Consider the following 288,358-nt stretch of genomic DNA (forward strand, 5'->3'; position numbering starts at 1 on the left):
GACCAACTCCTGCCTCAATGCTGTATGGAAACACATGTCTTTAGATTAATAAATGCAGACAAAGGATTCCATAAAACTGGCAATCCTGAAAATGTTATTAAATGTTAAATGTTATAAATGTTATTTATCAGATAAATGAATAAACTTAAAATGGCACATACCTCCACAAATCCATGTACATAAACTGCACTTTTTTTTTTTTTTATGTGAACTGCACTTTGCAAGAATAGTCTGTCAACTTATTTTGCAGTACCCTATCGGGGCAAGATTTGGCTCCAGGGGCCACAATTTGAGTGTCACTGCTCTAACCCCCAACTATTACCATAGCAACGGCAAAACCTCTGCCAATTCAGTACCACTGGACAGAGCGTGCACTGGGCCTTCAGAGAAATGGGACTTTTTTTGGGGGGATAATGGATTGTTGGACAAATAATTTTTTGGTTCAGTGGGACATTTTTTAGACTACTAGGGGAATCAGTATCAGGTCCCTGTGTGCCCACATGACTTTCTTTTTTAGTATGAGATTGCTCCATTGCTCCAACTGCCCATTGCTCCAAAAACACACGCTCTACCTTAACCCAATAGGGCAAAACCTTGCAAATTCAGCACCATGGACAGGGCCAGTATTCACTGAACCAGCAACTGCAGGTAGAATGTGTAGTTTTGGAGCAATGGGCCTTCAGAGCAATGGATATTTTTAGGGTCATGGGTTGTCGGACAAATGACCTTTAGGGCCAGTGGGGCATTTTTCAGACTATTAGGGTAGTGGAATAATATGCTGTCAGAACAATGGGCAGTATACGTGTGCACATGTGTTTTAATTGTTGGTTCATTACTATGAGAGACTCCTTTCACATTGTCAGATTGTTTTCACATTGTAATTAGACATATTATTTGAAAAATTACAGATTACAGCTGCTTTAAGTCAGGTGCTTTACATTCCTGTTCACCACCCCAACCACAAACTTCATCATAAACACACACTTTGTACAGAAATTACAGACACTCCAACTTTCCACCTATCACACGATTTCCTGCATTAGCGCCAAATGTTGAAATTGACTCTTTGCTAAGCCCCTCCCTCCTTAGTTACTGTTGCTAAGTCTGCCAAACTTTCCATTCTTGCACTGCATTTATTCAGTTTATGGTGATAACGGTGGTAGATTTAAGGTCAGAATTGGGAATAAACTCTAGGTCTGTGATTCCTTAGAGATGCAAACAAAAGCAGATTCTCATTTCTAGCTGACGATGATGGATTTTGTTGGCTAAAATAGTGACTCACAAAGCAGATTTCATAAGTGAAAAACCCTGTGAAAGTGTAAATGTAAAGTTAGCTAACAACTGCGTATATGATGTAATGTTAATGCTAACAGACTGTGGCTAAAGCTAGTTTACATCTCAGCAAACTTTGGTCGGATGGTGAAATACAGCAGGTATATCTACATTATAGATGACAGAAATACACTCAATAATGTAAGAAAAGGAAGCGCAAGGACTCAATTAGTGCATCCGACCTTGAGACGGGTCACCCAGCCGGACCACGATCGCCACAGGAACAGAGCTGGGATAAGAGCTAAGCTAACCCAGCTTAGTGAGATAAGATGAGTGAGATACATCGTCGTCGACCCACTTTGATTCTGCATGAGCTCACATCGTCCTCCTCAAACCCCCACAGAACAAATCCAGATGCAGTGGTATCTAACAAGTTTGGCTGGAGGTAAAGTTACTGCAACTAGTAAGCTTAAGTTTAATCCATTCACCACACGTGTGCTCTTGTGTTTAATGTTTTTGAGAGATGTGGAGTATCGCTCTCCTCAGAGCCTCCTGCACGCCACTTCAACATGTAGAGAAATAGAAAACGTGACAACACTAGTTACGGTTGCTAACCTATGATTGGACAGGTACTGTTTGGGGCAGGGTTTTGCAAAGGGTCGATTGGATATGTGTTAGCTGCTGCAGAAATCAACAAAATAAACATTCTACTGGGCTTTTAATACTCTCAGATCAAATTCCTGGTATTACTCTGTAACTTATAGGTGTATTGTATATTTAGAATTGACTTTCTGGATCATGTTTCCTCTTCTGCAGTGCTGTTCCTTTTCTTCAATGCAGTGTTTTCTGAAGATACTGTCATTTTCTTACTGTGCCATTTCTTTCTTTCGCATCCACTTGTGTTTTCACTTCCTCTCTATTTCTCCTCAGTACAATTCCATTATACTCATCACCTCTCCTCTCTTCACCTCATCACCCTTCCTGCCCTCTCATCTCTTCTCCTGCTCCAACCTCCTCCTCCTCCCTCACCCTCCTCTCCTCCCTGCCTTCCTTTATCTCCCCTCCTCTTGCTGCCTGATCCTTTGCAGCATTATGCTACATAAAACATTAATGCTGTATCTTTATGTGACAGAAACCTGGTTCATTCTGCTGATGGATGGTTCTATATGGAGCAGCAAACCAACAGGCAAAAAAATGGTGAGAATTTTTCACTTCTGGCTCATTAACTGCAGACAGTTGGCAAAAGGTTAGTTGCAGTTTTTTCTGATGAATCCTTGCAACTCAGCATTTCTGAGCTGGAAAATACTGTTGTTGCAAAAATGAAGGCTGCAATTAAAACACCATTTATTTAGTTGTTATAAGTCAGAGTTTAGAGTGATTGTTCAGTCAGTTGAGATGTTGCCATTACTTTTGATTGTTTGAAAGTTGTTGCCTGGTCCAGATGTTTGAATCTGGCCACTCCACATTGGGTTGGGTTGTTGTGTAAAACATAAATAATAACAGAATGCAATGATTTGCAAATACAAAGACAGCATATGTAATGTTCAAACCTATTAACTTTATTGTTTTTTGCAAGTATACACTCATTATGAATTTCATACCTGCAACATGTTCTAAAAAAGTTGGGATAGGGACATGTTTATCACTGTGTTACATAACCTCAGGACACTAACTGTTGAAGTTTTGAAAGTGAAATTCTTTCTCATTCTTGCTCGATATATGACTTCAGCTGCTCAACAGTCCGGGGTCTCTGTTGTCGTGTTCTGTGCTTCATAATGCACCACACATTTTCAATGGGAGACAGGTCTGGACTGCAGGCAGGTCAGTCTAGTACCTGAACTCTTGTACAACTCTTGTTGGAATGCCTGCAGAGGGTGTCTTGCTGAAATAAGCTGGGACGTCTCTGAAAAAGACGTCGTCTGGATAGCAGCATATGTCGCTCCAAAACCTGTATATACCTTCCAACATTAATGGGGCCTTCACAGATGTGACGGTTACCCATGATGCCATGGGCACGAACACACACCCACACCATCACAGATGCTGGCTTTTGAAGTTAGCGCTGGTAACAATCTGGATGGTCCTTTTCCTCTTTAGCCCCTCTGTTGCTCGACCCAACTTGTTTGAAGTATGTTGCAATTCAGAATGAATGTCGCCAAAAAATGCTAGTTTGAACACTAAATATTGTCTTTGTACTGTATTCAATTAAGGTATGGGTTGAAATAATTGCATTCTGTTTTACTGCCGTTTTAAACAATGTCCCAGTGTTTTTGGACTTGAGATTGTATAGAAATTGACTGCTATCTTCAAATGACCTGGACAATAACAGGTAGAGTAACTGAAGGGCAACAGAAACATGAATATTTACCTTCACTGTGATGATTAATGATGTTACAACTTATAGTTTCCAACCTCACTTTCTGAAGTCCCCACCCTTTTGAAGAGACAGAATCTGAAATGGGATGCAGCATCTGGCTGTCCTTGGGACAAATGACCCAGACGCTCGTGTGGTGCGACGGCTAAATGCTTCCCCTTAATATAAAGTGACCGTGACATTGGACCGGCACGGCTATAACATGCGTCCTCCATGGACCCAAGGACATGAGACTGTCAGCTGTGTGTGGGTGTGCGACAGCATGCCTGTATCTGTTTGTTAGTCTAATTTGTAGCCTATGTTAGAAAAGATAAGTCATTACCTTTTGAGCCTGTGTGTGTGTGTGTGTCTTTGTGCGTGTGTGTGTGTGATTGAGGGCGAGCCGACAGATGTGACTGAGAGGAATACTAAACAGGGCGCCACACAGCACCGTGAATGACAGAAGAAGATAAGGGCAAAGACACATACATGGAAAGACAGACAGAGGGACAGACAGAGAGACAGTGGAGGGATGAACAGGACAAAGAGAGACATGACAAGAGAGCAAATGAGACGGTAGAGAGGGGTAAGGAATGTCAGTCTGTCAGCTTGTAAACATAAAGTCAGAACATAAAGTTGTTGGTTTTTGTACATCATTTTGTTTGCATTGTTTATTATGTTGTTATATTGTGCATACAGACAGACAGCAGAGTGAACCGGAACAGAAAAGGTGAAATTATCCCAAACTGAACAGAACAGATCCAGACCTGGTCAGACAGAACAGAGTAGATGTTCACTGGAGCCAAAATTTATCAGCCTTTGGTTTATTTTTTCGACTGACCCGCCTGCACCTGTGAAACAAGCAAATAGTTTTTATTCACAGATTCAATGCATGCTATATGCTTTGCTTTATTTAGGATGTGCATTTACAATATTACACCAAAACAGCGTATGAGCTTGTTGTCATGAATGTTGCACTAAACCAGTGGTTCCTAAACTGGGGGGGTGTAGAGATCCTGCAGTGAGGGCGTGAATGACCAGGGGAGAAACACAGTGTCACAATTCAAGAATTTGGACCCAAATGCAGACACTGGAGACAGACGGGACAAAAACGAAACACACAAAAAACAAACGCAACCAAAAAATCCAACTGATGAGACAAAAATCAAAGCACAGGAAAATCCAAATCCAGAGACCATGCAAGGGAAAAACACACAGAGCAACAGGTCTACAAGAAAACAAGAGCAAACTGGCAACAAAGAAGGGAAAGACACTGGATTGAATACACTTGGAAGGAGCAGAAAAACAAGACACGGGTGAGGGCAATCAGGTGAAAATCATCAGCGATCAAAACGAACGGGAAAACTGACAAAGACAGGAAGACTAAAGCTACAGAGTCGTCTGTGTTGCGGTGTGTCAACCCAATCAATAAACAAACAATATTTAATGCAGTAATGTAGGGAGAAAATGGTCTGAGGGACAAAAGTGTAAAACTGTAGGTGTCTGAACAACAGGCTTACTGCAGAAACAGGACATGTAGAGGCAGTAGTTTTGTTTCTACAAGCAGTCTCTGTTATAATTTTTTTGTCGAAGCCAAACAGCAGGTGCACCAGGAGAGGGAGGCTGGAAGACGGGCCACCCGCCGCATGGCAACTGGCGCGCCAGCGCCAGAAAGCAGAGGCGCAGTTTCCCACGCCACGGGAGGAGGGGGAGATGTACAGCCGTGGCTTTATCTCTCGACAAAGGGAAGCAGCTTTATGCAGAGCTCAAAGCAGAGCAGCATCACCCGGGACCTGTTGTAAGGAGATGAGCCCAACAACGATTACACAGTGACAAAGCAACACACAGCCACGCCAAAGGGGGAAAACCTGCCACACTACCATACTGACCTTTATTTTACTAATATTCTACTTGTCAGTTGCTTCCCTAACTATTGTTAAAGATTCATAATGATTGCGTGGAGGAGCATGAACGTTTTGCGGCTTCTGAAGAGGGGGGATGCCAGGAAAAGTTGGACAAACACTGTATAACACATCCTCACACCTAAACGAAAGAATAGGATGATCGCCAGTTACTCCCAAAATGACGAGCGGAAAGTACTAGTAGTAACAGGCTTACCAAATCTTAACTAGTTGGTTTTGGCACAAAACGACTTGGTCACGTTTAGACAGTAGAACTACTTGATTAGGTTAAGGTCGTAAAGTAAAGTAAAGTCCTGAAAAGTCCTGAAAGTCCCATGCTCGTTTCTACCAGAGAGAAAGTAGTACCTACATGAAACTGCTCACAACAAGATGTGTGGATCATCTTGAATAATCAGGCCATTAAAAAAATGACACTGGTTTTGAATTATTCAGATGTGTTTTTGCAATTTTTGTCTCCCAGTATTTGACTTGAGATGAAACAGTATTTGACTTGTGGTTTTGGGTTTATACATTTAAAAACATTTAAATTTCCCCACAAAAAGTACATTTTAAGTAACAAGGTGTTTTTTTTTTATGGCACTGGGTATTTCACATGTAATGCTATTTTACTTTTCGTCTTAAATTTTATTTTCTGTTATGTTATTGTCTCAGAGTTTGTGTTGTCAGATTTCTTTCACACTTACTGAAGTACTTCTTGCTCACTTTTGCCTTTCACCATAAGAAATTATAGTATAAAAGATCACGAGAATTTGCACTAATTGACGTACCTTAACTTCATTATAACAAATGTTAGTTTAGCAGTTTAGCTCCCTCTGCCAGTTGCAGGTTTAATTGTAGATTCTCAGTGAACTGCAGCAACATTAATTTTACTGGGGTCTAGAAGGTGAACAATCCATGGAAGACTGGTGACTGATCAGCTGACATCCTTAAGTTAATGACAGACAAAAAGCATGGCCTTATTTATGTGTGAGGATAATTGGCTTGGGGAATGAAGGGTGTGTGTGTGTGTGTGTGTGTGTGTGTGTGTGTGTGTTTGGGGGGGGGTTCCACAATGTTTTACAATCTTTGGCTTAATTTCTCAAATCAATACACAGTTAAATTGGCTCATTTACTTCCCACCATTGAATAGAAAGAGACATTTAAAGTCACACGTGCACGTCTCATTGCCTGGACTAGTAAGTATCAATTATGCATGTTGCTGAGTGCGCTATCCACGATTATTACACCTCCACCTACACAAACAGGAAATTAACAAATAGTAAGTCTGAAAACATCCAGAAAGACAAACAATCTAAATCAGTCCAGCGTGGCTGTCCTCTAAGCCTGTTTAATAATTCCATCAAATAACAGGAGCATAATCAATGACTGCCTTGTGTTGTATTACTCATCAGGATGTTTAATTTAGATGCAAATTGTCAGGAAGGAGAGGGAAATAAATGCCGGAGGGATCACTTAAATATGATGAGACCCACAGGTGACTGGGACAGCAATAAAAAACACTGAAAAGAGATGGAGGGCCAAAGAGGAGAGACGTGTTTGATGGATCGTTTTTCATAAACTGGACCTCAATTCGCGTGAGAAGAATGAATCAGCGGCGTGTTTGCAGGCAGATAGAGAGAAAAAAGAAGACGAGGAGTACGGACAAGGAGATGGTAAGAAATGGAGAGGGCTGAGACAACTGATGGACAGAGACAGACAGAGATGGAAATAAAGTGACACGACAAAGGAATGAAAGAAAAAAATTGATTAAAAAAAAGTTTGAATATGATGTAGAGAGAAATACAGTGACCAAAAAAAAAGAAAATGTGATATTGTTTGCTAGCTCGCTAAATGTAAAACAAAGAAGTTATATTGTCTTTTGTGAACTTGATAAAAAGTTTACAAAACTTTTCACTGATTATTTTGCCATTTTAAAAGTTAAACCTCCTCAAGTGGAAGTTTAAAGTGAATACTGGGTTACAGTTTAAATTGGAGTTTGAAGTTTTAGTGTAACAGTATAACAATTAATTTTGGCTCAGAGTAAAAGGTAAAATTAGAGGTTTGAATCTGTCTTAATTTTAAACTGCTGTAGTTTAAAAGTTGAATTAGGTTTAAAACTTAATTATTGTTGGTGCAACCCGGTCCAAATGAAGCAAGAGAAAAATGATATGAGAGGGACATAATGGAGAGCAAAAAGCATGAAACTATGTCTTATTTTTAATTTGACTAAGCCAAATATAACAAGTGTAACCAAGGGAAAGGAGACAAAGCACTTTCTCGCTCCAGTCATTTATCTCTTTTACATACTGCTGCTCAGCTGTGCTTCACTTCTGTTTTTATTGTCTGTCTTCAGAGCTGCGGCACAGCAGTGTTCAGCAGGAAGAGAACTGCCTGAGACGAGACAGCAAATTACAGAGAATAGTATGCAAATAGAATGAATCATGGAAAAGTGCGACAGACTCCCTGTCAACCTTAAATTAATCATCTCGCTTTGGAAAAAGAACAAGAGAGAAACCCGCCCACATTAGTAAGTCCACAGCAATAATTGATTCTACAGAAAAGTTTGAGTGTATTCATCTTCATTTTGCAGAATACTATAATTTCATTCAGGAAAATGATATAAAACCTCTTTTTTTTATCTTACGTTGGTAAAAACACTTAATCGCTGAGCTGCCTGTGCAGTAAATTGATCTCCCACCTGAGTCTTCCCATACTAACCAGAATTTTCAGGACTAATCAGGTGATTCTTCAGCATCACAATCAATGCACAGTAATGTGACAGCTTACTGATTTATGTAGATGTTTGTGCTTTGTCGATATTATTCCCTGGTAAACATATAGGCTCCTTAACGTTACTTTAGGCCCTGGGGCTGCGGATGTTTCAGTTCTGAAGTGGAACAAAAAATCAGGTCAAATAAAATAAAAAAATAAAATAAAAACATCAACTGGATAATTAACAAGATGCATGAGAGTTTAGAAAATTATGTTCCGACTCTGTCAGACCCAGGTGCACCTTCTATTTTGATTCATGTGTGTAATGTGAAAAGGGCTGGGTGACGGTTTCTGTAGATCCGCAGGCGTGGTGATTATTAAAGTTCGACTCCACCTCTGTTCTTTTCTGGGTTTTTCAAATGGAAACTTCCACTCAGCTGGTACAAAAAGCAGTGATGTAGGTTACAGCGCTGATGCCCTCCCTCCCCTCCACTGTTTCTGCACTCATTGTTCTTTTTTTTTATTTTAAATTGTTGATGTGAGCAACTTAAGAACTCTTGTGCCATTCATCAGCACAAAATACATAAGAAAATGTTATACATGTATTTTTTCTTTTTTTGTTTGTTTGCAGTACTGTTCTGGAGCCTCAGTTTAGACAAAAACAATTGAATCCACCTCATCTGGAGGTACTCACAGCTATCATTTTCCTGGCCTTCCAGAGAGAGTTTGGTGATCAGTCGGACATATCCCAGTCCACTGTTTATCCACTGTTCAGGCTGGATTATGCACAGACAGATCTGTGGACACCATGGACACATTGTGCGCTCCCTGAACTCCTCCAGTTAACACCACAGTTCATTCAGTTTACAAACCTTTATCTGGCTGCAGCTTTAATTGCTCTTATTTCCATCGTTGACTCATTACAGAAAAGATTACTAATGGATTTCATCCAAATTGATTGGCAGACCACCTCGCTGACTCAACTCCATGTTTCTTTTCTGTGAAATAAACACAGATTTTCGAGAACGTCAATCTGTCTCATGAACTGAATTAAATACTATTAAATATCAGATTCGGACAAATATCTCCTGGGAAGTGCAGAGGAAAGTATTGAAAGTTAAGCGTGGATCAGAAGGGGGTTGAAAAGTAAAACAAAAGATCAATTTGGATCAAATGAAAGCGAATGAATCCCAAAAGAGCAGAGAGCGATCATTCACAACCTTCCTTTACTTTCTCTCTTTCTTTCGACTCCCACTAATCAGCTGATTGTGGGTGTTCACTTTCCTCTTTACTATCCAATCAGATTTTGCCATGGTCTCGTTAGCCGGTCAATTTGCTGCTGCAAAACTTTAAATCGGCTCTGTCTTTGCTCCATCAGTTGTGATGCAGACAATCGCGCGACCCCCCTCCAGTCTTTGGACCCTGGCAAGCCAGAAGACAGCCACCTCAGTCCTCCCCCACGCCTCTCTCCTTCAGTTCATCAGGTCCAGGCAGCCAGGAGTTCTGAGCCACTTCACCTCACCCGGCCTCTGCATCGTCACTTCATCACCACGACCTCCAGTTTCTAGACCCCGGGGGGTTTCCTCTTCACCACAGCTTCATCACCCTCTATTTATATATTGTGCATATTGTATTCACCACGACTTTTCATGCTTCATTATCTCAGGCATGCATCAATAAACTATTTCCCTTTATTCTCCTGATTTAAATGGGTGTAGATGCAGAGGTGTGGACAGAAGACGGAGAACAAACAGAGGGGAAAAGGGAGGCTGCAGCAGGGGTGAAAGATAAAAGCAGAGAAGAGATGCAAATAAACTAAATGAAAAATGACTTGGATTGCAGGGAGAGAAAATACTGGCAAGATGACGGTACTATAAACTAAAGAAAGGGAGAGAGGAAATGCAAATAATAAAGTGAAAGGGTTAAACGAGAGGAGAAAGAGTGAATGACAGACAGGAAATTAAAGGTGTTGACAGCCATATTAGAATTAATGAAACAGGAAGGGTGAAGCCTCCGGTGAGGTTTTTTTTTTTTTTTTTTTTTTTTTTTTTAATGAAAAGCTCCTTCAGATGAGCCTGGAGGTCAATTAATGATGGAGGATTCATTCTTATTCTAGTGAGATCACACAGTCCAAGACCTTCAGCGTCTCTGCACAGGTTTTATCAGCCGCTGGCTGGGTGGCAAACTCAGACGGCCAAATGTATTTATTTAGCTCAGTATTACATGCACGGGCACCAGCTTGCGTTAAACATTGGGAGGGTAAATGTATGTAATGTTGGGTGATGTCATGTGGTGAGAGTCTGTGCTCCGCCTGAGTTTGGGCTGTTTTGGGCAGTTATTTGTCCTGAAGGCAGAGGGAAGGGTTTCAGCACTTCTGTGCCTGTGAAACCCGAATCAATGATTAACATGATTGCATGTTACTTTTCCAGCTCCATGGCTCCGAACAGTTGTTGAGCGCCTCTGGTTTTAGGCTATTTTAATTGACCTTAGCCTGGCTTGTAGTTGTTAACTGGCTAGTCAGAACCAAAACTCTCTCAACACAGTCATTCAGTTATTATTGTGCTGCAACCTCAGCTGATCTAAACACTCTAATCTAGACCCCTAATAACATAAAGCACTTTTCTGTGGCTGTGTGTTGGTATTTCTCTCACTGACACTTTCCACAACAAACCTGCTGTAGCATTACACGCACAGATTACCCAGACCTTCCTCAAAATTGTACCTAAGAGCAAAACACACAATACCACATCACATAAATTAAAAATTAAAGGAGAAATCTGTAATACATTTACTGTAATAAATCACATGTTCAACTTGCTTCTTTGATAACGGTGGTACAGCCCTGGTGTTATGACCTGACAAGCCAGATGATTTGTTCTGTCTGTCACGTCTAACATGGGCTAACTTCAGCCACTTAATTAACTCTCCGAGCCAAAGGCAGCAGGAAGAAGAGCGAAAACATCTTTTCCATCAGTAAAAGACTTCAATGATGTCCTTTGCTCTTATTTTAATGAAAAAATACTCTTGAATTCTGGTAACTGACACTATCAACAGTATGTATGCTAACTTCTTTCAAGAGCTGCCAATTTTTGTTCGAGACAAGTCGTTTCCATGGACACTTTTCATCGTTGGCACACCTAAAACCCACACCTGTAGCTGCCAGTAGAGGCAAAATTCCTCTCCTTTCGGTGTGCCTCATGGGACGAATAGTACAAATGAAAGTCAACATTTAAAGACAATTTTACAAGACAAGACAGTTGCAGTTTGTGGCAGGTTTGTCATAGCTGTTATGATATTATTTGAGAAGAAGTCTAATGTTTCCAGCATTGAAGAGAACTTCAAGATGTCTTGAAACTCCAGTGGGTGGATTGAATTTTCTGCAAAAACCAACTCAGTTTTAAAAACCGTAAATCTGAACTGCCCTGGGAACACCGAGTCATTAAACCTCTCCAACCCCAACCCAAGCGATCATTTAATACGCTGTGCAGTAAAATGCTTCTTATTACCAACATGTATTGTTTTTCTATTCCAGGGCATTAATGATAATGTGCTCCATCTTGAGGTGTAACTAATATCCAAATCGTTACGAAGATCTCAGATCCGCAGCTCTGGGTATGAAGTCAGGCAGGGATCCAATTACCCGTCTGGGCTTCGAGGCTTCACCCCCCCCCACCTCCCGCTCCTCTCTGTTGCCGCAAACAAATGTGTCATTTTCTCAGCAGAAATTGATTATTGTGTTTCACGGCAGCGAATGGCTATCAGGGAAGTATGATGGTGCCAATTAAATCTGCTCCTCTGTCTCTTGAGTTATCAGACATGATCAGTCTCTGTGATGGCCAAAACAAACAAAAACAATAACTTGACCGTCTCATGGGAGCACCGGTGAAGGCATAATATCTCAATGTATCTGCCGTGTGACACCAGCCATGTTTAATTAATGATTATTTTCCACAAAACTGATCAGCCATATTATTTGGGGATATGTTGTGAAGGCTGTAGGTCTTATTGACTGAATATTGTTTCTCTGTGGTAAAGCAACATCATGTAAGATCTGGTATTTTTTCTGATTTGCTGTCCATTTCAGAATGCTACTCACCTTTAAACCGCCAGTCCAACTAGTCCAACAACAAGAAGGCCAGCTAGGCTAGTAGTGGACTTGGTCATGTTGTCTCAGACACTGGGACACTTCAGAGAGCACTTTATCTTGTTTTGTCCACTGGAAGGTTACTCTAAAAGGAACTTCAGGGTTTTTCTACTGCACACGCACCCTAGAGGGCACACTATCATGTTTTCTTGGACATTTGGCTACGCCAGAGTGCAATTTATCTCATTCTGTCTACTGGGAGGACACTCTAGAGGGGACTTTATCACATTTAGCCTCATGGAAGGACACCCTAGAGGACATTTTATCATGTTTTTTTCCACTGGAAGGGCACTCTAGAGGGAACTTTGTCACATTACCACTCCAGAAGGCACTGTATGTAGTTTTTTTGACTGGAAGGGCACTCTGGAGGGCACTTTATCATGTCTCTCCACTGGAAGGACACTTCCAGCTCTTCGTCAAGTTTTCCCTACTGGAAGGGCACCCCAGAGGACGCTGTATCACATTGTCTTGGACTCTCTGTCAGTCCAGAGGACACTCTCAGGTTTTGTGAAGTTTTTTTCATATAGGAAAGCATCGAGGGTGGGGGCGGGTGGGATTCGGTCAGCTTGGCGCCGGTCCTGCAGCCTTTTTTTTTTTTTTTTTCACAAATGCCAGTATGAGTATTTACTCTTGTCCGGCGGCCTCTTGCTCAGTCACTCTCTTTTTGTCTGTCAGTGTCCTCTTCGGTCTCTTTGCCTCAGTCATGATGTCCGAGGCTGAGCCCGGTTACGTTGCCCACTCGCTTGGCTCCAGTTCTGGCATGACACGACATTCCCCCCAGCTCTGAGCTTGAAAAATGAGCTGTAAAAATGTTTTGATGTTGTTATTTTAAGGTAGAATAATTAGATAATGTTGCTTTGAGGCTTGGTCAGGAGCAGTAAAAGAGAGCGACAATAAAACAAAGGAAAAAACAACACAAGCATCACAACTGTACTGCAATACATTCCATTGCGTTTAATATTATTTAAGCTACTGGAATCACACACACACACACACACACACACACACACACACACACACACACACACTCACCAAAAAGAGTCATGCAGCATTTACTGTCATGTAAAGCATCAGTAAATCACTGCATTGCATGTGATCTACAGCGTGTGTGTGTGTGTTGTCTGAATGTTCATGTAGGTGTCTGACTCTACATCACTTCCTTGTCACCTCAGGAACAAACATCTAGGGCGTTGATCTACACCGGTCTGTCAGGAGCCAACAAGCTAAACAAGGTCTGTGCTGCACACACACACACACCCACACACACACACACACACACACGATTGGTTTGTATATGTTCTCCTGTTACCCTGGTAAAGGTACACACAGCCGAACAGACTGTACAATATTTTTCCCGGCTGTCTTGACAGCTAAAAGAAATTAAACCTGACCATGAAATGATGGACCAGTGAAGCTGCAGCTTAATTGAAGCTTAATAATACCATGTGCGAACATTTTCTAGTTTGTACAGACAGAAATTTACTGTAAATTACGAAAAAAAGATGGAACTTTAATCATCACCGCCTCTAGAACCTGCTATTTATTTTACTAAACAGCTACAAGGACATGTGCTTTCATAATCAGAATCATCGAGTCCAACGCAGGCACAAAACAACCTTTTTCATCCAACTGGCCACCACAGCTAAATCAAACCTCAAATCAATATCTCTTTTAGCAGCTTACTACCAAATTAATTAAACGGATCAGACCTCCAGATGATGACTGTTTGGTTGCCAGTGCTTCAAAACCAAAAAATGGAACTAACTGCGCATCTACTGGTGACTAATTGACCACTGCTGTTTGGTACGCGAGTCACGGTGGCAGCCAATTAAATTGGCTGGTCTTTGTTAAACTGCTGTTTTTTTACACTTTTAATTTGGAATTACTATGGTGACACTGCAGGTGATGTAGAAGCTCATTTTAACCCTTTTTAAGGGTGTTTGAGTCCAGTGGGATTTTGAATATCCAGACAAACCATCCAAGTTTATGTTGTTCTGTCTAATTTAAATGGGAGACCTATAAAACTTTGAAGTAACACAACAGGCAAATTGGTACTGGTATCATGGTTCTTTTTTTTTTCCACAATATTCAGCTCAGATATTATCTGACAGAGCAAAGGCCACAGACATCTGGACCTAGAGTCCTGCACTGAGTCAGATAACCATACAGATCCTCTAGAGAAATCACCACAGCAGAATATTATCTCGCCATAAATTCAGCAAGGCCAACATGACCGAACATCTGAGTTTCAAGTATGCAAGGCAGACAGTTCTCTATTGTTTTTCCCACACTGCAGCATACAAATTGCCAATTACATGCATACTGCTGTGTGTATGTATAGCTGCATCTCTTTAAGACTGGAAGAACACACTGCAGATTTTCACAACATATAATTTATATAATATATGAGCTTGTAACAGGTCAGCCAGCAAGTACAATAATTATGGTGTTGCTGTGTTCTCCCGAGAAAAACTAGAGGCAGATGATCAATATGGAGTCGGAGAGCTGTGGTCACATACATATAAATTACATACAGAGCAGATTATGGACGATCATCACAAATGAGCTGTGGAACATATATTTTCTCACTCTCTGTGCTCTGTGGGATTTCTTTCCCCTTCCACTCTGTACTTACAAAGCTTACAAAGAGAACTTATGTACTATATGTCATGTTTTTAAATGTCCAACACCACAAGTGCCGACGTTACCTGCAACTGGAGGCAAGATCATCCAAATGTGAGAGTTTAAGCATCTGCCTTCGCCTGATATCAAACTGAATCGCCAACTTGTTACACTCCGTTTCCACTGAATGAGCAGTGCCCTCAGGTGAGGAGGGCTCACAAAGATAATGAATAGCCAAGGATGTGGGAAAGGGCCTGTAAGGAATGCCTGTGTACAGGGTCCAGCGTTTGTGCTACGCCTCTGCACGAATATACATTGATATGATTGATTTACAATGTAAAAACACCCACAAGGTTGCTCTGCTGTGTTGCGTTGTGTAATGAAGTAGGCTATTTGTTTTAATCAGTGTTTACCTGTTGATGGGCCACGTAGATGAGTGACGAGGGAGGGGGAAAAAAAAAGACCTAGATCATAAGTTCAGTGCCTGTGCAGGTGAGTGTGGATACCGTGGTCAGTGTAGCAGCCTCAGCTGATTGCAATGCTGCCAGCAGCAGACATGTCGCATGCATTTGGGTGCATGAATTGAGGGGAGTATTGAGGTTGTGATCTGAACTGTCTAGACAAGTGAGCCATCATAAAAAGGTGAGGTCGATAAAAAGTCAGAGGATCACCAGAATCTTTTTCAGCCTATCCCAAATATGTCATTTGAGTCTTAACCAAACCGCCACTGACAGCCCTGAGACCAAATGACTAAAAATGTGATTTAAAAACAGCAGAGTGTGGCAGATATTCTGGATGTTGCATATTAATGTTCACTGTCAGTGGTTTTTAATTGGAACTACTTTACAGAAGAAATACAGTCGTCCCCATGGAAATTGTTAATAGAGTGGTCCATGGATTATCTGGAAAGACACATTGCTGCTGAACTTTTTTTAATGCTGCCAGCACCACACACTAAATTACATTCACCATGGAGTGGAGGCAGAAAAGACGCCGGTATCGTAAAAGCTCAAATAAAACCAAAAATATCTTTAATGGGTAGGCACCACTTGGGGTAAGAGAGAAAATACTGTATATTTTGTCAAATGTATGATCACCTAAAGTCCTCAAAGAATTGCTGTCAGCATTTGTAAGACGTGCATGTATCTCACGCTTCATCTGTAATACTATGGTAAAAGAAAAAATATAACGTATAAAAATATATAAATATAAATAACAGTTTAATCTGTGAATAGCACCATGAAAAACCAACAAACACTGCTCACCTCAGACTTTAGGGAGGAAAAGTTGTCCAACTGGGATAGTCGAAACTCTTGCAGCTCAGTTTAAAGTACCAGCTATAAAAATTACTTATCCCTCTCCCTCCTACACTGAATGTCTCTCTATTTACTGAAACCTGGTCTTTCTACTTTCCATTTAAATGCAAAAGCTGTAAATACTGTCAGCCTTCTATTAAAACAACAACAGCTTTGGATAAATGTGATAAAACAGAGAATGCTTCTACAGTAATTGAGCAGCTCATCCAACCTCCTTCAGAAGTTAATGGATAAAAACAGAACATCCTCATATGTCGATGCATCTGAATAAAAATGAGAATTGCGTCCTCTCCCATCTTAAAGTCTGATCATCACTATATTGAACAGGTTCTTTTTGCCTGCATACTAAAGATGGAACCAAAACAAAGTCTAGGCCTTATTAATCAAGTGGGAACTGGAAACGGGGACCTATTCTTGAATAGTTGTGTAGATGTGTAAAAAAACTGGCACTATTCATACATCAGCTGACTAATTTGCCTAATCTCTGCAGGTCTTCAGATGACGTTGGAAAACACAAACCTCAGCAGGCTGAAGGAACATATCAGCTAACTGAAAAGTAGTTCCTCAGACAAATAGTTCCAGGTATTAGGGGTAGAAACGTGGTTTTAGTTGCATGAAGTTAACCAAACCTTTTCCATAGTGAAGGTAGGTAGACTCAATTCAGTCAGCATCATGGGAACAACCCCTGAGCTGCAACCTACTGGCTAAAAGTGACAAATTAGCCCCTGTTTTGCTAAGGGTATGAACATAAACAAGCTAGCAGCTGTTACATTTTCTTTTGCTGAGGTTTAGCCATTTTAATGCCAGGATTTACCTCCTACTAGAAGTGTTGGAACAAAAGAAGTTCCCCTCTGACACTATTTGGCTGCATCCTGAGCTTAGTTCCATCCAAGGTGATTGTGATTGAATTAGAGAAATACAAACAAGCCAGAACATTTTTCCCCCATAGCTAAATGACTGTGTTTGGAGCCAGATGTTTCTCATTCTCTATAGCGGTGGCAGATGAGACAATACTCGTATAAATTTGTTTTTGTCTGGGTGATATTGGTCGTTCTGGAAGAAGCTAACAAACAACTTAATCCTGCAGCAGCATTGGATCATATCTCAGCTTGATATGAGGACATGCTACTAAATTCCACCTGGCAGAAGGTGGGTATAAATGTTGCAGGAGATCAATAAATTATATATACAGCTTCCTCAATTTCACCCAAACTCTCCACACGTAGAGCTCTGTAATTGTTTCCTGTGGCCAAATTGGAAGCGCTCCCTGCTAAATAAGAGGTACAAAGTGCCTCAATAAGCGTGTTCATATTTTTGCCAATCACGTCAGTCAACAAGATGGCAGCAAATGAGAAATAACTGGAATTATACCTCATTGATCTTGTGGATCAGCGCAGCAGCGGGCAGGTATCGGTGGAGCAGAAAGGTTTAAATATTTTGTCTTTATTCTCGAGGCAAAACAAGGTTAAGAAACTAGTCTCTGTTCATTCATCTTACAGCAGACAGACGGCATGCTACATTGCTGGCCTGGATGCACTAACAAGTTGATTAATGGCTGTGGTGTGTGGTCCAAATTTCTCTCGCTCACCCTCTCCATCTGCCAGCTACGATCGGCTCTCTATGAGGGAAAGTTATCTAATGGGGAAAATAAAGTGTGGTGCTGCAGAGGGAGAGGATGGTGTCTCATTCACCTCCAATACAAATGAGCAGTAATATTTCTTTGCACAGGGTCAGATGGAGAATGGTCGCTATGTACTGTTTGCTCAAGGACATGTGGCAAGAACAGACACATTATGTGCTACATTATGAGCAGTCAGCCTTCTGGTTATATTCAGTGTAACAGCGTATCAACACACAAACAATATGACCTCTTTTCACAGGGTTGCGGAAAAGTCCAGGGTCAACTCATGTCTATGTTACGTGTAGACAACAAACGAACTGTCTTAAAATGACCTTCTCCAGGAACAAAGTTAACACTGGCTGTGGTTTATGTCACTTTGTGTGTGATGGCTCAGGTTAAATAGTGGCAATTTAAGTCTTTGGTGACTTATGCAGAGGTGCGAGGTACCCGTTTGCTGTTGAAAGAGGGAGGGTAGAGTGTATGGATGACTTGTGTAATTTTTGTTACCTGCATCATGTCACGAATTGCAGTTGTTGTAAACCTAAACACCCTTATCCTAAACCTAACCAAATAATTTTGTTGCCTAAACTCACCCAAACGGCACCTGTTTCACAGCAGAAACATGTGGAAAAGGCAGCGTCGGATACAGCTGCTAAAGGGGCAGTGACACAATGTCAGTGTGTGACAAACAATAGAAGTGTTTCATTGCCATAGTTCTGCACAGAAGGTGAGTTCCTCATTTTTAATCCTGCCTACAAAGTCTTAATTTGGCTCAGTCATTTTTCAATTGTGGAAAAAAAAACTATCAACGAGTACAACACCAGACCTATAATTAAAGGCTCTATATACAAGTAGGGCTTTTGCTCTTTTTCATTAAAAAATCAAACTGTTTAATTGATTATCAAAATAGTTGGTGATCAATATAATAATCAATTCATAATCCATTAATTGTTGCAGCTCTATGTACAATATTTACTGCCGCTGGATGTGGCACGAGAACACCAGCATCTCAGACAAACGGGCGTGTCAACCCACCAGACTCCATTTATTTTAACATGCAGATCATTGTAAAACAAAAACAAAACTCGACAAAAACAAAATAAAACTACTACTACTTTGATCAACCACTGGTTTGATCCAAACAGACACTTGTTTCTGGTTTTGTTTAACCAGAAACAGCTGATTTATTGCTCTCGCCAAAGCCACCAGACTCCATTTTCAGAAGCAGTACCTTTATCTTCATAAAACACACCTCATTCAAATGCAGCAGAACTAAAATAAAAGTGACACTGTCTCTGTTAGTCTTTCCACTGTTCCAACAATCACCAACTTTGGTTTGGTTAAAATAAATCCTCAACTTAAAGTGTTTGATGTGGAAAACCAACAGGACGTGAAATGCGAGCATGAATAAAAATGCACCTGCAGCCAGAGCAGCTACCAAAATAAAGAACAGAGACACCTCTACTTTTGCACCAAATTTCAAAAGAAATAATTTATATATATTTATAATATATATATATATATATATATATATTAAGATTAGTAATAAAACATTTGTAAGAATACCTCATAGTGTGGATTTTTGTTAACAAGATAAAAAAGATATTTGGTATTTTACAAATCAGGGGCCATGGTTACTGAAGAAAGCATCAAAATTATCCTCCGGCATTAGTATTTCATTTTAAGCCCATGCCATGACTTAAATTAAATCATGTGAAAACTTTATGCTTTCTGGCAGGGGGTTTCTTCAAACCAAGGCTCAGCAAATGATAATAAAAGTAGGGTGGTTACTGGTGGTAGGAGGTTACTTCATGAATTAAATTAATTTCCTTCTCATGGATTTCAAGCAAGCGGCTCACGAGTCACATCCGCACATCACCTGATAAATGCCAGTCACGCTTGCTGGAAACTCTAACTCTCCAAAGTGTGACTGGACAAAAAGTGCTGTAAATAGCTGCTACTGCATCTTTACACCACCAGCTCCATAAAAATGAGAAAATATCCCGGGGCAAGGTAGCAGTGCATATGAAATAGTTCTGCAGAGTGAGCTGCCTAACAGACAGGAAAGTACAGCGAGTGAGGAGAGGCTGCAATACAGCAGGATGGTTGTACTTCAAAATAAGAGTGGAGACGAAGGTCATGAAGTATGTGAACTGAAACCTTCTTCCCAGTGTGCACAGGCAGTGATGAGGAGCTTATAAATGTCTGCCTGGTACTTGAACTGGAATGGTTCAAAATTTATTAGATATTAAAGTTTCAAGGAGAGCTTGAACATGATTTTCTACTTTTCTTATATAAAAAGTTGCCAGGTAAAACCGAAGACACAAATAAAGCCACAAAATAAAGACTAATAAAGATTTTTTTTTTGATACAACCAACCAACATTCAAGTGCTTGTAAAAAAAAGAATGACTGAAGCTAGAACAAAACTGTTTTTTGTTCTGAAAGAAGAAGATCTGTTCTTTCTTTTGATATGTAATTATGTCAACATGTTCCCAGAGCTGAATATTCTGTGGGTGGTGAAAAATCTGTGAATTTCGTCAAAAATGCTGGTGCTGGCTGGCAACTTAAAAAAAAAAAAAAAAAAAAAAACGTTGGTGAGGCAAGAGTTATTAATGTTGCTATTCTGTTCTTGTTTTTTCTTCCCCTGCATTTGAACACCTCTAGAAGACAATCCTTCAAATGTGATGGACATTTAAGAAAAAGCAGGCAGTAGGTCAATAATAGGGTTGTGTCACGTGTGCCATGCTTTGTCATGAGCACGTTGAAGAAAAGGTTCTCACGGGTCCATTATGGAAATGTTCTCTACAGTCATAAACCTTTTTGTTAATTTTGTAGGTCCAAATATTGTGGCTAGGTCAGTTGAACTTTATTCACTGCACAGTGGAGACAGCTAACAACAACGCAGCACGAATCTGTCTGGCTAGAGCTGGTTTCTGGTCAGGTTTATGTACAGATTTACAGGAAATATTCACAAAATGTGTGGGTGGTGCTAATTCTCAGGAGGGCAGGAAAATAGAGGGAAATAGAACCAAAGATGTGTAATCTGGGCCAAACCAGAAGGAGGGCGTCTGAGAAACCCAATTTACAAATCTGCTGGGGTACTTTTTTGGGTGCTTTGCTCCCTTTGAGGTAAGAAGGAAACTAACGGAGCCTGGGAAGTTCAGTATGTCCAGTCTTAACAGGAAGAAGGACTATGAGCTTAAGGCTTACTTATGCTTAATGTTAGATATACATCTGCGTTCACTTTCATTCCATTTGTATTTCTAACATGATCTGAAACCTTATTGATTCACAAATGGAGCAGTACCATCAGTAGCAGTAAAGCCAGTAGTTCAAACGAGACATTCACACAGCTGTCACAATGGTATTTTTCTTTTTCACCAAAAGGTACATCATTATAGCCTCCTCCAGCATTGCCATGTTTGTTGTCAGAATGCCCTGGGTAACTTTTGAATGTGAGTGGCGTCCTCTAGTGATAATGCCAATGCCAATTTAATAGGATGCATGGAAGTAAGTAGGCAGTGATGGTTATATCATTTAAATTAATATATTTAATCTATTTTCATATGTAAAGCAGGAATGAATGAGCATTTATAACGCCAAATTATGACCAACTTAGTTTGACCAGGTGTAAGCTTATGTTCATGCAACCGGCCGCTCCAGCTGATAAACTCAGGTGCAGAAACTGCTCCGCCCATCTCTTGCACAAGCTGGCCATGTGAGCCAAGGAGTTTTCAGATGGCAACCAACACTCACAGCAAGATATCTCAACATCGGCATGCTAGATTGACATGAAATTTGGTATGGGTGTTCATCATTCCCAGAGGCTAATACCTCATAGTTTTGGTGAACCTTTGACCATTTTTGTTGCTCCACGTTTTTTTTTTTTTTTTTTTACATAGAATCTAAGCATATTCATAAACCCTTTTGATTTTGGTGACCTTTCCTTTAACTGCAAATTTCCCAACCTGTGTACTTTGTGATACCATCTCCACACCTTGGGTGGAAGAGTTGTCAGACCTGCTCCCCGAGGCCCTGAGTCTGGCTGCCTCTCTCTCCTCACAGCCTGTTATCTATATGTTCCCCTTTCATCCCAGTTGTAAATCAGTCCCTGATTGATTATAGGGCTACAGTGAATCCTAGCAGGGCTCATAGTCCCAAGGAAGAGAGGTGAGGAGGATTAATGGGCAGAGGGAAGGAGAAGCAGGGACAGAATCAAAGGTGAAAAAAGAGCAAGACAGCAATTTAATTAAGTTAGTTTCTGACGTGCATTACTATCATCTCACAAAATTATCAATCCAGTTTCTGTAGGCATGTTCACATTCAGAAGAAGATAAAAATCAAGTCAAATTAGATCTTTGACTAAATTCAGTGTCTGGGTTCCCAGTGCTCACAAGGGAAAACAGTTGTATTGAGCTGGATCTCTCAAAGTAATTTCATTAAATGTATTAATTTTAAATCTTCACGATCACTGTAGTGTCACTGTCAGTTTAATAGCATCGGCATCAATGTATGCCGCAGTTTGGGTGACGGATCAATTACTAATTAATTACAAAATTAATAAGATCTGTGCCCAGTTGACTGCAAATTTATTGTTTTCCCAAGTTAATCATTTGCAGTTGAACACTCCACATAAATCAAATAAGTGAACCCTAAACTGACGAATGATTCAAGAGGTTTTATTTGTCACATATACATATGTGGAGTAAAATGGCACTGTGTCAAATTATTTATGTAAAGTTAAGAAAGCAAAGATGCAAATGCATGACACAGACACAGAGAAGATGGAGGTTTAAAAGGTTTATTGCTGTCACTGGTGACGATGGCGGAGGAGTGAGGGTGGGTGGCATGGGAAGGCCGGAGCTGTGTGAGGTAGCAGGCAGACAGATGAGGAACTCAAGGGAAAGGCGGTTTGCAAAAGGCTAAAAATCAACATGAGAACCAAATCACAAACATGATCTCCATTTTGTGCAACAGGGGAATGGCGAGAAAGCTTTTCAATGATTGACCTGATCAAACTCATCAAATGGCTGCGGTCGTATGTGGAGGGAGCAACAACAAAGAAAAGAAAAAGAATCTCTCTGGAAAACCGGTAATGCATTTCGATTACAGTATACCAGCAAGTTGTTTCATTCCTCATCCACCAAGTCTGTAAGGCCATCATCATCTCCCTGGGTCCAGACTGCATCAAAATACAGTATAGAGACCGAAGTGGAGGATCTTGTTGTCAACTTCTACCAAACACCACATGCTACAATGCCTTGGATCAGCTGACTGCTCATCCAAATAAAACAACCCCGGTGTCTGGAGAGGTGATGTGCAATAACAGGTGAGCTAACCTAATTTTTACTGCTCTTTCCACATCACTTTATAATGTGAAAAGTTGCACATATTAAATACTTTATAAATGAGGAATAAATGCATTAAAGCTGAGTTAAGTGGTCGTCTCTTTGTTTTTTTTCCTCTCATCAGGAAAACAATACAGAACGTTGTAGCCAACTTCATAAATTAGACAAAAAAAAGTGCTTTTAGGCGAAATTAACAGGCTCTCATTTTTTCATAAAAGGTGTACTGCAGATATAAATCTTTAATTTGCAGAATTTCATCCATTCTGACACTTGGGCCAAGTTTGAAGACATTCTCTCAAGGAATTTAGATATTGCGTTAACAAGAATGGGATGGACAGACAGACAACCCGAAAATACAATACCTCCGTCCACGGCAGTCTTCAGCGCAGAGGCATAAAAACAGGCAACACAGGGAAAAATAAGAAGAATATCTATAACAGATACATTGGTGAATGTACTCTGGAATTTTGCGCAGAAAGGAATGAGGGGAAGAAATGGACAAATTTAACAGATTTGATAAGTTGACAGTGTGAAGGAATGAATGCAGTTTCAGTAGGCACCCTGATACAAACCACAAGAGCGAGCCTGTCACAAACACTCAGAATCAAATATATGGTGCTGGCCACATTTACATAGTTTGGCTCCGAGCTTGATTTGCTGAGGTCGAAAATGGAGTCAATTCAGAGCTGCTAAGGCGGAAAGATGGAGAGGGGAAGGTAGGAAGAAAAAAAAAAAAAGGGATGAAGGGGACTGAAGAGGAGGCCGCAGCTGCGGAGGAACAAGTGTCTCTGTGTTGTTCGTCCTTATGGCTCTCAGTGTGGAGAGACGTCTTAATGAGGACTCATCTGACGTCCCCTCTGCCTAACAGCGGGAAACCAGATCTCTCTCCTCTGATTCTGTTCATCTCTCCACTGCTCCTCATCACAGCGCCACGGTTTTCAAGAGACACTTGGGCACCTGCGGGTGCTGCAAGTCCAGGTGTGACGAGTCACTGCAGCTCAACAAAAAGTTCACATTTTTCAATTTCTTTTTTTCCCCTTAGACATCAGTCTATAAAATGTCATATTAAATAGTATCTGATGTATAATGCAGTTAGTATCTTAAAAAAATAAGTTAATGAAACTTTCTCAATAGTTTCTCACTATTTGGAGATAAGTCATTATTTTAAGATTATGAATAATTATATTGAGAAAGTTTCTCATAATGACTTTACGCTTGATGGAGCCTAATCTAATCTCAGCAGAAGACACTGGTGTCTAAAAGTTGTATTGACAGGGAGGAGATGGAGGAGAAAATGGCAAAAGAGAAAAAACAGACCACCTCCACCACTGGTCCTTCACTGGTACACTGAGTGAATCTCTGCAGGTTAGAGTGTTCTGTCTCAGACAGCGGCTCTCTTCATGAAGTAAAGGTTTGTGCATTTTGTATTCTGTTTTTCTCCAAAGTTGAAGTCTGACTCGACTGTTGGAGCAGCCGAGCTGCACAGGTTCTTCCTGACTTCCTAGACATTGCTGTCAAAAGTAACGCTGCATAAAAAGAAAATGTAAAAATAGAAAATTCTACTTATTATGATGGCTCATATTCATTCACGCTCACTCCAGGGAAATGCCACTGCGGCAAGGGCAGCTTGTTAACATCTGGTACTTTGTCAGATTTGTCTATAGCTTGCTCTATTTGTGTTTTATTTTTATTTTAAAGTTATTTAAAATTACTATAAATACTAGCAAAAATGTACTGTTTTAATGACCTGGTATCATTTTTGTAAAATATCCCACCTTTTAATATCACACATCTTTGTCACAAGTCCCTTTTGAGGGATTACTACAAAAAACGTGTGTTTATGTAAATATATTCTCTACCTGTATCTACATATTCTCTGTTCTGTATAAAGAATATCAGCCAGTATATGAATACAGGATTGTTTTTACCTGATATCTGTATATTTTATAAAATTAGTCAGGCCCTGATACTTACATACATACAAAGTAAAATATGTCAGATAAAGAAGTCGACACATAACAAAATGTAGAAATAATAAACAAAACAAAACTTTGAATCAAACATTTTTCAGAGGGTAAATAGATTTCTGTACAAATTTAAACACTGTTATAAAAAAATAACTGGATATAAATGCTCATCCGTCTTTTCTCCTCTTTTCATCAGCTCAGCCATCTCATTTATTTTTTATCAACTACTCAAGCTTGACTTTCTTTCTGTTTGTCTTCTCCCACTGTTTTCCTTTTATCTTGTGTCATTATCCGTCTCTGCTCTCACTCGGTGGGGTTTTCTTTGTTTCTTTGTGCGCCTCTCGCTCTCGCGGCTCTTATCGGGAGTAGCTGCACACCTGAGAGCACTTCACACTGCGGTGTAGAGGACGCATCAGGTGGGACTACTCGGGTGTTTCCTCGCACACAAAGACGATGGGGACAAAAACATCATCAGTGTGCTCGCAAACGTCCCGCGGAAAAAAAAGAACACATTCAAAACACAGCAGGAAGCCCATTAAACACAGATACTAATGTGCTTTCACACTCTGAAATAAACGATTTTCACACACTAATTTACACCCCGACGCTAATTTACTCTAGATATAAGTCATGGAGGAAGTCTACAGCCATGCCAATTGGCCCAGGGAGGTTGCACTGCATAGAAATTAAAATAAAATCACTATGTGGATGAAAAATCTTACCACTAGAGGAGTAAAAGCTAATGTTTGATAAATTTTATTAAAAGAGTTTAATCCATGTGTGTTTCTCTGGTGTCACTGAGGTGTCTGACCGCAGCCCTGCCGAACACCAGAAGACAAAAGAATGCTGTCATCACAGCGTATGACGTTAATACGGTCCTGACAGCTGCTGGGAAGTCAGGATGTGATGTCACAGACTGTCCCCACCCCAAATGGGCGTAGACCAGGAGACGTATCTCTGCGGCCTGGTGACCCTGCAGCCAGCAGTAGTACACACCTGATTAACAGAAAGAGAATTTTAATCAAATTAAGAGAACCACAAAAACAAATGGAAAATCCAACATTAATATGAACTGAAACTTTTAGACATTTTCACGTGCTTTTCCTGGCTCACAGACGCAGGTGTGGTTTCATGACAGTGAACAGTGGCTGGTACCTGAGTCCTGAGTTTTCGCAGGTTTAAACACCAGGTGGTGTCCGCTGTCTATCAGCAGCCTCGGGGGTGCTGTGCTGAGGTTGCCGCCTGCTGAGTGTTCAGATCGGTAGATGGGCTCGGATCCTCGGTCCCAGGCCACAGCCATGTTAGGTCGTGCCCCGGGACAGCCCAGGGTCAGGACACGGTCTGCAGGGTGGTTCAGGTAGAACACTGGTACCTCCAAAGGCAGGGAGGCAGAACTGCAGCACGGAAACAGAGATTCATTGTATTAGAAATGTTTTACATGAATATTATATAGCAGGTTTTGGGTGGTAGATTGAGTATTCCTTGTAGAATTTTTTTCAGGGAAAAACTGTCCTTGAATTGCATTTTGCATGTACTAGCAGTAATCAACATTGACATTCCTGGCAGGTGTTTGCTGTAGGTATTTGTGCTCCTCTGAGGATGAATCCTAATGGTTTTGGCGACACTGTGATGCTTTACTTTGTGGCTTAAATGTGGAAATATGTGAATCCAATGTTCTGCATTTCAGAAACTCTGGTCAAACCTCAGGTCAAAATCTAATGTCCTAAATAGTGGCACGATACAGTCTATAAACTCCACCACAATCTGCCCAAGTTTTACATGTTGCATTAAAATCTGCCTAAATTGTAAATGGCTGAATTTATTACACAGCTTTGTTGAACACTCCCCTCTATGATCTGTTCCTTTGCTAGGCATGCAGTTCTTATCATTGATTGTGGATGACTTAGCAAAAGCTATAAAAATCCTTTTTAAATCAATATTTTGTATCAAATTATTGAGTTTTTTAGGAAGCAGCCTTGTTATTGGGAACATGTATAGTGAGTGGGGTGAAATAGGGTGAAATTCAACACTTCATCATACCTCAACAACAATAAAGGTCGATTACCAGTGATTCCCAAAGTGACTGTTGGAGAGTACTGGCAGCAACAGCCAGCATAAGTGCCTTACATTAAGTCATGTGACATTAAATGTGTGGTTAATGTTGTCAAGTGGTCACTGTTCGGTTTGGTTTAAGCATCAAAACTACTTGGTTAGGTTTAGGAAAGTATCATGATTTGGGTTAAAAGAAATATGTTATATTATGCAAGTCAAATGCATAATAGAACTTAAGGAGCTTAATTAAGCCAACTTATTTTAAGTTTAACAATGGACAGAAAACCCATTCTCCTTAGTGAAAGTCTTGTGTTTGATCCGTCCGTCTGACCACCAAGCCCACCTCCTCTACCCTACACCTCACAATAAACCTAAATATCATAATAAACTGTGACCTATACAGCTGTCTTTCTGGTGAGAACTAGCTGCCCAAAAACACTTTACAGTGAACAGCAGTGAACTACCAGCAGGTGTTGGTCTCTTTATACTTATCTGAGTACTTACTTGTACCCAAGAAATTTCATCAGAGCAAGGATTTTGGAAGACGGAGGAACTCGAGTTGGACAAGTCACTCGACAGCTCCTGACCTCCAGCTCGGCTCCAGCTCTGTTTCGCATCAGTTGTCCAAAAGCCCTGGGCACCGCCCCCGAGCCGCATGAAGCGACTGTCTGGTTGGCCCGTCTGTAGCGGACATGCAGGAGGTGGGAGTGGACGTAGCAGAGTCCGACACGGACCTGCTCTCCTGGTACTCCACAGCGATCGCAGACCGACCAGGGCCGGAAGCTGGTGAAGACCTGGTACAGCGGCCGAGAAGAGCCGAATCCTTTTCTTTCTTTCCTTTCATTGCTCATAGTTTCTGTAGTGAGCCTAGGAGCATCAAATCAGAGTATGAGTCACTTAAATCAGTGATTCATCGTTCACATTACATTGAGCAGATCAACAAAGGACTTTGATTGTTTCGATTGACTGATTTGCTTTTTTGTCACTGTTCTACTTTTTCTTCTCTTCAGTAGTAGGATGTTTTATATAAAAGAATTTGTCATTTTCCAAAATAAAAATAGGACGTGCATTGTTAATTTTATGATCATCCGTTCAGAATCTTTTAAAATGTATGACATGTTCATCATAAAGTTGATAAGCCTCTTATCTTTGGCTTTCACCCTCCAACATGAACACGTGGGAAGTAAGATGTGAACCATTTAACAGTGAACCAAATCAACTATTTGACATGACGTGATGTCTCTGTAATATTTGCTGAAACATGCTAAGGATGTCCTGACAGAATTGACTTTGGTTGCCAATACATGTTCACTTGACAGGAGTGAGTCAATTGTAATTAGTGACATAATACATTCATCATCATCACTGTCAAAAAACATTTCAAAGGATTATGTTAACGCTCCACGGCTGGGCACCAACAAGAATTAAACTATAGTTTAACTTTAATTTAATTATGTTGCACCAAACTTTTAAATTAACTCAAAATGAAGTAATATTAAATTTAAATCTCTCTTAAAACCTCAGTTTAGTTTTTACTCTTAACCTATTAAATGTATTTCTGTTCCACCAAAACTCTAAACTCAAGTCTAAACTATGATGAAGTATTAACTTTAAATGTGCTCTTACGGAGGCTAAAAAATGGCTGCCATTTTAAGACAGATTGAGCAAAAATAAATTCAACACAGAGCCATCCTGAGTAGGCTAACTAGGCTTTAGCTAGCTAACAAACAATGCAATGTTTTATTAACTTTTTTAGCTTAATAGCAAACAATGGGCTATAACTATTAGCTAACAATGCACTGTTTCGTTAACTTTTTAACTGGCTAGCAATCAATGCAATCTTTAGTTAAGGAATAGGCTACAGAGCACATGAAAGTTCATGCTGCTCATACTTTGGGTCAGTAGGCATCTTAATATTTATTTAAGTCTATTTAATTTTGATTTTTACTCATTTACTCATTTTGAACCTAGTTTTGCTACATTAATCTTTGTTGTTGCAACCCAGTCTCTGCCTACCAGAGATAAAAGGGTATATTGATTGAGAATTGATCACACTGAATGGCTAGACGTGAAATACTGATATTTACAACTATTTGATCTAATCACCAGGTGAGGTCATCATATAAAGTCTCAATTTTTCAGTTCCACAACTTCTAAAAAATTAGATCTGGGATCAGTTGTACAACCCACCACACAGCAGCTTTTAGCCATTTTTCTTTTGTTCGCTAACAAACAGAACGTGACAACAAGCATGATACAAAGTCAGTGGGGAGCAATGGAATGGTTTCTCTGTCTCTGTAGGCAGAACTTAATTGCTCTATGTCTCTGCTGACTAGTCAATTTTCTTTGTCACCTCGGGGTGAAGGTGAGCGTACACGCCTCCTGGATGTCCAGGTCGTAACCATAGAAGAAGTCTTCGCGGGCAGAGCCGCAGATATAAATGCCGGAGTCATCGGAAGCTGCCCTGAAGATCAGCAGGCTGAAGAGACGGATGGAGAATCGACTCTGCAGGGAGCCACTGTGAGGGACATGACTGGGGTCCAGCAGCTTGTTGCCATGGTGATCAGTCAGGGCTCTGGTGTCCTTGGAGCCGCCCAGATGTTTTCGAAAGAACCACACAACTGATTGGACCTGAAAAACACAGGGAACTTAATGACGGTCGATAATGTTGTTCAGTTGATAAATGCCACACACTCAAATTACTTTAGCAGATGCTGAGATTTAAGTCCCTCATTCTACTTCTGAAGCAAAATTGCCAAGAGATTCTCTCTTTTCACCTCCGCTTTAAACAACTCCATTTAACTCGGTTTGATTTCTTCCTCTACAAATTCCTTCCGTCTCCTACAATTCCTGCTTTTCTACAAAGCTGACCAGAGGCTGTGCACTGCAGCAGCAGAGCAGCTTGATAAAGACTCCAGCCATTTACACAGTTGGTACTGTACAAAGAAAAGGGGAAAGGAAATGCTTTTTCTTTTGCACTGTCATTATTTACAGCACAGAAATACTTGTTTCTGATGGGTGTAAGTAACTCAGTCATGTAGGTCACATCCTTTCTTTGTGTGTTTTGGTTAAAGGCCATGATATTGTAGTATTATGTCAAGAAAAAAAATGACTGAATTTATCCAAAAAGATTTAGAGTGGGTTGCACCAACAAAGATAAATTTAACTGAAGATTGGTTCTCAGAGTTAAGCAAAACTAGATTTAAAATGAGTAAATGCAGATTTAAATTAAGCAAAGCATGTTGCACGATTAAAAACTAATTTCAGATTAGTAAATACTGGTTTGTTGTTTTCTAGCAAGCTAGCTGTCGTTAAATGTTTGCTAGCTAGCTACTCATGATGGCTCAGCAGAGAATAAGCTCAAATTTCTCCAGAAGATCATCAGCCCAGCGCAGCGGGGACTTGCATCTGGGCTCCTCGCTTGAAGGTCTTGATACGGGTTTGTCTTGAGTTGAGTGGCTGTAAAACGCCAGTTAACCACGTGCCATTACCTATAAATTCTTTATGGTGAAGGTAATCTGATATTTTGTTATCTAAAAGCTTTTATCATGAAGCAGAAAAACATCGACACAACTCCCATCAGCTGAAAGTGGCCAAAACAATAGAGAGAAACAGACAAGATGCGACAAAAGTCCTGTGAGCTTAGCACACAGCTCTTCAGCCAGAGAGAAAGATGTTTTGTGTCTGATTCTTGGCTCACATCAGGAAAAAAAGGAAAAGACTCAGTTTTCTACCAGGTTGACAAGTCTCCATCGAGTAGATGATTGGTCGCCTGAAAAAAAGGGACACTGAAGACACCAGCACAGAGCTTTTAACTCAAAATGCTCTGACCGGCTGCACAAAAATGGCGGACCACTCCGAGAAAAGACGGCGGATGCAGCACCTTTTCTCTATTCACCTGTGTGCATCTGCAGATGCTCTCTCCCCATTGGGAAGTCTTGAAAAAATGATGCCAGTGTTCAGAAGAAACACTATATGAACAATAAGGGGTCTAAGGTTGTTTCAACCAATTGAAAAACTTAAGGTATATATCAGACTTCTTTCTCAGTCTGATAGCTGCAGGTGATGTCATTAGATTGATTATGGTGCCAAAAAACAAAATTTCAGTTCTCACTCTATGCTCGGTATGGTTACCTGTTGTGGTTTGCAATGGCAGGGCAGCTCCAAAGTGACTCCTGCCAGATAGGCAGCGTTGGTGAAGGTCAGGAAGGCAGGACAGGCTCTTCTAGCAAACACATCCTGCTTATCCTCCGGAGCCTCGTAGCTCCACACCTCAGGACACAGGAGGAGAAAGAAGACGAAGAGGAGGAGGAGGAGGAGGGGAGAGGAGAGTGGAGGAGGCATCGGGCTTCTGAGGACAAAGAAGATTTGACAAAACCTGAAAAAGTGCCAACTTCAATAAAATGTTTGCTCTCTTATTTCACATCATCAGAATGAAACTAGAAAAAGTTTACTTTCAAAACACAACAGGTTTGATGGAATCTGATCACCAAGGTCCTCTGTTGTCAGCGCAAGATTCTTGAAGTCCAACACCAGTCTCATTACATTTTGACACCAATGTTATTCAGTATTTTTATTATTTCAGAAATTCTCAAGGATTTCTGTCGTCCTGTTTTGGCTGCATCAAAAACAATAACACCTGGTGTCTCATTTGTTCCGAGGACTTGATTTTCTTTTCCTTTCTTCCTCTCAATAAAGTCAAACACCCCTCTTATTTCCTCAGAAATGCCAAGCACTTAATCATGTGCAAAACTCACCCATCGCTATGGCAACAACACGCACCTTTGCTGAAGTACAAACACAGACATTGCATTATAACAGTTCTGTTGGCCGTAACAAATTCCTTTCATAATTATGAAATAAAGTTTAACCTTCACAGTCATAAATAGTCACGATTAGTCTCTGTTACATAATGCTAGCTATCACAACCCTGAACCAACCTTTGAGTCATTAGAAAAGGTGCCATTTTTTCAGAACTGTGGGACATGGTCTAAATACGCAGGACGTGGGACAAAAATGCTGTGCAGTACTACATAAAGTAGGAAATCTGGTCACCCTTGACTCTTGTCTTGTTTCTGGATAACAGAACCTGACCAATGTATCAGCTGATCAGTACTATCAGCCTGATATTGACCTGTCACAGCTATATCGGTCTGCATCAGTATCAGCTTGTAACCTTATTTTTATCACTTAAGTTGCTGTGTTAATTTTGTGTTTCTTATTAAGCAGTACAGTGTAGTGGGTACATGTTACAGAGGAGGGGGTCTTGTGCAAACAGGTGGGGGGTGTCATGGTGTTGGATATTTCCTGTTTTATTTTGGTAGTTTCTGTTCCTCCCTCATGTGTTTTGGTTTTACTTCCTGTCTTTGTCCGTTTTCCCACCATTTGTGATCAGTAATTATTTTCACCTGTCTTTGACTGCCCTCACCTGTGTCTTGTTTTCCTCCCCCTCCCCAGTGTGTTTAATCCTGTGTCTTGTACTCCTTAGTTTGTTGGTTCATACTCGTCTTTACTCGTCTCTTGTCAGTGTTTCTTCGTGGCATTCTGTACGTGTACATGCAGCTGCACAAGTAGGAGGAGTCCCCCAGGTCTTAAAACACCTGTGATTGGTTTAAGTCTACCGTCACGGGGCAGATTCTCTAAATGCTGAAAACAGAGAGGAGGAACCATAGAGGAGAAGCAGAAGTCTAGTTCTCTTTCAGATTTACAATATGCTGAAAGGTTATGTTTGTTACGTTAGGTTATGTTAGTTTTATGAAATTATTCCTCTATTATACCAAAACAGTGTTGCCTGTTGGAGCTGTTGTACAATAACTCTTCTTGTGATATTCCTAGCCTCTTCAGTGAATCTTTCTCATCCCTGTCTGAACTGTGCTTCAGTAGGAATTGTTTTTTGCAATTAGACACGTCCCACGCTGTTGTCTGTGTGGGCGCAGCTACACCTACGAGCCTTCAAAATATCACAGAACACGGCACAGCCCCGTGCTGGGCGCTGCTGACCTGCTCCAAGCAAGCGGGCGGCGCAAAGTGTGTGAAATCGCGACACCAAACTGACCAGTGACACTCATACTGCACCTCCCTTTACTGAAACACTAAACACCACGCCGCTTCATCGCTATGAACAAAACTCCGCCTCAGGAGAAAGACAGTGCACCAATGTGGAGCTACACACAGCTCATAATCCACAGAGTTTGTTGGTGTAAGGTGAGCAATGCTCCATACACTTAATTCATCCTGCACTCCTTCACTATGCTGCTGCAGGCGGTTGCTGCTGTAATGTTATAAAGTAGAAATAAATGAGTGCAATGATGCGGCTCCCTGCTGAGCTCCAGGTCTGTGTCATCAGGCCTCCAGCACCATGACTGGACACAACACGCCGCCGACCATCTTCACTGCCTGGAGACACAAACACAGATTCAGATGATGTAAGCTGGCAGCCTTGGCTGAAGGCACGCACTGAGAGATGATCTCACTGTGTGTGTGTGTGTGTGTGTGTGTGTGTGTGTGTGTGGGCGAGTGCGTGATAACATCGGGTACAGTAGTTTCAGGGCTGAATTTTCAGAACAATACAGACGGTGTCAGGGCAGCAGGATGACTAACTGCTTGTTCAGAGGGGTGAACACTTCAGATGACACCTCCCTGTTTTCCATTAACAAAAGGGAATTTAGCTCATTTGCAAAACACCACATATTTCATTTTCAAAAACAAAAATCAGATGGCCGGGGGCATTATTAAAATTGTGTTATTTGTATCCATTTTTGACAAGCAAATGCTTCATTTAGTTATCATCATCATCATCATCATCATCATCATCATCATCATCATCATCATCATCAGTTTCATTTTTAAGTAACTGTCTCTTTTCTTTTAGTCACAGCAACAAAGCAATAGTCCATAAATAAGACTTGGGGCCATTTCACACCTGAAAGTTTGAACTAAGGTTCATGTTTTTGTGTCACTACATACATCTGATCAACTTCTGGTTTCACATTGCAACTATAAAAGAACACCTGGCAGACCGCAGTTCTCCACAAGACAACAGACGGTGAAGCACCTACTGCAATGTCACCACAACTGCCAGATGCAAGCAACGGATATTTGGAAAGTTCTGCTAACATTAACATGACACCCACATGTTGTCTTTAGATGAAACATTATTTCAAACTGAAGCAGTTGTTGAACAGTGTCAGCCCCTAGTGGACAGTTGAGAAGAGTGAGAAGTCGGCTGTCAATGGTCATATAAAACAAAACAGTCAAAAAATAAAATTACTGCATCGCAGTTTAATGTGTCCACCAACCAGTCAAGCTGTCCAGACTCATAATGTATGTAGTGAAGACTTTAAAGGACTTTAATATGGAACTTACCACTATAGTGGCCTGTACTTTTAAGAAAGAATGAAGGCCTGGCTGTCTTAGACTTGCCTTATAATGATCTGCTACTCCCACTAGTTTCTAGTGCCATAAAATGGCACACATGTAGCTAATGTTAACTGACAGTCTATTAGCAGGCAGGGTAGGGTCTATAAAAGATTCAGATTTACCTCCAAGGACGTGTTAAGATGTCATACCTAGCTAGTTACGTGATTCCCTGGAGTGGCATCTAAGTCATCACCGCTCTCACCTGATACCCTCTCAGGTTCAAGTCCTGGGTTTCCTGACATTTCAGTTCCTTTATGATGAACAAAGTCAGACTCACATGAAGAGGGGGTTCATTGGAATGGCTGGGATGCCAAACACTATTGAACCGCTAGACTGTATCAAAGCTCTATCTACTGACTCTATCCAATTTAAGAACTGGAAAAATTACCGTTCCATCAATGCAAAGGTAATCTGTGATGCTGAATGCCACATACCCAACGTTTAGGCCCGTAGTGACAGGATGCACCCATGACTCATTGATATTACACAACAGCACAGTGGGAATGCGTTTGGAGGCAGGAGCTGTGAGAAGGGGATGGTTTGTTGTTGAGCATCTTTTCTGTGGCTATTAAATCTAAACACTGTATTCCATTCATGCTCATTGTTTAGGTGACCGGGGATAAACTGAAAACGTGGCTGATGACCCCCTTTGCCAATCCCATAACCACAAAAGAGGTGCACTACAACCATCCATGCGCACTCACACACTGTAATAGAGCCCAACTTTGGGCTGCCAAAGGTCCGTTGTATGTGTTTGGACACAGCTGGCAAATTGAATAATACTGCTAGAAAATGATTGCCTCTTCCATGTTGGACCCTTAAAATGTTCATAAATTTAAGACACCAGTGCAATGGCATTATTTGCATGTTGTGAAGCGAATGAATCATACAACATTTCAGAAACTACATATTTATTTTCCTCCAGAAGAGCCAGCTGATTCTGCACAGCCTCGTTGGTCAGGACATGGGCATGTTGACATGATTCCTGGGGCGTGTTGGAAGGGGGCCGTGTGGCTGGACACATGAGGGGGCGATGGTTCATCATCCACCATTCAAGCATCTGGACCTTTAATTTCAGTTTGAAATTTTGTTTGCTTTGCTGATTTCATTTGAATAAAGTGTTTGTTCTGACTGCATTGTGTTAGTTCATGACAAATATCATCTTACATCCTTGTCCTCCTCCTTTTTCTTTTGATCTGTAATTCTTGTTTTCTTGTATCAACTTTTAGATCGTTTTCTTTACTTGAGCCACAGTCCGTGTTTTGGCAGACAACATTTACTGCATCTGTCACGGCTGACTCGTTACGCCGCTGTAAAGAACAAATTTGTATTTCCAAAGACAACCCAGCAAGGCCACTTGAATGTTAACATGCCATTTTTTGGGCATTCGCTGAAAAGACGGCTGCCTTTGCTCTTGTTTGGGAGGACATTCTTCCCTCAACAACTCAAGAACGGCCTTCCGTAATGTTAAGATAAACCTAATGTCCTTAAACCAAGTCTTAACCCCTAAACAGTTCTTTGAAGAAATGAGGACGGGACAAAATTTCCAGAAATGCTCCTCTTCAAACTTCTTAAAGTAAAAATCTGCTTTACAAAAATAAGTGCAATGCACATATATTTAAACCGCTGCATTTTCATGACTTATAGTGGGGAAAAAAGGAGCTAAAGAAGATGTATTACAGTTGATCTTTGTCCTCCAAAGATCATCTTTTTCACTCTCCTTCCTCTTTCCCTCTGTCTCTTGTGTCACTTTTTTTTTATTGTTTATGTGCATTAGCTGTGGCCTTCATGTAAACATCATTTAGCATACACTCTGAGACACCATATACGACAACCTCTGTGTCTCATCAGCTCCATCTCATCCTTTTATTCCTCTTGTCCACTGCATCTCAGTAGTTTCACCCTAATCCCTCACCCCAGCCCTCCTGCCTTTTGTCCCAAACATCCATTAATTCAATCCTCTGGTCTATCTAAACAGCACATCCAGGCCCCCAGGCATTTTTCAAAACAACCTTTTCTTCATCATTTTCATCATTTGTCCCTGCCTCCTCCTCCTCCTCTACTTATCGACTCCATTTAATAGCATCCTTTCTGAAGCTGGATGTTGAATACCACACCGTTTATCCCCTGTTATTATCACCCCTCCTCCTCACAAAAACGCCCAATAAAAGCTCAGCATCACCCAAACATCTCATTCAGCCCACTCACTCCTCCTCCTGTACACAGGGAGTTCTTTTTTACTGTTGTAATTTAACATGTATAATTCTTGTAATCAAGCATGGTCTCCCCATGTATCTGTCTAATACTTTTGTCCAGATTGAGACATCTGAACAATCAGTGGTGGCATTTACATGAAATCTGGTAGTTTTTGGTGATCTCCTTTCATCTACCACCAACATCAGTGGTGGTAGATGAAAGCGGCAGCTCACTGCGGAGCTGATGTGGCAGCTCACCGAGGAGTGGCAGCTCACTGCGGAGCTGATGTGGCAGCTCACTGCGGAGCTGATGGGTAGAGCTTGGCCTAGTCCAGTTCACCCCCAAAACAGACAGAGACCAGTCTGATGATAAGGAAGACAGTACTGACTTATGTCTTTGGTGCTGTTCATTCGGGTTGGCGTTAACGGCAAACTTGAACTTTTGGTGTGAACCAAACAATTGGTTCTCTCTGGTCCACCACCTGGACAGTGGTCTCAGACTGCTGTCAAGTGAACGTACCACTGTGTCATTTCGTTGGTTAAAAAAATGTTCTTTCTTCTGTTGGGGGACTAGTGGAATAGAAATGAAGGTGCTAATTAGAACCATAAAGGGTTCTTCAGCTTGTCCCCATAGGAGTACCCTTTTTGGTTTCTGGTAGGACCTTTCATAGAAGTTCAGTGGTTGCATCAGCACAGTAGGATATCTAACATTCTCCGTGGGAGGATGAAGGCTGGGAACAAGAAAAGCCTGCTGACCTGAGACAGCGCAGACAGTCCAGCGTAGAACAGAGTAGGAAAAACGCAGTTCATGCACTGACAGACAGGAAGGAGAGTGCAGACTGAATCAAAGAAATAAGAGATACCCCAAAGATAAAAACTATTCCAAGAGCAGGAGAAGTCCAAGAAGCTGAAGCTGAAGTGTGCCAAACAAACTGACTCATCTTTGCAAAATATTTAGCGAACACCATTCTAATCAAGCAAGCAAGCATCAAATAGCTGATCATGCTAGCCGTCCTCAGGCGCCAACATTAACTTTAACATTGTCCATTAAATGACTCGCCATACTTTATGTTTGGGCCTTGTGTGAAGTTATTATAGCCAAAGGTTGTGACAAATGGCACAGCGGCTACAGGTGTGCTCGCCACAGTGCTGTTACAGCTTACAGACATCTGTGGCCATGTGCACCAGAGCTGTGATCCGTGAGTCCTGAATCTCAAGTCCAAGTCAAGTCTGAAGTCTTGTGAGGACGAGTCAAAGTCAATTCTCATGTCTCTGTGTTGTGCAGCTCAAGTGTGACTCGAGTTAGAGTTAGTTTGCATACGAGACTGTCAAACGTGTTTTTAAGTAACAAAATGGCTCACTCTCAAAACTACCAATCTGGCAGTACACACTCTAAAAGCTGTATTATTTGATGTTTTTGGCCACTTCTGAACAAGCTGAACAAGCTGAGCTTAAAAATTCTGACATAAACAATTGTCTATTTACACATCAAGTGGACACACAACTACAAGCTACATTATCATCCCATTGAAGTGGTGGTTGTGTTTACCTGATGAATAAGTCCAATATTCGCTCTTCTTTCAGCTCTGTTTGATGCACACTGTTCACCAGCATGCTGCTAACTTTGTGTGTCTGTTGTTTGGCGCTGGGCAGGTATTACAGTGGGTTTATCAGAGCTTATCTGCAGAAAACAGCTGCCTGCTGCTGCTGGCAGCGAAGAGAGCAGTGACTGAGACCGAACCATTCAGTAAATCTGCTGTGAAGCCAAAACAATACGCTAAGAGGCAAAGGGGCCACTTGATTCATTACATATGAAATAATTAATTATTACGTCACATTCAAAATTAAGTCTTTTGGCTGACATAAAGTAGCATAAAGCACACTCACAGCCTGTTCAATAACAAACCTTGCACACCCACACAGTATGTAGCACCAATTATAATTCCTCTCACACACACACACACACACACACACACACATTGGAGATCTCCCTTGAGTTTGGATGTGACCATTAGTCATAAATGTCTCTCATGCATCTGTTTCTATGAAGGAAAGAATTTCCATCGTAACGTCTTGACCTTTGACCTTCACAGGGGGGTCGTGAACTCCAAAATGACTGTCTTTGCAAAACTGTGACTGATGTGTGTGAAGGAACGTTGCTATATTGATCTGTGGTGATTTGTATTCCAGCTGTATGAGTCACGGCTACAGTGACCTTTAACCCATCGGGTTGCAAATGAAGTGACACAGGAAAAAAATCGTTTAGAGTGTTGTCAATGGTACACACTGACACAAATGTAACTATGCACAGGCCCTGAAAGATTGAAACGTCATCTTCTGTATGTCGTGGACAAGCATGATGTCATTGTTGTCCAGGGTGCCGGAAGCAGAGGCACAAAGGAATGTCGAGGGGAAACTTGTTTTGGTCAAACATTTGCACATCTGGAGGTGAGCTTTAGCATTAAAATAACTACATCACTGCAATGGAAAAGATAACAGCTGTTAGCACCTGGGAGGCTAATGGTATGAACGAGCTAATTTGCCAATTTTAGCAGCCTGGAGGTTGTTCTGGTTTCCTGGGGACTTTGAAAAAATAGATGACTGTCATGAGCCATTTGGTAAATCATTGTCTTGCAGAAGCCAGTCCAAGAGCCAAAACATGTCTTCCATTGATAAAAACCTTCAGTGGACTGTTGCATGAATTGCATTCGAGGTTATAAGTTATAAGTACAATGACAAAACATCATGTAGCTTTGATTGACAGATATGATCAGCACAAAGTCAAACATCACTATGTCAGTAACTGTTGGCTAGTTAGCTCAGTTAGCCACGCAGCTAGCCGAGTCAGCCAGGACTGGGAGCTCAGAGCACTGGGGGAGTGATGGTTTACACCGCTAGCACAGGAGCTCTGGACCACCAGGAGGGGGAGGTTTTCAAACCCCTGGCAATGGGGACTGAGCACGAAATGCAGGAGCAGTGCCAGGGCGGGCACCAGAGCCAGGGGAGTGGGAAACAGGCTTGGGACATTGGTGGAGGACGCAAAGGCAAGAAAGAGAGAGTGTCATAGTAAGAGACAAAGGTTAATCTCAGATAATGTGATAAAATATCTGAAGGACAACAGGACACAGGGTTCAAGGAGTTTGTTAATGTTTACCCTCTTGTCAGTATCGGTGAGAGACTCGCTGTCCTCAACATCGTCCACTAAAGACACAGCGACATGGTGTAAAGTTCTGTCCAACTTAAACTGCAGGTGAAAAAAGCTCCGGCCTGCGTCTCTCTTTGGCAGCTGTCTGTAAAATTATTTAACAGTCCATGATAAACTACAGTAAACTCAGCGTGCATCTGTAGACCGCAGCCGCTGCCCAACTAAGCACCACCCAACATAAACTAGTTCAGTGCCTCAGCTAATTAATCTGAAGACAAAGAGAAAAAAAAACTGCAGCCACAACTCTGTAATGATGTTTTCTTGGTCGAGAGCATTTTCCATTCCTTCTGGCTGAGGCTAATAAACGGGCTTCAACAAATCTTTGTATAATGAGATAACTACCACATGTAATTTGTAACAGTAAACCTAATTTACACACAAGATTTACACAGTAACTTAATACAAATAACCCAAAAATGTATGTGTACTCAGTATCCAGTGTAAGTACTTGTACTCGGTCTGTGATATTTCACCCATCTATGAAATGACTGAGGCATTTTTATTAACAGACAGTGAGCAGAGCTGTTCACAGGCAGCAGCAACTCTTTGTTCTTCATTTGATTTATTACATCAGAGTCCTCCTCATGATACTCTCATTCTATCACTCCAGCAGGAAGCTGACTCTGTGGGCAGGAGGTCTTTTCACAGCCGCAGTGTGACAGCACCATATAACACTGAGGAAAAGTTTGCCTGCTGTGTCTTTATGACAGGACAATGATAAACCGTTCTCACCTGAAGATTGTTCGCATTACAGTAACCATTGTTTTGCCTCGGCAGGGGAGGTTATTACATTAGTATTCACGTTTGTCTTACGTGTTAGCTTCCACAGAGCAAACACGCAAAAGTTGTACCTCCAATTCTGTCTGCAAACGTCACACAAACTCTGTTCTGTTTGAGAACGATAATGGGGAAGCCAAGTTGACGCCATGAGGTAATTACAGCAATACAATTACTGTGAAATTATTTCCAGTCAGCGGAGGAGGAGGGGTCACTCCTTCATCCAAACCTACACACACACACACACACACACACACACACACACACAGAAATAATCCTCACTATCTTCATCACACAGACAGACTTTCATGTTTAAAGACAAATCATAACAGATATTTGCATAGATGTAACTGGTGCAGACCCACCTGTGTGTCCACGCAAACACTTAATTTGATTGCCATGCAGTCACACACGTAACTGCGTACCCATATGTATTAGTATCTAATTAGTGACCATGCAATTAGCGGGTCTAGAAATAGAAGCATCTATGACTAATTAACAATAATTAGTGGCAGAGGGGAGGAGAGATGATTAATGATGAAAGACAAAGTGGAAGGAGGCAGACAGATGGAGAAGAAGACTGACAGTTTGACAGAACTCCTCAGTTAATGGTTTGCTTGCTTCACCACAACCAGCACCATTAGTTTCAGTGTTATTGTAACATAACTGTTCTTTTATTAAACTTTATTTGTCCAGGGAAATGTCTGACCATATTAACATACTACCCTGGAGCCGAGTAATTAGCAACAAACCAATGCTGCAAAAAAAATCGTACAGGGATTTAGTGGAATTACTTAATCTTTTCTCAATAAATAATTTATTTCTTTATATTCAAGTTAATTAAACTTAAAGTTTCTAGTATGCATTTTCAGAACACTTGAATGTATGTGCTGTAAGGAGTTCAATCATTTAATAAATAGAAGTTTCAAAAGAAACATGCATGCATTGTTTGAGAGATAAGTAAGTGATAATGTACAGTGAGCAGGTCATTATTGATGATTTGCGTCAGGGTCCTGCATCACCCTGTCGGAGTTTATTTTGCAATAATGACCTGATCATTGTACATTATCCTGCTTGTTACTCAAAACATTATGTGGTACAAAATCTTAATTTAAAAATGATTTTATTGATTTATAAATGAATTTATTGCTTCTCCAGAGTCTATGATCAGAACTGTGTCCATTGCAATGATCTGGTCTTCATAACAACAGTCTGAACAGAAAACTTTATTTGTTTTAAATAATTACAAAATGACCACAACTCATCTTCTTAAATTCAGTCAACTTAAAAAAAATAAGGCAGTCCAGACACTAACTGTTTTAAATTAAGACAATACTTTATTTTCATAACAAATGTGTTGCATCCAGCAATTTTTGTAACTTTTCAAAACTGACAGTCAGACAAGTGTGCCTGATCCATTGAGTGATTGGCCAGCTGTGTGGAGGTGAGAAAGTTTTCAGAATTTTATTTTCATATATTTGACAGTAACAGTTCACAGCTCCTTAGCTGTACTAGAGGTAGCCAGTTAGAGTTTTTTTTTTTTTTTTTAGCAGAGAGGTTTTTCTCTGTTATATAAAAACATGATTATAAGACAGAACATATTCATTATGCAAAAGCTTCAGCAATAACAATATTACCCAAGATTAAGACACCACAACAATAAAACCACAACATTGAGACTCAATAACATTTTCATTTTTTTCAGTCTCCTTCTGTCTACTTCTGTTGTTGTTTGCTTTGTTGTTTCTCAGTCTTTGTTTTATTGGACCATCACAGGAGCCTACAAATCTTATTGCAAAGCTCCTCTTGGTACTTCTGACCATAACTCAGAGCATCATGATGTGGTCCCAGGGCTCTATTCAGTAACTAAATGACTGTTTTGAATGAGCACGAGGACATTTTAAAGAATCCTATCCAGATTTGGATGAACTTAGTAACACAGTATTGTGTTACATTTCTTTCTGTGATAATATCCCTGTCAAAAGGTGTGAAATCTTTTCCAGTAATAAGCCTTGGGTTAGTAAATCCCTTGAACATCTACTGAAGCAGAAGAAGCTATCTTCTATCAGGACAATTGCACTAGAAATGAGGTTCAGAAGTGTGTTCAGAGGGAGATAAAACTGAAGCTGAACTCAGCTGTAAAGATAACATGGAGGGTGAGCTGAGAAATGGGGTGGAACACAGTTTAAAAAGAGAATGGAGTCTTTTGATATGTCCGGCACCGTTTAAAGCTTGTGTAAAGGAAATTCACTGTTTTTTTCTTTATAATTGTAGAAAATGTGAAAGGACCAGGGAGGACTATATGATATATACTAAATCGTGGAATTATACAGTTAAATTGTTGTTTATGATTTCTGTGACCTTTTTTAGGGTGACCTGCAATACAACTTGATGACACAATGGAGTCATAGTCCCTTAACACTGTATAACCCCCTGTCTAGACTGCAAATGTCACATCAGCGTCATGCTCGTGTGACGACAGCATTCATGCCACACTGAAGCGTCTGTTTGCTGTGGTGGCGGCAATCAGAGCAGAGGGATTAAAGTTTAGCTGTGAAGTTGTTTAGTGGCAGTAAATGTACAGTTTGCACACTAAAACACTGCAGAAAAAGTCCAAGAAGTTGCTGTATCTTCCTTACTAGCTGCTGGGTGAAGTGAAAGTCTGTGGGATTAAACCAGAGAACACTCTGCTCTGCCTAGGCTACAAAATGCAGATAAAATGTGTTTTCAGTGTGTTTTTATGGGGCACAAGCCTTGCATTTTCACACTTATTGTTGAAAAAATAGACTTGTCTGAACAAATGATTCAGCTTGTGTTTATGTTCATTCACAAACGAGTAGATAGGTCTCTGTCCTCTGGCTCAGTCATGTCTGTACAAGTCCAACAAAGCTGCTAGTGTCCATCTTTCAGCTTGTAGTGACATTTGACAGAGAGAGCAGATACACCCCTAGAATTTCAGAGAAGAGAAAACGGCTAATTTTTTAATGATTTTTGAGGCTTAATTTTATATATTCAGCGATTTTTTTTTATCTTTCTGATTTTGGTGGATGGTTAATGACTAATGTTTGTGGTGTGACAAACTAAGAACACACATTTATTATTGCTTTACACGTAAGTTTTATTTAAGGTTTGATGCACACAAATCAAACATCTTCAACCCCTATTTGACTGATAAGTAAACAAGGGGGTCCAGTCTATCCTGCTGAAATCTTGTTTTTACCAATTTGTTTGAAGTTTTCATCACAAGGGAGGAAAGACTCACAGGACCACAATCATTTATTGACCTTGGTGATGTAACTTTATCCACTGGACCTGATTTTTGTTCCAGAGTGTGGGTAACTTCAGCCTTGCCAAAGAAGACTGAAAGATATATGTATGTGAAAAGACACTTAGTTGTCTGGCTGAAAGATTTGCATGTCTTTCCATCACTCTCAAGAGACTTCATGATTAAAGCTTTGCTTGAAACCATTCATCTATAAGGTAGAGACTCTTTGAAAGTGTGCACCCTTATCTCAATTTGTGCAATTTTCATGTTGTGTAACTCTTGATGATGACAGGCTTTTTGCCATACCTTTGAGTGTGGTCATTTGGAAATACTCTTACTTTCAGACAGATGGAAGATGTACAGACATACACCTACTTTAAAAGGTGCTCTTTGGAGTTTTCCTGCAAATAAAGCTAAGTTTGCATTCAGTGTCACTCACAAAAAATGCATCATTTATATCTTAAAGGTCCAACAAATTTGAGAATGTTGTGTGTTTCTTTCCTCATGAAACATGACTAAAGGTATTATTTTCTTTTGTTTGAAATTTGTATTTGTTTGCCACCATGTTTAGGCCCATGATGCAGGAATGCCTTTGTTCTTCCTGGGAAGAGCTTAAAGATAGGGAGAGAGATGTGTGGGCTACCTTTCTTATGGTGTGTTCAGATAAAAAGCAAAGCAAATTCTTCATGTGAGTTTATTACATAGTTAAGACAAAGATGAGATGACACAATTTGCATCACTTCAGTGTTTGCAGAAATTAAAGCTCTTCAACTTAAGGCCTCTTTATGTACAAAAATATGTACCAGTTTCAAACAATGTAACCATCACTGCCCACATGCTTCCATGTGTCTTTTCCATTGGATGTTAAGTAGTACATCCGCCAGGGGGCTCCACTCTGAGTCAATTTACCTCAAGGTAGGAGAGTCAAAGGTTTCTGTCAACAACAAACATGGCCTCTAAAACAAAACTGAACCTCATCTTCCCAACATTGTCTCCTGAATGTGATAAATGCCATTCTGCAGAAAGATCACTTGCACATCTTTTCTGGTTTTGCATTATATAACTTTTGGACGGCAATTTTCAAGAGGCTCTCAAAAGCCTTTTACAGAGACATTCAGCCCAACCATGACCTTGCTATCTTTGGATACTCTTTAGAGACTTCAGGACAGTCCCACGATATGTGGATTGCTGTACACTTTGGACTGGTGGTTGTTAAAAACTCATTCTCCTGAACTGGAAGTTGACCACTCCACCCTGCTTTTCGCACTGGTTTAGAGATGTTATAAATAAGTAAAGTTGTAATAAAGTGTCTCTTGAGAAAGCAACAAATGTTGAGACATTTAATACCACTTCTTCATGTCCTGTGGTTGTGTTTTGCTTGCACTATTGGCTACACTGCTGCATCTGTAAGCTTTCAGAAAATGTGCAGAAATACGGAGGGAATGCATGCAGAGGGGAGGACTGGGCAGAGGGGAGCGACGGAGCCTACAGACAGCTGTCGAGAGCCAGAGAGTTTTGGAGGAGAGAGCCAGGACGGACTGTAGCTTCTGGAAGAATAAACAGCAGATTCACACCAGATCCTGCTCTGATACGGGTTCATTCACCAATGGGAAAGAGAGTTCAGAGTTTGTTTTTTAAACTTCTGAGATTAAAAAGTGTATCTGTATCTTCACTCTCGCTCCTCAACCCATCTGCAGCAGCGACCCACAGAGAAGCAAACCTCACTCGACTGTTTACTGTAAGCTAATTAGTCTCTCTGTCAGTGTTGACAGCTGACTGGAGGAAAAACATACAGAGAGGAGGTGGGTAAACAAAGAGAGGCTGGAGGGATGTAACAGAAAGAACCAGAGTCTCTGGTGAGTGTTGAGTTCAGACAGAGGCAGACACACACACACACACACACACACACACAGCCGGTGCCTGTTGGCTAGTTGTTCATTAGCTTACAGCTGGCTGTTTGGGGTAAATAAACACAGCGGAGCAGTGTTACATGAACAACCACAGATGTTCCCTAAATGATCCCGTCAAACTTGAACAAATTCGCTTTGCTTTCTGTGTGAACACACCTCTATACTTCTACCACCAGATGTAGTTAAGCTGTAGAAAATGGATGGAAGGACTTTTTCCTCTACAACAATTTTCATCCACACTCTGCACTTCTTCAGTCCATTCGGAGCATTTTGCCCATGTGAACTATTTTGTATTGTCCCCCCTTTGACAAACCACAGAGACAGCCCTTGAGAAAACACCTGAGCCCTCCTTAGCTACATTTCCAGACTTCTCACGGCCTTTTCATTTGGCCAGTTTGCTCACTGACCTTTGTCGCAGTCTTATTTTGTGAATGCTTATTTTGGTTTGAGCAGCATCCACTCAGACAAGTGCACACGGGTTTGCCTCAAGTGAGATACAGGTTGAATTTTGCAACATCTTCTGTTTCACTGTTAAGATTAAATAAAATAAATGGCTCTGCCACAAAAGTCAGTACATTCTAGATATTATCGTTTTTCTCAATTGCTAGATGCTTTTAATGAATCTGGGATCCACTTGATCTTCAACATCATCATTTCAACACAGCAGAAATCTTCTGTTGCAAATGTGTTAACACTTTTTTTCTGAGTGAGAAATTCTTTACTGGTTATCATGGGAATAAAGGATGCAGAGCAAAAGCTGAGGGTTTCTCTTCTGCAGTATTTCAACAGGGCATCTCAAAAGGTGGAAACAGAAATGCAGGTGTTGCAGGGTTTGTTTCAGTGCCTCTAGTAAAATCATCTTTGGAGAAAGGAGTACAGTTCATGCCGTTTGCTTGCCTCTTTTGGCACATACTATAATATAATACTATAATCTTGTAAAGTATCAACAAACGCCACCAATCACAGTTGAAACTGGTCATATCGACAGCCGTATTCTATATTTTGTTTTCCATGCTGAAATGATTGATTGGAAGAGTATTTTAATTTGAGCAGAAATTGTGTTGTTTGCTGGAAGTATTTGCTTTTGTTGCACATCATTAATGTCTCATTTTCAAAGCATTTTGCAAACAAAATGAGTCATTCTGGCCAGCGACTTTCAGTTTAAGCCTTGTGCGTGGACCGTTTTAAAAATGTTCTTCTGAATGGAGAAGTGTGTTCAAGCAAATGAGAAAAACTGCAAACTTTATCATTTAATTTGACCCTGATAAGTTCTGTTATATAATAACTTAACTTTGGTTGAAAGCCATACATAATTTAAAAAACAAAACAAAACAAAACTACTTAACCCTTGTGTGGTGTTCAGGTCTGTGAGACCAGTTTTGATGTGATCAGTTATTTTTTCAAACCTGAGACTCATCGGCCTTGGCTCATTCTCTGTGAACAACAAGATAAACATGTTTTTTCCACCCACATCTTGCTTATATATTAATTATTAATTATTTTATCAGAAAAAAACATATAGCACTTTTATTGAGAAGTGTGATCTAACAGAAGCAAATGGCAAATATTAACTATATCTGCTGTCTATATTGCTTGTAACTGAGATAAAGTAAACATCTGATAAGTATTTTTATGCAAGTTATTATGGTTGTACAGATTTAAAAACCAAATAATTCTGTGAATGTTCAGACCCACAAACATTGGCTGAGTAACAAAAACACGAACACTACACTAGGATTAAAAACAGATTTTGTCCCTTTTGAAAAAACACTGTCAGTGCACACAGCCGTACCAGCTCCAGCAGCGTCGGTTTGCAAACACAAAAACATTCATGCCAGCTTGGTCTTTTCAGGGAATTTACAAGCATTTGGCTTTTAGAAGCACTTCATTAACCACAACTACTAACAATAAATCAGTGTCTCTCTTCCATTAAAATTTATTTCGTTTAAGTATTATCTATTTGTTGTTGTATTTTCAAGATTGGGTGGTGGGTGAACCAGCAAAAGATGCTCCTTTTTATCTTACTGTGCAAAATACAAAAGGCCATGATCACTTTTGATAGATTATCAGGTTTGTGAAAGTGATTCAGTCAGGAACACTCTTGTCATAAGTTTAACCGTTTACTGCAACAAATGGAAATGCAGTTATGAAGACGATGAGCCAGTTTACCCAGTGAGCGGTGGAGTGGTTTATCTGCCTGGTCCAAGGTACTCTTATAGAGGGAGGAAAAAACACCAAGTCGTTTCAGCTCAGAGGCCTTTGCCAGGGCGTGTGTACAGTAGGATCGTGCTATAGTAAAGCAGGTGCTTCCAGATGTTCCATCATGTGACCACACATGTCACATGACGCACGACTGAAAGATTTGTTTAAGAAAAGAAAAAAGGTTAAAAGAAAAAGAACTGCAGCGGCGAAAAGAATTTTTTTACAAAAGTGGTTTAAAATTGATTTCTTCATTGAGGACCAGGAAAGTCAAATTTGAAAAATCCAGTTTCTTAAAACGACCCCCTCCTTCTTGTGGTGATTTTGACATGTTCAGTTCCCTCTGCTCTTAGGAGGGTTTCATTGCCGGAGTGACGTTTGTTGAAATCCATATTATCACTTGTAGTTTCTAGTTTGGGTCAAATTCCTAAAAAACTGTTCATATACAATTCACTTGCTACAATCCAATACGATTCTCCCTTTGTGCTAAATGGCCACTATAATTGAAATCCAAACCTCCTGAGTCAATATAACAAATAATCCTGATTTCATCGAGGCTTTCTGAGACTTTGAAACACTCAGTGTCTTCTGTGGTTTCACTACGACTGTATTATTTGGCCTACAGCTTTGGTCCAAAGCGATTTACTGCTCATGTAGTATCCACCTTGACAACTAAAGTAAACTTCATATGTAAAAAAAAGCAGATTGCCCCATGAATACACATTGATTAATTAAAATATGCAACACATAAATAATAAATCTGCCTTTTCATTTTCTTTTACCTTCAGTATTTGTTGCAGTAAGCAGTTTTTGCACCCAGCTCTGATGTCCTTGTTTCATTTAATCAATATCTAATCAGTATCGTATCAGGTTGAGTCAGGTGTGGTGGGATTCAACAAATACATATGATGATCTTTTTCTCACGCTGTGTGTGAGCCGGAACTTCATGTAACGTTACTATAAATCCAAAGTTAATGAAAGCTTTGCTGTGTATTGAATGAAAACACAAAGATGTATCTGTATTCCCTCCACCGACACAATACTGTTTGCTATTAAGTCGTACCATTCAGGACTCCATCAAATCTAATGGCCGCAGAGTCTTGTAATGACCTCATATCGAGGCCTCATCCTCTGCGAAGCTACACACCCAACAGATGATGTTTCCCAAAATGTATCCGTCCTCCATTAACAGTGCAGCATCCGCGGTGGAAATGAGCAGGACTTTTATGATTAAACCATAAAGCTCTGTCTGGTTTTGCAGCGAGAATACAAATAAACAGAGAGCTCCTGTCTTTATTTGTCCAGGAAAGACTTGTTGAGGACTGTTTTGGCCCCCTGCTGCTCACTCAGCCAGGAGCGTCCCTGCATAACCAAAATGTTCCACTGTTGGTCACCGGTGCACGTGTCCATTAGTGCTCCTGCAGAATGATCTGAGGCATGCTTTTTTTTTTGTCATGACAGTGCAAGGGAATAAGTTCAAAAGTAAAATATTCTTTGTGTGGTTCACAGTATGAGAGTAGAAGAGCGCACTCTTTATGGTGCAGCTCTCTGCCAGGCAACAGCGAGCGCCTACTGCTATGCCACCACAACCGCCAGGTGCTACCAGTGGAGATTTGCAAATCTTTTTGTATATAATAGTGTAAGCTTTCTTATCTAGATGTATGCAAAGTTCTCTTTTTTTTAAAGTGGCATAGAATAGTGTGTTGGTATTATAACTGAGCGTCCTGGGTTCACTTGACCCTCTAAACTTAATAAGGAAACGATAAATGGGACGATAAGTCGAAACTTCTCAATTTAAACATTCATTTGACACATTTTGTTATTTATTTAGAACAGTGTTTCCCAATCCTGGTCCTCAGGGCCCACTGTCCTGCATGTTTTAGATGTTTCTCTGCTCCAACACACCTGATTCACATGATTAGCTCGTCATCAAACCTCTGCAGAAGCCTGATAACAACCTGATCATTTGAATCAGGTGTGTCGGAGCAGAGAAACATCTAAAACAGGCATGTCCAAACTGTTCCATAAAGGGCCGAGTGGCTGCAGGTTTTCATTCCTACCAAGCCGGAGCACACCAGGCTCGACTCATTTAATCACCTGATTTCAGTCTTCAAACAGCTGATTAGTCGAATCAGGTGTGCTGTAGACTGGTTGGATCAAAAACCTGCAGCCACTCGGCCCTTTATGGAACAGTTTGGACATGCCTGATCTAAAACATGCAGGACAGTGGGCCCTGAGGACCAGGATTGGGAAACACTGATTTAGAACATTACTAGCATGTGGAAAATCAAAAATGATGAGACCAGAAACAGAGTAAAATTACTTCGAGAATTAATGTTGCTTTAAATGCACTCAGAATGAAAACCCACTAACTTGGAGTTTTTTTTTCTTCTTCATAGCGATAACACAACAAAAATAATTTTCCCTTTCCTATTCTTTCCCTGCACTTTTCATCATGTAACATCAGAGTATAACAACATGGTTAAACAGTGGTGTCACTAGTAACACAATATGGGAACATTTTGCAGTAGACAGACTTTAGCTCAATCCCAATCCTCCTGTTCACAACTCTAATGAATGTCAGTTTTACAGATTATACTAGACTTGACAAGATTCTAGTACCATCTAGTGTTGCCTAGTTGTCTAGTAAACAGTAGTAGCTTTTCCTAAATAAAGAAAACACACAAAAAACACATTTGTTAAGCCACAGAACAGCAAAGTGCATTTCCTCATTGGAAATCTTACAGTGCATTCATGAACAAAATATGATCATATTTTTTTATTAACAGTTTTTGCATGAACTGCAAAATGAATTTACTTGTAAAATAATGAATTCACTCTTGCTCCGGGGTGCAGCCTGCATGCAAAGACGCACACACCTGAATCTCAGTACGGCTTTATATCTCCCCAGAGTGAGGCAAAAGCATAGAGAGTACCCAGAGACAGATATGATTCTGGTCATAAGTGTACTTTATCACCACTTAGGCCAAACCTGCTGCTCAGTCTTTCCCTCAGCGTTTTGGAGATGACACACAGCCAAAACAAATCTACTGCAATCAACAAGAATACAAATTCATCACTCATGCTTCGCCTGACCACTTCATTATTCTCATCTACTGGCTCTGGTAAGCATTTCCATTATTATCAGAGTTTATGTTCAGGAAAACGGCTCATAAAGGAAAATACACACCTCAGCGATTACTCTTTTTTTTTTTTTTTACCCCGGTACAGCTGCTTCAGTGTCTCTAGTGTCTTCAGTAAGAGGAATGTGCTGCTGTTAACGTGACAATGTTATTTCACAGAAACACCTTTTACTGTAATAATAAATTAAAACAGTTTAGAAACACTCTACCCGTTGTACACCTGGCTAGACAAATAACTAGGCGGCTTGGCAACAATATAAAATATACAAAAGTTTTTGGAGAGACTCACGAAAGCAGAAATTAGGCATAATTTACATGCAGTGTTGCCCATTCGTAAGCTGAAGTCTGCATGTGCCAGTGTCCAATTTTTCACCACTTTGTACATTACTCCCCAAAATTAAGTTGAGCATATCAGCACACACTGGGGCGTTTTGCAGCCAGATGTCAAGTGGTCCCCGTCCTCCATAGCGTGGCTCGGCTCAGCCTTAGAGATAGGATGAGGAGCTCGGACATCTGGGGCCAGACAAGATAGGTAACCAATCCAGCAAGGTCAGGTCTACCCTGGGGTCTCCTCCAAGTTGTACATGCCCGGAAAGCCTCTAAACTAAGGCACCCAGGAGGCAATAATATGCCTGAATCACCTCAGCTGTCTCCTTTAGACGTGAAGGAGCTCTGCTCCAACCTCTCAGGATCCACCTGGGGGAACAAGAAAACATTGGTAGATGTTGGGAGAAGGACATCTTGAATACCCAACCCTAGATAAGTAGAGGAGGATGGATGGGTATCAAAACTTTCTTATAGTGTCATTGGGTCATTAAAATCAATTCAGTTCATCATCTGTAATGTATGGATGTAGTCAAATCAAGGAAATTTCCTGGCAATCAAAAATGGAGATGGCTCATAAAGTTCTCAATTTTATGGCAGTTCAGCTCATTTGATTCTGGTGTGTCTGTGTATAAAAGGACAAACAGTGTTATAGTGTCACTAACAAAATGCTCCAGGGGACTAACACGTTAGGACACTTTATTGGGTACCATAAATATCCACATTTCACGGCAGTCCTTCCAAAAGAGTGACGATCAGGCTCAGGTTTGTAGTTCAGTTCATGTGTCTGGGTGCAGATTTGACTCACTGTCCTCAGGCTGGGCTAGCGGTAGAAAATAAAATCCCCCCCGAGGGAACGGGCTTCAGAGGACCAGCTGGGAAATGTTGAGCGTGGAGAATGAATGTGTAACACCACCTCCTCCTCCAACAGCCCTTCTTCACTGGCCTTTGATCGAAGCTGAGTTCAACTGCCAACCGCTCGAGTGGAGCGGCTCACTGGCCAACAGTGGAGGGCTGTGTTTGGACTTGGGCACAGTGCATGAAGTCTGACAAGTGTGAATGTGAAGGAGGATGTCATTGAAAGGAGTGTGTGTCCTCAGTGGACATTCTGTTGACTGAGGGAGGTTTACAAAAACTAAAAAAAAAAAAAAAAAAAAAAACTAGGTTAACATGATGGCAACAGATTGGTTCGGTTCAGCACAGCAGGAAGCTCCTGCGTTTAAATTTGCTGCCGTTCCCCTCCTGTGTGGGTTAGGTGTGGGCTCAGGTGAACTGGAAAGTCTGACAGAGACCTATCCAGTTTGAACAGACATGTGAAAATAATCTCAGGGCTGTCTTTTTTTTTTTTTTTTTTTTTTTTTTAAATGGAAGCCAAATTGAAAAGTATTGTCTGCTTTAATGCAGTTTTCAGGAAGAGGTGCAAAGATAAAGCATCATGCATCACCTAAGGCTGAGCTGACTGACGGACAGTTGGCCTGGTTTAGTTTGAAATCAGAATGCAAGTGTTTTCAGTTTCTTCCTATGATATTTTTGAGGAAATGTAATTGCCTTCCTTATTATTTGTAGTGGCTTGTCAATCAAGGAAGTGACCATGGTGGTCAGGGTGGATTGTGCAAAGTGAGTCCTGTGTTTGGTTTGGCTTCAACTGAAATGATGAATTATGGGTCCTCTGCAGCAGCCGTGAGTTTGATTCCAGCCTGTGGCCCTGTGCTGCATGTCATCCCACTCTCTCCCTGCTCCATGTCCTATCAAATACAGGCATAAAAGGTTTGTTTCGACTCGGAACAATGTATGTGGGCATCATGTTGATGCTGGAACTTTATTATTATCATCATCTTATAGACCACTTTGTGTGTTTCGACATCTTGCGGCGATGCCATGGCTGCAGTGGCACGTCATGTCCGTCCCTATTGGTGTCTGCTGGTTGGGTCTAGAAGGGGACCACAAATTTGCAAGACTCTTGCAAGATTTTTATGGTTTGGGTCAACATGTTGATTCTCGCAAGATCTTGCAGATCAGTGGTTCCCTTCTAGACACCGTGTCTGCTACTACTTGCTAATAGTGACAACATGGATAATTGGATTGACAGCAAGTAAATATAAAAGTAGAAAATGTAAACTTCTTGGGACGGCTTACATTAATTCGCGCTCATATGGTAGAGGGATGCCACTGCAGTAATGGCAGCTTGTTAACTTCCAGTACTTTGCCAGATTCGTCTATGGAACTATTTCACTTTTTTTTTTTATTCCATTTCATGGCCTTGTAGTTGAGAACTGCAGGTCTAAGGTGTCTTGTGAGAGTTCAGCTCTGAAGGGAATACTGTTGCAAATCATTGATCAGTCCAGATTTCTCTGAACAGAAGACAGTTGATCTTTAAAATTCAAGTCATCCGTTTTTGCATGCAGATCAGATCCAAACTCGGCAGTCAGTGCACCATCAGTGAGGCCTTGAGTAAGCACAGCTTTAAAGTTAATGTAGCATTGTCTACCTGATTGCATCTAATGCTTACTGTTTGAGCACTCCGAGTTTGTCTCCGGGGCTCCGTTCATTGAATCTTAAAGAACAGCTAGAGGTAATAAATAAAAGACAGAGGGAAGACCGATCAATACATGAAGTCTGGTGGTCGAATTCAAAATGTTATCAAGTGTACACAGGCAGGCATGTGAGTGCAGGGAGTGTCTGAGCAAACACTCTCGTGAAGAAAATATGCAGACAGACACGAGAGAAGGAAACGTTAAATAGTAAAATGATCATTCTTTGCGTACACTCGGGAGAGCTTTGACAATTTTAATGGACAGGAACAGAAAATGACAGCTGGTTAGTTTTATGGTTTTTAGAAAGACGTTTCCTTTTCCTCCCTAGATAACACTGAAAGAACTGTGCCAGACCTATGTTATATTCTCAGATTGATTTTCTACATCCAGGTCCAGCTTACATGTTCTTGTTGCTTTCCTCAACAAATGGTCGATGGAGATTTTTGGTCATCATATAACCCAGGAGACTGCCCTCCATGAAAAGTTACAGCAGCACTTGTTCCAGCAAATTCCCTCAAATTATATAAATTTAGGTTCAAGAGACACTGCTGTTTATTTAGGACATTTTGATGCAACACGCCGCACAAAATAAAACCTCACCTGACCTCCCTCTCCCCTCCCAAGCAAAGAGGTCTCACTCAGGCGTCCCCCTCAGCTCCCTAACAGTCAATATGGCAGTGAAGATAAGAAGAACAGGGATTTATTCATCTTGTATCATGCTGTACTTTAGTGGATCATAACATATGAGGTATGGAATTGCACTGAATAAAAAAACTGTTGGACCAACTTTCAAAAATTACTTCAGTAGGCAACATACAAATAAGTTTTTGCAAATCATGTTAACTTCATTAAGTGCGTCTGCTTCAAATCACATGTACTTAATCTGATTGCTTCAAAACAACAGTTTGCATTAATGCAACTTACATTTAAGGCAGGTTGAAAAAAATCTTTTCAACTCAGTTATTTGCTTTACCCAAAAGTAAAATACCATTTTTTAATGACCTAATAGCAAGAAAACTAGTTTTTTTTTTTTTTTTTTTTAATAGTAACCTTACTATGTTAAGGCATTAACATAATTGCTAATGTTAGCATTACTTAAGGATAGCCTCTCAAAAACTTAATATAATTTGACCAAGTCAGGTGGACCATTTTATATTTAATGTAATCCATTAGTTAATGGCAAAATATAATTTAGTCTTGCACCAGACTTTATCTTCTTTCCAAGACACTAAGAGAAAATAGCGGCTCAGCTACAGGAGGAAAATCTGGAAAGTCTGATGCAGATGTCATGACATCAGACATACAATACAAAGAGAATCCTAACTGATGCAATTTTGCAGAAATAAGAATATCAGATTAAAGGGTACGGCATGTAATTTTGAGTTGCTATAATCCACATGCTTTGGATTTGGTAGATGCGATCTACCAAAGCATCTACTGACTGGGGCTCATTCAAAATGTTTAGTTACTTCAACTGGAACATCTGTAGATTACGCTGTAAAAAACTGCATTTCAGTAGTAGTTGAAGAGGACACCAAACTTTTCTATGGATGTCAGTTTTTGAGGCACAACAAAGACCCAAATGCAACAGACTATAAGCCTTGTTTTCAGCCTAGCAGTTGTCGATGACTCGCAGCCCCTACAGGCCAGATAAGAAGCCAGGAATCAGAAGTTAGTATAAAACAGAAGTCAATAAAAGAGGTTTTTCAAACCTTTTGACTCACACTCACTGTGCACAAAAGATATTAGGCTGGTAAATCCAGTAGTATGCAAGATTAGCTGCAGACAAATTCTCACACACTCACTTTTATAATCCCCTCAGATCTTACACCTGGCAGAGATAATTCCAGAGAGAGTACAAGACACTGAAGTATTTTTTTTATAAACTTTCTTTTAAAGCTGAAATGACATTAAGCTTAATTTTGAGCTCCAACAGAGAGCAGGAGGAGAAGTTTGCATATTAGATGCGATTAGATTAAACTTTAACAGTGGAGTAAATGTCAGCACCATACATGTGTCTGTAGGAGGCCTAATGAATTGGCAATTAGACTGTGCTTGTACTGTATGTTTAGTCTGATGGAGGAAGGCTGTACAGCGTTTGCACAGGATGGTGCAGACAATGAAGTTTAGAGGAAGATAAATATAGGAAGGGGTAGAGGAAATGGAGGAGTGAAGGAGAGAAATGCATTTGATGCTTCAATGAATGCTGTGATTTCATGGATGAGAGGAGAAAGTTTGGCTGAAGAGGAGAAGTAGGAGGGAGGGAGAAAACGGAGGAACAGTTTGTTGTTTCAGACAGCCAAAATGTTTTGTACCTGAGCACTGGTTCTTTTTATTCCAAATCGATGCACCGTGCATTTCTTTATTTTGAAAGAACACTGTTCCTTACATTTGTCTGGGGATAAATTTAGAGAACTCATCATCACTCGTTATTGTCATTTTATGATGATGTGCGTGTCCTGCACATCCTGCAGAGCTCCTGCAGCCTGCAGGGGGGGGGGGGGAAATAACTCCCCTTAACCATAGATTATATTAAGTAGGTTGAAATCCTATTAAAAATACGAAGTCGACGGCTCCAACTCGCCATTTGGACTCCTGTACTCATTTTTGCGCACACAGTTACTACACATTACTATTACTATTAGTATATGTGCCTGTTTTGGGTTTATGTTTTGGGCTCCAACTCTATGAAGTTTCTGTCAGGCTTCCTGCCAGCTCAATCTGCTCTGTGCAGCTTGATGTGACACCCGTCAAAAATAGACAAGCATTGTGTGGAATGGTCGCAATCAGCCCCGACGGATGTGGTGCAGCAACCGAGCCATGCCTGGTGGAACGGAGCCATACAGCATTACACACTTGTCACGACTCGAAACTTACATAGGGGGAGAACCAGTGTACAGTGTACTGACCGAAGTCAGTGTAGCATCAAAATGATTCTGAAGCTGCTTTAAGATGTTTCAGCCTGCTGCAGCCTCCTCTGCAGGCCACTTTGCAACCTGCCTCCAGCCCAGCTCCTCATTTTCATGCTGTGTCTGACTTAATCAATGTAATTTCTGTATGCACAGAGGGCACAGAACAGAACTATACTGCCAAAAGTAACAATGCTGTTTTTTTTGTTGCGTAAAACCTTAGAAGGCTGTGAAAAAAAAAAAAAATAAAACTGTTGCAAAGGCTCCCATTATTAACATCTGGAGTATTAAACAGTGACAACTGTATCGAGAAATATGTGCTGGACATGAGCGAGCAGTTTGATGTTTGGGTTTAAAGCTGCCAACAAACGGCAAGATGAAATAGTATATACACTCTATTTTCAGAGGAGTTACAATATTAATAAAGTAGAATCTAAAAAGCAGGCACTTTGGATAAAAGCGTCTGCTAAATGGACAGGTGCAGGTGAATGAAAAGGAGAGTGGGAGGTAAAAGAGACCCACTGAGAGTACAGAGAGGGTTTGTTAAATGGAAGAGGAGACACGGGCTCTTACAGGGTGAAGAAGAAGCAGGTAGAAACTATCAACAAGAAGGCTGAAGAGGGGAGTAGACAGGATAAGTTGTGAGAGCTGTGTATGTAGATTTGGGAGTCGGGGCAGAGAGAAAAAGTTTGAGCAAAAGTTGAAAGAAATTCAAGGACAGACCTGAGCTGTTATGCAACAAGCGGGGAGGAGAGGAGACAGAATAAGAGACAGATGGGTGTGGGTGATAAAGGAGGGAGGCTGATACATAGGTACAAGGAACTTTGCCTTGTAAAGTGAGGACAAGAAGAAGCCCTTGTCCTCGCTTGGTGTTTCTATTATTTGTCGCCTAAGTTCACTGAAATAAACACAACCAAGAAGAGATGAGGGACGGATCAGGAGGTAAAAAAGAAGTTAAAAATAGCTGCTCTAAATACTTTTAAAGACATTGTAACCCCCAGAATGACATGTTTTAAAAACTGAAACTGTCTTTTTCTTGGGAGGACAGACGCTTGTAAGAGCAGAGGAAATTAGGAATAAAGGCCTCTCTCTCAGTCGGCTAAAAATAAAGGCTGGATATTCTCTGCAGTTAAGGGAAATTAAAGGAATTTAAACGACGGGTCGGGTGATATTTTTCAATAAATCCCACTAAAAGTCATGAGAAAACTATCAAATGACAAAACAGATTTCAAAAGTCATACTCAATGAAGACATGAAGCAAAGTAAAAATGTCAGAAGCCAAAATCGGTTGTACAAATGGTTAAAGAAAGGGATAACATTTTGAATGCAATAAAAAAGTCAATCTATCACATTATTTTGCTGTTGTTAAGGTTATGTTGTTCAAACCATCCTCACACTGAGCAAGCACATTAATTTAAATTCATTTATTCATTATCATTAGCTTGCAACACAGGGAGTGACATAATGAGTTTACTCTACACCTTGATGAAAATGGAACAGAACAACAAGGAAAAGGCTGCTGAAAAACATTTGAACTAAATGACATTTAATTTACAAAACCATTAAAAAATAAACCCACCGAAAGTAAAGGAACATAAAATAAAAGAACATAAAGGTGTCTCAGAAGTCAAACCAATAAAAAGAAGACAATTAGGCTCGATTAGTCTCAGAACTCCTAAAAGGCGTCCTTAAAATTTATCAGACTAGTTGAAAAATAGACCGCCACACACCAGGCATATCCAGATTGTATCCAGGTAGCGTGGACAACAGCGAAACGCCACATGAAATGTGATTTTTTGCCAATCAAATCCAAGGCACATTTGGGAGCGGCTGGAAATGAGGATGTGTCTCAGTCTGGACACTCAAATCAGATTTTAAAGTGTCTTTTGTGGCACTTGCAACATGACACAACAGAAACATCAAATCCAGAGTGACATCAGAGCGCCTGAGTATTAAAGATTCCTCTGTTGCTGAGTTTGTTTGCTATTACAAAGGAATTATGCACTGAAACTTGACAGCGTTGTTTGGAGGACGAGATGATGGACGTCTCATTGATTTCTCTTGCTTCTGTGTGGGAAAGTAATGTCACCTGCGTGCACCTCTCTCGTTACTACAGCAACCTATGCAGATCTGGTTTAATCTGGTTTGCTTCTCAAATCAGATCTTTAAGACAATCAGCAACCAGTCAGGAGAGTCACAAGAGCTGGATCAGGGTACTTTGGAAAACAGACTTTCAACAACGGCAGCACCGGCCCAACGAACGGCTCTGTGATCAAATGTCGAAGACCAATGACTCTGGGGGCTGATGTTCAGCTCCACTGAAGTTTAGGTGTAGATGAGCCAGGCACTCAGACAGGGGTGTAGCAGACCTGAAACACTTGAAGTCAAGAAAGACAAAAGTAGAAAGTCCTGCACACAGGCGGACTAAAACGATGCATGACCAAATATAGGCATTTCTGCCCAGCGACAATCCCCAAAACCCCCTTACTTGTCCTACACAACTTTGTAATAAATCATGTCTCCACTTGCCAGGAGCATTTTATTTATGTTGTTTAGAGTTCATAGAGAGTTCTTCCAATCTGTGTTCCAGTGCGTGGTGAACACTTCTGTTCTGGTAGCCAGAGAGTCAGCCTGTCCTCTGTCCCCTCCTAAACACACCAGGATCACTCTCTTTTTTTTTTTGGGGGGGGGGGGGGGGGTGAGGGGGGTGAGGGAGCTATTATTAACCCAACCTCCCTTTCACCCAGAACACACCAGATTTGAGCCCGACATATTGGGCTCAAATCAGGCCACAGCATTTTGTCTGTGTATCCAAAGTTAAATATGGCTAATTCTTTCTGCCTTAGAGGTCCATTGTTGTCCAAAACTATTAACTATTATCATTTCACTGGGGGAAAAATGTTTTTGTTACCTTGAACATGACCACTGTGGTTTATTTTGAGTCAATCCCAATTATACGGCCCAGCATCAAATCCACTGCTGCAAACAGTAATAAAACCACTACTGGCAGAGTAACATTTGCTAAGAGACGTTGATATATAGCTCTAGATATGCAGTTGGGGTTAAAACTGTTTTGGTTATGTTTTAAATTAGGTAAATCCAACGTGAGCATAATTAGTGGGTTTGGTGCAGAATAACGGAACACAGATGCAATAATTTAATATTAACATAATAAGTCCCTTGTTTGCCTTTGTCTAATGGAGCTTTTTCCACAGCAGCCATATGAAATAGGTTAAACGCAGCTTTTTAACCAAGGATACTAAATAAGGTTCCATTCCATTCAGGTCAAACAGAGTTAGGATGCTGCTATTGTGCATTTTGGCTAACTGGAAAAGCACTGCTACACTAAATGGAACCAGACCTTAATTAGTATCATTGGTCATGATCATATCTGGGAAATGAGGTGCTTGCACAGAGCCCAAAGGTTACTAAAAGACAGTATCCACCCCACTCACAGCATGTCCGCCCTCCTGCCGTACCACAAGACTACAAAGGAGCTTCTGCCCACAGGCTGCGAGACCGCAGAATCCCTCATCAGCAGGAGAAACACTTTATTTTCATGACCTTTTATTTAGTCATCCATTTGCGGTACATCACTTTTTCTTGTGAGTTGCATAAAACGACTACAACTACCACAATATCCTGTGTCGAACAGCGATCAATAACTGAACCTTGCAGTTGAAGTATCTTGCTCTGGACTAAGATGTTTCATGAATCAACAAAGAGACTGATCAACAAGGTCATTTTTACACCGCCACTCTTAATTCAGAAACAGTCCACAGGAGACACTCGTCACACAGGATGCAGCCGTCTTCAGTAGCCGCTGTTCAACAAATACAGGACAGAACTGGAATCAGGTGACCTTCAGCGCTGAAAGGGTAACATTGGGAAATTGTTTTAACCTTTTTCCTCTCACAATTACTTCAAAACCCATTACCAGGAACGCTGGGAGTTTTTCATAAACAACAATTTGACCTTTTCCAATATTTTTTTTCTCAGTTGATTATTTTTCCACAGAGTTTACAGCCGTGGTACAGTGGTGTCTTGGTGGGTCTCGACACACACACACACCCTCTACTGGTTCTGATGCTGACGTACATTGTTAAGACTAGGTCTGTTTTATCTCACGCAGAGTTTTTCTGGTTGTTAACACAATGGGCCTCATGCGAGAACATTTTCGTATTCTTGTCTTAAGTTTATTATTTTTTTCTTACGCATGGCTCGTACGAACACACCATGTCAGAGTCAAATGCTCGCAACCTCAGAAAACCCTGTAAATTATCTACCTGTGTGTATTTGAGTGCATGTGCATGAGACTTGTAAATTAGCATAATTAACACCCTGATAATACCATATACAGCTTCACTTCCTGCTCGTTATGTCAGGAGGTGTTCGTTCATAAAAATCGCATCAAAAAGAGAAAAAAAGAAGAACTTAGAGTTTTAAAAGAATCGTCAGTGGAATTAAAACAGCTGCTGAACCAAAGGAACAAGAAAAGCGAGTGGTGTTAATGCCGTGTTACCTGAGGGTCGGACTGTCACTGAAGTAAAGAAGAAATGTCTCGATGTGAAACTGACTTCAGGGAGGAAAAAAGAGAAAAAAAAAAAAAGACAAGTGGTCAGAGCCACAGTAGAGGGATAACAGCAGACTGACTGCACGACAGGTCTGGACCATTCGTAAATTGTGTTTGTATCTGTAAGAAAATTCAAAATACGAGAAAATTGGTGAATGCCACAAGTTCTATAATAATGCTTCAGTTTGAACATTAAATCTTGCCTTCTGACTGTATTCACTTGAATATACTGTAGGCCAAAAGGGATTTGCAAATAATGGCATTGTGTTTTTATTCACGTCTTACACTGCATCCCAGCTTTTTGGAATCATGCTTGTATATTCATTCATCTACTCACTGCAACGGAACAACAATCTGCTCCCAAAGTTTGTCTGTTAATCAACACTTCTCTCCAGGCTCAGTGCCATTTAGAGGGGGTGCTTATGTTGCAATACCTTAAGATTAAAGTCAGGGATCAAAAGTCTCTTGTGCACTGTTAATGCCAAAGATACCATCAAAGACTGTAACATGATTGCCTGCGGTATTGCTCTGCAAGATGTGCACTAATACGCATCTGTGGCTATATTTAGGTAGGTATGCAGTAAATCCCTCAGCCCAGAGTTAGGTACAGGCCATACAAGCACCATTACACCTCTGATTTACAGCAACTTTTTCACACCATCAGCAAGTTTTCACTGTGGAAAGATGAGTCTTTAAATGTGTTGGAATGAAAATCATTGTAATGAGATCTCTTTCTCTAAATGTGTGTGTAGTTTTTTGAACTTCAGCTGTGGCAAACAAGAACAAAAAGTGTAGGCTCAATAAAATGTCTTTGTTGTAGAGTCCTTTCAGTGGTAGGTTTGGTGCTGATGTTATCAAGGACTTTTCAAGAAGATAAATCTTCAAACTGTACAGGTGTAGGCAGCCTTATAATACAAAATGTGGATGATTCACAAGGCCACATGCACACTGAAACACTGCTGCACTTTTATTCCTTTATGTTTTACACAAAGCTCTTAACAGACACATTAAATAATGTTTTGTCAATTTGTAATGTTGGAGCAACATTTTTAAAGTAAAAAGCAATTGTTAAAACAATGTTGCCATGGTTCTGTATGTGAAAGAGTGTGCAAGCTGCAAATTATTGCCATTAAATCAAAACATACTGATCATAAAAAAGGCATATACATGCTACTCTGCTTCTTGTGATTAAGACTGATGTCTGATGTGTTGCTGTGATGCAGGAGTTCGTAGGAGTTTGATTGATTTGAATCCTCCTCCAGTTTGCTGTTCATCTTTTGCAGTCCACTTTGACACGTGTCTGAAATCTTACTGGCTTAACAATAAAGAAAACTGTTCTTCAAGGTACATTCAGACTGCAAATTCATGCACTATTCTCAGTGAAATAACTAAATATCTATTGTAAAATGTTTGTTATGGTTTGTTGACTTTAATTTAGTTAAAATGGATATATCTGCAGGACTATAGACATTTTTCACATACGACATTTTGACATGTCCCAGTAGGAAAAGCACAGGTGGTTGAATTCTACAGCCGCTTCAGTACAGGCCTCCGGTATCGTGCAAGCTGGTTCACTGTCACATCTTACTGGGACACTTGAAATGGAACACTTACTAACATCTGTACTTTGCCTACAGTGTCAGAAAAGAACATTTATCAAGCAGACTGAGACCAAGTAGGGAGTTCGGAGACTTTGTCCAGTCAAGCTTCTCAGACATTACTGCCCCTGTTGCATAAATCACCTTAAGTTTCAAACTTTAGTTTGTCTCTTATGCATAACATTTGCATAAGTGTTGCATAAATACTCCTAGGCTTTCTCCTTGCCTAAGTGTTTAGACTAAAGCTTTCACAGCAGTTTGTCATAATATAGCACATGTGCACTTCAGTTACCATGGTTATCCTTCACCCACATCACTCTTTAAAGTTACTAGACATCATTATTTTCAGTTAAATTCAATCAAGCCGTAACAAATATGCACAAGCAGAAGACTGCAAGATGTCAAATCTGTGTTGTCTAAAAAGTTGTGCAGTAAGTTTTTCTCTTCTGAAAAATGCATCTTGGTATCTTGTCTCACAAACTAAACCAACAAGAGCAGGTCTGACCAAGACATGAATAGATTTAAGGTAGAGTCATGTTAAGACTCTGAACCAGAAAGGTGGAGGCGAAGCTTTGCTGGCAGCAGCGTGTGAGGCAGCATTTGTGTAGCAGGGAGGTGTATTTAAATGGACCGCATTGTTGCGAGAACTGGCTGTGACTGATCAGCAGTGGTTCAATCACAGGGCTGACTGCTGATCTCAGCTGGTGGCGGATGACTTCTGTGTCCTGCATGAACTAACACGGTGCAACATTATTTCTTACGGTTTTTCACAGTTGCTAATACGCTAAACCCCATTCTCTGAGCCAAACGCTCAGTGCCCTAAACCCACTTACCGAATCATTTACTCTTTTGGCAAAACTCCAAACACAATCTCGCTCTCAAGGAACACATTTTGCACTCTGATGGAGTTGTGTTGCAAGATGGTAAACGGATGGCAGAAGCTGAACACAACAGTCATCATTTACACTCAAAATTGTTCGCACTTGTCCCAAATTATGGAAATTACAGTCTTCAACAAATATTTACACACTATACTTGGAACTTCAAATGCAATCTGCCGCACGCTCAGTTTTCAATTTTAAATCAAGCTTTTTGCAAAACAGTACACATAGTTATCTGCAGAGGAACATTTAAAATGACAGTTAAATCTCTTCGCCTCTGGCCTGATCCAGCGCAAAGACGTAGGCAGAATGACTCTGTTGTCTGTATAACTTTATGAACAGTATACAATATTTCCCTTACAAAGCTGCGGATATGCAGTTTTTTTTAAAAGTCTTTCCACAGTTGCTAAAACCCTAAACCTCATTCTCTGAACCAAATGCTCAGTGCCCTAAACACATTTATCAAATCATTCACTCTTGCCAAAACTTTAAACACACTGTGATGCACTTGTGTTGCAAGATGATGAACGCATGCAACAGAAACTGAACACAACTGTCATTTACACGCTGCAGCTCAAGTGTTCAGTTGTTTCTAATGACTTGAATGACAGTTTTTCACAATTGTTTTCATAGTTGAGTTAAATGTTCAAGCTCGAGTTCAAAACTTAAAATGCAGTCAATTCTGAACCATCTGTACCGAATCCCTAAAGCAAGCATGCAGCCTTGCAGCACAAATTTCTGCCATCCGCTCAGTTTGCAGTTCTTACTGAATAACGCGTTTTGCAAAACACTGTATACAGTTCTACACATAGGCACGGCATTCAACTTTATAGTAAAACCTGTGCAGTGCCAAGCTTTATTTATTTCCTCCACTCCTCACAGAGGTATTGGAGCTTACAATAATCAACTGAATAGAGTAGAATCCACATACGTGAGTGGTTCGACATCAGTGAGCGATTCAGAGTAAATGGCTGCACAGTGTAAGGCCAAAACCCATAATATTCTATTTTCCCACTTTGTCAAGGGAGAATGTTGCTTGTGATGGACAAACTCTTCTGGCCTGACCCAGAACAAAGACGTGATGCTGAGGCAGAATGAAGCTGTCGTCTGTATTACATGAAGTACATACAGTATACGATATTTTCTGTATTAAGCTGCAAATATACATTTTAAAATTCAAAACACATTCAAAAATTTAACATGCTTTCCTGGACAATGTCTACTCAATGACAGGCTGTGTGTAGGAACTGAAAGCATGGTTTAATTTTGACAGAAGAATCAGAGGTTTTGTGAATGTAGTTTGGTTTTTGTGCTTAAGAAAATGGCTGAAGGTTTCAGCAGCTCTTAACAATTGTGAAAAACTGTATTATCAGCTTGTAAAAACAAATGTTTTATGTATTCGAGTGCATTTTTTCAAGTGAAATCTATGAGGAAAAAGTCCACCGTTTTTGCACAATTCACAGCAAAGGAAGAATATTGTTTGCGTGGATCCAAGTGCAGACACAACAAGGAGGTAGAGATATGATAGAAAAGGAAGAAAGGGAACGCAGGCCTGGGAGATGGAAACTGGGGCCGTGGTTGGAAGCTGGAGGGAGTTGGTGGTCCAAGGCAGGGAAGCAGGGCTGATGAGACAAGAGCATGGGGCTGGGAAGAGAGACCACAGACAGAGCTTCAGGGACAAAACAATGATCTGGAGACAGAGACCGGAGCCAGCACAGACTGGATGACATGGGGACTACAATCTGGCTGGGTGGTGGAGCAGCAGAGCTGGTATTTGTAGAGGTTTGATAACAGTGATGAGGTGCAGCTGGTGTGGCTCTGCTTTGACTCCACACCTGACTCCACTCACACAATCACACACAGGGAGAGACACACAATCATGGTCACAGTTGGTCACACTTTTTAAACTTTTTTATTGTTGTTTAAAAGTGTTTTCCTGCAATTAAGTGACTTTTTCTAAACTTCAAATAGTTCATTTCCTGCTCAAAACTCCTATTTTGTTCATTAAATACCAACTTTATATTTTAAAATACTACTCAAAACATGGCAAACCCAACTTAGTATCAAGTCATTCTTTCAAAACACAAGTGCATTTTCTATCAGAGGAAGATATTGTCAGTCATAACACAATGACTCGAATAATACAGTTGATGATGTTACAAAAACTGCATTCCTTTTATTTTCCAGTTTTGCAATATACAAATTTCTGTTTCCCTCCACAATAAACCATTCTATATATGTGGTTGAGTGCAGAATGTGTGCATTTTCAGTATATCTAGAAGTGAATGATTCATCTTTTCTTACTGTAGAAGAATGGAGAGTAAAGCCCGGGAACCAGACAAATCTGCCGAGCTCATGTTTTCATTCGATTTGTCAGGACATTACTCTGGCAATGAAAGACTACAAAAAACAAATGACAGAATTACTGCGGTAAAAGCTTTACCAGAGCACTGTGATCCAACATTGATCACCGATAATCCAACAGACATGGCCTTGGCCAACAACAGTTGGTCCAACTACTCCTCTGTCTTGTCTAAACATTTTTTTTCCTCTCTACTCTGTGTTGTTCTTTATCCACACTGACCAAAATCAATCTAAAAAGTTCCTGTTTTACCGAGCAGTAATTGACAGAACTTCAACACCTGGCTACGTCTCTCAGTGAGATTGGACTCGGCTGTGGTGTGGCCTGTTTTCCACAACTTACATCAATCAGCTATTCTCACTTTTTCCAATTACGTATTTATTTGAAAATTCTTATCAGTTGTTTCATTATAGGTTTTGAGCTGCTGTTAATACTATATTTAAAGTTTTGAACATTAGGTTTTCATTTCTGACATTTGCAAACAAGAGAGATCCTTAATTACGATACCAGCTAAGCTTGAATGCAAAGAACATTTTTAGCTGCAGTAGGCAGAAAGCCTAAACAAAAAACTGATTGTTGAGTCTCATCTCCAGGACGTGAGATACCAGTGTTTCTCTCCATCAGCCTCTCCTGTCAGATGTAAATGCACACAGTTTGCAGAGGCAATCGCAGCAAGGGAGCACCGGCCAGAACCACCGGTTGTCCCTCTTCTTCTCGCCTCCCTCCTCTTTTAACACTCTAAGTTTAAAATACGTTTCTCCTCCGTTCAGCAGTCGACATGGACAAAGAGACTAATCAGCGCACATTAAACATTCGAGTGGGGTCGGCTCCTCCGCAGGTCACTGCTGCAGACAGGTTGAGAAGCGAGAGTGAAGACAAATACGCTTTTTAATCCCAAAGGCTTGAAATATAAACTCTGAGCTCCCCTCATGCCAGTAAAGGAGTTGGAATCAGAGCAAAATCAGTGTGACCCTGGTGTGTCTTTAGCCAGAAGCTCCGGTCTGCCCCGCCTTTCTCCACTAAACCTTCCCGGCTCTCAGCAGCTGTCTGTTGGCTCTGCAACTGAGTGCAACTTGAGGGTAACGTCAAAAAGTAACCAGGTGAACTGACGTTCGTTGGGTCTGAGCGTGTAGCTCATTAGCCAGATTCTCTTTCAGACTGTCCTGCTGATAATTCTGTCTTCCTTCTTTGAGCTGTTTTTGTTGTTTAGTCAGTAGTTACCAATGCTGGAATAATGACTTTTCCTGCAGGAGTGTCCACAATTGATTCAAGCTTTCTACCAAAGGGACATATATGCACAGCTGCACTAGTAGAACAGCCAATAGAACGCCCTGCGATGACCTGCGATTGGTCAAAGTCTCTCGTCACGGGCCAGATTTCCTAAAGCCTCAAAACAGAGCTAAGAGGTGGTGCAGAAGTCTCAAACCACTCGATTTACAATATGCTGAAAGGCTATTCTAGATTATTGTTTGATGATGCCAAAAATATGTTGCCTACCACAGCTTTAATTGTCTGCATACTCTGAAAATGCAACAACAGATTGGACGAAAGGATGTTGTTGTTGTTGTGTATTGATTGTGAATCGTCCATTTGGATGTATACCACATAAGTTGACAGATCCCATTAGAATCCACCCGATTAAAAGCCCAGACAATAAATCAACGAGTCATACATGGCCATCATGTATTTATTTGTTTCATATGCAGAGAAAAATATACAATTTAAAATTCAAGCTTCAGCAAAAAGTCTCTATGCATTGACAACAAGCCAGCTAGCATGGTAGTTCAGTCTGCCATCTGCAGAACAGGAACAAGTAAGTTTATGTAGCTACAGCCGGAGTCATGTGATGCAAAACAGCTCTGAGACAACCAATCATGACAAGAGTCAAATAAATTCAATAGCATCAGCTAAACAGATATAATTACATGACATTTTAGCCTTAGGTGATGCTCTGACTTAGCCCCGACTCCTAAAATGAGATAAAAAGCTTAGAAACCACTTCAGGTTTTATTGTGTGGGTGGATTTGTGGCTAATAAAAGGTGATACGAGCTTTGACAGCAACAGCTCTCTTGAAGAAAATTTGTCTTTAATTTTTGAGCCCTAAGAACTGTTTCATTTCATGACTCAGGCAGTGAGCAAAATGCAGTCCACAAGTAATACATAGATACATACCAGACAGTCTCCCGCACAGCAAAAAAACACTAATGCGACACTGTTTTTCTCTTTTGATAGCAATAATAGTAATAACAACAACATCAACATTGTATGTTTTTTTTTTCTTCCTAGATTTGGATTTTCAACAGGTTTTTCGTTTGACATTCATGTGGTCTGTAAAATGTAAACGAATGAAAGGAATCTCCCTGCGATCAGATGCACGGAGGTAACAATACGTACCGTTAACAGTTGGCGAGAAGTAGTTTTTATTTATACACCAAGAATAACAAGAGAAAGAGGTCAGACGTTAAATGATGATCAGAATCATGTTTTATACTTTTACATAAGTGTAATATTCAAACAGAATGTTTATACAGAGCTAACAGACAGTATAATGCTCACTCTGCATTGTTAATCAGAAGGATTTCACCCTCTTGGAGTCCTCTTTATGTAGTTTTGTGCTACAAAAAAACACCAAACAGTAATACAAAATATCGTTGCGTCTTCAATTTAACAGTGACAGTTAAGCACAAAGAGCCTCACAGCTGCGCTATAGCACATCTTCATAAAGGTGAATCATGTCGAAGCCAGTGTCCTTGATGCTCCGGCCATTTTTCCTACACAAAGTCTGCTAGGTTGTACGAAAGACGATCCGTATTCATAAAACTATCTGAGAACAGAACAGACAGGCTTGATCATCAAGGATGCCAGAGTTATGGCAGCTTCAATTGACTGCATAGACGGCATTACACCTGGTGAGGACAGCCTTACAAAGCCAGACTGCTTATTCAAAAATGACGTCTCATTAAAGAATTTAGTTTCGTTCTGTGATTCTTCATACCCATTAGCCCTCCACATCCTACTGCTGATGGATTGCAACTAAATTCACTTCACATTTGAGTTGCAAAAGGTCATCAGTGAAAATTTGGGAGTTTTCAGGCACTATTGGACACTTTGTAAATGATAATGTGTGGCGCATCGATGTAGACAAATAATGCATAATTTGGAGGCAATGCAGAGTCCATTATTTTGTATAACAGAACAGATGGAGTGTATTATTGCACTTATAAAGAAAAAAAGGAGCTGTGTTTAAGTCATCAATTTATTAAGCTTTCTTTGGTACAGTTACGCCCATGGTTTGATTATTTTCATCAGATCTAATTAATTAGTAATATAGCTCGAAGAGTTTTTTGTGGTCATAATAAAAAACATTTTCAGTTTATTATAACATAGGTGTCATGGGAGGATTTTTTTTCTATTGCCTCTTAGCAAAAACTGAATTAGATATTTAGATTAAGTTTGACAAGTGAGTGGTGTGTTGATGCAATCAGGTGTGCAAATCTACTGAACAGGAATACTGTCCATCATCTAGTGTGCAGCCTACCTAATGTCACAACTGAGTTTAGCTAATTGCAGAGGCCTTCTTGTGGAGGCTCCAAACAGTTTCAGGGGAGGCTCAGTGAAAAAACATTACATTACATTAAAGGAGATCACATAGAATAGTCTAAATGTGTGTAATTTGGTTAAGATAATTCAGCCAAACAATTTTGGGGATTTTTTTATTTTTCCCAGAGTCAGGAACTAATAAATGCATCTTAAATGTATTTGGAGTTGTTTGAAATGATGCAAAATGGCAAATTTAGCTGTATCTGTTGTTGAGTGTCTGTGAGATCAAATTACATAATCATCATCCCATAGACATACAAGAATTGAAGAAAACTAAGCAGATTAAGCCGACAGCCTCTTTGAAAACCCCTAATCTATCGTGACTTTAAGGACTGTGAAAAGTCAATACTTGGGTGGTTTTGTGAAATTACTAAAAAAAAAGGGCAACAACCGACAAAGATTCTTCTTCTGTGACCTACATGATGAACTTAGATCAATACTATGAGATCCAGTAGCAAGTAATTAATGGTAGAATACAATATCTGTGGTATCTGTGACATTCAGAGCTGGAGCTCGTGTGTCCCCAGACACCTGAACTATGTTTGTTTACTGTTGTTCTCGGTGCAGAGTGGTGTAAAGATACAGCTGAAATCCCCATCTATAAGAGGTAATCACATCATAGTCTTCTACAGAAGTGAAGGGCTCTCGCATATCCAACATAAAGTGATGCACCGAGGACACTGCAGAGTGTGTTACTGGGTTTATATAAAGGCCTGTTATCACAGAGAAGCTCTGAATCACCATCCCATTTTCCAAGCATCTGTGTAGTCAGTTTAACCCAATATAATGTATATTTCACCAATGATAGTTGGCTGCTTTTAAGTGACAGTGTCGCAAGAGCTGTCGCCATGGATACATGCAGTTTAATATATGCGGTGTGCTGATTTAGAGTTGACCCGTCCTAACTTTCTCCCTCTTGTTTCTGTATGTAGATATGTTCAGTGGCAAAGTCATGACCCTCCCGGTGGACCACCACGGGACCTGACTTCAATTTTAAAACATAATTTTACACGTCAACAAAGTCACCATTTGTCATAAAACTGTTCAAGTGCCAGACTGTAAAGATATGGAATTAGAAAGACTACAATCCCGGAAGTTGTGTGAGTGACATCAGGATTTTCTCCCTCCAAAAGCTAACGTTAGCTGTTGACGCGACGATGCCTGTGTGTTTTCGTACCAGGATGTAGTCACACACAAGCAATGGGTCTTGCTCATTCTTTGTCTTCATGGCTGATAAAAGAATGGGAAACATTGGATAAAACACTTAAGGTAAGATATTGTCACACGGCGCAGTGACATCTGTGTTGATGACGTATATTGTGTCTTTTAAAATGATCTTTTAACTTGACAAACATAAGTGTAAATAGCAAATTGCAAATATTAAGTTAGCTAATGTTAGCAAAACACTAGCTAACTAGTTAGCCAAATTAACCAATTGTTTTCTAGCTAGTTAGCTGGTGTGTTGCTAACTTTAGCTAACTTAAGATGTGACTAAATGTCACTTTTCCAGGTGCCCCAGCAACATCTTTTTACCTTTTTCAAAATTTGATTTTTAGACAATTTCAGGTTTGTTCAACTGTTATTGGAGCACAGAGCAAAAAGGGGCGGGACTTAGGGTCAATTGTTGTTAAAGTGTTAACCAGAACTCTGTTTGATGTGTCCACATGTAGGCCTGTAGTTTTAGCTTTTAGAAACCATATTAGCCCGCGCTACACATTTTTGACTTTTCGTGCCCATCAACAAGGCAGTTAATGTTCACATTGTATAAAGTTGAAGGGGGAGAATTGAAGAAACACAAAAATACCACACTGGATTTAGTGCTGGCCATTAATAAAGTAGTTAAACCCTTCATTTAAGCCAAACTCAAATTTGAATTGTTCCCTGGTTTGCCGATGACCGCTGTCCTCAGAGGCTTTATGAATACAGATCTGGACTAGTATAAACTAACAGCGAAGCACCAGTAAAACTAGAACACATTTTATCCAGCCAGAGAGCGAGCTTCAGTAACAGACTTCACTTGATATTTAAGGCAATGTAAGTTCATAAAATTGTTCCTCTCAAACAAAAGAAGACTAAATTAAGAAAATGAACACATATATAGATATGTGCTGCAAAGAACACCTGCAGCAAACAAAATGATTTGTACAGACATACAAAATCACACAACTGACAGCAAACCATCACCCTTCATGACAGGAAATGCTGTCAACTCACTATCCTGAATATCATCCTGTTAATTAAAAAAAACTGAAAAAGAAAAAAAAAAGGTTTGAATTCAAAAGAAAGACATCTTAACCAATCAAATGTCTATGAAGAGACACAAATAGAAAAAAATAAAGAAGACACCAACCCTAAAACAGAATCCACATGTTAATTCCTCAAGCCTCTGCAGTTTAATCGTTAACCGCCTCATTGAACCTGCAGCCAAGTGCTGAAAACTATCAGCACAGAGGGAATAGATAAACTGTGGAAGTGTGTAATGTGTGTAATGTGAAATGAAATTGGCTTTTTGTTTAATTCCTCGCAGCAAACACAAACAGGGACTTAAAAATATTCCTGAATTGTTAAAGTTTTACCCAGAAACTGAGAAAAAAAGTCTCATCGTTCATGAGAAGCTGATTTTATTTCACTACTGATGACAAATATGGATATATAATTAATATATTAAGCTGTGAATAAGAAAACGCACCAAATTTCTTCAGAAATGACTGACTGCTTCAAGAGTTTTATTATAAATAAATAAAAATTCTACTTTCTCATGTGCCTGTATAATTAACTGTCTTTCAATATTATTTAGAAGTAAAAAAGTGAGATTTTTTTCCCCATTTTTAATGGGCAGTGCCTGAAAAAAGTCAGTAAATAGCTTTCAGAAAATAATTTGTCTATTGTTCATTCTAAAATATGCATTTTTATCATTTTTGGTTAATATTTCCTGTATAAAACCTACTGGAACTGCAACTGGAACTACCAAAAAACTTTAAATTGCCGCTCCCATACTTGTTACGTAAGTCAAATATACAGTTCAAAACAAAAGTAAATCATGTATTTTGTATGAAATGTTTATATTTCATTTTTTAAATATTTAATTATTATTTGTGTTTGTCTATTTTTGTCAGTTTAAGTGTCAACTAAGTGTCCAGAAGATGTCCAAAGTTTGAAATCCTCTATCTTGTCTAATGCTGTCGGTATAATTTCCCCAAACCGTGCAGGAAAGTGAGAATACTTGATGTGGTTTCTGTTTCAGGGTTGATTTCCACTTTAAGACACTACGAAGAGAGAGAGCCCCTTTGTCCCTTGGAGTGGGGTCAGAACACTGTGACCCCGTCCTCCTGCTTTGCCACTGTGGTGCTGTTGAGTCCAAATGACTCACTGATAACAAACCTACCCGACCCCGCCCGGTGTAAATGTCCCCATCTCAAAAGATCTCAAACCCACCGCAGTTCACCGCCAACGCCCCCGAACCCCAACCTCCATCCCAAACCTGATCAGTTTAACTTCTGATTCTCCAAACCTGACGGCAGCTACAGACCTGGGAGAAACGGTTCATCCAGATGTGCCATTTTCAAAACATCTGTGATTATATTGCCTCTGGCACGGTCATTTGGTTTTTGTCCAAAATGCCTTCTTACCATGGCAGGTATTACAGGATACTGAACTCACTCCTAATTTTTTTTTCAGACATGTCTGATATTCTCATTATTATAATATTCTTATTGTTTTTACAACTTCATTTACCACAGTTCATCAAAATGAGTCGACTGAGTGACTTTCCTTTTAACCTGCAACTCCTTACCTGTAATTAGACCACACGTTCCTTAAAAATGAGCTCCACAGTTCCACTTTTTTGAGATCAAACTTCTTTATGCTGTAAAACTTCATGCTCGTGTAGAGTCTTTGCAGTATAGTGTGCAAGAAGTAGTACTAAAAAGTTTTGTAAAAGACAGCAGTGATACAGGAGAATTTAATCACTGCAGGGAATTAATTTCCCATAAGGAGGAGGGTTGTATTTTTCTGCAGCAAGAATGCAGGGTTTTTGATGACCCCATTCATAGTCATAATGCCCCAGAATCTGCTGACCTAACAGTAGGAAGTTCCAACATTGAACTGCTACATGGAGAGAAAGAGGATTTTTGGTTATTTGACCATTTAAAAACAAAATAAAATCACAAAATGCCTACTGCCCTACTCACCATCATGGCTGGCAGTTTTTTTTTTTTACCTTTTTAAACAACTGTTGGCACAGACTGGCTGCTGTCCTGTTTGGGGTAATGAATATTTCATTATATTAATTTTTAAAAATGTAAAAGTTGAAGACATCTGGTTCAATGTTATAATCACAGATGTTTTTTAGATACCATCTGGATGACATGAGGATTATTTTTTAATCTTTATTCCAATTAAAAATTACAAATTAAAACTAATCACTTAATCGTTATAAGACAGATTTTTTTTTTGTTTTATTTCTTGTAAGGCATCATATGTTTCCTAAGTGCTTGAAACCAATACCTGAAATGTCTTTTCTGAATGCATTATTTTTTCCCAGGTCAGTTTAAAAGATTGTATTAATGACAAACTTTAGAAGTCCGAGCTGCAAATTTGATACGGGTGCATCTACCGCTAATAATGAGGCTAATTTGCGGACCCACCACAGACAGGCACTGTCATTCATTTTGTGTCCTAAAACATGGCAAGAAGAAGAAAAGGAATGAAGGTTCCTGATTTTCTTGCTGAGTTTTTGCTGTTTTTTTTTTTTTCAGGTTACAATCTCACCAAACCTCACCCCCCCCAGCCCGCCCGCTCGCCCGCCCACCCACTCGCCCTACCCAAACTCTAAAGGCCCAAATGCACTGAAAGTCATGACGCTTCTTTTGATGCTCAAAAAACTACAGAACCAGCAGTTGTTTTTTAGGAAATGGTTGTAATTCATATGTATCTTATTGTCTGTTTTGTATTATTATTATAAAAGTCATTTTTTTTCAGGTCAGTTTGTGTAATGACATACTAAATGGTGTATTTTAGTCATGTTTTTTTTATATTCATTTGAGTGGCGAGGATTTAGAATTAAAGGCTCATTTGTTCTCCTTTTACTTATGAAGATAGACATACATTTTAAATTACAACCACCCACATACTTCCATGCGTCCTTTACTTTAGCATGGATGTTAAGCAATACATCCACTAGAGGGTGCAGCTCAGCTTCAACCCCGAAGTAGAGTGAAAAGTTGTGCCAAACGGGAAGAAGAGTCAGAAGTTTCTGACAACAGCAAACATGGTGATGCTGGAGGCTGTAATAATGTACCTTTTGGATGGACTTGTGGATGGAAGATTTTTTCACTGCCTTTTTGACAATGAACGTCATTTCCAATACTGTTGAATTTCTAAAACATATCCTTTGTGTCCTGTGGTCATGTCTCACTTGAACTGCTGGCTACATTGATATGCTGCCCCCAAAACTACTGAAGGTATTGCACTCTTTGGTCCATGTCCATAAACTTTCAGAAAATGTGCAGAAGCACGGACGAAATGAACGTAGGCTCTGTCCGTGTCTGTATGCATATCTAACATAGAGCATAAATGAGCCTTTATACCACAGGAGACAGCAAGTTGAACATCATTATACACAGTGAAGATGAAGAGCGAGAGACAGCGCTTGGACAGTTAATCATAGTTTATAATAATGCAGCACAGTGACAGACGTCTCATAGAGGAGAAGAACTGTGTGTCACTGTTACCAGAAACTCCAGTCTGCAGTGTGGTTCCCACTTAAATCACACAGTAACATTACCATTCCTGACCAAAAAGTTTTTAAATCACGTCAACACTTCTGTCCATATTAACACATTCCCCCTCTCTCCCTTCTTCTTTTGACCTGGTTTTAGGTCAGCTCCCACTTCTCTCATCCATGCCTTTTTTAGCCCTCTCCAAACAGGTACTATGGCTGCAGAAAAAAATGCTTTGGTCCTAATTTGACGCTACAAAATCAAAACGAGGTCACAGTAGGAGCATCAAGGCAGTTCGATGCACCTTGAAACGCTTTTAGTGTGTGTTCGGCCATTTAAAAAAATAGGTTTACTTCGAAATGTGTGTCAGATGCTTTCAGTGCATTTGGGCCTTAAATTTCCGACACCCCACGGCTGATCATAGAAAGTTTTCAAAAATCACAGAAACGCCTATTTTGTTTCAGGACACATTGAGAAATGTTGCTCCTATGAGAAATAACATTCATGTGACCCATTCTGGGTCCATAGACACAGTTTAAGAAAAATTGTTCGAGAGTAGCTTGTTGCACGTTGTTCTTTTCCTTATGCCAGCTATCGTTTGTAGATATTACATCCAACTTCCTGTCTACGGTCTCAAACATCACATTGAACTTTGTGTGCCCATTTAAGTCCCGATAAGGGCTCAGCAGCATATTATCATTATGTAGAGCCATTTTCAGAGAAACCATCTCAATGAAGAGTCCATACTGAAATCAGTGTGTGACTCAGGGCATTTTGTCCATCACTTTCCACTCAAGACATAAAGTTCCTTCGTCTGATAAAAGATACAATAACCTGCACTGAAAGTGTTAATTCTGCATTTCACACTTCCGGAAAGCTTTACTCTTCCTTGGCAAGTCTTCAGTCTATGGTGCTTACCACAAGAAAGCCACAATCTGTGCTTCCAAGGTTCTTGATATTCTTTCTGCAAGCACCAAAGTAATGCATGGTGGTTTCAGGGGTTTTGGTATCTGCAGGTCCTTCTATTAATCCCGTGCTCTTTATATGTTCTCTACAAATGTCTAACCCCAAACTTTGCTGTGTCATACCCTAAGTGCTAGCCTCAGCTGACAGATCCAGTTTGTCTTTGTAAGGCTGTTGTTTTTGGAGCTGCAATGAATGTCAATAATGCTGTCAACTTTTCCACGTATGCGTCCCCCTCAAGATAGTTAGATTCTTGAGTAAGTCTTACATCTTTAGCTCAGCAGAATACCTTACCGCCTCAGTGGTGTTAGGGCCGTAATTATTCCAAGAACGAGGATCCACAATGGTTTTAATGTCTCCCATATCTGTCCCACCTACATGTCCACCACCGTTCCCACATAAGCTGTCAATGTATCCCACTTTTCCTCCATCCATATAAGCAACCTACAGGTCGTGTGTTCGCATACCCATCCTTATTCCTAAATTCTTTTCCTTTCAACCCCATCCTCCTCTTCTCCCTCCCCCCCACCCCAGGCGAGTCTTCTAGTTGGGGGGCGGGGGGGCTCGTGCCGCTAGAGAGCGGTAATCTGAGTCAATTCTGTGTTGGAGTTCCCTGTCCCCTGAGTCTCTCTCCTTTGCTGGGGGTCTACCCCCACCAAGGGGAGCTCCACGCCTAGTCATGCTGGATTAGGCGTCCCTCCCCCAGGCCCACCGCCATCTCCGGCCTTGCAGCTGTAGGCTGCCGCCACCTCCCTGGCAATGCTCCTCATCCTGCCGGACTGCTGTGTGTCAAGGCGGAATGGCGACGGGTGGCAGAACTCGCGGAAACAGCGCTTGAAGTTCTCATCCAGGAAGGCGTAGAGGACAGGATTCAAGCTGCTGTTGACGTAGCCCAGCGCAATGCAGAAATGCATCAGCACCAGTGTGAACAGGCTGGTCAGGTTGAAGCCCAGCGACTGAGCCAGGACCATGATCTGGATAGGGGTCCAGCATATGACAAATGCTGCCACCACCACCAGGACCATCCTGGTGATGCGCCGAAGGTTGCGGTCCTTTTCCTTGGAGCCCGACAGGATGCGAACGCTGCGTAGACGCTTGACCATCAAGCTGTAGCAGATGCTGATGATAGCCACAGGGATGAGGAAGGAGAAGAGGAAGACACAAGTGCCAAAGACAGGATCCCAATGACTTCTTGGTTCAGGTAAAACCACAATGCACTCAACGCCTAAAGAAGAAGAATAAAGAAGGGAGATAAAAGAAAAAAGTTACATATGTGCTGAGAAAAAGCTTAACAGCAGACTGGTGGTAGATACAGGTTGCATTTTAGCCTGGGATGGAATAAAGACTGTAGGCAGGGAAAAACAGCTAATCTTGCCATCTTAGAGGTGACATGATGGATGGACAGAGAGGGATAGATATCAGTTCTAAATGTGACTTAAGAGTATTTTTAAAAGAAACCTTGTACACATATTGGGCAATTAAACCAGGATATATACTTCAAATAATACAGAGAACAATGTGGGTGACATCTGTATGTCAATTCTTTATTAAAAAAATGAATTAATTACTCAAGTGGATTAGACAGCGATGCTAAAAATAGAAGATGGGCACATAGAGGAAAGGAAGAAAAAAGATCCGCATTCATAGTAGAACATGATAGAGGTACGGCAAGACAGTGTGAATGGATAAATGAACAATGAGAAGTCAGTTTTCACAGGTAGACTGCTTTAATCATTTTAATCATAATACAGTCTGCAGGTAGGGGAAGATGAGGACAGGGTGGGGGGGGGGGCGACAAGAAGACAAATGTGTCTGGACCTATAGAGAGATAAGAGGAGGCAGGTGAAGTCAAAGAAAGAAAGAATGATGACTGGAGAGTTAGAAGAAGTGGGTAGGCTGGTCAAAGTTTGTATTTAAAAGGTAAAAGAAAATGTACCAGTAACGGCAAAAGTCTTAAAATGAAGAGAAAAACTAAAATGTGTCTGCAGCTACAGGGTGTTACACTGAGTAACAGACAGGAGGAAGATTTGTAACGAACAGGAGAATAAATTTCAACAATATTTATGCAAAAACACATCCGCGGTTTCAGCTGAAATCACAACAGAGAACAGCACCCCAGCTCTCCTGATAAGACTGAATAAATTCATCTTGTTTGTCCAAATGAAAGTCAGGCGTTCGGTTTGGACACCGGAGGAAAATCCTCTTAACATCCAGGAAGCAATGAATCACAAATTGAAGAGAATATACAAAACTGACACCTGAACAGAAGTGAGTGACCACTGAAAAACACCAGACCTCTTCACCAGCATATGAGAAGAGATTTGCTGCAGATCCAAGGGGTGTAGCACTTAATCATTAGCTCCATTAGCTCCTTTATTCTGTTACGTAACGTGATGTAACATAATGAAATGGATTTATTTTAACCCAGGCCATGATATTTTCCAAAACCTAACCAAGTAGTTTTGGTGCCACAGTGTAATGTTTCACAACATTAACCACACGATAAAAAGGTTTTCTGGCGTCGTCTCATATGATAAAGGGGATCTGTATGAGACGGCGAGGCGTGTGACGAACAAGTTGATGATCCTGCTGTAAGGGCTGAGAAAGTTTTGGAAAACTTTTGGAAAAACACCAAATTAAACCCACAGCTGTTTTCTGCACTTCCTCAAAAAAAACACTGACATTTTGAACTTAAGAGGTATAAAGTATTGAACTGCCTACAGCAGCAGTTTAATACTTTCTTGCTTAGTCAGCCCGGTGCAACGACAGCACGCTCTGAGCCTGACGGAGCACAAAGAGGGATGAGAAGAAAGAAAAATCTCTTGTGCATACTTATTTTTTGACAATCCATTTTTTTTTCAGAGGCACAACAAATGGCCCAAACAACAAGTGATTACATTTTAGAGGTGATTTGCTTCTGGGAATTCGGCTATTAGATGAGTTTCATGTTTTAATCATAACTCTGAAATAAGCAGAGAAGCAAAGATTTGATTTTTTTTCTAATCCTGAGGCTGTTTGCAAGGCCAACAACAACAAAAAAATCAATCTGGCTTAAAATGTAAATTATGTCAATGAGGCTCTAAAGTGTGGCAGGATTTTGTAGAACAGAGGTTTGCACTATGTGTGCCTTCTAGATTCTCTGATTATAATAATTATCTTACAGAAGTGGTTTTAATGAATTTGTGAAATTTTAATCCCTTTAGAGCACCACTTAAAATTAATTATTGCCCGTTTATTGCACTTAGCATAAAAGCTTTATAAATTATGTTTTCTACTTTAAACCTTAATCTTCTACAATGTATAGCTTCATTTAGCGATACCTTTGTCTTACTTTCCCTCCACCAAAGTCACAAGTAACTTTCCACACTTATGATGGAGTGGTTCTCCCTATAAAAGAAACATAAATGCAGTGTTTTTGTTTTGAGTTAAAGCCTTAAACTGTGTTTGCACCAGGGAGATAAAGCAGAGCGCACCTACACACACACACACACACACTGCAGAGTAGACTGCATAAATAGTCGAGATAAAGCCAGATCAAACAAATAGGAATGGAAACTGTTGAAAGAAAAAGTTGATCTATTATTCCATTTGGTGGATGCTTTTATCCGGCGCATCTCGCGGGGCCATGAGCGCACACAATTTATAGTGTGTGGGCGTCCCCAGTAAAAATGGAAGCCGTAGCCCCGGCTCCATTACTGCCACGCTCCAGCCATTGATCAAAAACACAGTAAAAGTCTGTGTGAAAGGACAAGAATAGTAATAACCTGCTTGATAGGGCTGTGAAGTTTATGTGTTTTATAAAAATTGCTGTAAATGGCTCTCCGTCCCTGGAGGGAGAAAACAGTAGAACTAAAGCACCGGGCACCTAAAGGAAAACAACAAATATTCATCCCTGTAGGGAAATAATCCTCCTCATGGAGGGTCAGAGGGTAATTGGACCTGCAACTATAGTTGCAATGTCCCAATTCAGAGGCTGCATCCTTTGAGGTCTGTGTACATCTATGTTCTCTGCTTTGTAATGGACATTACAGCCTTATGGGACGGCTGATGTTACTGTCGACCTTCTCATTTCTGCATTTCATCCTCGCCTTCTCACCTGTCTTCGTCTTGAGGAAACTGCTTCCTCTCCGTCTCTTTCCCTCTCTTTCTCAGACGGTGCTGACATTTCTGACAGCAGACCTCGTGGACGCTTTGATTTATTATCCAGAATTTCGTTTCATTCTGCGCACAGACGGGCTGACAGCTTGTCAGTGCGCTGATACACAGCACAACATTAAAACCTAAATAAGTTCAGCTTCTGAGCAGCTACACACTGCGTCCATGACTCCAAACGCACACAAACATTCCTTGTGAGTTTTATTCAGCCAGGAAATAAAATAATGCAACACTAGATCCAATTCTCTGGAAAGATGCTTTTCTATAGTTTACCCACATCGCCCACTGCATTAATGCACACACACTCTCACTAAAACACACGCAAACATGTGCATCCATGAAACTTCTTCCTTGTGTGTACACTGGATGCCGGCACTTTTCATTATTTGAAAAAGGGCATTAAATACCTCAGCTCTCGTCTCTCTGAGGAGCTGATGTCTGATAGGTGGAAATCTCAGAGACGGGATTTATTGCTGCTCCATTAAAGCTTCTCTGCAGCACCGGACGCTGCACGCAAAAAGGTCAAGCCGCCATCACGCTATAGCTGTTAGCAGCAATCACTCAATGGCTCTTTCGAAATATCTCACCTTTTAAAATGTCAATGGATGACTTTTACTTTCCTCTGTTTCTGTACAAACCGGCATTGTCATATTTTTTTAAGCCATGCATTGACATAGTGTTCGTAATTAGCCCGGAATAACCTTTGTTAATTCGAGGCCTAATGTCAAACAAGTTCAAGTCACCGTGTTGGAAGAAATACATTGTGTTTTGTTGCAATGGCAAATAATTTTAACTCACTGTTCCTCTTAGATAAGATGCTGTTCACCAGGTTCTTCATTATTGCTTCTTTTTTTAAAAAATTACATCAGTTTCTCCATTTTTTCCCAAATTAGAAAGTCCAAATCCCTCTGTGTAGGGCTACAGACAAGTTCTACCTCTGTGACTCATGATATACAGTTGCCTCTTTTGATCTGAGTACCAGCCAACCAGTAGAAGTCACTGGTGCGGCAAACAAAAAGGACATGATCCCTCACTAGCTTCCCACTGAGAAGCACAGCAGTGTCACTCAAGCACTTTGAATTGTACTATATAAATAAATTTGCCAGAGCAACAAGAGCTGTTTTTTGGCCAAAAGCAAACAAAGAAAAAAGCTGGACTAAACTGTTAAATTCTCTGTTTTCCTCATAGACTTTCATGTTTTTGGATTTGGCATGGATAGCCTGGGGAGACTCAAGACTAGCCACTGGCAAAATTTTAGAATTTAATAAATTAACAATTGGAAAAAGTAAGAATCAATGAGTGGATATTAATCTATTAAAAAGAACATGATTTATTTCAATTTAATCTTTTGTGAAAACCACAGGGAGCCACTAGAGAGGACCAAAAGAGCTGCCTGTGGCTCTGGGTCTGGATAATTACACGACTTTAGCAGCATCCTACCATATTTTCTCATCATCGTTTCTGAAAATTTCTTTCCTGGTGGGGGACTGAGGCATTTAATCCCTAAAAACTTCTGGTGGTAAAATATCAAATGTGGCATCAGGATATTGGGACTCAGCAGCTACTGAGGCAGCTGTTCAGCCGAGGTAACAAGCTTTCACGTGTTCAGGTGCAAGGGCAGCAGGATCCAATCACCGCAAGACCACAGCTATTGTCCTCAGATAGGAAAAGGAAGATATAGGGGGAGGGGAGGAAAGAAAAGGAGGAAACGGGAAGGTGAGAGGGAAAAAGGAGGAGAAAGGTGTTTTTCTCTGATTGAAAATGAAAGAGGATAAGGGCAGAGGAGATTAGCACTAAGAGAAAGATGAAAACAAGACATAAAAAACCCAGAGAGCAGAGACAGGCCAACTGGAGAAAGTTATAAAAAAAAAGGAAAGAGAAAATCCTAAAGAGGAGGAGTGGCCAAGAGAGTAGAGAGAGCAAGAACAGAGGAGTCCAAAAGGGTCTAAAGGAAGAAGATATAAATAGGTGGATAAATGACGAGACAAAAATCAGATGAACAGAGGGGTTAAAGCAAAATGAACAAAAAAGAGAAAATGATAGGTCTGAACCAGAGGTGAGGAGAATAATACAGAGCAAAATCAAGGAACTGAAAAGATATAGATAAGGGGAGCAGCGAGAGTGTGAGAAAATTACAGATGACGCAAGCTGGAGAAAAAAAAAAAGAAAAAAAAAAAATAAGGGGTAGGCAAAAAGCAGCAGAGGGGAAAGAAGTGATAAATGAGAGGAACAAAAGCAGAGGTGGAGAATCGTCAACTGTGAAATGGAAACCAGGATGGGACACAGATTCCTGTTATATAAGAAAGAAAGAAAGAAAGAAAGAAAGAAAGAAAGAAAGGAGAAAAACAAGGATCAAAGAAAAAAATTGGATATGGATGTGAAAAGAAGGTAAATTAAGTGTTCCTCAGGGGACTACTTCCTGTATCATAGTATTGGGTTTTACGGTTTTTCATGATCATTAGTTTCTGGAAATGAAATAGGCTTAAAGTTTATTTTTCAAGTCATGCAGGTGGTCACTTAGATATTAGATCACTGAAAAGTAATTTCAAATAAGTTTTGGCTTCAATGTCGGCCTGCTACGTGGTCACGATCATGCACGTAGCGCATGCGTATGTTGCTCATGATTACCGGTAGTTACAAGTTTAAACTGCGATGGCAAACACACCTATTACAAAGAAAAATGCAGATAAGGAGGAGAATATTTCAAGCAGGTACATAGAAAATGACGTGGATAACAGTGAAACAAGCATGAAACATGCTAGTGGCTACTTAAGAAGCTCCAACAAAGTATCCACAGCACCTGCTAGCCCTAAAAAGTGGTGGTAGAGGTAAACATTTTCTGGTGGTGGCACACAGAGTAGAAAGTTTGAGAAACTTTGGTCTAGTCTGATACAAAGTTCAGCTTGTTATGTCATGCAAGACACCACAGGTTTTTGGTTTGGGACCCCAGTATCCTGGGTGACCTATAGATCCATCCCAGCTCCTCCAGACACAACTTTCTCAGTCTTTATCCTCCATCGAAAACAGCTCAGGATAAGCAGGTGCTTCTCAGTAGAAACACCTTCATCTATTCCACCACTCAACTGCCTTTCCGCAGTATGTTTCAGACAATTTAACACCATAGCTCTTTTCTCAGAGAGAATTTTAACCTGTCTGTTCTCCCATTCTCTATTTTCATTTTCTTGTCTTATTTCTCCCATCTTTCCTGCTTTTAAGAGAGGAGGACACATTATAGTGTCATTATAGCGTCAGAGACGTGGAGGCTGAAGTTGTTAGACGGGAGACACAATGAAGATTTTCAGCGGAAACTAAAAGAAAAAAAAAGACGAGAGAGAGCATTTGTATTAGTTTTGTTCATGGACGTTGGACGGCATGTTCCCAAAAAGCCTGAAGCCGGTTGTTTATATGTGAATTTATCCACATCCGCTTCTTTAGCTGGTGGCTGATGAATGGCTCTGACAGCAGCTGAGCTGGGCTCACATATGAGCTGCATTTGTCTTTGTTTACCTGCTCTTGCATAAAAACCTTGTAGCACTAGATGGATCATCACAGACACTTGCCCTGCATATTGTCCCAACTACTACAGCTTCTTTATACTCAACTGAAGAGGTTTCATAGAGACACATTTGAGACATTTTCATGTCACCATGTCTACAGTGTGTTACTGAAAATCTTCAGTGCATTCTGGGAAAATATTACTCAGTATCTCAATACAGTTATACTGACTGACCTTAGAATGAACTGAGTGCAATATTTTATTTTATTGTAAGTTTTAACATCATGGCTCAGGAATTTTCCTTCAGACTCAAGGAGGTTTAAATGTCTTTTGTGTTGCGTCTCCATGTCTAGTTTCTAATATTTTTGTGCACAGAGAGAACCTGCCTATGGCTGCCTGTGACTTTGATGGTCTCTAACATTAGCCTACTGATAAATAAGCCACAATTCAGTCAGTAAGTTACGAGTTAAATTTAAAGCTTAAACAAAAATATATGTTTTGAAAACATTCAATTCCTGTTTTTAAAATGACAAATGTAGATGATTGAGCCACTCTGCTAGGAATTTATGTTATTATGTTTGACAGCTCAGCGACGAATCAGATCAACATTTCTTACAGCAGAGGCCGGGGGTGACTCCAATCATGACAAATTTCACAATAAAAGCTGATGTGATGTGATCTGGCCTTTTCAACCCTTTGAGAGTTGAGATCATTTTGCGCAGGTCGCAGGGTCGTAATGATTTTAGTCTTCGTGGCTGATGCCTGTCTCCTGTGGATGTAGAAATATGTTCTGCCTCAGGGCCACTCTCCACTAATTGAGTCACAGTTCATCCGTCTGTGTGTTCATCTGCCTGTGAGAGAGGTTGTGGGCGGGAACTGTGCGGTTCTGGAGGGTTCAAAAGGGTAAAAGTCACCAGTTTAGGCTTTAAGATTTCAGACTCATACATTAAAAGGTCATGTAAGTCTACAGTATCCAAACTGCATCATGTAAATGTGTGTGTGAGTGAAATCACAGTGTGTGTGTAAGTTCACAGGTCATTTCACTTTGGAGTGTCCTGACTCTCAACAGGGTTGTGTGTGTTTGCAAGTTCAATCCCAGACATTTCCACAAGTTGACATGTGTGCGCAGGTTTCCTCCATGTGTGGTCTCTACACATGTGTGTGTCCAGGGGCATGTCTGCCTCGTCTTTCTGTGTCTTCTGAGTGTGTGTGTGTGTGTGTGTGTGTGTGTGTGTGTGTGTGTGTGTGTGTGTGTGTCTATCCTTAGGCGATACAGCACTTGTCATAAAAGTTTTATCTGGCTGTGTCAGGAGGGAAGGGGGCACAAAACTCACACACACACACACACACACACACACACACACACACACAGTATAAACGGTATTTGTCAGTGTGAATGGCTTTTTTGTTAGTTTTCTTTTCATTGCACTTCATCAGTTATCAAAATAGGAGGAAAATATAGAATCAGGAGTGATTTATCACATAGTATAGGTAGAAGTACAGTATGTGCTCTGTTGAGACCATACACAGTGAGCCAGTGCTGAAAAGGGCTTTTTGAAACCTACATACTCTGACAGCTAAGAGTCCAGCAGTAGAAACTGTTGGTATGATGATGAAATATGAAATCACAGTGTCTTGGCATAATCCCTCTATGAAATTAAAGGTTAAAGCTCAAACTAATACACCAACAATCACATTAAAAACTTCATTATAAAACCGAAGTAATGAAATGTGACACATTACCTCATTATACTGTATGTGTCACTGCTTTTACAACAACTTGCCCATAAAAGATATACCACCACCGGCGTCATAGACGATGAGGCATGGCTGCACTAATTATGCATTGTTACTATAATGGAAGTACATTAGCATATCTATTTGCTTTTCTAATTACTCCTTCATTAAAGTTTACACACTGCAGCTATGAGGATGTAGAAATGACAGTGAAGATATTACACAAGGGAATGAACTCTGACATGTAATCTCGAGTCGAGTTATTCCACTTCATCACTGAAAGAGCAAATTTCCATCATTATCCATGACTTTGCATGAATAAATAAAAGACCGGACAGAGATCCTCTGTCCTATTTGCTTGAGATTTTTCATCATGATGCATCTTATTTGTTTTATATCATTATGCTCCTCCAATAACTCTTGGCTCAGTCTCGTTCCAGCCTCTACACCTTTATTCATACATTTGCAAAACAGATGGCTGTTCCAAATCCATCCAACAGCACGTCTGCACAGGTGATGACTTATGAAACTTAGCAAACTTACCCGAGTCCAGACCTTCGAATCCGCCCACTCCACCGAGTGGACTGATTCTCTGGTCTGGAATCATTTTTCCACTGTGCATTCAACTATCATTTTACTTTGAGGTCTGTTTTTATGTGACTAGAAAGAGCGGCCAGCAGAGCCAACCTACTGACGTCTCAGTTACGTTGTTTTGGCCAACAGAGGGGGCTGCTCACTACAGCAGCTTCATATCACTCTTCTTCTACTACTGACTGTTTGCTCAATCTAGTTTAAGAGAAAACTGGTGTGGAAAACTCAGCCAGAAGCTGGCATCATCAAGTGAATCCGCAGCATCACCACAAATGTCACATGCCAGGTACAGCGGAGACCAAAGAGATGATGAGTGCATATTATAGCTTCAAAAATATAATTTTACATGTCAAAATAGTCGCAGTTTGATGTAAAACTGTTGAAGTATCAGGCTGTGAAGATACATGATAAGAAAGACTAAACACCCAACACTCACATCACTGACGACATGACTTTTTCCCTCCAAAAGCTAACGTTAGCCGCTGAAGCTATGACACCTGTGTTGTTTTGGTACCACGATGTAGTTACACAACCAGCCTGTCTTGTTCGCTCTTTCTCTTCTCGGCTGGGAGTCACTGAATAAGCCTACCACAGACTAGAGCTTTCTTGACTTGAAATTAAATTGACAAAAAATCAAATGCGCAATCCATGACATAATTCATTCACTGCAGTTGTCCTACCACAATAAGGACAAAAAAAGGACAAAAGGTTTTGTTGAAGACAAAATTTACAGCAAATTCAGCAGTGAGTCATAGGAGTTTAGTTGCACAGCTGAGAACAGGAATCCTTCCTCTAAACCTTGAAGTAGTGGGATTTAAAAACACCCAGGAGGACAACAGGTTGTATGAATTATGCAGATTGCGAGAAGGTGGAAGTTTCCAAAGCTTGGAGAAAACGTCTGGATGGTTCTTTGCTTGGTACTTGTAATTTATCTTGCTACTCTGGTTTCTGGTCTGTTTTTTCTAAATAATCGTGTATTCATCTTTGGGCTGGGCACATTACTTGTATTTAACATAATGAAAATCCTGCGACAAGTTCATGGGTTTTCCTGAGTGGCCCTCAATCATAGACTGTCTCCTTAAATTAGCACTCAGTCATGAAAACTTTGAGAACCCCTGATCCAGCCTGAAAACTGCCACACTGACAGACATCTCTGCAGCAGCACAGAATTACAGCCAGAAAACACACTGACATATTTCCTACAAGTCTTTTAGATGGATTAGTCAGCACATCTATTAGTGACAGCAGGGTGGCTGCTGATTATAGCCTCCTTCCTGCCACCGTGTCCTTGGGCAAGGCTTTTGACCCCAATTACTGAGAGCGGTGTGCCGTGACTTTCCCGGCAGCTGCGGGGTTATGAAGCCGCTCAGTCCCTTCTCTGTTTGTTTGGCGCAGACAGGAAGAGGAGAGGAGAGGAATACAAGTAGAGTGAACCTTTTTATCCCTGAATGTCAATTTGTTGCACAGCTCACAGTCACGTAAGAACACAGATAATAAACGGCTGCAGGATGGGGCCAACAAATTAAGTATACATATGATTAAAGAAGACAGGAGATGATGGCGGAGTAAGACATGGATGGAGAGGAAAAGTTTGAGGAAGAGTGACAGGTGAAAATATTAGAATAAAGGAGAGAATATGAGTGGATGCAATTAAGACATACGAGAGAAAAAGAGTGAGAGAGAAGGAACAAAAAAGAGGAGAGACAGGTTACAGGAAGGAGGAAGAGACACAGGTGGACAATGTGGGGAATGAGAATGAAATGTAGACGGAATAATAAACGAAATTGTACATGAAATGAGAGTGAAATGCAGAGGATGAGAGTGAAGTGAGGATGTGAATAAAATGATAATTAGAGAGGATGAGACAAGTATCACCTGTGATGGAAATACACTCGAAGGCATTGGAAAAGGAAGCGTGGGGTTTGGATTAAAGAGCAGCAGACTCTGAGATGGTCAGCACCGTCCATGACATCGTTCAACCACTCAGCCAGATCAGCTGGATGCACGGACACAGACCACCCCAGGAAGAGAAGAGGAGAGCAGGGATAAGACCCACACTGGACTGTCAGGCTGCCTTTGGCTAATGTCCAGTCAGGAAAAAGAAACAGGAGAAACTATACTGTTGTGGTCACATCCTTCAGAGACCTGCTCTACAACATCATCATCATCGTATTCTGAGCTGACAGGATGCAACACGCAAGACTCTGGCAGGACGTGGGGAGGAGGACTCTGTGTTCCTACACTGATGATGCTTGGTGTTGAGACGGTCAACAGACGGTCCACACCAGAAAAACGTGCATGGTGAACGTTCAAGTTCAAGTACCATATTCCTACTTAAATGTCCACTTATTCTCAGGTGGTGCCCTCCAGTGCATGTAGTCTGACAGGAGAAGTATAAGGAGTGAGAAAGTTCGCAAACCAACACACCCAAGAGACCAGGATTCGAGTCCTGTGTGAAACGAAAAGTAAATGTAAAGTTTTTAGTAACTTTGTTGTAACTTCCTTGTTTTATTCATTAAACTAGGATGTTATGTTGTTTTTATAGCCAGGCACCTTTTTAGACAGCCCAGATGTGCTGTAGGGTCCTCATGTTGTTTTTCCTGTTAATGAGCAGATGCTGCACCTCTTCCACAGAGAATGCGTTCGTGGAGAAATTAAGTTACTGACGTTGTCAAATAAATGTTGTATGAAGCCTGTTCCTGTTCTCTTAAGTTGCTGTGACTGATGTGGATTTTCTGAGCTGTTTCCTGAGCTACTACTGTGTGTTAATTTGACTCACTCACCAATTGAATTAATGCTAGTCAGATAGCTGTTACATTGTGTGTATATGTGTAATGCTAACTAAGCTATTCTGTTAGCTACTTCTAATTACATAGCACTTCTGTTCTACTGCCAGAGTAGTAAAGTCCAGTGCATTCAATATTTAAATATGGTTATTTGTATATTTTATTCTGTCTTACAGAAACCAATATACATTCTACATTCTTCATTCTAAAGTCAGTTCATTATGCTGAAGATTCATCTGTAATGCTGCCAATTATTCAACTTTATTTAAAGAACCTGAACTGTACTCTGTGTCTGCGTCTTCTCTCTGACCAGAGTTGCCATTTTGAGTAAAGTGGTCCAAACAATACGAGTCACTTTACGTTGCGTGAGTGACGTCGCCTTGGTCACATAACATATGTAAAGTTTGTGAATGTAATAAAATAAAATGAAGGGGATGAGAATGAAATGATGCAGACTAGACTGAACTGAAGAGAATAAAATGAGAAAAAATGAAATTAATGAGTTTCCAATGAAGTGTAAATTAAATTAAGGAGAAGGGAATGGAGTCAAAAGAGAGAATGAGAGATCAGTCAAGGAAAATTAATTGAGTCAAAAACACAAAAAAGACACAAATAATAGAAAAGTTCAGATGCGCAAACAGGAGATAAATAGAGAAAGCAGCCGAGCAGAGAGAACTCAGATGTACTCCGATGTGCAGATGTAGCTCAGCTGCAGAGTAGACTAATAAAAATGATTATAGGATTAGGCCGTAGCTACAGGCTGAGACTGGATCAATATCTTACCACTAGACCTACCATTCCCCCGCTAGCTACAACATATTACTCGATTTAACTGCAAAATAGTGTGGTATGTGTGGGCATCTGGAAAATCACTGACTGTTTCAGTTTGCTTCTGTTCAACATCAGCATAAATATGAAAAGAATAATTGTTGTTTTCCCTCCTTGTGTCCGACCAGTTCTTCAGTGCTGACTCATTTCTGTGCAGTAATTCTCAAAACAACATTACGAATTGAATAATTTACATAGACCAAGATTGCTCTGCAATGGCAGAGTGTAAATAGGAATCGAAGGGAAATAAAGACGGTTTTATGGCTGGATTTAAAAGAGTCTGTCACTGACAGATTTGGGACGAGCAGGAAGAGCCCCCAGAGGTTCTCAGGCCTCGATCACACCCAGAAGGGAAAATCAATTGACAGATGAGCAAGAACCTGACCACGCAATCCTTTAAAAAAACGGTAACTAAATCAATTCTGGAATTGACAGGCAGCAGCGAAGGGCAGGAAGGATTGGAATAACAAGATGTCCTCTCTTGGAGCCGGTTGGCAGTCTGGCAGCGGCGTTCTGCACTAGTTGCATTAAGGAGGTATTTTGCTTGCTGGAAGAATAGGAAAGCCAGAGGCAGTAATAAAGCCTGAGGGAAATACAAAGCGCTGATGACCTTCACCAGGTCTGTGCATCATTGATCTTTGATGAACTGAGTGAAAATTGTGCAAGAAATATGGGTCTCTCACTTTACGTCAGTCTTTGTGCAACACATGCCACATCTAAGTAGTTGTAGTAGTTTATACTGGTGCATCTTCATCTTTCATATCCATCTCTTTGTTTATCCAAATTGAAAGTTAAAGGACCCAAGACACGGCCCTACGGGACCCTGAGAAAGTTGAGCAGTAGATGATGAGTATTATACTGTACTGCAACAAACAGATGTGAGCTGTGAAATTCTTCCAGATTTCCCAGATAGTCTATTAAGATTTTGTGGTCCAATCAGAGAATTCAGTGAGAAATATTACTCAATGTACAAACGGATGATCAACTGTCAGCAAAAGGCAGCAAGCAACCACAGCCAACCAATTCACTAGTCAGAGTACAGTGCAAGCGCAGACCATCATTCTGCTGAAATGAAGCCTGAAGTAAGATATCAAACTGAAAGAAACCATAAAATAATTCTTAGCAAGCTAGCTAACATTGTTAACTACTCACTCATTTCAGAGAACAGTGGCAGTGACCTGGACGTGACGCAGAAAAACACAATCCCTGTCTTCCCCTAGGAGAAAGATATAGACAGATATATTACCATGGCAGCTGGCTATTTTGCTAACTTACGCCCACTAACAATTAATGATAGTGTTGCAGGTTATCTTAAATATTTATTTGAGTGTTTTCTTATGTTTGTCAATATTACATTTGGGGCAATTCCTCCTAGATCAGCAATTACATGCAACTTTTTCCTTTTTTTTTTTAACAATCATGGCTAGAAAATGTTAATTTTGAATGTTATTTATCAGGGCTATGCCTTGCTATCATCTTTGCAACCCAGTTTTGTCCTGTTTTTTTCTGCTTTTGCTTGTAATGTCATCAAGTCATCAACTAATAAGCATGATGTAGGACCCCAGACCCCTATGATTTTTCTGCCAATGTCACTATGAGCGCAGTGATAGTAACATTGCCACAAGTCATGTTCATAACATGTCATAACATAACATTTAGAATCAAAGTGAACTAAAACATCCCCGTAAAATGTGATTACATCTGTCCTGTTCCCTCTAAATCTAACCTAATCCATTTTAGAGTGTTCAGTTTTGTGATAAATATAAAAGAACGCGGTGAAATGACAGACAACAGAGTGCAGTCGGGAGGAGGGCAGCGAGTGTGGCTGCAGGCTGACAGGGGACCTGATGTCACCTCAGTACGCCAGCTGGCACACCTGGTCCGGTGCAGGTGAAGTGATTCGTGGCAGCTTAACACAGGTCTGCGTGCTGACACACAGTGGAGAGAGCAGGAGAGGCCAGAGCTGCATCTGAAAACGATGACACGTTCACGGTTTACAGCTTTAGCAATGCTTTTTGGTTTGTTGATTTTTTTACAGTGAGACCATGCCTGATATTCACACTAAAGGGCCATTTTTGCCACTGCATTATTCAGTCTGAAATGGCGTTTTTGTTGGCCTTTGGGGACGGAGGATCTGAACAATGCCCTCAACAGTCACAAGTCACTGAATTTTCCTGCTACTCTGATTTAAAATTTACCAAGAATGTCTAGCAACAATAAACATGCAAAGACATTTTGAAATATTCCCCTAGCTGAATTTTGAAATCTACATTTTTTTGAAACATTTATATTAGCATTAGCGGTAACGGTCTTGTTCTTCCCTGCCTTTTTGCTGCATGGCTGTGTTGCTCCACCAACTGTCAAGCAGTGGAAAAGCTGGAAATCATTCACAAGGATGTATTTTACATCACCTGCATGCATATGTGTGTACACGTGTTCGTGTGTGTGCAAGTATGCAGTGTTGTGCATGCAGTAATACATTACTTTTAGCAATAACAAAGCAACATGTCCTGTTAATAACAGGATTCCTGTATTTTTATTACACTTACTATGTCAAGTAACATGTTACCAAGCGTCCTGGATACATTTCGGAATGGGGGCTGACAAAAAGTCTGTGAAACTGTAATAAAATACAAATGTCAAGTCCCAACATGAACCACCATGTTCTGAACAGACTCCCAACAAACTCAAAGTAACAGCGAACTTACCAAAGTATCCAGTCCAGCACATGGCAGGATGGGAAATGTGGGACATCTACAATGTTTTTTACCTACATTACAAACCAGAGCAGAAAGTAAGGAAATGGCACATCTGCTCCACTTGCAAAATTTATATATACACTGAGCTTGCAGTTACACATGCGCTCTTTACATGAATCAGTGCTTCAGGTTGCGATTATGCCTGTGGGACACAGCTGCATGAAGTCAGCGCAAACATGGGGTGAATGGGAATGACCGTTATGTCTTTTTACCAAAGTATTACAACAGGGGCATTTGCAGGAGCGTTAAGACTGTTCTGCCTTGTCCTGCCCTACTGTGCTGTGACTGGCTGCAATTACTCTACTCTGATTGGCTGTGAGCATGAGTGCTGATGTTGGCAGTTGGGATAAATTTAGTCGGGAGTCAGGACTCTCACCCAGAAGACTGGGCTTTGAGTCCCATGTAAAGCTCAGTGTCCCTGGTAATTTTTTTTAGACTTTGTTGACTATTATTTTAATTAAAAAAAAGTTTTCAGTCAGTAGGTTTAGGCACAAAACCGACTTGGGTAGGTTTAGGAGCAATGCTACGTGAGTGGGTTTAGGAAAAGATCATGGTTTATGGTTACATAAAAGAGCCTTTCACGATGTTAAAAAAGACTTTATGACAATCACCACACAGTAGTGGTAGTTCACCACAGCACAGTAGGGCAGGACTAGGTGTAACAGTCTTGGAATTGCTTTGCTTGCAGGGGGTACCTATATTCATCATGACACTTTTCTGCGGTTATTTGGTAGCATAAAAACAAAAGTAGGGAACAGCATTACTGTACACAGACTACTGTAAAATAGCTTCTTACTTTAATATGAAAGTAACTAGTAAATTGTAATAAATTACATTTTGAAACCAGCACTGCAAGTACAACAAGAAATGCAAACACAAGCAACGACCGGTTCATTAAAACACTCCTCCACAGCACCACCAGTGGTCAAAAATGTGACTGGGTAACTTTAAATAAGCAGTAATGCACAGAAGGGAAAAGCTGCAAAGTCAGTTAAGGTCAACAGTTTCCTGCCCAGATACATAATCTATATGATATACAGAGGAAGAGAGACTGAGAAAGTGTTAAGGGAAAATAAGGGAGAGAGCAAACAAAGAGGTAAACAAATACTGAGGGAAAGTGAAGACTAGAAAGAAGAGCAGAGAGACAAACAGAGAAGGATTTCCAAGGTGAGTTTTGGTATTCGTGATAAAATGAATCTCCTGCTTCAATATTTGGTGAAGGATGTTCTAACGTGTACTCTGAGTAAAACAGCTTGTTCTCCCAAGGAAAAGATTTGTTCAGTAAAGTTCTGGTTAATTTCCGTCAATACAAAAGCCCTGCATTTGAGATCAAAGTACACTTTTATATGTCTAGTTCAGATTTCTCGTGTGTGATTTCTATTATCAGGAAGCTGTGCAGATTTACGCTCCTCTTTTCAGCACACATCTGCAGCCTGAAAGCTCAGTATTCATATTCAACTCCACCTCATGTACACAGACATTTTCAATCATTTATGGTTTTAATTAGTTTAATACATTTTACTGCAGATCGTTTATTATATTAAAGGGATATTCAATCATTATCTACTCATGCTGATTGAATGTCTGGTTTATTTTGTTAGTCTGCAAAACCCTGCTGGATTTTCACAGGAAAACAGCACTGCAGAATCTCCAAAACAATGTAAATAAATGGTGACCAATTTTCACATGAACACGACTCCAAACTATGGAATTACAGTGAAGAGTCAGGCTAAAAATATGGTGTAAATATTTCTTTTTCATCAACTTGGCATTCTGGGGTTTTAGGAGACTTGGATTACACCAGGCAAGCAGTATGAAGATATTTTATCTTTTTATTATGTTGTTTTTTTACATTTGAAAACTGGTCACCATTCGCTTCCATTGTTTGGGAGATTCTGCAAGACTGATTTCCTGTTAGACTCCAGCTGTGTTTTGTGGACTAAAAAACTAAGGCTGACTTTCAGCTGGCATGAGGGTGAGTGGATAATGACTGAAATTTAATTTTTAGGCGAGCTAACCGCACATTAACATGAATCCAAGACGTCAGACCAAAGATTCGAGACGAGACAAAATCGTTTTAACCTTTCAAGAGAAAAGTTGCAGCGATGTAAACTGTCCCGTCTCAGGTTGACTCAAGCCGGCCGATGGCATTGGCTGCAACTCAGCTCACCAAGTCACCAGTCACTGGTTTTGTAACATAAGACATCTAGTGTTTCAAGAACCAATCAATCCATGGTGAAATCAGCTTTCAAGTCAGTTACACACAGTCAGCTGGTTGAAAATATAGTATTTATAGTATACAGATGGAAGAAAGTGACAAAATAGGGGACATCTCCTGTCCTGTCTGTTCTGTTGAAGCATCCATGGATTCTCTCTTTAAAAATTAAAAATGTTTTAACTGTTTCATCAACACTAGAAATGAAACTATAGCAAGTATCTCACTATCACTACCCCTCATTTCTACCTGTGGTGCACTGTGGCACAGGCTGGGATCAGAAAGAATGCATTACTATAAATTGTAGATGGGCGCGTTAGACGTTGTGACACATATTGCAAATCACATGTACAACTTTCAGCCTCTGCAAACACAGCACTCCATCATGATGCACTGACAGCTTGGGAATCCTGTAAAGTTAAAAAACAGGCAAGTTTCAGAGTTTCTCCTCATGAATCTTTGGTCTGAAAGGGGTTTAAGACACCTTCCAGAGTAGGAAATAATTTGGATACACAAAAACTTTCCTTAACTTTTTCCCAAATTAAATTCTGAAGATTTATTTCTGATGGGATCTAACAATAATTGAAATAAACAGTCTGAAAAGGAGTAATAACTCTTTTTGAATGGCTCACAATAACTGAATGTTAACTACATGAAAAGGTTCATTTTTGTGGTATCACAAATGAAAAAGCATGACAACCACTGGCTTAACCACAGCTGACAGTTCAGCCTGATTTTGGCACAAGAGAAAACGTCGAGGGATGACCAAAACTATATTGAGTAAAACTCTTGGGACACATGGAATGAATAAACTTCTAATACTGTTATAATAATCAACATCACTGTAATTTTTCTCAGAGAAGACAGACTGGTCTTTCTTTCTGTTTGGCTCCTACGACAAGAAACGGCTCAACAACCTTGTATTTGGTCGTCTGTTTGACTTTCACATGCTCGATATGATTGAGCTTGGAATCGAGAAGAACGTCTCTCTGAGTGATATTAAGATGGGTAAATATCCTGAGGGGACCAAACCAACGCTGGTGTTTGCAGTAGAGGCTTTTGATACGGACGGTAAACACAAACGTCTGAAGAGTCTGTTCAAAGACATCTTCAGAGGTCCCACTGTGCCTGCGGTGCGTCTGGCAGGTCTGGAACATGTTCTGCAAAATTATTAGAAGATTATTCATACCAACTTCAATTTAGTAAGGACTGATTTAGTGACATAAATGATTATATTTTGATATGTCATTCGGGCCTGCTATATAAAACATTAATTTCAACATGTTTGAAAAATATTTATATGTAGCCTAATTTAGACAGCTAAAAAAAACTTTAATTTATCCAACTTCAAATGATTAAAGACCATCCTTATTGTGATCTTGCTCTGGGTGGATGCATATTGCCATCTTATAATATAAATCACAATATTAAGTCCTCTCCTTCCTAACTTTTACTAAATCTGTCATAAACAATAAAGTCACTGTCAGAACGCAAATGAGTAAAGTAGCTAACCAGGCACCAGAAATGTTATTTTATAGACCAGAAACCTCAGCAGCTGCAGAAGGAATGTCGAGCCGCTGGTGTGAATTAACAACCCTGTTTACCTACTGATGACATGTCGTGTTCATTTTCTGTGCCGGGTTTGTATAAACTTCGTGTACTGCCCCTTTAAGGTCAAATGACAGTCTTTGAGCACTTGTATAAACTGAGCAGAATTTATTTTTAGGAGAAGTGCTGCCATCTGTGAGCTCTGAACTCCAAACAGCAAGTTGTCATGTCATGTCCAATTCACCACACACACACACACACACACACACACACACACACGCACAAATGGTCATCATCACGCTCACGTGACCCTATATGGCAAATGCACTGCTCTGAAACAGACACACACAGAATGTGTCGGGTAAAGTCTGTCCACGGTATGACTTTTCCATTAATGTTAGTCTATGAATATGTGTGTGTGTCCTATACTAAAATATATGAATGCTTGAGAGAGATGATCTATGGCAACACACACACTCACACACACACACACACACACACACACACACACACACACACACACAGCGAATAAAGGACCCAGCTGGATGCACTCAGCAGAGACTGATAAGCCGCTATAAGAGAAGAAATGAAACAAGTCTATTTCAAACTGAGAATGAAGCTGTCGTTATCCATCAGGTGTTATCGGGTATCAAAGAGACTGACATGATCCGAGGCAGTCAAACTTTCCAACAGTTATGTACTTTTACAAACTTTAGCATTTTGTAAGAATCCAGCAGTTAATCTCAGCTTCACTACCTCCTTATGCATGATGATGTAACGATGGGACTTTCCACATTTCTCATCCTGATTGTGCACATGTCAATTAAATAATATTTTGTACACTCAGAACGAAGCCTCTCCCGATTGAACTAAAACTTTTGCATCCTTTTCAGCTAAAATTTCACTTGTACTGCAATGACAAACCTCATTCATCCCATCACACAAAACGGTCATATCTGCTCCTCTTTTCTGTGTAAGGCACTTTATTTTTATTATAAATTTGAAAATGGTCTGAGCGCCACCCAACAGCCGATCAGGGGCCCAAATTTGTCCCACACAAGCCATGAGTTGAGTCTTACTGCCACAGACCTATGAAATATGCATCACTGCTAGCTTAATCTCTCTATTAAAGTAATGGCTCGGTGTCATTCAGACATAGGTGTCCATTACACAAACCATTCATTTTCCTTTTATTCAGACATGACAGGACATTAACAGAAAGAGCCACAGTGCTTACATTATATTTGACATTAGAGGCAACAGTGACTTGAATGATATCATAGACGAGGAGTGTTTTCTGAAAGATGATCAGGGTTCTCTTACAGGCTAAAACATGTTTTTTCATTGAAGCCTTAATTAATAACAATCATATCTGCAAAGGACTGTTGGCCTCTCCTCTCACCGTGAACACTAATATGTCTTCTCATTGATTTTATCATTTATTAAACAGACTTCAGCTGCCTGTTTTCTACACACAGCACGTACATCACATGGCTCAGCTCTACTTTTATGATTTTTTTCTCTCTCTAGGTGCAGGTAAGCATCCCTCCAACAGGTAAAAACCACATATTTCTCTGCAAAAAGGAGAAAAATGCCTAAAATGATTAAAATAAACACCTCATTGTACCAGAGAAAATTCAGCGTGGCAGAGCATCCTTGTGGGTGTTTCTACCTTGTAAATCCAAACCCTGCATAACAAACTTCTTGGCAAAACTCAAATCTATTCTACTTTAAATCTCCTCTGGCTGACATGCAACCACACACTATAAAGATAGAGTGGTGTGTGTAGCAGGTGAAACCCTCCACTCTGCTCCAGGTGGTGAGTTTGTGTTTTGGCAAACAGGATTTGCATGCTATGCATGTTTTACCTTCTGCTGCTGCAGTTGTTAATCTGATGGCCTTCAATTCTGTGTTCTAATGTTTGAAAGGGCTTTAGTTTGCATGCAGTGTTGCAGCTGGGCAATAAACAGAAAATACAGTAACAGTTATCTCATTTGTGTTTGAGTCTCCCTTAAACTGGAGGCAGTGTTCTTCAACAATCTGCAGCTCTCCTCAACCAACAAAGACCAAGAGAAAGACTCAGAGAAATCTGAGTAGGCAGGTATTCTGTGCAGACTTCCTATACTATATGAAAAGACAGAGTCCTGTCATTATCAAATACAACCAGGAATGATGATAACTGAAGTACGCTTCAAGATTAAAATGATCACTTTGGTCAATACATCATCATACATGATAAACTGTCACAAAATAAAATAGTCAAATGAACCATGGAGATTAAATGACCCTTATTTCAACCGGATCATTCATGTTGTAGCAGAGCAGCACAGAAAAGGTTAACCTGTGCGGAGAAGGTGAGCGCCTGAGAGATTGACATTTCATTAAAGGAAATGGAGCTCAGCTGTGCATCCTGGATAAGACGGCTGAAGCCAGACTGGATTTAATTAATGAAATTCAGGTGATGATCTGTTAAATACAACCTGGAAATGAGTCATTTTGTTAGTATGGTTGTATGGTCGGAGTTCTTTTTGCACCAGCTCCTTCTGGAGGAGACGCTAATGAAACAGATAAATGAACAGAGTAGATATACTGTATTTGTTGAGCATGGAAAATCAGAACCTCAAATGTCATAAATATGCACAGAAGGCATTTTGATAACTTCATCTGTAGAGCCTATTTTAGTATTTTTTCTTAAAATCATTCACATCCCTTAATCAGTAATCTGGAACTTTTACTTTCAAGGACTATTTTGTGTGAAAAAAGAAACTATTAAACAACTTTTAAAATCTCTTTTTTTCCTCAGAGACATTGATGTCCATAGTTAGCCTGAGGAGACTCAGGACTAGCCACCAGCAAAATTTAGAGTAAAAGGTACAAGTAGGATATGACACACAAAACACTTTTATGTTTGGTGTATAAGCGTAGACATTATAGACATTTTTTACAGTTGAAGAATGTAAGAATCACTTTAGGTCTTCCACAACGATAAATGGAAATTAAAAAGTTAAATTCAAAACATTATTCATTTACTTTTCCTTTCTGCTCGTCTGCAGGAACCACTTCACAGCGCCACCTTGTGTTGTCACCAAGCATAACAACAATCTCGCCCGCAGCCATTTTGGGGCAGAGTTTGGCACCACTACATCACAGCACATTCATAACTGATGTTATGACATCATCATACATCATATAAGCGTACAATGCAATGATGTGAAAAACAGAAGCCTTAGTTTTCTGTTGCAAAAAAACATTTGAATGCTTTGGCTTTTGGGGGTTTGTGTTTTAGATCTGGATCATGGCCAGTAGGGGTCACCAGCTGGAGGTCAATAAGGCCGCAAAAAAGTGGAAAAGGCAGATTAGTAAACTGATTTAAACTTAAACTGAGGATTTAGACCCAAGCAGCAACATGCAAACTATCAGAATTGAATTTTCCATGTAGTCTGGGGAAGCTGCAGCTCCACAAAGTTATTAATATACTCGTCTCATACTTCCTTCTATTCACAAAGGGTGGAAACAAAGACACGCATAATAGTCATTTTTTCATGGCAGACACACTGATATGAAATATCAGGGTTACCAATGACACCAATTAAGGTCCTGGTCCAATTAGTATAGCAGAGCCTTTCCAGTGAGCCAGCATGTACAAGAGCAGCTCCCTGACTCTGTCTGACCTGAATGGAATGGAGCCTTAATTAGTCTCATTAGTGACACCTTTGTTTTCCCAACTATTCCATATCAAAACAGCTGCTGTGCAAAAGGTCTGTTCAAACGTGAAAACCTGGGAGTTTAAAACAAACTATTTATAGGAGAATTAAGTACTGATATCATGGTATTACCAGCTTTTTATATATTTTTTACAAGATCCTGTGCTCTCAGATTATGCAAAATATATACATATATATACATATATATATTTTTGCACTTTTTCCCCAGAGATCTGTGTGCAAACAGTGCTGTTTTTCTGATAGCTGCTGCATCTTAAGTCTAATTTGTCATTAACCAAAGTTTCTTTTAGTTTTTTGATGATGATTTATGGCTCAGAAAAATAAATTTGGAACCATATTATTAATTTCTCCTGCAGCTTGGGCTCAAAGTGACTCAAATTTGAACTTTTGTGGGTTACATCGGTGCAGGACAGTCAGATGAGTAAATGACACACCACATGCAGAATATTGGAAGCGGCACATGTAAAAATGGTCTGATTGCCACTCGAGGCTGGGCTCTATGTGGGCTTGAAAGTGGATTAGTCTGAGATTGATGGCACCTGATGGAAAAATTCAACCATGTTTCTGGACATATGAAGAGGAATGGAAGGAAAAAAAATGCTACAGGACATGAGCAGGAATGATGCAGGACTGTTTGACAAATGAGCAGTGGACTGCAATGAATCTGTGAATAAAGAAGAAGCTGGACATCCTTTTTGAACAACAGCAGCACAATCATGTTGTGTTTGGTGAGTTTGATGCGTGCACAGAAATGTCAGTTTCTTTGTTTCTTACCTTTTAAAGGCTCATAGTGAATTTCTGTTTTGTAAAGTCTTGTTTAATGGATTATGGTTCTGCTTTATTTGTACGACAATTCCTCTGGAACAGAATAATTCTGCCTTTTCTGCTGACTGAATCCAATTCAGTTGTATTCTTCTCATTCACTTAATCCCAGTCATACAATGATGGCGTTTTTCTAGTTATTTCATTTGAAAACATTCTTAACTGTCATTAAGCAATAAAGCTACTTGGACTTTTTGTAGCAGGTTGTTTTAAATTTATCTCACTCAACGTCATTTAATAATCAAAATATAATAGCTAATGACACACGTCAGTATCTCATCGGCGTGTCGACATAACCGCTGCTGATTGGTTTGCATCAAGATGTAAGAGATCATGAGCTGAAAAATGTTTCTATTTTGGTAGAAATCTGCACCTGCTGTGAGAATGTTCATAACATTGAGCATCATGTGGCGTAAGCAGGCAGAAATCTCATTTGATCATTGATCGGAAATGAAGAGGAAAAGGGACATTGCACAACAACATACACTGAGCCTATTAGTCAGCTATAAAAACTGACTACAACAGCAGTCATAAATGGGTTCATTCACATCACACCCCCGTAAGCAATCGCTTGAAATACACTTTGGAGCTATTTTTTCCACACCCACCTTTTTTAGCAGTTATACAATTATCTATTATGCTGCATTTAATTCGAACATAAAAGCTCACACAATCTCTGTCACAAGTAAAATGCATGTGAAGATACAGTAAGGTGATGTACTCGATGCCATGAGGCCGTTTGTTTCTAATGCACACATGAGGTGAAGGTGCATGTGAATGGACGGGTCAGCACATACGTAACAGCAGTCTGTGTGCATGTACATCTGAGAGCACTATATGTGTCTGTGTGAATGGCTTACTGTTATGCTCTTGTTCCTCCTCTACATTTCCCAAGACCATGGCCGGGACACCAAAGGCTGAGGCCAGCACCCACACACAGATATTCACCACCTGAGGACACAATAACATGATGAGTAGCTGGACAGATGCACAGAGTGGTCACATAGTAAGATGCATCATTTAATAAACACAAATATAAAATGAATATTGAAATGACAGTTGTGAGAAGAACACATCCTTTTGTGTCTTTATAATGGCAGGACAGCTGTAGAGAAGCCAGGGAACGGGGCAGAGAGAGTGTCGAATCAACCTGCAGCAAAGGTCCGCGGGTTGGAATTAAATTTATAGCTGCTGCAGAGGACTGACAGCCTCAGTACATGGATGCACGCTCTACCAACTGAGCTGCACAGGTCCCTCAACACTGACTGTTTTTTTTTTTTAAAGTTCCCATGAAATGGCAAGCGATGTGCTTTTGCATACATGTTTCCTGTAAAACAGGGAGCTAGGGAGAGACCTCTCACAGACGCTGAATAGCGATGTGCATTACGTCTCTCCTGCCAAGCCGCTAAGGCAGTTCACGGACGTAACACGAGTAGCGGTCCTATCAGCTGACTCTCCCCAGACTGAGAGCTCCCAGTCAAAATCACAAGAAAAGGACCAAAACAGTCTTAGAGACCAAGGGAGGCAGGAAATAGGCTACAGTACCAAGGACAGTACAGGTTAATTCTGGGGTGCTGACAGCCAAACCCAGTAAGAAGACTGCCTTGGTACTGTATTCCAGACAGCTGTGTTTGTCCTGGTGACCGGTCATTTCCACTGGGAGGCAGCTGAGCCCAGTTCTGTTGATGGCAGCTAACAGTTACAGATAAAACTACTGTTGTCTGTCCAGCAGGAGACTCTAATTAAATAACCAAGAGTTGAAGCTAAGCAGCCATAAAGTATGATCCAGTTTCACCTAAATCAGTGAATAAAGTTATGAAATTGTGCATTTCTACAGTGAAGCTTCCCAATTCCCAAAAACAGTCCATTCCACTCTGGAGAATAAATTTATTTATCTCCCATTCAGTCCTTTCTGAACGAAGTTGTGGAGAGTAAGAAAAAACATTAATGCCTGGCACTGCCAAGAATGAAAGAGATGCAAAGGCAATCCAAATACAGTGTAACACTGAAGAGCCAGTACTGTCTGAAAATTATGTTAGATGTTTGCATACTTATTAGATGTCAACACTAGGTGCCAAGAAAGACGACAGAGAGAGAAGAACTCTTGGGTGATCAGAAGCATGAATCAGGGGCAGTCTACCCTTTTATTCTTAACAGGGAAGGTCTGGACATTGTTACATCGAGTCATTGCTTATTACTAGTTCAATATTCAACATTTTAAATGACTGTTTGTTTTAAGGCAATGAATTACAGAAAGTGTTAGACTGTGATTGGACTGTAAGCGCTAAGTGAGAAATGTCATTGTCAGGCTGATCCAATCAGAGGCAGAGCAGGGCGGGCTCATGCATTTACCATAACTGGAGTCATGAATTTGTATTAGTAAGCCATGACAGCCTGGTAAAGCCTAAATAAAATACAGCTGTTATTGATGTCAGTTGCATCTGAGCTTGATGTGTCAAACTGGCTGCCAGGAGTGAGGTTCATTCATTCACTGCAGGTCAGAACTTAGTTTTACCCAAAATGCACCCTGATTGCTGATAGCTCTATCTCAGATTTGGGTGTGTTATGCTGGTAGCAGCTTATGTAGCCTCAAGCAGAGATGAGGAGCTACAGACGTCTGGTAAGTTCACTTGTTCCAAACTCTGCACCATCAGATTTTTCAAACTTTTCAAACAGCTTTCTTTGAGGCCACAACAGGTTATATAACTATGACTTTTTACATGTTATTGGTTGTACTCGACGAGACCTGTAAGGAGACTTTCATGTGTAAAATCGATGAAGCTCCCCTTTGAAGTGAAATTTCTTTCTATTTTTACACAACGGCAACCTGAAAGAATAACTGTGATAAGGAGGACGAGGCAGGAAAAACTGTCAATACCCTGAAAATCATCTGCTCTTTTGTTTTAGCGTTTCTTCATTTTGTCATATTCTCATCAGCGCCTGAAAAGGCATATTTCTGAAGATGACATCACATGACAGAATGTTTACTCGTTGTCTGGCTGAAGATATTGCACATTATTGCACAGTTGTTTGACTGTCTGGTGTAATTACTGCACAGCTTGATCTGTCAGAGTTATGTGGTTATGTAAACCATGATTTAATTACTGACTTAATGTAAAGGCTGGAAAAATACATTAAATAGATGGGAAATATAGAACATAAAAAACAAATAGGCAGGTTGTTCCAAATGTCATTACTTAGCCTTATTTTTTTCAAAGCTGACTTCTGCATCCATGTCCACCTGTCTAAAGCTGAGATAAAATTAGAATTAAAATTTTTAACCGTTACAGATCACATCCCATGTTATTTTGTGCACCTATTTGATAATATCTGCAAAAAAAAAATATTGTCTTTGTTTTTACACTTCACACTGAGTTCTGTTATTCCATCTCTGTTGTATCAGTTTATTTTTATGTATTACATTATGTTTCCCAGCTTGACAACAGCCCACACCAAGTCAGTTTAAAGCATTCATGACCTGACAACAGTGTCTGTAGTGAGCTCAAGAGACTGTTGACATCTGATCTGATGTCAGCGGTCATTTCATGGAGAATAAAGGAGGTGTGAAGTTTCTAAAAAAGTGAATATCTCACATTGAAATGGAACACATTTTACCTTGGCCTTGTGAGGAGTCCTCATGTCCAGTGCTTTTACAGGGTGGCAGACGGCCACATACCTGTCCATACTCATCACTGTCAAGGTGAAGGTGCTGGTGAACATGTTGTAGTAGTCGATAGACACCACCGCCTTGCACAGAGCGTTCCCGAAAGGCCAGAAGCCCAGGAACACGTCTGTGCCCTGGAGACACCCAGAAATCAAAGAATGAATATCAAAACACAGCAGGAAGCAGAAGAGAGAACTCCATCTCCAAGCAGAAGAGAGAACTCCATTTCCAACAACTAGTACATGTGAACTGTACCTGAAATATGACTTTGGACAGTTTATTATTCAATGAGGTGGAAACAAATCAGTGCAGCGAAGCACGAAACCCTAACACCTGACAACCAACCAGTGACTGATGGAAGTCCTTTTAACATCCAGATGCTGGCAAGAGAGCAAAAATGTGAATCACACAATCAGTTTTTCAGGGAATATTACCAAATGGTGTGCAGGGAATTAATCATTTTAAAACAGTTTGTAGCAGCACATTTTAAAGCAATGCATGCTCAACAGAGAAATTTTAAAAGTATAACCAACGTTCCAGCCACAATAAATCTGTGAAGATTTGAAAACAGTTGTGAAAAGGAGGATCTTATTTGGTTTTGATCACAACAGTAGGGGCAAGAAGTTGTTGCCTAGGATGTGAACGTGCACAGATTTTGCCCATCGCTTGCAGTTCACTAGCCAATCAAATATAAGAGTGTGGGTACAATCAGAAGAAAAATTCAGCTTGGGACAACATTTCCAACAACTAGTACATGTGAACTGTACCAATGCTATGACTTTCACTGTAGTGAAACAAACACTGAACTGAGTGCTCACGGTGGATGTGACATATATTTAAAAAAAATCTGCCTCTTTGGACGGTTATGGCTATTGATAATTGTCAATAAAAGATTTATTTGAAAGCTCTGAGGCAGGTAAAAGTTTGTTTATGAGCAAAAAGGAGACACCAGCACAGAGGACGTGGACAGGATAGTTTGTCCATTTTGCAGAGAGAATTGGAAATAAGCTAGCCATGTTTTGCCGGTCATATTTTCTAGTCTTATTGTGTTGCCATGGCAATTTCAGATGCTCCATTTGCCACTTTGTGCAGGTGCAGAGATCTCGGGGAATCTACCTGTCGGAAATTCATCTGAATGTCCAACAACTGTTGATTGGCCCTTGAAATTCAAATTGACATTAATAACATATGTATATTAGATGAATGAGATGTATATACATTGCAATAACATCATGAAAAAGAGGAAACATTTAATATGCTGCTGCCGTTAAAGCGTTCATAAATGCACAAGGATTATCTACCCAGAACTTACTGCACAAACTTTGAAAAATGTAAAAATTATGCTTGTGCAAATTTTAATAACTTACATTAATCTGCATGCATTTAATTTTTTTCTTTTTTAAAGAGTGACAGCCTCAGTGGGTTAAAAAAAAAGAAGCTGTTAGACCAAATTGCAAAAAGGTCACACAAATTTGAAATATTTCTCTTTGACGCAAACAAAATAAGAGCCTGCTTGTTTATTCATGTAATGATGCGACTTGACTCATCAAAATTCTGTGACGCAAGTAAACTTTAATGGAAATTTTTGTTTTACTTGAATGTAATCTCAGTAGAAAACTAGCCTGGAACAGTGCAGAAAGGTCAAAAGAGATACTTTTAAATACCTGGAATGGTAAAGTAGCCAGGAACAAAGAGTCAGCCAGAGCCAGGTTGAAGATGTAGATGTTAGTGGCAGTTTTCATCTTAGTGTACCTGAGGAGAGACAAGGCACAGGAAACACCAAAGTTCAGTCAAATGACAAAACCTGCTCACGTTCCTGTGGCTCGCACACACACCTTTAACACCTTTAATCGAGTGTCTGCAGCCAATACAGTCTGCAGTCTGCTTGACATACACGCCGTGTTGCTTCGGGTGCATCGTGTCATTAGAGTGCAGCGAGTGCGAGGTGCCGCTGCTAAAATTGCCGGTTAGAATGAGACTTGGTGGACACTTTTATCCAAAGCACCTTGCAGCAGCAGGAGTGAGGCCTTTGTTAACATCACAACAGTTGGAATCAAACCCTTAAAACTGGCAGTTTAATGCCTTGTTTTCACCCAAAAGGAACTTTTGAAGTTTACCGTTTTATTTTTCTGCAGGTATGGAGTTGAACTGCAAGATGACCAGTGGTTTCTTTGTCTGAAGGGGTGTGCATAAAACACTAATGACGAATGAGCTTAACTTAGAGCATCACCAGTGGTAGAGCAGGAATGTGTTATGGAGTGATTTTTGACACTACAGGAAAGGTCAGGGATGTTATCTGCCCCTTCCACTGTGCCTTTGTGCCTTTTCTCTTGATCTGTCCTGTCCCCTGAGGTGAAGTGGTCCTGGTCTCAGCAGCAACCTGATTTGACTGTGGTTTTCTTGTTGCTGCTTTGTTTGGTTGCCCTGCTTTCTGTGGTTTTGTTCCTTTTAGGTTTAGTTCTCTGTTATCTGCTGGTAGACTGGAGGGAGTACGCAGTTATCTGATGGTCTGCCCTGAGGGTTTCCTCTATTTTTATTTTATTTTGCTGGTCTGTCTTTTTTTCTTTGTTTGATATTTTACTCTTAGAAGTTTTGGGGAAAGTATTTACTTTCTGTCTTCAGACTCTGCTTGTCATATGAAGTGTTCATTTAAATGCCAGTCTTAAAGGGACAGCTCAGATATTTTGAAGTGGAGTATGAGGTACTTATTTATAGTAAGTGAATTAGATGCTGGTCAGCACGCTCCCAGTTTGGAGAAGTTTTGCAGCAGGAGCTCTCCACTCCGCTTCAAATACGTGCCGAGTCTATTTTTGACGGATGCCGCATTGATTAGTACAGAGCAGATTGAACAGGCAGAAAGTTGGACACAGAAAAGGCAGGGAGAATCAGATTAATTTTCAAAATAAAAGACCTCTGCAGATTCACGATCATAAAGACAGACAGAGAAGAAACTATTTAACCATGTAACCTGAGCAAGAGATTTTAATATTTAATATTTTAAATCGCTATATGTTGCTGTCAGACAGCTTTCTATACAGGCAGCGGGAGACAAATATCTCGCTCTACAAACCTGCCAAATTCCATAGGCAAAATCAGTCATTTTACCTTGCAGACCACAGGAGTTGCTGGAATACAGCCGCCTCGCCTCGCCTTGCCTATAGAGTCTGGTGGCTTTGGAGACAGCAATGTTTGGCCACTTTCCCAACAGAAAAAAAAAGTCTGACGGCAAAATAAGACAGTGAAAATGCTCAAAATTTAGCATACATTCGAGTAGCTAAAACACATTTTGTGGCTGACCCTGTCCACAGCAGTACACTGACCCTCTCTGCTTTCCCAACCTGGGGGTCTGCTGACCTGCATCTACTTTACACTAACACAACCCCACGTCAAATCCAAACTGTCCCATTAAAACCAACAAACCCACATCAGTTAGATTGATATTCCCTTCGGTGCACATTGAGAAACATAACTGATGAAAATTTTATATTTTTAGATATCTTTTCAAGACAACTTAAAACCAGCTTGATTGCTATTTCCTTGAGTTCACAAAAATAGACATTTAGGAATATGAATAAAAATAGAAATATTATTGACTTCTTGGTAAAAAATAAAATGGTCTGAGGTTATGTCAGTGAAAAATATGATGATTCAACCTTTTTGCTGCCAGTGAATAACTTTATAACATTTGCTGTGAATGTTAAAAGTAGTGATAAAAGTCATAAATTAGTCACTAATTTATTGAGTGTTGGGTGTGTCTGTTGCAGATTTTTGCCTGTTTGACTTGAAAACACACTGAAAGCTTCTCAGCCTGAGCTGCCCTAGATAAAACTTTACAAAAACGCATTGCAGTCAAATATTTCCGCCCCCCCCCCCCCCCTCCTTCTCTCCTCCCTCCCCTTCATTCAGTTTGGCCTCGGGCTCTTTTGCACTCTCCTTCTTTTTCCTCAATACATCCCCTTCTTTCCTTCTTCCTTTCTCTCCGTCTCCTCCTCTTTTTCCTTTTTCCTTCTCATGTCCCCTTTTTTTTTGCTCCATCTCCAGTTTTAAAAAACGTTCACCAACACACCCCCCCCCTCTTTTTGAGGTCTCTCACTCATCTATTCCCTTGCATCTCAACATCTGTGTCTTTCACTCTTTCATCCCTCTCATTACCTTCCTCTGACTTTTACTTCTTTGTATCCTTCCTCCTCTTCACTTGTTATCTGTCTGCACGCCCTCAGCTCTTTCTGATTTCTCTCATCCGTCTGCATCAAGTCTCAGGAAACAGAACTGAAGATGTTTTCAACACTTTCATAATACTTTATGCCTAAATTTAAAGACTCATCAGCTGCAAATTCTACACAATGAATAAATGTTCTGACACAGGCAGCATCAGCAAAAGGACAAAAATAGGACATTCACATCTGATTTTAGTAGTCATTCACAACTCCAAAAAAGAGTCGATGACTTGAACAATTGTGGGAGATGTATCACATTTTTTCACCCAATAACAATCATCAATTCCTGTCAGAAAGGTCTCATATACAACCAGTGAAGGGTTAACTAATGTAAGCAGGACCAACCTGGCGTATGTCCTTAATTGGCTCTTTTTGCAAAAAGCTTGTCTGAGGCTGGAGATTCTGTTTGACTGGCATAACAGTGTGACAGCTTTCTTGCAGGAAAATACCTTAAATTCTATTTATTTAACAAGATTTTACAAATTTCTATTCCAGACTGGAATAACTGTCTTGTGTGTCCGTTTCACAATAATCCAAGTTCAAATTAATGCCGAATTTTTGCCAATGGAGAAAGTGCCTATTTATGAGTCCTGAAAAAATCCTTATCAATCTCATGGAAGGTGCAGATGTTTACAGCTGTTAAACTGAGCAAAATGTTAATGGAGTTTGGCAGGCAGTGAGACAGGCGCCCACTTAACTCATCGTCCAGAGTTTATTTCAGAGTGGGTGCTTTTGTTTTCATGAATAATGGGCTTAACTTTACATTGACAGATAATTGACAGTTATGAACAGCTGATCAACTTACAGTGGAGGACTCATCGCTTGTTACTGTCAGTTTATGAGGTTGCACACATCCTGCAAGTTCAACAGGATAAGGATCTATTTAATATGGTTTCAAGTGCTGTAATCATCTTTGCACACACAATGGCTTCATAATGCTCCTTTAAAATCACACATGACAACTATAACTTGTCAATAACAACTACCCACAGCGTCCACAGCAGCATATCTGCTGTAGATACATTGCCGCTGCTTTGTGAGGCTACTGCAATCATGGTTCACGTCTGCAGGATCCGTCATTTCCATGCTTCCCATTCATTGCCTGAGCAGCCGTGCGATGCATTCTGGCAGTGCCGCGGTGTATTTCTAGAGACCGTGCATTGTGTTGGCCATTCCTAATTTGCATAAAGTTGAAGTCTAGGCTACTTTATGCAAATCAGTGGTGTTGAGAACAACTTGCCACCACCAACAGCTGCTGATCTAAAATCAAAACAGATTCATCAACTGTGTGGCTTATTTCTCACCTGATATGTATTCAGAAACTATTTTCATAACATAGGAGAGTTAAAGAGCCACAGTGTTGGTCAAGCTTGAAATCCTGAAGCAGACACCCCACAGATGAGCGTCTGTCCAATCAGGTGCAGCCAGAGGTGATCGCTGGTTGCTGGTCAGGCATCCAAACCTGGGAAGCGCTGTGACCCCTTGCCTCCAAAAATGGACCAATAGATATGCACCATTAGTCTGCAATAATGCACAGTGTTGGTAGTCAGGTATTCTTTGAAAGCACATTCTTCCTTCTCTCCTCTTTTTCCATCTGCACCCTTATTTCCCTCCCTCCCTCCATCTCATTCTACTGCTCTGTCTGGTGTATATCTTGCTTCATCTTCTCTAATCCTTCCTCACTCTCTGCCTTCTTGTCCTCCTCCTGCTCCACCTCTTTCTCCCTCTCTCTCTCTCTCTCTCTCTCTCTCTTACATTCCTCCCCTCCTTCTCTCATGCATACTGAGGACTTGTAGGCAGGAGAGTCTTCAGAGAGAATATTTTATAGCTGTTCAGCTTTCCTCTCCTCTTTACATCAGGGACCGATTCTACCCAGCGAAACCCTCAGCTCCATCGCTGTCTTTTTTTTTTCTCTTTCTCTCTCTCCTCCAGAACATCTTGTCTTCTCTCTCCACGAGTTTCTTTAGGTCTCTTTTGTCTTTGGGCTCTCTGTCTCTCCGGCTCAAAAACCATCTCTCTGTTGCTCTCTATCTCTATTGAAACAGTCTCCTGATATTCAGCCGTTCTCTACACCACCTCGTTTCTCTTTCTCCCTTCCTTTCTTTCTCCCTCTCTGTCATTCATCGAAGCAGTAATTGCATTATAATTATGACTCCAAGGCTCCTGGCAGTGGTGGCTGCAGCAGAGAAGCGAAAAAGAAAAATAGGAAGGGCAAAGGAACAAAGGACAGAGAGGCGAGCCTGGAGCACAGAGAAGCGACAGCCAGTAACATACAGTGTGAAGATTAATTCACAGAGTGATATTCTCTTGCAGAGACATATAGAAAGCGCGTTCTGTGGGACTATTTGTCTTTTTAATTTAGTTTCAAAGATTTTCAGGCAGCTCTACAGTCGGAACACCATGTGAGGAGTTGTGTCGCCGCTGTTTCTTTGAAGATATAGGGACATCTTGTTCACATGCCCCGCAAAAACCCCAGACAGAATGACAAAGATGTCCTCAGATATAAAGGAAGACAAATGACTCATTGTTGCACAAGATAATTAAGGTGTTTCATAAGACAAGTCACTTTCCAAAGAAGAAAAGTACAGCAGTGAAAAGAAGAAAAAAAACAAATCAAAAGAATGTGTCAATATTTTTGTGTCAGGAAACAGAAGAGGACATTTTTGATGTTGTGGCTCAGTTAGTTATGTATGTACAGGAAGTGTTTAATAAAACCAAAAATGGTCTCATGCAGTAGCAAGCAGCAGAAGGCAAACAAACAAACAAACAAACAAAAACAGATGGAGGTAATTACTGACTCTGCCAACCAGTTAGGTGGCATTTTACATCCATGTCTGCCCAGAATCATGTGACACATGTAGTGAAGACTTAAAAGTCTAGTTTTTGGCTAAATGGAAGTTATCACTACAATGACACATATTATTCCAGTGAATACTTTCTGGTGAGAAACATACCGTCTTCACTTCAGCTGTTAACACATACGAAGTCTGAACATCCTGAGAATCAAGTCGGGACACTGTCCAAAATTTGACAACATATGAAGCACTCAACAGGAGACTGTCCTCATCAGACGTCTTCTCACATGTTGTCAGTTGTCTGATTTTATCAGCTGAACCATATTATCATCCTGATAATGCATATCACTTTTATTCGTTAGGCAGCATTTTATGCATATTTGATCTTTTTCTTAATTCAGGTTTAATAAATACATATATTTTGCTGTATGTGTTTTTTTATTTATAGTTATTTCTAATTGTGCCCTGAAAACATTTTAGAAAGTTAAGTTTGTTGTTAATTTGTACAATATTCTGCCTCTATTACACATCTTTGTGTTAACCACTCTTGAGTGATCATTGCAAAAAAAATATATATTTATATTTTGTGCACTAATCTGTATTAAGGATATTGCTCGATGTGTCCATATCTGAACTTTTTAACTCCCTAATATTGGTACTGGCATTGGGCCCTAATGGAAATATGGTTTAGGTGAGGGGTGGTGCCTGCAGAGCGTGCAGCAGGAGGACGTATCTGTAATGATGACTGTTTTTGCATTTATATTGATACAAACCGAGTCTAAAAAGTGAGACTATGACTGAAGTGGAGAATGGTGATAGACACGTAGATCAGCTGATTGCAGTTTGCCTGCCTGGCAGGAGAGACACTTCATGGTTGTGCTGGGATTTTGTAACTCAACTATAAGTGAGATGTACACTGACTATACGAAAAATGATGAGAAAAGGCATCAAAATGTAAAAAAAAAACAAAAAAAAAAAAAACAAGACACTTGTACAGGCTAATATTCATTGGCAGTCTGTATGAAAACAAAACGATCAACAGGAGCACAAAGCAACATACAAGCAGCTACACACCAAGCAATGTCATCAACACGCCCCCTCGCTTTGGACTAGGGAGCTGGCAGCGTTAAGTCCAGGGCAACTAATGCCAACATTTGTGTTCACACATACAGCTCCAGATACTCCTCACTATTAGATAGTAAGTGCAGCGATGCAGCTCGGGTTCGAAAAGGGGCTTTAGAAGCAATTTTTCCGTAGATAGAGAGCTTCATCACGTGGTGCAACAACAATCACCAGAAGCTCAGTATCGGCAAAACCAACGAGCTGGTGGCGGACTAATGTGCTTCAAAGGTGGACATCGAATTTACAAATTCTAAAATGTTGGTGCTTCACACACAAAGATCTATACACCACAGTTTTTATGTAGGCGTCCCACCCGAATTTAGTGCCATCAATTCAGTATCCACCAAATGTTAGATATGATCACAATCTCCTCTTATGTTCCTGAGTTGAAATCACATGATCAGACAAACAAACTAAATGATTGAATCAGCGGTAGTCCTGCAACTCCAGTGTTCTATGAAGTAAAATGACTGTAAGTAAAGCAGTGAAAATACTCTAAATATAGCATACGCTTAAAATGAGTGTTTCTGTGGATCCTGTCTGCAGCAGTACATTGCTTAGCTTCTGTACTCCACTTCAACAAATACAACTATCTAAATTACTAAATAATAGGTCATCATGTCACATTTAATAGAGAAAGTGGATGCATACTGTAATATTTTCTCTTGTATACTGCGATCCCTTCTTAAGGCCAGTACAGTGTCATTGCATGGGGTCCAAAGCCAACGTCTCCACTGAATAAAATGACTTCTACATTTCAGCTAAAGCTAATACGACACTATTTCTGCAGCTCCACACAGCAATGCTAAGAGGGGCGCTAAAATAGCAAGTAGCTAGTTTTTACAAAACTGTAAATACTTGTGTTGGTCAACTAAGCAATGATTTAACACTATCCAATTCATCCACAATAGGGATTGAACAGCTTTTGTCTGGGCTGAGACAGCTCTCAGTCTGAGCTGAGAGCTGAGCAGTCAGTCGTAACGTTTCCTCCCCCTCAGTGGTGTATTACTTACATTCCTGAAATGCAGCTGAAACACACCGATCTACTCAGTTAGCATTCATTGTCCGTCTGTGATTAAGGAATTCCACCATTTCCGAAATAAGCATGAAATATTTAGCCGTCCATTAAAGAGGCTTTACCGCTTTATGCTTCTTTCACTCTGTTTTCTCCCTGCTGCCAGCTAATTCCTCAGCTCTCTCTCTGATTCTCCTTTGAGTACATTTGTCTTCTCCTACGTCCTCATATTAACACCAAGTCAGGTATTGTCCTCTGAGCTAAATCCAATCTACAAGTTAATACCAGCAGCTCCCAAACCTATTGACAGACACAAAGTTCATCTTGAAAGATTCTCTGAAACAAATAAAACCAGGGCTCAACTCTGTGCACTGCATGTCAAGTTTAACTTAGAAACCAGCTTATTTTCAGTCTGCGTACGAAAGCCATACATCCTGTGAATGCACCACGTTTCTAGTTTGTAGTTGTGAAGTTTCATGCAGCTGTGAATATCCAAGAGGTCACAATATCTCATTTTATACAGTGCAGTCAAGTTTCAAAAGCAGTTTCAATTCCAATTCTATTTAGGGGCCAAGGTGCGTGTGAATATTCAATTAAATAGAGGAAAAAATTGCATTATTTGCGCTAAATGGGATTAAATGGGCATCACTGTTCCGTGACCCACTCAGCAGACAAACACACTTCTAATGCTGTGAATTAAGAATTTCTTTTGACCAAACCAAAGTTGGTGATTGGTGGAACAGCGAAAAGATTGACCAAGATGGTTTTGGCAAGTTTTATTTTTTGCTTTACGGTGTTAACAAGGCAATAACAGCTCCTGAATTTGAATTCAGAAGGTCATCGTTTTTTTTTTTTTTTTTTATTTAATAAGGAAAACAGTCGTGAGAATATTTCTTTTCATGACGTGAATTCACTTTGTTTACTTTGTTGCAGCTTGCACACATCTCACAGCTTTCGTCTTATTGTGTTTAACTATTTGACCTGTAAATTTTGGACCATTATAATTTGTCAGTGAGATAATATTTTCGCTTGGTTATGTGGCCCACTGCTCCGAGGTGATGACATTGGCACTGAAAGGGTTTACGTATATGGCAAAGGAAATTAATATAGGATTTTTTGATGTCCAAAGAAAATAACTGAAGGTGATTGAGTTCACTTCTGTCCACAGTGTGTTCAAACCTGTAATCGGTCTTCTTTTGTCCAGGTGGTTTAGGTAAATACTGGTCCATTTAATGAAAGAAAGTTGATGCAATTCCAGCTGAACATTAATTATTTTTTTTCTCTTTGCCATAATTTCCCCTTTCGTATTTTGATCCCTGCCAAGAACACAAAAAAACTTTCAAAGCAAAAGTTGCTGCATATGAAAAGAAAAGACTGCAGCAGACTGATTTATTTGCAGCCTTTAATTGTGCAAATGGAGAAGCTGCAAATCAACCCGTGCGCTCCAACCCCCTTAGAAGTTTGCTGCCCTCGTACCGAGGAGCTGCATATTCCTAGAAAACACGCGACCGGCCCTTTTTTTCAGCTGCTGCATGTCACTCCTCACGCTCATATCCATATTGTTTGGGCTCATTTCCTGTACTTTTATGAAATTTCATTGTTTAGCCTCTAACAAAGGAGACCAGGAATCTCATTTTCAGGCAAATTGTGTTCGTCTCTGGTGCCACCTGAGACAGATAACATCACTCAGCCAAACACACTGAAAGAAGGAAACACTCAGTCACTAATTCTGTTTCCAGCATGACTCATGTGAATCTTATTATTCTGCAGCTCTCATGTACAGTAAAATCACTTCTGTCTACTAACAAAAGCAACAAAGATATGAATTTAAAAAAGCCGAAAATTTCATTATTTCCTCTGTATCTGTCCTATAGTCTGTCGTTCTTTCTTTCTTTCTTTCTTTCTTTCTTTCTTTCTTTCTTTCTTTCTTTCTTTCTTTCTTTCCAAACAATTGCACAGAGCAGCTGGCTCAGATCGCTGTTTTAATATTTAATATCATGTTAAATGAGTTATACCAAATAATTAAATTCCTTCTGTCTGTCTTTTTCGCCTCACAGTCTCAGTTCTTTGTTTATTTTCTCTCTTCTGCCCCTTTGATTGGATCTTTCTCGCTCAACGTAAATCATTATTTTTTCCTCTTAACCTTTAGCTTATATTTGCATGAGACTTTGATCTTGTAATTAATAAATGCAATTAATGGATTACCCCCGTGAACCTTTCGGGAAACACATTTGTAGCAGAATTCACTGGTGCATGCTGAGTAATTGAGGGGTATGAGGTTAAGGTTTTGCAATTCATAGCGGTGATTCCGTTTTTTATCAAGGGGGGAGATTAAAACTCAAGGGAGATCAAACCCTGACTTGAATTCTGGATCAGTCAGGGACTTCTGAACGTCTGTAAAGAAACAGCATCACTGCATTTAAAGGAGCTCTGTTGAGTTTTCTTGCAAACAGACATTGTTTACATTCAGTGTTACTCACAAAAATTAAGAAGCAATATACAGCAATTGTGTGTGCAAAAATTTGTCCAAACAGTTAGAGCTATAGACTATATATTGAACAGGTTGAAATGTTATTTAATATACCATCTCTATGCCATCAGAGTCAGGGAAAGCTCTGCAGGAGGTCTGCAAGAGCTTAGGACACATGCATGATCATAACTTGACAATAACAAGTAGCAACAAGTAATCCACTATAAGTTGATCAGCTGTTTAAAAGCATCAGTTGCCTGCCGATGTAAAGTTAAGGCTATTATCCTGAAAACAAAAGCACATTACTCTGAAAACACTGGACTTCGACTTAAATGGCTGCCTGTCTCACTTCCAGCCAAACTCCATTCACATATTGCTCAATTTAAGCATTACCAGCATCTATAAGTTCTACTAAATTATTAATGATTTTTTAAGACTCATGAACTAACAAGGCAGACACTAACTCATTCAGCAAATATTCTGCATCAATTTTAATTCTGATTGACGTGAAATGAGCAAACAAAAAAGTGAGCATTTCAGCTTATATGTTTCTTTGATCTCTGATGACATATCACAGCCATTTTATGATTTATTACAGTAAAAATATTGCAGATTTCTCCTTTAAAAGTCTAACAATAGTGTCTAGTGCATTTCCTTCCTCTTGAAACAACTGGTTAGATGAAAAGAAGTACAAACTGTGACACAACAATGTCATGTAAGTCATGTAACATCATGTCTTTGCAGATGATGTTGTCCTTTTGACAGGTACCAGCACTATCAGAGGCTCATTTTCTGTCCTCACTTTCAACAACCCGCCTTTCTTTGGGTCTCTTTTCATCTATATCTTTGACGGGCTTTTCTTTCCTTCCATTTCTCACCCTGCCTCTTCTCTCCATTAAGGGCGGAGGGAGGAGGAAGGAGGATGAAAGGAGTCTATCTGATTACTCTTTCATCCGCCGTGCTGTTCGGTCTCAAATATTAATAATCACTTTGAATTATTCACAAACTGCCGGTCTGCACTGTGTCGGCCTGAATGAGCTGTCACACGCTGGCACAAACGTGTGGTGTGCGCGCACGCTTATTCTTGACTTTGGGAGCTCATGCTGTGGACCAGGCGCCTGTGTGTGTTTGTGTAGGGATCATTTGATAGGACAGAGCACCTGGGTGGCAGGGTAAAACCATTACAAAGTACAAAATTAGACTAATTATTCATGCTGTTTGGATGAAAATAAAAATGTGTTCTGAATTTTTTTTTCAGAATAGCCAAAATCCAGTTTATAAAATATTCTCTTTTTGCTCTTCTGAACATCTGTGGTCCAGCTGTTCCCACAGATCCATTTTTACATTTTCTGTTTGACTCAAAGAACTTAAGCTGATATTTCTACCTGGTTTATATACAGACGGCAGCACTGCTCCTTCCTCATTTAGGATTCACTCAGGGTTTGAATAGTGAGCTTTGCTTATGATTGCCGCTTCACGGATGGAGTGACTGCTTAATAACAAAGGAAAAATAGAAAGACACCTGGCAGTCATTGTATTCCAATAACAGGCCAATATTATAGTACATATTTCAGATATTCTTGAAATTAATTATATGAACTTTTGCACATTCCCTTGGTAATATTTTTGGACAAAACCCTACAGCTCCTACATTTAAATAACTCGTTTTTATATTTTCATTGTTATGTAATTCCTCTCATACCATGTTTATTGTTGTATACCAATATTCCAAGGCAAAAGTGACAACCTACTTAGCAATCTAATTCTGATATATTAATATTCTGATAAGAAGCTAATCTATTTCACATTTTCTGACATCCTTACTTTCATTGTGTGTGTTTCAAGTATGGGATTTGAGTGAGCTGGTGATTAGCTTAGCTTGGTATAAATGGAAAAAACAAGCTTGCCTTTCTCCAAAGTTAAAAAAAAAAAGTCTTCCAACACCCTCTGATGCTCACTAATTCACGTAGTTAATCTCAGTTGGTCAATCTGTACACAAACAGAAATGTAAAAACATGGTTTCATGCTTTCTGTGGGATATTTTTATGCCACCAATGGTTACTGACTGTGACTTCAGTTGCTATGTTGCCTGACAAGACCTGTCATATCTGTTCATGTATGAATTTAACAAACACGATAAAGAGGTTAATCAGTGAAGTTTGCTGGATGGCTTAGTTTTGGACTTTGAGGAGAAGTTAGCTGACTTTATGCTAAGCTAAGCTAACTGTTTTCAGCTTCTTACTTAACACAAAAAACGTGAGAGTGAAAATGAAACCATGACATACTGACAAAAGGAAGAATACTATATACTTCTGGTTAGGTATTTTTTAACACCAGTACTTTTACTTGTATTGATTACTTGTAATATTTCACTAATGTAATGTAATGTAAGTACTTGCACTTGTCTAAATTTTGAGGACTCTTTCCACCACATGAGTTAAATAAACTTAACTAACACTCAACATTTTTAAGTTTTTAGAACTTCTAAACATATTTTAAGTTCTCATAACTCATTATAATGAAATAATTTGAACATTTGGTTTTACAGTGCATTTAGTCCCATTATATTCAAGAGAAGGCAGAAGGCCTCCAAATCACACGCTTTTTGCCAATTGGTATGGACAGTTGATAGGCAGTCTGTTGGCTCATGACCAACCTTTCCACAAACATCCAAGTCTGTGAATCCATTTAGAAGTTATGCATCTTTTTGCGATAGGCCACTCCCATTACCACGCCCCTTTGTAGTCAACTAGCATGAAAACAAACACACACAAACTTCATGACAAATTTCAGCCTCCGAGGGAAACTGTAGCTGCCAAAAGGTGAGGAATTTTTTTCTGTAGTGTCTGACGGAGCGACCGACAGAGCAACGTATAAAAGCTCCTGGTCACAGCTAAAAAGACAAAACAGACAAAAATCTGAACAAACATATGTCTACAAAATTTCAAGATGAAGAAAAGAAAAAAAAAAACTTTTGGAGACGTCACATCATTTAGCAAATGCAGCAGACAGCAGCAATGTGAAAAGATAAAGCAGACACACCCTGAACAAAAGCAAAATTCAAGAGACTGAGCTCACGCAAACAGTAAACATCTTCAATCTCAAAGCCTCCCAGGCACAACCAGCTGAATTTAAGATTAAGTCTGCAATTTGAAATTTCTTTATAATGGAGGTGGGCAATGGCCAGCCCTCTTATTTCCATCAAGGCTCATCAGCGCACAAAAACCCACTGCTTATCGCCAACAGCCACCTTGAAAAATGTTCTTTAACCTCGCAGGAACAAGAATATTGTTTCATCCATCGGGCTGTGTGTCTTTGACTCAGACAAAATCTGTCCTCGGGTTTCTCTTTCTTCCATCACTGTACAAATTTTTTCCAGGGTCAAACAAATGCTGCATGGTGTCTGCTCCCAGAGCGCTGCCGGTCCGTGACCCCCTGCTGCTGGTAAGCTTGTTGATTTTAAAACAAAAGTTCACAATATGAGTCACATTGAAAAGTCACATAAGGAGAAACGCAGAAAAAAAATAGAGCATGACCTCTAGAGCTTCATTCAGTGACTGAGAGGTTATTTGATGAATGCTTCTTCTCAGATGAATAATACCACTACATCTGCTGTGAAGTTATATAAACCTCTTAATACAGCTGGAGCGCAGCAATATGAAATCAGACCATGTGAAGTAGACCTGACTCTACGCACAGAACAACACAAAGATGAGTTAAATGTCATCAGAGTGAAAGGAGAGTTTGCCCACACTCCTCTTTCATCTTCAGAGTTGGAGAGGCTTTTGGTATGATATGTGGAGCTGAATAGAACAAGAAAGAAAGAAAAAAAGAAAGACAGAAGATTTGATTTGTCAGCTGCTGTTTCCAAGATCAAGAGTAAACTACCAGCATTTATACCAACATGAACAAGTCTCTAAGTAAGGGATAATGTAGAGCGAGTGGGTCATTATAGAGAAAACTCTGACTGAAGGGGTTTATTTCTCTATAGTGACCCGCTTGTTCTACATTATCCTGTTTATTACAGGGCTACTTACTAAGGAAATCAAAAGTCTGACATAAAATGTTGATTTAGATATGATTTTATTGATTTAGAAAAGATTCCATTGCTTCCGCTTGAAAAAATGGTCCTTTTGTTTCTACGGTAGGAACTGCGTCCATAGCAACGGTAACTCCGTCGCAAAGATGAGCCACTGAACTTTATAATTCACATTAAACTCAACATTTTACAGTCATCGCCCAGACTGTGTTCTGCTAAGTATTTACTTCACGTCTGTCTTCTTTGTCAATTTCCTTGTCGTCCAGCTCCTTGTGTCTTTTCACCTCTCTTTCTTTCTCTGCGCTGTTTTCCTCTTCTCTCTTCTCTCTTTTTTTTTTTTTTAACTGGGTACTGGTCAGCCGTTAACGATGAATCCAAAGTTTCGTTTTCTTCAAATATATAGTAAAATAGATACTGGAAAAATATTCAATTTTTTTGCTCAGAGAAAAGTACTCTGAGTGTTTTTTCTTTTTTTAATTATGAGAAGTGGGCCCTATTCAAAAAATACCGAAATGTTTGCTGAAGCATTTGAATAAACAGCTTTTGTTTTTCTAGTGGCTACAGTCTATTTTCTAATTGAAAGCCAACAAGAGGTTAATTAAAGACTAACTAGCTTTTGAAACTTGTGAAATAAACTGACAAATTATTGGGGGTTTTTTTGCATTGAAATAAACTGTTGAACTACATATCACGACATTGGTTGAATTATGTTCTCATACTTCAAAACTGACATATTTAAAGGACCAGTGTGTAGGATTCAGTGGCATCTCGCGGTGAGCTCGCGAATTGCAAACACTTCTGTCACATTCTTTCTTTTCAAGCATGTGAGAAAACCTTCGGTGGCCGCAAAACTTGTGCAAAACTCTAGAGCCAGTGTTTGATTTGTCTGTTCTGGGCTACTGCAAAAACACGGCAGTGGAGCACGGCAGCCTCCCTGGACGAGGACCAGTGCCCTCTGTGGGTATAAATGGCTCATTCTGAGGTGAATATGAATATAATTTGCTGTATTCTGCCAACAAACCCCCATAGATTTTACAAAAGTGAAGTTTAAGGACAGTTTAAGAAGCATCAGGTAACACTGTTTCTCAGAGCATCATTACAGGGCAGAACCCTTCAATTCCACCAAATCTGCAGGATAAACATCACTTTTAAAATAAATCCCTCTCTTTCCCCTGTGTCTCTTTGTGTCTCGTCCACTCCCTCCCTCCGTGCTTTAATGACACAGTCTCATAAAGACCTATTTATCCGTAGGCTGCTACAGTATAAGCCCTTTCATATCCCTGTGTGTCTTCAGAGGAACCGTGCTCTTGAAGGAAAAGCTTTCTCGATGACAGTCACACAATCCAATTCACGGCCACCAGCTGCTGAGGACGGACCAGCACCGTGTCATTATCACAGCTCTCCTCTGGTGACATCATCAGCCCCATTCTTCAAGGTCTGTAAGCATCTCTGAAAGCAGTCCAACGGATGTATTATTTCTGTCTTAGCCAAGATGGGATTCAAGTGTGCTGCAAGAGAGATTATAGAAACATGTATGCTGATGTCAGACAGTAGCCGGAGACCTGGTTAGTCCTCCCTACTGACTTTTGTTTTTTAAAAATTAAGCTGTAAGCCAGCAATCATGAGGACCAAACAGAAGATTAGAAGACAGAAGACAGAAGACAGAAGACAGTGTTTTGTCTTCATGTCCCTTCATATCAGAATCACAATTGTAAAGAGAGTGACAAACTATAAAACTCTTTAGATAAAGGCCAAAAAATGTCCTTGTGACTGTGCAGTTTTCTGACAGAGAAGTGTCAGAAGCAGCGACAATAAAATAAGAGCTGATCCAAAAGGCAAAGAAAGACCTGTGAAAAATGCTTCTTTTCATCTTGAGACAAGAGCACAAGAGAGCGAGTGGAGGAGCTTGATATTGAACAGGAGGATGTCAGAGAGATGAGGCCTCAGGCTTTCCAAGCTGTTCGCTCCTCACATAACACTTACAAGTGTCGCTCCAGGTGGGTCATGGAGTGCCTAAAAAGCACTTTGGAAATCCAAACAAGGACTCAGAAGACCTGACGTGTCAAAAGAGCTTGAAAACACATTATAAAACATTAATCCTCAGCATTTGTGATGGCTCTGCATGTTGTGACACAGTGTGGGTCCTTTCATATCTGAAGTCTGATGCTACATCACAGAAAGCAAAGGCCTTTGGCTTCATGTGATTTATCTCTTCTTTTAATTTTTTTTCCACTGTTGATCAGACAAAATAAGCATTTACTTTTTTCACATCAAATAAATTGTCTTTTTGACTTTTTATACAATAAATGAATGGATAAAAGGACTCAAAATAAACTTTCTTGCATCATTACATAGGAGGCACCAAATAATATAATAAAAGCACCTGAAAGCACAGATCTCAGCCCTTTGTAAAAGAAAAAAACAAAATGCAAGACAGTACTGACATATACAATTCCTCAAAAGATGGGCATGCCCTTAATTAGGTACAAACTGAATTATATAAAAATTTAACCCCTGCACAGTTGTTGAATGGGGAAATTAGCTATAGAAAACAAAACTTATTTAGTACAAGGCTGTCAACATGTTTATTTCTGCTGTTAAAGGGACAGTTCACCCAAAAATGAAAATTCAGTCATTATAGGCTAACCTTCATTCCGATCGAGGGTTTATTTTGTTAGTCCGCAAAACACTGCTGGAGTTTCACAGGAAAACAGTGTTGCAGAATCACCTAAACAATGGTAGTGAATGGTGACCAGTTTTTAAACATAAAAAAACAACAGAAAAAACAAACAAACAAATAAATAAATAAATAAAATGCCTCCATACTGCTTGTCTGGCATAATCCAAGTCTCCTAAAGGGCTTTAGGAGTCTTAGATTACACCAGACGAAGAGTACGGGGCATTTTATGTTTTCATTCTGTTGTTTTTTTATGTTTGAAAACTGGTCACCATTCACTTCCATTGTTTGGGAGATTCTGCAACACTGTTTTCCTGTGAAACTCCAGCCGTGTTTTGTGGAGTGAAAAACTAAACCTGACCTTCAATCAGTACGAGGGGGAGTAGATAACGACTGAATTTTCATTGCTGGATAAACTGTCCCTTTAAGATGGTCTATGGGGACTGGTTTTTGGTGCCAGCCTCAAGTGGCCATTTGAGGAACTGTGCTGGCTTCACTTCCAGCACTGCTGGTTAAAGCTTGCGTCGGACTATACCGATCCTCAAACTCAAACAACGCTTTGTTTCAACCTCAACTACAAAAAAGAAAAAAAAAAAAAGTTTTAATCTCACCTCCACACCTGTGAATGCTATCGCATGTGATGCTATCACGGTGACAAAACCTGTTCACAGGCATAAACACATACCACACCATGATGACACACAAACACACACAAATATAATACACTAAAAATGATACCAGCCCCACTGTCGTGGATGGTAATTACAGTCTGGGCCGATGCTCTAATTGTATTTTCTTAATTTTGTATATCCATTATACTTTGCTAAATATTCAGCAACAACAATCAGGATAAGATTTAATCAAATCCCCTGGCAATGCTTCATTTTCCCAATCACTCTTGAAATGCAGACATCCATTTAACTTCCATTTTTAATCCCAGTGAGCCTCATTTCTAAATGGTCTAACTGGCCATAAACCACTGAGATGTCCTGCTAATTGCTAATAACGTGAAGTTGTTCAGTGAGTGCAGAGCTCCCTCAGTTCTCTCTCATTCATCCCACTCACTGCAGTCCCACAGGTCACACCGATAATGGAGAGTTACACCGGTGCACATACACACACGCACGCATGCACACACACACATACACACTTCAAACACGTGCTTTTTATTGAGGCACAGAATGAAAGGGCCACTTTATTAAGCCGATCAGAATTCAATCCGGAGGAAAAAAAAAAGTGACTGGAGCAGCACTGATGAGCACATGAGTGGACACTACAAACAGACAAGCTTCAGAGAGAGTGCAAATAAGTTAACTCTGACACAACCCATCTAATACACATACACACAAATACTACCCAACCCATCTGATACACACACACACACACACTAACTTAAACATCAAACACCATGAATGAATGACACCATGATTCAACTCCTTATCAATGATTTAACTCATTATTTCAACATTGATTCATCTTTGATTGTTACAGGATTTTTTTTAGTTTGTTATTATAGTAACAGTAACTGACAGTTCCTGAAATACTGCAGGCGATACAGAGGGATGCAAAGACTCATCGGAAATTTTGCCTTAATCTTATTTGTCTGTACATTTATGTAATATTTTGAATTATTTAAAGCAAACTGACAGCCAAACCCCTCGACATGAGATAATCTTATCTTGGTTTTTAATTTTAAACCTGCGTCCAAATCCCAATTCATACATGAGAACATATCCACTGACCAGGTTTCCATCCAAAAAAAATGTTGTCAGATTGTTTGCATTTCCATCGAGAGGCTGATCACAACAGTAGATCGAAAAAGAATGAAATCGTTATTGTCACTCCAAATGATGTGAATTTTGCAGGACTCTGTTCCAAACAAAGATGTTTTCTTGAATTTAAATTAAATGATATTTTGACACACATTTTACCTTTAACAAATAGACCATTTGCACCATTGGTGATTCTGATAACATTTAAATGAATTGTTCAGCCCTAGTCCAACCTTGACAGGAGAGAGTCAGGCTTCCAGTTTGATTGGCTCACCTGGATATGCGCTCGAGAAATGTGACTGGGGAGAGTTAGAGTAAAACCTATATACCTCCTAAATCACATTTCTCAGGTGGAGCCTCACGAGGTCCAGAGAGGTGAAGCTGGTGAAGGTAAATGTAGCTCTGCAGCAAGTGCTACTTGTTTCCATCTACTACTTACGTGGATATTAGGAGTTGAGTGCAACATACACAGCTAGTGTAGATTCTCTTGTCATTTAACCATTGCAGAGAAAGAGGGAGCAACAATTTCATAATTTAAAAAAAATGCCAGTCAAATATCAAACAGTGGAAAACAAAGCAGAAAACATGCAAAACATTAGCTGCCAATTAGGGATGTCCCTAACAACTTATTTCCCTGTGTATTAAAGACAAATTTAAATTTAAAGTAGTTGACTATCCTGAAAGTAAAAAGACTACAAATTACTGCATTTGAGAGCCATTCTTCAATAACCAAATCATATTAAATGTTGCTGGAATGTGTGGCACCGACTATTATTTCTGGTGCGAACTAGCAAGGAAGGCAATGTTTAATTGACTAGTCGACTAATGGTGCACATCACTAAATTCGGGGCAGCATAACAAAATCATAACCATGTATCTTTATGCAACACAATTCTAATCCTTAATTGTAAAGGCAAGACATAAACTGGGGCTGTATCATAATTACGCTCTAAAGCTTCTGCAATTCTAATGATTATCTTAACTGGACTTAATTATTTGCACTTACAAGGTCGATAAGCCAAAAAAAAAAAAAAAATAGTGCTTCATTAAAATTATGGAATGAATTTTATGTTTTTTGACACAAAAGCTGGGTGTCATGCTGTTGTTAAAAGCGGAGCCTGCCTTGCTCTCTTCTCAAAAATCACGATTTTGTTTTCTGTGTGATGGCACCACGTAGAGGAACAATCAAAGACCACATGACACAGGTGACATATTTTCCAAAAGCCCTGCCATTTCTAAAAATGTCACTTTAGATCACGACCAGTGAACACGGAGCGATCAAACAACAAGGTCTGGAATACCACAGGAGTGGGCTTTTGATAATGAACACTCCAGCATCTGAAAGCACCGCCGTGCCTTATTTTCTCTATTTTTTTCCACCATGTGAACATAAAACGAAATAAATCACACACACCGTTCTAGCCACCTCTCATCTCTCTGCGGTGTTCCTCCCTTGTGTTCTCCTGCTTTATGTAAAATGACTGCTGCAGCTGTAATAAGAGTGTTCCTTTAAAGGAAGCTCCAGTCATTTGTCCACTGGGGACGTCTCTTCACATCACTGTTGTGTTTGTCTCCTTGTTTTGAACAGAGAGGACAAGCTGTCACTGTCATTGCCTTGAAAAAGGAAACAATATGTGAAAAATACAGAGCCGTGGCACTCTGGAATCAGCTACATAACAAATATCTCTGAAGACATTTTTATGAAGCACAAAAGATGTCTGGTGTGTTGCTTATTTGCCTCTTCCTCAGTCACAGGTTTGTTTTCGATGTCACAGTCATGCATGTCTCATCCTGAAACATAATCAACTGGGCTGCGGTCTTTTTATTCCACGCAAAGTAAATGGGGTTAATTTTCTTCAGTCACAAATATGCAGCTCCAGTCTCTCAGAAAAACATTCTGACTTCCACATCACTGAAATTAGTCACTCAGATTCTCTTTGTGACTTCACACAGAAACACCTGCATCTAAAAAAAAGATCTGAGAAATGCAAAGGTTTCTGTAGGTTTTCTTTAACATAGCTGTTACTTATGAGATGCATGGAAAATAGTATTATATCAACCTTAACTGTTGTGCACCTGAAGTCTTACTTAAGGTTTTAGGAGGGATTTGAACCAGAACTGCTCTGCATCACCGTGAGCTGCTCTTTTCCTCTGAAGGGAGGAATGATGTTGAACCTGTTTGCTGTTCTGCTTTTATCAGTACAAAAACCTTCAACACCCACTGCTGTGCTTGAAGTTAAGATTATTTTAACTTTAAATCAGATTACAGCTCAACAAGGGCTGAAATGTCAAAGCAATGTAAGTTTCCAGATACGACATTAGACTGAGTTAAAGCCACTATACTGTGACAGTGTTTATTATCCTGGGGGATCATGCAATTGCTTTGTGTGTGTGTGTGTGTGTGTGTGTGTGTGTGTGTGTGTGTGTGTGTGTGTGTGTGTGTGTGTGTATGTGTGTGTGTGTGTGTGATCAAAGGACCTTGTCTGCAGCTAATCTCAAATTCTACTGGATCAATGAGCCATTTTTGTGCACATTCATGACTGTATGCTGAAGGACCTCTGGGATTCAGATGTTTTGAAAAACCTTTTTCGTGGCTCCACACTGGCGACAGATGTGTCCACAAGCATTACACTGTCAGGTCATCCAGTTCATGTGAATTTCTTCAAATTTGGGACAAATGACCACTTTGACTCAAGGATGAACTGACTGCAGTTTGGTCTACAAAGTTTCAAGGTCACAACCATAGCGACTTCACAAAACATACAAAATTCAGTTTGAAATTGTTTTTAAAAGGGGTCATATTAATGTCACCAGAACGTTGCAAATCTCTGCTGTTTGCGGTGGCATTGCAGTAGGTGCTTCACCATCCGTTGCCTGGCGGGGATCTATACTCTGCTAAATGCACTCTTCTAGTTGGCTACTGAACTTGACCTCCAAACTGTCTTGGACTTTATTGTGATGTCCCTGATTAATCTCATATACGCTGATATTGCTTTTGTGCTTGTATTTGATCCTTGTGTAATATATATAATATTATATAAATACAGCATTTTGCTTTTAAAAGTGACCCATGAGAGATTTTTTCATCCGATGCCCCTCTCAGCAGAACAACACAGTTTATCATTGCCTCCCAAAACTACAACAAATTACTGTTACCCAAAAATATTCATATTCTGTCTAAATTGTTAAGGTTTGTCAGATACTGGCACGAAAAATAACTTTGTTAGGTTTTAGTTGAGATTGTGTTTTTATTGTTTGTTGTTTTGGGTGGTACAACAACTCCATTTTTGCTTCACAGTCACGTCACATCTCTGGTGAGGACAGTCTTGATATTTCTATGAAACATAACAGCATTGAGCTAAACCCTCAGTCCTACTGACAGAGCTTCAACTTCAGAGGAAGGCCGCTGAGGCCTCGTCTTGTTGCTCGGCCTCATGACACTTTTTCTGCAGTTCACTGACAGAATGGTGAATTGACTGACTGACTGAGTGGCTCCTCGCACATGGGTTTACTGGCTATTTTAGTGTCTTTTCTGCCTGACAAAAGTAGCCCATATATTTGCAAGGATTAAAAAAAAGCCTTTTATATACAAGGAAATCCAAAATCAATCTTCTGGTAATTGTCCATGGTGCAATTTCAGGCTGCACATCCGCCTCTTAGGTACTTATTTTCTCAGAATTTCTCTCTTTAACACACGTACATCAAGTCTCAACATCCCGACTGGTAAAGATAATAAATTGTCAGCGGGAGAGATGGTTTCTTTGAAGACATTCTTGAAAAACAGCGCCTGAAAGTAATTTCCCCTGATGCTGTTAGCTAACGCTGTGAAGGAAAATGGGAGAAGAGGGAGAAAAGAGACTCATTGTGTCTCTTAAGTTGTCCTTTCTACTCCAGCAAAATAACCCAGGCTTTTTTACAAAGACTGGAAAGTATACACTTCCTTTTCATTCCTAACAACTGTTACAATCTCGATTATTGATTGAAAACTTACAGAAGCATCAGTAAGAATCACTGCATATTGAATATTCACTATATGCACATGCACTTTCACAGATAGCACTCTAGATAGACTAAAATATAACAAAGAAGAAATGAATATGCAAACCATTATATAAGGTGCTTTTTATAAAATCCACCATAAGATGACAAAACGATGCTTCCACTGATGTAATGTCTATCTAAACTATGTCAGTGGTTAGGCTATGTGTTGAAGTTTGAGTTTACGGTTGTGCATTTTGAGAAGATGAAGAGAAGAAATCAAAAATGTATTCAGTAAGTAATAAGTGTGATCTGGACTCTGCCCACCATGCACCCGACACCATTTGGACATCTATTTCTGGGCTAAATCTGAACAGCCCGTCTGAAAATAGACGTTGAAACTTGGGCCATATTTAGTCTCTCAGATTTGGTCCAAATTTAGCAGAATTTTAGACGTCTGTTTCAGACCAAATTTAGCTCTAATACAGTCATGGAAATGAGATCCAAAGCTGCGTCATACTTGTGAACTATACTGTATTTTTCAAGAGCAAAGCAGCTTCGTGGCAGGTGCAGACCGGTTCAGGTCAACACTGACAGCTTATGACATGATAAATGATGTCTTGACAAGGGATGTGTGCAATCAGTCACCCAAGTGTTGGCTAACTGGCACCAGAAATATTAATCTGTTAATCTCATTATTAATATTTTATTAATGTTATGTCACCTGGCACTAAAGTGGACTGCAGCACCAGGAAGTAGGCTGTGCTGGAACAAACTAGCATATAACCACTGGACCAGAGCAGGCTGCTGGTGCTAGTGATGCTACCATTAGCCACAGTGTTAGCACATTTAGTGCGTTGTTGTCATGTACTGGTGGATCATTTGCAATGTTCATAATGTATACGGAAAAGTACCCCACATTTCAGCTTTCAGCTTCATATTTGGTTTCTGAAGAATGTCATTAATTGCTTCAAATGACTCTTACTAAACAATATTTTATTGACAATGTTTAAAATTATCAATTGATATATCACACTCATCTGAGCGTTTAGTCTTATGTTTAGACTAGTCAGCTAGTTTAGGTTGTAATTTCAGTTTAATCAACAGGGAAATTAGCCAGAAACATCCATAGTTTTGACCGGCAGGCAAGTAGGAAAGTGGGCATGGTACATAAAATTTTCACATACAATTTTAGAATATATTCTGTAATAATTTACATAATGATATTCTTTTTTTTTTTTGTATTTTGCTGAGACCCCCACTTTGAAAATCACTGAGCTAAAGGAGCATCTGTGTAGCCAAGGAATGAGCTTGTATTCCTTCTGAAAATATTAAATATTTTTGACAGGGTCAAACTCTCCTATATTTAAGGCTTAATATCTTTCCTTGGGAAAAGTTTCTGCAAATACACGGCACAAACCATTTTCTTGATGAGAGTCAGATTTTTGATGCACTTTCGGGTCTGCAAGCTAAATATAAAGCTATCTTCAGCAGTAGCCTAACTAAACTTAGCACAGAGACTTGAAACAGCCTGACGCTGCTCAAAGGTAACAGAACTTGTGTACCCGCACCTCTAATGCTCACTAATTAACTTGCATCTCATTTGTTTGGTCTGGAATTACTGCTAATCTTCCTTAGTTTCAGCCTTTGAAAAACAACATAAACTGCTTCTCTTTGGTGAAATTCTCAAATGGATCCATTCGGCTGCTGCTCCGCAGAGGCTCTGAGTTCAGCAGGCAGTCATAAGAAGCAGTTTACACTCAGACACTGTTATCGTCTCTTAAAATCCTCGGTGGCTGAGCTTCTGTAATTCCTTTCCATCAACGTTCGGAGTCCTTAAACGACTTTCAGAGTACAAACTCCAGCTGCTTTAAACCATGATTATGTGTATAATCAAAGTGGTTCACCATGCCTTTAATTTCGAGATGATCGCTTTTAGCCTTGTGTTTAGAAATGAACATTGCTCGAGAGGGAGCAGCAGCTGCACAAAGCAAGGTTTTATGATCTTATCATTTTAATTCACCAAGGATGGCTGTGAAGACAGGAGCTCGCTCTCATCCACGCTGACTGAGATGTCGATTGGTCCTGCTGGCTACACTGAAATTTTGATGTAGGGTAAAGACGCAGATGGGACATTTTCCCTCCAAGCAGGAGGCAAGAAATCAAAAGATAACAGGACTGGACTCGCCAGTGTGAGATCTTTTTCCTCTCTTGTCTCACTTGTGTAAAGCATCTCAGACTGGCCCGGCTTGACAAGACTGACATTACTTTATAGTTGGCCTAGATTTTGAAGACCTTTCATGAAGTTTCCCTCGCTAACATTTGGCATCATCACAATGCCTTTGTTTGGTTTTAAAGGACCAGTGAGCTTTCAGATAGAAAGTCTCCTGTTCTTCTCTCAAGCATGTAGGACAACCTATAGTGGCAGTTAAAGTCCTGAAAAATGTGAAAGGCTCTACAGACAGTGTTTAGTTTGTCCTGTCTGGGTTACTGTAGAAACATGGTCATGCAACATGGCAGCCTTACTGGAAGAAGACGCATGCCCTCTGTAGATATAACCATCTCATTCTAAGGTAACAAAAACACCAAATTCTGCCAATAAATTGACCTAAATATTACACACTAGACATTGAAGCTATAGGGCTCTACCTTCACCCTGATGTAAAACGGGGCACAGTGCAGCTTTTATAGCTATTTTCTGACTGATGCAGTTGTCATTTTCTCACCCAGTGCCAACATTGTGTAGTCAGCAAATGTTCAAGCGCCCATCTTTGCGTCCATGGGTGTGTTGGTCTTAAAATGAGGTGTGGTCAGGCGCATTGTTGGCTTCTTGAGGCGGCAGAAAGTGAATGCACCACTGACCGACAAAAACATGGTCTAAAGTTAATGGCGGGGAATTTTCCTGCTGTTGTAAACAGTAAGATGAGCCTACGTAGGCAGGTTCACAGCATGCATATACTTCTAGGGCACTATAGTCAATCCACTGGTCATAAAAATTACCATTCTGATTAACAGTGGATTGTGGGCAAATTAGGTGAAGCTATGTGTGCATAAGAGAGTGACACTGTGCCGTTTACGCATTGAAGCCGTAACTTCCTTGACTGTTCAAATCTGACAGGATTGTCAGATATTTTCAGGTGATTATGTTGTATTGATTCATGCTTAACCTAAATGATCAGAGAGGCTATTTTTAGTAACTAACCTCAAAAAGGTTTTATATTTAGCGCATTTCATATACGCCAATACCAAAAGATCTGTGATAGACAAATATCAGCCAGTAAAGTTCACTGACCAATATATCATTCGGACTTTGTGTCCACAGCATAACATGAGACGATAGGTCACAAGTAGACATTTCTTTTATTTAAAGGGTCACAAGCCAAAAAGGTTGTGGAAAATTGAAATTGCACTCTTAAAAATAGCAACTTCATAAGAACGATTGGTCATCCAGGCCAGAGGGATATATTTTCACTAGTATAAAACCAACTGACCATCTGTAAACTGCCTACACTGCAAACAAGAAGGTGACAATGAAATTCAGTCTCACAATTGTTAACCATCAAAATGATCAGCTGTGACTTTGCCACTGTTTTTGTCTTCCTCCATCAAACCAAGTCACGTTTTGTTTTGAGGCATTTGTCTCTTTTGCCTCACCCTTTCTTTGTCTGTCCTCTTTTCTGTCACCAAACAATTACACAAACTCTCTGTCCTGTCTACTCTTGTTATCTTTGTTTGCCAGTGAATCATCTTCTATGTGGTAATACTGTAGGACAAGAGGACACAGAGGTATTGAGGAAACTGTGAAAGACAGAAAAAAGTAGAGTATCTCGCTTTCAGCAGATTTGATCAAAGTGTTTTTCAGTACTTTCAGATGTAAAAAAATGGCTTCAAGAGACATAAAAATGCAATCAATACAGACAGTTTCTCTTCAAAGCAGCAACATGGATCCATTACTCCTTTCTTGTTTACTACACCTACTACAGAGCAACAATGGACTGCAAGTAAACTAAAATTCAGTGAATGTACTGGAGGCAACAAATGTGCAGAGACTGCTTTCAGATGACTGATGCACAACAAAAGCCTCCACTGTCAAAATATCTTCATTGTTTGTCCTTTAAACTGAACTTTTACAAAGACCCAAATGATTTCAAGATAGAATTTTTTGCAAACAATGAGCAGGTTATCTCATAAAATATCAACCAATCAAACCTTATTTATATAACACAAGTTATACATAATAGAAATACAAAATATATTCACATAATACATACAAAATAGAGCTTTGTAGAGGCAGAATGTGAGCACAATAGCCAGCTGTGGAACAGGCCATGGATTAGAACACACCATCAGTGGTTTAATAATCCATCTAGAGGGGTACACTGATCACAACATAAATCAAACCTGCCACTTCTATTCCCCGGTCTCCACACTTTGTGAAAAAAACACCTTTTTCAAGTGCAAAAGAACAAACCACCCTGGGGAATTGGAAAACATCATTTAAAACTTAATTTATCGCGATGATATCAGCATTACACCAGCGGCCTTGATTTATTCCAAGCACAGGCCATGTCTCACTATTTTGTAATGAGGCCTGCTGCTAATTTATAACTATGCTTAATGACCGTGTTTTGATTAAGGATGCATTTAGATGCTCACAATATAAAGGAGGAAAAACGCAATCAATAAAAGTGTCGTCTATGGGCTCACTGGATTTTGCCACTTCTAAATGTGAGTGACTTCTTTCAAAGTCCTCTTGAGAGTAAAACAACCTTCATCTGGACCATCAGCATCAGCTGCATAATTTGCACATACTATGGAACTGAGTACAATCAAGCTTCTATTCATGTTGATCTTGGTATTAGCTACAGAGCCAGGATAAATTTTCTACTTGTGTACTTTTGTACTTGACTATAACTATGTATTTTTATGGCTGGAAAAAGACAATATTCCTGCTAAGGTGTTTACATGGCTAATGTAATATACTGATCCGATTTACACGCAACTATGCATATTATGATTAATGTAATGACATAAGACCTATGCCTTATGTATCATATCCAAAACATATCAAAGCATATCCAAAAAGCTGTTGACATACAAGTCTTTCACAATGTTTAAAAGTTGGTGTCCCACCCATTTTTGATTTGTGCTCCAATAACAGTTGAGCAAGCCTGGTCAACTTTCTACTTATATGCTGTTGGAAAGAAAGTTGGAAAGAAAACCAAACTCTGAAGATTGTGGTGATGAACCTGTGAAAGTGACATTTAGTCACATCTATAGTTAGCAAACTGCTAGCTAACTAAGTAGCTAATGATTAATGTAGATTAGCTAGCTAGTTAACATTAACATTGCTATGCTAACATTATGTATGTAACTAGCAAGATAACGATTCCATTAGATTAGCTGGCTAGTTAGAGTTCGGAACAGAGCAAAAGACTGGTTAACCAGCCAGCTCAAGATTGATGTGGATTGCATCAATGTAAAGTGAGTAAGAAATAAAGTTTAAAAAAGTTCAGCTCACTGGTTAGATGTATTTGTTCACAGGTCAGTCTTTCCCTGTCTCATATGGCGGTGCACAGCAGAAAGCCAAATCATTCAACATGTCTACACATACAGTATATGTCTATGGGTCCAATGGAATAGGAAGGTTTGACCAGCTGCTGGTTGCCATTTTGCAAGACAGCCATCATGGCCACCAGGGTGTGAGTTTGTGATGGCCCAATGTCAAGTTTTGTTCCTAAATACATCTGCCTGGTTGCTTTCATCACAACATGAATAAATGTAAAGATATGTTGACCTGTGCTGCCCCACAATAAATAAATGCATGCACGGTAGACGTGATGAACCCGCTTTTGAAAAGGTTGTTTTGTCTGCAATCAGCAGAGTCATTCAGCAGTAAATTAGCTGAAGAGGTTTTTAATCATTTACTAAAGGGACTCCGGCGTCTGTGAATCTTTACAGTCATTCCTGGCTCAGATAAACAAGTTCCTGTAAACTGTGGCATAACATGACATTTCATCGCTGATTTTCTCCAAAGTGCACGCAGAGTTAATGGAGTTAATGCGGGTCCCCACCGAGCTAAACAGTAACTGAAACTCAAAACCTCGGCGATTAATTTTATTAAATTAATTTTCAAGCAGGTCAGGGAACAGATATGCTTTGCATTCACTCTCCACTACCGGCCTGTTGAATGTTTTCTTTCACCTCTTTCTTTTGCTACCCTCTATATCATTTCTTCCTTTTCATTCGCTCTGATATGGACTCAGTGGAATTCATCACCTTGAGCTCTGTGACTCCTCCAGCTACTCTCACCATTGACTATTCATCTGAGTAACCTGACAATTCAACAGTACTATCGAAAGAGTGGGTGTTCATTTTTAAAATCAGCAAATGCATGCATTAGACACATGAAAAATATATCGGAACCCAGAACTTTCTTGGCTGTCAATGTAACTCAAAAAGACAAAATTCATGGGGAGTATCTGATCCAGTGGAAATAATTCACAAACAAATAACTGGGACATTGTTTCTTGAAAGGCAAATTGAATTTTTCAGTTGTATTTAACCTGTTCATTGAGAACTACTGGACGGTGACAGATCTCAATACCAACCCAAAACGTCATCTGCAAGGCTAGAAACCTATGTGGCAAGTTGGAAAACATGTGAGGACAGTTTACATGCAAACCAAACCCATACCCCTGTACCTGATCCCAAATGCATCATAATCCCTATGCCTAACTCAAACCCTTAATTCCCATCCCCTGGAACCAGTGGCTCACAAACAATGAAACAAGACCGGAGTGTAGACCACATGGAAAACACACAGACATAGATAAATTTTTACTTTTAATCAGCCCCAAAGTCTAGTGTACATTTTTTTGATATTTTGTACCCAAACCTGAATGCTATTATGAAGGGTTTACTATGGAGACCGGACCTCAAATGTTAAGAGGATCCCCATAATGTGAGTATGTTTACAGGTGTGTCACCACAAAATGATTAATACAATTAACACACACACACAATGTAATAATTGATATGCATTCAGGCTCAATTTTACATATTTTGCTCACTAAGGCTGCGCACGATGCATCAAGTGATAAACTTAACTACTAGTAGGGTTGAAGAATATGACAGTATATAACCTGCTACAGCTGAATCTAGATATACATAGCATAGATATGAATATATAGCATGGATAAAAGCTTGAATCTATGCTGTATATTCAGGAGGAGCTACATAGCAAATCAGTGTTGGATTGTCTTGAAGTCAGCTGCCTTGCAAGGTGAGCTGATTTGGGCAGCAGGACCGACCTTTCTCATCCCGACTCATCACACACCAATGATACCCCACCTCCTCTCTGCATCTCATACTGAAGCACAAGGTACCTTTTAGCAGCTGTATCAGACATGGGCAAAAAATCGCCTTAACACCTGCCTAATTCTGTGAAATTGTTGCAGTTTAGTTAAGTTTAGGACAAGGCCATGTTTGGAGTTACAATAACTACGCTGTGTGCTTAGTGTGGCACAACTGAAGTGACTTGCAAGACATATGGGACATTAACCTGTGTTTCTTTGAGCCATCCGTCCACCCCACCTCCTCCATGTGCTGAGTTTCTCCCTCTTAATACTGTGCTGGCAGCCCTGTGCCTCTCATACTGCCACAAAAGGGTTTACATCGAAGTCAGCTGAAAGCCCTGTGCATTGCTTTCAACCGTGAATGGGTGCCGTGCACCTTGAGTCGCTAAGGGACGGTGACAAATTCTTGGTACGTGGCAAATTGGGAATGAGACCGAGCGCATGAAGTCAGAGCAACAGTTGGTGGCAGCAATGCACCTCTTAGCTCATCTGCCAACCACGACAGAGGAGGAGAGTGACAAGAAAACATGGAGGAGGAGAACGAAATAGTGTGAAGCATCCATACTAACCCAATATGAGGAAGAAGAATTTGTAAGGAGTGCAACTGTCATAATTTACAGAAAAAACTACTGAATCTTGTTATATATCATTGCTGTGCAAAAATATAACATACACCATCACAGAAGATTTTGGCCGTATTGCCCACTCTAAAACTATTAGACTCACTGACACACAGAGACCCAAAGGGTTTGAAATGATTATACTTTGGACCCTCAGTTACTAGAAACTGAGAGGGTCTGTGAAGACCTTTGCGCAGATGCATGAAGACCCTCCCTCCCTCGGGTTAACACACACACACATGCACACCCCCCGTCATGCATACAGAAGGAGCAACGCTGGCCTCATTATCTTGAAAAGGGAGTCACGAACTGAGATCTGAGAGAGACTTTACCCCGGGATGAGACGTTCATTAGAGCCTCACCTGCCATTCTGTCACAGTTTCTGCCACTATCAGCAGCTGTATGTGCGTGAATGTGCACACACAGACACACACATATGCTCACTTGGAGTCATGCAACACCTCCCTCCTACACAGCGGTGCGGTCTGTGCACAGCGGCGGCCCTCGGCAGCCTGTAAATAATGAACGATTTTTCTATAAATCCGGGCGCAGGGTGTGGACATCTCCTCGTTTGACAGCCTTTTCGTTGCTGCTGCTGCTGCTGCTGCTGCTCGCCGGCCAGCCTCGCTCAAAGCTCTGCCAAAAGCATTACAGCGCCAGCCTTGTGATTGCTGACTGCTGTCTCCTGGCAAATACTGCGCATTATCGCGAAACCTTTCAACTCCTGTGGACATTACAAGCGAGGCTTTTGTCAGCCACGAGCGGGCAAAGTGCAGAGTGTTCTCATTGAGGTTGTTGATGAAGACCTGCCGGCTGCTGGGGAACAAACCTGTAACCTTTGTATTACAGGATAGTATCTGTAGCCATTAAGGCACCCTCTCACCTCTCCTCTCCTCTTTCAACCACACTCATTTTTCTCTCCACCTCCCTCCCTCTCACCACCTCTGTTCTCTCAGCTCTAGCTGTTGAGCTGAGCAAGCTTGCTCATTTCCTTTCTGCTATTAAATGTGTTTTTTTTAAAGCAAAGTCAAAAATAGTTACGTTAAAAATCTGTCTTGGCAATTTAGTGAGTTAATTCATTTCTGAGCGCTTAAGGCTCATTTTCTAAGCTTGTTTTCTTTCTATGCCAGTGGATGAGAGGTAATTGCCTTAACTATCTGTTTTGTTTTGCTTTATTCATCATTCATCTTGGAAGATACACTCATCTAAAAACTCTAAAAACAAGTAAACTGGGAGTAAACTAGACCCATCCTCTCAATGTCAAATAAATAGTAACTTCAGTGCAGCACATGCTTTACCCTACAAGGCAGCTGGATTTGCAAGATCACGCAAGAATCAGGATTCATGTTATCCATTTGTGTCCACACTAAAAGTACAGGTTGTAGCTGGTTAGCTTGCTAAGCTAATCACCAATACATCCTATAATTGTCTGGTTTTGTTCAATAACTGTAGCCAGAGTTTAATTTCACAATAAAGACTGCTGATCTCGGGTGTTGCACAGAAATCTTCTCCTCACCCCTTTGCACCCTCACAGACTTTATGTTGATCGGCTTTTGCTCTCACGATTCTTTTGCTTATATTTTCTGATGATTCACGACTGTGACCTTTGCCACCTCTTGCTCTCTGGCTCTTTCTGTTCCTTATAATTAATCACTAAGGCTTCAACTAATTCTCTCACCTTTTCTTACTTAACGGTAAGAAAAGTGTGGTCTTTTTCACAACACAATTTGTCATCACATTTATTGTAAAGGACCTTATGTAAGTATCTGTTCAGCAAATCTGTCCTTCATATATAACTTTGAAATAACACCCACGCTTTCAGTTTTGTCCATTGTCATTCAGACACGCTCGTGATTGGCTGCTTCCCCTGTTGGAATAACTTTCAGAGCAGAACTTTTGTGGGCAGGCCAAAGTATCTCCATCTGTTCCTATGTTATGATATAACCGATGAAAAAAGTCAGTTATCTAGCATTAGCACAGACACGATTGTCTATACTGGCTAATATTTCCTTTCTAATTATATTAACATCTAACATCTTAGTTGCGAACCACTAAGATATTAACAGGGGAGAGAAGAACAGCAGCTGAGTGAGCTATAGCTTGCTAGATTGCAGTCGTTAGCAAACCACTGGCTAATAATTCAAACATAATATAATAGCTCAATCGATCAAGTAAAGTGTTTGATATCTTATCTCATACCCTTTGAGGTGAGCAGTATTTTTATCTCTGCCAGCTGCAGAGTCACATTTTTATCTGTGTTACATTGACATCAGGACCGCGTCAGCTTCTAATGGACCAAAGTCACATTTGTATATGTTTACACGCTGTTTAATGTGCTGCAGCTGAGCGGCTAATTAGCCATCTAACCTACAGACTGACATTAGCAGTGCACTTTTCCCTCAAATGGTGTTTGGGTGCTTGTTCAACAAGCTCAAATGCAGGACAAGATGTGTGTTCATGTTTGTGAGGCATCTTTAGCATGAGCTAATGTGTGTTGTGCAGCAGACTGCTATCTTATTTGTTTGCTTTTGCATGAAGATTTCATGGGTTGTACAATAAGGTTTCCTTCTATTATGTCAAATTATTGCAAAACTAGGGGGCGCCACCAATGAACCAGAAAACTACAAAACAAAATTCTCCCTTTCTGATTATTATTTTTTTCTTAAAGGGACAGTTCACTTACCTCTAGTGTTATTTATCGATCTCAGAGACATCAGCCTTAGAGATGTCTGCCTTCTCTCCAATGTGGAGCTAAATGGCACTCCGCCTGTACAGCACCAAAAAATGCATTTGAACAGATGTAGATTCTGCTGTGTGTGTGTGTGTGTGTGTGTGTGTGTAGGAAGGTGACACAAGGTTGTTGCAGCTTTTTCGGAAAGTGTCTCTTCAGTGATATAAAACTCTGGAAAAAAGCCAGGAAAGGTTTTTAAGTTTTCTCCTAAAACTTTCACTGGAGTTTGATGGTAGCCATTTTATTTATTTATACATTCATTCATCATAGCAGCAGGTGAGGTTGAGAGCATTTGGTTTGATAACTGTCATGCTTGGATTGATGCTACTAATTTGATTCTGCGTGGGCTGATTTACCAAGTCAGATGAGTCGAACCAGTGAGATAGCATTTGCAATAATTTACTATGGAACTCAGTGACATGTGGGGTTAATGTGTTGCCTGTGTCGTTATGTAAGACAACCAAATATGGAAGAAGGGGGTAGATATTTAAACTTCGTCATCGCTGACTGAGAACTGCAGCAGGAGGTGAGTGAGGACGTGAGATGCAGCGCTGACAGCGTGGCAGCTGATTTCAATTGCAGAAGAGAACATCAGTGTGATAACTTCTAAATATTAAAATTTAAATTCAGTCACTGATGTTTTTGTAGAGCTAACAGCATTAATTAACCCCCTCCTCTTCCCATTTATACTTCCAGAAACTTGCAGGAAGAGCTTGTGATTTCAAATCTGAAATTTTTGTTTTTGCTCATATTTTCATGAGCTGAAGTAGATAATCTTCTATGCAAACAAAGATCTGTATATCTCTAAAATTTGTTAAAATCCCTCTAAAATTCCTCTTTGCTAAGATAATTTATCCACCTGACATGAGGTATATAGAGAAGCTGATTAAACTGCAGGATTATTGCACAGGTGTGTTTTCACAATAAAAGGCCACTGTAAAATAGGTGCTTTTATCTTGAAAAAAGACATTTATTAGGCATTGAAATATGGATATTTCACATAAGGCAGATACATATACCATTTTTTTGCAGGAGGGCAAATTCTTGACCCTCCCTACTCTGCCTCTAATTGGCTAATCGATATTCTCACCCTAAACCTAAAAATAAACCTAACCAACCCAACCAACAAGAATTTGCTCATCATACCCCTTATATTTCTTAACCTGCGGGAAGTTGGAAGTCAGAACCTAGAAGTCAAACTCAAATTATGTTCTGCTGCTGAATAAAACATGACTGACTGAAATACAGATTATCTTGGCGAATGAGAGCTCAAAAACATGGCTTTGAACAAATTTTAGAGAAATACATATATTTGTTTGTATGGAGGAAGTCTCAGATCTCCTACTTCAGCTTCTGACAAAATGAGCAGAATTTCAGACTTGAAATCACAAGCTCTTCCCGGAAGAAATGGCATGAAGAGGCAATTAGCAATGCTGTTAGCGCTACAAAAACTTCAGTGACTGAATTTAAATTTTGATAACCTAATATTGATAACTTAATTTCTCTCTCTCACTGACAGTCTCTCCTAAGATTGAAATCAGCTGCCGTGCTGTCAGTGATGCTTCTCTTTACATGAAACCTTCTGCTGCGGTTCTCAGTCGGCGATGACCTCAGTTTCCACTTCCTTCTTCCATATTTTGCAGTCTTATATAACAACACAGTTGAATACGTTAACCTCACTCACGTCACTGGGTCTCGTAGTAAATGATCACGAGGCCCGTCTCACTTGTTTGAGTCATCTGACTTGGTAAATCAAACCCAACAGTGGCAAATTAGAAGCATCAATCCAAGCATGGCAGTTATCAGACCAAATCCACTCAAACTCACCGGGTTCCATCACGAATAAATGTATAAATAAATAAAATGGCCACCGTCAAAGCCTAGTGAAAGTTTCAGGAGAAAACTTTAAAACCTTTGCTGGATTTTTTCCAGACTTTTACATCACTGAAGAGACGCTTTCCAAAAAGCTGCAAAGACCTTGTTACACATTCACAAAAATAAAAGCTGTTGTCTTTTAAGTTGTGATGATGCATCAACTGTTCTTTTTCATTTTGTATTTCCAGATGGAGGATAATAATCGAGGCAGTTGAAGAGAAAGTCAAGTGCTCACTAATGTATGTTTTAACAAATTTGTGAGCAGAATTTCAGAGAAATAAACCTTTTTGTGTGCACAGAAGAAGTCAAATGTTTTGACATGAATTCTTCAACTTAAATTTCAAGATGAGCGGCGTACAACTTTGACTTCTCTGTCTCTTTTAGGTCTTTCCAAGCACTAAAAAGGTGCGTCTTTAGCCCAGCATGAGGTCGTAATTAGTGGCAGTGCATTCGGTTTAACTCAGCTGCAGCTGTTCCCATTTACATCAAAGGTTTTGGTAAATACTCGATTTAAAAGACGCCGTGATGCGAAAAATCTCAGTCAGATGTTATTTGAAGTAATAAATCTGCCCCTTAGTGAGCTTTAGCATGTGCAGTGTCTTCTTTCTTTGTCTTATTTTACTTGGACCCTGAACTCTGTGTTACACACAAATGTCTGTGTTTTAAAAATGCATGCGGCGCCTCATTTGTTGTATTTGTGCTTCGGCTGAACATGGACAGAAGGCTGCACAATGCACAAAAGACACCAAACAAACAACTGGGATCTTTTTTGTTTGTCTTTTTTTTTTCTACGATAAACTGACCCTCTGCCTTGAGCAAATATTTCATTTCATTCTTGCATTCAGTCCAAACGGTGCCATCCCAGACTAACCCCTGTCCAAGTCCACACTCCCTGTAAGTTGCCATCATACCTATCATCACACTATTGTTCTGAGGGCACGGGTGTAATCATGTGTGAAATTAGTTTGGATAGGGTTTGATGGTGCTCCATGTCTCACTGGATAAATTCAAAGCCCATCTAATTACATACTGGAGCGGTGGAAGGAGAGACCAATGACCTGTGGCCCGTTTATCTGCTGATAATCAGGATCATCTCAGAGGAGAAAATTGTCAGAACTGCCTAGCGTTTGTCCCAAGTCATTTTTGCGGTAAATTATGTAACAACTGAGGCTTGAAAAAGGTGCTGCATGTGCTCTTTCAAACATTAACACAACATGATTGTCATTTTAACATGTAATAGGCTACAGAAAGCAGGAGCGCCCCCATCATGTATGAAGCTAAACATCTTTTATGCTTGTTAAGTGTATTTCACCTCTAGAAGGGATTAATATTTTGCCAAAAAAACAGATATTTCATATCCCGGGAAAAGAAGCACATTATCCCTGGAAATCACAGGAAATTCAGGGTATAATTTCATCGATCAACAAAACATATTGGTCATATTTAGGAAAACACTTTATGTAACAAATATCCATGAATACATTTTTAATTGGTTAAATTCTTCATGGGAATCATCCTTCCAAGTGTGTGCTGCCGCACCATTTTGTTTTTCATCCACATGTCCTGGTTTTCATTGGCCTGTTTGTGATCGGATCACCTGATTGATCAGATCAATACTAATTCAAATTGTACTCAGTACTCAATTTTAAAATTAACTAATGAGATTACATCTTGTTATGCATATTTAAGTACTGGTAAAAGTACAGACTTGAAAATTTACTCACAAAAGTACAAATCCCCCCAAAAAAACTACTTAATTACAGTAATTTGAGTGTTTGTAATTAGTTGCTTCCACCCCTGAAAACAAGGCATTTGGTGTTAATATATGTCAATATTAAGACAGATCCAGTATTCATTTGTGTTCAGAGGCTGCTGTGCACTGCCAGGTGTAGTCAGCTTAATAAAGCCGGTGATCACTGAAAGTTAAAAAAGCAAAGCTAGAAAAAGCGTTCACTCAGTTCGTGTGCGATTTCTGATGAATTCTTCAGAAGATTATTTCTTCAGTGATGGGCGCATTTCACCACTGTCTACTGTTGAAATTAATCTATGATATGCTGTCATCTCTGCCAGTATTTCACCCAGAAACATGTTGCTTTCAGTATGAATCCAGTGTTCTTGAAACGTTTGCATTTAATTCGGTGTAATGCCTCAGACGTTAAATGATGCAGCTAATCAGTTTTGGCATGTTTGATCCATCGTCCAGAGCCACAAGTAACTCAATTAATTAACAAGCCCCATGATTTCAAACAATTCTGTCCAATAAAGGAGTTAATAAAGTAAAGCACACAGTGTGCTCCACCAGCACACACACACACACACACACACACACACACACACACACACACACACACACACACACACACACAGCTATTGAATATGTTTAAGGAAACTAAGCCTACATATTTTCTAAAAACATTTCCATATGTTCTGAGTATTTTAAAAATGTTTTTTTCCTGGGAAATCACTTGGAGGGGAACTCCCATGACATCCTGGACTATGCGCTAAAAACATGTACCGACCAGCTAACAAAGTTCAACAAATTGAAACTCTTGTCACACTGCGTATTGTGACAGTCGCTGTTATTCAATAATGTTAACACTGTTTGAGACTTTCTATGAAGGTACGCCTTTGCTAAGCTGCTTTTAAGAAAAAATAGTATTCCATTTAAGGGTTTAGAAAAATGTCCACACCGTTGACAGTCTCAGTCTGGCCTCTGTGTCAGTCCTAAATATATCTGCCTGATGCCCAACTTCTCAGCCACCTCATCTTTCATCCCCTTCTGCAAAATCCTGTTGCAGAGTTTCCCTGTAAGGCTGTGAATCATCCCTTTACCCTCCTGAGGGGATCCGTACAGGTTGAGAAGCTCCCGCTCTACTCCTTTTATCACCTCTCCGTCCTCTCACATCTTTATCTACCTTGTTTGGTCCTCCCCTCCCCCCCTTCTTTCCCTCGAATGTTTTCCCCTCCTCTGCCTCCTGTCTCCTCAAATTTAATCTCTATCCCTCTCCACTCCAAGCTCTTGCTTCATTTCTCTCCTCTTCCTCAACCTTTTCCTCACATAGTATTGTTTGTTTTTCTTCCTCCGTTTATTCACAAACTGCAGAATTGGAAAACATCAAATTAACCTTTAATGCTTTGTTTTCCCCTCTGGTCTTGTCTTTTTTCTTCTTCAGATGCTCTCGCCTTCACTCATCATTTGTCTTTTCTCCCAACAAGCCCATCACTCATTTCACCGTCATATCTTCATTTTTCCTTCTTTCTCTTTCTGCCATTTTTTCACCTCTCGGTTTTTCTGTTCACCATTTTTACATTAACGGACAGGCCTCTGATTCTCTCCTTTGCCTTTGTTCAGAGTCATTGCATCACTATAGATCATTCTGTGGTCCAGACTTCACTGCCGTTTCTGTTGAGGCTCATGGGAGATGTAGTGTCAATCATGATAATCAGAGTAGCAAATAAACGTATGTGCACATTTGTAAAAAAAAAAAAAAATCAGTCCGTACACTATTAGAAATAGGGGTTCCTCAAGGGTTCTTCCTCAAGGCTTGACATTCTACTGAGAACTATTTGCTTCTGAAGCATGAATTTTTTGAAGAGAGGGTTTGTCAAGGGTTCTTTGGATAACAAGTGTTCTTAATTAAAACGTTACTCTTACAAAGAACCCTTTTTAGAAGAAGAAAAGTTCTTGAAGCACGTTTTCATCTAGGGTTCGTCCAGGGTTTATTGTACCATAATAAAATCTCGATTAGGTAGGTTCTAGATAAAACCCTTGTTATATAAAAAGGTTCTCGACATAAAACGGTGAGCATGTAAAAAGGTTGTTTGGAGAAACTCCTCAATGGGATCTACATAAAACCCTTGGACTATGAAAAGGTTTTCAGTAGAACCTCCTGAGCATGTTCTAGATAAAACCCTTAGAATAAGAAAAAGGCGTCTCTGCAGCAACCAGAGAAACTACCTTACTACTACTTTAGATTGTCAGGATGGGTTCTCACTATGCTCATGTATCTGTATCGAACTCATTCCACTTTGAGAGTTTGAGTTTGCGAAAACTCACAGCTTCTTTTTATCATATTTTGAGTCATGCAAACCAACGCAGGCAGATAATGTACTTATTCCATTTAATTCAAGGTAAAGTTATAGTCTGCTTTCACATTGTAAATGGTGTTGCAAAAGGTCTTCTTCTGCTGTCCTTCCCCCTCCACTCCTCCCCTTTTCTCTCTCTGCTCACCACCACTCTACACCAACAAGTACCCAATTAAAGGGCTCGATCTTTCACTCATTAGCCCACTCATGCTCTCGCTCCATCTCATCTTTTCGCTCGCTCCCTCCCTGGTTACTCCATCCCTGCCTCTTTCCTCTTCAGTTCTCCTTACGCCAGCTCTTTCTCCCACTTGTCTCCTCCCACCCTCCTCCTCCAGCTTTCCTACATCAACAACTAAATTATCCATTTTTCTTGCTCTTTCTTCTTCCTGTCAATGATATATTCTTCTGATCTCATTTAATGTCATTTACATATGAACAGGCATTTGTTTTGCTACTCTCTGCTGTTGTTCATGTTCACAGAGGTAATGCAACTGCAATTTGCTTTTCTAAACATTAGCGGCCAGATTTTTTTTTTATTGCTATAGCAGCTTGTGATACAATCAGCACCATGAACTTGCAGATACACAAGATGGGAGAGAAAAAGCTCACCATGTTCAGAAAAGATATTATATAGTGCAGAAAAGCTGCCTGTTGCTCATGAAATAATAATATAGCCTGATCTGTGCACAGCTTTTTATTGTTGTTTAAATAAGAGTGGTACAAGTACAAGTACTGTTACATTACTAAAATATTACTCAACTATAAGTAAAAGTACTGGTTTTAGAAAAATACCTATGAAAAAGTACAAAGTACTCATGTCAAAAACACTCAGAGGATTTAGTTAGTTTTGGTCCCATAATTTCATCATAAATACGTGGTTAATACCAAGTAATATACCTGAAATTTCTCAGAAATTGCCCTCAGATTACTCCCAAATTACCCCCAAATTGCATGGTTAATTATGTGATGATTAACCAAGAAAGCAATTAATGTTGAGCACTGAAATACATGCAAACCAGCACTCATTTTAGAATAGAAACGGGCGCTAATGGTCCTTCGAATATGAATTAATTGCTGCTGTGCACCACTTTTATTGGTCACTGTCAGTCATGTTCAACAACAACATTAGAGCAACATTATGCAAAAATGAGTGGGGTTGTTTTTTTGCGATTTGTCTTCCCTCCAGTTTCTTGGTGGAATTCAGGCCATAGAGCCACTGCAGGTGGGACGTGAATGACCGGGGAGAAAATATGGAGGTAAATTACGTTGAATGAATATGATTTATGTCGGGAGAATATCTAAAAACAAGAGTTTGCAGATGCTAAACTTTTAAACTTTTTCCTTTCTTCTTAACTTTATAATAGTTGCTTTCAAATTGTTTAACAAAAAAATGCTTCTGAAGTGGAAATAGTTTGAGAACCACTGTCGCTGCTGAGCCAAGTCAGTTGCTGACTCACCCAGCTCTGATGCCGCTACCCACTAACATTCAACCCCCCCACCACCCTGGGCCAGAAAACCTCCTGTTTCTGACGGTCCACAGCGGTGTAGACTCCAACACTCCCCTGTTGCTCTGAGCTCTGGCAGAGTCAGCTAGCAGGATGGCTATCTGAGTTAACTAGCTAATGGTAGCTACAGTTAGCAGCATTTATATTATATATTTATGTCTTAATAAAGTCCTGTTTTATTTAAGTAATTTACTTTTAGGGGCTATAAAAGCAGGTGTTTCTTCTGTTTATCCACAGTTTACTGAAGACAGTAAGGATAAAATGAATCCTGCTATTATAATGTTCCTGAGCTGTAACCACTATTTCTTCAAGGTATAGGTATTCAATGTATGATCAACATGTTTCTTCATGTTGTAATTGAGCGATTATGTCCCCGTGTAGGTTTTTTATTGGTAGTGGCAGGGTCCGCCATTCACTGGAGTGATTACCTGCCCACGCTCAAGGGATTCACAAGAAAATGATGTATTCATGTAATCTGGCACAATTTTGCCTAATTGATGACTCTTTTTACACAGTTTTTCTAAGCAGCACTATTTACAGTCTGAACGCAGCTTAACACGGACAAGTCCAGGCACAGAATACAAAAGTGAAGCATAAAAGGCTACTTGAATTCAGCCACGGGTGTCTAGTAGAAAAATATTTTACAGTAGAAAGATATTTATTTATAATGAAGCTTGCAGGTCACTATTTTTCCTTCCCCACTATCTATTCATTTAAGTTGTGTGTATCTTTCTCAATTCTTCTCCCCTCTCTCATCAGATCTTTTTTTTCTACTCATCTCATGTCTCATTAACCTCCTTGTTACATATACATTCACACCCGTCTCCTTTTAATTATCTTCTCTCTACTTCTGTCTCTTAATTCTGTCTCTAATAGAAACCCCTTTCTGTATCTTTATATTTTGTTCTGTCTCTTTATATCTTTATATTTTTTCTTCTCATTGTCAACAGCAGAGGACATGCGGTTTCATGTCAGTCCACTGTGAAGACTCTTCTCCCTCCTCAGCTCACCTCCTTACACCAACAAGTGCCTAATTAAGCCGGCGGCCACAAATCCACTCATCCGTCTCTTTCTCCTCCCTCCTCTCAGTTCAGCTCTTGGCTCCGTTTCTTCGAGACATTTTTCTCTTATTAATTTTGTTGTCTTTCTGTTCCTCTCTTGCTTTCATTTCGTTTCTCATTTCTGTCCTCTCTTCGTGTCCTCCAGGATGAAACTGCAGGCGGACTGCAGTTTGATCTATTTGTTTGTTTGTTTGTCCGCCTGTTAATGACATGCAGCCTCACAAACACCACTGATGGGATTTTAATGAATTCCAATATTTTTAAAATTAGACGCGCTGAGGGTGTTTGGCTACGTCACTGAGAAATTTAACGTCACATAGCAACATCCTCTTTGTACACTGCAAGTGAGTACGATATTTCCAAAAGGCAGAATGATAACCGACATATTGAGACATATTCATGTTCTTTTTCTGAAGAATTTATTTGTCAGGAGGAGCATTTTCTTATTGGCAGACACTGTCCTCTAAAGGTGCTTGTTTTGCCTTTGACAGGCTCAGATTATTAACATAAGTTTCTGACAAGATTTTTAAAAAACGTTTTTTTAAAAAATCAGAAACAGCTGTTTTATCGCTCTCGCCACAGCCACCAAAACTCCATTTATAAAAACAGGAATTTTATCATCGTACAACCCACTTCAAACCTGACAAAACCAAAAGAAAAGTCACCACAATCATCTTGCTTCATCTTCCCACTGTTGCAACAATGACCAACTCTGATTCGATCAAAATGAACCCTTAACAGCGTTAAGCGTCAGATGTTAAAATATTGGGAGAGGAGCGAGAGCAAGGATGGATATCAGGGAAGCAGCAGGGAGACATCAGTGTGTAGGTGATATATCAAATGTTAGATTAATTCTAATTCTTGTATTTTGCCAAATTCTATAAAATGTCTATATCATGAAAATCAAGCTGTTACAAAAAGTTTACTTTCGGTCAAAAGCTTGAATGACGACATTCCTGTAAACTTTCATGGGAATGTGGCTTTAACTGTCACATCTGAGAGAGGGATTGGCGTGGTGTCAGCAGTGATGCAGGCGATGTACTGGCACTTTGTGGAGAAGAGGGAGCTGATCCAGAAGGCAGAGTTTTTAATCTACATGCCAACCCTCAGCTGTGGTCGTGATCTTTAGGTAGTGACCAAAAGAGTTAAATCCCAGATACAATGGACCTCATACATGAATCATTTGTACGTACAGTATTGATCTTAAAATTGTGCATGTGAAGAACTTTCATTAATTCTTTTGTACTTCCTGTTAGTTCTTGGGTAAGATCAAAATTTAAGAGTGCCCTCAACCACACGTAAGCCAAATGAAATTATTATAATGACAAATAAAAATACATTAACTTAATGCAAACACAGAAGAAAAATGTTAGACAACAATTTATTCATTTAATAAAAGACCTGCTTCAAGTGCTGTACCACTGACAGAGAAGTTTTTAGTGATGCTCCAATGCGCTCATCCATGTCAGCTTTTCAGTTTCTGTTTTTACTGAGTGTTTCCTGTCAAATGTCAGCGGCTTGTTGCTTTGTGGTTTGCACACAGCGCTTAACTCTGCTGCACATATACGGATTTATAGGGGTGTTTCTATATACTAATTGCAAACTCCCTGGCGAGCGCATCAAACATCATTCATCAACATATTCAAGTGGGTAGGTGGGTAGCAGTATTGTCCCCACAGCCCTGAAGCAGCTTGTCACAATGGGCCACATTGTCAGATGGTCAAGTGGTCACTTCTGCACCCAAAACAAGAACATGCTTAATTTGAGAAAATGGCCCCGGAGCAGGCGAGATTCCTGAGCATGAAGCTGTGAGTGAAAAGACGGACTACTCACTACTGAATGGATATTAGACAGATGTTACTGTTGATCTTGTTTTGTAGGAGAAAGAGATAGCTGAATAGTTGCTGCTTGTTTGGTGCATGTTTCATCAACCCACATAGAGTTTGCATATTTTCCTTCTGCTTCTTCTTTGTTGAAGAACAAATATAAGATAAAAGTGAGAAAACATTCACGCGTGAGGCCTGGTGGGTTTCCGGCATGGGTTTCCTTTGCAGGGTGGCTGGAGTTAGAGATAGGGTGTGGAGCGTGGAAATCCAGAGGGAGCTCAAGGTAAAGCAGCCGTTCCTGAGCGCCTTCTTTTGGAGGTTTTCCAGGCACGTCTCACTGGGAAGGTATTCCAGGGTAGATCCAGACCTCACTGGAGGGAATACATCTGGCCTGGGATGCCCCAAGATCCCCGAAGAGAAGGTGGAAAATGTTGCTGCGGAGAGCGGCGCCTGGAACACCCTGCTCATCCTGCTGCAACCCCCGGGAGAAAACTGATCGATGGATGGACGTGAGAGGGACAAACTTTGAAGCCACAAGAGTCAACAGAACAGTGTGTGGATTGCACTTTTTTCCGTCTGTCTCTACCTGCTGGGCGGCTAATGGTTGCAAGCAAACTGTCTGCACATATCAGGCTTGTGTCTGGTCAAGAGACACACAACATCAGGAGCAGGTGAATGAATGAGTGTGTGGATTCTCTGCTCTGTGATCATTAAACAGGATGCAGCTGTGCAGGTATTATATGATTTAGATGTAAGATGTGAAATTTTTTTTTGTATGTTATGTGGATAGTCTCACTAACATCAGTCACGCTCATAAAAACTGCCTAAATCACAACCATATTTCTGCAATCAATCCCTTCCATTCATTCACCATCAAACCACACACCAGCCCTTACTGGAATGCAAATGAAGCGCTCCCTTGTCAAAAATCAGCCATGGTCTCCATTGTTAAAAAATCAAGAGAAAATCCAGAAGCCTGCCGGTAAAAAGGCGTGATCAGGGGCAGAGACGGTGCCCTGTTCAAGCCATGCAGAGCAGAAATTAGCCATGATGATTGTAAATGGTCTGGCTCTGTTTCACCATCTGAGGCTCTCATTAAGGGAAATGACTCGCAGAGGCCCAGAGCAGGGATGATTGCACACGCCGTTAACCCCACCAAGACCGCGTCCTCTGTGTGTTAGCGAGTGAGTGTGTGCGTCTGTGACGAATCTGCCTCCCAACCAAATCCAATCTGTTGCTGGTGAGAAGAAATGATGCATTTCTGCCAAACCACATGTTGCTCAGTCATATACACCAGGTGAAGCAATCATTTTTTAGCCAAATGCTGACGTCTTCTTAATTTTGGTGCCATATCAAATTAATTAACAGTGACAAAAACAATCCTACACTTTTAGGAGTACACATGCCATCATGCAGCAAATATTTAATGCATTTGGAGAACATTAGGGGGATACATTAAACACCACAACAGCAACAGCAACAGCTCCAGTCATATAGACTGGAGCTGGAGCTGTTGCTTTACCAACACCACCACCATCAACATGTTGACGTTCTGACCCAGACTCACCAGGTGAAAACAATACCAGCCGCACTCAAGTTGCAGCAACTTCCTGTGATTAATGCGTCATCATGGCAACGGTGTTTAGTACTATTTAGCATCGTCTAGATTTTAGGATGTTACTGCCCAAATATCAGGGTGGATCTGAATCTACTGGGAGTGATTTGTAAGCGGCCCTATGACTGTGATTCCAACACCTTTGCTCAAACTTGGCCTTCATTTTGATCTCAACTGCACACCTGTGAAGATTCAAGACTGCAGTTTGCACGGCTGTGATGGTATCACATTGGCAAAATCTGCCAAACACCTGGAAAAGGATACAAAAAAACACTTCTGTTGCCGTTCACACAACAGTTAGCATCTAAAAGACCACATTCTGGCATGATGGCACACCACCAGAGGTCAAGCTCACTACTGGTGGCAGTCTGACTCTTCCCAACATCTGCTTAGAACAATTCTCAGATTTCAATCCTTCTCTAAGACTTCTTCGATGCACTACTGCTTAGCGTTTTGAGAGCAACTACCTCATCTGTCCAAGATGCAAACAAGATGCAACAAATAAATTCAAAAAGTCTAAATTGAGTGGCTCCATGTAACCCTGTGCTCAACCATTTAATCGCTTCATCAGTTGTGAAAGGACCGAAAATTTCTTCTGTCCTAATTAATTTCTTGGTTTGATGTTGCCAATCCTCTTGGTCCCAAACCACCTCAGTCCTGATTAATTTTCTGTCATGTTGAATATAAGAAATCTTCTACCCAAAGGACCTGATAGGTCTAAATATGATGTTACATTTATCTGAGCTGGACTTTCATCGCCTCAATCTGATTGTGTGATCTGGCTCCAAACTGCATTCACACAACATGACACTTCATATAAAATAAATGCCAGATGAAAGTGAAGCATAAAAAATATTAATTCCTGCATCTCTAAAGGCTTGGATTTTCATGTCCAGTCCCGATCACAGCAACACAATATGAAAACTTTCAGTCCTACAGGAATCCAACTGGATTATAGACTTGATGCCGTCAGCTGACATAGACAGTTCACACTATGGTGTCTCAGTGGGGGACTCATCAGAGATTTGGGACTCTTTCCATTTTGCCTTCACATGATGTTTTGCTTTTTTTGGTTTATAAAAAAGCCTGTTGTCAGATGATTAAATATTAGGTGGCAAAGTGAACAAAGGCCAAATGTGAACACAAGTTTGGAGAAATCCCTCGTTTTGTCCTACACTGTCAGCTCATAAAGTCCTTGGTTGTCCTTAACTTACACCTGCAAAGTGTAAAAGAAAAGAGGAAAAGAGGAGAAAGAGACAACCGATGAGAGGAGACAGAGAAGTGCAGAGATGGAAAGTGAAGATGACAATGAAGATCAAAGCATAAAAACAGATAATGAGAGATCGAGAAGAAAAAAAATGAAGACTAGCTTCTCCTGCCTCTCCTCATTTTCCTCTCCCCATCATCTGATTTCTTCTTTACCTCTTTTCTTTCTCTTCTCATCACTCCAATATGTCCCAGCTCCGCTGGTCAGGTCTGGACAGGCAATTTCAGGACATTTCAAGATAGAGAGATGGAAAGCAAGAAAGAAACACAGAGGGGAACAGAGCATATGTAGCAGTCATGGCATTTGCTCCTAAAAATGTTGAAGAAGAACAATTTGTTGTGCTGAATACCGTAATATTTGGAATAACCTCAATGTTTTCCTGAAAGAAAAGGAAAAAAAGTAATCAAATTTGAGCAAATATTGTTTGGTATCTTTTCTGTAGCCCCATTCTGTCTAAAAGTTGTACAAAGAAAATGTATTTGAACTGAATGAAAGCCCCCTGAGTTCAAAACCATCCAGCTGAATACAGCAGAGATGGGCAATGTTAAAAAATACATACTTTTTAAACATTTAAAAATGATTCATGTCAAGTCCTTTGATAATTTGAATACAGATCAATAGATATTTACGCTGTTCTCTGGAGTATGACTTTACAAAAGGAGTCCTCAACTCAGAACAAGAAGTCAGACCAGACCGTCTTTAATAAATGCTTTCAGATTTAACCAGACCAGTACAGACAAACATTCTTCAATAATATATTATTGAGATTTTTTTAGAATGTTTCAGCTGTTTGTACTGCTGTTTAAATGGAAAAATACTGCAGAGCTGTGAGCTACAGACAGCCGAATTCTTCAGGGAAAGCAAGAAGTGTATCTGTGAACCTGTTTTTCTTTTTTCTTTTTCATTCTCATACTTCGACCATAACACATCACTGAGACTGCTCTTTTTAAGATCTTCAGTGACAACCGCTTGAACACAGACAATGGCAGAATTTCAGGCTTGGTATTATTGGATCTCAGTGCTGCATTAGACACAATTGGTCACAACATATTACTAGACTGGCTGGAAAAAACTGAATGGGACTTTATGGCACAGCACTAAACTGGTTTGAATCCCACTTAAAGGACAGGGACTAAGTAATTGCACATTTGAGCCAAAATGACCCGCAGAGTTCCCCAAGGTTCCATTCTGGGGCCTTTACTGTTCAACATCTACATGCTCTCACAAACTCAGATTATGGAAATAATAGAAAATATGTTGCCATAATTATGCAGATGACCACCAGGGGACTGTACTAACAAATTCACAGTTAGATGTGCCAGACTTTTCTGCATTTAAACAAAGATAACTGTTTTTGGAGCCAAGGAAGAATGTTTAAAAATATATCTGTCACTGATGATGTACACCATTTGCCTTTGAAAGTTAGTAGTATTTAAAAAAGTGTAACTATTATTTTATCTATATGGTGAATTTTGTTTATGCTGAAACCAACTGAGGTAATTTTGACCCCAAATTAAAATAGTTTGAATAAACCCACAAACATTAAAACTTTCTACATGTATTTGTCTTTCAATACACAAATGGAGAGAGACCTTGGTCTCAGTATGACTCCATGTCAAAACAAAGATTTTTCAGATTATAAATAATGTAAAATTACTGGTATTTACACAGCACATTACTAGCATGTGACTGACCCACCGTGGCAAACATGAACTCAATCAATACTTTAATCCATTCAAACTGCATCAGAGCAATTGGGGACTTTTGACTGGTGTCCCTCAGGACCCCAATACTTTGTTATTTTTAAAAGCACTAATTAAAACAGAAAGTGATGACATGAAATACGTCTGGGTCTGCGAGTATTCAGTCAGTAAAGATTACAACACTGCCAATTGCTTTTTCTCCAGGATGTCTTAGACAGAAGAGTTATGGAGAGCACATACATAATATATAGGAGACAGAGTTGCAGATTGAGCATTTCTTTTCTTCTCTCCTGCAGTCACACTCCTTATCACTTCTATACTTACTCACATACACACACACACACACACACACACAACCAGCAGAGTCACATCAAATTAAAGTTGCATCACAAGACTGACTGTGTTGTCAGGAAAAAAGACAAAAAAAAAACATTCCTAGGATGAACTTTCGTGTTCAGCTTCAATGCTGCTGGACAAACATCAGTCAAGTCTCTTGAACACTCCTGGAGGGATAAACATGATTCTACCAAAAGATAATTCCCTCATTCCCTCATTGTCGCTGCCAAATCTCCCAAAGGTGTTCAGTTGGGTTACTGTGATTGTGACAGCCAGTAATTCCTTGTCTGAGTGGAAGCATCTGCAAGTTAATTAATATTACTATTTTCCTTTAACTTGCAATCAGTCATTTTTGATATTTTGATATTTGCATAAAGTTCTTTTGGATAGGGCTGTGACAATAACCGCATCACCCCAATACCGTGGTCATGTGATGCCTACCACATGGGTTGAGGTCATTACCGTCATCATCGGAAATTTAATTTTATTTTTAATTTTATTTTTCTCATGTTATTCCATCTGGTAAATGCATTTGAGATCAAAGCTGCTCACACAACAAGCAATCTAACTGGTCAAAACTCAACCCAACTAACAACTAGCTAAAAGCTGTTTTCAACATGGAAAAATAGATAAATAACCTCAGAAGACCTTCAGTGTTGGATTTTTTTTATTACATATTCATTCTACCACGTCTCCAAAAGAGATGCAGTAAAAGTATATCGCTATTAGCATTAGCATTAGCTTAACATTAATGTTTGCGGCTCTGTTTACTTCAGGGCAAACACCATCACTTTTCCAGATGGCGAGAAAAACAAGACTTTCCTTGGTCCTGAGAAGCTGCAGCGTTTATTAACTGACACACTGTAACATGTACTGTACATGTACTGCCAGTCTGCTGCTTGCTCTCTGTCCCTCACTTGCACGCCACACAAACATGCTGCAAACTGCTCTATTAAAGGAACTACACTTATAATAATATCCTTCAATGAAGTCCAACAAAATGTAATTATTTGGGCAGTTGCACTAAACCGCCATCCCACGGAAACATATCGTCATGTACGTGGACATTCTTCCTCCATCTTGGTGAAAAGTGACATCTTGTAGTTTGAACAGGGCTGGACTCAGCACACACTCAGACGACATTAAAACAATATGTGACATTTGTTTTTTTTGGAGCAGAGTAAAAAATCTGCGCTGGAGGAAATCCTGCCATAAAATTCAACCTCTTACACTGGCCGACTCTGTGGAACCACTTAAGTAAAATCTACAGTTACAAGCCACTTCAACATAGTTTTAGATAATGAACCCGTTCTCATTATGTTACACTGTTAAACCAGCCAGAGATAAACATATGGTGAGAGAGGAGAGGCGGAGAGAGGTTTGGGAATAGAATCAAAGAATGAAGGCAAGAAAAAGCAAGAGACTTAGCCAATTTTGGCAAAGTATTCCTCCCAACTACTGTCTACTCAAGCCATGTCGCAGAAGAGGGATAAAAAGGACAGGCATTGAAAGATATTATGAGAATAAATGACAGAAATTTAACAGTTGCCCCAGTTTAAGCTAATATCTCCACTTTCAGTTCAATCAAATTACTTGATTTCAGTCCATATGTCCATTATAAAACTTCAAGACAAGAAAAAAACGCTAAATAAGATGAATAAAGACCATTGCTGAATTTCTCCTCACATCTGGCTCATCATTAGTTTTAGACTTTAATTCTCATTAACTGCACCCACTCTGATGATGAGTGAGTGGCTTATTTAATAAAGGCTTTTATCACATTTCATTACAGGAACAAGTCAGTGAAATGACCTTTAAAAACTCAGCAGGTCCCACAGACACAGTCACAAATCATCACCAGCAAAAGAAAGAAAGAGACCCACACATTTAGTTTCACATTCTTAGCTAATTCAACAAAGTTCCGGTGACAACTTAACTCTCAACGTCGATGTGCTGCGAGGTCGGCTCTGGAGGTAATGTTTATGTACAGACACAAAACTAGAGTTTACAGCCGTGCTATCTCTGTGAGGCTGTGGTTTACTGAAAGCTAATTGGTAACATTAGCATGATCGCATGCTCACAGTGAGGTGAGAAAAAGGTTTATGTGCATGATTACAACGGGGGACTGGGAGACACGTCCCCCCAAATGTACAAAACAGGGAAATTAGACCCCGCAAAGTATTCACTGATTTGGGTTCAAGCTCATGGGTTTATGTGCTTAATTACACTTTGTTGAGTGTGAGCAGAGTCACATGACGTCAAGAACAGTTAAAGTCTGTGTCAAGGAAAAAGGGAATTTTTCTTCATGGCAGAAAATAGTTGCTGAAAACATGTAAAACATGAAATTGGTGACGTGCCCAAGCCACGGTCCCCCCCAACACTATATAAGCCCCCTGAAACGACAAACAAATGACACGACCCACGTAATCCTCACCCTCCCTAATGGTCAGTCACAAACGTACTTCAGCGACTCTCTCAGTCCTGATAAGCCCAGCAGCTCACTTCAGTTCCAACAACCCGACACAGAAGAAAAACTAATACCATCCTGTCACTGTCCTCGGGCTCTGGTGGCCCAAACATGTCTGGACATGTCCAATTAAGCTGATAGATGGAGTTTCCATGGTTAGACTAGCTTTGTGGCTAACGTTTGACCAGCCAATAGCTAAAAAGGCACATTCATGTGCCTGTTGGCTGGATGGAGTTGGATATTGTGGTGGTCGTGTCACTGATTTTTGAGCTGCAGACCATGCACACTGCCATTCTCTTCTTACTACCGACATCAACAACATGATACTGCATGACCTGCCTCACATCTCAGACAAGTCTCAAGTCATGAAAACCAAGTCAAAACAAAGTTGAGTGTCTGCCAAGCAAGTCTCAAGTCCTCATATTTGCGACTTATGTCTGACTCGAGTCTGACTTTCCCACCTCTGAACATTACACAAAAGAAACAGAAGAAGAAGAAGTAATCAATCGTTTGTTAAGATATAAGACAAGACTGAAAGTGAAATAAAATGGAATGGAATATAAAATGACTATCAGGCTCCTCTGAAATGATCTTATGGATATCGGTCACTTCATATTACACCAGAGTTACACCATTTACACCAGTAGGGGATTAAGGTGTTTGCTTCATCCCTGATGCCACACGGCAGCATTTCATCATGTGGTTTCATAGACCCTTATATCTCCCCAGAAAGAGGTCAAGCTTCATCTCTCTTCTCATGTCACTGGTTTGTAGTGGAGCCAATTTTAGTTGAGTATGACTTTAAACAGTCTTATTGGCAGGTACTGGAGAGAAGTCTGCTCAATGACAAGAGTGTCATGGTTTTAATATGGGGAAAGAGCAGACTTTGACAGATTGTCTGTCATTGCTCATTAGGTGGTAATTTTTTTCTGCATTTGCTGTCAAAGTCAAACTCATTTTGGAGTCTTCAATCATAAAGTGGCAGTTCAGGATAAACCATTAACTGCCTGACGTTTCCAGGAGAGCATGAGACAAAAAATGAGCCACAGGACACAGAGCATGACTTAGACTCCAAACTCAATACTATACTACTATCTTGCTTTAGACAAATATGCACAAGCTTCTCTGTAAATGCAAAAAAGTCTGCATCAGGAAGAGCAACTGAAACATGAATGACAGACAAAGATGAGCGCTGAGTTAAAAACAGACTTGAGGTACAGTCTTGTCCTGTGGCTCGGTTAAATCACATCACTGACCTCCAGAAAATTTTCAAGGAAATATGTCCCGACTGTACCTTGAGGGGTAAGGATTTCAGACTCAGGTACTGCACCATTCAGTAAATGCTTTCAGGCTGACAACTCAGGAGCAATAAAGTGAGAGCCTGAATGACAGAGACATCTATCAGTCCATATCAAAGTTAGAACTCCAGAGCAGTTGAACTAACCTGCCCTCATCTGCAAATTTCAGACAGTGAAGCTCAAGACTCTTTGTAGCGAAGACGCAAGTACAACATTATCAAACCAGAACCCTGTCAAGTATCGGGTCTCTATCAATGAAACAAAAAAAGACCTCTCTTCATACAGCTCAACGCAGGAGAAAAGTCTGGCTCCACACATGCTCGCTATGCTACAGGGGGAAAAAATTATCACAATCATATTGGCGCTAGGCCCCAGGATGCAGCAATGATGCCCCTCCAAAACTCTTTTTGGTGGAACATTTGCACGCGGGGAGGTGAGCCACGGCATTAAAATGACTGCATCACTGTAACAGACAAGGTAACAGCTGTTAGCTTGTTTATGTTTGCACTGTTAGTGTCCCAAGCGCTAATTTTATGTTTCAGCCTGTAGGTTGCAGCTCGGAGGATGTTGTTGATTCCTGGGGATGCAGACAGCAAATGGCCCGATGCCGACTGAAACAAGTCATCCCATGGCAGTCTTATAGCCACGGAAAACACTCACCGATACAGACTCTGATTTCCTTTTTTACACCCTTGGATGCTCTTTACATAAATTATTGGCAAAATGTCTGAAAGACTTTTAGTGAAATATCAAGTTGCAGCACAAATGCCACGGTGTACAGACTACTGATCATTATTGTGACTGTGACTGCAAGTGTGAGTTGATAAAAATATGTTTAATGATAATTTGTACGAATGACTCCTGCCATGGACCACTTGGCAGAGTGCCACAGAGCCCTTGGGGTCCCTGAACATCTATCTGAGAACCACTGGTATGGAAGACTGGATTTGTTTTTCGTATGAATTCTTCAGTTATGGCTAAAAACATATTGTTGTGACCCTTGAACTTTGACTACCAAATTCTAATCAGTTCATCCTGAAGTCCAAATGGATGTTTGTAAGAAGTTTGAAGAAATTTCCTTTAAGCATTCCTGAGATATTCGGTTCACAAGACTGGAGATGATCGTGACCTTAACCTTTGACTTTCAACCACCAAACTCTGATCAGTTCATCCAAGAGTTCAGATGGACAATTGTGCCAAGTTTGAAGAAATTCCCTCAAGGCGTTCTTGAGATATTGTGGTCACAAGATTGGGGCATATGAATGTACAACAGTAGGCGATGCATCCGGCCATAAAAACTCTGGTAGACTGAAATACAGACAGATTCACCTGGCAGGGATAGGCTTAATTGGCATTGTGCGAACTTCTACAGTCCCAAAAGAGAAATTTGAGCATGAAATACGATAAACCCTGACCAACCGGGCCGGAGGATCAAGGAGCAAGGCACTGAATAGTAAAATCCATTTGGAAAAAGCTTAGTATCTGTACTGTGTACATTTACAACTGTTACTAAACACAGAGTGCAGTAAATGAACTCTCCAGAGTGCTTAGTCATGCTGCAGCAGCATCCAAAGCACCTGTGAAATAAGGAAGAGACAATAAGAGACTCTGTCCTTCTCAAAACCAGCTGCCAGAACAAACTCTCATGAACTCATCAAGACCCTTTTGACTGTTTGAGGGTTTCACACCTGTTCTCAGGAGATGGACCTGGGTTTCAGCAGCCACGCGTTAGCTGTCACGTCACCCTGATTCCCGTTTATCACAACGCAACCTCGCAGTTATGACGACTCCACTGAACATGCAGCGCTTTTGAAAAGAAGATGTTGTTCTTTTGAGTCTCAGAAATACTTTGACATTGTGAGAAAGGCACAAGGCTGTGACAACACTTGGCAGTTGAAAGAGTTCATATGCTGTGGTCTTTAAGTGCATCACTGTCAGGCATCACATCTTTCAGAGCTGAGAGCTTGAGTGATTTCTGAACCAATACTGGAAAGGACACTTACTTCCTCTGATGGATGAAAGATTCCTATTCATTATTGTGACACCTTCTGGCTAAAAGATTTTTCTTGTATAAAACACATTCGTTACCTGAGCTACCATGATAAAACATTAATTACGCTCACGTTTTTCATTAAAGAGCCATTACCCATAAATAGTATCTGTCCCATTTTCAGTTTGTCAAGTGTTTTAGAGTTCAAAATCCACATCAATGCAAGAATGTTGCTTCAGTGTGATGGTAAACATCAGTACAGCTTATAGGTGCATCTTAGGTTTACCTACCAATAAATAATTCATAATCAAGACTGCTACTTTGTTCAAATTCATTAATCAGTCTGACTTTTTCTTCATGTTAAATGTTTTTGATTATAGTGAGACAGTTATTTTATCTAGATCAATCAGAAAGAATGACATTAGTTTGAGGATTGTTTCTGTACATCTGCATTGACCTGGTCCATGCCTTTTGCTTTTTTCCTGGCTCTGAACAAGATTACATCCCCATTCTAAATTCTAACGAAAAACGTTTGTGTTGGCTCAGTTTTTATTTCAGCCTGTGGGAACAGCCTTCAACAGCTTTGGGTGGGCATCTCAAGTTTGGTTTTAGTCTGATCCTTATATGTAAGGAAAGTCATTCTGGAATTATTAGTCAGCTCCAGTACCGCTAAAATATGGAGTTCCACAGGGTCCAATTCTTGGGTCCTCATTACTTTCTATTTCTATACCACCACTTGGTCATATCATCAAAAAACAAAATATCAGTTACCATTTCTATGCTGCTGACGCACAACAATATCTCTCTTTTGATGCTAATGAAGCAACTGTCACATGTGCATTGCAGACATCAACAACTGGATGGAATCAAAATGTCTGCTGTTACGCTCAGAAAAATCTGTGATTGTAATGAAATGGTTATGACTACAAAATTCCTAGCCATTCCTCGGTCAAAACGGTAAAACTAACGGTGACTTTGCTGTTCGGGTCTCTCAGTTACGGAATGATCTGCTTAAGAAGATCAAGAGATTCATTGTGTTTTATTATCTTTCATTATATCTTATTAACTGGTCCTATTGCCATTTTTATAATTGTATGTAAAGTCCTTTTTAAACTTGCTTTGAAAAGCACTATATAAATGAAAGCATTATTATTACAATTATTCAATAAGCCAAACAGTGAACCTATGGTTATCACTAAAAAGTCAAAGATGTGGGCAGTGACTCAGAGGTCTGAAACTAGACTACAAAACTACAGCTCTGATGACATATTTCCACAGATATGTTGAGTGAAGGCCAACCAGCATCATCTGAATATGACATGAATTAACTGTAAATCGTGATCTGTGTATTCTTTAAATCAAAGGGATCAAAGATTTTGGATATCTGATTCTCGGGATGAAGGTATTTTGGGTGTTTAGTCTAGCTTAGCACAAACCCTGCATTCCCTGAGTAGTTCCACTTCCCCTCATTCACTTACCCTCAACCCTTGGTTTGACATAACAGCTTACGGTGCACAGACACCACTTGGAGAGCAGAGGAAAAGTGGGCAGTGGAGGAGTGGGGTAATTTTAATGAAAGGCACTTGCCCTTGTACACTTTCAGCCCAGACTACACTGCTTACTGCTACACTTCTTTTTACAAATCAACAGAAAAACCTGCAGACTCATTTCAATGAGGCAAACGTGTTTTCTGCTTGTGATCTGTATTGTGGTTTTAGATAACTATTATTACTACAGATTTATGATGTCTCACAAAACATCATTTCTTCCATGCATTTACAGATAAAGAGTTAAGATGAACAACACAACAATTAACAATTAAACACGATAAATTATTAAATGCAACATTAATGTATCAAGCTCTCAATGATATTTTATTAGCAATTATCTTCTAACTAGGCAGTTACCCACACATGTAAGCTAGTCTGATTATCCTATATATTAGAAAAATTAAAAATCAAAAGTCACCCATAATATGAATGGAAATAACTCCATCATATTTACATAGATGTGCAAATTGAAATGTTGATTAATATGTGTAGATAATTAACATTTGCATTTTCAGACAAATGGAGCAAGACTTATGACAGTGGTGGGGATTTAGCCGAGGGCAAGAGCCGAGGGAAAGTCAAAGAGGGCATGTTGAACAAATAAAACGTAGCTGGAAGCCGGGAGAAACTAACACTATTGAGTTGCATTATGGGAATAATTATTGGAGCTTGACCCATATAAGGGATTTGAAGCCAAACCACTCAATTTAGCTCAAACAGAAGAGAGGAAAGACAGAAGAGCAAATCAGTGCAGTTTAGCTGCTCTGCAGTGGCTTCTCGTAACATTTAAAATTGATTTTAAGGTTCTTCTCCTTATACATAAAGCCCTAATGGGCAAGAACCAAACCACATTGTTAACTCCTTCATTCACTGCTTTCTTTCATCAACACTGCAATCATCTTTTTGCAGGTTCCCAGCAACATCTGAAAGAAAATCAGGAATGCAGCTTTTGTCAAATATGCCACAAAGCTATGAAACACAATGTCTATATATCAGGGAATCCAGCTCGCTAAATCTCTTCACTTTAGCCTTTGACTAGCTGTGGCTTTCCTCATACTGACCTGACACTATTTTTGCACCTCATTGTAAAATGTTGTAATGTACTTGATTTATGCATTCTTTTAATTTTGGATTTTATTCTGCATCTTCTTTCACATTAATTATGGCGTTTTGTCTCTGCTTTTACACTCATTCTACATCTGTGTTCATCTCTGTATTCTGCTCTCTTTACTTATCAAGTGGGTTTCCATCTTATCCACTTTTTGTATAAAAGGTGCTAAATTAAAATAATAAAAGTCAGGTCATCTCAGTCACAGTCCCCCAGACATTATGGTACTGACATACTAAATCAATGGACCCTGCTTCAAGTGTTCCTTAAGACTGTTGCCAGTGCAGTTAATCTACTTAGAACATGAGTCATGGCATGAGTTTAACAATTTTCTACAGGTGTCACAGCTGTCCAAATCCATAATTTGATTTGACTTTGGATTTTAAGACCATGATTTGATTCGATTTTGGGATTTAAAACATTATTGTTTTAGTACTTCAGGCTATGCCATTGTTAGACTTTTGCGGGTTGATCTGCAAAGATCAGCGGATCACTGTTTTGTTTGCCCTGACAGCAATCAATTTCATTTTGAAATTCTTCTTTAAAAAGATATTCAATGTGGTATTGAGTGTGATATAACAGCTGATAAGCTGAATTTTTTATTTTTTTCTTCAGACGTGCACCAAATGCTGCAAAGAGTGGAGAGAAAAAATACTGTGAGAATCACTGATTATGGCTTTTTTGATTTTGTTTATTGAAACTGAAAGCGCATTTTGATTTTCAATTAAATATTGAAATCGTGACACCCCTGCAATTTATATTAGCCTACACAATGTCATAAACATGGAAAATATGTTTGGAGATGTCTTAACATATTCATACATTAATTCAAATAAAGTAGACTGAAATAAAAAAAATAATAAATGGGAGAATAGCAGAAAGAAAGCAAGACAGGAAGAGCAGCAGCAGGGAGGACATAAAGAGAGTGCATGTCCTGAAAATATGCAAATGAGAGTGTCATGGAGAGAGAGTAGTCATGTGAGAACCAGCTATATTTGGTGTCTGTTACATGCGCGCACACACACACACACACACACACACACACACACACACACACACACACACACACACACACACACACACACACACAGACAGGCACCCTCTGCTCTCAGTACGAAGGATTCATTTGCAGTGCAGAGCCAATGGCCTCATAATTCACTGTGGTCATTAGGAAGGAGGAAGGCACAGTCATTAGCCTGTAGCACACACACACACACACACACACACACACACACACACATACACACACACACACACACACACACACACACACACACACACACCAAGGCTTACAAGCACACAGCAACAGGTACAAACAGAAGCACTCGGAAGCTTTCATTCCACTGTTTCGGTTTTGATAAGATCATTACATCAACCGTTACGGCGATGTGGTCGGTGTTTTTATGCCAAAAAGACACTCTGAGCTCAATCCCCGCTGAGTATGTACACTATGGGGAGAAACAGATGGAAACGCACACACACACACACACACTCACACACACCATCACTCCATCGCTGCAGAGTATTCGGGTCACAGGGTCAAGGACTGGCAGATATGACATGACAGCCATCTTTCTCTCTCTCTCTCTCTCTCTCTCTCTCTCTCTCTCTCTCTCTCTCTCTCTCTCTCTCACTGCTGGTTGCCTCCATGTCAAGGATCCACATACAGACGACATGACAGCATCTCTCTTTCATTTTCACGTGTCTCTTTAACACACTCGCTGGCCGGTGCTCCTCTCCCAACCCTTTAACCACTCACCGGCGGTTTCAATCGAGGTGTAAAGTGAAACGAAGCCGTACTTATTTGCTGGCAGATGCAGCCTGTCGACTGTTTGCCGCCGGGCAGGTAATGAACAGTTGGTTTGTAAGAGCCTTTTTTTTGTTCAGTAGATGCCTTCAAGGATTGCTGGTTGAGATGGGAACACAGCCTGTGGAAAATGTGCTGAAAAACAGTTGGTTAATAAATATGACTAGTGGTAAATGGCAGTAAACACAGATAACGCCTTGGTGTTGTGTGTTTGCCTCTTTTGTGCTGGTCCACAACATCACAAAGATCTGGGACAATATTCAGCAGACCAAAAATTATTATGCTGATCCTCTTGTTCCTATAATACAATGAAAATACAACACACTTCAGGCTGAAACTAAGATTATTTTCATATCAATTTATCTGTCGATTATGTTTCCAGTTAATCGATTGTTTAAACTATGAAACTTCAAAAAAGGTCTTCAAATTGCTTATTTTGTCCAACCAACAGTCCAAGACCTAAAGACTCTTCATTGAATATCATAAATGACAAGGAAAATGTTATATTTAAGAGACCTCCCCTCTCGCCAACAGCAAAATTAGTCAAACAGGACATTCTCCTTTGAAATTTCCATTCTGGTCTGGAACGTCTGTTTTTGTTTGCCTGTTTCATGTTTATTAGAGGTAAACAACTATTTAAAAAGATACAGTACGCCAAAAATGGTACAAAAACTTTCTTCATGTAAAACAAAATCTGATTGGCACTTATCTAACCAGTCACATCATGACATCCACCTGTAACCTCAGGTACATTAGTTTGTCTTTAAAGACATTCACAACCTAAGACCTCGTTTTTCATCACCAAAAATACCGTGGTTAAGTCCGTCTGGCTAGAATTTTCTAAAAATTGGTATCTGTGACAGCACATTATGTTCGAGGCGTACAGTGGACTGCCTCAGCAGCTAGCTAATATTAGCCACAGGGAGCAAACAGTGGGCCTCACTGATTAAAGTTAGTGCTACTATTGTCACTGATTTGGGTGAAACCTCTGTTTATGTATGGATTAAACAAACAAGATACATTGTGTTCATTAGGGGGTACTTAAAGGTGTTTCTAGGTTTATTTGTGGAACTGTGGACAAAGCAAGACGAGCCGTTTCCTCCTGCTTCCAATCTGCCAAGCTAAAATACCCACATCCTGACTCCATCTTACTCTGAGAAAGAAAGCACATATTACGTGCTCCTCATAATACCTTGATCCGAAAGTGCATCACCAGTTTGTGTTGTGCAAAAAAATCCGGTCCTAGAGGCGTCGTTCCCTGAATTTTTGCCAAAATCAAGCAGAGACGTTGCAGATAAACCTGTGTGACGGATGAAGGAGCAAACTAATGAATAAACAGATTTCATCAGGGGGATCATTAATGGCTTTCTGTGAATGCAGATTACACACACACACACACACACACACACACACACACACACACACACACACACACACACACTCTGATTAGTAAAGGGAACCGCAGAGGAGATAAAAAATGAAAGGATATCAGATAAAGTCACATTAGATGCTCCCTCATTCTCTTTCATTTCATATCTCTTTCCCTTTGCCCTTTATTTGTCTCTCCCTGTACCTCGCTTTCGTTGTTTATTGACCTCTCTCTATTTTTTTTTTTTTACCTCTGTTTCCATCTGCCTCAATCTATTTTCACAGAGAAACTCGGAGTAACACCCCCAAGATCGACCTACACCTCAGCACACAAACGCATGCATGCACACACACCACTTTTTTGTTGTTGTCTGATTGGAGATTTTTCCAGAGGATACAGGTATGAATAAAAACACACAAGAGAAGTCAGTTTTGACCTTAACAATGCTGAATGACACATAGACACACACACACACACACACACACACACACACACACACACACACACACACACACACACACACAATAAATGTAATTAGTTTGAAGTCCCGGCTGACTAATAAGAGGTTAAACTCAAAACTGTGTGTGTCCATGCCTTTTTGTTTTTTTGTGACTCTCACACACGGACCATCTGTGCGTGATTACCTTTTCGGACAGCGTCATGTGTCTGAGCCACAGCATGAATGTTTTATGTTTCTGCCTATTCATAAAGCTCTACACTCTACGTTACAAGTGTCTGACGTCATCACAAAAACGGCAGAATAGACCAACATCGCAGGTTTTAGCCCCACAGGTAACCTACACCAGCAGCCACGTCTGCAGAGCGACGCTACATCCACGTGTGCTTATGGATCACTATGTTCAGAGTTTATTATCATTTGTCGTAAACATGTGGGGGTAAAACTGGTGAAAATTTAAATTTAAAAACAATCAACAAATAAATCTGGTTGAATCTGATTTAAAAAAAAGTACAGTTTTCAATGCATTCAGTCTAGCTCTGTTTATTTTTGAGCAGCAGCTCATTGCTCATTGACCCATTATTCACCTAACTTTCCAAATGCATTCTCTAAAGATTTTCTAAGGACTTTGCTTACTATAGCGATTCAAATCGCAGACTGTTGATTAACACTGTGTTCTTGCCCAAGGGCAAATAAAGAAAAGTAAACCTGTTCATTTGGAGATTTCTGTGAAATTGTTTTTCAAAAGATTCAATCATTATCATTTTGCATTTTGAGTCAAGATCACTGGTATAATTCGAACTGCTTCACACTGTCAAATTATAAAAAGACGAGTATCAGGGCATGATCCGAGCATCTTTTAAAAGATTAATACTGGATAATATAAAGCTGATCAAAATCCAATCCTTTCTCTACTGCCATCTACCTCCGACTAGTAATATAACACAGCTGAGAAGTCAAATATGCAAAATTAAACTAGAAGAATGCACTCAGTAGAATGCAGATCCCCGCCAGGCAACATACGGTGAAGCACCTACTGCAATGCAGCTGCAACTACCAGATGTAACTAGTGGAGATTTGCAAACCTCTGCCAACTTTAACATGACCTGCATATATGTTGTTGTTAGCTTCAATCTGAAGGAATTGTTGATCACTTGCGGCTCCCAGCAAACTCCAACAACCAGTCAAGTTGCAGACTACATCCATATTTTCCAGACTCATAGAATGTGTTCTGAAGACTTTGAAGGCATTTAATAAAAGGTCTTAGGTCTATTTTTTGGTAAAATAGAAGTTATCATTATACATGTCTGATTCCAGTGAATCATTTCCAAGTGGAAATGTTGTTTTCACTTACAAAGGTGTACAGCGGACTGATACAGAGCTAAACATGGTGTCTAGGTTAAATTAGTTATGTTAAGTTGACCTTTGACCTTCTGGATGTAAAATGACATCACCTTATCATTTCATCTTATTAGATATTTGTGTCATAATTAAAAACACGTTTAGTGCGGTCACAGCGACGTTTGACCATAAAAATCGAATCACTTCATCCTGAAGTCCAAGTGGAAGCTTGAATCAAGTTTGAAGAGTTTCCCTTCAAGCATTCCACGATATCTCACTGTGACCTTGACCTTTGACCTTTGACCACCAAAATCTAATCCAGTTCATCCTTGAGTCCAAGTGGACCCTTGAACCAGGTCTGCAGATCCCCTCAAGTTGCTCTTGAGATATCACATTCATGAAAAATGGGATGACATGAAAACATAATGCCTTTGGCCAAAAGAGGTTTTGCATAATGTGCACAAAAAAAACAAAAATAGCTGATCGAGCCAGTAGTATGCAAGATTAGCTGCAGATAAAACACAAGTCCCTTGATCACGCACATATGCACACAGACACACAGCCTTACACCTGGCAGGGATAATTAGTGTGTGTGAATGTTAACGTATTTGTTAGAGTGATTCTGACACCAAGGTTGGCATAATACATGGTTGAGTAAAATTAGAAGAAGCAGCTTCTAAATTTTACCCCAGCGCTGAAAATTAAAGCAGTCACTCTGGTTGGTTCCATGAGTTAACTTGCCAGCAACACAACACTGAACTGGTGTCTGTACTCTGCAACACCCCCGTATAACTGAGTGTTTTTGTAGTTTTAACAGCTCCCACAGAGTACATCTTCTTTCTAGCTGATCATGTGAACTACTGAGACGAAGGAATTCTGGTTTACCAGACCTTAACTATGCTACGTCGGTCACGTGACGTAACTCATGGTACATACATGGTTTTGACTGTAAAACGGTCACAGTTTGGCTGGGTTTAGTCAGTAAAACTAATTTGTTAGGGTTAGGAAAAGATCACAGTTTGGGTTAAAATAATTACCTATGTCACACGATGGAAGTGATGTCACACACACCAAAACATGACTCACGTGACATTTAGGCACAAAAACTCCTTGGTTAGATTTTGAAAAAAAATTGGAAGTTACTCAAAACTTTAAATATGTCTACATTAACTTTTTCAGCCCCATGCAGGTTGCGAAGACCTATGCTTCCATCCATCTACACCACCTCCTCCATATGTAGACTTTTTCCCTCCTAAAACTTCTCCTGTCATGTTTACTACGTCCACTAGGGGGCACCGCCTACCAAAAAACAAACACGTCAGTCGGAATAAGCTGCTGGTGAAGACTTCTATCAAGCATAAATAAAGTGAACGGAAATCAAAATGGCAACAAGGAAGTTGTTACAGCATGTTTCTGAACACAAATGCTAAACATAGTAAAAACTGATGAAGCGGTAACTTGGTTTGCTCTTCACTCTGTGCGCCAACGTATTACTGTGACATCAGGTGTGTTTATGTCAGGTGAGATGGATCTTGCCTGAGTTTCTGGCTTAGAATTCCAACTTCAGTGACCGTTCAACTGCTTTTTTCCCATGTTGAAGGTTGTTTTTTCCAAGTTCCGAGTACAATGGATTGCAGCACAAGTCCGTAACACAGAGTTTAAAGGAAAATAAACACTATTCCACTTTGTTGCACATTTTTCCATCTGGGGAATCAGACGAAAAACAGCAACATCCAGATTTGTTTTGGCAACTGAGCCAAACAGTAGACAGGCCTTAATTGTTCAGGTGTGCTCCACACCACACTCCAGGGACGGTAAAGATTTACTTGACATCCCTCTTCCGTGCCTCTTGCCCTTCTCTCTCTGTGGATTCTCTCCAATCTGTGCTTCATTCCTCCTCCTCCACCAAATTAAAAATCCTTGCAAAGTCACATCAGTCAAGAAGCAACATGGAATTGTTATTGCACAACTATAACACCTCTCACCTGGAGTGCTTTTCTTGCCTTCGAGCTTGGTTTTGTTGTTATCCTGTAAATGTGTTTCATCACTTTAATGTTTTTATTCATTTAACATGAACCAATAATGACAGACTCGAAAAAGATGTTAAATATGTCCCTTTTTTGAATTTAATCTTCACACCCACTAAATTAAAGCTCACAGAAAATTGTCATTTTGTCATTTTTTTATCTGCACGCGGCCATTCACAGTGCTGTCATTGTTAAACGCTGTTCGTGTCATTTTTAATTGTAAAGCGCAGGATACATGTCAAAACACTCCTCCAGAGCTGTACTTAAGAGGCAAACTAATATTTAAACACTAGAAGATTAAACAAAATCCAACAGGGACATGTTTGAAAAGTCCACCACCGCAGCCTCTCAACATCAGTCAAAGTGGAAATTAGTTTTAAATAATTAAATTAAATAAGTCCGTGGGCAAATGCTCTAGCTAGATTTGTTATAATATCTCTCTATCTCTCTATCTGATCAACTAAAATAATTGAAACTAACACAGAATCCCAGTGAACTCATGCTTGCGTTAGCAGTGCTAGCAGCAGCAGTTGCTCTGCTTGCAGGTTAATGTCCGCGTCTGTGCTGAATGTGTTGCTCCAGTTGATTGATGTAAACACTGCCAAACTGCGCTGGTGTTACGAGCTGTAATCTGTCCGACATCGCTGATAAAAACATCTGGGGTTGCCTGGGCGATCGGGGCATATGTGCTTACAGCATACGGCAAGAAGGACTGGGATTGGGCCACAGCTCCGACTAGTGGCGGGCGGCTGCATAACATCTTAAAGACAACTGATAACTGGAACTGTGCATGAATGAAATATTGATAAACAGTTTAAACGACTAGAATTTCTGGTTCCAACTAGCAAGGGTGGCGACGTTTAAATGTGCAGTCAACGAGTCGCACGTATCCCTAGTTTAGGCATGCTTAACTACTTGGTTAGGTTTAGGAAGTTTAGGTTAAAATATTAAATGTTACACAAATAATGTAACAAAAGTGAAGTGATGGAAGTGACGTATGTAACGTAACTTAAGTAACTTAAAACTTTAAATAAATCAACACTGACTTTTGGTTTCACCCAGGACATGAACCCCAGTCTCCTGAACGTATGTCTGACTGACAAGTTCACCTCCTTCCTACACAGACTTCATCGTTCTTTAAGCACAATTACTACAGCTACTAGACAAATCCGACAACTGCTTTATGTGTTCCACAACCTAATGGCATAATGTCTTAGTGTCTGTCGCTCTCAGTGTCTGTTGGTTGTCTCTAGAAGGGAACCCAAGATTTGCAAAAGTCTAGTGAGATTTTCTCATGGTTTTTGGTTAAAATAATGACTCTCATAAGATCTTATGAGGGCCTTGGGTTCCTCTCTAGACACCATGTCTGCTGTGTATGGTCTAAGAGAGGGGCACTATTCATGAACTAAAGGCATGAGAGCACTTTCCTTTTATTTAAAGTTGACGTTTGACACTACGGTTCTGTCCAACCTCATAGACGTCATTGTCAAAGGTATTGCTACTTAAAAACTACTTGCGCTGCAGCAATGATGGCTTGTTTACTTCCATGACTTCCCTGAATTTGAAGAGGTCAGCGCCTAACATGGAAGGTAAATATGAGTCGTAATGCGATGACCTATTCTCCCATTTTTCTGGTGAGGACAGGCAATTTGAAGCTCTGTGATTAGATGTTTCTGACTGAAATGCCCCTTGGTTGTAGCTGTAATTGACTTTAGTTTATATGTGCACAGGCTTGTTCTCTCAATTTTTTCATCAAAGAACCAGATATTTGCCAAGAAAGTTGCTCATCTTTTGCACAGGGAGTGTTCATGTTCATCTTTGCCTTGGAAGCGCGGAAAATGAATAAGCCTGAAACTTGTCACTCTTCAGCTTCTCTTGAGATTCAGCTGATTCTTCCTGCGCCTGTGTCTAAACGACACCTGAGATTTATTAATGTGTGTGTTTTCTTTTTTTTTTAATGCCTGATGTTTTTTGCTCCAGGGAATGGTGGCATTTTGATGTCTCAAACTAAACGCAAAGGGCTGATTATGTCCTACAACGTACGGTGTGGATCGGTCTGTTGTTATGGAAACAGATCCTGTTTCCTTTACAAAAATGTCTCCAGGCAGCACTTTTTCCTCACAAAAAAAAAAAAAAAAAAACCCCTGCTCCATGTGAACACAGCTTCAGTCTCTCTTCTCTCTGTCTCCGGGCTGTTCTGTGCTGAATTCAGTATGACGTTTTCTCTCCCTGTAGTCCACCTTCTGTTTTTTTTTTTTTTTTTTTTTAGGCCTTTAGCACTGAACAGATGCTCGTAGGAATCCCTGCCTGTGGTTCTTGTTGTTGCTATGAGCTGACAACACATCTGCACTGCGGTGCCCTGCTGCTTAAAGTTAAAACTCTTTCTCTCCTGTTCTCTGACAGCACTGAGTGCTGAAAACACACCAAGCTTGCAGCGCTGTCAGAAAAAAGTGCAAAAGCATGTCTGGAAAAACAAAAAGACACTGAGAGAAGAGTTTCCCGGCAGACGTGCAATTAACGCTGCTTGATGGCTTTTCCTCTGTGCATTTTATCATCTTTGTTTACGAGGAAGAGGTGTACTATTGGACAGCCACTGTCTGCCGCTTTCGCTTCCCATCTGTCTTTAACTCTGAAATTTAAATGACGATTTATAGGTGATCCATCAAGAAGAAAACTTTACATTTTTACCTTCTCTTTACCTCAAAAAGTCAACTTCACTTTGAAGAGTTTTGCGTTAGAGGAAAACTAGGTGCATACAGAGTTTATGTGTCTGTGTATTTGAGGATGTATATCTGCATCAGTTGCACACTGTAAAAGAAAAATTCTCAGAAATTCACTATATTATTTTAATTTTTTAAATACACATACATATACATATATATATATACACACACACACACATCGACTATAAATGCAATAAAAAATACCGCAAATTGCTTTTATTATTATTATTATCCCATAAAATTATTCCATTTTATTCCCAGTTCAATTCAGACTTTATTACAGGCTTAAGGTGCAGAAAAATTTATAGAATTGGAAATTGCAAATTTTAACAGGAATATTCAATTGCCTAATTGTTTTGATTGTCAATGATTTTGTTTTCCCAAGTATCAAAAAGTCACTGCCGCCAGAGGACAACGTTCAGCTCATTTTACAGTAAACAGGATCCTCTGGTGTTCATGGAGGACAGCTCAGAATACATATCATATCCACTGATCGAAGGCAGAGAGAGAACTGGAGAGAAAATGCAAAATAGCTGCTGACAGTGGTGTACAGATGAGCTAGAATCCCTGGACACAGCAGCAATAAATGTTTAATGGACAGGTTTGCCTTTTTTTTTTCAAGCCTGTCATAACACAGTACGCACAAGACAAAAGCCCCTTGAGAGTTTTGGGCTGCTCATGTTATTCCTCCAGTCCATACTGGCCTTGAAGTGATCACTTTTTCACATGACTGCACTGAAAGAGATGAGAAGAAAAATCCACAAAATGCATTCATAAATGCACTCGGTGCTAAGGTTTCAGCAATCAGACAAATGAGGATCTTCATCCTGGTGTAGCATCACATCCTCACACCCAAACAACAGAGGGTGTGAGGATGTGTGCTCATATAGCTAATATGAACGGTTGGTCTGTGTAGCTAACATGAACAGTTGTTTTAAAGGTAAATATTATTTGGATGAAGGCAGCAGTTTCACAGCTGAAAGCAGAGCTGTGATGTTGTTCTCCTTTTCAGATTTAAAGACAACATAATGGACAATTTCCACTCAGTGAAGCTTTTTCAGTTTTTTTCATCAGAGGCCAATAAATTGACTATAAGATGATCTCGTTTCACTGAGACCAGAGTGGTATTGTGAGAAAGTGTTGCAATGTGTGCACACTGTGCATGGTAATATATCGTTTTTACTGATCACATCTTTTTTTCTTTAACTGTAATGGAATAGTTACCTTTTCTGTATCCTAATTATATAATCCTGTTACATGTAATCTGTTACCCCCAGGCCTGATACAGGTTTACTGTTGTAATGTTTCTTCCCTGTTGCTCTCATTTTCCCTTTTAATTTTTGAATTCCTTCAACAGGGAGGAGTCCAATTGACATAATCCTTTGTAGGCATTTCCATCCATCTCCATCTCTGTTTGGGGCTTCATAACTGAGTGAACCACCCACTGGACAAATATGAGAATTCCTCTGTGTCTCTGTCAATCTTTCTTTGTCTCTCTCTGCTGTTATCTCACAGTGCCGGCCTCCCACTGCCCCTGCATCCGTTCATCACACCTGACACGTGAGCAGCACAAGCCCGTGCTTGTCTTTCACTCTCTCGTCCATCTGATGCAGCTACACAACAAGGGAGACTTTTCACAGTAATTAATAATTACAGTGTGTGTTTGCTTTTGTGTTGGTTGAATGTCACATCCTCCATCTGGCTAAAAGAGTGACTAAATCTGTGAAAAATTGCATAAAGTTGAATAAAGTCTTTGAGGTAAAAACTTAAAACTTTCTTTACCCAAACACATAATGTGCAGTGTAGTACATTTACTCAGGCACTGTGCTTAAGTACTTTTTTTCTTTTTTACAGAAAAAAACTGTCATTTTAACACAGTAGTACTAAAATGTGTGTGTGTGTGTGTGTGTGTGTGTGTGTGTGTGTGTGTGTGTGTGTGTGTGTGTGTGTGTGTGTGTGTGTGTATGTGTGTGTGTGTGTGTGTGTGTGTGTGGGCTTGTGTTTGTGTAGGTTAAATGTCACCTCCTCCCATCTGCTTTAAAAGAATGACTCAGACTTGTCTTAGCTGTGAGTATTTCTTAAAAACTGCATCACCAAATGTCACATCTGGTGTGCAGAGAAAACAGACTTCATTTCCATTTTCTTTTTCTTTTTTTTTTTTCTTATTATTATTTTCTTTCTCTCTCTGCAGTCTCTTGACATGAATAAGTCAGTTGGTCAGGCAGCACTCTGTTGTGGGACTTGAGCTCCTGAACCTGCTACATCCCCTCCTGGATGAGATATGAGTCCATCCCAGGTAATTACCCACAATCCATCACCTTAATACCGAGCCTAGCAGAGTCACATTGGGCCCAAATCCTAGGGTAATTGGGCATCTTTAAATTCAAAGCACTCAGCTGATGCTCTGACCTGCACTGAGTCTGAGATGATTCTTTAATGCTTCCAAGCTCTTTAAGGGGAGCCTCTAGCAGCCCCTATAATTTACCTGTGGAGTGATGTATATTTAATGTACATACATATCTTGTATTTATATTTAAGTGTAACCATCAATCAAAGGAAAGCATGCAGTCCTGTGGCGCTTCTACAGCCCGAGTCTGAATCAAAGCACCTTCAATTTATGTCCAGATGTTGGAAGACATTGGGTTTGGTTGGTGAAGAAAGCTCCCACCATATACACCATTTTCCCATCAACAAATCAGCCAATAGCAAAAAATCAATTGCATTAGCTGGGTTTCAACCAGTATAGTGTAACTGCTATGCATATTTGTAAAACAATATGTAGAATTCAAATATTTTGTACTAAAATGTCCGGATTTGCACCCAAATCAATTAGCAACACTAATAAATACCCATATCCATATTGGTTCATCTTTAAACTGACAGTTCACCCAAAAATGAAAATTCAGTCATTATCTAGTCACCCTCATGCTGATTGAGGATCACATTTATTTTGTTAGTCTGCAAAACACTGCTGGAGCTTCTCAGGAAAACAGCATTGCAGAATTGCCCAAACAATGGAAGTGAATGGTGACCAGTTTGCAAACTTAAAAAAACAGCAACATAAAAACATACAATGCCTCTATATTGCTCATCTGGTGTAATCCAAGTCTCTGAAAGCCCCAGCAGACCAAGTTTTCGGTCTGAATCTTCACTGTAGATACTTAGCTTGAAGCTACGTTCACATGCACATGCACACTGTCTGAACTGGCTGTGTGTGTTGTGACGGTGTGCAAACAGCATGTCAGGACTTTAGGAGACTTGGATTAGCAGACAAGCAGTATGGGGGAATTTTGTTGTTTATTTTCCGGGTGTTTTTTTTACGTTTGAAAACTGGTCACCATTCACTTCCATTGTCTGAGTCAGCAATACTGTTCTCCTGTGAAACTCCAGCAGTGTCTTGCGATCTAACAAAATAAACCCAACTCTAAATCTGGATGAGAATGAGTAGATAATGACTGAATTTTCATTTTTGGGTGAACTATCCCTTTAAGTGTACTTCAATATCATGTCAGAAATCCACAGCTTTGTCTCCAATCCTGTCCTGTTTGTTCTGAATATTAACTGTTATAGTAACAGATAATATATCATATTTTAACCCAGTCAATTATGTATAATTCCTGCTTCTATTATTAACAAATTTCCTGTTCATTTTTGTAAAATATGTGAGTATCATTGATGTGTTTTCACTGGTCTCTTCCACTGATTAGGCTGTAATAGATAACAGTTTTAAACCAGATGACGGTGCAGCTGCCACTGCAGGAGGAATCTGTGAAAAAATATCTAGTTATATCTAGTTAGTCTGAAGTTAGTGAGGACTTTTGTAGGCTTCGCAAAAGTTTGTGAACACAGACAGGAGCAGGAGGCAAATGCAGCAGTGCCAGAGGGTTTGAATAATCAAGATGATAGAAAAACCTTCACAATCAATCAACCAGCCTTATGTAAAGTGAAGAACATATCAGATGCACACTGATTACATTTTACTTTTAACCTGCTGGCGAATAAGCAGGTTCCGCTCCAAGACTGCAATCTTGAACTTCAATGAATGTCAAGTTTTTCAGCACATATGCTTCTTACAAATGACAAGAAATCAAAATCATACTTTTGATGATGTTTACCTACAGATAGAAAACATCTCTGATTGGCCATGAAGAAAAAAAAATAAATACAGCACAGCTATAGCACAGCTTTTATATCCACAGCACTTGAAGACAGGGTCAAGTCTTGGACAACAGTAGTGTTGTGCAAGTGGAACTTTGTGAGTAAAAAGTATCCGGTAGCTCACAATCGCAGGCCGCTGAACCTTGAGGGCAGACACCTGCGCTTTGCTCTGCCTCATTTGGCAATGGCAAGCGTCGTGGCTGGCCATCTTGCCCGATCGGCCCTTTCATCCAACCTGACTCGGTTAAAGGATGAAGGCTGCTGCCCCCTGACACCCTTGATGAGGGCGAGTTGTCTGGGGCAGCCATCTTTACTGAGGGCAACAGCGAGTTGACCACAGCTGCAATTTAACGCCTTTGTGTGTGTAAATCTGTGTGCGTATGTCTTTCAAAAAGTGTCCACACTTTTTTTGTGTGAGTATACGTGTGGGTGTGAATGCATAAGCCATAGAGACAGATGGAATGATTCCCAGTGTGTGTGTGTGTGTGTGTGTGTGTGTGTGTGTGTGTGTGTGTGTGCGTGACTCATATGTCTATTCAGAACTGCATGTCGATGTCGGGGTGAGATCAGGTGTAACAAGGAAAGTAATTATCTGTAACAAAGGAGGTAGCATAGAGCCAACATTGTGTATCTCCCTCTCCCTCTCTCCCTCTCTCTCTCTCTCTCTCTCTCTCTCTCTCTCTCTCTCTCTCTCTCTCTCCCTCTCTCTCTCACACACACACACACACACACACACACACACACGTCAAATATGTAATAAAACATAATTTTCTCTCCACTTCAGGTCTTAGTGCAGCACTAAAGGAAAATTCACCCTGTCGTGTTCCAGTCTTATCAACCGTCATTTTATTCTTGCAATTTGGCACAAACTATTACATGTTGTTTGCATCTACTTCGGCACAAACACACACGAAATGGAAAGCTATCCACAGCCTCACATATGTAAACAACCAGATGTGCATGACGCTCCTGATGTAGATCTATACAGTATGCGAGAGAGGGCGATATTTGGCTCAAAAAATAAGTCTGGGGTGAAATCATCATTGTGAATATCTGCTTATTGCATTTTTTTGCATCTCGTGTAAATCGCCAGCGAAATTCTAAGGCAAATTTCATATCATACAGGAAGAAGACAAAGAACTAATTGTTGGCTGTTCAATTTGTTGTATCATATGGGAATCAAAGATGCAGTTTGGGTTAAGCTGACAGTGGATCAATTAAAATCCAGGAATAAGTCTTTTAGTATTTTATGAAACACAAGCTCACAAATCTCACAGACTCAGTTTTTGTCTTAAGATTTTAGATGTTAAACATCCACTGAGAGTCACCTTTCAACAATCCAAAACCTGAACTGAAGTGTGAAATAATGTAACAAATGCAGATTCTTCCATAGATACCATTGCACATGGTTTGAAAATTATGTGAACAATTCCAGCCCAGTTGCACAATGGTCTACAACCACCATCATCAAATCAACAAATGAAAAATTATCTTTTTGAAAAATGGTATTGTACTCCTCCATTGGAGTTCCAGAGAGATTTAATGTAAAGGATCACTGCAGTTGTTCATCTGCACATAATGATGCACACTTCTGTCACTCCGTTATTTTCTTTTCTCAGATTTATGCAGGAACTGATTGACAGTTTAGGGAGGAATTTGACAACATGTCCATACCACCTCCATGTTTTTCCAGTTTAAAAACCAGAAGCAAGGACAAAGCTGTCCATCACGCGTTACTCTTCCTGCTTGATGTGATGCCTGTCTTGACCAAACAAATACTGGGCTTTAATACAGAGCAAAAGTACAGCAAAGTATCCCAGCAACACACACACACACACGCACACACAGTCTCCTGGTTCAACATGATATACATGAGCGGACAGCAGCTGCCTGTCGGGCCAACCATGACTGCACACACACACACAAACTCACACAACATTGTGTGTTTACCTACGCTTGTTTCAATCAAATCCACAGGGAATACCGTGCCTGCATGTGCAAACACACACACATAGAAAAGAAGGTGGCACCCATGACCTGTACAGTTGCTTGCCAAGCTTTCCACACACACAATCGGGCACATGTGCACAATCAGTACACAAACGCATGAGGACACATTCTGAGGGCGAGTCGTGTGCTTTGAAAAACTGATGCTGACAAAATCAGCTTGAAAGAGCCTGATTTCTTTTCATCCTGCAACAAGAGGTGTTGACTCGAGTCCCATGACTTGGACTTGAGAAGACAAAATCAAAAGAAACTTGCAACTGATATTGGAATTTAACATCAGTGACTCGAGACTTCACTTGGACCTGAGCCTTTTGATATGAAAATAATTGATAGCACCTCACGAGGCCAGAGATTAAAAAGCGTGTTAATCTATAAATCAGTTCATTTTGCATTATGAATCAACTCACTTTAATACTATTCATGCAAGTCAAAACTTAAAACTGCAATATGTATAATTTTAAAATGACTCAGACCAGTGACTCCCAAAGTGTGGGCTGCAGCCCACTACTTGTGCGTGACGGCCCCACAGGTGAGCCTTGAGAGGTCAGTAAAATAAATAAAATGTTTTTAAGTTTCAGTTTCAGAAGTTTGAAATGACAATAAAATATTCACGATTAATTAAAAAAGTAAGCAGAACTATTGAAACAAAGCAATGGGATTTAAATTACGTGTTATTATTCATTTATCTGACCTAGTTAAACAGGTGTTGTAATTTATTTCGAGTGTTGTCACACACAACACTCGAACGTATCATATGACTCGTCGTGAGTACAACTAGTCTCTGTGTTGATTCTGATTAAAGGTTTAGGTGGGCCCTAGAAGATTTTCAGATTTCAAACTGGGCTGCAGTTTTTTTGTGAATGGCTGCTCTAGACATGTTATATCGTTTGTTGTGTACTAATATCATCCAAATGTTTCCAACAATGGTCAAATGCAGAGAAATCTGTAATATATTCTAAGAAAACCTGTGTATCCTACTAACCATCGCTAGCTAGCGGCTAGCTGCTATAGCTTCCTGGAAAACACCTCGAACATGAACATGATTTCTGCCTGCGTCATAGATTTGCATCAGCTATGGTGGTTGTTTACAAATGAAGACAACAACTCCCAAGATCCCTCACTACTTCACAACATCATCGAATCCCCCTAGAGACCTCTTAATTCCCCAGATCCACTTTGTTTGAACCAACCCTGCAGCATCCAATCAAGCAGAGGCTCTGTTTTTAAAATGACATTTGATGAAAAGCGCATTTTGACTTGTTTTGGGCTCAAAAGTTTAGAAATTTGGACTTGAGTGCAAGTGCAAAGACGTGAGACTTAGTAATCGACTTCGATACTTCTTTCATCCCCCCTGGAGAACTTATGGATCCCAGAGAGTATCGGCATTGCTGAAACAACGCAGATGGCGGAGGGAGAGGAAACAGAAACCGGGGACATGAGCTGGGCTGTGTGCTTGGTTTAAGGCTGACCCGTACAGACCGGCGCTTCCTCGCCTTTTCCTCGCCAACTCCAGGTCTCTCATAAACTGAGCCGTGACTTGAATAAAACTGAATCCTCACAACTATAACTATATAAAACAGCTGAAAACATTGAATAGCGTTTTTTTTTATCTGTTTAGTCTAATTTACAGATGTATTTAAAGTATTTCATCCTGTCAGTGTGGATCGCTATAGCAACAGTGGTCATATCATCATTTGCAACAATAAAGCCTTTGATTCAGAGCGATGGCTGAAAATGTGTCACCAAAGTGGAGATCTGGGCTTTCCAGGTTTCTCAACTATTTATGTGCTGAGACCATAAAATCTCACACAGATCCTTTCCAATAAGAGCAGGCTAAAAATGAAATCGAGGCTTACTGCAAAAATATCCTCTGCCCTCTGTGTAAGTCAAAGGCTTAAACAAAGTGAAAACATCCGCCAGCATCGTGAGATCATTTCCACTTGTCTCAAGAATTCTCAAGAATCTACCATTCTTTACTTGATTCTAGTGTTTGCCCCGGTCTTGTTCGTAAAAAAATTCGAGAAACATTTATGATAACAAGTTAAATTCTTGTCCTGTGAAGCTGCGTGAACTCGCGTTCCTCTCACCTTATGATGACGTACATGACCAGGAAGTTTCCCACGAGGCCGATGACGCAGACGATCATGTAGACGACCACGATGGTGACCTTCACCCCCGTTGGCAGTAAGGCGTCGGTCTCATTGACGCTGCTGAAGTTGTTCTGGAAGAACGAGTCGTTGTAGAACTGCAGCTTGCCGAGCTCGGCCAGCAGGAGCTCGTCCGGGAACTCCATCTCTGACCGAGAGCGAGGGGAAGGAGTCTCAGACCCACCTGAAGGATGGAGGAAAGTGCGGTTAGACAAGAGAGCCAACATCTGAAACACTCTCAGACGTAATATCATGATAGAGCTGAGCCAAAACTGACTATGTCTGTCACTTGTCACTGTGTGGGAGCAAATTGGAGAGTAAATTGTACGACCTCTAGTTGTTCTTAACTTCTCACCTTGCTGCAGTGATGCACAGGTGTTCTCTATGGCAAACCTGGTCCTCAGAGTTCACTGCCCTGCATGCTTTAGATGTTTCCCTGCTCCAACACACCTGATTCAAATGACCATCTCGTCATCAAGCCTCTGCAGATGCCTGATAATGACCTGATCATTTGAATCAGGTGTGCAGGGCAGTGAACTCTGAGCACCAGGATTGGGAAACACTGTGGCACTGTACAATTACTGACTGACTTAGTGCTGACTAATAAAATCGTATTTTTGCATTTTGCTTTGCATTTTCCTTGATTTTATGCATTCTTTTACTCTAATTTTATTATTTTATCATGATTATTATTATTATTGTTATGGTTATTGTTATTATTATTATTATCATGATTATTATTATTATCACAGTAGGTTTTATTTTCCATATTATGTCATGATTTCTATTTGTATCCTTATTTTTCTCATTTTTTCTAGGGTTTTATCGATGTGAAGATGCTTTCTTATTTTATATTAATTATGGCGTTAAATTCCTATTTTTATGTGAAACACTTGGTGCATGTGGTTTCTTTGTTGTAAAGCACGTCGGGCTGTACTTCTTGTATGAAAAGCGCTGTACAAATTAAGTTTTATATGAACATGGAGAATAAACCGCCTCAAGCAAGCAAGGAAAATCATTTTATTTACACCCATCAATGGTTCGGAAATGAACCACTATCTTCCTTTTTTTTAAAAAATACATCCAAAAGGTCTGTGGATTATCTTGACATCTCTGCGCCCTTTTTCACACAAAACTCAGTGACTCACACCAAAACAATCTAGATGGATAAATAGCACTGCAGGTAAAAGGAAAAATATCTGTTTTTGATTTGACTCTTTCTTCAACCTATATCTGCTTTACACAGTTGGTACTGTTAGTGCATGTTTCTCAAAAACAAGGTAAAGGTTAGTTGGTTAAAGTTCATCTTCATGGTTTAGAGAAACCAACATCAACAGTAGGACACGTGATGCATACTCTGATTTTAGGTGTGAAAGTCATTCTGTGTGCACCCGAGCCAGTCCAGACTTTTCATGGCAGTATTACAATGTCACACTGCTTCCTGCTTTGCTGGATGCAAACAAAGGTTGCTTTAAGCAGTGGTAAGGTCGATAAATAAAGCAGGACAGACAGCTGGGGAAAAAAGCGAGAGGAGAGGGTAGATGGAATAAGGAAAGACGAGAGGGTGAAGTAAAGAAATAAACAGGGGAGGGGGAGGAAAGGAGGAAATGGATGATGAAGAAAGCACAGAAAGAGAAGCGGAAGAGGGTGAGGAATGAAGGAAGAAGCCCGAGAAGCAAGGAAATAGGGCAAAAAAGGAGAGAAAAGGGGAGAAAACTGAATAGACGAGGAGGAGGGGGAGGAAGAAAAGAAGTCAAGAGATGGAGGAAACTGGAAAAATGAGGAGAGGAATTGACAGCATCAAATTTACTATTAATGTACTGCCACGTGAGGAATATATTAACGCCAAAATGTGTGAGAGAGTCTATGATATGAAGAATGAGGAAGGGGGGAGTCACTATTTTATGAATATTTATGGCTGTTAACGCAGTGAAAACAGAGAGGGAAAACAGTGTTCATATATACTGGGATTTTTAATAAGAATAATTCTAAGGAGGAACAAAAAATGAATGATTTTAAACCACCAACAAAGTGTTTATCCAACTACAGGATTATGTTATTCCATCTCTCAGTTATTTCTGACCTCTGAGGTGCCCTCAGTCAAAAGCACATTGGTCAGGCCATCAATGCATAGTTTACTTTCCAGGCTCAGTCATTTTCTGAAACATCTAATAGTGTTTTTTTACATTACTCAGAGAGGAGGACTTGGTGTATTTATTTGGTATTGTTTTCAGCCATGGATTAATACTCACTGTCAGACTGAGCGGACTTTGTTTCACTTCATTCATTCAGCCGGACGCGTTCACTAAAGATAGGAAAGTATTGAATTGAATCTGAAAATTCTTTCAAATCTCTAATTGTATGTCATCAATGCAACATGAAAATATCAGCCCAGATCATCATCTTTAAGATAAACCTTTGTTTTGAAATTTGTAAAACCAAAAGCTCAAAATAATTATTTGTAATAAGACGTGAAAACGTAGCATTTTTAATTAGTAGTTAGTAGAACCTCTAAACCAATTTTTAGTGCCGATAAATTTTTCATTCTTTCGTGTTGATTAAACTCATAATTTTCTATTAATCCATGAGGGAAATAAGGTCCCAAAAAGAAACTAATAACTATTGAGTTTGCTGAACTTGAAATACTGTATTTTTTTTATACTTAAAAGTATCAAGTTCTGTTAACTTAAGAGAGGTGCATAAAAATTTGATGAGTTGTTTTTACCGAAAATGTTTGAGTTGGCTTAACTAATTTTAAGTGTAATCAAAGTGTGCACAACATCCATTTGAGTTTCATAACTCATGAAAATTGTGGCAACTGATTGCCTCAATTTGTTTGAATACTACTAAAATATTTGGGTTTATAGTGTGGCATGTCTGTGTCACCATTACTGACCAAGTGCAGCTCCTTCCTCAATATTCAAACATTGCTAGCAGCAGGAAGATAATGGCAAGCAGCCAAGGCTATGTGGGCTATTTATTCTCCTCTGGGAAATAAATTAGCAGTGTGGAAATATTTTGGACTGCTGCGGTAATATTAGCTGCTCTGTTTCATCAATGTTAGGCTGAAAAAATGTGCATGCACATATCATGTAAAGCAAGGCTAAGTGCGCGTTCTGAGTTTGTCACGCTACATATTAACCACCCAGCCAAATTTGAATTATCAAAAAATTGTGAAGTATATAAAATTGGGTCTCTAAAGCATGAAATGAAAATGAACAGTTTCCTCTGAAAATTACCTGAAACCTGGACGCTTCTCTAGCAGCTTTATTGGACTTGTCTAGACATGTCTGAACAACCATATTTTCTGGGGATACTGAGAGGGTGGTACTTATTTTTCTTCGGTGTTGGGTTGTTGGAAGTGAAGTGAGCTGTAGTGAACTGCCGGGCTGATTTGGACTGAGAGAGTCGCTTAAGGAGTGTTTGTAGCTGACCCCTATGGAGAGGGAGGCAATGTTTTTTCATGTCAGTTTGTGGGGCTTTTATAAAGTTTGGGGCCATGGCTCTGGCACATCACTGAACCATATTTCAGGTCATGAACAACAATTTAACACAGTAGAGTAGAGTACTACATACTTTATCCCCTAACATGTATAATGGGTTTAGAGGAAAATCTCCCTTTTTCCTTTACACAGACTTTAACTGAGGGTTCTGATTCATTGATATGATATGAATCAATGTTTAGCAGCGAGATTCTTGAACTGACGTGAGGTAATCAGCTGATCATTGTTCTGGAGGAGAGTCACCACTCTAATGATCCCTGCTGAACTACAACAGCACACTGACTCACTGGCATGTGGCGCATTAACCAGACAATAGCCAGACTTTCCATTTTAATCATAGCGTTTATTAGCTCGAGAGGTTTTAATCTGCCACTGGCAATGTCAGTCGTTTCAATCGGCAACAGGCACAGTCGGCTAAATATGAGAAGCATGCTACCTGCAGAATATTTTCCACAGTCTTCTCTAAGAGCTTCTCTAAGAGCTCTGATTGGTTGATTGACTGGGGAAGCATCGTTCAATTCCAGGTCTATTGGAATTGCTGAACAAATCTACAATGTGGGTGGTGATACTGGAAGCAGGCTAACACATTCGGTATGCTAGTCAGTATTTGCTGCGCCAATCTGGTTAAGTGCATCTCTTGTCTTTGAAGATGATGTGGTTCTGCCATGACAGGCAGTATGCACTGAGGCATCCAAGTGTGAAGAGGCAGGATGGGAGTCAGCGCATCCACACCTGAGACCATGGTAGCGTGCCAGAAAGGGCTGCCCACTCCAGGGTTTGGAGTGACTTTCTGCCCCAAATAATGGGAGTTGAAACATTTCGGGGTCTTGTTCTTGAGTGGGGATAAGCTGGAGCATAAGATCGACAAGTGGTTTGATTTGGCACGAGTTGTAGTGAAGAAAGAGCTGCTGCTCCTTCATATTGAAAAGGAGCCAGTTAAGGTGGTTTCGGCATTTGTGAGCTAAGTCTCTTCGACACATTTCAGGAATGTTCAACAGTGAGGAGACCCCAAGGCACAACTAGAACATGCTGGAATGGTTATATCCCATTTAGGATCCCCCAGGGAGAGCGGGTGGACATGGAAGAACTCATGTACCATTTTTTCCATACACATGTGTTGGCTTCACTAGATTCAGTTTGACTCTGCTCACCAGCACGGCAGGGATTTGTATCTCCACTCAACCTGCTTGAAAGTGTGTCTTTTAACTGAAGATCAATAACGCTTGATCCGCATGGCAGTAAAACCGTGGAACAACACTTGATTTCCACCATATTCTTCACGATAAATGTCCCTCATTATTTTGTTAGCAAAACTTTCATTACAAAGCAGTAATATCATTGAATGTTAGGTTTTCATCAGTAAATGGTAAAATATCTGAAAGTACAAAAAAGGAAGGCTGGAGAGAAACTAAACTTCAAACCACAGAGATTTAGCTAGAAGCCACAAAACTACTGAGAGCTGAACACACAGACACAAGTGTCTTTCTCTCAGCTCTAGACTGTGCACTTGTTTGATGGGTAGAAGGTTGGCGACCCAGAACCCCAGGTGGGTCTGGGGCTCTTTGGCCCAACTCCACAGAAGGATTCATTCCAGCTTTGTGTTCCAAAAGTGGAAGTGGAAATTCAAATCAGCGGAGCGCGGTTTCACTTTACGTGGCCAAAACTGCCAATGGAAAAGCTCCACTGTCCTACCTTGCTTAGCTTACTTCCACTTAGGGCTGTAACAATATACTTATCTCCCAGTTTGATACTATTACCATTCTCAGGTGCCAATTTTTAAGAGTTGCAGTCCTACATGATTTATCTAGAATTATTTGTATTATTTATTTATTTATTGCATTTTTTTAAACATTACATCATGTGAAAAAGTTAAATCATACAGTTCTAAAGACTATATCAAGAGTCCTGTTTCTAAAAACACTGCACATCTCATGTCAGTCAGTCTGAGTTTTATTTCAGCAGCATTATATAAAAATGTATATATAAAAATCAACTCAGCAGTAAAATAATGATACAGGAATTAGAAAAGAAAAGAAGAATCATTATACTTAAGAGAATTGATTCTTTTTTTTTTCTCCCACCTCTTCTTCTGTGAGGACCTGGTCTTAGATGTGGGTCAGTAACTGGATGGCTGCATGCTGGTTGGTGTATGTGGGACTGACTCAGTATAAACCACAGCACTCATGTTCTTCATAATTATGGAACATGCTCTTTAATGTGGTTTCTGCACAACATGGCACTGTTATACACTAAAGCTCTATCAGGCTTCTACAGAGGCATTACTCTCTTTCTCTGCAACACCCCTTCGTGTGAGCTGCAGCAGCAACACGTCAAAATGCTGCCACGAACCAGCCTCCCTCCCTCTCTCTCTCCGCCCGATCATGAATATTCATCAAATCAAAACAGCAAAGTAACTCTGCTGTGCTGCTGAATTTCCCCGGGGTTACTGCCAGGCTCAATACACAGGGGTTATATATTCTCCAATATCTCTCTCCTTCTTCTCTCTTCCCACCATCCCTTCCTCATCTCTCCCTCCCTCTCTGTTGACATCTCTTTTTCCTGTCCTCCTTCGCTTCTCACGTCCTCATCTGGACAGTGTGTTTTGTTTTCCAGGTTCGATCTCTACTGCCGCAGCAGCGTGCGTGCGTGTGTGTGTGTGTGTGTGTGTGTTGCCATGTATACTTTGGCTGCCTAAGCTTTGATGAATAAGCAGTTAAACTCAGAGCCTCAAGTGTGTGTCCATGTAAGGCTGCAGTGCCACTCTGGGTGGGCCACTGTGCCACTTCTTCTATGTGTGAGAGGACAATGAAGCACTAATGAGACAGATATTTTTATCTCTATGACTGCATGCAGCAGCACAAGATGCATGCAGGAAAGTAAAGCCACAGCAACTGTTTTTACATTTCAATTGCTGTTTCCTGAGTGTATCTAGGCTATGAAGTTATGATCCCCCATGCAATTACAACACCCACATATTTAAAATTTTGAAGCAAATTCTCCAAAAAAAAAAAGACAACAACAAAAAAAAAAAAGAAAAAGAAAATGTGGAACATCACAGTAATGTGAATGCAAGAGGATGCAACAAGATGACTTAATTAACTGAGCAGCACAAGCTCTGATTCATTATGATATTTCATTACTCCAAACTCAATGGCATCTGAGTTATTTTAATGAATGGATTTGTCTTATCTGATTCATGCATGCCGTTTGGCGTGTCAATCAACTGCTGTGGCGATAGAGCTTGGAAGTGATTTAAACTGGAGGCAATCACATCAGCCCTTTTTAATCTTTGTTCATCGTCATTTCGGGGTCTTTCTGTTGGGTCACACGACAGAATGAGAGAAGGCAACATGAAAATACAGTTACTGGCATTCGACTTCCTACTCTCTTCATTTAGTCGGCTTCAAACGAAGCTTTTAATGTTCACATAGTTTCTCTTGACTGTCCCTCAATATTTCAACATCAGTCCAACATTGCCCCAGCCTGTGGCAGTGGTCTCATTAGCAACAACATGCTAAGGCCAAATTCAAAAGGATAAGGACACAAAATCAGCACTAAAACAACATAAATCACAGCAAAAAGTTACAGTCTCCAAGTTTGAAGTCGGGTCACTGACTGCCAGTATTGATCTATCGCTAATCCTTTCTGTAGGTTTACAATCTCACACAAAGGAAAGAAAACAATGAACTAGAAAAGCTGAGAGCCAGCCCTCATTGATAAAGCAGTCACTACAGCAAACTACTAAGTCACAGCCCTACTGTCATTGACCCTCAATTAAACTGGATGCAGATGAAGGAAATAATAATAATAATGAAAGAAATAATTTGTGAAAATCCTCAGAGAGCGACCATCAGGATGGACTGCCCGTTACAAGTAGATATCAAGCTAGCATTAAATATTGATAAAAAGTAGTAGCATGCACAGCTCCAATACTTGATTAATAGATCAGGTGGTCATAGTAAAGATCAAAATACAAAAATATCACCACTTACTGATGAGCAGTTTATCCTTACGGCTCTGTATTGCCAAGAATCTGGTGATGCATTCATTTCATACAGTGAATTAAGGATTTAATTTGGTCAAACCAGAGTTGGTGATTGTTGGAAGAGTGGACAGACTAACAAAAATGGTTTGGTGAGTTTCACATTTTTTCTGTAGAGTTTGAATGAAGTGTGTTAACTAGGGGTTAATGAGCTCATTAAGCTTGAATTCAGGAGGTGTACAGCATTTCTCTGTTTAAAAGGGAAAACAAATAGGGGAATATTAAATTCTTTGACACTCTGAGTTTATTTTGTTCATTGGGTATAGTGAACATATGCAACATACATAATGTAATGAATTTGCTGCGTGCACAAATCTCCAAGTTGAGACTTGAGAAGATGGGAGGAGGTGGGAGACAGGAAATGAATACAATGCCAATCACCGATGGATGGGCTGACAATATCACCCAACCTTATTGTGACACTGTAAACAGGGTGAAAGGTGATATATTGCTGTTTTTAAAATCAAATTCTATGAAATCTGACATGGTATAAATAACACAACACCATTTGCATAAAATCTGAGTTTAAAAAGTTAACTTTTTATGCAATCACAACAGTGAGGATAGCTAAACAACACTGTTAACAAGCCATCTGGTTTAAACACAGAATGAACCACCATCACAAATCGTTGCACGCGTCATAATATCACAAAACACTATTTTGAGAATCGATACTGTATCACAAAACAAAATATTGCAATATTCGTGTAGTGTATCAATGTTTTCTTACACTTGCAACATCCACACGCTACAACACATCCCATAATAAACAACTAAAGTGTTTAACAGTGAGTGCCAGTATTATACCATTAAATATTGCTGAGTAAATATACACACAAGAGATCAGGATGTCGCAGAACAGTCCTTTGTGCTGAATACCTGCACCTCTGCAGAGGAAACACATAACACAAACAGTTGTTAATATATCTATACAGTTAAGGTAAACTGTGGGGGAAGATGTGGTCTCTGCTTATTTTCAACCCCTTGGCTCATTCATAGTTGTCCAAATGCTTACTGTTAAATATAAAGACATGATCCTGGTTTCTGTTACGCCTGTTGAAGCTAATATCAGCAACATTTAATAACTAATGTCCTACGCTGCCTCTGTTTCTCATGTTTTAAAATACAGTGCACAGAACATATTCCATATTTCTCGCTGTTTTAATCCTCTGGATGCAAAATAAGTATTTCAGACCAAAACAAAAGTAGTGAAAAAAAAAAGGAAAACATTACCAGGACTTCGCTTTGGTAAACAATTCTGTTGCAAGTAAAATAGACAGTGGACTGTGAAATATGCCAAAATGATTATCCAGTTGTATCAGCAAACTTTCTGCTCTTAAATTAAGCAGCGGGTTACGTCCCTGTAAAGATCTGTGGCTGCAGACTGGCACATAGGAGATAGATATGCTTTAGTAAACCATGCTTTTTATGGACTTTTGTTCAAGTACAGTTTAACGAGGACATGATGGGTTCATTGGCTTCTCTAACGTCACTGATCTCTTTTTCTGTTCCGTTCATTTTTAGCCGCACATGGCAGCAGATCAACAGGTCCGTCCAGTGAGTCATGACGACTAACTCCACATCAGAGTCAGGTTTCCCTCCCTTTCCGTTGGGCTGCACGCTTTTTGTTTTTAATCATGACCCTCGTCAAAAAAACAGTTTATAAAGTGTGACCACATCCTGCTCTATCTTAGCTAATCAGCTGACTGCTTCGCTGTTAGGATCTTTGTCAAAACAAGTACCTGTTTTATGTGAGCAGCTAGTGTGTTTATGTGTTTTTTATAATGTGGGATTAGTTACAAGTCATTAGCAATTCCTGGAAACTATCACACTGCTTTTCACAAATCTTTGTTTAGTACCAAAATATCATTCTGCATGAATTCATTCATCTGCAGAGAGACAGCCATACTGGATACTTTGTCTGAATAATGCCTACTCTCTGTCAAAGTTAAACTTTTAAGCTAACAGGCAAGGGCGGAAATCACAGGGGGACAGGGGGGTCCACAGCCCCCTCTCTGAAAAAAGCAATATATCACTGTAAACATAACTATAGAATTTTAAACAATATTATAACATGCATCGAGAGCATGTGTTAGTTATAGATGCAGAATAATGTGATTTTAAGTTTAGAAAGATTGCACATAAGATTGCAATAAGTCTTGGAGGTGCTCAGAATAATGATCAGTGGACTGAAGAGAATTAAGTGGAAGTGGGATTATTTGGTCTAATATTTATCTACAATGATTTGGTATCACTTAAAAATATTAATTGTGACTTAAGTAGTAGTAGTAGAAATCAGCCTGCTAGCCTGAATGAGTGCTAACCAACGTTACATAGCATTGCCAAACAAACAAGTTCCTGCAGTTTGACGGTTTATTTTTCACACATAACCATATTGTTACTTTCAGGCCATGTCTATCAAGCACATACAGCAGCAAGACAAACATACACAAAAAACAGTTGCTGTATAGGAACACAACTAATGCTAACACTATTCACACTGCAGTATAATCTTCAACAACAATTGTTGTTTCAATAAATATGTGTGAGTAGCTCCTTCCACAACCTTCAAAGGTGCTAGCTGTTTATTTGTATCCCTCACATGGAGAGTTCGCCTGACAGCAGAAGTCCACTGGGTCTGTTCCTTTTGACCACACTTTCTTTTGACCACACTTCATGTCATTTGTAGACAATCATATTCAAATCAATTCATGATAACTGATTTGGGAATGTCCTGCAGAAACCTGTAAATGAAGAATTGTTAACAAGCCACTAATATTCTGAAGTTCTCCAGATCTGTCAGCGAGACTTTTCTGATCTGTGTCAGCGCTGGTAAACCTTGACAAGTTTTGGCATTAACACACTCACATACACATCTGCTGCAAAGCATCACAGTTGTAACACCAGAGTCACTAACTCACACAAACACACACACACTTAACAGTAAAGACAGATGAGAAAGTGTTGTAAAAAAAAAAGCTGATAAACAGAATCTTCACAGGCTAACACACACACATACACACACACACACACACACACACACACACACACACATACCCAGACTTGCGTTTCCTGTGGACACATCAATGATATAATGCATTCAGTTCAATTCAAAAGAGCTTTACTGGCATGGGAAACAGACGTTTACAATGCCAGAGGAAGTGTGAAAAAAAAAATAACAAAGAAAGACAGAAAAAAAATGCAAATTGCCAAAGTTAGTGTAAAAAAAAAAACAAAAAATGTACATAAACAGAAGAAATTTGTTTTTTGTTATTAGAAATATGTGCATATATACAAATGACTACAGGCTTAGAAGATAGAAACATGTAGATAATAAAAATAAGTGAGGACTGTACGAACACTGCAGTCTTTCTTTTAAGTATTTCTCTTCCCATTCCCTTCAACTTTACTCTAACTAAGTGCTTAACCCAAAACCTAATTCTGACACTAAGCCCAACATCAAGCCTTAAGCCTCAAACATCCCTTTAAACTTTTTGGGTCCAGCATTTTTGCCCCACAAAGCTGATTGGACACCTCAAGTACAGTGAGCTCCCGTGTCTTGAACCCCACAAATATAGTTAAACAAGCTCCCACACACACAAGTGTGTAAGTAATCACTGATGCACCTTAGGTGTGTTAAGTAAACACACTTAAATGGGTACTACTTCACAATAAGACTTCTCTTATTAATGACTTATAAATGGTTAGAATTAATTTTAATAAGCTTGTAAAGACTTTATACATCTTTAATAAGCTGTAAAAAACACTTTATATAAAAAAGGGCAACAGTAACCTCTTGCTTACCAAGTACTGTATTGTTAAGCCTCAGATCTCATTACTTATGTTGCTCACTTTGTATTTTTCTTTTCCATCAGCCATAATTGATACCTTTCAGCTTCATCAGATATTTGTTCATAAGTTACTGAATTTAAGCCGTCAGCATATCTTAATAGTCAGAAAGTTTAATTTGGCATCAAATTAACATATCAAATCCTCAGATAAACATACTAAGGCTTTGGCAATAATCTTTACTTTGACAGCACTGTTTTACACTTTTAATAAGCCTCCCTTTATCAGTTATAACTGGGAGTAACTCATTAGTAAGATTAATTAGCAATAGGCACTGAATCCAAATAGTGAGCCCATGTTAATGTATGAAATCTACTGTTTGTAATCAGAGGTGGAAAGTAACTAAATACCAATACCTTTTTACTGTACTTAGGTGGAGTTTTACTTTCACTCCCTACATAAGATTTTAACACAAAAATCTGTACTTTCTACTTATTGTATTTTCAAAACAAGCTTGTTACTTTAGTTTTAATGCTTTTAAGGGGAATTACTAATTATTTTTATTCTGGATTTTTGCATTTACTATATCAAGAATGATTTAACCCTAAATGGAGGGGACAGTAAAACACTCATAAGGAGATTTCTTGGTGTATCCATCAGAGCATGTCACGCACGACAGACGTGACGAAAGATGAAAACGACATAAAAGATGTGACAAGATGAAACAGACACTTAGGAGGGAAGGTTCAGTTAGTTTTGCACAAAATCAGCTGGTAGAATACTTTGTTGGCTACTTTTTTATACTTTGAGTACATTATAAGAGGCTGTACTTTTTCACTTTTTCTTGAGTAAAGAGGCTGAATCAGTACTTCTACTTTTACCAGTACTTTTTACATAAGTATCTGTGCTTTTAATTAAGTAAACAATGTGTTTACTTTTGCAACCTCTAATAATTGTTTATTAATTATTATAAACAACCTTTATAATAACCTATAAGGGTGGAGTCTTATTGTGAAGTGCTACCTTTAAGTGCATCAAACTTCCACACTTTAAAAAGCATCATAAACACTTTACAGTTACAACCACACAACTGTAAACCATCTATAAATCAATTATCAGGGTAGTCTTATTGTAAAGTGGTACCTTTAAGTGCACCAAACTTTCACATGTCTTTGCCATGCAACCTGTCACTCAAACGCACCACAAAATGAAGCAAGCCTTAGAAGTATAAACACACTTAAACGCACCACCGTCGCTGAAAACACAAAGCACCAAAAACCGTAGATACAACACTTAATAAAACAGGACGTCACCCACACGTGATTATAAAGAATTTATAAATTATTAAGGTAGTCTTATTGTAAAGTGGTGCACGTGTGCACTAAACTTCCACATTTGTTTTCCACAGAACCTGTCACTCAAACGCACCACAAAATGAAACAAGCGTCAAACACACTTAAACGCATCACCGGCGCTGAAAACACACGTGAAAAAAAGAAAAAAAAAAACAATAAATGCTCAGATACAACACTTAAAATAAAAGCACGCCACGCACACGCTGTCAGTGTGTATACAGAGTGTTAGTGCGACCTGTCAGCTGGAGCAGCTCAACATAAACACAGTGACAGACTGCAGACGGTCACAGGCAGTGCGCAGAGGCACTGTTGGGTGGTCCAGGACACAGATGCACACATCAACAGCGCACAGCGCACATGCACATGCACGCAACTGTAAATACAGGTTGTAAATGGTGTTGCATTGTTGCAGCGGGCTGCACGGGCAGTATCCTCACCTTGCCAGCGGCAGTAGCTCCAGAGCTCCCCGCAGACCGCCCCGAGGACACCACCGCTGGAAGTTGTTGTGTTTCCCTGCGCGTTACTGAGCGCCGTCCTGCTCCCCGTCCGCTGTCCCCCGCCGGTTCGGTTCGTCTTGCCTTAGATTCCTCCCGCTGTCATCGCCAGGTAGGAGCCGCTGTCAAAATCCAAAAAGCTCGGTCAGTCCGTCCGTCGGTCCGTCTGTCTGTCTGTCCAGGTTTCCCCGGGATGACGAGGGGAGAGAGAAACAGCTTCACCTCCACTCAGCATCAGCTGGCAGAGAGAGAGAGAGAGAGAGAGAGAGGGAGAGAGAGAGAGGAGGGAGAGGAGGGGTCTGCCGGGATGAAGATGCAGTCAGGAGCTCCACTGCTTTCTTCCATTCTGTTCTCTCTCTCTCTCTCTCTCTCTCTCTCTCTCTCTCCCTCCCTCTCTCTCTCTCTCTCTCTCTCTCTCTCTCTCAGATCGATGAGGTCTTGCTCACCCCCCCTCCTCCCCTCCTCCCCTCCTCTCTCTCCTCTCCATCTCCGCGCTATAACCCTTCTTGTATGCGCATTTGGATCGGGGAGGCTGTGCGTGCGTGTGCGTGCACGTGTGTGTGCATCCCAATAATTTGTGTGTGTGTGTGTGTGTGTGTGTGTGTGTGTGTGTGTGTGTGTGTGTGTGTGTTTACACTGCGTGTCATCTGTGTTTTGACTGTTTGATGTTGAGGGGTGATGGAGCAAAACTGGCAGCTAAACATCTACAGAGGAGCACCGCATGTGTAACACAACCTGAAGTCACATTACCACTCACTGCAAAACTAAATTTATCAATTGTAATAAGCAGTATAAACACATTTCTTTACAGGTTCTAACAACTTAAAACCGTTGAGTACTTTTGTTCATTAGACTCACAATTTTCCATCCATCAAAACTTAACTGAACATGAAATAATTGTTTTTTAGCATTTTTGCAGCACCTTTCATGCACACATGCAGCCCAAAATGCTTCACAAAGCAAAATTAAAACAGTCAGGAAGCAATAAAAACAAGCAAAGAGTGATAAATACACAAGTAAATGAAAAATCAAATAAAGATGCCAGAATAAAATGACAACAATAAAACAATAAAATGAAAGTTATTAGAATTAAGTAAAAGGAGCACAGAGGAAGAATAATAATATGAAAACCAATGATTGAAGCTTAAAAGACCAAGGTTATAAGATTACTCCTAAATTAACAATTAAAAGCCAGACTAAAAAGATAGGTCTTTACTTTCCTCTTTAAAATACAGATCGAGCTCGCTGATCTAATGTCAAAAGGCGATGACTTCCACAGTTTAGGGGCATAAAACACAGAAGACACTCTCACCTGTGTGTTTGTGGGACACATAAGGAACATTTATGCTGGTAGGAACATGAAATGAAAAATGTCTGATGTATGGAGGAGCACTGTCGTTCAAAGCTTTATAAATGAGTAAACCAACTTTAAAATCAATTCTTTAAGAGATGGACAGCCCGTGTGGCAGATTAAGAAGCAGATCAGAAGTGATCAGCTTTCTTGGATTTGGCGAAAACTCCGGCAGCAGCATTTTGCACTAGCTGTAGTTTCTTTAATGACTTTTTGGGTAGGCCAGTGAAAAACGGATTGCAGTAGTCTAAACAGACAACAAAACTCTGATTACCTCTAACTTTTGAGTTTATGATCTCAAAAAAACACTGTGGCAACTGATTGCCTTCATTTCTTTGAGTAGTGCTAATTTATTTGGGTTTACAGTGCATTGATAAAGGTAAAAATTTACTTGGTATCAATGTAATAATGTTATATTACTACATTACTTTTGTAACTTGTCGGCAGCATTGTTGCACTCAAGTTGAACTGTTCAGAAAGCTTTTGTTGTTAGCGTTCAAGATGTCGGCTGTGTTGGAAACAGTCTACCTCTCTGAGTGTGGCCTTCAAATTAGATTCCATCACCACATTTTCTCTCTGGAGCAGCAAAAGAAAATCAAAGTAATAACCTCCTGTGAACGTACGCCTCTCTCCCTCTCCCTCATTCTCCTTTGTTTAGCTTTTTGGCCAACAGCTGATCTGTCCTGTCCTGCTGCATGTGCACATCAAATCAAAACAGGTGGTGTCATGGTTTAGTTTAGTTAGGTTTAGTTTAGTTTGGTCACTTACAACTTAAAGCTCAAAAACACATGCCTTAGCTTATGATACGTACCTTTATTATATTGATTATTATGTGCAGACTGCTTTAAATTTATACACTGAAATTTTTACACATATATACACACTGTAACTACACTGGTCCAAGGAAATAATGGCCACACATCATACGGATGTCTTTTTAAGTTTAGTTTTTCCCCTCTATGAATCCTCAGCAGAAACCGTGAAAACTACAAAAGTAAAAGATGAGGTTCGAAATACAGATCTCTTATTATTTTAACGTCTCTAAACAAACGCCCAGCATTAGACAGGCCCAACAATAGTCTCACAGGTCAATTTTCTGATAATAGACAGGTCTCAAAAAGTTAGCACAGCAGCAGAAAATATATTGAATTGTCCATGCAAAGCTACTTAAACAAATGGAAGTGCAAAATGACAATTAACTGTGTGCACCTCTTGGACCTCTTGGAGATGTATTTCCTCTGCAACCATGTTGGCTCTCTGCTCTGTAGCCATGTTGGCTCTCTATGCAACCTTACTTCCTCTGCCCATAATGCAACAGGAGCGCCCTGACCATGGGCACTCTTTACATCAACCAACCATAGTTAGCCACTGTCTCTATCAGCCAATCATGTCATTGTGTCTTTACTTTAAATCTGTTCTCCTCTCTGCCGCTCTCAGCTGTCATTTCTGCACGGGATTGTTGCGACCCTCCTCCGCCCCGTTCTCCTCCAGTTCTTCTGATCCAGCGTCCAGATTGAGCTCATCAGAAGTCCTCGTCTCATCCAGATCCTCAGCCATCACTTCACCACCGTCGTGTGTCTGTAATCTGATTACATCTTTTTTCTGTAGCCTTTTTACTCCCCAAGCCTGCATGCATCTTTGTTTTACATTTGTTTTGATTTTTGTATTTAGAAACGTGCAAATACCTCTTAATTCATACTCACTCTTATTTGAAGCGACCTCTGGATACAGCATCGGGTTACTTTATTCATTAAATGTGCAGTTTTTATGTCCACTGAGCATTTAAGAGCATGTGAGTTCATAAATACTATGTCGCTTTATTCAAGATAATAAGCTCTGTTTTCAGTTTTTTATTGCTTGTCTGTGGTATGAAGATGTGGGTGATAAATCAAAAAAAGGGCCTTTTGAACTCAGCGAGCAGCCGGAGATGCTGCAGTTTGTAGTCTGCTCATGTGACACTGTCTCGCCAGAATAAAGACTTCTTTATTTGGTTTTACTGTTACTACTACTACAACTGACCTGCAAATGGGACGCACATGCTTGAATTTGTCAGACAGATAAGCCAGTGAACATTTTTCCATTGAAATTACATTTTAAAGGATGACCATGATCAACGGTGAAAAGACATTCAGAATAGGTTCAAAAGTGAAGGTTTGTTCACCAGCTATGTGAAGACAGTGACTGAATGAGCAGCTTTAGACCAGATTTCACTGGGATTTACAACTCTGACCTTTTTCATCCTCTAAAATGTGTAATAATAGCCTATTGTCACTTCAGCCTCAATAAGAAACCACATCCAAATATCTCAGTTACAAGCCAGAAAAAAATCACTTTAATCGACTCATCCACCACATCTTTCAGTTCATTTAAAGTGATAGTTCACCCAAAAATGAAATTTCACTCAATATCTACTCACCCCTGTGCTGATGTGAGGACGGGTGAAAATCTCCAGTTCACAAAACACTCCCGGAGCTTCAGCGGAAAACAGCGTTGCAGCCAAATCCAGTACAATTGAAGTGAACGGTGACCAGTTTTAAAAATGTAAAAAAAGAACACAAAAGACAACAGAGAGCGATCTGCTCAGAAATACTGACTTGTTACGTGCACACTTGACTTCGCAAACTTTCAACACAGAAGAAAATGTGATATGTGAACGATAGAGTTTGACATAGAAGAGGAACATCATTTCTGTGCTGCAGCCGCAGACTACAGAGCAAGAGCAATGGAAACCTGGAGGTGTAGTGAACAAAATCCTTTCCAGATTGAGAAAGACCCAACTTGCCCTTCAGGCGTGTGCACTCTGCTCTGGTCTGAGAGGCTACAGTTGACATTTAGGCTATAAACATGGTGTGAATGGCGTATTTTTGGGTCAAATTTTAATGTTGTGGCTTATGGACACTTGGATTACATCACATGGGTTTTTTAAAACTGGTCACCATTCACTTCAATTGTACTGGATTTGGCCACAACGCTGTTTTCCGCTGAAGCTCCGGTAGTGTTTTGTGAACTGGAGATCTTCACCCGTCCTCACATCAGCACAGGGGTTTTTGGGTGAAATGCCGCTTTAATTTATGACATCCTGAAGCTTCTTCTTAGCAGCACACAGCCTGTAGAAATCCATTTGTATGACATTTTCTATGAAACATTAAATGCATCAAAATTACATCTTCCTGTTGACCAGACTTCACTTACCAGTGAAATATGGCTTTAGAGAAATACCTTCACACTCATCAGTGTCATCTCTCTTTCAACTTACAAATGAAAAATGATCAAAATGACAAAAACAAAATTGCTGTTGTCATCTTCTCTTTCTCTCCTCAGCTGTCTCTTTACATAATATATATAATATATATATATTTTCTCATATAGAACACAGGTTGAAATATTCTCACTGACTGGGTGTTTTTGAAAAAAAAAACAACAAAAGGAAGGAGACATTTTGCTGCATGAAATAAAAATGAAATAAAATTATTTTGTCTTGTCTCACTGCCTCATGAATAAAGTGTTAATTGGCAAATGAGGCTGGTTGCTGTGATAAACAGCGTGGTTTCATCGGACAGCATGAAACAGCATGATTTTCTTTTCCTTTTTTTTTTTTTTTTTTTTTTTTTTGGATATGCAATCTCACCTATAATTTGTGTCCAGGCTCTGTTTCAACAAGTGTGCAACCTGCTGATGCTGTTTGCCACATTATTTCATCTTCCATTAATCTTGACACATTTCACCATTCAAAACAAAATTGTAATCCATGCAAACATGCAGGAGTTGTAAGCCTTGTTAACTTATCTACAACAAATGAGTGACAATCATTTGTTCATTTCTTTTTTTTTTTTAATATTTTCATGTGTTGCTTTTACAAATCCCCCAGCAATGTCTTTTAACCACTTTAAATATCTTTTCAACATGCAACATGGTTGACTTAGGAGGGGTCAGTTAAGCAAGGTCGTCTATCTACCTTTTTTTTTTAAATATATTTTTTTAATATATATATATTTTTGAGGTGTTCAAAGACAAGAAAGGGGGAGAGAGGGGGAATAACATGCAGCAAAGGGCTGTAGGAGGGAGTAAAACCCATCATGATCTAACCTTTTCATATTCCAGGTCTTAATGTCCCACATTTCCCATCATACCGACAGCAGAGAAAGTGCCTGTGGGAGAAGTTTACCTTCAGGGCATTCTTTAACCATAACCTTTCTTCCAGAAAGCCCTCAAGGCAAATTTCTCCCACAAGCAGATAATATGCTTGACATGTCTGTATGTTTGATATGAGGTTGACAGAAAGAGAGAGACAACTTAAAAAACAAATAACATCTCTTCTTATTTTCAAATGCAGTGTAGTCTGGTCTGTTTTCCTTTTCTCTGTTTTTGAGTTTGTTATTGTGGACTGTGTGAACAAAACATGAAATAGCCTTTAGGGAGCCTTTAAATTTGATGATTCTGAGAGCCTGACACCATCAGACGACATGAGATCTTTTTTTCAGTTGTCATGGCAGCAACACACAACACACATTTGTGATTTATTGTATCAAAGAAACACTGGAACGCTTCTCTATAAAACTCCACTGTGGGTGCTGGAAATGAGTTTTACTTCACATTATTTTGTCTTTTGTAAATCACCACTCTAAAAAGGAAAATAACCAAACAAGGGAATGAACCTCAGCAAGTCAGCAATGTTTGAAACACTGTCACAGTGATTTACAGCGCTGGTAAGTCATGCGCTGTTTTGTGTGTCAGCTGATCCGATCAGCCAAATTGCTAGTAATGAACTAAATTGTGTGTGTGTGTGTGTGTGTGTGTGTGTGTGTGTGTGTGTATTGGGTGAGTCAACGACTTAATTAACAGTCAGGACTCCTCAGGTGTCTGCACTGGGCTCATTTTTTAGGTTGAAAAGAATTCAAATTCATGATCACATTGTAGCTTTCATTTTTTCTCCTGGAAATCTGCCATTCAAGCATTTATCCTCTGACTAACGAGCAACAGCACCCTGCTGAGGCAGCGTGACAACAGGTGGGATGTTTTGTGAAATCACAGGTTATCACGAAAACATGACGAGTGCTGGAAGTTAAAATATGTAGCCTACACCAAACCAAGACCCAAAATGAAAACAGTTAGAAAAACAGAATTACTTTTAGTTTGTTTAGGGGATGTTAATTATTAATATATTAACTATTGTTAACAGTTCTACAAACCAAACATTCTGCAAAAGCTGTTTAAGAACATTTCTAGACACTGAACGATATTTTGTTGGATAAATGTGATAAAACCTTGATGTCACCATTTGGTTGAAGAACTAATAGACCTTTGTCACTGCAGCCATATTGATATGAAATGGTAGAGCAAACACAGGTGTAACCAAAGGTCCTGTTCCATATTATTACACTCCTGACCGCATCACTGAAGTGCCAATAATAACGATAAAGTTCACTCTCGAGTTTAATATTGCTATTATACAATGGTTATCAACAAAATAAAAAAAAAAACAAACTTGTTGCTGGTGTTATATCTGTTTCCCTGGAAACACACGGGGCCTGACTAATAACTGGTCATAACACCTATATAATAAAACCTAGTTTACGACTCCAGCTAGTAGTCTGACCCTCAGTAATGAGCAGTAACAGAGATGATTTCTGGTCCCTGTTGAGTCAGCGGCCGATATTAAAGGGATAGTTCTCCCAAAAATGAAAAAGTCTTTATCGCCCTCATGCCGATTGAAGGTTGGGTTTAGTTTTTCAGTCCACAAAACACTGCTGGAGTTTCACAGGAAAACAGCATTGCAGAATCTTCCAAACCAACCAAAAATTCACTCCCAAAATCAAAAGTCAATATAAAATATAAAAATATTTATGGGACATTAAACTCCTCTGTGAGCTCCCCTGTCCAGTGGTCTGTATAAAATCAGTTTTAAATCTCACAGATATTTTGTATTTTCTGTTTATATTTAATTTATCTTTAGAAAATAAAATGTAATTTAATATTTGATCATATATAATATTGTTTTTACAGTCACAGTCATAATTATCAATGTAACATAAATTTCACATAATAATAGTAAGTAAATAATTGACAAAACATTCAATTATAATCTGTAAATGTGCATAATGTTTATCTTGTTAGGAATGTCAACATACTCCTTGTAAATTAATCAAATTACATTTATTCACAAGTTCCATTAATTTTTAATAGAATAAGCTTTATTATGGCTTTATAATGGTATCAGTTTTTTTCACTTTGCAGCAAAAGGCATCCAAGGTGTTTTACAGTAACTAATGACTGGAGAGATGATGTTGCAGGATGTTCCAAATGGATAACTTTTGTTGGGGGACGTTCCCGTCACTGACATTTCTTGAGCAGGGAGCAGGGAGTACAGTCTAAGTAGACGGTGGATCGGAACAGACAGAGAGGAAGTCAAGTGATGAAAGACACACAAGGGGAAGTCTACAAAATAAAACAGGAAATTGAAAAAAAAAACATGACAGGAGTTATTTTTTTAGTGATGAAGACGGTGTGCTGTCACACTGAACAGAGCATAACTTTAATTCGTATCACTGCTAACACCTGTGTTGACCATTTTCATCTTGTCATATTTCATGCCAAAATGGCTGCTGTGAAAAACATCTCTCACCACACGCGATCCCAGTGTGTCTTACTTGCACCGAGCACTTCATCTGCCTAACTCATTAAACTCTTCTCATCCGTGGGTGACATGAGAGGCAGAGTGCTTGCTGGGATGAGCAAACACTCTGCTTATTTGAGAAAAGCGGCAAGCCTTGAGCAAACGTGTCAAATCCCCACGGCTGCGGAGGAGAATACGCTTCTGTTCGATTGTGAAATAAGTGGACGGAGAAGGAAAAGAGCATATACACTCAGCGAACCTCCCCCAGATAAAGATGATAAAGAGGCAGCAGAAAAGCCGGTGGGAATTGTTTTGTGCTCTGGTGTCCTTTATTTATTGATGCTGTCCAAAGGCTCCGAAGGCTGAGGGAACCTGCAGACCACAGAGGACTCATTAAACACACTTCTTCTGTAGTAGATGTACCTCTGCTGACCTGAGCTCAAATCTAATCCTAGCTACTCCCCTAAGACTCTCATATTTTGTCACCCTGAATATGAATAATGTATTTATTATTAGTCTACTGGCTGTCGTGGGTGTACATGTGACGTCAGCATCTGTGGAAGTGAACCTAGCCCCCCATCTCCATCGAGTGGCAAAGATAGAACATTCAGAATCAGTGACTGTGATCAATGTTGCAATAGTGATTTAACTTAAAATTTATTTATGTATTTATGGGCTATTAGGCTAAAGCTTCACAAAAACACATAAGAAACAGGCAACAGACAAAATATGACAGCTGTTATATGCCAAACGTTGCTCTCTTCAAACCAACCAAACTCCGTTCGTGAAATCAGTCATTTTACCTACACAACACAGGAGTTGCTGGTCAACCGCTGCCTTACTTTGTGTTATTGTGTGACTTCTGTGAATCAGAGTTATCCTTTTAAAACATCAAAATGACACAATAATACAAACTAACTAAAAGAAATTGAGGTAGCCATAGACCAGCAACTCCTGTGTTCTGCAAGCTAAAATTACTGATTTCACCCATGGAGTTTGGTTGGTTTGGAGAGAGTGATATTTGGCTTGTATAACAGTGGTATAAAACCGGGGGGCGTGTCCAACAGCATAACCCTGATCCTCATTCAACATCACATCCAATAATCCAAACAATCACTTTAATTTAACTGACATTACACTTTGAAATTGTGATTACAGCTATATGCATTTACATACACATTAAAAACCCAACAAGTTCACATTTAATATACATTAAGTGTAGTGTGAATGTAATTCAGGGTAGACCATCCGTCTAGGAGTTTCTGTGTTTGTGTCACATGTTACTGTCTGTTTATCCACTTTTGGCCCTGAGAGATAAACATGCTGTAATTTCAGTGAGCAAAATTTGCAAATAGACAAACACGAGCAGATTAAGAAATTAATAATAATAACACATGTGTAGCATTTAGAAAACAGAAACTGTTTCCAGGGGACGCTAACAAGTAATGAAGAGGCGTGTCCCATCTCTGTTCATCATTTACAGGTTGTGCTGTGTGCGTCTGTGGTTGTGTTTTCTCACTTTGCAGCATTTCAAATTGTTGGAGGTATTTTCTTGATTTGCTTATGTCGTGCAGAATCAGAATCAGGCTTATTGCCAAGTGGCCTCGGTCTATTTATGCGTAACAATAAACATAATATGAGACAAAGATGAAAACAAGTACAGCACGTCAGTACTTGCAGTATTCGCATATGTTTTTATATAAAAAAAACTACTTTGACCTGAGATTCAGCACCCATAATACCTTGTTTCAACAAGCAGGCACAGACATGTGATGCTGTCCAGCTGACGTCAGGTCAGAAAATAATTTTTACTTGGCACTGTTACATGTGAAGAGATTTCATCTATTCATATTTTGATATGAATTCATACTACTCCTACCTGAAATATGCTCCACACCAACATAAAACAGATTGAACATGTTTTTAATTTAATTTAATTTTTTTTAAGGTGTCATTAAAACAAAAGCTGATGAATCTTTTCATGAAATGAGTTATTTCACCTACTTTATGATCTTTTGGCTTGTTTTGCCTTTTCATGTTTTATTAATTGATGTGATTTTTAATTGTTTGTTTTTATTGTTTTTTGTGTGGGACCCAGAAGGACTAGTGACCATTTTAAGCTAATGGGGATTCAAATAAAGAATAAAGAATGTGCATGCCATTTGGCACGCTTGGCCCATTCTGTTCTGAAAACCTATAATGAGAATACCTGAATGAGTGATCTCTGTACAAACCCTGCTCAGCGCTTTTGTGTTTTGCCCTGTGGACCCTGGAGGAATCTTGCTTTATACTCTAAATAAATCAAACTTTAACTCAAGCTCTTATTTAAAGCAATATCTCATATTATCTTGCTTGGTTTATTTTGATAAATTTAGATTGCATTCAAGATTCATGTAGCCTCCCAAGTTACACAAAAGTTTAAATAAAACTGTAAGAAATGGTTCCAATATCCCCGTCGCCGCCACTGATATTTGCTTTTGTGCCCTCAAGGAGTCTCATGCATCGTATATCATTTTATAAAGCCAGAATAAAACATTTCCCATTTTTATTTTAGACAGTTTAGCTGTGGAGTTACTCACACCATGAACAGGCACTGTTCTCCAGGCTTCAGTCTTGCTCAGTGTATATCCTGACAGTATGTTTTTGCAGGATTCAGTGTCAGTTTGTATTACAGAACAGTACTTCAGCATCACTCTATGGCATTGTTCAAACTGCCACCTCACTTTTTGCATAATGGGATGAATGGCTGGACAGCAAAAGAACACATGAAATACAAATTTTGCAAATCGGACCCATGCAATTCAAATCTGGTTTCTATAGATGCATCCAGATGCTCTGCCTACCCAAATCAGATTTCCGAATGTCTTTTGCATCACTCGCAATGCAGCACATAAGGAAGGCGTCTAATCAAAAGTGACAAAAGTGCATCAGAGTTTCTGAGCATTGCAATATAAACCAGCCTCCTCTATCACTTAGTTTGTCTGATGCAGCAGAGGAGTTCTGCACCGTGACTTGACTGCACGACTGTTTGGAGGACGAGATAAAGGATCTCCATTATTCACGTCAGAAATCTTTGTCACCAGCGTACAAAATTACGCCTATCTCATGGCAATCCATGCAGACTGGTTGATGGACCATTGATATTTATAAAGACTGGTGGGATAACACATCTTGATCGCCCCCTGGTGGCTGGCTGCAGTAAACCCTGCCCCCTGTATGTTAGCAGAGGGGACTTTGCCCAAACAAATATTTTTTTCCCAAAGATAGCGTAGATGTTTATAACTGTTAAACTGAGCATTATTTTAATGGAGTCTGGCGGACAGTGAGGCAGGCAGTGACTGAACTCTAACTCCAGAAGTGTGTATTTCCGGAGCAGTGGGCTTTAATTTCCAAGATAACGGGCTTAGCTTCACATTGATAGACAACTGACAGTCATCAGCAGCTGATCAACTTACAGTGTCATCACCTGTCATGGTTAAAATATAATGTTGCACTCGTCTTGCGCTCCTGTTCACTGTAGTCTGCAAGCGACTTGCCTCGGCTTTGAGGCAGGGGAGGAGGGGGTGGAGAAAACAACTCACTTGAACCATATGTCATATATTAAACAGGGTTTTAACCCATTTAATGTACTGTCTATGGCTCTAACTTGCTATTTGGGCTGCAGTTCTCATTTTTGAACACAAGGGTCTTACATATTTCTCCTTTAATTTTTTGATAAGTTTGGTTTTAGTTATTTGATGCTATAAAAAGGGGGTTCCACATCATGATTGACATACGGCAGCTTAAACCCTGATCACTGTTGCACCAACTCCGGCTCCAAAAAGTGTCACCAGTGCAAGACGGCAGTGCTTGTATTCAGGATATTCAGCTTCATTTTTGTACAGTGGGATGGAAGTGGAGACGTGGCATTCATCTTCATTTACAAACAGTGGTTGGGACACACAAATCTGATTTAACTTGCAAATAACAGATCGACAGTCGACTCTGAAAGATCTGAGTTGAGAAATTGACTTGCAGTCTGAACAAAGCCTTCCCTTTAGTCAGCATGTCTTCTACATTTTCATTTAAGGAGTTTATTTTCTGGCACGTATTCTGAAACAGACAGATTTAATATTGATGACATTTATTTCTTCATAAATGGATTTATTACACTTGTGTTAACAACTTAAAATCTTCCACCTTTGAGCTGTAAGCATATAATAATAATCTTTATTTGTAGAGCACTTTTTAAAAGCCTGCAAACTAAATGCTTGTTGGGACTCAAGTAAAGTCAGTAAGAGTTGTATAAAGACAGGAAAGGATTCTTTTAAAGGACCATTTCTGTAAGGGCTGACGTGGGATTTATGCAACAACAATCTTGCTGTCGCACACTCATTCTGTCTTATGAGTTAGAGGTGGCAGAGGAGGAGGAGGAGAAGGAGGAGGACATGCACGGAGCCTGCTGGTGTTTTCCTGTACCAGCCATAGGGGGCACTAATGTTCAGCCTTAGTGGGAGGTAGAGGAAGAGTGGGGCAGGTAGGGTTGTTTGTTGTGTTCTTGATGAATTATTCAGTTGAAAAGAGACAGATAAGTGTTGAAGAAAAGGGGTCACACAGAGAGATCAGAGCAGAGAGGGGCAGAGAGAGGGGGTGGTTTGTGTTTAACTAACTTGAGTCGGCTGTCGCAGGCAGAGTGCAGACAGATGGTTTAACAGCATGACGTGAAAATTAGACTGTCAAGTCAGAGATGCGGTGAGACAGAGCTGGAGCCTGCTGCTTACGCTTTTATGTCTTTGTCATTCACGTGAGATAATTACAGAATCTCTCTGGAGATAAATACACATACTGTAAGTAAAGACAGAATATAGACAAATGTAAGCTCATAAGCAATAAATCTCACTTTTCTTTTATGAACAAATGCACAAATGTCAAAATGAAGGCACACTTAGCTTCTGTCCCGCCATCCTCACTGCCTGTATTTTCTTATGGAGTGTCCTTGTAATGAATACAAAGGCTTGATGTGGCGAAACCAGTCAGCGTCTCGGAGTGATGAACTCCATTACTACAGCAAAACAATCCCCCTGTGGCCCAAAAAACATTTTACCCACAAAGCCCTATTTTCAAAGAGATTTAAAGCTGGACATCAGATGGATTTTCTTCCATATTCTAAAAACAGGATACGCAGTTTACTTTAGTCTTGTCCACAGAAAATTACCTAAACGCCCTGAAAAACCATGCAATCAATAAAAGTATAAATGCAACTTTTGTTTTTGCTCTGATTTTTTCACAAATTGAAAATAAAGATACTTTTTTCTGCACACGTAAAAGGTTTATTCCTCTCATATTTTGAACAGAATTTAGTTAAAATCTGTGTCAATGAGCACTTTCATCTACCCCCCGACAGGTCTGACATATCAAGATCCTGATTAAACAGCATGCGATTGTGATTTTGATAATATTTTTTGATCAGTTGTTCAACCCCATTTCTGGATGTCACCCTTGTGACCCCCCCACCCCCACTGTATTTTTTAGTTCTGATTTGTAGTTTGTTTATACTTATGGTTCCCAAACCCTGTCTGGCATGACCCCCTACAGAAGCCAACAAATTTACACCCATCACATCCCAAAATTATTATCATTCATTAACAATAATTAGGGAAGCAACTGATAAAAATTTTAGTGAAATACAGATCAGCATGACAGCATCATCAAACTCTTGTTTATTTCCCCTATTTAAATCACTTAACTTAGTATCTCTCTTCTCTCTGGATGGTGGCATCTTTTTTGTAGTCTTTCAAAAATATGAATCACAAGAGCACACTTGAAGAATTGATTAAACTTCATCTTTATCTGCTCTAACAAACGCTGCGATCGTTTGCATGTCCGGCTAACTAACGCTAGCTTCCTTGCTGCGGTAATGTTAACCCCAGACAAACTTGTGTTAGATACCTTCTGCATTTGCCAAACTCCTGACCTATACCTACTTACATTGGGAGTGTGAGGTGGAAGGTGTGGGCTGGTGCAGAATCAAAGCTTTCTTAGGTCTAAGTCAGCTTAGCTTAGCTCTTATTGCGGCTTTCTTCCACAGGTGATCGTAGTCCGGCTGACCCGTCTCAAGCTCCGCTGCACTCATCTAATCCCTGCACCTCCTTTCCCGACATTAACAAATGTATTTCTGTCATCTATCCTATAGATAGAGGGTTACATGTCATATTTCACCATCTGACCAATGTTTGCTGCAATGTAGCTTTAGCATCACTCTTTTAACATTGTGCAGCTCTACATATTTAAGGCACTTTCTCAGGATTCTCGTTTTATAATAGCATTAGCTTTTTTATAAAGCTACACTTATGAAATTTGCGAGTGAGAGTCAACAGTTAAGCTGACAGAATCAAAGATCACAGTAACTGAGGTGGGCAGAGGTTAGCGAGGGGTCAACTGAATGTTCATTTCACTACCATAAGCCGTCTCTGATGTTTTTCATTCACCCAGCCTAACAACTAGCTCTTAGTTGTCACAAATTTCCACAAACTAATTGGGATTCAGCAATATTTGATGTCATGTTGACAGTCTGCTTATCTTGCCAGAATTGTCAATGAAAACAGATGAAACAGTCCTGGTGAAGCCGTCAAGTGTCAAACATCTTAACAAATGTTAACTAGATGATTATGATGATTTCCCAAACAAATTTTATGTTCATTGTTGGCAACGAAAACACTTGATATAAGTAATCAAGTTGGCACAATTAACACAAGAAAAGCCTAATTTGTTGTTTCACACTCATGTTTTGCCATGATTTAAAGCACAATGTATGTCCAGTCTAAGTACTCTCATAAAAACCTCGGACAAGGCATAATAAGGCTCTGATTCACATTCATCCTGCAATTATGGGTCACTCTTCGGTGCTAAACACAAAGTGCTTTTGTGGGCGGCGGACGCTGCATCATTTCATGGGCAAATTAAGTAAACTAATTGCAGTGGGAATGAATGAATTCCTGCTTCTTGATACTCCTGAGTTGAGGCAGTGAAGTGACGCCCGCAGGGAGCGACCGGAGATATGGAATTTAAATTGAGGTGAATAACAAAGTGAGAGAAAGAGAGACGGTGCCTTAAAGACCCAGACTTGCTGCTTTGAATTTTGCGCCTGGTATTTTATCTGCAGTATTGTGCTGTGGCTCTCTTTTATGAAGCCTCTGTGTCTGCACACCAGGCTCATGTCGGGAAGATGGCAGGTACAGGTGCATGGTGAAAAAATACTGCAGCCTTGAATTTTCTGTTGTACACAAAACACCACTGTCTCTTTTACAGTAGATAGTTCTTGCTTTTCTTTATTGGTCTGGAAGCTTTCATACTTAGTACTTAGTATCATTTTGGGTGTACGTGGTAAAAGTGTGGTTCATTTTCTGCATAAACAATAGTGATCATAGGTGAGTGACTAGTGTCGCATTTGGGCTCTTTGTCACACATGTTGGCAAGTTTTCACATGAGCAGTGCGGACGAGGGAATTTACACATTATTGGTGTAGACAGGTAAAGTCACATGACAGACCGTGTTCAGCAGAAGAAACCACACATCAAAAATCTCACATAACATCCAAATAAAACAGCAATAAACTGACAGAACAATATACAGAAGAAAATCTTCAAATCTCCAAATATTTAAAGTTCCCATGAAACAGCAAGCAGAGTGTTTATTGCTTTACATGTTTCCTGAAAAACAGGCAGCTAAGGAGGAACTTGTTGCAGTACATTAATTGGCATTTAGCCAATAGCGCTGTGCGTTACGTTCCCATGACAGCACCTTGTGAACGAGGCCAGACCAAGAACAAAACAGCTACAATGGTGGTTTCTCTCTGAAGTTACTTATTTTAGCAGCAAGTTAAACTATCTTGCCATAACGAATCTAAGTTAATGACGATCTCAGAGGCTGTCTTCATCCCGGTGACCAGCTGTGTTCACTGGAGGCTGCTGAGCCTGGCTCTGTCAGGTAACAGCTAACAGTCACGGTTAGCTACTTTAGCAACCACTAAGCTACAGCCATCTGTCCTCAGTTGAGACTGAGCAGCCGGAGGACATCAGAGGGAAACAAGACAATTGTTTCTCTGTCAAACATGATCCAGTTTCACCCAAATCTTTGAATAGAGTTGTAAAGTTGTGCTTTTGCATGGTGATACTTGCCCCCCGGAAATGCTACAGCCCGCTTTGGGGAACGGATGATTTTGTCTTCCATGCTCTGCTGCGTCACAAGCAAGAAAGAAAGCTTTTCATTGAAAGCAAACAAACAAAATACCCCCGAGTGCAGCATCAGTCATCACCCGTTTCAAATTGTTTTTCAGGAAAATGCGAACTCAGAATACACACAAAATGACCTTTTTGGCTTCGTTATTGGCATAAAGATGACATATATATCAATCAGATCAACATAAAATGTGGATTTTGCCATCATGGGAACTTAATAACAGAAACACCTTCCTGTATAATGGAGCTCAACAGCATTACAAATTACATCCTCCAAATTGATCATAAAGCTAAATCAACATTTCTCTGAAACAGTTTAAACAGAAACTGAATATTGTGAACCTCCATAAAGGGAGGATTTCTTGTTATTAAACTACGGGGAACAAGAACAATAGTACTTTGGTTCATTGGTTGGAAGCCTCTAATGACTTGGTTGCAGCTGGAGACTGCATGTGTCACAGAGGTGGCACATTTCTGTCTGCAACCTCCACAGGACAACAGGAGTGATGACTGCAGAGCTGGGAAAAAAAATCTTAAAAAAAAGAGACAAACTGCACTTTGCTCCGCACTGATCATCTGTAGGAGAGAGTAAGACCTCTGCTGTATCTTAACTGCTCCTCATGCCCTCTATTTTTGAGCTCTAATTTCATCCAGTGACACGGCACATCAGCAACCAGCTGTTTTTGGGTGGATAAATCTGAATCAATTCCCTTCTGAGATGATGGCTGGCTCTGTTGTGACAAACAACATGTGTTTGTCTGTCCTACCCACTTTTGTCTCATTACCCCGGTTGAAGAGCTGTTCGTCTGAGTCAGCCACTGGGCCTCTCAGAGGGGAAACACCTCATCACTTCAGCTGTCGCTCCGCCGGACTCAGCAGGCACCGCCATGCTGGTAACAGGCACAGGGGGACACTAGCAGAGCTGAGCTTTGATACCAATCTCTGCCGCTTTATGCTTTCACTTCATTACTTAGTTACGGCTTACAGTTTTTACATACAAAACCTGTATTATGATATATTGATACAGCGTGTAAAGTAAATGAAAGTGACTTCAACTCAACAAGCCACAACGTTTGAATACTGCTTTTATGCTAATTTACTGTAATAATCTAATGCAATTTATACTAAATGATAGAATAATAATAATCTTTATATAGAATCATCTTCATTTATAGTTCCTTTTCAAAATCCATGTTACAAAGTGCAGCACAAAGACAGCAAAATAAGCAGACGAGTTGTAAAATCATCAGCTGATTAAACACTGATTTCAAAGAAAACAGATAACACAATTTGGTACAATGTAAAAGAAACTGACAAGTAAAATTTTGGGACAGATCAGAATAGAGACACAGGAGACAGACTGAAGCTGCAGCTTTTAAAACTCCCCCAAGTCAAAGTCAGATTCACTCAGAGTCACGGGGCCCCTTCAGGGGACACTAAGGGGGTGGAATCAACAACAGAACAAACAGGCCACATTGTCCCGCTGCTGCTGTTTGCTGCTCAAGCAGGCACAGACACAGACCTGCTCTGAGTCTCACTTTTTATTTCTTGCCACACTCGAGACACACAAACAAACTTTATTCAAAATACTCAACTGAGTTGGATAAATTTGGGCCTTGAGTGGGCCCCTGCTCCCTCCCAGTCCTGAACAGACCCCATAAATCTGTGCAGGTCCATGCATGTGACCGTGCACAGTTATCCTGATAAAAAGGTAAAACAGCATGGATTGTCTAACCTAAAGAACAATGGGCTGACAAAAAAATGATACTTTAAAGCAGCTTCACAATCAGACATGAAAGTCGCAGTCCATGAGCGGTGGTTGCCATAGAAACAATTTAGGCCATAGCCCCGCTGCAGCTGTGTCAACAGCCCTCCTTCAGCATTCATTTAGCAATTTTAGCTATATCCGTTTGTTGTACTCAGCCCTCTCTCAGTTTCACACCAGGCCAAATGTGAGGCTTGAGGATTGGTCCATGATGCAGCGTTTTCACAGTTCAACACCCCCAGATCCTCTGGACTCCACTTCCACGGGCTATCTGCAATCACAGGAGATGCTCTTCTAAATGACGTACTTGCTTTGGATTGTATCACTCCACCAAGAAAAAAATTTCTTATAACAAAACCTGAGCAGCAGCTGAAACAAAGACCTTCCAGGGGCAAGAACAAAGTTGATATCTGTTTGAGAAAGACTGAAGCTCAAAGATCTGTTACTAAATGGGTCTGACTTATTTGTGAACAGCTGGAAGCGTTTTATTGATTTCCTTAATTCATTATTTTATATTACGCACTCCAGGGAATACTGTGAATCAAACTGGTGTCAGATTATTTTGATTAAAAATGGCTTTTATCTGCGAAATGAAATCTTCATTTTGAATATTTAAAGGGTTTTTGTATGTGAGTGGGTGAGTGCGTTTCATAATCCGAGCCAAAGGAACAATCTGTCGGTTGGTTGGTTTCGTGCTAAAATTAAGTGGCTCTTGAGCACACCAAGATCAGAAAGACAGTAAAATGTCTGACAATGTCACAAGCACCCAGAGAGTAAAAAATTAAGTGTCTCTACTCCTTTTTTTCACAAAGGTGTGTTAATAGCCTAGTATCAGGCAATCACTTAGATTACATTTTGGGTTTTTACAGTGAATAAGATGTATTACTTGTAGGTTTCTCTTGAATAAAGCCTTAGTTTGACGCTCTGATGATTCATCTTGCCCTAATCCACATTAAAAAAATCCACAGAATCACTAAGGATCAATAAAGAGAGGAAACGAGGGCTCAACAAGCTCTGTGGCTCCACTCTCTGCTTGCCTGACTGACTTAACACCAAAACTTCCTCCACATGGGAGCATTAATTGCATTGCTTACTTGGAAGCACCAAACAGTAACCTACTCCCAGTCATTACAAGTGTAATACATCTTAAATTAACCACACACATTTGAAATGATTAACTTATTGGATTATTGTACATGAACTGAAAATGTAAATACTGTAAAGGTTACTTCGGCTGGAACCTTTCCCAGCTGACACTAGGCGAGAAGGAGGGTACACCTCGGGCAAGAGGAGTCATGTGAGATAAAGTGCCACATTTATTGGTTTATTGAAACTACACCTACACAACGATATGAGTGTGTAGATGAATGCACCAGTAGTGAGTGCCATGTATGGTTGAATGAGGCATGTGAGTACAAGTGTTGAAAGCAGCAAAAACCAGGGGGACCAAACCAAAACCAGGAGATGTGGAGCCTCAGAGAGAGAGGGAGACAATGAGACCTGGCAGGTACTTTTAGATTGTGGTGGCGGCCTGCCCAGGTGCTACAACTTTACCTTAATGACCCTCCTTGACTGCCAGCTCCCGCTGCAAGAGCTTAAATGAGCCACTGCTGGCAGAAGGAAGATGTCGTTGCAGAATGAAGTGAGTGTATTTGAACAAAAAGGTGGAGCTGGGGAGGATACACCTTGGTCTGCCTCTGCCCTGATTGTATCTGACTGATAACCTGATGACACACAGCGGTAGCCACATTCAAAGACACGGTCTGCTCTATCATCAAATTTACTCTAAACAATGATTTACATAATGAACGTCATGATGTATTGCAATATAGTTGACTGTTAACTGTTTACTGAGGTCAAAATTCTAGTGATAATTGGAGATGTTTTCCCATAAGGCTACATACAATCAGACTACTTTTTGCAGCCAGTGAAGTTGCCCTCTGCTGGTTCTTAGTTTGAATGGCACTTTTGAATCATCTTCACTTTTCATACACACTATTTGTTCTGTCAAGATAAAAAACAAAAGGGGGGATTTGTCCACTGACATGACTTTGTCGTTCACATATTGTGCAGGAGACATAGTGTGTCATTTTCTTTTAAATTTTAGAAACATTTTCAAGAACATCCTCAAATCAAGCATTGTCTCAACCGCTAAGAAGATATAAGGAAAAAAAATCACATCCCTAAGGCTGAATGTTGTGTGTTAAATGGATCATGCCTGGCCGAACAACACAGCCTGTCTGATCTGTTTCCACTCCATTACACTGGATGAGGAAGTGTTTGGCTGCGTGAGCCACAGGCCGCTCAGCAGAAGGAGACCTCATCAGTCAGCCTGTCAGTCTCTGGACTCAACAGGCTCTATTACTGATACTGTGACAAGAACAAGGAAAGGCTTCTCTGACTCCTACTGGTCACTGATAGAAGATTTTCCAATATAATTGGCATAACAATGTAGCTTTAAAACTATTGACTGGACTTGAGATTTGCTGCTGACAACTATGATCCCTGATGATTCCTGATATTTAAGATGAACCCCTGAACTTAATCCCTAGTTCTATCAACAGGCAAAACTATCTATCTACAGAGCAGGAAGCAATCCAGGGCACTTTAAGGTCGCGGTCAGACGTGTGCCCTGCATGAAAACAGCAGTCCTCCGTCCTTTGAATGGACACCATCCCTCAGAGCGGTGGGGTGCCAATGCAAAGCACTCCAGCAAAACATCTCAGGGTTATACTGCAAAAAAGTCAAACCAGGTTTAACTTTTGCTGCAACATAATGTGGCATTATCTGGTAAGGTCCTGCACTGGCTAACAATGAATTACTTTGTAATGTGACCATCATATTTCTGCTGTTTACCTCAGAGTTGTAACAAAATAGTTGCTGCTATGATAACTCCCTGAAGTTGTAAAATCCTGTGCGCATTACAAACCGTCGTGCAGTTTTTTGATAAGCCTTTAAACAAAGTGTAAATCCACCAGGATATCACCAATTGGTTTTTAAGCCTCAAGTTCGGTCGTCGCCAACTTGTTTTTTGTAACCAGAAGTGACCATATTTGGACAAGAAGATACACGATGCTATGTCATCTTCCTGATTGGAGAACTCCTAGACATGCTGTGGTAGAGACTTTTCAATCACATGGTCATGCACCTTAGCATTGGGGTCATTTTCTCATTAGCTTACATACAATCAAACTTCTTTTTGCAACCAGTGGAGATGCCCCCTGCTGGCCATTTGAAATAATGCAGGTTTCAGACACTTCTGCATTGGCTTTACTTTTCAGGCACAAGTTTTGATCACAGTCAATGTTTTAAACACATCAATCTGTTAGTCCTTCCTCAACTTCCTGGATCATATTTCATGTCTCGCTGCTACATTAAACAACACATCATCAGTAACGCAGCTCCCTATGCCGTTTTAATGCAGAGCTGATTTTGACTTCAGTCCCTGTTAAGAGTTTAGGTCAAATGTGACATTTCAAACCCTATTTCTGGCAAGGCGTAAATAAAATAGGCGTACATAATCAGTAAGTTATTGTTAATACTGCGATTTACACTTCACTTCAACCCCTTTGGGTTTTAGATTGCTTGTTTATGTTTTTTGCTATAAATTTTACATCAGTGGTTAATGCATTCATGAATATGTAACTCTCACATGCATTTGAGATGTGTTTTGAGGTACAGGGTCTTCCTCAAGGATACTGTAACTGGACTGGAGCAAGGTCTCTCTATAGGTTATAATTCCCTAATGCTACACACGATAAAGAAAATGAAATTCAGAATAGATTAACGTAAAGATATAAAACAACATAAAACAAAACAAAGACATATATACAGTCATTTACATGTCTACACCCAGCAAATAATTCTGTAGTGCATTTTTTGAATTTGCGCCACGTTTACTGTAAACAGCAGCAACACGTTGGGGATGATAATATGGTCAACATGTTCACATTAAAAGTTCAGCATCTGGGAAACACTGCCATCATCTTTGACTGTGTTTGAGCATGAAGCATCATGGATGCAAACACGTCCTGCTGGAGTCCTAGGTGTTGCATTCCATTTTGTCCATTTTCCTGACAGGACATTTGCCAGTAGCAGCCGTAAATCAAAGCTGGGGTAATAACCTACACCATTATTATTTAAAGTTAAATACTGAAGACTTACTAAGGTATATTTTTTATCAAACAAAACTGTGTCAGTCCAAACTTCCCATTTTCAGAAATTCTGTTGTCATTTTATAGGGATGTTGGGACAGAGGCTATCAAGCTGTCACTGGTGGCTAAAGAGCAAAAAAAAAAAAAAAGAAAGAAAGAAAGAAAGAAAAGCAAAGCGCTAGTGCAGATCAGACGCTTCCTGAAAGTCCGTCGAGGCTTTACGAATACCGTTTACGTCAGTGTTAGGCAGGCTGACAGCTCATCAACGTGAGTGACAAGTGTTGGTACGGGAACCAGACCGAGGGGACAAAGGCAAGAGAGAATAAATTTTCTGCCACAGGTTGACAAGATGCAAAATGCCAGGAGAATTTCCTTCTTCATGAGTGTCACATTTCATAACTGTTACACCCTGCGTGTGTTGTATTTAGTGTTGCAAAATTTAAAAGATAAAATCGGCAGCACATATGTTATAAGCAGCACATAAGTTTATCTAGTAAAAATAGGAAAAAAAAAAAAAAAAAGATTAAAACTAAGGACAAAATTGATACAGAACAATGGTAAGCTTTAAAAACCATGCAGGCAGTATGACACATTGGATTGATTTCACTGGCATACACCAATCAGCTTAATGACAATTTAGCAGGGTAACAATTTATTAGCTGCCTCAGCTGCCAGTTACACAGCTGCTAATAACCCACTGTAGCTTGGACTTGAACCAGACATAAGTCAATGCCTGCAGTGACTTACGTTTGGTTCACTGTGTAAATTATTCACGAGAGAGAGGAAAACATCAACCAAAGAGAAAGAGGGGAACAGACACTTTGGTGAATGGTCTGATAACTGGTTAGCAGAAAAACATCACGTTTGTTTCACACCTGTTTATTCTGGTGCTCTAGTCAATGCATTGCTAATGCAGCATAGTGAATGAAGCTTGACTGTTCACACATTTTGACAGAGAAGCTACAGCATTATAATTTGAGTGAAACAGGCTCAATTCACCCAGTTGCCTGCCAGCGGTGGTGTTAAATAGGATTAAATTGAATCTATTTTTGTTCCAGCTGTTTGCATAAACGAGATTCAATGCCCAACGACACAGATTAGAAGAAGTTTATCAAAGCCAGAATTGTGGACCTGCTGACACTGACAGCAGTTTAGACAACCCTGTCTGTTAGATGTCGATTCACCGCATACATCAGAAATAGGTGAATGAAGAGGAAAAGCAAGGGAAGTTTACTGATACGGTGCCATTCTTGCTTTACAGGAGCATAGATGTACATTAACAGTAAGATGTTAGAATTGCATTTAAAAGATCATACAAACTAAAGGCAAAAGCAAAAAAAAACATTATTGAAATTTAATTTATGAGACAATAAAAACAATGCAAACAAATATAAAAATAATAGCTACAGAAAGTCTGTTCCACAGGTGGGGAGCATAGAAACTAAAGGCTGCGTCACTTTCTTTGGTTTTGATTGTGGGAACACTGAATAAACCTGTTCCAGATCACCTGAGAGGTCAGGGGGCTTCATAACATACAATTAAATAAGACATGTATTTAAGCCCAAGACCATTTAGTGCTTTATAAACTAGTAATAGGATTTTAAAATCTATCCTTTGACACCCAGGAAGCCAGAACGATGATTTAAGGCTTGGCAGAAGCATACTGGACAAGCCGTAGTCTGATTTGTTTTTTTTAATTAGGATCTGTGAAGGCACCATTACAATATTTCAGCCTACTGAAAATACAGTCCTGAATGTTTTTCTGTGTCTTGTTTGGACAAAAACCTTTCATTCCTGCTATGTTTTAAAGTGGCAGTAGGCTGATTTAGTTGAAATTTAGTTTTATCACTACACCAAGATTTCCGTCTTGATTTGTAGGTTTTAGTTTCCTGCATTCCTGCATTCCTCTGACTTTTAATCTTTGTTCTCTGGGGCCAAAAACAATTATCTCAGTTTTTTTCTGTTTTCAGTTGCGGGAAATTCTGACACATTCACTTTTTGATTGCTTCATTGTACTTATTTAGGAATGTAAGGGTTTGTAATTGTGTGGTGACACTGTTATGTAGAGTTGCATGTCTTCTGCATAAGTATGGTAGGCGATGTATTTATCTGCTGAGCAGCACTGTATTTAGCAAAGGTAATTATAAAAACCTCAGTCAGCTCTTAATAAATTGGATAAGAGACATTTTACAGGTATGTAGGCTTGCTGGTGGCAGAGAATGATGTGTGGATCCTATCACATCACATCACATCAAGATATATATTTGATTTAATTACACTTATATTTTAATGTTGCACATCTGTCACCACTTAGTTTTCTCTGAAGATGTTAAACATGTTGGGTTAGATCTCTCACCCTCAATCTGTCACTCCCTCCACCATCTGTCTTAGCAAGAAATTCTGTAAACTGGTATGTGCCATTAAGAAATCCGGCATATTTCTCACCCATCATAGTGTGAAATGCAGAGAGTCCCGAACCATCCTGCAACCAGTTCGAACAACGATCTTGTTTGCTTATGATGACTGTCATAAAATCGGACATTAAGACAAGAAATAGAAAAAGAGACTAAAGATTATAATGTCTGTGGGTTGTACACCCCAGGAAAAGGCGCTGAAATAGATGAAATGGGAATGAAAGGCGAGGGAGGTGGAGACAGGAAGCACAGCGAGGGAAGAAGAGAGCAGAGTGGAGTGAAGACAGTAATTGTCAGAAGGCCTGCAGCCTGGAGACGCAGCTTGTTTCTCCTGCGTCTGTGCTAAATTTGTCTGGGATGCCTCGACTTTGAAAGTGATTACCATATTAGGGCACAGAAACACACACACACACACACACACACACACACACACACACACACACACACACGGCAAGCATCAGCTGGCTGTGTGAATACCTTGATGAAGTTATGAAACTTTAAAGATTTGCTTTTTTTTTGTACTTTTTGTAATGAGGCAATGGTGTGGCTGCAATGTGCTGTGGACAGGAGGCCAGGAGGAATCAGCTGTGTCCCCATTCAGGGCCTGATCCCCTAAATCCTCATTTGCTAGACCGACTGTGTCCCGATGTCACAACCAGGCTTGGAATGAAGAGCCTGTCCAAATGTAGCCTCATTATTTAAAAATTTTGAGGACACAGCTAGTCTTTCCTTTGCATCATCCAATTCATCATATTCACACCTTATCCATTTTCCATGCTCAGGTTGTGTAGCTTAAAGTCGTACTGCTGTGTTGCAGTTTGCAAATGGCAGGAAATCTGACAAATTGTTGTCATTACACAGCTTCCCAACTGATAATCAACTGAAAAGACAATGGATAGATACAATCTAGAGGGAAACTGGCCACAATGCAAACTAAAATAACATATTTGATAACCCATTAGCTACTGTGAGACAACAGCTAACATTAGCATTCACACTGCTGAAGTGCTGGTAACTTTTGTTTTGGTTATAATGCATTTGAAACATTACACCGAAATATATGTTTCAATGAGCATAAAAGTCACATAAAGTTACTGACTGAGCCCAAATATTTCTGAGATCGAGTGACGGGACAACAGGACAGTTAAGGTTAATGTTAGCATACACTACAAGCGCGTATTGTGTAACACTATCAAATGACATGGTAGCGTCTGAATACTACTACAATAGCTAAAGCATTATCAAAAATGTAATTTTATCTTGAAATAGAGCACCCTGTCTCTCCAGATTTTGATAGTTTTATTTACAGTTGCTGATCAATTTGGACACAATGAAATGATAACAATTTGTCAGATTCCCTACGTTTATATGACTTACAACCTGGAACACAGCAGTTCGACATTTGAGCTTCCAGGAGTGAGTGTGACAAAAAAGACAATTGCATCCATGTGAATCTGCTGAATAATCCATTGTAGCATCAGTGACCTTATTACTTTTACATTAGCTATAAACTTTTAAAGACTTATTGTTTTAGAAATACATGAGTTTCCCCAAAACAACTGCACTGAGAGCCTGTCTCCTGAGAGGAGATGTTCTTGGTCTGCTCCCAAATTAACTCTGGAGCAGTTAGTTTGAGGTGGAACCATGATCTGACCTCAATCTGACCCCACTACGAGGTGTACGCCGCAAGTTTGAGCTAAGTGGCGTAGTGTTATACAATAAAAGCTCCCTTGTTCTGCTCATTTGCCCAGTCGTCTGTAGACAGCATGTGCTCTTTTCAAAGTGTTAAGCAGCATAGTATTTTCCAGACTCAAAGTGCAAATGCCAGCTGTGCTGTTGCTCCATGTTAATTTGCATAGCAATGTTCCTGTAATAGAAATATGCACAAGGTGAAAATACAGGACCATCTCATGCTTTCTTGATGTATCTAACCCATAAGCAGTTAACATTCTTATATGGTTTGCAGTGAAGCATTTGGCTCACTTGAATTTGTCTTTGTGCGAAAAGATGCTAAAGAAAGGGGAGAAAACTTCAAGTTTACAAACTCAGCAGATGATTCAGACCAGAGAAAACAAACTGTAAGTGTGAAAATGTCCCAAATGCATCAGTTTTTTCATTTTTTTTCCTGTGACACTCAGAAGGACTTTAAAAGTAATGTGTTATTATTCCGCTATGTTAGCATGAATGCTATGTCCTCTTGCACTGCACAAAAACTTCTTGGCTAGGTTAAGGAAAAGATTGTTATTTGGGTTGACATAAGGAACAAAAACTGGATCCTGGTTGCCTGTGTGAAAGTCCTGTGTTTGACTCACCTACTCTTTCTTCCCCTATACACAGGGTTTCCCAGTCTTTTCACTGCATTCATCCTTATTACTTTGAAAGTCATGCAAACTGTCATAAAAAATAACTGCAATTCTTGTCAGTGTATTCAAATTTATAGATTATATTCTGTGACTATTTTTCATTTTCCAATGACGCTCTAGAAAAGCAATGTTTGTCACATTCGCTCACTGTATTTGTGCAACCTGTCACTGCATGTTGACTTTGTCTTCTGTGAGTACAGCATCTTCAGTGTGCATTATGTGTCACATTCACTAAGAGCTGTCGTAGGCAACTGGACTTTGCTTGAGCTTCTTTAAGATGTTTCACCTGTCAGCCAAGAGGCTCCTTCACTTCCAAGATAAAGGGTGTTCGTCTAAAAGTGCGTAGCAGATTCTCAGTCATCCAGGTCAGAGTATTTGCTAGGAGCTGTCGTAGGCAACTGGATTTTGCTTGAGCTTCTTGAAGTTCCAAGTTAAGGGGTTTGTCCCAAAGTGCGTAGCAAAATATCTGTGACGATTTTTTAGTCATCCAGGTCAGGGTATTTGCTAGGAGTTGTCGTAGGCTGGACTGAGGTTCTACAAGATGTTTCACCTGTCATCTGAGAGGCCTCAACCAAGCCTCAAGCCCAGTCCAGTTGCCTATGACAGCTCCTAGTAAATACCATGACCTGGTTGACTGAGAATCATGCTTGAAGCCAAACTGCACAATGCCATGCTACTCAATGTGAGATGTCTGAAGTATGTTATCTTTCAAGTTCAAATCTTCTATCCAGGAGAAAGGTTTGTTTGAAAGTCCATGACCCTGAACTGTTCGACAAAGGTAATGTCAGAATTTCCACATATATAAATCTACATCATTCAAGTTGTTGTGGAGGCAAAAGTTGGTTCCTGGTCCAAACTAAAAGTAACTACACTATATTTGAGAGAAAAAAAAGAGTGACTTGTTTTGTTCCGATCAAACAACGCCATCCCTGGGTACATTTCATCTCCAAATTGAGAACTTGTTATGTTTCTACCTAGGTGGGAAGTTGATGCTGAAATGATGGAGGGAATGGCAGACAGGGAGAGAAATATCGTTGGAGATGTTATTGTTCTCACAGCTCAATGGGAAAGAAGAAAAAGATGAGTATTTTCTGGCTATTACACTCAGATTTCAGAAATGGAGAAGAAAGAGACTGACATAATAGCAGTTATGACTTCACTAACAAGACAGTTGATGAGAACAAGAAAGGTCGGCAGAAAACAAGAAAGGAGAAGGGCTTTTTTTCTCATTTTGTGCTTGAATGACTTGTGTAGGCTATTCTAGTTGAAAAAAAAAAGAATAGCTACTTGGGCCTTTCAATAGTGTTGTTTACAGGAAAAGAGATTATTTAAGATAAAAAAAAATAAAGGAATTTCCAGTATTGTAGTTAAGGACACAGGAAACAAGACAAACTGTTTTCATTGCCTCTGCACTTCAGAAAGAAAGCACAATTCTGCTGTAAAGGATGGGTTGAGAGGGCATTTGTCAGAGACAGAGGTAAAAGAGTAAAGTGGGAGACCATTTTATTGCTGCAATTCAGGCGGCAAGGGGAATGATGAGGGAATCAGAGAGAAGGAGTGTTTTACTGAAAGGGGACAGAAGAAAGAGAGGACAATTGAACGTTTTATTGTTATTGTAACTCAAATGAGGTTATTTTGGAAGGAAAGCAATGGGGGCTGGTGTGTCTTTTTTGGTCTGAAACTGCCGACCTGGGGGCCACTTCTGGCCATGCATCCCAAACCTCACAGTTTTCCCACGAGGCTACCACTTTTCATTGCCCTCTCCCAGTCTCCTCCAGGGGACACAATTGTCCTGTATTTCTCCCGGTTTATACCAAATACCAATAGCCTTACGAGCTACACCAAATGTCATTTCACGACCCGGAAGAGAACTGCTGCATCAAGTTCTTCTGAAGACATCCATGCTTTGTCTTCCTCAGCGAGTAAGAGACAGAGAAATGTACAGCAATTTTTTAGACATCCCGTAAATAAAAATTCCTGTATTTTTTAAATGTAAAGTTTTAAAGCAAAGGGCACTATTTTTCTAAAAGCAGCCTAACTAACATACCCTTAGAAAAACAGTAAAATATTAATTTGAAATTAACTATGTAGACCTTTTGCGCTGTCACTTACAGGCAAAAAAAATGTTATTTGGTTATTTTCATTCATTAAAAGTTGCTAGAATGCAGGAAACAAAGTTAGTGAAACTCAGTTTTTTTTCTGGGGGAGGACCTTTGGCTTTGGTTTAGAAATCCTCCCTATTTTTGAGATCTCAAGGTTGGCAACTGTACCACCTGCCTCCCATCCCCCTTCCTCTGACCCGCGACATGATGTCGAAGATAATGTTGCTCACAATTTAAAAAAATATATACATATCTTTTCTAGTTCTTTCATACCAATTTACACCCTCCAGTTTTTTACAATTGAAATAAAAATACAATCCTATTCAAAATTGGATTGTATGTATCTATTTCTGAACGGTTGAATGTTGCAGGCTGCTGATAATCTATGTCCAGAAAAAGAATAGCTTGTTCAACAATATTTCTCTATATTTCTTGGCCAACGCAGTGGCAGGGCGGATTAGCAACTTATCAAGGTAGTAATGTATACAACAACAACAACAACAAAAATCAGGAATACTGTGCTTGCAGGCAATTCTTGAACGTTGAAGCCCCCCCCTTTAAGATAAGAATACCACAAGTTGCCTGCCTCTTTTGGATTTCTTTGCCTTCAGACATTTTGACCTGGTGCCTTGCTGCAGCTGCATGTGCTGGGGTTCTCATATAGTTCCAATCAGTGTCCAAATATGGTCATTTCTGGCTCCAAAAAGCACAAGATACGCACCTCAAGGCTTCAAAACATTAGGTCACAAACCTGTGGGTGACATCATGGTGGCCATGTCCACTATTTATTACACAGTCTGTGGTTGTGCTCAAGGGAGATATTAAATTTGGTCTCTGCACAAGATTAAGAGAGTCCACAAAATAATATTTTTCACTGTATTTATTTCATTTGGGATGTTTTTTTCCCTCCTCCTTTCAGCATAAAAACAAAAACATCTCTGTTCCGCTCACCCAGCTGTTGGCTCCGGCACATCAAAGAAGAAAAGGTGAAATGAGGCCACAAACAATTTGGCAAAAATGACAATGAGCATTCATACAGAGAGACAGAGAGAGAGACATCTGAGCGAGGAGCCGTAATGAGGTGAGAGCCGACCCAGGACAGTTTAGTGAATTGTTTTGGACAGCTCCCAGACAGCTGTAAACAAGCTCTTGCTTCCTTCTGTCTTCCCGTCACTTTTCATTCGGTCTGATGAGATTTGGATTGATCCTGACAAGCAGGGTTATTAAAACAAAACCGTCATACCCCCCAAACGTCCAGAACGCGTCTGAAAATAGATACCACCGACTGTTCATCTGTGAGGGGTTGGAGGCGGTGTTACGTTGCAGAGGATGCGTAGGTGGAGAGAAAAGAGAGATAAGATAGGCGTAGAGGATAAAAAATGATCAAGAAAGTGTGTTTTCCAATTAAAATGTTGAATGTTCTTTTCTATTCTCCCTGTTGTATCCCAGTTTCACAACAGCCTCCAGAGAATAGCAACTGTGTCTGCCGAATTATCAGGCAACATTATGGGAGGAAAGACAGAAGAAGATGGAGAAGATTAGGAAGCAAAAAGAGGACAGTAATGGTGAGAAAATAGCATATTCAACAGCAATGTCATTGTTGCAGGTGATAAAGTTTTATTTTGAAATAAATTGATTCAAATTGAGTTTAGATAAAAGCACGCTGAATGAGAACATGCCCATAAGCGGATTTGTGAGGAAACGATATGCACTTAAACAATAAATGAACATTTTCCTTCACTCAGTGAAAACTGGGGGAGAAAGAGACGATGTGTGAGTTAATAATACTGTAGGTGAGAAAGAATAATGGGAGATGATATGACACAGTGACAGGCTGCAAAAACATGTTTTTCTCTGGCATTGACTCTGGCTGACTTGTCAATGTAGGAAATCACAGAGGTGAGTTTAAGTGTATTTTCTGGGGCCCTTGGTAGCTAGGAGCCTGAGGCTAACCTTTGCCTAATTGTAAGTCTCCCCGTGGACCAGACAGTAACTACAGATATGAAGTGTTTTTCTATATTTCTTTATAGGTACTTGGATAATTCCTATAACAGTTATTATTACACCTGAAGTTGTCCTGCTGGTTAATGTCAAAATCTTAAATGCGACTTGTTTTGAACATCCTATGAGTTATCCAGACATTGCCGCCTATGAATCAAGTGAAAGCTGCTCACCAGTGCATATAGAAAAACAGTCAAATAAAAATGTTTGCATGCAGACTAGCAAGAGAATATTAAGAGATAATCTAGTGTGTCAAACTCTGTGTTAATTAGTATCCTGATAAATGTTATGGCTGGTGTTCTCATTTGAACAACAGCTCTAATTTCTCTGCGTGAGAGCTGAGATAGCTCAGACAGAACAGATAGTTTACCAGGTAAACAAAAGGATTTTGTTCTTTTTCTCAAAAGGGAGACATTTTCACTTGTCAAACATATAATTAATGACTCTGATTATGACATTGCATGTTGGATTATTGGCATGGCTTACTGGGACACCAAAATCCACCAACGCAGTCATCAGTGTTATTATCAGTCAGGGCTTTTCTTGCAATGATGATACAAAAGTCAGCAGGAAAAAAAAAAAATTACCTTCTCCAGGTAGACAAGTTTAATTGATGTAGTTAGGTGTTCCAGGGAGGACAGATGTTTCTGTGAGCGCACTTGGCAGATCTAAATACAATGCTGTACTGACATCACTAGTTGAACCTGAATATTATTGTCTTGTCATGTCCTATCAAGAAATTGTCAAGGATTGGAAAATGAACGCCTTACAAGAGAGACTATAAATGAGCCAATTTAATGATGTACTGTAGAGTTTTTTTTCTTTATTGTTAATATGGTGATGTAATCAAAAAGCTGTGCTCTCCGGTAAATCTTATGTAATCTGTCTGTGGTCACAGTACACAGAAAAGCATATTGATATAAAAGAATATTGTTAATTGTAATAATGCATCATTTCAGTAGGCTGTATGGCTGGTACACAGACAGTCCAACACTGGTACTGCTTAATCAAACACACGTTGTAGTCATTTTAAGCATGTGGATGCCAGGAAGCCTTTCGAGCCAATCCGTTAGAGTAATTAAGTGTGTTACCATGGCCAGATGCAACACACATAAATATGAGTGCAATACCAGCACACCACAGTGAGTCAATCACCATGTGTGATTTTTACAATAGAAGTAATCAGCTTTCTAAAGAGTGAGCTGGCCTCTTCAGAAAGTGGAGTACTGAACATTTCATTATGAAAATTACAACCTGAGTGAATGTAAATGACTGTGGCTTATACCGTCACACTCAAGCTCTCTGTAATGTTCTTTAAGTCGACATACCTTGGTTTCAATTAACAAAGACTTGAACTGTAGGTGATTTCTTTAAGTAGAGCGCTCTCATCTTTCATTTTTCGCACTTTACACGTCTTAATGAATAGTAAACCACACAAGCAACAGTAAGATTATTAATTACATTTTACTTTTAAATTGGATTGTTCGTTCGTCTGATTATGCTGCAAAGTCTTGCTATCTCTGTGTCTACTGCAGGCCTTGTACTGATCCCCTCTGACGTGGCTTACTTTTCAATGTGCTTTACACATTGAAATTAGAGATAGAAACATGACTTTCAGGGTGATTTTGTGTGAAAAGTAGTACATTGACTCCAGTCAGGGTCACAAGAAGTATTTTGGCATAAAGGCTCACAGTCAATTCATGTAGCTTAACAGCCACAAGAATCAAAGGAGCAATATATTGATATCATGATAATTTATGGGTCAACATTCTGCGTGGGTTTTACTCCACTACATTGTAAATAAGGTCTTTACCTCAATGTATTTTTGAGTGAAAATAAAGGTTGAATGAATGAAAATGTTTGCAGGGAATTCAGCAAGGCTGAAAACCAACATAGAATGCCTGTGACCTTTGACCCTTCAGGCAGCTGTATAAAAGATGTTACTACATGGGCTCAGGAAGAAGTTGATGGAGAACACAGTTTGTCGCTGCATCTACAAATGCAAGTCAAGACCTCCAGTGAAAGACATTTGTCAACAACATCCAGAAATGTCGCTGTAACATTCTGGGTTTTATTATGTTTCCTGTTTTATTTTTTAACGCTACCTCTTGTGTCTTTTCAGTTTCCTGTGTTTTCCCGCCCCTCATCAACTGCACCTGAGGCCACTCACTCACCTGCCCCTGATTACCCTCCTTGCCATCCCTGTGTATTTATACCCCCACCAACTCCACATGTCTCTGCCAGATTGTCTCTATTGTCTGTGAAGCTGCTTGGTGCTGTTATAGGCCTCATGTTTCCGTTTGGACTTCGCCTATTTATGGGATTATAGTTTTGTGCCTTTTTTCCCTGTCTGTTTTTGTTTGCCTTTTTGGACTCCCTGTGTTTGCATTTTTTGGACTTCAGTAAAGACAGTGATTTTCATTTGAACCTCACTCTGCCTCCTGTGTGTTCTCTGCACCTGAGTCTCAACTTCCCAGAGTTGTTACAGTTGCTGATAGCTCGGCCTGAGCTCATCTGAGAAGGACTGATGCAAAGTGGACAAGCATGCTGTGGCCTGATGAGTCCACATTGTTACCAGTGCTTACTTCAAAAGCCAACATGTTAGTGCCCATGGCATCATGGGTAACTGTCAGATCTGTGAAGGCCCCATTAATGCTGAAAGGTACATACAGGTTTTGGAACAACATATGATGTCATCCAGGTGTGTTTTTCAGGCATGCCCCTGCTTATTTCAGCGAGACTAAGCCAAGCCACTCTTCATATGTTACAAAAGCATGGCTTTGTAGTTTGTGTGTTCATGTACTTGTCTGACCTTTCTGCAGTCTGTCCTGTCCTCCACTGAAAATGTCTGGTGCATTATGAAGCACCAGAGACCTTGGACTGTTAAGCACCTGAAATCATATATCAAGCAAGAATAGGACAGAATTGTGCTTTCCAAACTTTAACAGCCAGTGTCCTCAGCCTCCAAAAGCTTTGTTGAGTGTTGTTAAAGGAAAAGGTGATATAACACAGTGATAAACACGTCCCTTTGGAACATTTTGCACACGTCAAATTCATAACGAGTGCATATTTACAAAAAAACAAGCTTTATCAGTTTGAATATTAAATATCAGGTCTTTGTACTGTGTTCAGTTGAAAAAGATTTACAAATCATTGCATTATTTTTTTATTTTCATTTCACACAGCATCAGACTTTTTAGATTTGAGGTTAGTAATAAAAACAGTTCTTGGACCAAACTAAAAGAAGAAGTATAAGTCAGGATACATTTTGCAGAACCTTGTAGTATGTTAAAAACTTTTCCATAGCACTGAATCAGTATTCATGAGAGTATCTGTCAGCTGTAGCCAATGATTTGAACTGACAGCCTCCAAGGCAAAAAGCTTGTTTCTCTAACCTCCAGACTGCCTCCAGCCTATTTTAATCTTGTTGGTTTGCCCTAACAAAGATCCAGAAAGGGCTGTAAACACTCCACTAAATAGACAGTCTTTAGAAGGGTCAAAAAGTATGACTGAATCTTTTATTCTTCTTTATATCGCCACTATTTTACTGAGACTGACAGCAGCAGAATCTGAGTTGATGTATGGGGAGCAATAGTGCAGTGATTCAACCAGGATTTGACCCTCTGACAGCCGTGGCACATTTGTGCCCAGTGGGTGGTTAGGGGACTATACTTTATTAATTGAATAAACAGTTCTAATCTTCCAATAGACGGCTTTGGGTTCTGTAACCCACCTTTGAAAAATATTGCAATAATCCCTCTAGTGCACCCGTGTGACTTCATCCTCCTCTCTTCCTCTATTAGATTCCTCTTCTATTTGAAACACTTTGAGGACATTGAGAAAATTGCAAAGTCTCAGCAGGGCTGCCCTCTCCCCTTGTATATTGCGTCGTCAACCTTTGGGGCAGCGCACTGACGACTCAAGCCAAGATGAGAAGTCTCAAATATGAGGAGTGAAAGACCGCCACCATCTTTGAATCAGTCTAAACCAATAAGTTCGATCAGCAGATTGACAAGAATTACCAAGCCTGTAGACCTATAAACTGAGGAACAGGATCTGATAAGTAACGTCTGACAATGAAGCAATGAAAAGTGGCAATATTGTTCGGCTGACTTTGAAACTTATTCAAGTGGCACTTTTGGCCGTGTTGCTTCGGGCCATTTTATACATCCATCTCATGAAACAGAAATATCTCCAACAAATGAACACCGGGTCTCAGAGGACGAGTCCCTGTCTGAGATTAATATATTACAAAGCTTGGGGGACTAGAGAAGGGTAATTACAGTGAAAGCCACTTACAAACCCGGCAGGAAAGTCTCTCTCTCTATTTTCTACTTTCTTTTTCTCTGTCCCTTCTTTTTGGATTTCTTAAACTTCAATTCTAAAAAGGTTCTTCTGCTTCTCATCGACCAAATTCACTCTCTTTGGCACCAGTGTCAGTTTTCCACGTGCAGGGCTCCATGGTCAAGTTAGCAATCATAAATATGCAACGTCTGGGTAGACTTTAAAAATAAAGACATAAAAACTACTTGGTTACTTTTAGGAAAATATCATGGTCCAGGCTTACCTGAAAATCAAAGATTCCCATTTTTGCTAAAGAATAGCGACAGTTGCAACAATCATTTCAATGTAATTTTAACAAACATTTGCCAAACATTTTAGCCAATCCAATCCTGCCAATCCTGGCTTTCATCCATTGGCTTCCTGCGCATTTTAGAATTGATTTCAAGATTTTGCTGATCACTTTTCAAGCCCGTTTGGGTCTGGGCCCTAGCTGCATAACTGAAAGGTGACCAGACTTTCTCCATCAGGGCCCCTCAACTTTGGAACGACCTGCCTGAGGAGATAAAGCTTCTTAAAAACTATTTTGATAGACTTGCTTTTATGTGATGTTATTGTCTCTTTCTAACATATTTAATTGTATTCTTTTATTTGTTCTTATATATATTGACATTACATTATGTCTCATGCCATTTCTTCGATTTATTTATATTGACTAGACAACATCATGTAATGTTTCTGTCTGTTTACTATGTTTTAATGTCTTTTGCTTGTGTTTTACTTCAGTTTTAGTTTAATTTTTTCTTGCTCTTGTTTGCCGTTATTGTGTTCGCCTTCTGCTGTTTTTGCCTCTTGGGTATCCTGCTCTTTTGCTTTGTCTGTCAAAACACTTTGTAAACTCTTACAAACTTTAAAGGTGTTATATAAATAAAGTTATTATTATTATTTAATAACACTTTCAATGTTGATTTTTGTCCTTTTACACCTCTTTTTTGTCTAAGTACAGTATGTGTTCATGGCTGTCAACTGTCCACACTATCACATTTTTAATCACAGCACGGGTCTGACAACCTCTGTGTCTTGTTTGAAGAACTGACAGAAATGTGCATGACATCAAATTTGTTTGAGCATCTGGATATGTTGCTTAATGTATCTTGGTGTGATGATAAACGTGAAACCTTAGCTTCTGTCAGATGGGATGAAATGCAGGAAGAGCAAAGTGGGTTTCCATTTAATGGCACATCACTAAAAGCTAACTTTGGGGATTAAGCCAGAGCAAACATTTTGATGTTGATGTGATGGCTTGCACCCGTGTTGAAAGATATATGAAGACCAAGTTCAAACACAGAACAGAAATGAAAGACATCAAGCATCTTCAATAGATGCTACTTGCAGTATCAGAATCTAAGTATGCTTCTGATATCAGTTCAAAACAATTTTCAATACTGTGATAATGAAAATTGCTTCCACACAAGGATGTGGTGTGAATATGCTCACTGCATGTTGCCATCTGTCAAACACTGTCTGGCGTCTGATGTACAACTACAAAGCTCTAAACATCAAGACAAACATCAGATCCAGGAATATTTGCCTGCAATAAAAATAACAATTTCTGCTAGCTCTGTTCTCAGGCCTACTGAGTGCCAGGGGGAGGCACAGCTCCCAAACCCATCAGACTCCCTGTCTTCCCTGTGAACAGTAGCTCCCCCTGCCTGGTTACCTTTGATAACTAGGTGAGCAGCGGTCAGACAGTCTCTCATTGGTCCTTTTCCATACACAAAGCTGGCCTGGCTTGATTCGGTTCAGCCCGTCAGCCCAGCACAGCAGAGGTTTGCCTTTCCATTACAACAGGGCTACCCACTTGAAGGTTGAGCTTGAGGAGGCTTGATTCGAGTGGCTGTGAAGTCGTGGATAAACCGTTCATACACATCTCTGGGATAAACACACTGTTTCCATAAATTCTTCACAAAAAAAGTCCTGTGTTGTTTTGTCATTTAAACGCTTTTATCATGAAACAGCATAAACACGAAATGTTTTTATTTGGGGGTTTCACCAGCAGAAACTTAACATGACTCCGAAACAGATGAAAGCGTACATGAAACGGTAAAATAATGCAGATACCTGAAAGTACAAACAGTGACAGAGGTGAGAAACTACATTTCAAAACATAAAGATCCAGTTAGACGCTATAAAAGTACTGAGAGCTGAATATAAAGAGACTTACACGTCTTTGTCTCTGCTTTCCTGCACTCACATGAGCTGAGTATCACAACACTTTGCTTGTTGGACTTGGAGAAAGGAAGGTCGTCACAGGTTGGCAGCGGCCGGCAAGACATCGCTGCAGCCCACTTGGAAGAGGGTTGGGCTCGCTTTGGCCCCACTCCAGAGTAGGTCCATCTTGGGCGTGGCTCAGTGCAGCTCAGCACGCTGAAAGTGATGATGGAAATGCAATTTGGCTCATCGCAGCCAAAGCGCCAGTGGAGAGGGCCCACATGTGACCCCTCACCCCCAGCACCACACTCTATACTACTCATAGTCTTTACACAGCTCTACACAAGGCCTCCTATTGTTGCTGCTCTTCACTCCTCTGTTGCATCATGGGAGGGAGAGTTCTTGCAGAATTTTACTGATACTCAGGCTGTCTGCGACTAAGATTGCTTTCCAGTTGAATATTCAACGATTCATTCTTCGTTTGGTGGAGTTCAATTTTGTTTCTATCAAGTTTTAACAAAGATGCCCATCATCATGTTTTGCAAAGGGAGTCTGGTGACTTTGCTGATAAAACAAACAAAGCAATAGAGCAGCTGTCTGTCACTGTAGCAATTCTTTCCATAGTGTTGTATCAGAATTTGAGCCTGTTAGTGACAAAAACAAGCACAAGCAAACAATCAAGCATCTCCCGCCCTACACGCTCCGTGGTGTGGTGAACTGGCTTCATTAACCAGTGAAAATAATTATTTCTCAACTTCTCTCTCAAAAATATGAACAAATGCATGCATGAACAGAGGAATTAAATAATATTTAATTTATATGTCTGGTCATTCACATGATCCATTGCTCATGGAATGATTCAGACAAATTAACTCACAACAAACCAATCATTCTGGCATGTTTACTCACCGACACCGCAGTACACCACCACAGCACAATACGTCAACATCATCCAAATATAAACATATACATAAACCTCCCACAACATACGCACAGCGCTCCAGGAGATCTCTCACAGTGGAAATACAACAAACAAACCCCCTGAACATAAAACACAATACACAAATCCAAACAAGGCAAAAACAACATCTGCACCCATTAGTGCCAAACACTATATTTGATCCAATCTGAGGAATTTATCTGGACTTTTCTCCTTTACCATGCTTTTGAAATACATTCAGAAAATGCAAAAAGCAGTTCCAAAAAAGCTCCATCTTTCAATAACATGAGGCTTTTAAACCATAATCATGATATAAAGGATAATATAAAATTAATTGAATTTCATTTTCTGCCTGATTTACCTCACCGATTTTAGCTCCGGTTTATATATGCAGTGGTTATATATCACGTAACACAATGTGCAGAAAGTGATCTCTGATATTTTTGGGCATTTACACATTTTCACATTTGTTATGTTTCTTAAATAACCAGTAAGTTCTCAGTGTGGTCTTTTGGTCGGCTGCTGACTCAGCAGGGACTAGAAATCATCTCTGTAGCTGGTCGTTAGTAAGGGTCAGCCTCCTTGCTTGGAGTAGTAAACTAGCTTTCACTACATGGGAGCTCTACTCACATGCTAAATTGTTTTCCAGTTATTAGTCAGACCCCATGTGTTTCCAGGGAAACAGATAACACAAGCAAAGCGTTTCTATTTTGAGAGCGAATTGCCCCACAATACAAATACATTTTGATTTTATTTCGTCGGTAACCGGTTGCATAATCGCAATATTACACTTGAGGGTGAGCTTTAACATCATTACGAGCACAGCAGTGATGCGGTCAGGACCGAGGGGCTCGCACTATATGGTCCATAACCATCACTGAAGTGAAAAGCACGCTAATCTAATTCATTTATGCATCAATAATGCCTCAAAACATTCTGGAATTAAAAGATGTCTTGAATGTTCTTGCAAACCTATAAACAACAAATGCCTCACACCACTTTAACACACAGTGAGCGGCAGCCGGGACATGTTGCGGAGCTGCATGAGAGACTTAATGTAATTTGACAGCCAGCGATCAGTGGTCAGTGTTCTGGCAGGTATGACAGGCGAAACCATCAGCTGATCAGGACGCTTTGTTGACAACGTGGGATTTCTGAATTCACACCGGCTTCATTACAGAAGCGGCCTTGTGTGTATAAATGAGTGTTACAGTGAAGCCTGAGCGCGGGCTGAAGCTCTCGCCGTTGTTGTTGTTGTGTCGATAGTTTCCAGGGGAAGCGGCACGACTCCCCGAAGACACAACACCAGGAAAAGACGGCTGCAATTAAGCACACAGACCTGCCAATGCAACAAGCCCCTGCACAGAAACACACACGCATTTCATTTGCATACACACAGCCACGTACGGTACACTAACTCCTCTCCCTCTCTTGTCTATGAGGTCAATGCAAATCACCGGTTTTCAGCGTGAGGGGGCGGAGAGGAAGACTGCCAGCAGGAGAGAAGAGGTGGATGAAAGAGAAGGAGCGGGGGGAATAAGAGAGGAAGGATAGAGGAGAAAGAGAAGAGACGGAGGAGAGGAGAACAAGGACAAGGAGAAATGAGAAAATTAGTTTAAGAATATAAAAGTAGAGGTGCGAGGGAAGATGAGGAGAAGAAGAAGAAGGATCAAGGGAAGAATATGAAAGCGGAGGAGATGAAAGAGTTGTATAAGACGGAAGTAATGGTCAGGTGAAGGGTGTAAAACATGAAGAGGAATAAAGGTTAAGGAGGGGTGAATGACAGAGGGGGCCAGAAGAAAAGAGAAAATAATAAAGCAAGGAATCCCTTCCATGCAGCTGTTGAGGTTCTGCAGGTTAATTTGTTGAGGAAATCCTGAGCAGGTGTGTTTTTGTAAAAAGGGAAGGTGTGTGTATGCATGCATGTTGGCTTTTCTGTGCATGTGAGCTTTAATTAAAGGTGACCCTTTGTGCGCTTTCAATGTATTTTGTGTGGGTGTGTGCCTGCATTCTAATTAAAAGTAGCTATGTGTCTTACGGTAATTATCTAAGGTTGTATGTGCTTCCTGTGGAATTAGGAGTGCACTAACAGGCTGCTTAGCTTCGTATCCCGCCATGGGGAAACAAGCTTTTACCGCATCGCTGCAGATTACAACCTGGAGGCCTTTTTGGTCTAGTGACATTAACTTCCTGTGGGTGATGCGTGCGCTCAAGCGCGCCAAATCCTGTGAAATATCCAGATACTGATGGCAAAAACAACTTCAAGGTCACTTTCTCAACAGAACAGGGCCGGACAACAGCTTTTGGAGGACTCAGGCCCTCAGTGCCGCCTGTGAACACTGGTGACATAATGGTGTGAACTGGGTCAAGGAAGTCAAGGAAAATATCCATGACACACTTATGATGTTCTCATGACGACCACTGTCAAAACCAAACACATATGACAAGATAATGTAATGTTAAAACATTAAGCTAAACTGTTCACCTAAAAGATTGTTTTCCCTCTATTTCTCTACCTTCCTTGCATCTTATGTCACAGGTTTTCATTCTTTTTTTTTCCCTTGGCACTAGCAGGTTCAAAATGTCCCATAAAGGCAGTTCATATATCCCTGGAGCCCTGACCATCTCCTCCATTCATTTCTCTCCAAGGGTATCTTAAATACATTGAAAACCTTTGAACATGCAGACAAAAAACATTGACCATGATTCCTTTGTGGAGCAGCTTGGCACAGCAGTGTTATATAAAACTGAGTTTGGATGTGATGGTTTCTTTTATATATTTGACTCCCTGTTTCCCTGAAGGTCAGCACAGTCAAAATGGTTTAATATTGGTTTTCAAAGCTTTATATGGATTTATGTCACCCGGATTTGCAGGGGGTCAGTATGGCAGATATGTACCTTTCAGTGTATTATCACCTGAAACATGAAAAGTTTGACATCCGCCTGTGTGCATGAAGCATCATTGACATAAACAAGGGAGTCTGCCTCCCCTTGTCCTGCCAGAGTCTTTTCGTGTCGCATCCAAAAGCCAGAACTGCTTTGTGCCCCACCCTGTCAGAGTTTATTTCACAGTAACAACCTGCTCAGTGTACATAGTCCCTTACATGCTTCCAGAAACTGTCACAGTTCGGTGAGGTTTTGGCACCAAATCTATCTGTGTAAGTTTAGGATAAGACCATTTTTCACATTACTCACATTACGTATGTAACTTTATGTGCCTTACAACTTCAACTGACATTTTGGTTTCAGATGGGACACAAACCTTGAGTGAAAGTCCTCTGTTTGTTTGAGGTATCCATGCAGCCCATTCTTAGCCCTGGGCTAAGAGTTAATCCTGGAATAATTTAGCTCCCTTTCATGCACACGCTGTTAGCCCAAGGTTAAACTAAACCCAGGGCTGTATGATTCACACTGCACTTCCAATAACCCTGGGTTAATTGTTCGTTGGCACAGCATGACAATGTTCTGTGACTGCTCTTTAGACCTGTTTCACACCGGCACCTTTAACCCTGTGTTTAGTCGATTTTCAGGGGATAACCCAACAAACTGGGGGTGAACGTGGCAAGCCCTCGGCTAAAGCCGGGGTTATCCCACTTTAGAATGTGCCAGTGTTAATGGTTTAAGTGCAATGTGAAAAGCCCTTGAGAGAGACAGAAAACGGGTCATATCTGATTATATACTTGGGATCAGCATGATTAAAAGCATGTTTATGTTATTGATTTTCAGGGGTGGAAGTAACTAACTACAAATGCTCAAATTACTGTAATCAAGTAGTTTTTTGGGGTGTACTTGTACTTTTATAAGTATATTTTCAAGTCTGCACTTCTACATGTATTCATTTCACCATGTAATCTACTTAGTTACTTTCAAAATCAGAGTTGAGTACTGAGTACAATTTCAGTTAATATCCAAACCTTTCATATGCACTTTTGTAGCCAATCAAGTGATCCGATCACAAATGAGCCAATGAAAACAAAGATATACAACTGAAACACAAACTAAAATGGTGCAGCAGCAAACATTTAGAGTAAGGAAGTTAATAATCAATCATTAACCGATTAATTGCCTTTAAGTATTTACCAAATTAGAAATGTATTCATTGATGTTTAATCAATAGTCATGGAGGTAACTCATTCAACCTCATTTGATATTGTTTTGTCTAAATAAGTTAACTTAAACTTTGACTTTAAATGAGAAAAGAAAAAAGTGAAATGTGTTGTGTATCTTATAAATTGTTAATGATTAATCAGTTGTTAGCATTTTCAATTATTGGATCAGGAAAACGCACAAAATTTACAACCCTAGTTTGGAGAGGTGACTATGACATCAGCGGTTAAAAGTAACTAATAGTCCAAGTAGTTTTTGAGACAAAGATTAGATTTTAACTATTCTTTCCACCACTTTCTATTGTAAATCTAAGTTGTGTCTTTGTTTTTCCTTCATATTGGACTGGATTTGGTACAGGCTAGTAGACAAAATTACCAGAGCTGCATTTTATCAGTTTCTTTTGGCCACAAAGCTAGTAAAAGTGTTAACCATTTTACCATTACCACTTTTGAACATTTTTGACTGTAAGTACAGCTCTCTAATTTATCAAATCAAAATGCTTAAAATCCTGCCTGCTTGAATCCCTTTCTAGTTCTGTGTGCCCGTTTTCCTTCGCTGCACTGCAGCTTTTTCCCTGACTACTACCCCAGAGAAAAGGGTGTAGCTCAACCCCTGTGAACCAGCCTATGACAGTGTGCCCGCATGTGTTGTTTGCTTCACACTAAGAGCAGCAAGGACACAGCAAAACACAATTATAAAGGAATGAGGTGCAGCTGAATACACTCCAGAGATGTTCATGAATTACAAAATGTCATGTCAGAGTGAAGGTTAGAGTCTCCATAATGGCTCAGATAAAAATAGAAATTTCAGAGTGCACAAAATATGACTAATCTGGCTTTGTATAAATGGGTTTTGGGAGCAATTAATACAACAGAAAATTGCTCTTGCGCTGGTGGTTGCGGCACAAAAACAGCAGGAGTATCTGCTGTTATTGACCGGTGGCCATGTGCCTCTGTAACCACGCTCAGCGATGGCATTTTAGTCAGAGCCAAATTCAGGGAGGTGGTTCGTAATAGATAACACATTCCCAGAAAATGCTAAATGTTCACTCTGACTTCTTATTTGTTCTAAATTGGTTCACAGACATCTCACCAGCGAAACACCTGTTCATACTGTTCCACTTCACCGCACAGCAACTGCGTGCAGAGCGGATTAAATTAAAAAGCAGGGAACAAAGCTCTTCACACATAAATACTCAGAGGTCCTCTTTAATATTGAAGTGGTCTATCTGGATAAGACTTCAATTATCGCAGCAGCAACAAGCACGTAGTTTATGTAATTAATGAAATCAGTTTATGATGTAGATTAGTGCTTCAGAAAGTTAAAATCTACTTTGAAACCGTACTGCAGTGGTCACAGTGAGTCATTTATTCAACTAATGTGTTTTCATCAGTATTTACTGCATTATGTAGTGAAAAAATATTATGTTAAATACTTCAAAACAAATCAAATTAAATAAGTATCACTTTACTTGATGGTGTGATCATAAAACTGACATGACACTGTCATAACCATGAAGGAGTCTTTATGAACTGTTGACATTAAGTGCCACTTGGTCAGTTATGTCAGTTTTAACACCAAGTTGACACTGAGATGTCATTGTATGGCAACTTGACATTAATCAAGACAACATATGTCTTTGTCATGTCAGCTTGATATTAACCAAGACAAAATAACCTGACAATGACTTTGTTGTGACATCTTAACATCAGTCAAGACAGAAATATCACTGTTATGACAACTTGACATAAACAAAGGCAATGTAACCTGTCAACCAAAATCAAAAAATATCTTTGTTATAACAACTTGACATTAAGCAGAACAACCCAACCCGTCAACATCTTTGCTATGACATCATGGCATTAATCAAAACAGAAATGGCTTTGTTTTGACAACTTGACATTGACCAAGACAATGTGACCTGTCAATGTATTCTTTATGACATCTTGATATTAACCAAGACAAAAATGTCTTTGATAATGTCAGGTTGTCATAATAAACTGTTTAGCTTTATGTTTTAGCATTACACTGTCAAATGTGTTTGGTTTTAACACTGTCATTACAGCATTATAAATGGCTTATGAATATTCCTTGACCTTAACTCGGTGGTGCATTTTGGAGATGTCATGAAGAGGATATTAAGTTTTATTACACTGTCAAATGCTTTTGTAATGTAATGAATAATTTCCTGGACTTCACAGGGGAATGACAGTCTTATGCAGACTCATTCAAATAAAGTGTCACCAGTGAAATATTTGCTTTTCTCTTGTAACTTCTGTAATTCATTATCCTTATTTATCCCCTCCTTCATCCCGCTTGCTTGTTTTACCCTCATCAGTTTGTGTTTATATCTTTCTCATCATCTCTTTCATTTTCACTCTCTCCCTCCTCCCCTCTCAATCGCGCTCACTTTGAAACCGGATCAACCTTTGAAGGCTCAGGAGAGCCCAGCGATCTGATTTGTCTGCCTGCGTCTCCATATCCAGCTCATTAGTCTTGATGTAAAACAACTCATGTCACTGCTAAGTGAGTTTGGCACAGTTGTGTGCTTCCTTTCTGCCGGTAAGAGGAATGTAAGAGTACTGTCTCTTGGAAGCGCAGCAGGTTTGAAAATTACACTGCGGTGCTCCGAGGGTGTTAAAAGAACTCTGTTAATAGGACTGAGTTAAGTGAGATAAGAAGCTGTTTGCAGTTGTCTTAACTCGAATCTGAGCTTCATTGTTCATACTCGCCTCACATTTATCAACTGCAAAAAACTGTTCATTTTCTCAACCTGCTATGACACGTAAACACCTAACTGATGCAGGTTTCAGCACTTTTTCTGGAGTGGATGGTCCAGTTCACCTCTTACAGATGCTAAATCGTATCTTGTGCAGCTGTCTGGAACAAAATGTTAGTATTTGACAAGCTGGTGTGAAACAGAGTATGAGAATGTCTCATTGTTACAGTGTTATTATTCTAATGCAGGGGTTCCCAAACTTTTTTTATGTCAAGGACCCCCAGAGAAGACCTTAGACTTGCCCCCTAGATTCTGGCTTAAGGAATCAAGTTTGACCTATGAAACCATGATCGAGAAGGATCACTACAAAAAACTATCAGTCAAAACAGCCGACTATAACTTCCAAAAAAATGTGTGACTCAGAACAACCCACTCCAGGACCCCTGTTGGTCCCCAGTCACCAGAGAATGCATCAAAGAGAATTATTTCAAATCTAGACTCCACTCTGAATCCTTTTCGTTCTGTGTGTGCGAGTCTTCTCTCGCTGCTCTGTAACTTGGATGAAATCCTTGAACGCAACTTTCACTTCTTTTAATTGGGCTTCAATTGCAATTCAAAGCACACAGTCTATTGTATCAAAAGGTCTCTTCATGATGAGGATGATTCCTCTGAAGATGAACAACTGTCACTACATGAATTGAATGAAGCCAACAGTGAATGAGTTAAGTCAAGGCTGCAGGCGTAGCGATTAAAGAAAGTCTCTGCTCCACTCACGAATGACCAGGAAAGTCCATTATTTCTCATTTTCAGCCACCGGGAAAAAAAATGCAATCCACCGCCACAATATACACTCTAAAGTAATTCAGACTCACATCATGTAGTCAATCTATTTTGTGCAAATTCCCCTGGAGGCGCCTTTGCAGACACTATAGGGATTTTAATCAGCGGCAGGCCCAGAACGGCCTGTCATGTTATGTTGTGTTCTATTGTAATATTTTTTCCTCATGTGTCCTTATAACCTTATTTTGTTTCATTGTCTTATGTTAACATCTGTTATGCTCATTTCATGTTATTGCATAGGGCAGTGTTTTGCCATTACATGACATTATATTATTGCGGATGGAGGTTGCATTATACCATCTGACGCAGGAATTCATTATGTTATGTAACCTACAGGACAATGTTCTGCAAGGCAGACATTCTCATAACGAAAGCACTGACAGACACACCACGGTGAAATGAAAACTACTTGTTTTATTCATGACATCTCTTTATAAGCCTTTCTACAACTTTTTTTTAATCTCACCAGCACAATCTTCTGTACTTCTTTTATGCAAATTTTCTGTTCATACCAGTGGTGTTGAATTATGCGCTGTTGTGTTATTTTTCATTATGTGTGCAAAACAAACAAATCTGTTTTTTATACCATACTTCATTTTTGTTATTGGTGGAGTTTCTGTGCCGAGTTTTTTTCCACAGGCATTTCAAAGCTGTGGTAGGTTACTGCCAATACAAATCAAACGTGTTCTATGACTACTACTGGTTGACCATTAAAGCATTCAATTAGCAAAATCGGGCTTTTATTGTGAAACAGTCAAAGCAACCACAATGTATTTGTCACTGATGGTTGCACAGATTGCAATCATTGATCCATAAAACAAGACAATGATTATTTTCTGCAAAAGGAGGAATAATGCTGAGTTCAGACAACATGATATTTTGGGCTGTTGTAATGGTAACAGACAAGGCGTTGGTTCCTTACCAATCATAGCTTGCTGTCTTTCATGACCTGTATGAAACGGGAAGGAGCTACTGGGGACCGACTTCCAGGAATATAAATGTAAATAAAAAAACAGTGGCTTGTGATATGTGAGATATTGGCTTTACGGTCCAATTTTCACATTTCCACCTAGCAGCAGCAGCAGCAGCAGTAGCACCAACATCCTTCCTCTTTTCACAGCGCTATGTTTACAGAAAGAAGAGCACTTTGAGCTCCAATTAGTGAATGTCATAGAACACGTTGAAGTTGTGGTAACCTGCTAGGTCAGAGATACAGCATTGGTTGTCGTCCATGATGATACACTACACAGGATAAAATGATTGTTGTGACACACATTTTGTTCCTACGTTTCTTGGGTCGAGCTGACAGCATGTAGCCTGAACTGCATAACCAAATGAAGAGATGGAGTCAACAGGCTGCACATCTCTAACTCCTCAGGAACATAACAAACAGCACCGTGCCCTGCTTTTGTATGGAAAACTTCTCACGCTGTGTGCAGCTTGAAATCAGGTTGCAGTTCCAATTATATTTTATGGGCCTCTTTATTAAAACAAGTTGAGATTGTTAGGCTGTGCTGTAAACAGAGCTGCTTTTCTGTCGTATTTCTGTCAAAATAGCTGTTCAAACTGTGTCTGCTGCTACCAGAATTCTGGGACCTGTAGTATTAAATCAAACTTCCTTAACACTAACGCCAATTGAAACAAAAAATGAAAGAAATTCTGGCCAATTGTTTTACAAGTAGGCTTGTCATGGAGGAAAAGAAGTTGAAGCTGACATGCAGCACTACTTGTATGCATTGGTTTGGGAATATATTCAGATTATGCAACCTGTGCGCCTCCATGTGCTCCTTTCATTTTTTTTTTCTGTTTTATTCAATGCGATATGCAAAAGGGCTGGATGAAAGTGAATATAGATTAGCAGGTGTGGTATTTATTAAATGCTGTTTTAGCCAGTCACATCAGTGATTTCATGAAAAAAGGCGCTGAAACAGCTGGACTAATCAGAGTTAAACATGATGAAGACAGCTCAGCATCTGGAAAGCATTAACTCAGGAAATGTCTGGGCAGATCAGAGCATCACCACATGAACACACATCACCAGAAATCTGCACCAAATATTTCGAATGCATCTCGCCTTGTACACAGTCTGCAGTGTTTGCATGGCTATGTGTTTCAAGGACAAAACACAAACTACTCCCGAGCCTTGTTAAAAAGAGATCTCCTTCAAAAAAAGAAAAAGGGCTGAGCTATAACCAACAGGTCTGTATGGTTATACTGCAGCAGCCTGGTGTTGTTTTCAGGTGATTTAATGAAGGTAATGAGTGGTTGTGTTTAACAGCGCTGTGTCAGAACTTGTTAAGCAGCAGAAACAGGAATAACAACCCAAAAATGCATACCAGGGCTGAGTTGTAGCTGTTCAAAATTTATTGAACACAAGAGTCAAACAAAGGGGCTTAGAGTTAGATAAATCAGAAAGATGTCAAAACAGTGAAAGGTCCAAAGGGGGAAAAATCCAAAGGTATGTAACCAAACCACAAAAAGCTAAGGGGAAAAAAAAACAGGAGGAAGAAATCCAAAATGGCACACAAGGGACTAATAGGAAGCACAATGTACAAACATGGACTGTCAGCTGAAGAGGGAACAGATACAAGGCTAAATACACTGGGAGGTGATCAGGGGTGAGTGGAAACAGACAAAGACAGAAAGTTAAGACAACCAAGACACATACCAAAATAAAACAGGAGGAGACTTGACAAAAAACCTCTTTTTCCAGTTGTGTTCTAACTTCAGCTGTTCATCAGGAACCACACTTGACTTGCTGTGGCACTCTGTAGATATTAGTAACCTAACCTAACCTAACCCTGCGGAGAAATGGGTAAAGGTTCGCCATCATAATGTATCTGAGTAATAATGACTAACCCTATTGCTATTTCATTGCAATATTGCAAGATACATTGCTCAACTTCATTAAACTGACCTACTAACATTGTTAGTTAGTAGGACAAAAATGCTCAACTGAAAAAATAAATTAACATCAACAAAAAAATGCCATCAACTTCCAGACAGTATTTTTCATTGTCTTCAAATAACTGAAATTATTAGAAAATGTATCTTGGCTTGGGCATTGCATTAAAAATATGCCTATAACATGCATCTGTTTTGCAGAGAAGGCAGACCTCGGGATGCCTTTATTTGTTCGGTCAGACCCGAGTGTTGAGTAAATGTGTGAAATGGTGTGTTATTGTGACTGACTCCTTCAGCCAGAGGGTTGGGGGCAGACTCTTGAGGTTTCCCAGCTAACCTGAAAACACAGCAACCTCTCCCTGTGTCGCTAACAAGCTAGCCGAGCGCAGCCGCACTGCTCTGTAAACAGAAGAAATCATCCACTCCTCCTGGCTAACGAGGCAGGCTAACAAGTCCCTCTACACCTTGACAACTCAATAACCAAACAAAATTGTCTGGACCGTGTTTACCCCAATGCCCTTGAAGATGAGAGAGGAAGGGGGAGAAACACAGACAAAGGATGGGAAGTGAAAAGAGATGGGGAGAGAGAGATGTGAATAGATAAATAAATTAGAAAACTGGCAAGAAGCAGAATGCAGAGCTAGAAAAGTCAGGAAAGATAAGGGACTAATAGAGTAGACAGAAGACCAAGGCAGAGTTTAGTGTTGTTATCTCCATCAGTCTAACATTTCCCTTTATCCCCGTGGAAAAAGAGATGAGAAACTAAATTGCAAAATGTAGTGACTGAACAAAAATACTTTTTCTTTTCCACACATACATATAAAATGAAAGCAGCCAAATCCCCTATGAATTAATGCTCGGCTCACACCAACAGAGTTTTAATATCCTGACTGATATTGAAATCTGGTTGCATCTCATGCACACATAAGAAAAACTTTACAGTTTCTATCCTCTTTTGAAAAGAACACCCGACAGGATGTTATCAAGATTGTCATGCCAGAAGAGAGAGAATCATGTCACATGATCTAATATGTGATCTCATATGTGATCTTGCTCGATTTCACGGGGAAGCAAATGGAGATGGACACAGCAGACCAACTTGCTGTATTGACATAAAAGCTTTGCAGTCTGGACAAAAGCAAAAATTAGGTGTTGAACAAGTGTGGATGAGAAAATATTTGGGAAGACGCAGTCAGCCTGGGTTGTCTATTCTTCAGTGAGAAGTGGCAGTGAGATTTTAAAGTCCATCTTCAGGTTAAAATGGTTTACATGTCTCTACACTTTGTCTTTATTTTGTATTCAAGGATTTATGAATATGCAAATAGTTGTTGGAGTTCATATCTTTTCTGTCTCTCCAAACTTGACCATGTGGTTAAATAACCTAAAAATGTCATGTATATAGTAACTATGGTTACACTTGTAGCACGAAACAGCAACAATGATTTGTTATATTTAGAAAGTGACAATCTAATGAAAGTAAAACATGTTTTAAAAGTCACTGTAAAAACTTTAATGGCATTATTAAGTACTTAAGTACTACTCGATATCGGCAAGTACCCAAATGCAAGTACTTATATACTATATACTATACTCGGTCTGAAAAAAAGTGGTATCGGTGCGTCCCTATTTACAAGCTGTAGGAACATCCTAATACTAAAAGGCTCCCTCACACTTTCAAAAGTTCCAATCCAGAGAAAGTTTCAGAGCGAGAGTGTCAGTGTAACCATAGAAACTAACTGTAACTGAACTCCCGCAGCGAGCGGCGTCCTGCTCAGATGCCATGGAGACAGCACAGTTGTTACAAAGTGTGAGACTTTGAGAGTTCCATACTTACCTGGTGACTGAGCTGCCTCAGTTACCAGTCATCTCCATGACACCAGGGCAAACTCCATCCTCTGATGAAGACTGTGAGCGTGACAGTATCTTTAATGTATGAAGAGGGTCATCATCATCACTGGCATCATCTGCTGCTAAGACAACATCCACTGAAAAGGCAGCTAGAGGCTCAATCTGCTGCTTAAAGGACAAACATGCCTCACAGCTGGAGGGAGCGATCATAAAATCAAAGATGGAAATGGAGGCACTTCAACTTGTAAAGTTCCAAAAGCAACAAAATCTTGAGTGTATTGTTCATTTTATTTAGCAGTTTTATATTGTCGGCTCTAAAAAGGCCCTCTGAAAAATTTTTTTTTTGGCATTCCAGAAATTCCCAGAGCATGGAAATCCTGCTGTATCAGTTTTTACTGTTGCATAATGTCTTTTGCCCAAAGACAGGTTTGCACTATGGCTGTCCACATCTTCTCAAGCTATTTTTGTAAAGCTTTGTCAGTTTGTGTCAGTGTCAGCGTGCCATTCACCCTGTCATTGTGTGTGTGTGTGTGTGTGTGTGTGTGTGTGTGTGTGTGTGTGTGTGTGTGTGTGTGTGTGTGTGTGTGTGTGCTTGTGTGCGTATGAGGGTGCTAGTCAGTCTTTTTAGGAAAATGTATGCCCTTGGTGTTCATCTGTCTGGCAATATTTCATGCTCCTGTGAGCAAATGTTGCAATAGGCTGCAACACTTATATTCACACACACACACACACATTGTATTTTTACCAGGAATATACACTAGATGACGGTGAACACACCAGGTTAAGGTCAGATCTGAGTAATGAGTGGACATATAAACCATACAGTCATTAATTTTGTCTGTAGAGGGTCCAGGCGTATCCTTGAAACGTACTGCAAAACTACAACTGCTGCTGTTTTCATGGCTCTTGATAAAGATGATAAGTAGTTACTGTGATTGTGGTTGTTGTGGTATTAACGATAATGGTGGTGGTCAGGCCAGTGAACGCAGGATTGGGACTGGGAGAAAAATCGGTCCTGATATTTATGGCCCATCAGGCGGCACCCACAATCTGTGGAACATTAGCCACCGGTGCACCATGTTTATGGTCCCCTTCAGAGGGAAAAGGGTGGCATGAACCCTCGAATGAAGGTAATTTCACTTAGAAACATCAAGTTTTGTGGTACACGAATAAAACATTGTAGTAATATCTACAGGTGGCATTAGAAATCAACAAGCTGTTTTTCTTCCAAAATAATTCGAAATCATTTTTCCTAATACATGTCTTTTTTAAAATTGACCACTAAGCCTACTAAGTTATTTTTAAAAAAGCTACAAGCAATCAGAGACACTCATAAGAAGTGGTGAATATTTAGATTTAATCCATCCCTCACACAATTAAACATAAAGTGGAAGTTGGCAACCCTACATATGCAGTTAGAAGGAAAAAAAAACATCAGCAGTCATCAAGACGAGCTGCCCGCTGCATGGACAGTGGAGCCGGGGGAAACTGAGACTGCTGCATTCACTTGCACTCAGATATTGGAGCTTCACTTGTAAACTTTCGACCAGCCATAGCTTTACATACATATTTTCCAATTAGATCATCCGAAAATGGGGTGGCAAGGCATCTTTTTTTGGGCCACCACAGGCCACATCACTATAGCTGTACTATTCTAGCAAACCACTACAAAGTAGGAAACGTCGCCTCCCTGAGAGTCCTGTTTCCTTGCGTGCTTCTTTCTTGTCACCGCCTCACCTTCACTTTCCTCCTGCTCATTCTGTTCTGCAGTTTCCCTGTCACACGACTGCTCATCCTCACATTGGCAGCCACCTCTCCTCCTTCAACCTGTTGCTGCAGGAGCCCCCCTTGCAGCAAATATCTATGATCTTTGTATATTTGTGTACATGTGATTGGCCTAGCATCATTATAGAAAATGAACTAATGGGCTCCTGTCCCAGCTTTATGGGCTGGTCGTTAACTATATGTCTATTCTGGTGTGTCGACCCTCCATGAAAATGCCCAGTCTTCCAGATTATTAATCCACCACTGAGTGACTGGAGAAAAGCAACCCACAGTGCATTTTACAGTCCACTATGATTTCTGTCTATTTGTTAATCTCCCCCAACCCTAAAATATCAAAAAATTCTAAATAAGTTATTTAAAACTCAGCCATACATGCATATTTCATCATATTGTGTCGCCTTAAACTGAGAAACTCTGCAAGACTGTGTGTATTTCTATCTGTGGCAAAAGAATGAAAGAGAAAACAAACATTAATAACCAAATGTATATTATATTAAAAGGGAAAATAGGATCATAGCACAAACACACAGCACTTAAACTGTTGTTTGTCTCTCAGTGGAGTTATTGATTAATGTGAGTCATGTGTAACTTTTAAGCTTTTGGCAGCACATGACAGACCCTGTGGAAGTTTCTGGAAGCGGTTGGTTCTGCTGTTTAACAGCGTTAACAGCACTTGGTCTGAAAGTTGGCTGCCGAAGCCGTGAGCTGAGAACCGACGAGAGTGAAGCCATCCACCGCAGGAGGCTGGCAATATTTACATTCACGGTCTGATCTCCTCAATAATACCTCTCCTCTATTTGGATTTATATCTGACACATCTCACAGATTACAAGAACCAGTACAAACAAAGAGAAACATGAACAACTGGAACTGACGGTCCTCCTTAATTAATCATATTATGATTACAGTCATGTTTGGCTGAAACGCAGAAAAGATATGACAATATATTGCTGTGAACTTTATTTTGCGATTGCACAAATAAATGTTTGATTAAACCCACGGACCGTTTTCCAGGGTGCTATCTGTTTATGCTGCTAATATGAACACCGGGAACAGGATGTACCTACAAAGCCGAGTTGTGATTGATTGTGGAAATGTTGCGGCCATGGCCAAAGCAACACAGTGATTCTTTTTCCTAAAGAAGCATTAATTGATTCTTGGACACTGGGGAACATAAAAGCTCAAAACCAAACTGACAGCATTAAAACCCTAATTTAATATCTGCTTATGGCTAATGTGTTTGTAAAACTCCCATGCCTGCACATTAGACCCTGATATTAGTTTATCAATATTACTGGTCTGATATTGGTCTATTACTTCTATACTGCTCAATATTGGTAGCAGAAAATACTGATTGTTCTTATTTGTTAGCTTTATTATAGGCATCATTTTCTGTATATTTTTCTGTATTTTATGATACATATGAACATATTTTGCTCTATTTGAGAAGTTTTACTGTTTAAGTGCCCTGTTATCATTTTGAACTGTTAAACTGCAAAATATCCTGCTCCCATTACATGTCTTCATCACAACCTTTGAGGGATCATTGCAAAAAATGTGCGTTTAGGTGTATATTCTATATTCTGTAATCTGTTTAAAGAATATCGGCTGATATATTGATAGCGGCCCCAAACCTCCAGTATCGGTCGGGCCTTATAGGACTTCATTTGCACTGAGCACCCAACTAGAGTCCTGTCTCATTATCTGATACATAGATGAGAGTTGTACAGGGCTTTTCCTTTGGAACTTTTGGTTGTGCCCAGTCAAACCATGCTGTGTTGATATTATTTTCCGCTGCCAGTTTTAAACACGCAGATTTGTGCCCAGGTCATGTCCGAGGTGGAACATCTACAGAGTTGGATGGAAGCATGTCCAAATGCTTCCAAGCGGGTTGCAACAATGTCAGGCTTCGTCATCGTTCAGGCAAGAAATTTCAAATGATAGCTTCCTCTTCTAAATCTGTTTCCCCATTCTGTCCCATTTTTTTCAAGCAATAAGCATTAGATGCCAATATACATGATTATAAGTAGCTGGCTGCCAACAATTGTTGCACAGTGCAGTAGTCAAGGTTGCTGCTTTTAAATGTCATCGGCTCACAACAAGCATGTTGTAAGTTAAAGACCTTCAAGCTGGTAGCCCTGTTGTAACTGACGTGCAAATCTCTGACATGTCAAGTCAAACCGGGCCAAGCAGAGCCAGCTCATGTGTTCTGGAAAGAGCTGATATTCACTATCTTTACAGCTTTGGTCTCCATAAACTTATAAGAAAAAATATCTGGCTCTTTAGTTCAATGATCCAATTTCTCCTCAGTTAGGCACTTAGGCTTACTCCTGTTTGGGTTTATATTATCACACCATTATTGCAGCCTGTGGACAAATCTGGCAAAGCACTGGAGTTGAAGAAGCTGCCATTGCTTGCACTAAGCAGTTACTGAATAAGTGACTGAAATTTTTGAATCACAATATCAAACAACAGTGAAAACAGTGAAAGGGGTCACAGGCGATGAGACTGATAACCTAAATCGGCAGCCCCGAGGCTTTACTGAATTTTATTGCAGGTTTCCACTCATTATTTGGCTATAAAATGCACAACTTTACTGTTTTGTTTCACTCACATCGCTCTTATAGCATCATTTTCAGTTGCAGCTGTTTTCAGAGAAAAAGCTCCAAACAGCTACTGTACTCAACGTGCTCAGCACCAAACAGCACACATAATTACCCAGCAGCTGGAGGACATAGTGCATTTAGCAGCTACAGAGCCATATTTCCCTTGGGCACAACCATATTTTGATGGTTTTGGAAATATCTCGAGACATAGCGTTGACAGTTGCAGACTGTCATACCATATAAGACTGAATTATTTGCCTTGGCAGAGCTCTGTGCTCTCTGAGTCCCTTTCTAGTTGCAAGACTGTTTAGTTTGCTGCAAATCTGTGCACCAACATGCATACTGAGGAAATAAAAGTTTGCTAATGCATTAGTGGAACAATATAGCAACAACCTTATTACTATTAAACAGCTACAATCAAATACATGTGAGAACAATCAAATAGTTCATTTAAACTGGCATCCGAATGTATTTAGGACACAACAGAGGCTGTATTGATTGCTATTATATATTAATGACAAACATCTTGAAGAGCCTGTGTAAAAGCTATGATTAATACATGAGGTTTAGAAACAATACTGATATAAGCTGCAGTGAGTTTCTATAATTAGCTCATAGGCCTTTTGTTTGAAAAGAGAACCTATTAGCCTAATCAGATTCAGTCTACCATTACAGCCCAGTCAAATTCAATTAAGGGCCCAGTCAGTCTAATTTGCTGTTATTTTAATAGAGGCTCTGTTTTTTTCATGCAGATGAGCATCTGTTGACAACCATTACAGTGCTGTGGGTCTATAAAGTCAGGGGTTGAGGCAACAACCTAGAAGTTAGAAATCAACCAAAGGGTGACACTAAACCCTGAGAGCTTTTCGACCATAAATAAAACAAAGAAAAACAAACAACCAAACAATAAAGATAACCTAAAAAATCCCAGCAAAGAAGGAAATGAATGAGGAAAATTTCATATAGTGACATAAATACTCCAGAGCAACTGCTTACAATATGAAAATCCAGAAAAAGCCTTTACACAATAGTTACAATCTATGGCTGTGTTAAATCAGAATTTCTGAATTTCCAATGTTTCTGTTTTTCCCCCAAGAACTCACCCACTTTTATCCATAACAAATACACTCACCATCTTATTTCAGTGTCCCGGAATTAAGTCTGAGACTCCCTCATTGTTTTAAATTGGCATACCAATCGGTTAGCACAGAGCAGATCGAACAGGCAGGAAGTCAGACACAGAAAAGGCAGGGAGAATCTGGTTAATTTTCAAAATAAAAGACCCCATGACGACTCACAATCGTAAAGACAGACAGAAAAGAAACTATTTAACCACTGTTTAATCAACAAAACCTGAGCAAGGAATCATAACCAGGAAGGCAAAATGCGCTGCCGCTGATATACTTCTGAAACGCTTAGTTTTGGTCATATTTTAGTCCTTTGAATAGTTTTATTTTTAGTCTAGGTTTAGTTCAGAGAATGTAAGATTTTGACTAAATCTACTGTAGATAAAATAGTCAACCTGTTCTCATCCCGACTTGTAAAATACCAAACATTTGGCCATCGCCCCTCAGCATTTCATACTGAAGCACAAAGTCCCTTTATGCAGCTGTATTGGACGATGCTTTTGCCTTTTTAGCACGTGGTTAACATTTTGACACAGTCATAGTTTGGGGAGATTTAAGCAACAAAACTATTTGGGTAGGTTTAGGATAAGACCATGCTTGGGGTTACTGGTGTGATGTGACTGAAGCGAAGCAAAGTCACATGTCAAAAGTTACTGGACACACACAACTATATGTACCTACAGCCACTCCACCTCCCCCATGGGCAGAGTCTCTCCCTCTTCAAACTACGCCAAAAGCCTGTTGCGTCTCATACAAGTCGACAGAGGGGTGGTGACAAAATATGTCTGATGAGTTGGGAATGAGACAGGGATGATAAAAAAAGCTCTTTGGTTGAGTTTATGGAAAGGTCCTCATTAAGATTAAATATTAATAAAAACATCAACATCAAATCAGCGACACTCTGCGCTGACACTGCTGTTCCAAGCCAGCACCAGAACCTTTCCGGGAAATGGAAACTGCAGGGGGATATTAAGTGCATGAGGTTAATCATTTCTTTGGCTCTCTGCAATATTTTGGCACTCTTTAATCTGGGTATTTTGATGCCTGACACTTGATTTATTAGCTGTAATACTGGTGAGACAGGAAGCCTGTGACGCTGACACACGTTTAATCTGCTGTTCTAAAATTTTGTACGTCAGTTCCATTATGTAACTAATAACACAGCTATATAATTTCTACTTATTATCTCAGTTCTTCCGTTGGATAATGGAACACACTTATTTTAACACTTCCTCCAACTGTACAGTAAAGCTACAGTCAGTCTGCTCACATTGTCTACGATAATGATACCTCCTCTTCATCATGCATTTATGCATATGAACTACATGTACTGTGAAAATGTATTCACACCCTCTCCTCTATCCTCTGGGACACACTATTTATAACTGAACAAAGCTTCATACTTGCTTGGACCTGACAGGGTTCACTGAAATTTGAGTCCGTTTCAGATCCACAATATTATAATAATCATTAATGTTCAATGTAATAATTATAACAGCTATAATTTTAGAAGGAATGCTGGCAAGTATGCTCAGTTTCCCAAAATATTCACATCTTTAAGTGGAACTTTTAAGCTTTGCTTCAATTCAGTAATGTGACATGGAAGATGCATTCAGCAATATTCAGGTGAAACAATGAGTTTTGAGCTTACGGGGGTGGACTGCAGCATAGGAGTGGGTTAAGCTGCAGGAGTTCTTTGAGAAGTTTTATTTTGATATTTTTCTTTCCCATCAGCCTCAGTCTCTCTGTGAAGGAGCACGCCAGGCTTCTACCTCCACCTCTGTGTCTTGAAACACTAAACACAATGCGGCCAGTAACATTAAAATTTCATCATCATCATCCATAATGCATGTTCAAAGTGTGTACATTTGGAGCCTATGGTCTACATCTCTCTTTAGCCTACACCCCCCTCCCCCGCGACATATAATCATAATGTCATTATAATAAACTGCTTTATTCGTCAGGCATGAAGTCCTTCATCTTTTATTTTTAGCCCTGCAAGCAAGAACACTGGAAAATACAGGCCTGTCAGAGTCAGACTTACATAAATGTGACGGCAATTTAACATGTTGGTCTCATGTCTGAATGAGTCTCCCAAGTCATTAACCATTCAAGTTGCAAAAGCAATCTGTGCAGGTCAGACATGGTGACTTTTTTCCAATGCCGCTTGATTGAATGCCACAATATTACAGCAGAAAGATAAATGCAGAGAGAAAGAGACTAGATGTGCATAGTCCAGTACTGTAATAATTCTGATTATACATTATATGCGTTATATACATTCTGATTATATGTATTTTCTGAGGGCATATGAGTTAATTAATGACAAACTCACTGGAAAGGCTCTGCTACACTAATTATTAGCATTGTAACACAATGTTATTATTTCAGATCAATATGCTATGAAAAGGTCTAAAAGATCGAATGAGTTTTCAGTTTTACAACATTCAATATTCAATTTTTCATGATTTTTCTTTCTATATAGATGCTTTAGTGTGTCATGGGTATATTACAATTATAAAATCCTGAGCACGCCGGCTGAGTTTATTGGCCCACTTCACTCTAATCTTAAACCCACCGCTAAGAATCTTGTATCATTTTTGATCAGTACACGACCTTTGACAAACTTGTTCAGTCCTGTATTCTCCAGTTGAGAAATATTGCAAAAATCAGATGTATCCTGTCCTCTACAGATTTTGAATTATTAAATCACACTTTCATCTTCTCGCACCTACTTTATTGTAACTTCCTCTACTCATGTCTCAGTCAATCTGCTCAAAATCGTCTGCAGTTCGTTGAACATGCAGCTGCCAGATTATTAAACATATTGGTTTTGCATCACCCCAGTTCCTGGAATCCATTCACTGGCTTCCCGTAGAATATAGAATAAACTATAAGATCCTATTGATTACATATAAGGCACACATGACCTCACTTCCACTTACATTTACAATCTTCTTGTTCCATACTCAACCACTCAGTCTTTAAAAAAGGAGCATATTAACACGCTTCCCAGCATGCATTGTTTGAGAGTAACGCGCTCTTGAGATGCTGCTTCTTTAAAGTCTGATGAGGACGTGTATGATAAAAACTTGTTGTGCACTTTAACAAATTATGGTTGCTTTTCACTCCAAAAATAAAAACGCTGCAAGAGGGTTAGTGTTGAATTCAGTCTCTGCCCCTTATACTTAAAATGTCACACATTTAACCTAACCCTAACCCTAACTTAAGTTAAACCAAATATGTTATTTATCACAGTGTTTATAGGTGCTTGGTAATTTGGAGTGTTGATACAATCCAGTATATTATAATCCTGATACTATAATGCATTATAGTTTGGAGAAATAGAGCAAATACTAATCCGTCTGCTACTTCGGCACCATGGACAGCACCATGGATTTATCAATGCAAACAACAGAACTGATATTTCAGAGCCATGGTCAGAGCCGTAGATTCTGAATAACGCAAACTTCAGTCAGATGAAGGATCAGTGAGTCAGGTTGACTAGACTAAGAGCTTTCTGTCCAGACGGGCATTTTGGTACTAACATGCCTGAAATTCACATTCACATTCACATTCACAAAAACATAAATCAGTCAGATACCAGGATAAAGGAACAAAAATGATGAGGCAGTGAAACATAACTGCTCTTCATGTCATCCTCTTGTATAATGCTGTTTTTATTGAAAAACTGTCAGTGACATTGTGTTCTCATTTTTCTGTCCTATCCTTGTATTTACAATGTCCGATTGTGTTTGAAGATGGTGTCTGAACACGCTAGCAGCAGGCTAACCAAAGCTAGCAGCTAACATATAGCAGTAAACTTTCAAACACTGGTGCATCAAAAGGAGTCCATTGTTTACACACACACAGACAGACTAAAACAACTTGTCAAGATAGTCCGGACGCATTAGCGGTTTTCCTGGAATCTTCCCTTGTCACTCCGGTAATACAAGGTGCATGCTAACTAAGCTGTTAGCTCTGTTAGCTGTGTCGTGGTGTCCACTCTGCAACCGTCAGAGCAGCTCAAAACTGTCGGAATCAGACCCAGTAAGGCCAAGACACTTTCACCACAGAATGGATGAACGTCTCGGTAATGTTAGATAATGTTCACTGGCTGTCGTGGCTGTTTACTCAACTGACTGCAAAGTCCAGTGTGGGTAATCTAGGCACAGACCCAATTAGGGAAGTGCACCCAGGCGTCATGGTTTGCAAAGGTCTCGGTACAGAATAAAATGCAACCTGGGAGCTTTAAAACTGAAACAAAGCCTGCAGTGTTTCCAAACGACCCGGGGAATTGTGGATGTAGCCGAACACATAACTCAGGAACCCCTCTGCCCCTGCATATCTCTCTGCTACTAAGAGATGGGGGATCATGGATTAATACAAGGGATGCATTTTGGTCATTTTGCTTGCAAGAGGGATCACATCCCCATTTATCCCGTTACTCTGTGTACAGTGATGCACCTTAGTGACAGCTTACTACTGACTGACAAAATGAGGCTTCAACTTTACTGACAATTCTGTTCTCTATATTTTGGACATCAACATAAATTTCTAACAACTTCAGTCCACAGATGGTTGGAGTAAATGACTGTGGTTCTGGTGTGACAACAAAACACAGCACCTGGAGCTGCATCCCTAGCAGGAAAATTTAAATCACAAATACTCTTTGCACCTTAAATGTCAGTCAAGCTAACCAGTCGCACAGAATAGCAGGATCTCTGCAATTTCAAAATGTAGCTTTGACATTTGAGGGAATCAGCTTTTATTGAAACTGGCCTCATTAAGGAGGACAGCAGGGAACAATGGTGGGAGGCTTGTATTGACACGGAAACACTGTCGATGTTGGAATAAATAACAAAACAGTGATGCTGAATGTGTCTGAAGTTCTCTTTAAGGCCTCGGGGGGTGAAAAGATTCCAGCAGGGAGAGTGAGATGCACAGCTGTCACAAACACACACACAGGTAGTTACACACACACACACACACACACACAAAAATGCACACTCACACAGGCATTAACCGTGGGCTAATAAATTTGCTCTCTCAGCTCATTCCACACCCACAGATCTCATAAAGCTGAAGTGATTTCCTGCTCACCACAGGTACACACAAACACACACAGACACACACGTGAATCTGCCATCTCAGCTCACACCTACAGATCTTAGAGAGAAGGATGATGATTCCCTGATCACTTCTGCTGCATATAACACACACACACAAACACACACACACACACACACACACACACACACACACACACACACACACACACACACACACATGCATGCAGGCAGAAATATTTTCACTGTCAGCTCACACCTACAGACACTGGCAGTTTAATACAGAGACAGCTGAGGTGATGACACGGCCCCATACTGCTGCAAAGATGATACAGTCAAAAACAAATCTACAGCTGTGCTATTTTGTATTCAAAAGAGAGGACATCTTTTAAAAGAAATGGTGCAAAACATTTAGGTTTCTGATGCAATGTCATCAAATTGCTTTTGTTGCCCAAACAAAATGTCCTCAAATAATGAAAGATCTGTATATAAGATTAGGACCGTTGTAATAACCACAATTTGGAATACTGCACTATTGACGAGCCAACTGCAGGGAATAGCAAACAACTACAACAACCACTATACATCTGTCTGTTTCCCTTCTTGTTTTATGTTTTAATGCATCAGAAATATTTTATTGATCCCCGGGGGGAAATTGTTCACGTTACAGATGCAGACCAATGTAAATAGAAATGCTTTATGACAGAGTAGACAGTGTAGTTATTACACAAGTTGAATTATTGCACAGAGTAATTGCACTATTAAGTTATTGCACAGGAGTACTGTAGTCAGTCAGCAGTGAACTGCAGTATAAATATGGAATAATTTAAGGGTTAAGGTTGTGGACGGGGGTGAAATACTCCAAAGGCCTATCAGAGGGAGGAGTTTAATGGCCACAGGCAGGGATGATTTCCTGTGGCGCTCAGCGGTGCATCTTCGTGGGATGAGTCTCTCACTGAAAGTACTCTTGTGCCTGACCAGCACACCGTGGAGTGGGTGTGAAACACTGTCAAAGATAGTCTGTAGCTTAGACAGTATCAGCACAGGAGGACTCCCACAATATCACTGGTCTTGCGGATCAGTTTGTTGAGTCCTGCATAAAGGATAGTACTGGCCGCCACAGACTCACATAAGATCCTGAGCATAGTTCGGCAGATATTGAAGGACCTCAGTTGCCTCAGACTGTAGAGGGTGTCAGTGTTCTTTGCCCAATCCAGGTTATTGTCAATAAGTACACCCAGGTACTTATAATCCTCCACAGTGTCCACACTGACCCCCTGGATGGAAACAGGGATAACAGGTTCCTTGGGACTCCTCACGTCCACAAACACTTCCTTTGTCTTTTGACAGTCAAATGAAACAACAAAACAAAACAAGCAAAACAAGGGCCAGAAACAGTTCAAGCTAAGGATGGACCAATACTGGCTGTCTGTGACCCAACTTCAAACAAGGTTTTGCCTTGTTTTATTTTGCACAGCTTAAGTGGCGACCACAGGTTAGGATGTTAGACCAATGTTGTAATACTAAGGGACACTCAAGACAAACTGTGCAGATGTTAAGCCTAATTTAAAGGCAATTAAATAACAGGAGTAGTAGGTCAGATGCTGGTATGGAACCCAGCCAGCTCTGCATCAGAGTCTCTTCACTGTGTGTCTTTGTGTATGAAGTAATTTGCAAAAAACATACAAAAACATAGTGGCACTACTACCACACTGTTGAGCCAACCTGAAAAACTGCAGAGGACCCTCCATCACCCCGACTGTCCAGTGTAGGATTTAGTGCCATCTAAGGGGGGTTGTTGCAACTGAATACTGCTCGACACTCAATCTACACCCTTCCGAGAGTGAAGGCAGGAGGCCACGAAACTTACAAAAAAACACGACCTCTGTAGATTCTTCTTCTGCCACCCACCCAGTAGGTGTCACCACAGCCAGCCATGTGCTCGCTGGCCCTGGCCCGTCGGTCCGCATATTTGATTTGGTGCAAGCTTCCTCCTGCCAAGGACACTTCAACATTGGGCCAGGCAGAGGTGGGACTTGAACTGCCCACAGTGTGATCAGCAGACGACCAAGTCTACCACCTGCGTCACAGGAACCCCCTATTAAAGACTAATTCTAAGGTAATGAAACACAATTATTCCTCTTTTCAGGTGATTATACACTAATGAAAACATACTTGAATATTATGCTCCATTTTTGCCATATTCTGCCTAAATCTTACACACTGGACCTTAAAATTTATAATGTTAATGTGTAATGGAAAAAGCAAAAAACATTTTTCTTCTCTCCAATATTACTCGTGAAACCTGTTCCAGTCTTTTAAAAGTTTTCCTTCTCCAAAGCTCCTGACAAAGTTCATGAAATGAAGTGATTTAAGGGCATCAGAATACACTTTTTTACACAGTTTTTTTTTTTTCAACAGATCTTCAGTGGCTTCTTCTCTATTAGAAGTGGTGATTGTTGAAAGATGTAATTGCAGTTTTGTCTTTTACCAGCTGTACCAGTGACATTCATGTTACTCAGTTTAACACTGTGTCATGTCGACACTTTTCTTTGATTAGTAGAACTGTGCTGTCTTAACCATCAGTTCTTTCTAAAGACTTTAACTGTTCTTGAATAGGCATTTATTTCTTCTTGTCATTTGACAATTGACCATCCAAAGTTTTGGTGATATTAAATAATGCATTTGCTATTGGTGGTTTACGTGCACTAAATTCGAGTAATTGCAATCCCAAGCCCTTCAAGTCAGTTCTCTTCTATTTAACGCATGTAAATAAAGTAACTGTGTATTGGGCTCTGAGTGCCACTAAAACACGGGTTTACTATCTTCACTACTGTGCCTGAAGGCATCCTGCGGACAAATGGACCTTGACACCTTCATCTGTTTCTGTATTGATTTAGTTCATTAATTGAAACAAAGTAAATGGAAAAAAGGAGCTGGGATCGGAGCATTTTTTAAATATTGTTTCTTGATAAATTAATTCAATGATTAATCAGTTATGGTAATCAAAAATCTAATCGATTGCTTGTTTGGCAGAAAATTAAATGCCTCCAGCTAAATAATTAAATTGTTGGGAGCTTTGTGCACTGTTTGATCTGCCGTAGAGGTCACTCAATAAGTGAATCGACTGGGTAACTATGGTTCCCTCTCAAATGGTAATAAATGTCCCCTGAAATAAAGTGATATTAAAAATTCAACAAATGTAAATTATGTAATTTTTGAGTCTTCGCTGCCACAGTAGGTGTACATTAAGACTAAACAAGTCGTGACTTCAAAGCACATACCCAAGGTCTCTAACATGCGCTGCTGCAGTGTGATAGCTGGTCAGTTAATCTTGAGACACGAACTCACTTAAGAGTTTTGTGTTGCCAGGAAACAAGTGACAAAGGAGTAGACCTCTGCTTAACCACCATTGGACCTGACAAGGAAAGGAGGACTGTTATGTTCTTGGGTGATTCTGGTACGGAAACATGGCACTTGGGTGTGTTTGACTTTGAGACAAAGTGGCCCGAGTCAGATTTGTAATTTTTGGCATGTCTGTGCATGTGTTAAATGTATTAGAACCTTCAAACAAATTAATACATGCTCATTAGGACTTGTCTAAATGTACATATGAGATTGGAAAACCATAATTTGCTTACCAGGATTCTCATATCCTTCTGAAACAAAGATAACAGCAAAGAAGGTTTGCCATAAAATTAATTACAGATGGTACTTTGAAGGATAGTAGCTTGGTTTATTTCCTGCTAGATTTAGCAATTTGGCTGTGAGGTTGGTCTTCACAAGGTTACGTGGTTGTTACTTACACAGGAATTATTTTTAGGTGCCTTTTAAAAGTAGGTGTACACAGGGATTTAAACAAACAAAAAAAAACTTCTTAGTCTTTATTACACAAGTAGAACATAAATAAGTTTAGAGAATAGTTTGACATTGTGCTCATATTTGCTGTCTTGAATTAGATGAGAGGATCAGCAACACTGTCACAGTAAATATGAATCTTTTGCCAGAGGCTTGGTCAGCTTAAAGACAGAAAATAGATGGAACAGCTAGCCCGGATTTACCCAAACTAAAGAAAAACAAAACAAACAACAACAAAAAAAGCCTCCAAAGCTCACTAATTAGCAGTTTGTCGCCACACAGAGCAAAGCAGTGCACACCATGCTCCCCATAGTATGCCGGTATTGAAGATAACCATGATATTTTTAAATAAATAAATACTGATATGTTAATAATACACATATGATAATATCATGTAAATAATCCAGCAAAATAATCCAGTATATCATCAATATAAATGATCTTAGAGCAAGTGTACCATCCTCCTTAGTTACTGTTGGACGCCTGGCAAACTTTCCAGTTTTGCACTGCATTTATGTTTACAGTGATAACACTGGCAGATTTAACGTCAGATTCTCATTTCTAGCTGATGATTGTAGATTTTGTCGCTTAAAATAATGACTCACAAGCAAATTTCATAAGTGTAGCTGGCTGATGTAAATTACTGCTAACTCAACTTGAGTCAGCTGAGAAGTCTCCAGCTGATGTTTTAATGTATGTGTGCATGGAAGACACAAAAAGTTGAATGAATATAATTTAAGGGGAAATAAAGAAACTTTTGCTGAAGCTATTTCGACCTTTATCATTTTTTATCTCCCCAATTATTGTTGATAATTGCCAGGTGTGGGTGTGTGAACTTTTTTCTGCTTCTGGATGGGGACAAGCCAGAAAAAGTTTTGGAGCCACAGGTGGAGTGAAAATGATATTATGACAGTCCTAGGTGTTTTCTTTCAAGAGTCCCTGCCATCACCAGACACCCTCCTCCAGACAAGAGTGTCTTCAACAGACACTCAGAGGACATCACAGGACCATCCACACTCACAGGTAATCTCAGAGAGGTGTGACACAGATACAAACAGTTTTGTAGCGTAAATGTCTGACTCTCCTGAATCTCAGTGTGTTCAGGAGGCTCTTATTCTACATGCAACAGTTGAGTTTATGTGTTTCTGTGGTCATGTGAGCGAGCTGGCTCGTGTGCATCACTGTGTGGGCTCACAGGTGTGTGTGTGAGTCTGTGCGCGACATAGTGTGTGTGTGTGCGTGTGTGGAGAGTCAATTTACTGCTAACTGGCATCGTCTCGTGGGACTCGTGTGTCACTATGGCAACAACTGGAGACAAAGATCAGGGTGGGAGAGAGATAAGACAGAGGAGAGAAGGGGAGAATATGAGGGTGAGGGCTGCCCGGTTCCTCTTCATCTTTGTCTTCTTCCAGCTGCTTCACAGTGAAAAGAACAAGACTTTAGCCATCTGGTTGTTGAGGTTTAATAATGCAAAATGTATTTTATATCTTTATACAATATTTTTTTTTTTTTTTTTGGAAAATATTTGTAAAATTGAAAGCATAGTGGAAAAATGCTAGTCACATGTTAACATTAATGATATAAAAGTCACACATCACACAAGCCACCAGATTAAACCAGGCTTTCATTCTGTACTCCATAACTTTAAAGTATCTACCAGAATAATCGAGGACCAAATTGTACTGACACTTCCCAATAAAATTATTCCTGCATTTGATCCATTTTGTACCAATATCTAGAAAAATAATGACTGTTGTATGAGGTACCCCTTTTTGAGGATACAAGAGTCCTGATATAGGAAGCTAGGCAATGCAGCTCCAGGGTCAGCTGCAAAAGATATTTAAGACCTCAAAATAAAATCCATGTCAGTTTAAATGTGCACTATATTTAGAATATTTTCATGGCTTTGCCACCATATAAGCTATTCTCTGATTGAAGCAGAGGTAGAGTAGCAACTCCTGTGTTTTGCAAGGTAAAATGAACGTTTTTGCCAAAGGAGAGAGAGGAATATTTGGTTTATATAATAGTGATTACCCATTAGAAAAGCCTAAATACAACACACACACGTACATTTTCAAGGATTCAAGAATTCTTGTGTGTTCATTTCTGTCAGATTGTAGTGCATTCTGCTCCACAGGTGCAACAACCTGATCCAGGACGCTGTGGAGCAGTTCTCACTGATGTCCCATTGTTTGGCCAGCTTGGTTTCAGCAGCGTGGCTCTTGTCTGCTCACCCTCCTCTCCTCCTGGGGCGGTCACCAGCGGCAGTGCATCCGGCTGATCTGACTGCATCTTCTGCACGACTGACTGCATTGCTGATCTTCTCAGGGTCCACTGCTCTTTAAACCAAACCCCACATCATCATTTCCAAATGCCTACGAGTGTATTTCTGTCACAGGTGATGCGTGTTTCGGCAGTAAAGACAAGTTTGTTACGTAAAACCAAAGGACCATGTTATGTTTTTAAAAATGGTTTGACCCTGTCCACAACAGTACATTGCTTAGCTTCCGTGCTGGTACTCCTCTCTACCATTGCTGACCTGGCTAATGCAAGTAAGTACCTCACACAACTCCACTTCAAATAATCAGAACAATCCCTTTAATGTACCAGGCTCTGTACCACAGGGTCAAGTACCACTTAAAGAGAAAATTTGCTCTTGTCAATGTGTAAATAGTCCTCAATTCAACCCCCACTTCCTCAAACACTATTTCCAGAGGAAAAAATATGATAAATCATAAATCAAACAAGATTAGGACACTTGAGGAAGTAACAAAATACAGTAAAATACCATAAATTATCTCTTCATATAAACTGTGCAATAATAGAGCCCAGAAATAGACAGATATATCAAATACATAACATCTACCAGTCTTGCACTCCATGTACAAAGTGCTAGATTGGACCTGCATATTCTCCTCACGCTTGCATTAGGTAAAGAGACACGGGGACAGAGGGAAGAAAAAAGAGGTGGAAAATAGATGGAGGGAGAGAGGAGAGGTGAGAAAATAGAGTTTTGCCAGGTACAAGTCAAACAGAAATGAAATCCAATCTGACGATCTTGAATGGAACAAGATCTGCACTCAAATTGCATTTTATACATTCAGCGCCTGTCAGCTGATAGGGAAGGGAGGAGGGAGGGGAGATAAAGAGGAGGAGGAGGAGGAGAGAAAGGACACACGTGGAGGAGAAGTGGAGGCAGCACGAGGACAGGAGAAGGAGCGTCAGAGGGAGCAAGGAAAGGAAAGGGAGGATAGGATGAAGAGAGGAATGAAAATAAGGCAGAGGAGGAAGAGAAAAGGAGGGACAGGGGAAGAGATGGCGGAGACAGAGGGAGGGGGAGCAGGCAGGAGAAAGGACAAGGAGACTGCAGGCAGGGAAACTGAAGATAACAGCGAGTTTAATCTGTCACACCTTTTTGACAGGGTGGGCCGTGTGTGTCTGTGTGTGTGTGCAGACATACAGTATATGTCAGCTCAAGGTCTTACACATCTCTCTCTCTCTGTCACTCTCTCACTCCCTGCCTTCAATTAAACAGAGTAAACACACTTTGGCACCACATGTTGACTCAGAGACTTCCGAAATGGACTGATGGATGGAGGAAGAGGAGGAGGAGGAGGAGGGGGAGGTGTGTGTGAGGGGGGAACACTGATTTATCTTCTCTGCTGCATGCCCTCTTTCTCTCTGTAAATATACAAACAAAAGACATCCCATAAACATATTGACATGATATTTGTGTGTTTTATTGTTGCCCGACGGGGAAAGAAACACGAATGGTCAGACGATCGGACTGTTATTATCTCTACAGCAGGTTATTTGGAGGTCAAACTAAAAGTGAGCGCATGTGAAATGTCAGTAATAATACCTTATTGTGCAGGAAAAGACATAATCATGGTAAGCATACAGTTAAACAAAGGAACGTCTGAAAAATTTTTCATTTAAAAGCAACCAAAATAAAAGACACATCCTCATACCTACACAACTGAATAGGTTGATTGTCAGTTAAATGATCCGTGGAGAGAAGCAGCCACAGGCTTACTGGACCATAACTACATTGTGTAACTTATGTAAGGTCTAGTGTGTTATGGGACTTTATTGGCAGAATATGGAAAATAATGGCCCTTTTTCATACACAGAGCTGGCTTGGCTAGGCTCAGGTTGACTCAGCCCATCAACCCAGCACAGCAGGGGTTTGCATTTCCATGACAACAGGGCTACCCACTTGAAGGTGTCTTTCACCTGAAGGCGAGCTTGAGGAGGCTTGAGGAGGCTGTAAAGCGGGAGGTAAACCGTTCATATACACAACCATTCCCTAAATTCTTCACAAAAAAAGTCCCTTGTTGTTTCGTTATTTAAACGCTTTTACTGTGAAGCAGCTCAAAAAGGAAATCTTTTCACTGGGGGTGGGGGAGGTTCAGCAGCAGTAACTTAACACGACTCCGACACAGCTGAAAGCAAATATGAAGCGGTAAAATAATGCAGACACCTGAGAGAACAAACGGCGACACAGGAGAGAAACTGCATTTCAACACATAAAGATTCTGTTAGAAGCTACAAAAGCAACAAGAGCTGAACATAAAGAGGCTTTAAGAAACTTCTTTCTCTCTGCTCCCCTGCACACACACAAGCTCAGTATCACGACACTCGCTTGTTTGAGGGGGAGAGAGGAGGCGGTGAGACGTTGCCTGATTGGAGGAGGGTCGGTTGGCCCCAGTCCAGAGTAGGTCTACCTTGGGCATGGCTTGGCGCAGCTTGGCATGCTGAAAGTGATCATAGAAATGTAATTCAGCATGGTATGGTTTGGCTCAGCACAGCCAGCGTTAGTAATATCAACTGAGCAAAATGTCCAAGAAAAGAAAAGATGAAGCTGGCAGGGAGGACAATTTAATGAGTGAAGGGAAAGCCAATATACGTTTGTGCTTAATGGAGACAAATTTGTCTTCTTTGTCTTATAGTATACTACTTATATATTTAAGAACTTGTTATTAATTATTAATAATGATTTAAGCAGAGTCAATTATGCAATATTATAACAAACAGATACATTTATATAGTGTTAGATTTACCACAGGTCCTTTGAGGACAACAGCAATGCTGATGTGTCCTGGGATGACACCCCTACATTAATTTATAATCACCTGAAATTAAGTATCGTTCTGTTTTTTGTTACCTTAGAATGAACCATTTATATCTGAGGGCGTGGGTCTTCTTCCACGGAGGTCATCATGTCGCATCGCCATGTTTCTGCAGCAGCCGAGAACTAACAAAGCAGACATCGCCTCCGGATACGGCCTTTCGTGTTTTGTGTGAGTTTTCCAACAACTATAGGTTCTCCTGCATCCTTGGAAGAGAAGAGTGAGAGGAGGTGTTCACAATCTGCAACCCAACCACTAAAAATCGGACACACCTATTCACACTTTAAGGCCAATTTTAATTGGCTGCACCCATTTAGGCAAATTTCCACCACATTGGCTGTTGTTAGACATTTAGTTTGAGGGGGGCTGCGATGCCTAATTGATCACACAAATGATTTGTTGGTTATCTGTTTTGCAATTTAAGCGGTTCACTGATCTGACATCTGTTATTGGACTTACTGAGCAGATGAACTTTCAACTTTAGACACTGTTTCTTGAACAGTCAACATAAAAGCCTCAGTAGCTCTTGCTAGGCGCAGTTAACTTCATGTTTGTTGTGTCGAGTTGAGATGTATTAATTTAAGAGTTATTTATGTAAGTTTATGAAACAACTTGTGAACATTTGCATCAATCTCAGCCCAATCCTCTGATTGGCTCTGATTGGTTCAGTTGCTTTTCCAACAGACATCAGTGAGCAGAACACCAGAAGGTCTTGGGAATCTATTTTTTTTAACTGTTTCACTCTTATTAACTTTATCAAATACAATGTATATTTAAAACAGTTTGGTTCGCTTTACCCAGTGCACGTAGACAATCTTTAATAACCACACTTAAACATAATCGTATTCATTCATTCATTCAAAGTACATCTAAATCTAATTAGAACATACAGGAAGCCTGTCAAACATGGGTAAGTGCATCAACACACACACACACACACACACACACACACACACAGAAACAGACGCTCAGAGACAGCAACATCACACATCAGCAGTGCTGCTAGGAACCATAAACCTCATGCAGAGAGAGTAAAGAGTCCCAACAACAGGCTGAGCTGAACCATAGCTCTGTGAAAAGAGGGATGATGACAGACAGCTGAGAGAAGAAAGAGAGAGGATGAGAGAGAGAGAGACACACAGAGAGCGTAAACACCGAGCAGAAACAGGTTGGGGAGAGATAAGAACAGTTTTACTGAGCAAACAACTCTGAATTTGGCAAAGTAAACAAGGATTATTTAGAGAGCGCTGAATGGATCAAACATAGTAAAATAACAAGAACTACTCTTCTCACTTGCACTTCATCAAATTTTCACTTTCATCAAACACAAACTGATTCTGTGTTTCTCCCACACACACACACATTTACACACAGAGATTTACCAAGCAAATACAGATTTATTTAATCAATCAAAAATCAAATTTATGAAACCGATGGAACATAAATAGTAAGCTCTTGTTTTTTTTCTGATCCTATTTGTTGTAACCTTCACTAACTTCACACTGAGAAGCAGCCATGTGGACTTTCCACAGCATTTGTGGGGACCCTAATTCAGAAACTGGACTAGCTTTCTGAGCCCTTTAAACTCGTCTTAATCTTAAATTTGACCTTAACCCAACCCTCAAACAACGGGAACAAGTGCCAACCAGACAATGGGCTTAAATTTCACTTACTTTTTCATACAAAGGACTCGTATGAACGTGCCACTGCAGATTCAACAAGCGCTCATAAATTAAGATAACCGTGTAAATTATTCACCTGTGCAAATTTAAGTGCACATGCATGAGACTTGTAAATTAGCATAATTAAGGCCCTGATAATACCATATGTGGCTGCACTTCCTGCCCGATATGCCAGGAGGTGTCCATTCATGGAAATGGCATCAAAGAAAAATTAGAACTTTCCGAGTTTGGAGTTTGACGTCCTGCTTTCAGAGGTCCATAAAGGAAAATCTGTCATTTTAACGGCGTCAGCAGTGGAATTAAAAGACTTGCTAAAGCAAAGAAATGGGAAAAGCGAGTGCTGTTAATGGGGTCCTTTATTTCGTGTCACTGAAATAAAGAAGAAATGTCTCGGTATGAAAATGACTTCGTTAGAAAAAAATGACTCACCACAGCCACAGTAAAGGGCAGCTGATGACTGCAGCGAGAGGAGAGGGTGAAGGAGAAGTTTTCATCACAGAGACGGAGGACAGAATAAGTGAGGATGTTCTCCTGGACAGAGACTTCATGAACCTGCATGTACAGACATACAGCCAGTACACCTGTCGGCAGATAATAATACATCATTGAATGAATGATGATAGGCTTTACATGTTAGTTTATGATTATATTATCATTTGAAATGTAGTCAAACAGAAAAACGTCAACATAATTATTAAGTGTTATTTATTTTTTTAAAAACTAATGAAACATGCAGTAATTAGTAAAAAACTTTGGTTTGGATACCAACAGACTGACTGCAAATGACTCTACGACAGGTCTGAACCACTCAGATTTTTGTGTTTGTATCTGTAAGAATATTTAAAATACAAGAAAATTGGTGAATGCAACAAGTTCTCTTAAATCACTCGTAAGCACCACTTAAGAACAAATCTGTTCCTAGGAGTGGTTTCTGTATGAGTTCACTTACTTTAAAAAAAAGTCATCATTTTTGAATAATATCCACACTTTTGAAATTAATTTGTGAAACCAAAAATATCCCCATTTTCCCAAAATGTTCAAATTGTGATTCAATGTTACTTAATCTTCACTTTCTAAACATAGTTTTATACACATTTCTTGCATTTAGACCTTTTCAGTGCCATGATTATGTCACAGTGTCAGTTGAAGGAAAAACAAAGGGAAAACTGGAGCTCAGAGTCGTAGGTATCATCGCATACCAGCTGCCCACCTAATCAGAAAGGTGGGCTTGACAGCAGGGAGATGTGTGTGAACAGTATGAACAAAATGAGTTCACAAAATCTTAAGACAACATTCTCACATCTATTTTCCTTATTAAACTGCTCCCATTGGTTAATGTGAACTTTTTCACTCTCACTCATCCTGAGTGTCTGTATATATTCAGAAAGACAAGTATTTTCTAGTAATTCTTAAGAAACAAGCTAACAAAACTTGCTAGCTAGTATTAGCTAACATGTTTTACCTGGACCTAAGCTCCGCCCACAAAAAGTCATGAGTAAAAACTTTTGTAATTTTGTGATACTGACAGTACAGATTGTAATCTGTACACAAAATATCTATTGCATGTCTGTATTAAAAAGGCAAATATTCCTTTTCAAAAAATATATTTCACTGTGAAAGTCTCCCTGTTTTGTATAAGTTTTGCACATCACACATACATACACTTTAAAACATGAGAAACGATGTCAAGAACAGTAAGGAAAGTGTCTTTTAACTGTCCAACGGCAAGACATGACCAACCCATAAAGTTACATGTGCACGTACACACCTAGGTGACAAAGAACCACCCACACATCTCCAGACAACAAAGACAAACATATACATCATCACCTCCTCCTCTGTCTCACCCTTTTTTTTTAACCCAGGAGAAAATAGAGAGATAAGACACCAGTGAATCATACATGTGAGTGTCTGACGTAGAAAACAGACAATGACATGAACTGACAGGTCACAGGAACGCGGAGGAGGAAGATACTTCAAGAAACACTTCTCAGACTTCTTCTGTCAAACATGGTTGAAAAAGAATTCCCACAATGCCCACTTTTTCATGAACAATGCAGACAAGGACATGGATGTTTTGTCATGGTGGTCATCAGCATATGAATTTATTCTAGAGTTCTTCATGAGGAACAGAACTACGCCGATCAGGCATAACAGTATGACCACTGACAGGTGAAGTGAATAACACTGATTACCTCTTCATCATGGCACCTGTTAGTGGATGGGATATATTAGGCAGCAAGAGAACATTTTGTCCTCAAAGTTGATGTGTTATATATTAATTTGTAACAGTTTTGGAAAGCACAGATAAATCATCCTTCCTACAGGGACATCAGCTCAGAAAACACTATATGTCATTTTAAGAGGTCATAACAAATGATGTTGCCATCACAGGTGTAAATAAAAATAAGGCCATCAAAGCTTAAGTCAAAGAAATTAGATAAATAAAATATAAATATGTTCATTGCGATGCACTTACATCTTACTTCATGCACATGCAAACTTGTGGTACTAGTGTTATGCATAACATGGAACTGAGCATTAAAACACTTAACATTCCTATTATTTTAAACACAGTTGAGCTTGAGCACACTTAAAATAGCTGTTAGGGGTTTTACTCAAAGATACAATCTGCATTTTTACATCACAAAATATCTTTGTTTCTATATTAAGACTTATAATAGTTGTTTGCAAATTGTCTTTTGCATTTTCTGTAGTTAACACTTACCATATAATTCTCATACACGTGTAAAAGTTTGGCTTTCAACAAAATAACCCAATCAACTTTGAGGAAGAGTTTGCTTTCATATTTCAGTGTTGCAGTCTGTGGGGAGCTCAGAAAACGGAGAACCGGAGTGCATCTTTGTTTCACTAACATGACTTTCAGAAATCTGCTCTTTGCAGTCAAGGACTCATCTGACTGGTAAGACACCTAACTCTGACATCTCGGCCTTTTCTAAAATATCATTATCTCTGTCCTTTCAGCACTCTCTATCAGGCTGGTTTTCCACGGTGACGAGAAATCAAAGCACTAAAGCTCTGACACTTGACATTTTAAAGAGCGGTTGCCGGTAATGTTGGCAATCGAGGAAGTGTAGCTTTTTGCGCTCTCTTCACCCGAGATAAAAGCATCATTAGACAAATGCAGAGAGAGATGTCAAAGAGTTTGAACTCACACACCAGCCTGTCCACGCTTGTCCGTGTTTGTATGAGTGTGTGTTTGTGTGAAACATCATAATATTCCTCTCAGCACTGAGCAACATCTCCCAATGACTGTAATCATACTGTAAATGTACACTGCGCACTTTTTATACATAATGGTGTTCTGGATAAACATGTCCATTAAGTAACGTGGCATGCTGTACTCACTTCAGATATTCCGACATTTGTGAAAGCAGAAATGAAGAATTCATTTTAAAAAGCTGACAGGAAGCAGAGACACTGTGTTTGTCTTCCATTTTCCTAATCCAGAAGCACTACGATAAAAGAAAAATCTGTAATATATCTACAGTAATAAATCATGAAACATTTCTTGTGTAGTTTAATCAAATAACAAGACACAGTTCACTAGTGATGGAGACAGAAAAGTCATGTAATGCCCATTGAATGGGCCCTTGGTGAGGGAAAAATAGTGAAGTGGTCTGTTTAATTACTTGATCTTTCTCTTTTTTCCTTTTAAACTCTCTATTACTCTCTCCAGATGTGCTCCCAGGGACCTAAATTTGGCACAGATTAATTTACTTGGTACTCAGTAGGACCCCCTTAATTTGGTCAATGCCCTTACAAGAGTTCAGTACTCAACCCTAATAAAGTTATAGTGTAACCTACTGAGGAAATTTTTTAGTATTTTTGTACGAAAACTTAAAAGCCCTTTGCAATTCTTTGTGCAAGCTGGTTATATTTCCCCGATGATCTAACAGGGAACTGGGCAGAGGAGTATTATACAGCAGCCTCTATGAAAACAGTGAAACACAGCTCATATAACCTACAGTACATCATGTTTCAACATGCGACTAATAAACCATGTGTTAGCTTCTCAGAACAAATGCCTGAAAGTGCACAGGCTTTTCAGATCACATAGAGTCACTCAGCCAAGGTTTTCTTTAGTTTACTAAGGAAGAAGTTTTTCAAAACGTGTCAGATAGTTGGCTTCTTTAAGGAAACTTCCAAGGCTAAAAAGCCTCTCCAAAGGCACATCTGAGTGTAGTAGTGGAGTACTGGCTTATAGAAATTTTTCTTCATTGGGAATTCAAAGCACATCCTTTCCGAGACCCGCCTTGAGATACTCCATGATTTCAGTGTTCGCCAAGACCGTAGGTGTAACAGTAATGGACTGCTTAGTTTAAAAAGTAACTAACTTGATTTGCAAAACTGTGTCATGTTGCATGTTACAAGAAATAAGTAATTAGTTATTAAGTGGCAATAATGTACTGCATTATGGTCGTGCCAATAAAGCCACTTTGAATTTGAAAGCAACAAATGTTGAACACTAAACCTAATTAGATTTGATGAGGGATTTAAAAGGGTTCTGATGCAATTAGTGGATTCAATAGTTAATACCATTTTCACACTTTGCTCACATAGATACCACTGTATTTACAGTGCAGCTGAACAGTGAATGGCACACGGTTCTATTTAAGAGCCTTGCTCAAGGACAACTTGAGTGTTATTGAACGATTTAAATGCAGCACTCACTGGAGGTTTGTTCAGTTTTGAGTCCATTACTGCTGCATTCAAGGGCCATGCTATGTTCCTGAACACTCGCTCATCTCCCTCAGGCAGCTGTTCATTCCGTGCAGTAGAGTTAAATGGAGAAGACGCTGCACACAGACTGACTGAATTCCTGCTGCCTCGAGAGTGAGATGATTTTATGTTTTTTTGCAGGAACAGTTGCAATTTTTCAGCCATTGTCTTAGTCCTTGAACACAGAGAGGGCCTTATGATCCTGCATATGCAAGTTTATCTTAAGAGAGCTATGTATTTATTGTCTAAGGAGCCTTTCTGAAACAGTGAACACCATTATTTTAAGGACTCTATCTTCCACCTGATGTAGCTGTGGTTGCTATTTTCTGTCCAACAGGTGCAGGTAGCAAATGTTCTTGCACCCATGGGTGTGTTGGTGTCACACAGCACATTGATATCTTGAGGCAGCAGAAAAATCTGATCTAAAGTCAATGGCACAATATATTTTCCTATTTAAAGATATAAAAAATAATATTCTAAATAATAGTGGAAGCGTCTCCCCATGTAGGTGACATGTTGTGAGCATTTACGCACTGCAGCTGTAACTTCATTGACTGTTTAAATCCAACAGGATCTAATGTTAATCTATTTCTGCACATCCAAAAGGTCTCACAGTGGAACTTTTTGGAGTAAAGCAGCTGCATAAATCCTGGCTTTCATCAGAAAAATAATTTTCTCTGCCCATTCCTCTGGACAGTTTCCTCTGTCCTACCATGTGATGTTTTTAGTCTTGCTGCTTAAATGTTAAGGATATTAGCTGCAGAGACATTACTGTCAATGTTCAAATTGACTGAAAGCAGCCTTTCTAATCATTAAACCATTTTTATGCGATGTTGAGCACTGTAAGCTTTCAAGGTGATTTTTTTAAATTGTGCGTTGTATTGATGCCTGAGTGTTTTCTTTAATGATTTACTCTAATGATTAGAGAGGTTGTTTGCTGTCATGGACTCTGCTGGAGCTTCTTAGCCCCACCCTCCTCCTGCTCACACCCCTCTGCTCATCCTCCAGTCAGCCCCTACCAGCTTTTCCCGCCAGTACTCTGTCCACACCCCATTGCACTCCCTCTGCATTGACTGTCAGCCAATCTGTGACCAGCCTGCTCAGCCACCACACACCTGTTTCCTATCTGCTCATTTTCCCCTCAGTATTTATACCAGTCAGTTTCCCTTTGTTGTTTGCCATATTGTTGTTTGTACTCATGCCTGCTTTGTATCCCGCCTGTTTTCTTGTTTTGCCAAACATTTTGGATTTATGACCTGTGCCTGTTTACCTGGTTTGTGTTTTTGCCTGTTGCCTCTGTACCTCTGTCTGATCACTTTGATTTTTAGTTTTGACTCCTGCTACGGACTGTACTTTGTTCCACTGGGAAGACTCAGTAAAATTTCAGTTTTTGCCTTATTCCTGCCTCTGCCTTGTGATTCTGCATGTGGATTCTCTCTGGTTTGTGACAGTTTTCAGTCATCATCAAGTAATGTTTCCATGCACGCTGTAATGTCACAGCAGTCGTGCTACTGAGCCTATGTGCGTACATGCGCACAGTGGGATGACACTTTATATTTCACGCACTTGCAACACTTGTAATGTTGATTTTTATGACCCAACATGCTACCCTACAGTTAACTGCAGTGCCTGCATTGCTACAAGTCAATCATTGCAGCATCTCCTTTCGCTTCTCCAATTAAACCCATCATTTAATAGCAATACACCAGACACAGGCTCCCCTGGCTCTTAAGAGGGAATGGAAGATGAAATTCCGATTCCTTTGATTGTGTTTGATGTTACACCCAAAACAGATTAATTCAGAGAATACCAGAGGGATTATAGTTTAAATCCCATCTTTCCTGGGAATGCCTCAGGATTCCCTAGGAGGTGGATGACTAAAGTCTGTGGTACTCTGCTCATTCTACTTCAGCCCTTAATATGGATGGAGGAGATGGACGATACAGAAGTCATCAGTACTTTCACTCACACACAGAGCACTTGTCCAGGAGGGAAATTCCTATCTAAGTCTGCATGAGTGATAATAAGACTTGTGGAGGATCTCAAAATAGGAGAGACAGGTTGATGAAGTGTCATCAGAGCAGTGGTGAGAATGACTCATACTCAGATAACTTCTGTCCCCTGACTGAATCTTTCTTTTTCCTTGTTTTCTTTCTCTCTTTTTTTTCCTAGTGGTCTGTCTTCCTCTTACACCCTTTCTCTTTTGATACGTCTCTATCTGTATGTCACTCTTGTCTTAAAAACAGCGATTCGATTCGAAGATGAAATTGTAATTTGCTTCCCCTCTGCAGTGTCACATGGGTTGCACAGCATGTCTGATCAGAGATGAAAGACTCCGAAAGGTTGCTGCTCAAGTCTCACAGCCAAAGGAGATAGGAGAAGAATGATGGAATGAATGATAAGAGAGGAAGGGAAGAAGCTCGAAGGGATGAAAGGACAGGAGGAGAGGTCAGGAGTGACCGTGGGGGGAGGAGAAGCTCAGGATGGTGAAATGATTGCCTGAATCCACTCTAAAAAATCCTTCTCTAATTGTTTCAAAACATGACCTTAGAAGCAAAATGAGGATTCCTGGATTTTCTTCATTTGCCGTGTTCAGGATGTATCTGAGCATCAGTCTTTGGTTAGTGGTTGTGTAGCCCCCAGCATACAGGGTGTGAATGCTATAAAAACATAGGTGAAACATATATGAAGTGAAATTCCAAGCGGCCAAAGCTCATTCCAGAATAAGAGCTTTCACCCACTGGCAAACACTGAAGTAGAGGATGGGGATAAAGAATGACAGGCAGGTGCTGCTGGCCAGTTTAGTTAGCTTGCAAAAATATGCTTCTTGTGCATAGACAGTAAAACTAAATATTGGACGGAGCCTCTGTGACATCACCCATAAGTTCTCAGTGTGGTGGCTCTGGCTGTCGCTATCTTGGTGGTGCCTGACTCCCAGCTAAGAGGTGGAGCATGTGAGGAGCTGAACGAAGTGGTTAAAATGCCTAAAAGCATCACAACATACATCGCAATTTAACTTTTTTTTTTTTTTTTTTTTTTTTTCTAAGAAAAGCTGCCATGAAATCAGGCTTTTTAGGCCACAACAATCCCAAAAGTGGCACTCTGAGGAACTGCAGTTTTTGGTATTTCCATGTTGACTTAATTTTTCAGCCGCAGAGGTTCCTGTTTGCTCTGGCGTCTTTGAAGCCAGGGAGGTGGGGCAAACTTTGAATAGGTGTTTACAGCCCGCAACTGATAAATCCCGCTCAGTCTACCTTTCACGTCTTTTAAAATCTATTCCAGTCATAACTGAACTTGGTATTTCACCATTCAGGAAATGCTTCCTCAGAAGGGGAAAGCGAGGCACAGCAGAGAGACTGCAGAAAGAGAAGATGTGTTAAATTCAACAGAAACTGGAAGAAACAGAAGAGAGAGTTACAGAGGAGTACAGATGAAACAGCAATTTTCTACAAGTTTCACACTATTAAATCTGGTTTCCTTGTAAACAGAACAAAATGCCTCCTGTTTCTTCAGGATATCCAAATGAAATTGAAGCAGTTGTGAATAATCAGTTATTCCAGAAAATCAGATTGAAGATCAAATGAAACTTCTTCAGCACTTGAGGCTGAGAGTAGCTTAGAATTTGGAGCTGCACTGGGCAGAATCTGAGAGTAAAAATACACCCAGTTTAAAATATGAAGTGTCCTGTCCCTCATGATTAACAACATAAGCAATATATTCAGTTTTTCTCTAAATGAAATTCCATTTAGTGAAGTTATTTGATTAGGAGTCTCTCTCTTTGAAGACAGTAAAAAGTGTCTTAAGCAAGCTGTTCATCCGCCATCATCTAGTCTCAAATAGACTGAGGACAAACTTCTTCACTGTAGATTCTGAGCTCAGAGCCACGTTCACACCATCTGAACTGAGCATACGTGGTGTGACCGTGTGCACATGAAAGTGAACAGCATGTTGGGGCTTTAGGAGACTTGCATTACACTTGACAAGCAGTGTAGAGGCTTTTTTTTTTTCATTTGAAAACTGGTCACCATTCACTTCCATTCTGCAACACTATTTTCCTGTGAAACTCCAGCAGTGTTTTGTGGACTAAAAGACTAAACCCAACCTTCAACTGGCATGAGCGTGAGTAGATAATGGGTGAACTATTCCTTTAAGATAAGAGAGTTTTCAGAGAGGACAGACTATTGAGTCCCATGTCTCAAACCAGATGTTGTGAGTGCCTAAGTATAACCATAAAAAAAAAAAAAGTTTAGAGATGCTTTAGTTGCTATGAATGGTTAGCGCATTAAAACAACTGAAATGTGTTGTCAGTGAACATTTTACTGATACTATTTTGGAGATACAAGCATAAATTAACATTTTTTTACCATGTTGTTAAAATCATCGTCTGGACTGCATTCCGCTCCCCTTTCAAAATGTAATTTTCTTTCAAATTTGTTGTGCTTTTATCGTCATTTCTTTTGGAGCAGAAATGTAAAAACAGGCTGATCGTCAGAAAAGCCTAAATGTTCAACAAACTCTGAACCAGTGAAGATGATTATGATGTAGCTGGCTTAAAATGAAAAGAATTATATAAAAGAAATACTCTCTTTTCATATCATTTCCTGATGTCTGCCTTCACCTGAGTGCTAGAGCTCCTCCTTATAGTGGCAGTGCACTTTGTGTAATAATGGAGCAAAGCCTGTGAGCTATTTCTGGCAGGAAATTTAAATGCACTATTATATTCATGTAACAGAATTTAGTCGTAACAGCACATACCCAATGCGGTCTTTGTAATTAGGTGCTTTATTTAACTCCCCAGTGCTCTGCTCACTACTTTGCCTTGGTATGATGCTGCTGCTGCAATCAATTGTCGTAACTGCTGCCGATGATTCATGTAACATTTCATTGTCTTCCACCTCAACACCCACCTGTAGGCTCTGCGTCTATGTTCCCCTCAGGCAGAAGTTAATATTGTCACGCATTAATCTGAATGATCTGAATGTGAAATAATGAACGGCTCTAAAATTTTATTCCTACATGGAATGGCATTTGAATCAAGTGATGTTAGTGCTTTTATTGGTGAAGACAATTTTATCCTCATTTCCACTGTGCAGATGCAGATTGCATCTCTGTGTAATCACAAGTTTATGAAGGACTTCTTAATATCTTTGCTGAATCTGCTGGCTTTTTATTTCCATATAGGCATAAATTAGCCAAAGATAGAACTCCTTTTTTTTTTTCTTTTTTTTCTTTTTTTTTTTTTTACAGGAATCCCTGCAGGTCAGATCTACGATGCAAGAGTATTAGTGGCGAATTAAACCAAGTGGACCTGCTGGTTTTCGGGCAGCTCTGCCTTTCTGACGGTCGGCCCCATGTCCCGGTAGCGGCAATTTCCATAATTGTCAAGGAGAAAGGGTTCTGAGCCGCGAGCTCACAGCAGAGTGAAATGAACGCGAGCTCCGGCTTTCAGCTTATCAGCAAAGGTCACGGCTGATTTTCAATGTGAGCTTCGTCTATCCGGCGGTCTATGCATCATTCATAGGATGAAAGAGATGGAGAGGAAGACAGAGGGTGAAGGTCGACAGAGAGACAAAAGACGATGCAAAGAAGCACCTTACCTCTAAACAGTCTGCCGTCTGTCTCACTGTCCTTCTGCCTGTCTGTTGACCTGAGTGCGCTGCTGTCAAGGTCAGAGGACGTGACTAAACCCCCAGGTCTGTCAGTCTGTCCGGGAGGAACGGATTACTGACTGTTACTGAGCTGATTTCAGTGACAGACCCCAGGCCGTCAGGATGGGCACCACTACATCACCCACCATCATAACCAGTGGTGAACAAAGTACTCAGCCTCAGTACTTGAGTCAAAGTACAGATACTCCCGGTCAAATAATACTCAACTACAAGTGAAAGTTGCTCAGTCAAAATTTTAAGTTAAAGTACTAAAATACTTGCTTTTAAGTATTCAAAGTACATTTTCTAATATTAATGCATTGCTGTATTGTTTTCACAAAGTATTTATAGAACCTTGTAACTCTCTGAAACCACCTAATGATGCACTGACTTGCTTGTAGAACCAATCTGCTGCACAAAGTCTTTATAAAAACTATAAAAAATTCAAATATTCAGATGATGCGGCCCTACTTGCACTTCTCAAGAACAATAACTCAGTCACCAGCACTCCATCTTTCATTTCGCTCAGTGGTGCACAGAAAATCACTTACTTCTGAATGTCAGCAAAATCAAAAAACTGCTCACTGATAACCGCGACAGATCCTGCATCCCCCACTGCCGCATCTGCATCAACGGTGAGCCAGCAGAGATGATCAAGAGTTTTAAATACCTTGGTATCACCCTTGACAAAAAAATCTGTTTTGATCACTGGGATAGAGTATAAATGACAAATGTAACTTTAGGTTTGTGTAAAAATCTAACTCATAGTTAGATACAATAACATATTACAATATGAAATATACAAAGCCAGCATTTCACATGGCCAAGACTTTGGTTAAATAAAGTCAGCATCTGCACCGATATCTATCCAGCTTATCAGATCACTTATCTTATCAATGTCTGCCTGCATCTGTCTCACTCACTCTTTGTCCTTCTTGTCCTTTCTTTCTCTCTCTACTTTCTCCTTCCCTCTCTCACTCCGTCTCTCTCAGCCTCCCTCTTCCTCTCTCGCTCATATCATTAGCTGATTAGTCATCCATCAACATGAATTACTGAACAGCAGAAGCCAAAGGATAAACATGCATTTGCTCTGCTCATCATTCAACCTGTGTGTGTGTGTGTGTGTGTGTGTGTGTGTGTGTGTGTGTGTGTGTGTGTGTGTGTGTGTGTGTGTGTGTGTGTTTAGTTGTAATTCCCTTCATACGATATTCAGGTTGTTGACATCTCAAGGCTGGCAATAAAACAAGCACGCACACGCACACACACACACACACACACACACACACACTCTCACTCACTCAGACAAACGCATTTTACTACATGCTTCATTATGTGATGGATCGCCTCTCACTTAAATTAGCAATAAAAGCCAAGGCAGCCAAAACAAGTGCACACACACACACACACACACACACACACACACACACGCCTGTCTCTCTACTTATCTCAGAAGACGAGACAGTGAGATAAAAAGAGAGAGAGAGAGAATCAGAGTCAAAGAGTTTGAGAGGGAGAGAGACATGTAAAGTGAATTGGGGAATTAAACGGAGCGAGAGACAAACAGTCGGTGCTTCTGTTCCACCAATTACAACTTCACTGCAGCATGCAGTCATGTGACCAAAACTCAATTTAAAATGACATCTTAAATCTTTTGGACAAGACAAGACAAAACTTCTGTTTTTTTTTTTGTTTTTTTTTAGGTTTTTATGTCTTTGTGTAATTTCAAATGTTTGCACAGTAAAATGCACATATATCCAGGACAGGAATTTAACAGCAGCCGTGATGGTCACGGCCACTGTGCCCCCTCAATTTGGCCTTACGCCCCTCAGAAAATGATATGCCCTGCAGCCACAGCAGCCTTGATGCTCCAGCCACACTGCCCCAGATGATTTCTTCTCTGCTTCTCTACTGTCAGTATAGTTTTTGGACACTAGTGTCTTTTGTTGAGATTCTGATCAAGTTAGATGCTGTCCACACAATCAGTGGTGGGTTACCAGGTTACCAGAGGACTGCTATGAACCGCTGGACAACCGAAGTGTGACGCAGAAAGTTCAATTCATGTGCTCAATGCTTGCATATATGGACAGAAGTGCCGAACTGTCTTTGATCATGAAGTCTGATGTTACTCTACATTTCTGTGTTACAGTGATCCACGCTATATATGCTTGTCTCCTCTGTGCACTACTGACCAGGCCCTGCCTCTTCTTTGGACGCTCATTATCGCCAAAGTTATGTTAAAAAAAAAAAAAAAAAATGAACTGTAAGTCAATATGATAAACTTTCCTCAAAATGAGTTAATATCTCAAAATAGAAACTCATAAGGGCTTTAAAGTAGTGACTTTCTTATCTCACAATATTGAATAAGTATCTCAAAATAAGGATTAAGTCTCTTAAAAAATGAGTAACTTTAAAAAAAGATACTGTCTTATTAGATAATGTAAAAATACTATATATATTGCAGTGGTTCTCAAACTTTTTCTGGCATGCCCCTGTCAGAAATAGAAAAAGCTCACACCCCTAAAATGATGAAATTCCAGGCCTGCATGTACCAATATAAACTTGCACAGTTGAAGCTGTCTCTCAGTTATTAAATTATTGAATTTCAACCCCTGTAGTCTTTATAAAGTTTGGACTGAAATTTGATGCGGTCAAAAGAGAAAAGCAGGCAGTCAAATTTCCATCCAAATGTATCGATCATATCAGTTTTTACTGCATACTTGCCAACACTCCTGATTTTCCCGATCTTCCCGAGGACTCTTGTTTTTTCATTCTTCTGTATTTTTTCCCTGTTTCTGACTAATTCTTACACCTTTTTCACCTGCTTCTGAAACTGTACAGTGTGTATGAACCCTACAGCTCTACAGGTCCAATTCCTATTTCTCGAGAAAAGTTTTCAAGGAAATGGGCATACATGTTTTCTAAATCTGCTCTATCAATTTTGTTTTAGGGGCAGGAAAAAAATAAATAAATGAAAGAAAACTGATGAATATTTTCATGCCAGAGATTTATGCATGGTTATGCGAGAGGGGCACGTTATTCTGTATACTTTCCTGAGAATTGAAAGTAAAGTGCTGTTGGAATGTACAACAACTATGTAAAATCAATAGAATGCAATGAACAAAGCTTCTGGGATTGAAATCCTTTCTACTTTCAAGGTCTGAAGCTTGGTAAGTGTGCTTGTGCACAGCTTGTGTTTCTAATTCTCCACCATCAAAGCAGTGCAGAAGAACAAGGTGCAACAAGATGACATATTAAGAGAGAAACCTCAAACAAATGAAAACAAGGCGTTTTCCCAGTTGTTTCCTGTTTCCCCGTGTCTCCCAGTGCTCCTCTGTGTCTCTGTGGGTACATCTCAATTCTCTCGCTTGAACCAGTGGCTCTTCATGATGCAAACCATCCTAATGCTCTTAATTCCTTTTCAAGGAGTGTGGAGGGATCTCTGAGGAGAGACGAGCGAGGTGTCTGTCTCTGCCCGTGTTTGTGTGTGTGGGCTCGGTCTCCCTCCATCCTTCACCTGGATCTCCTCATCAGCAGTCAGCACACCTGTCCGCCATCAACTCATCGCCTCTTCCTACAGGAACGCTGTACTCATGCTGCATTTCAGTCAGCGTTGGAGGTCAGAAGTTCCCAGTAGAAATGTTTAACTTCTGACCAAAGCATTCCAGATGCATGACTCCAAAACTAATCAAGTTTCTTCTCAAGTGTACACGCAATTGAACCTTTGCATAAATTACAGAGGCGATAAAATGACACAAGGTCACAGAAGCAATTATACACTTTATTTTTGTGGCACTTAATAACAAAGGTGCCATTTTGTCACCAACAGGTTTTACTCTGATAGTATGTAGCTGCTCTTGTTGTCTGATGTCAGACTTCTTCATGAAGTTGGGGTGGATTGAACTCCATTATACTTTGTCTAGCATGAGGTTAGAAATGTTTTAGTTCTGAGTTGTTTGGAGCACACACTCATGGCTTGTCATTGAGCCACACTTTAGCTGACTAGTTTGCCAGTCTGTCTTAGCCTACCCGTCTGCCAGTCTGTCTGTCTGCCTGCCTATCTGGAGACTTCTACCTGTTTTTCCTCTCCAGGAATTCCAGCCTGCATACCAGCCTCGACAGTTTGCCAAGCCTGCCAGCCAGCTCTCTTTCCTGGGCAACCTTCTGTCAAGCTGACCCCTGGATATCTTCCCCCCTCACCTCAGCCAAAATACAAGCCAGTCACTCTCTCACCATTTCTGTTAAGCAACATAACAAATTACTTGTTTTTTTTGTGTGTTTTTCACCTACCTGCTTGTTCTCTATTTGCATTAATGTGCATCAGATTTATTCACTGAGTCTGTTTCCATTGCACTTTGCTTTTATTGATAGCTAGGGGTAATTTGTGTTTTGCAATATTTCAGTTTTGATTTCTGGAATTATTGGCATTTCAGCTCTGTTTTTTAAAGGACAAATTAAAAACACACAAATGCAAAATCTGGTTGATGGAAAGGCACTTGAGGATGCAGAAAATAATAAAACACAGTGAACTGCTGTTTGGACAGGAAACATCTGTGTTGTTGGAGGCTGGTCTAAACCAGTTCTAGTAAAGTGAGACTGAACTCAGATGTACCATGAGTCACTCTAACTTAATGTAAATCAATACAAATGATTGCAGATAATAGTCATTACAAATACATCATATGAAACATGTGACCTTGCACTGGCTAAAGTTACACATCAACCTCATGCGCAGTTGTTTGTTCTCTGGCTTTGCTCATCACTCACACTGTGAGTATGAATGTCACGGCGCTGTGAATAAAGCCAAGAGTGAGAAAGACACAGTCAGACAGGTTGGAGCACAAAGGCCTGAGTCATAACCTCATTATTCCTCATTTAAATAAATTAAACAGAGAGTAATTTATATTCCAATGAATATTTCATATTCCACCTGGACCCGGAGCTCCGTTTCTCCTGGCTCACCTTGTCTTCCTGCAGGTCTGTCCCTCTTTTGTCTTGTCTCTCATTCATTTTGCTTTACAATCATCATCACTTTTGGATTAATATTTTCATTCACTGGCTTTCATTTTTTGGTGCCTCATTTTTGTCTATGCAATATGTAGAATGTGTGCAATATGTAAAATATAATACAGTGACTCAACGCTTTGCATTATGTGAAAAACAACCAATCACAAACATGTTAGAGCTGGCAGCTGGCTACCTACAAAAACCTTCCAATCAGAGACTGTTAATATTAAGTTTTCTGATAAACAAATTTTTAGATTTTGTACCACTGGATGTAGAGGGCGCTATCTGCTCCATGGAGTATACATGTCAAGTCTATTTTTGACAGATACCCAACAAACAAATCATTTGTGATGTTGTACTGACATTACTGCAAAATTATAGTTACACAGTTTGCATGCAACATTGTGATTGTGACGTTCAGTTGTTTATGATGTAATGACATTCCTGCAACATTACAAAACGTTTCATCGCAGTGACTTTCCGATAACGACGCTGTCTTGGTAGGGATGTTGCAACATCTGGTTATATGAAGTGACATCTCTGGGACAACGTGTGAGTGATGTTTAAAATAACATGCCAGTACGACACTCTCAGATTTCACTTGGTAGCACAATGTCCCATGTTGCAAAAATTACAAACAATCCTGCAACAACTTTGTGTTGTGCTGCATCACACTGCAAAGAGCAAATCAAGCGGGGCAGGAAATCAGACACATGGCGTTGAGAATCCAATCAATTTTCAAAATAAAAGAGCCCATGCAGACTGCCGATCATAAAAACAGATAAAAAACAAAGCTACATAACCTTCTTACTCATGATAGTAGCACAAGGATCAAGGAAAAACGACCAAATCCACAAAATCTGAGCAAGTCAACAAAATAAGGCAGGCAAAATGCTCCAACAGGTCAAATCTACGTTACAGAGGTTAGACGTCCAGTGGAATCGAGGCATTAGCCCTGACAGGTTATTACCTATCTGCAAATATAGTTTTGTAGGTTGTCACTGTTTATTCTTTTTTTTTGTTGAAAAAGACCAGTGGCATTGCAAAATTATGGCAGCTTAAAAGCAATATGAAGGACTGTTACAAGACCGGCCATATAAAGTGCTAATGCATGATGAATGCATGGCTGAGAACATTTCCTATCTAGCTGATAACTACTATAGCTGTGTATACAGTAGTGGACAGCACCAGCACACAGAAGGTTGTGATGCATTCGTGGTAAAATGGCTCCAAACTCTGGTTCAAAAAAAATAAAATTATGTGTCTTAGATTTAACTACAACACCTCTGTAATAAAAAACTGACAGAACTATTGAATTTTGGAGACACATGCAGGCCAACTCATTTTCTTGCAGGTGGGGCAGCCTGAATTTTCTCCACTGGGGGCATCTTACAGGGCAGAACCCCCCACCGAGTCCACTAGTGTGTGTACAGGATTAGAACCGGCTGGTGCACAGACTGGCTGAATCTGGGCCGATGGTGACAAAGTTTCTCTGTCTGTTAGCATGACTCATCGTCTTCTAAACATTAATCACATTGGCTGCTACCTCTGATTCAGTGCACAAATAGATAACACTTTTATCGTTCCAACAAAAAACACATCTGTTGTTTGTGGATAATTCAGAAAAAAACACATTTCTTATCCAACATTAGCACAAAAGTGGTAGATAGTTACAGGAGATATGTTTTAAAATATAGCATAAATGCAAAGTTAGTGGTGTCACCTATAAATGTCTATTGTTGATGACATGGAGGAGGATACAATGAAGGTCATGCAAGTCTTAAAGAACAAGGCCAACAGGGGGATAGTGGGAGGAGATCCCAAGTAAACATACACACTTTACTCCTCTGTTTTAAGGGTTAAATATAGCTTTCCCATTTCTGTATTTACCACTATACCCATTAAGACCAGTGACTGTTCGGATTAGCAGGAAAATAAGTTCCTTGTGCAACTGTAGAAAGTATCACAGTGAAAAATGCACAATTAAATTAAGATATTTTTATCAACATGTTGAATATAATGTTTCAATTCGTTTTGTCACTCTGAGTGACTTGTACTAGGATATATTTGATAGCATAATAATGTTCATACAATTAACTACATTGTTTACACCATTATTATTTACATATTTATGTTTAAATACAACAGCATCTTTAAAACAGTTAAAATAATTGGCTGAATCTGCCTTTGTGGTTCTCACATATTTCCCTCAGTCTAAGTCCTTTTAGATTCTGATTGGTTGGTTTAGCCACATGTGAGTCATTAACAAGGAAGTGTTTCCGTTAAGCTGCTGAAGTGTGGAGAACAGTAAAGTGCTGCTTAAGAAAGTTATCTGTCTCCATCCTGCTGTCTGTTCTTAATACGAGTGATTCAACCACCACACATCCTCACATTACACATTTATTAGTTCAGATGTTTATATGAGCAATCTACAGGCACCTCACTTGTTCACCGGAGCTAAATCATGCTCCTAAATTGAAATGTTCACATCCAAAGTGACATTTTTATTGTTGCACCAGTACATAAAAGAACCAGTGAATAGGATTTAGTGGTGAGCTTGCAGATTGCAATCCTTCTCCCCTTTCAAGCATGTAGGAGAACCGACGGTGGAACTCGCTCAAAACGCAAAAAGCCGTATCTAGAGCAAGTGTTTGCTTTGTCCGTTCTGGGCTCCTGTAGAATTACATTGGGACCTGCCCCCTCTGAGGGTATTAATGGTGTGTTTTAAATTAACTAACGCACAACAACTCTTATTTTCAGGTTATCATGCTCTAATGAAAACATATTATATTCAATTTTTGTCATATTCTGCCAAGAGATCACCATAAATCTTATGAACTGGAAATTGAAATAAAAAGTTTGAGATATCTTGTGCAACCTCCGCAAAATTCAGCCTGAGTTACTGTGATGAACCCACCAGGCTATACAAGATGATAATAACTATGTTAAACACGTCATCAAAACCCTTGATTAATGTGCTATTCAACATGATGTTCTACATTACTGAATCTAACTGTATCTGAGTTGCTTTTAATCTTGTAAAGAATTGGAGTGGATGACCTGCAGGTCAGGTAGAAACACACAGCAGGAGCTTCTGCATCACTGAGTATTCACAGGCAGTAATGGGAAGAGGATAAAAAAAAAAAAAGTAGAATTACAAACTTGCTCTCGATTAAGGTTATAAGGCCCGCAGTAAAGGGTTTGAGGTTAACATTTGTGCGTATGACAAAGGCTTTTGGTGAATTTTTTTAATGAGCTTTGGTTTAACACTGACCTCACAGGGCTGCGCTGAATGCTTCAGAAAGAAAGTGAGCAGATTAAGTCCTTGGTTGGACAAAATTCACTTTTCATCCTTTTCATCATTTCATTTCTAACCTACTGTTCTTGTAGACAGAGATACAAAATGATGACAGTAGGCTCTGCATACTGTACATGCACAGTTAGGACAAAAAGACTTCCTGTCCATGTCATGGATCTTTCTGATGTTCAACATCCTGGTGATCACTCATGAAGGTCTCTGTGATTGTGCCTTACTGCAGCCTAAACCTTAAAACCAGCATTATAAAGTGCTTTAACAATAAAGTATAAATAAACATGCTGGCATAAGGAATAAAAGCCAGCCACAGGTAAGCAGCTGGAAACAATCAGACTGTAGCGTTGTCAAACGGAAATGCCAGGCAGCCACAGACAAACGGGAACCACGAACGCCAAGGCAGATCTAGCGGTCAGCGATGGAAGGCCGGTGCATTTACCGGGATACATATATTTTTGTGGCTAGGCCATGAAAGGCTTTAAAAGTAATAATAAAATATTAAAATCAATCATGTAACAAACAGGTAGCAAGTGCAGAGTCATTAAAATTGGAGCGTGTTCTTTTTTCTTTTTTGTTAAGAGTTTTGGTGCTATATTCTGAGTTATACTTGTGACACGATGGTCCAACTGTGTGGAGATAAAAACACGAATGATAGTTTGCGTGTCATTGACCGTACGCTTTCAAAACCAAATTTTTCCCACCAAGAGCAAACACTGAGGCGACTGTGGCAAGAACAAACTTCACTTTAACAGGCAGAAACCTCAACCGGATCGAGCGGAACCAAAGAGAGATGAAAGACTTTTAAAGTCTATTAATTTAAGTTAATACTTATTTCACTTTTAACCAACATTCAAATTAAGTTTATAAATGCTTTATAAACATTTATTAAGCAATTAAAGAATATAAACATGAAATTAAACTGAAACTAAACAAGCACTTGATTGTAAAGCCTTTATTTTGCAACAACAATGAAAAAAATCACCTAGGAAGTGTCAGTGATATCAGTATACCTTCATGTACACCCAGCAGCTGAGCAATGCATCAAGCGTCAGCCTATTGAAAAGGCACTCAGGAAAATATGCTCGAGAAATAACTCAAGAGGTAAAGGAAACTAAAGAAGAATTGTTACAAGAGAAAAGCCAATTACAGCCAAAACACCTCCAAGGTTGAGGGTTGCATTGCATTGACCATCATCTCATATATGAAGGTAATAATAGTTAACAGAGTAAGAATATCTGAGGGTGGAATTTTCTGTCAGATTGTTGGTGGGAGTCACAAAAGATTAACCTCTGAAATGGATTTCCTCCAGTGGAGCTGATAAGATCGAGCTTGTCTGCTGCTCTGCTGTTTGCCCACACGTCCTACTGGGGGGGGAAACGTGTGTGTGTGTGTGTGTGTGTGTGTGTGTGTGTGTGTGTGTGTCTGGACAACAAGCTAAAGACCTCACAGCAACACTGTCAAGCAATCTATCACCAGCCTCTCTAGAGAGCGCTCTTTGTGTGTGCGCGCCTGTGTTGGATTGTGGGAAAGCACGTGATACTGTGTGGGTGCACACTGCTTACACACAGAACTGTACCTGTGCACAAAGCACACGTCTGAGTCTTCAATCTGCTGCACCATGAACAATCGATGTGTCTCATTTTGGAAAGAAACGATTGAAATCAAAATTCTGCTGGAAATAATGTTTTTAGAGAGAACACTCTTAACGTGTTTGTATAACTGAAGGACTTCCTCACTACCTTCATTTACTGCAGTATTTGTTTCTAATGCAAATAATCACTTTGTAATCTGTGATATTTGTGTGTGAAACAAACTTATATATAAGTGCACCAAGAGTTCCATCAGTCTTATATATTAGATTTTTTTTCCCCTTATTTTAGAACAAATTCTTTTACATTTTTTCATGTTCAATAAGTCATGTGTTTACCAGATCACTTTCACTTTGATTTAAAATTTGCAAAAGTAGTCTGGGGATTAAAGATCTTTTACTTATCATCAGCTTATCTTTATTCCTCCATCTTTGTCAAAAAAGGCTTGAAAGGTTTGTGTATAATAGAGCATTTAAACAAAAGTAATTTGTGTAAACACCAGTATGTATTTAGAAATAATCATTCTACAGACAAGGCTGCTGTTTTGTTGGTTGATAAAATTCATACTGCTTTAAACAATAATAAATATTCTGAGTATATTTTAGTATTTATCACAAAATCATAATATTTTTTCTTAAGTCATCATATTATGGCTTCAATTGAGTCACCTAAAAGAAATTTCCAATTATATTAAGAATAAGAAATAATTTGTAAAGTTACTTGGTGTCCCACAAAGGTTGATTCTTGGACTCCTTTTGTTTCCAATGTACATCAGTGACTCGGTAACTACATCTTCTTCTACCACTATATTTTTTTGCTGATGATGCTTTGCTTGTTTCTTTTACATAAAAAAAATATTTCTGAGGAAAGTTCTGAATCAGATACAATTTCTACTTAGTTTAAATTGAGCATCAAACTTTCTTGATGTTTGGAAATCTGATATCATGATATTTGCAGCCAAAAGCAAAGCCAGAGTTACTGTAAATTCTTTTTTCATTTTCACTGGGAATAACTCTCTCCCAGGCCTCATCTACAATATTTATTGGTGTTTCATTTTAT

At 39.9% G+C, this 288,358-nt stretch overlaps 2 protein-coding genes across 2 annotated transcripts; both read right to left on the minus strand.

Annotated features, from left to right (window-relative positions):
• Positions 1-26,027: 26,027 nt before the first annotated feature.
• Positions 26,028-31,654, minus strand: LOC146324713 (Ig-like V-type domain-containing protein FAM187A). The gene is made up of 5 exons (XM_084719917.1): positions 31,445-31,654; positions 29,664-29,941; positions 27,815-28,177; positions 26,414-26,652; positions 26,028-26,254 (listed from the first exon to the last, which is right to left on the minus strand). The coding sequence occupies exons 1-5, from the start codon at positions 31,652-31,654 to the stop codon at positions 26,028-26,030; spliced, it is 1,317 nt and encodes a 438-aa protein (XP_084576043.1).
• Positions 31,655-76,758: 45,104 nt separating this feature from the next.
• On the minus strand, positions 76,759-195,136 carry oprl1 (opiate receptor-like 1). Its single transcript, XM_084719918.1, has 6 exons — positions 194,858-195,136; positions 181,672-181,915; positions 106,879-106,966; positions 105,166-105,348; positions 102,411-102,501; positions 76,759-78,113 (listed from the first exon to the last, which is right to left on the minus strand). Exons 2-6 carry the CDS (start codon positions 181,875-181,877, stop codon positions 77,566-77,568), a joined length of 1,116 nt encoding a protein of 371 aa, XP_084576044.1. The 5' UTR covers positions 181,878-181,915; positions 194,858-195,136; the 3' UTR covers positions 76,759-77,565.
• Positions 195,137-288,358: the final 93,222 nt, after the last annotated feature.

The sequence above is a fragment of the Lutjanus erythropterus genome, chromosome 6 (assembly GCF_056507025.1).
Source record: "Lutjanus erythropterus isolate fLutEry1 chromosome 6, fLutEry1.hap2, whole genome shotgun sequence".
Taxonomy (NCBI): domain Eukaryota; kingdom Metazoa; phylum Chordata; class Actinopteri; order Lutjaniformes; family Lutjanidae; genus Lutjanus; species Lutjanus erythropterus.

Excerpts from the sequence above, each read along its gene's own strand:
- LOC146324713 (XM_084719917.1), bottom strand. The coding sequence starts at position 31,654 with ATGCCTCCTCCACTCTCCTCTCCCCTCCTCCTCCTCCTCCTCTTCGTC. Across the intron at positions 29,942-31,444 it reads GCCATTGCAAACCACAACAG|GTCCAATCAGTTGTGTGGTT; the intron begins GTAACCATACCG and ends TGTGTTTTTCAG. Across the intron at positions 26,255-26,413 it reads TGCGAAAACTCAGGACTCAG|GTGTGTACTACTGCTGGCTG; the intron begins GTACCAGCCACT and ends TCTGTTAATCAG.
- oprl1 (XM_084719918.1), bottom strand. The coding sequence starts at position 181,877 with ATGGAGTTCCCGGACGAGCTCCTGCTGGCCGAGCTCGGCAAGCTGCAG. Across the intron at positions 105,349-106,878 it reads TGGCTACTTTACCATTCCAG|GGCACAGACGTGTTCCTGGG; the intron begins GTATTTAAAAGT and ends GGGTGTCTCCAG. Across the intron at positions 78,114-102,410 it reads GGAGGAACAAGAGCATAACA|GCGTTGAGTGCATTGTGGTT; the intron begins GTAAGCCATTCA and ends CTTCTTCTTTAG.